The sequence below is a fragment of the Microtus pennsylvanicus genome, chromosome X (assembly GCF_037038515.1).
Source record: "Microtus pennsylvanicus isolate mMicPen1 chromosome X, mMicPen1.hap1, whole genome shotgun sequence".
Classification (NCBI taxonomy): domain Eukaryota; kingdom Metazoa; phylum Chordata; class Mammalia; order Rodentia; family Cricetidae; genus Microtus; species Microtus pennsylvanicus.
This window is the reverse complement of record NC_134601.1, coordinates 127,025,668-127,298,672: the sequence shown is the minus strand read 5'-3', so window position 1 is coordinate 127,298,672 and position 273,005 is coordinate 127,025,668. Positions and strand designations below refer to the sequence as shown.

General features: G+C 43.7%; 3 protein-coding genes and 1 non-coding gene across 11 annotated transcripts; 2 read left to right on the top strand and 2 right to left on the bottom strand.

Moving 5' to 3' along the window:
- The first annotated feature begins 80,833 nt into the window (after positions 1 to 80,833).
- Iqsec2 (IQ motif and Sec7 domain ArfGEF 2) lies at positions 80,834 to 159,303 on the top strand. Of its 2 annotated transcripts, XM_075958395.1 has the most exons (15): positions 80,834 to 81,782; positions 100,822 to 100,851; positions 135,572 to 135,833; positions 136,619 to 137,020; positions 141,762 to 142,657; positions 144,192 to 144,353; positions 144,799 to 144,921; positions 146,143 to 146,309; positions 149,615 to 149,754; positions 150,498 to 150,623; positions 152,945 to 153,044; positions 153,751 to 153,912; positions 155,752 to 155,925; positions 156,409 to 156,458; positions 157,032 to 159,303. In XM_075958395.1, the coding sequence occupies exons 1-15, from the start codon at positions 81,076 to 81,078 to the stop codon at positions 157,995 to 157,997; spliced, it is 4,467 nt and encodes a 1,488-aa protein (XP_075814510.1). In that variant the 5' UTR covers positions 80,834 to 81,075; the 3' UTR covers positions 157,998 to 159,303. The 2 variants fall into 2 exon arrangements, with proteins under 2 accessions (XP_075814510.1, XP_075814511.1); XM_075958396.1 differs by lacking the exon at positions 156,409 to 156,458.
- An 11,189-nt stretch (positions 159,304 to 170,492) lies between these two features.
- On the top strand, positions 170,493 to 212,559 carry Kdm5c (lysine demethylase 5C). 7 transcript variants are annotated; one of them, XM_075958352.1, is made up of 26 exons: positions 170,493 to 170,975; positions 174,484 to 174,561; positions 176,751 to 176,873; positions 177,117 to 177,287; positions 179,238 to 179,369; positions 184,245 to 184,368; positions 184,449 to 184,630; positions 186,016 to 186,174; positions 189,602 to 189,721; positions 189,834 to 189,992; positions 192,037 to 192,218; positions 192,313 to 192,475; positions 201,755 to 201,874; positions 201,982 to 202,176; positions 205,641 to 205,822; positions 205,901 to 206,025; positions 206,174 to 206,321; positions 207,001 to 207,106; positions 207,690 to 208,048; positions 208,625 to 208,763; positions 209,211 to 209,390; positions 209,547 to 209,684; positions 209,865 to 210,446; positions 210,734 to 210,797; positions 210,944 to 211,143; positions 211,406 to 212,559. In XM_075958352.1, exons 1-26 carry the CDS (start codon positions 170,826 to 170,828, stop codon positions 211,769 to 211,771), a joined length of 4,647 nt encoding a protein of 1,548 aa, XP_075814467.1. In that variant the 5' UTR covers positions 170,493 to 170,825; the 3' UTR covers positions 211,772 to 212,559. The 7 variants fall into 7 exon arrangements, with proteins under 7 accessions (XP_075814467.1, XP_075814465.1, XP_075814462.1 ...); XM_075958350.1 differs by having other exon boundaries at positions 210,728 to 210,797; XM_075958347.1 differs by having other exon boundaries at positions 210,728 to 210,806.
- Positions 201,114 to 201,217, bottom strand: LOC142841849 (U6 spliceosomal RNA). The gene has a single exon (XR_012909114.1). It is a non-coding gene; the product is annotated as a U6 spliceosomal RNA (small nuclear RNA).
- Positions 212,560 to 238,201: 25,642 nt separating the features above from the next.
- Positions 238,202 to 238,690, bottom strand: Kantr (KANTR integral membrane protein). The gene has a single exon (XM_075957568.1). The coding sequence runs from the start codon at positions 238,544 to 238,546 to the stop codon at positions 238,316 to 238,318; it is 231 nt and encodes a 76-aa protein (XP_075813683.1). The 5' UTR covers positions 238,547 to 238,690; the 3' UTR covers positions 238,202 to 238,315.
- Between the last annotated feature and the right edge of the window lie 34,315 nt (positions 238,691 to 273,005).

The following is a 273,005-nucleotide window of genomic DNA, read 5'->3' as shown; positions in this document are numbered from 1 at the left end:
GATTATCACTTCCATGCTTTGTGGGAAAGCTCACCTTTGAGCCAGACCTTGACAGATTAGTAAGGTTTAGTAAGGGACTAAGTAGACCATGGTTCTACTTTTTTACTTTTTAACTCTTAACTAATTGTTGCTGGAGCAAATCATTTGACCTTTCTTTGCCTTAGTTCCCTCATTTGTAACATGGGGCTTACATTTACCTATCTCATAATGATGTCAGACTCTCACTAAAAACCTTATCCATGTGTGGAGCACCACCAGATAGCAGCCCCTCTGAATATAAGTCTTGTTATTGCTGGGCCTGGAAGGGCTTCTGACCCTCATTGAAAAGGAACAGAAGGCACCATCAGATCTGGGCAGGAACTAACCTCATTGGCTGTCGGGACTGCTGAGGAAGTAAAGCCTGGTACGATGACTTTAACATTTGCTCAGTCGCAGAGGTCATCACATTTGGTTTATCCTAAATCTCTGCATTGCTTTTTTGTTTACTTTTCAAAATTAAGTCAGACTGGATGTTGTTGCACGTGCCCCCTTTTCCCCAGGCTTACTTGTATTGTTTTTATTTATGGGTATACTGTGTGCGTAACACAGATGTGCATGAGATCTGCTGGAGCTGGACTTACAGGCAGTTAATGAGCTGCCCAACATGGTTACTGGGAACTGAACTTAGGTCCTATGGAAGAGCAGTAAGGACTCTTAACCACTGACCTATCTCTCCAGCCCCAGTGACTCCAGCCTTTAAGCCCAGCACTTGGGAATCTGAGGCAAGGGGAGTGAAAGTTCAAAGGTGATCTGTCTCAAGGAGGTAAGGTCGAATTGGGACTGGTTGCTCAATGGTGCTCAGTGTGTGGGGCACTGGCTCCACCATAGTGTCACTCGGAATTTCTAATTATGCAGGGAGTAGATGAATCCATTCTCATTTTCAGAAATATACTGTGGGATAATGAGATGGTTTGGTGGGTAAAGGTACCTGCTTCTAAGTCTGATGTCCTGAGTTGGACCCCTGGGGCCCACAGGGTGAAAGAAAAGACCTAGCTCCCTACAAGTTCTCTGACCTCCATGTATGCCATACATACATACAAGCATACAATAACACCTGAAATCGCAGGTTTGATGTGCTAATTATTTTTCTAATACACATTAGAAGGCATGACTAAACAAGCTGATGTTTAATCAAAGACATATACCATCATTGTCCCTGGTGCCATCATTTGGCAAATGCAGGCACAGTTTGAGGACCAGACTCGGTTCTAGTCCCAGCTATAGAAATTAAGATGAGTTACTTACGAGCCTCAGTTTCTTTTATTGTTGTTGAGACAGGGTTTTATTGTGTAGCCTTGGCTGTCCTGGAACTCACTCTCTAGTCCAGACTGGCCTCAAACTCACAGAGATCCGCCTGCCTCTGCCTCGGGTGTGCTGGGATTAAAGGCGTGCGCCACCACACCCTGCTTATCCCAGATTCTTAAAGATAGCAGTTGCTATTCTCTGCCTTAAAGGGAAAACTGACCTACAAAGGGGTTAAATGCTCCGGATAACACTGAACTTGAACCCAAGTTTGTTTTCCTTTAATTCATTCCAGTGCTTTTTCCATTGCAGAGGTGGTTAGCAGCCTTGGCTATACATCAGAATCACTTGTGAACTCCACCCCCCCCCTTTTAAAAGATAAAAGCAGTATATACACAGGTAAAAATTAAAATAGTACAGAAAGGCTCGTAATGAAAATCAGCAGTTACCTTCCACACCCCCATGTTCCAAAGGATGTGGAACTTTTCAAAACTAAATTGCTCTGCTTCCACCTCTGGAAATAGGATTCAGTAGGTGTGAATAATAATCCAGATAACTAGCCCTTTCCGTTGTGGGATAGGGTTACGTGAGACGCCTTAGACATGGCCATGGCACACTGGAACACAAGTGCTTCAAAGTCCTCAGGATCAGGGAGGTGAGATTCGAATGGATTAGTGATAGAGCCTAGACTTCCACTTAGATCTCCTTTCTTCTTGCTCACTGTTTCCTGATGGACAGCATGGGGTGTTTCTAAGGAAACTGAACCCAAGGAGAAGGAACTAGGTTGACTCCATCTGAGGAGTTGAGTGCTTCCCACCCTAGTATCTGCTTTTAATCAGACATTTCATTCTGGAAATCTTAGTATTGCACACCTAGAATATAAAGATGAGTCAAATATTTATCCTGCCTTTGAGTGGTTAAGTCACTGTCTACTTGGAAGCCAAGTCATAAGCACCGTGGGTAATCAGCTCTGTCAGAAGCATAGGAAGGATGTTAGGAGAAATCCAGAGAAGACATTTTCCAGCCCAGGAGGTGATACCTGAACGGAAACTTATATAGGAATTCACTAGTTCCAGTAGAAGGGAACTCCAGGCGGTGACAATGGTATGTACGAAGATCTGGAGGCCAAACCCAGCAATTAAGGAGCACTGAAGCATACGGATTGCAGGGGTGGGGAAAAGCAGCAAGAGATGCTAAAGGTAATCAGGAACAAAACAGGAACAAAATGATTTTTAAAAGAATGTTTAACGTTAATTTTTATCTTATGTGTATGAGTGTTTTATTTGCCTATGTACCATGTACATGCCCAAGAGTTATGAGCTGGAGATCAAACCTGGGTCCTCTGGAAGAGCAGACAGTGCTCTTAACTGCTTTGCCATCTCTCCAGGCCACCAAACAATGAGTTTTATGTATTTGGTTAGAATTTGGCCTTAGGGGACATTACAGTTGCCATATTTGCTTGTACCTAAGAAACAGGCCATCCATGGGTTCCTACTTCCAAACCTTCCATTTTAGCATGTGGGGTAAGCTCTCAGCCTTTAAGTGCTTACTCACCAGATGACTAAGGTCCTGTAGACTTAGGAACCATACCTTAAAGGTCAGGGGGGAGTGGGAGAGCTATGAAACCAGCTCTAAGTAGAAGATACTCCAGAGCCAAAGAGACAAGACAGCTAGGATGGGAATGACTTGTGTTCATGTTCTACGCAGCTGTGGCTACAGTGTCCTTTCCAGCCAGCATCTTATGAATGGTTTCTTACTTTGTCTCAAGCAAATGCACCAAACCACCAGGGCGGGCCTGGAGATAGCTTGTTTACTGGCATAGTCCCTGCAGAAAGCTCAGGGACTGATACAGAAGTCACCTGGTAAGATTTCAAGTGGATGAATGTGCATTTGTGAAGAGGATGAAGATTAGGAACGGTGAAAAAACCAGTCTGTGTACCATGGACAAGGACAGTGGGGATGGATTGAATGTGGTCAGATACTAGCTAAGATGAACTGAGGGGCTTAGCAGCTAAGCACACTGGCTGCTCTCCCAGAGGATGAAGATTTGATTTGCAGTACCCACATAATACTGCAAGCTGTCTAATTCCAGTTTCAGGGATCCAATGCCCCCTTCCAGCCTCTGTGAGCACCAGAGGTGCATGTGGTGCATGGACGGACATACATACAGGCAGAACATCCAGACACATTAGTTCCCAAAGGATATACTTTAATGAATTTTGGTGTGGTTGGTTGGTGACTGCGGAGCTATGTGAATAGCCATGTTCCTACTCTATCCCAGTTGTGGGTTCCTCACCTATCTCTGAATCAGAATCCTCTTTTAGCTTCCTCAGCACCTAGAACTCCCTTCAAGCTTTCTGTGTACAGTATAGTCAGTCCCCTGCATCCCCCAGTCATGGATTCACCCATCCAGTTCAATCAATTTTGGCTGAGTACCTCCTGTGTACCTCTAAGCCAGGACTCCAACTCCCTCTTTAATCCCATAAAATAATCTGAGGGTGTTCCCCCAGGTAAGATGCGTCATTATCCAATAGCATATAGATTCCCAGTATATTAAACCTATAAAAGAATTTAAAGAGTGATAATTCCTAAGGTCCTTGAAGAGAAATTAATTTCCCAAAGGGCCTACTACTAGGAAGTATTGGAGACGTAAATGGAACCCAGGTTCTAGTCAGGAGAGGTAGAAATGGTGAGGAAGGTGGGACTTAGGCTGAGCTTTGAGAGTTGATGTATGTGCAGGGCAAACAATGCTTGCCAATTATACCATCGAAAAAACTTGCCTCACTCCTTCTGAGGGGTTTCTCTATGTAAGTTACCGCACTCTGTACCATGTGACTTCACAGGCCTAACTGCAGTTGACTAGATTGGGATAGTATCAGAACCAAGGTAACAAATTTCTAGGCGGCTTAGCAGCCTACTAAGTGGACTGGAGTAAGGATTCCATCTTGTGGGGATTCCATCTTATGTGAGTAGCATATCTAATGGCATAGAGGTATAAAATAGGAATTTCAGGGAAGTGAATCAGTGGTATTCAAAATAAGGGGATAATTAGAATTCACTGGGGTTGGAAGCTACACGGCAACAGCAAAACTGTAGAAGTCATAAATCCTAGGGCTGGGGAGCTGACTCAGCAGTGAAGAGCCTTGGCTGCTCTTGAAAAGGACCCCATGTAACTCTAGTTTCCAGGGGGTCGAATGCCCTCTTCTGGCCTCTGTGAACACTAGGCACACACATGGTGCACACATATACATGCAGGCACTCAACACATACATAACAAAAAATCTTTTTAAAAATTGTAAGTTGTGAGATATCAGTATCATGAGTTCATAGGGCTGGCCGTCAAGCAGCAAGACACCGAGGGCCAAAAGGATGCAGTAGCCATAAAGCAATAGTAGCCGTGATATAGCAGGAGCCGCAAGCCAAACTGATTATGTAAAACCCATGGAGCAGCAGAAGGCTTGGGTACGTATACAAGATCCGTGAGGCAGCAGAGGTGATGACACTGTAAGAGGAGCGAGCAACCTGGTGACTTGAACCGTGTGCTACAAAGCAACGGAGTAGGGGAGCAGTGGGGGAGACCAACAAGTGAACCAAGAGAGCACATGGATTAATAGAAGCCAAAGTCCCAAGAGCCACAAAGCAGCACGAGCAGAAAGTCCTAGGAGAGGTGAGGCAGGGAAAGCCATGGGCTAGAGACAGGGGAGCAGAGAGAAGTTAGTCAGTAGCAGTAGGAGGAGAATAAATACAGCCAGAAAGTAGTTGAGTCACCATTTTGGGAGGCACCAGAGAAAGGAGCAACAGATGCCTCAACTGAGGGGGTGACAAGATAAGCCAGGCTCGGAGCTGCTTTGGAGCAAAAGCCATTTTCAAGTTTGCCTGTGAAGCCCTTCCTGTCTTGTTTGCCTGTGGACGCTTTAAACGTCCATCACCAATGCAAGCGTGTCTGTGTTCCTTGTAATCTAAAAGAGGTCAACACATGTGCAGTTCCGATGTGTGATGGCCAGGGAAGTTCTTCCTGGTGAGTTTAATGCAAGACACGGAGGGGAGGATCCATTCTTCCCCTCGTGCCCTCATTTTCTCATGTGCTTTTCACTCGTTTACTTGTTGATTTTTCTAGTGTGTCTAGTTCATTGTTTTTGGTTATTACTCTGTACATTGATTTGAACATTTACTCATTCGTTCTTTCCTGCATCCCCCTTTTCCATTCATCTGCTCTACAAGCATATATTGAGTTTCTTTCTGTGTATCAGGCCCTCAACTAGACTCAGTTCTCCGGCCTCCAGAAATTCACAGCTTAAGTAGTGACTCAGAGGAGCGCACTAAATGCAGCAGATGATATAACAGAAGTCTAGATGGGGCAGGGCGAGCTTATAGAGAGCATTGGGTGGTTCTCCCTGGAGTCTGGTGGGTTGGAGGAATTGCTCAGTAACACCTTTGTAGAAGAGGGTGTACTTCAACCGAGTATTAAAAGAGGAGTTGGTGCTTGCTATCTGGGAAGGGACAAAGGAACATTATGGGGAGCTGCCTAAGCAGAGAGAGAATGTGTGAGTTTATGGTTTCAGAGGGTAGTTAGTATTGGTCCTTGGTAAAACTGCTGAAAGCCATGCAATCCAGCTTAGCTTTGATATTATGAGCAGTGGGGAAGCTGTAGGAGGCTCTGAAACAGGAATGAGACTACAGATACATTAGGAAGTCAGCTATGCTCACCACTACACCACCAACGCCCGCTTACAGATACATTAGGGATCTCAGTCCGGCACCTGATATTAAAGAAGACTGGGGGTGGCCAGGCAGTGGTGGTCACACCTTTGATCCTAGCACCCAGGAGGCAGAAGTAGGTGGATCTCTGTGAGTTCGAGGCCAGTCTGGTCTACAGAGCTAGTTCCAGACAATTAGGGTTACACAGAGAAACCCTCTGTCTCGAAAACCAACCAAACAACCAAACAGAAAGATTGGGGGCATAAAGCACTGACCTAAATTGTGTATGTGAATAAAGTGTACATTGAGTGTCATTAATAGAAAGTTGTTGGCTAGAGGCCAAGATTTTTTTTCCAGAAGGTAGGATTTCAGTTAAGAGTTTAAGAATAGGGGTTGGAGAGATGGCTCAGCAGTTAAGAACACTGACTGCTCTCCAGCATCCACATGACAGCTCACAACTGTCTAACTCCAAGATCTGACACCCTCACACAGACATACAGACAGGCAGAACACCAATGCACACACAATAAAATAAAAGGATTTTAAGTGGATATGGGAGCAGGGAAGAAGATATCTTAACTAAGGAGCCATTTTAGGGTTGGCAAGAGACTTGGCTCTAGAGGGGTTCCCAGGTGTCCAAGGGGATGTCCCCAGCTAGGGTCCTTGGGCAGCAGAGGAGAGGGTGCCTGAACTGGCCTTCTCCCATAGCCACACTGATGAATATCTTGCATATCGCCATAGAATCTTCATCTGGCGAGGGATGGAGATAGAGACAGAGACCCACATTGGAGCACTGGACTGAGCTCCCAAGGCCCAGATGAAGAGCAGAAGGAGGGAGAACATGAGCAAGGAAGTCAGGACCGCGAGGGGTGCGTCCATCCACAGAGACAGTGGGACTGATCTAATGGGAGCTCACCAAGGCCAGCTGGACTGGGACTGATGGAGCATGTGATCAAACTGGACCCTCTGAATGTGGCTGACAATGAGGGCTGACTGAGAAGCCAATGATAATGACACCGGGTTTTTTTTTTTTTTTTTGGTTTTTCGAGACAGGGTTTCTCTGTGGCTTTGGAACCTGTCCTAGAACTAGCTCTGTAGACCAGGCTGGTCTCGAACTCACAGAGATCCGCCTGCCTCTGCCTCCCGAGTGCTGGGATTAAAGGCGTGCGCCACCATCGCCCGGCTCGACACCGGGTTTTGATCGTACTGCATGTACTGGCTTTATGGGAGCCTAGTCTGTTTGGATACTCACCTTACTAGACCTGGATGGAGGGGGGAGGGCCTTGGACTTCCCACAGGGCAGGGCACCCTGACTGCTCTTAGGACTGGAGAGGGAGGGGAGGGGGAGTGGGGGGAGTGGGAGAGAAATGGGAGGATGGGAGAAGGTGGAAATTTTTAATAAATAAATAAAATAAAATAAATATAAAATGTCGAAATAGCACAAGATGTATGTGAGATAAATATATAATTATTAAATGCTAAAAAAAAAGAACAGGGAGGATTCTAACTGGTGAAAATGAGGATGGGCTTTCTGAGCTCAGGAGCTAAGCAGGGAGCTAGCAGTAAAAACATATTACGGTTTGACTAGAGCAGGGACTATGTTTCAGCCAGAGAGAGACTGCAAAGTTTTCCAAACTCTTACATGAAGTCTGGAGGGACAAGAAGATCTGGGGGGGGAGGGGGGGCACAGAGAGCTCATGGGCAGGAGTAGCCTTTATGCTTTTCAGCTTTGTTTTTTCTTTTAATCAAGCGTTTATTTGAAGATGAAGTAAGGCAGGCACGGTATTTAGAAAATCATCCAGAAAGAAGGTCTTATAGAGAGCAAGAGCCCACTGCCCCGCATATTCTCAGTGTTGGTACCTAATTTCAGGGTTGTTTTTTTTTCCTGATTGTTAATCCACACCTAACTAATGTACTGTGAGAAAATTTTTAAAGCGATATTTTAAGTTTACCTTTTATTTATGTGTACATGTGTGCCTGCCTCTTTGTGTGTACAAACATGTGCAGGTTCTCATGGAGGCCAGAGGAGGAACTGGATCCCCTGGAGCTACAGTTAAAGGCACTTGTGAACTGTCTGCTGTGGGGTCTGGGACTCAAATCCTCTGTAAGAGTAGCAAGGCTCTTGACCACTGAGTCATCTCTTCAGAATCCTTGTGGACACATTGGTGTTTGTTCTTCAACCAATGAGAGGTGAGGACAGTCGCACCAAGTTCAATTTTTTATCTTTCTCATTTCTAATATAATTTCATTTCACTGTTGGATAACATTCTGAATTTCAGTAACGTTTTATTTTTTTTTTATGAACTGGAGACAGTCTTTCCCTTCCCATTGTTTGTTTTGTGTTGTTCATAGTGCTTTTGAGAAGGAGTCTCTTATCACCCAGACTGGTTTTGAGCTCACTGTGTAGCTGACACTGGCCTTGAACCCTTGATCCTTCTGCCTCCACCTCTCAAGTGCTGGGATTGCAAACATACGTCATTATACCTCGCTTGAGACAATATTTCTTGATCCGAGCTTTGTTAAATAAGAAAATAGTCTTTCCTTTAGCTTTCTCCCTGTTGATGTTCCAACCTCTGTCACATGGACAATTATCTATTTTGAGACTTAAATTTTAAAAAATTATTTATGGCTGGGCGGTGGTGGGGCACGCCTTTAATCCCAGCACTCTGGAGGCAGAGGAGGGCGGATCTCTGTGAGTTCGAGACCAGGCTGGTCTACAAGAGCTAGTTCCAGGACAGGATCCAAAGCTACAGAGAAACCCTGTTTCGCAAAAACAAAACAAAACAAAACAAAACAAAACAAAATTATTTATGAGGACACACACCACAGTCAATGGATGGTCAGAGGACCATTTTCAGGAGTCAGTTCTCTCTTCTTCTGTGTGGATTCCAGGGGTTGTACTCAAGCCTCAGGCTTTGTGGCGAAAGCTTTATTTACTCAGCCGTGTTGAAGGCACTCGATTTCATTGTTGTTGGGTTTCATTTATTTATTCACGTGTGTTTGTTTTATTTTGTTTTGAGACAGTGTAGCCCATGCTGGCCTCGAACTCTCTTTGCAGCTGGAATGACTTGGGATGCCTGCTCTTCCTGCTCTATGGCCACCACCATCACATCTTGTCTTCTGTGCTTTTATATTATCGAAACTGGTCTAGCAAAGTGATAGTGGTAGATTAAATTCTGCTCTGTTATCATTATTGCTATTTATGATTTGTGGTGTTTTGTCTATAATATGAGTGTCAAAATTAAAGAGCAATATACAGCTATTGATGTGACTAAATAGTCTTTCTTCTAGGGCCAACCAGTATATTTTGATAAATTTTTGCTTTGTAGCAAGTTTAGTTTTTCCCAGCTTCTATTTTTACTTCTTCCACCTCATTGCTTTATCACATAGTCTCTTCTTTTTCATTTCAAAATCTCCACTGCATTAAGAATTATACTTTTTAAAAATATTCCACCAAGTCTGATTTTTGTCTCCATCCTCCCCCTGAGACTTTTTTCTTAAGGACTTTCATTCCTTTTTCAAGTATGGATTGTCATTTTAGAATCTCTCTTTACTACTTTCTATGGTTACATCTACCATTTATTCGATCTTAGGGTTTTGGTTTTGAATGCTTGTTCCCCCCCCCCCATTATTTTGATGGATCACATTCTCAAATAGCTTTTTCAGAAAGGCTGTGAAGAAAATAGATTTCTTTTGTTTTATTATTGTTGTTGTTTTTAATTGAATTAGAATTGCATTACTTTTCCTCCTCCCTTTCTTCCCCTTAGTCCTTCTCAGCTACACTGCATTGAACCCCCCATGCCTCCACTCAAGCTGCCAGCCTCTTTTTCTTCATTGTTTTATATATATGCGTATGCTCAAAATAGATAAACACAAAATACAGCTCCGTTTTTGTTGCTTGTCTGCACATGGTTTGAAGGCTCACCACTCTACGATAGACAAGCAATGAGGGGGCTCATCCGTGGGGATGGTTAATACTCCCTCTCCCAGCAGTCATTAGTTGCCTGGAGTTCTCTGTCTAGGGATGAGAACCTATGGGATTTTATGCCTTGTGGTAGTTTGAATATAATTGGTCCCCAGAATCTCATAGGGAGGGGCACTATTAGGAGATGTGGCTTTGTTGGCATGGCCTTGTTGGAGAAAGTTTGTCACTGTGGGAATGGGCTTTGAGGTCTCATATATGCTCAAGATATCACCCAGTGTCTCAGTCAACTTCCTGTGGCCTGCAAGATGTAGGACTCTCAGCTAGTACTCCAATACCATATCTGCCACCAAGCTTCCTCTCCAGTCCCATGTCTGCCTGCACACCGCCATGCCCCCCATGATGATGATGGACTGAACCTCTGAAACTGTAAGCGAGCCACTCCAAATAATGTTTTCTTTTTAAGAATTGACTTGGTCATGGTGTCTCTTTCACAGCAATAGAAACCCTAAGACACCCTTCCTACATTAACCATTAACATATCCATTCATCTTGCCATTGTTCCAGCCTGTTTTATACAGTCCTTTCTAGAAGAGACTCTTCCACAGCAGACTTCCTGGTGTTCTGGTTCTTACACACTTTCCACCTCCTCTTGTTCCCCATGGTGTTCGCTGAGCCATAGATGCAGGAGCTGTGATGAGTTGTTTCTCTTGGGGCTGGGCTCCTCGTGGTCTATTGGTCTCTGCATCGTGTCCAGTTGTGGTTTCCTGTGCTGGTCTCCACTTGTTGTAGAGAAGCTTCTTTGATGAGGGCTGGTGGCTGCGCTTATCTGTTGGTTTAGGGATAATATTTAGAATGATGTAAGGAATTATGGTGCTTTAGCAAAGCAGTGGTAGTAAATTTGTTTCTAGGGTACATGACCACATTAGCCTGGAGAATCTGGCTCAGTTTCCATACCAGGCATGTTTTTTTCTCCTATTGAGTACTCAGGTCCTTACCTCCAACATGTGAGTGCCATTTCTTATTGAAAAAGTCTCCCTTTACATTCTGAAAATATCTTTATTGTGATACTTGGCTATAAATTTGAGATTTTGTATCATTTTCCTACTCAACATTGAAGGCACTGCTCCATCATGTAGAGGGTGGATGATGGGAACTTCTCTCACAATGTTGCCCAGGCTTGTTTTGGATTTCTGAGCTCATGTGACTCTCCTACTTAAGGCTCCCAAACTTTGGGACGACAAGTGTGTGTCAATATACCCAGCTCTCTGCATGTCTTCTAATACCCAGTTTTATTTTGTTTTGTTTGGTTTTGCTTTTTGGTTTTGTTTTTCTGAGACAGGGCTCTAATACCCTGTCTTGATGGTGTCTGATGAGTAGTGAGTCTGATTGTTTTAGACATAACAGTTTATATTGATTTTTCTCCTTTTTTATTTATTTTTATTTTATGAGCATTAGTGTTTTGCCTGCATGTATGCCTGTGTGATGGTGTTGGATCCCCTGAAACTGGAGTTACAGACAGTTGTGAGCTGCCATATGGGTGCTGAGAATTGAACCCAGGTCCTTTGGAAGAGCAGTCAGTGCTCTTAACCACTGAGTCATCTCTCCAGCCCCTTCTTTTCTTTCAGAATCCTAAGGACACAATGTCATATCTTTTATAATAGCCTTATAGGTTTCTAAAGCTGTTCTCATTTTTTCCAAGTCTATTTTCTGTCTGCTTCCCAAATTGGAAAACACCTATGTTTCTGTCTTTAAGTTAATTCCTTATTCTGTCCCCTCCATTTTCTATTGTCATATCCACTGAGGATTTATTTGGGGTTTTATATTTTTTAGTTCTAAAGTTTCTATGATTTTTCCCGTATATATCTATTTTTTGCTAACCGTTACTATTTTTAAAATATATTGCATTGATTATTGTTTGTGTGTGTGTGCAGGCGTGTGTATGTGTTCCACAGTGTACATGTGGAGGTCAGAGGGCAACTTATGGAAATCAGTTCTCTCCTTCCACCACGGGAGCCTTTGGGATGAAACCCAGGTCAGCAGGCTTGACAGCATGTGCCTTTACCCGCTGAATCACCTCAGTTGTTTTGAGACTATTCCTGATTGTTGAGATATTTTTATGGTGACTCCTTGTCCTCAAAAACTATTCAGATGATTTTAACATCTCTGTCATCTATTGTTTTGTTTTGTTTTTCTCATTCAAGTTAAGATTTTCTTGGCTCTTGTTATGGTGAGTGATTGTCATCTGAGAGCTGGGTGTCTTAGCTACTGCGTTAGGAGACGTCGAATCTTATTTCAGTATTCTGTTTTAGCTTTCATTGTCAGACACTATTATTACTGTGGAAGAAGAGACCCTGCCTCGTTAATTTAGTGGGTATAGAAATATTCAGGTCTCTCTATGCAGCCCCTATTGGATGCCCCCACCAGGGGTTCCTCACTGCCAGGGGGAAAGGGGCGTTCTAGCTGTCCCGCCCCAGTGGGAAGAGAAGGGCAACACATTCTCCAGTGAGAGTGAAATCTGAACTCCCTGTTGGCCTTTGTTAGTGTACTGGGAGTAGGAGCACAGTTTTCTTTTGTTATGTGTGGCTAAAGTAGAGCAATTATCATCTGATAGATTGTGCTCGGAAATATCTGAGGTGAAAAACAAATTCCGAGCCCTACCACTGTGCCGCTCATTTCCTGACAAGTTCTCTACCCAGTCACTCTGCTTATTTTGGAATAGTTCTTTCATTTGCAGTCTTTTCTCAAAGAAAATCTTGCGACCTGGGCTTCTTTGCTGATATTTTTCTTTAATGTAGCAATAGCTCTTAGCCTTAATCAGAGAAGCCTCTCTGTGGTGATTTGGGTGAAAATAACGCTCATAGACTCATAAGGGAGTGTGGCACTATTAGAAGGTGTGACCTTGTCAGAGTAGGTGTGGCCTTGTAGAAAGAAGCGTGCCACTGTGGGTGGGTTTTGAGGTCTCAGAAGCCCAAATTAGGCCTAGTGTCTACTCGCTCTTCCTGATGCTTGCCAATCTGGATGTAGAACTCTCAGGCGCCTCTCCAGCATCGTGTCTGTCTTCGTGACACCATCCTTCCCACCATGACAATACTGAACTAAACCTCTGAACTGTAAGCCAGCCCCAATGAAGTGTTTTTCTTTATAAGAGTGGCCATTATCATGGTGTCTCTTCACAGCAATAGAAACCTTAACTAAACCAGAAGCTGGTGTCAGGGACTGAATGGGGGTATTGTGATTGGCCTGACCATGTTTTCGTTTGGAAGAATATGGAACACTTTGGAATTTTGGACAAGAAAAGCCTTTGAATGCTTTAAGTGGGGCTTAATGGGCCATACTAGTAGGAGCATATAAGATAGTGGGGACTTGAACTGTGGGGGCCTGACTCAAGATGTTTCAGAGGAGAATAATATTGGTATGTGGCCTAGACATCTATCTTGTGATATTTTGGAGAAGAATGTGGCTGCTTTCTGTCCTCATCCAAAAAAAAATCTTCCTGAGGCTAAATTGAAGAGTTATGGATTAATAGCTTTGGTAGAGAACATTTCAAAACAGCCTAGCATTGACTGTGTCATGTGGCCAGTCTTTTGTGGGTCTATAATGAAAAGGCGCAAGCTGAGCAAGGAAAAATATAACATGTAAAATTCAAGGAGAAAAGGGGCACCAGGAGGTTTAATGGAACTAAATCCTGTGTCCAAAGGGATAAAAAGATTAAAGAAAAGTCTGGTGATAGACGAAGTAAAGGGTCTTGACTTCAGGGCAAGACCACACCCCCGTTAAGCTTCCAATTTGTGAAAAAGAATTAAAGAAAAACTTGGACTGGATGTGGTGGCAGACATCTTTTTTTAAAAAATATTTATTTATTTATTTATTTGTTATGTATACAATATTCTGTGTGTATGTCTGCATGCCAGAAGAGGGCACCAGACCTCATTCCAGATGGTTGTGAGCCACCATGTGGTTGCCGGGAATTGAACTCAGGACTTTTGGAAGAGCAGGCAATGCTCTTAACCACTGAGCCATCTCTCCAGCCCCAGTGGCAGACATCTTTAATCCCATGATTTGGGAGGCAGAGGCAGGCAGATTTTCAAGAGTTCAAGGACCGCCTGGTCTACAGAGCAAGTTCCGGGACAGCTAAGCTTAGAGAGTGAAGGAAACCATTGATAAGAGAAGGCTGATGAAAATATAACTGGACAAGGGAGCCGCGTTCCAGCCTCAGCAAGCAGAACTTGACAGCTTCGGCCATGCAGTTCTGAGTTTAAGTCAAGGATAGAAAAGTGGCGTTCTGGAATCTCCCTCCGCAACTAAGGGAAGCTGCTGAGGGGTATGCCAGGGCTGTCCCTACATGGAGACCTTAGGTAGGCCATTGTGTGAAGCTGTGAAGGTGAAGCCTGCATGCCCAAGATGATGGAAATACCGGAGCAGTGGGATACCTGCCAAGGAAAGCTGCTGATAGGGAATGGAACCAGCTCAAGAGAAAGAAGTGTTTTGCAGTCAACAAAGATGAAAGGAGTTGGAGATCTGAAGAGTGTTTTGACATCAGACATGGAGATGCAGTGTTTGGAGTTTGTTCAGCTGGTTTTTGTTCTTGCTTAGGTCCAATATTTTCTCACTATGCTCCCTTCCCACCCTTCTGGAATGGTAAGATATATTCTGTGCCATTATATGTTGGAAGTATGTGATCTGCTTTTTCATTTTGATTTTACAGAGGATTACAGTTAAAAGATTGACGTGAGTCTCAGAAGAGACTTAGACCTTTTAAACAGTGCTGAGACTGTGTGATAGACCATGGGAACGTTTGAAGTTGGACTAAATGTATTTTGCATTATGATATGGCTACAAGCCTATAGGAGCCAGGAAGTGAAGTGTGGTGGTTTGAATGAAAATGGCCTCCATAGGCCCATAGGGAGTGGCACTATTAGGAGGTGTGGAGTGGATGTGGCTTTGTTGGAGTAATTGTGTCACTGAGGAAATGGCCTTTGAAGTCTCAGATACTCAAGCCAGACCCAGTGTCCCAGTCTTTTCCTGTTGCTTGCAGATCAAGATGTAGAATTCCCAACTGCCTCTCCAGCATCAAGTCTGCCTGCATGTTGCCTTGCTTCTTGCCATGACAATAATGGACTAAACTTCTGAACTGCAAGTGAGCCACCATAATTAAATGTCTTCCTTTATAAGAGTTGCTGTAGCCATGATGTCTCTTCACAGCAAAAGAAACCCTAAGACAGTCTCTTTCCAGTGAACTATGGTGGGTGCAGAGATTATACCACCATCTCTAAAGCTCAGGGAGTCTTGTGGAAGAAAGGATGGAAAGAATGTAATAGTCAGAAAATAAAGAGAAGAGCTATAAAATGTCATTTTCTGGGCAAGGCACAACCATTGCGGTTACAAACTCCCAGCTGCTGAAGATGCTGTCACTGATTCTGCACAAATCACAAAAGGAGGAACTCAAGAGGGCCTCAGTCTACACTGCTGGACTATTTCTGACTGATTGATTCAGGGGAAATCACTGCCTTCACTTGCATACCCACTCAAACCTCATCAGACTCCAGTGGATAGTTTGAATGCAATGGCCACATAGATGGTCCTGGTTAAAATGAGTCACAAAGAGTTCAAGGCCAGTCTGGTCTACAAAGTGTGTTCCAGGACAGCCAGGACTGTTACACAAAGAAACCCTGTCTTGAAAAAAAAAAACCAAAAGAAAAAAACAAGAGTCACAAAACCAAACCAAGAGTCTTGAATCTGGGAAAGACTAGCATGGGTTGGAAAGGGTGTTGACAGGGATGAAAGGGAGATAAGAGAGTGTGTGAGGGGAGCAATCAGTATGTGTGTGTGTGTGTGTATGTGTGAAATAGTCAAATAAACAAAATGAACCAGTAAAAGTTTTAAAAAATATATAACAATGAAAATCGTATTGCAAGTTTGGGGTGAGGAGTGACTAGGCAAACTGACAGATTCCCTGTAGGACAAGAAGACAAGTCCCCAGTTACCAGAACACCAAGATCCTGTCTCTGAGATGGTTCAATTCCTTCAAAGAGCCCCCTGTCTTTGTCTAATGAGTAGACACCCATCTGCTGGACATTGCATAGGGGTAGATAGTTGGGCATACAGTCTTCCCATTAACCTCCTTGTTTTCAGCCACACATCTCCCTCCCACCTTTCACCATACCTGGCGTTGTCAAGACCCCAAGCTCTTCAAACTTCCTGCAAAGAAAGGGCAACTTCTTTATCAGAGGCACCACCTTCACACAAGTTCCGGGCTGTGGCTTTGTCCGCCATGCTTCCTCAATTACCAACTGTCTCAGGGTTCCCACTTCTGTGAAGAGACACCATGGCCATGACAATTCTTTTTTTTTTTTTTTTGGTTTTTTCGAGACAGGGTTTCTCTGTGGTTTTGGAGCCTGTCCTGGAACTAGCTCTGTAGACCAGGCTGGTCTCGAACTTACAGAGATCCGCCTGTCTCTGCCTCCCGAGTGCTGGGATTAAAGGCGTGCGCCACCACCGCCCGGCCATGACAATTCTTATAAAGGAAAACAGTTCATTGGTGTGGCTTGCTTACAATTTCAGAGGTTCCGTCCATTATCATCATGGTGGGGAGCATGGCAGCTTGCTGTCAGATATGGTATTGGAGGCCTACATCTTGCAGGCAACAGGAAGTTGACTGAGACACTAGGTGGTATTCTGAGCACAGGAAACCTCAAAGCCCACCCTCACAGTTACACACTTCCTCTAACAAGGCCATACCCACTCCAACAAAGACACACCTCTTAATAGTGCCACTCCCTATGCGATTGTGGAGGCCACTACAAGTCAAACTACTACACCAATTCTCCACTTGATTCCTATCTTCCAGAAATTTATTGAAACCTCTGTTTTGTTGACAGATGTTCTCCTGGACTCTTCCTCATAGTAATTTATATAGTATCAAGGTGTTTTATACCTTTATAATTCCTTTACTACCATTTTAGCAGGCTCTCAGTATAAATCTCATGGTAAATCTGTCATCTTGACTTTGAAATCTACTTACTAATCTACCTGTTTTCCTTTTTTCTGATAATTATCTTCACATCTCCGAATAATGCTGTTTTTCTATGTATCAGTATATAATCAATTTTAGTCATTATCTATAGTCACCAAGTATATATATAAAACCTCTGTACCTCTTCTGTCATCTGTATTTTGTTGTTTGACATAGGTGTGACTTGACTGGCCTGGAGCTGCCTTTGTAGACCAGGCTGGCCTTGCATTCATAAAGATCCACCTGTCTCTGCCTCCAAATGTTGGAATTAAAGTTGTGCACTGACAAACCTGGCTTCTATTTTATTTTTATTAACAAGATTGATAAAACTTACATTCTATTTGTGACCATAATTAACTCATCCATGCTTTGCTGATTGATCGTTCTAAAGAGTACTTAGCTGTCCATGCTATGTACATAATTTCGTGTGTGCATGTTTGTGTTTGGGTGCATATGTGTGTGTACTTGTGTGTAGAGAGAATAAAATAACCTTTGGTGCTGTTCTCCAGGTACCATCCACTTTTTTTTAAAGACAAGGTCTCTCCCCAGCCTGGAACTCAGAAAATAGGTTAGGCCTACTAGCTCAGGGATCTTCCTGTCTCTACTTTCCAAGTAGTGGGAATGAGCACATCACCAAGCCTAGCTTTTTCTTTAATGTGGTCTTTAGTGATCTAACTCGGATTTGCATGCTTGCAAGGCAAGCACTTCACTGACTGAGCTGTTCTCTCGGGCCACATTTCTTTTCTTATACAGTCCCTGACCTTTGGAGTGCCTTCAGTTTTTTGTTGTTTTTTTTTTTTGGTTTGTTTTGTTAAGACAGGGTAGCCATGCCTGTGCTGGACTCACTACTTAGACCAGGCCGGCCTTGAACTCAGAGATCCACCTGCCTCTGAGTACTGGGATTAAATGTGTGTGTTACCACTGCTCGGCCTCTTGGGGTTTCTAATTGCTTTCTTTTCTTTGCATTGTCTGATTTTGGAACCTTATTAAGTTATCCCAAGTTCCCAGGAAAGCATAATAATCATTTGGAGCCCCCCTTTTCTGTAGAAATCTTTCCTCCTGGAGCCTTTCTTCTTTCTGCTCCTGTGTGGACGGTTGCTCTATAGGACTACTGCAAAGCCGCCATCCTGGGATAGCTCTTCATTGCTCTTCTAGGTTGGACAAAATCTTTCTTGGACCCCATAGCTTCCTGTTCTTCGTTACACCTTTATAGTGTATATTGTGGTTATTCTCCAGCATTTATTCCATCTGTCCACTTTATAACATCTATAGAATTTGAATTGACCCCAGCGCCAGATCTAGATATCGCTCTTTGTAGGTATACCGGCCTGAGTAATTTCATTCACCAGTCACAGTGATGATTGGTTCAGAGATGGTCCAGTCACAGTGAGTCTTAGGACTACATTCAGCTCTTGAGGGGCAAGATGGCTCATCTTCCCTGAATAAGAACAAAAAAGCATGTAGTCCCTCTGCCGCTGCTAGCCGTCTTCTGAACACATGGAATACTTACCTGAGGGTGGTGCTGACAAGCAGAGGCGGCAAAAGCAAGAGAGCCACAGAGAAATGGCACCATAATCCAGATCGTACCATCCCTGACGTCTTCCCGTCTGTGGTCCATCAAGTGAGGCAATAATTTGCATTTACCATTTGAGCCCGAGTGAGTTTTCTGCTGTTTCTGCCTGAAAACATCCTAATTTTTGTTTTTGATTGCCTTCCTTCAGGAAGGAGGCGAAGTGCAATTTTGGTGCTATCAAGTGTAGTTGTACTATATTAACAAGGGAGGATTTTTAGGGTGTAAGTACAGGGAAAAGACTATATATGGATGGTGGAGAACTGAATGAGTCAACTCCAGCAGCTGCCCACCATATAAATTAGGGTACCCTCTAATGGATGGCTTGGTGGGGGCCCCTACTTACTACTATGCGAAGATGGTCAATACTTTCTCTCCCTGCCCATCAGTCAACAAATCCTGAATATTATCTTCATAAATTTGATTCTGGTGCCAGCAATACAGAGGAGCCAGGAACATATGAAGTGGGCTAATAATAGACTGGAAAGTGTATTTGTAGTGTATAATACAGAGGATTAATCAGCAGGCAGTAAAACTAAACATGGTGGTGTATCCTGTAATCCCTGCACTCTGGAGGCTGAAATAGGATGATCTCTATGAGTTCAAGGCCAGCCTGGGTTGCAAAGTAAGAGTTTGCATCAAAATAAGTAGAAAAATAAATTAAAACAAAGAAAATGAAAAAGAAAATTGTCAGCTCAACAGATATATGAATTCAGATAGTAATTTACACAACAGGAAACTTGAACATGTTGAGACTTTCAGCTTCACTGATAGATAAACGAAAATGAAAACAGCAGTGAGAAATGACTCCAGTGTTGGTAGAAGTGTAAAAGCTCGGGATGCTCTCTCGTGCTGGTAAAGGAAAAAGCAATGTGAGTGCATTGAGAACTGTTCAGTAGTTCTGGAGAGTCGTTTGCTTGTCTCTTGTGGAAACATTGTATGACCTGGTGCTCCAAATCCTGGGCATATACTCTGAGACATTATCACATGTGTCCTAAGGAAATACATCTGAGCTTTTCGTTGTATCAGTTTCTGAGGTGGTAAGTCCTTGGAATCACCCTAGGTGCCCATCATAATGGAGCTAGAGAAGCAAACTATAGAGGTTCCATAGGATAGAAAGGCATAAAACAAAAATAGTGGCTAGATTTACATGTAATAACATGGACAAATAGTCTCCCAAACTTAGTGTTGAAGGAAAAAAGTAAGAAACAGAATGAGATTTATACCATGATATCATTTATGTGTTTATATGGTGTATATTTCCACAGGTATGCATATGTTTAAATAAACATAAGAAAGGAAGGATAGTTAGATAGACTCACTAACATGATCAAGAAAATGAGAACAATAGAGAAAAAGGAAGATGAGAAAACAAGGCCGTCTTTACTGGATTCGTGTTCTGACTTGATCGTTATGAGTAAGGAAGCCCTGATGTCCACAGCAGCAGACTTGGGTATGCAGAATTCATTTGCTATGGTGTGAGGTGTAACATCACACACACTGTGACCAACTGTGAGAAGCTGTACCAATGACTGCTTTCCTTCCAGTAAGGACCTTAGCTGTGATTCCTCCTGCTGGGCCTTTCTAATTCATATTCTATTGTCTCAGCCAGATTCTTTACACTTGCATCAGCTAATGTCATAACAAGCCTCCCTTTCCTCCTTAACTTTATTGAATTCTATTTCTGTTATTCATATTCAAGAGTCCTGACTGATCTAAGAATCCTGAGTTTTATTGGCGATGTCTTGAAGTAACTTTCATTTTGTGTTTAGAGACAGGGTCTCTCTGTGTAGCCCTGGCTGTCCTGTAACTCACTCTGTAGCCCAGGCTGGCCTCTAACTCATATAGATCTGCCTGCCTCTGCCTCATGAGTGTTGGGATTAAAGGTATATGCTACTACCACCCTGCTTTGAAGTAACTTAAGAAAGGCAAATTTTGGGGATCTTTGGGAATCTGAAAATGTAGTTGTTACATTTACCTTCATATTTCAGTTATACTTTGACTTTAGAATTCTGTGTTAGAAATAATTTTCTCTGATTTTTGAAAGTATTACTGTTGGCAGAGACTGCTCATTCATTCCTGGCCACCCAGATCCAAAATAATCACACAGAAACTGTATATTTGCAATACTGTTTGGTCAATAGTTTAGCATATTTCTAGCTAGCTCTTACATCTTAAATTAACCCATTTATGTTATTTTATATTTTACCACAAGGCTCGTGGTTTACTGGCAAGGTTCTAGCACATTTGTCTCCTGTGGTGGCTCCATGGCTTCTCCCTGACTCTGCCTACTTTCTTCTCCTCTATCTGCTTGAAATTCCCGACTTGCTCTACTCTGTTAAGCTACTTGCTGAAACAGCTTTATTCATTAATGAATAAAAGCAACACATATGCAGAAGGACTTCCCACACCATTTCCCCTTTTCCATTTAAATAAAAAGGAAGGTTTTAACTTTAACATAGTAAAATTGCATATAACAAAACAGGTATCAAGCAAGAATTACAATTACAATATTTATATCTACTTTATCTTTAATTATAACTAAGAAAAACTCTATCTATTCTTAACTCCTTTAAAGACACCAGAAGAATATAATATTACCTAAGTAAAGAGGAAGTTTATTGTGAGCAACTTCCAAAACTCTAGAATTGACAGAGACATCTTGTTGCCTGGACAGTCACCCAAAGTTCTTTTGTAACATTGGGGCATCCATCTTCAACCTACAGGCCCATAGTATCCAGCAGACTTTTCTATGAATCAGGAAATTTCAAAGACAGTTCCACCTGCATTGGCAGTTTGTCTGTGGGTTCTGCATGTCCAGTTCATACAGCATAACATTAAGCAGTCCAAGAAAAAGCAGTTTCTTGCCCAAATGGCTAACAAACTCCATAAGGAGCCGCTTTGATGCCCAACATCTTCTTGAAGTAGCTGGTGCTGCCAGGAGCAGATGTGTCTCATTGTCATGAAAAGTCCTAAGTTCTTAGAACATTTTAAATGCCATATTCTGTTAGTCTTTGAAAGGTTTGAAACAAACCTATCCATCTGAAATATATCTCTGTACATCTAGAAATTAACTAACATGACTATATGCTTGACTATTATAGATGACTATCTATTAAACTGTATTTCTTAATTATACATTACATTTTTAAAGGAGCTGTACAAACGCAATACCTTAATCAAGAGCAGAAATATACATATAACAAAATTGACCTTAAATTTGTATAAATAAACCAAGATCCATACCAATACAAAGTATTTATCTCTATATCATATCCCCCTTTAAATGTAAGCAAACATTTAGGGAATTTGGGCATAGTTCTCTCCAAACCACTTCCTGCTTTTTGTTAGGCAAAGGATTTTCTTTTGAGGGGGTTCATGGAGACCTTTCGGGGGGTCTTGTTCCATCAAACCACATTAGTCTGGAAGGAATTCACAGGTTCTCATCCTCTGTGGAAACAAAAGCAGAACTTCTTTTCCAAAGCAATATTTATATGCTTATCTTAGCAGTCCTCAGAATTAAATGTCTCTCTGCAGTCAAAAAATTCAAAGAAAACACAATAATATACACAATCCAGACTCTCTGTGTATATTCCATCTTTACGTGGTTTATTTTTCTTTACTCCTTTAATCTATGACTGTCTGTACTTTGTATCTTTAAAGACTTTACTTAAAAAAACATTTACTTCTTTTTATAACTATTTCTCTCTCTTAAGCCCATGTACATTTATCCAACACTTTGTTCCATTTAGAGGTCTTTTTAGTTGAATCTGTCTTTATTGCATATCTGCAATTATTTTCTGACCAGGAGTGCTTTTTTTTTTAAATTCTAAGTGGGCATGGCTAGGACCAAGGCTTCTTCTTTGCTTTTTGGCTCTGCCCAGTCCAATGTGGCAAAGGCATGTTCATCACCTCTGCAAGTGGTGTACACCTCCCCAGTTCCAGGTATGCAGCACATCTATGTCGCACCATTAAGCAGTTTGTAACACGTTGCTCACAAACCCCATTTAAGTGCTCAGTCTCCTGAAAAAGTCAGAGTTCATGCTGCCAGCACAAACCAGGAAGCCATCACTGCATGTTTTTTTGCTGCTAATGCTGAATCAGGAAGACCTCTTTTTTTTTTTTTTTTTTTGGTTTTTTGAGACAGGGTTTCTCTGTAGCTTTGGAGCCTGTCCTGGAACTAGCTCTTGTAGACCAGGCTGGTCTTGAACTCACAGAGATCCGCCTGCCTCTGCCTCCCGAGTGCTGGAATTAAAGGCGTGTGCCACCACCACCAGGCAAGGAAGACCTCTTTTAAAGGAGCTGCAGCACCTCTGCTTATTGCCAGCAAACAGAGCTCATTTGAAAAAGAATTGCAGGCTACCAAGAAGCCCTGCTTAACTCTGTTCTTTTGTGTCTAGAACTTCTTTCCAAGCTTTCTCAGGTTTTATGTGGATTTAGCTAGCACATGTTAGCATGCCAATCTGTTGGCAAAGACTGCTCATTCATTCCAGCCACGTAGATCCAAAATAATCACACAGAAACTATATTATTTGCAATACTGTTTGGCCAATAGCTTAAGAGTCTTTCTAGCTAGTTCTTACATCTTTTATTTATTTATTTTTTATTGCTTTATAAATAATACCAATCAAAATTTCTACTTCCTCCCCTGCTCCCACTTCCCTCCCATTCCCCGTCCCCTCCCCCTCCAGTCTGAAGAGAGGGCAGGGTACCCTGCCCTGTGGGAAGTCCAAGGTCCTCCCCCCTCCATCCAGGTCCAGGAAGGTGAGCATCCAAACAGGCTAGGCTCCCACAAAGCCAGAACATGCAGTAGAATCAAAACCCGGTGTCATTATCATTGGCTTCTCAGTCTGCCCCAATTGTCAGCCATGTCCAGAGAGTCCAGTTTGATCCCATGCTTGTTCAGTCCCAGTCCAGCTGGCTTTGGTGTAGCTCTTACATCTTAAATTAACTCATTTATATTACTTTATATTTTACCATGAGGCTCATTGTTTCCTGGCAAGATTCCAGTCTGTCTCCTGTGGTAGCTACATTGCTGCTCCCTAACTCCACCTACTCTCTCCTCTATCTGCTTGGAATTCTTGCCTTGCTTAATTCTGCTAACCCACTGGACAAAACAGCTTTATTCATTAATGAATAAAAGCAACACATATACAGAAGGACTTCCCACACCATATTACTTTTTAAAACACAGTTTCTGATTAAGTCATATGCTAATATTATTATCATACCTTTGATTCTGACCTGTTTTCCCAACTTCTAGGAGCCTAAAGGCTTAAAAACTCTATTGCTGCTTTTTTTTCCTTTTTGAAATGTCACAATAATATGTGCAGACACATTCTTTCCTGCATCTATTTTTCGGTCACCTGCTGTACTGATGGAGCGCTTTTGTCTGAAGACTCAGTCAAGTTCCTCTTGGGTAATTTTCTCCTTCCCTGTGCTTTGTAGATCTGCCATTTGGCTGATGAATCTCCTACATAGTACACTGTCAGTTCTCTCTCCCTTACTCTTCCAGCCAAAATATTTCTAATTGATACATAATAATTGTACACATTTCTGTATAGAAATTCTTGGTTTATAGTGTGCTGAAGCACTGCATGTACATTATCATTTCTTTGTGTTAAGAACATTCAAAATCTCTTATTTGCAAATTTTAAGCATACAACCGAATGCTATTCTCCGTAGTTGCCCTACTGAACTTTCCCCTACTGAAAATTCTTCCTGCTTCTCTCCCGAATTCTTGTATATGCTCCTTCATCCTTTTCACATACCCCCACCTTCCAGCCTCTGTTAACCCAAGGTGCTTTTTACAGAGAATACTTTTATTATTTTGGAAATAGGTGCAACATCGTCTGTGTATGTATGTGTGTTTAATAGAACTTTACTAGCGTCTTGATGATAACAGAAGATAATAGTCAAGAAAAAAAATCTTTCTTTTTTTTTAAGACAAGGTTTCTCCATGTAGCCCTGGCTGTCCCAAAATTTACTTGTAGATCAGGCTGGAATCAAACTCAGAGATCTGCCTGCCCCTACCTCCCGAGTTCTGGAATTAAAGGCATGTGCCACTAATTAAAAAAAAATAATTTAAGACCAGCCTGGTCTACAGAGCTAGTTCCAGGACAGGCTCCAAAGCCACAGAGAAACCCTGTCTCGAAAAACCAAAAAAAAAATAATAATTTATAACAGATATTACCTTTATCATCCCCTAAAAGAATTCCACCCAGCCATGTCCAAGGGACACTACCTCCACAGACTCCTCGACATTGGCAAGATGATCTCTTACTATTGCAGGCAGTTCAGAGAGACTCATTTTTCCAGTGTCCATTTCTAGATCAACTGTAGCTGGAGTGAGCTTCAGCATAACACTCCACATACCTATTTTCTTTCTGGAATATTCTCACACCTACCTTACAGTGACCCACAGCCCACAGAAGGTGATCACAATAGTCATTGGCACATTTTACAGAGCGAGTTGTTCTTAAAATTTGCACCAGTACTGGTGGTGGCGGCACACGCTTTAATCCCAGCACTCGGGAGGCAGAGGCAGGAGGATCTCTGCGAGTTTGAGGCCAGCCTGGTCTACAGAGCAAGTTCCAGGACAGGCTACACAGACAAACCCTGTCTCAAAAAACAAACAAAAAATGATAGCAGAAATATATTTTTTTTTTTTGGTTTTTCGAGACAGGGTGTCTCTGTGGTTTTGGAGCCTGTCCTGGAACTAGCTCTTGTAGACCAGGCTGGTCTTGAACTCACAGAGATCCACCTGCCTCTACCTCCCGAGTGCTGGGATTAAAGGCGTGCGCCACCACCGCCCGGCCAACCAGAAATATTTTAATGGTATCAACAGTCAAGTCTCACCCCTCTCTACCTCCAGCAGGCATTGACAACCATTTAACCTGTAGGGCTGCTGATGCGGCCCCCCTCTGAGCATCTTCTGTGAGTAACAGTCTGGCAAAAATATGTATGTACCCTCTCTCAAAGAATAGGAGACTTTCAGGATACTCAGCTCTAAATGGGACATCTGTACCACATTCTATCCTCCCAAGGCTAAGGCATCATTGTGGGAGAGGGTACGGAAAGACTATAAGAGCCAGAAGCAGTGGATGAATAGAAGCAAAGAGTGTCCTTCATATATAACAGGGCATATGAGCTCACAGCAATTGAGACAACATGCATAAGCTCCATGCAACCTCAAGGCACACCAAATCTCAACATGGAAAAGGGAGGTGAACAAAGTTCCATGCCCAGCAAGGCGCTATTGTCGATTGATAGGTGCTGAGAGCAGAGAGTCAGTTTTCTTTAAGAATGTTGCCCCTTGTAGGGACAGTGGTGACACAGGCCTTTAATCCTTGCACTTGGGGGGCAGAGGCAGGGGAATCTCCGAGTGCAAGGCCAGCCTGGTCTACAGAGCAAGTTCCAAGACAGGCTCCAAAGCTACACAGAGAAAACCAATAAACAAACAAACAAACAAACAAATAAATAAATAAGAATGTTGGCACTTGTAAGTTGACCATTCTCTAGGAGGCCAGACATATAAGATAGATGGGCAGCAAAATTGGACTTGATGCATAGAAACAAAACAAAAATGAAAGCAAAAACAAAAATTATAAAAGAGGATACAAAGTTGGGTAGGTAGGAGAGAGTGGATCTGTGAGAGCTGGAGGAGGATGATATAATCAAAGGACACTGCATCGAATTCTCAAAGAAATGATTTAAAAGGACCATGAAAATACTCAAAGGTAATTTAAAATAAAATTTGTTTTACCATACAACCTAGTCATTGTTCTTTTGCTGTGACGAGACACCATTACCACTCTTAGAAAGGAAAGCATTTGATTGGGGCTGGCTCACAGTTTCAGAGGTTTAGTCCATCATTCTCATGGTGGGGAGCATGGCAGCGTGCAGGCAGACACGGTTCTGGAGAAGGAGTTGAAAGTCCTACATCTTGATATGAAGGCAGAGAGAGAGGGCCGGGGCTGGAGTAGGCCAAGCCCACACTCAGTGACACACCTCCTCCAATATGGCTGTACCTCCTAATCCTTTCAAACGGTTCATCAACCAGGGACTAAGCGTGCAAATATATGAGCTTATGGGGCCATTCTTTTTCAAACCTCCACAACCATGTGTGAGGAAAGACGGTCATAGCCATGAAGTTAAGATATTTTTATTCATAAATGTAAACTTGTACTCATAAAATAATGTGTTCAGGGGATCCAATGTCCTCTCCCTGCCATTTCAGGCACTGCATGCCTGTGGTGTACAGACACAGGCAGGCAAACACCCATGCCTGGCTCTACGCAGTGCTATATCAATCCCAGAAATTTATGCTTGCCAAGCAGGTCTTGACCAACTGAATTACATATCCAATCTACATGCCAAATAGCATTTTAAATCAGTGGATAATCTATGCCACAGATTTGAATTGGCATTCATCGAGATGGAAAGAGAGCTGCCAGAGTTCATGGGGCTCACATGCTATTGTATAGGGAAGGTCTAGCAACAGTCAACCTCGGAACTGCTCTGCAGAACCACACTGATTTGCACTGGCCACGTTCACGCTAGCGATGACTCACAGGTGAAACCCTGAGATAGCTTAGTCTACATGAAGGGCCTATTCTGCTAAGTTTCCTTCCATGGTGAAGTGACACCCATTGTTCTAGAGACATAGAAACAAAATAGTCCAACTTTTACTTTTTCAATGTTTTCTTCATCAGAAACCCTACATTATATGTTTCCTTTTCTGAATCAAAGTAATCCAACGCACAGAGCTTTTTTGCTGTTGTTGGGATTTTTTTCATTTTTTTAATTGATATTTATTGAGCTCTACATTTTTCTACACTCCCCTCCCTGCTTCTTCCCTCCCCCTTCAGCCCTCCCCAAGATCCCCATGCTCCCAATTTACTCAGGAGAGCTTTTTTTTCTACTTTCCATGTAGATTAGATCTATGTAAGTCTCTCTTAGCGTCCTCATTGTTGTCTAAGTTCTCTGAGAGTTGTTGGGATTTGTTTTTTTGGAGTGTTTTGGGTTTTTGTTTAAGACTTACTACTTTCCTTTTACATGTATGGGTATTTTGCTTGTGTGTACGTATGGGTATTTTGCTTGTGTGTACGTATGGGTATTTTGCTTGTGTGTACGTATGGGTATTTTGCTTGTGTGTACGTATGGGTATTTTGCTTGTGTGTACGTACGGGTATTTTGCTAGTGTGCACCACATGTGTGCAGTGCCTGTTGTGGCCGGAAGAGGACATTGGATCTCTTAGACACATAGGGTTTTATTATCTTTTCATCATCATCTTTGATTTTTTTTGAGACAGGGTCTCACTATGTATCTCTGGCTGTCCTGGAACTCACCATCTAGATCAGGCTGGCTTCAAATTCATAGAGATCTGCCTTCCTCTGCCTCCCAAATGCTGGGATTAAAGGCGTGCACCCCCACAGCCATTGCTTTTGCTTGTTTGTTTTAAGGTTTATTTATATTTTATGTGTATAAGTATTTTTGCTTGTATGTGTGTATGTATGTATGTATGTATACCATTTGTGTGTTTGATACCTGTGGAGGTCAGAAGAAGGTGTTGGAGCCCCTGGAGTAGCAGCTTCAGAGAGTTGTTAGCTGTTATGTAGGTTCTGGGAACTGAACACAGGTCCTCTACAAGAACAGCTAGTGTTCTTAACTACTGAGTTGTCTCTCCTGACAACACACATAGTTTTAAAAAACAGAGTAGTGCTTAAAGATACCAGATAGCACTCACTTCCACTACTAGTCTAGCAGTAACTGTTAGTAGTAACTACTTTCAACCATGTTACTTGGTTTGACCATTTTTCTGTCACTTACAAGGCCCAATTCCATCCTCTGTGCCAGCTGCCATTCAGAGACAGAAGAGCTAGGTACTTTATTCGCTTCCTTTGCAGCCAAGAATGGCTATATGACATACCTATAACCAACAAGTTATTTTCTCGGGGCTTTCTGCAAAACCCTTTGATATCCTGACAAAAGAGATAAATGATTGATTCTGTTCTCTTCCTCATGATTTGAATATAGTCATGTGGCCTAGACACATGACAGCCATCTTGGGACCATGAGGAGATGAGCCTGAATATGAAGACATTATAAAAATGTTCATGTCCTGGTCATGCCACTGAACCCATGACACACTTACAGTTGGGAAAATAACAAAAAAAAAAAACTGTATGTGTTTAAGCCACTGTCAGTCAGGATTTTTGTTACTTGAAACGGAAAGGACTTTCTATATTTATTTTTATTATTTTTAATTATGTATGTGGGGGATGTGGTGTGTGCGACTGAAGAGGCCAGAGTGTTAAATCCCCTGGAGCTGGACTTACAGGTGGCTGTGAACCGCCTCATGTGGGTGCTGGTGCTGGGAATTGAACTTGAGAACGGAAAGAACAGTACATGCTCTTAACTCTGAGCCAATTCTCCAGCCCTGAAAAGACTTTTAACGAATGACTCACTGTGATTCCTCATAATGTGTTCATACTATCTGAGCAATTTGAAGCAACATTAGCTGATATATCTCAATATGGTAGAAGCTTTCACACACACACACACACACACACACACACACACACACACACACACACACCTCTCTTTCTCTTCAGTTAAAACAGTGGATTGATTTGGGGCTCAGTGCAGGTGGCAGGGGTCTTTCAGGTCCACCAATAGAGCTCCTTTTGAAGTGACTCAGTGGGGACCTACACAATCTATTAGGGGACCTTTCAGCATAACTAGTGGGGGCCTTTGCTGTATAATTGGAAAGTCCTTGGTACTTGCTGGCGTTTAGGTGTGGGGTTCTTGTCATGTCTACCGAGGCCATGAGACCATGATAAAGGGAAGGTGCAGGATGGTCAAGAGCCCCAACACGTATCAGTGGTCCAGCACTTTAACCACTTGGCCACCTTATCCCACTACAGCAATACTTTAAACTAGCCTCCTTGGGACTTGACATCCAGCTCCTGCTGTCAGGGAACCTTTCTGTCCTGTTGGATGTGGCAGGGTAGATCAGCTCTCTCCTTATGGATCCTTACCCAGGTATGGATGAAGCCCAAGCCTTTCCCTGCCCTGGCTCTCAGTTATCACTCCTCCAACCCACTTTCTGCTTGCCAGAACGTTGTTGAAATTTCTCCCCCATTGATGGGAACTTTGGAGCTGTGACTTCTTTCCTCATTCTACAACTTTTTGTAGCCAAAAGGCTGAGGCGTGATCTTCTATCCCGGTTCCTCTACTTTTATTTTCTGGAGCCTTGGAGATTAATCAGATAAACTCATCGCATCTTTTAAAAATGTGTTTATTTTTATTTTATGTATATGAATGCTTTTGTCTTCGTGTATGTAAGTGTACTGCAAGCATGCCTGGTGCCCATGAAGCCCAGAAGAGAATGTCTGATCCCCTGAAACTGGAGTTACAGAGAGTTGTGAATTACCATGCGGGTGCTGGGAGTTGAGCATGAATCCTTTGAAAGAACAGCAAGTCTCTTTACTGCTGAGCCATCTCTTCAGGTACCCCCTTTTTCTTTAGATATTTTGAGACAGGCTCTCACTTTGTAGCTCTGTCTGGCCTGGAACTCTATAAATAAACCAAACTGACCTTGAACTCACAAACTCACAGAGCTCCCCCTGTCTCTGCCTCCCAAGTGCTGGGATTAAAGGTGTGTGCACCACCATCGCCAAACACACACTTTTCTTCTTCTTCTTCTTCTTCTTCTTCTTCTTCTTCTTCTTCTTCTTCTTCTTCTTCTTCTTCTTCTTCTTCTTCTTCTTCTTCTTCTTCTTCTTCTTCTTCTTCTTCTTCTTCTTCAACTATCTCACTAAATTTTCTAGGCTGGCTTGAAACTCTTGATCTCTCTGTCTCATCCTCCTGAGTATTTAGGATTACAGACATGTGTCCCTGTGCCCAGTTGTATTTTACCTTTTGGGGGAGTTCAAGACAAGACGGGGTTTTTCTATGTTGCCTTGGCTGTCCTAGAACTAGCTCTGTAGACCAGGCTGTTTTTGAACTCACAGAGATCAACTTGCCTCTGCCTCCTGAGTGCTGGAATTAAAGATGTGCACCACCACCGCCTGGTGTATTTCACCTTTTTGACTAAATGTTAAAATTTAGAGTTTTAATTGCCCACAGTTGATCTGTATGTATCAGATATGTAGACTGACATATGTGTACCATGAGCAAGACAATATGTCTGGGTTTGGGAATCTTATGGGTTTGAGTTTGAATTCCACCTCTAACAGCCATATATCCGTGAACTTCAGTTCTTACCTCTATAACATACACAATGTCTCAGGCAGCATATAGTCTTAGGTGGGACAATAGCTTCCGCCTAATAGAAGTTGGGGAAGATTTTCATAGATATTGCATATAAAGCATCCAGCACCGGCTTGTCAGACAGCAGGTGTCAAAAATAGGAGCGATCATTTCTTAATAGGGGCGAGTGGGAAATAAGATTGGAAAGATTTGAATCAGGTTTTCATAGGACCTGGAATGCCAGTCTTATTCTTGTGACACTGAGGAACCTTGGCAGGCTTGTCAGCAGGAGAGTAAATTGATCCTAAAAAATTCGTGGCATGGTTCCCTTAGTCTGGTCTGGGAAAGGAACTAGAAGCCTTTGGCCCAGCAGTTCTTGGGTTAAAATCTTTGCCTGCATCTGAGTTATTTGTAACCCGTTGCCATGGCAACAAGTTTGGCAAGCGAGCCAGTGCTGCAAGCTCCTGACAGTGGGGCGGGGAGGGCAGTGGGAGAAGACAGAAGATTTGGAAAGGGGTTCATCTGTGACCAGTGTCTCACTTTCCTCTGATTTGCTCAAAGCTTTTCAGCTGCACATGAGGGTGAGTGTCCTCTAGGGAGAATTATTGGATGTTAGAGGCCTTTCCTCCCCAATCTCCTGATATTTCAGACGTGAAAATAGACCAAAAGAGGTCCAGCAGCTGGCTCAAGGCCACAAAGCAAGTCAGGGACAGAGAGAGTAGTAGCCCCCACCCCCTTTTTAAAAGCACTCCATATCATGGAACTGAAGCACCTGGAGTAAGCCCTTGAGAACAATTCATCCACTATCCCCCCACAACACAACACACACACACACACACACACACACACACACACACACACACACCACACACACCTGTCTCTTTGTTGTTCTTTGTCAAATAGGAAACTAGGACCCAGAGTGGTTTACATCTGACTGGACAACACACAGCACTTCTGAGATTGAGACTGGTGATCTCTTAGACCTCTATGCTGACTGCCAACATAGAGCCTCCCATGGTAATATTGGTTCATCGGCTTTGGACTTTGACGGCCTTCAAAGGCATTGTCTGTTCTGGTCACATATCCCCTTCCCCATAGCCTCTTCAATTGAACGCAGGGATGTCAGGATTAGCCACTTTTCTCATTGCTATGGCAAAATACCCATCAGAAGCAACTTAAGGTGAGAGGGCTTATTGTGGCTCACAGGCTGAGGGTATAGTCCATCATGGCAGGAAAGGCATGGCGGCAAAGCAGGAGGTGCTGGGTCTCATTGCAGCCACAGTCATGACCCAGGAGAGATGAATGCTGAGATCCCTCCCTTTTCATTCAGTCTGGAACTCCAGCCCATAGGACAGTATCCTACATTCAGGATGCATCTTCCCCTCCTCAGTTACTCCTCTCTGGAAAAGCCCTCACAGATAAACCCAGAGGTGTGTCTCCTAGGTGATTCCAAATCCAGTCAAGTGTGCGAGGGTGATTTACTGTCAACGTACCCTCCTGCCTGCAGCAAGGTCAGCACTGTTGTGTAAATATCATGCAACCCCACTCACTCTGACCCAAGTCACCCGTGGGCTAGGCACTTCATGAACCCTGAGCATTCTTTCTCTCTGTGCCATGGAGCACATGTGGACTTCAGAGGACAATTTCTGGTCTTGGCTCTCTCCTTCTGTCATGTTGATCCTGAGCTCGAGCTCAATGCTCAATGCTCATGCATGTGCTGAGCCATCTTGCCAGCCCTTGGCATCATCTTATGTAGTGCAGCCCTCACAGTTTTTCTCTGTCTTTGGATTTAGCAGGTGGAAGCCCAAAAGCCCAGAAAAATACAAGGTGACTGGCCCAAAGTCACACAGTGAGTCTTAGCCTGAATCCCTCCTTCTCCAGAAAGGTCTTTCTGCCTGTCCTATTCCATGGTCCACAGAGTTCCTCTGGTGCTTATCTTTATGTTTACACTTGTGCAACACACCCCACTCTCTGTCCTCTGTCTTATGTGCACAAATGCCTGTCTCCTCGTCGCTGGTCCCACTAGATCTGGCGAATTTCCTCCTGTCTGTCAAATCTACCACTTATCCTCTGCCACTGCCCTGGTCTAGTTGTAATGTCCCTCACGGAAATGACACTAATTCTGCACCCTAGCTTCTAGACTCTCCATTTTTAGATGAATGCGCTGCACACTCGCAATGAGAGGACGTTGGCCCAGAGCCAGTGCATTCTTTCCGTCTTTCGTGCCTCATTTGCCACAGGATGAAGTTCTAGCTCCTTCTTTGGTAGTTAAGGCCATCCAGTTTTTCTATTCTAGGTGTCTTTGCAACCTAAGTTTTTAATTAAAGGCCCTTTACGCTGACTCCTCTGACCCAGTGAACTCAGCTGTCCAAGTGCAACTTCATCTAGCAGCCAACTTTGATTCCTCTGTTGGATCAGGTTCTTGCCTTTGGGCTCTCAAAGTCTGACAAGTTCCTCTTTACTGCCTACATAGTCTGGCTCTAACAGCCTATCACATTGAAAGCTCTTTGAGGCAATGGCCCTGTTTCTACTGAAACTCGGGGCCTGACTCTATCCAGAGGAATGGTCAATGAATATTCATTGAATGAATTAAAATATGCCAATGATTTGATGACCAGTAAAATTCACATTAAGTTTCATGATTGCTTGCTCCTATTCAAGAGAACCCTGGGTGGTGTCACCTGGTACCTGACAATTTCTCCACTATTCCATGGCCTGGTTTATCTGGAAAGAGGTGTGTCTTGGGTCTTCTGATCCAGGGTGGGGTGGCTCAGTAACCCAAATCAATTAGATCATAACCAAAACATTTTAATGCTTGTCTTTTAAGGGATTAAGAGGGGAATGAGACGTAGGGACACTTCAGGAGAATAAATAACAAAATAAATAAACAGAATGAATTAAAGCAGAAGACACAGGTCAGGCATAGTGTCCCATGCATGTAATCTGAGCATTTGGCAGAAGGTTGGGGGGACTGAGAGTTTGAAGCCAGCCTGGTCTTAAAAAAAAAAAACTCTCAAGAATCCAAGGGCTAAAATATAGATTGATAGTATAGCTCTTGTTTAGTATGCACAAGACCTTTTATTGGGTCCCCAGCACCACCATCTATACGGCCACCACCATCTATACGGTCACCACCATCTATCCTGCCACCGCCACAACAGAGGCAGGTCAAGAATCTTAAACAAACTCATGAGACTAATTGGAGGAGCATTAGTAACTGAGCCCTCTGCCCCCAAAGTCCCAAAACAACAAAATACCCCATTCTCTATAGAGCTAACATATGTTCATTGGTGAAAACAAATTCTACACCCAAATACAACCAATGCTAGAATTTTGATTATTTATTTAGTCTTTATTTTAAGCATAAAAAAGTTTGAGATCATGCTGTCTGTTCAATTTTATGCTCCCATTGTCTCACAAACATTTCCAGTGAAATTTCTTTAACTTTTTAAAAAACATTTATTAGTTCAATCTGTGTGTATGGGGCATGTATAGAGAGAGGTCAGGGGACAACTTGTGGAAGTCTGTTTTTTCCCTCCACCGCGTGGATTCCTGGAAACAAACTCAGGTCATCATGCTTGTCACCTTTGCCTGGTGAGCCATCTTTCCAGGTTCCAATTCGAATTCCTTATAAAAGCTGAGCGTGGGTGGTGCACACCTTTAATCCCTGCACTTGGGAGGCAGAGGCAGGTGGATCTCTGTGAGTTCGAGGCCAGCCTGGTCTACAAGAGCTAGTTCCAGGACAGGCTCCAAAGCTACAGAGAAACCCTGTCTTGGAAAAAAAAAACCCAGAGTTCCTTATAAACATTTAATTAGCACAAAACCTTCCATTGAATGGATACAGAATTTATTTCTGTAATGGTTTTGTTATAGTCATATTTTTTGCTATGTTTTTATTTTTCAGGGGAATGATAAGGGCTCACATAGCCCAGAGTTGCCTTGAACTCAGTACATAGTCGAAACTGGCCTTGATCTCATCTGCCATCCTTCACTTCCCAAGTGCTGGGGTTAGGGATTACATCACCACACCTGGCTTTCCCTTGCTTTTCCCTTCTTTCTAAAGAAGATTTGTTTGGCTATGTTTTGGGCTTTTTTTCTTGTATCTTATTTTAGGAGATAGTGCAGAGATTATTGTTTAAGAGAAAGCAGGAAAACCAGTAGTATTTGGAGTATGTAATAAATGCACAAGAGAAGAATCTTGATTGGCACAAGAAGGAATTCAGTGACAAACAAGTGCCAGCTTTCATCCTCAGTTCCCCAGTTCTACAGCCAGGATCTCCACGGTTAGCACTTCCTTGTGCCGCTGTTATGTAGATAGGCTAAGCCTACACAGTCATCCCTCAATAGCCAATAGGAACTGGTTCCAGGACTCTCCTTGGATACCAAAACCCACAGACATTCAAGTCCCTTATGTAAAATGATGTAGTATTTGCATAATAGCCTACACACATCCTCCCCTATACTTTAAGTCATCTCTAGATTATAATACCTAATATAATGTAAATGCTATGTAAATAGTTATTATACTCTGTTATTTAGGGAACAATGACAAGGAAAAATTTTTATATGTACAGTACAGATACAGTTTAAAAAATTATTTTCAATTTTTAGTTGAAACTGCAGATGTGGGAGTCATGGAGTCCAGTTGCATTTCCAGGTTCTGGGACCTAGAATGAGGACACAGGCTTGTGCGCTTGTGCACATCTAAGGAGTTCTTTGGTCTTTTTGGCTTCTTTTTGGTTAGCATTTCTGTTTTTGAACAGGATTTCACTATGCAGCCCTGGCTGGCCCCAGGTTGCTCTCGAATTTACTGCAATCATCCTGTTTCCGCTGGGGTTACAAGTGTGAGTCACCACACTTAGCCTGTAAATTCTTAAGATTTTATAAAAGTAAAATATTACATCATCTCCCCCCCCCTCCATCTTCTCCTTCAAACTCCTCTCATTTCCTTTCCCACTCCCTCTCCAATTTATGGCTTCTTTTTCATTAATTATTGTTGGCACACTTGTATATAAATATGACCTGCTGAGTCATTTAGTATTGCTTGTATGCGATTTCGGGGCTGAGCAATTGGTATTGGATAACCAATTAGGCCCTCATCCTGGGGCATTGTATGGCTTCCTTTTTTCTCAGAAGGAAATCGTTTGTATCTTTTCATCTACATCGGGATGCTAACTGTTGTTGAGGTTGTTCCGGTTTTGTTTTTTCAACCACGTTGCTGAGATGTCATGGGTATAGCTTCCTGTTATAGCTAGAAGATAGAATGCCACAGCAGACACCCTGGCCTTCTGGATCGTATAATCTTTCTACCTCTTTCCCTGCTCCTTAGGTGCCGGAGTTGCCTTGCAGATGTTTCTGTCTATTGGGGCTGGGAGCCCCATCATCAGTTTCTCTCTGCATTCTGACCAGTTGTGGTTATCCTGAACCAGTCTCTGTGTCTTGCAAAAGTAAGTTTCTTTAATGAGGGCTGAGAGCTACACTTACCTGTGGGTATAAGAATAAATATTTAGCCTGCAGTTAGGGATTCTGCTCGTTTACTACACTGGTGGTAGTAGGTTCTCATCTGAGATCCATGACCTCACTAGCAGGGGTAGCTGGCTAGGTTTCTGTTGTGCAACAGGGTCCTCTGAGATCAAAACATTCCATTTCGCAGGGGCGCTTCCAAAGCAGGGAGGCGAACAACTGAAAAATAGCTTCAAGAACTCCCTGAAACTGAACAGAGTCATCAGGCTCCTCGCTACCAGAGTAAACAATAAAAGCTGTTAGTCTTTCGCAGAGGAACAACAAGCTGAGCTGCGCGGAAGACTCTCAGATGAGCTGAGCTTCCAAAAGACTCAGCGAACTGAAAACAGCAAAGACTCCGAGACCAGACTGTCTACTGAGCTGCCTGGAAGAGGTTTAGACCAACTGGGTCACTTGGAAGGGACACTTTTGAGCTTCCTGAAGACTGTGCAGTGTGCTCCAGGTTTCTCAGCTTTTGTGAACCGTCACCCATGCTGGCGAGGGACTTGGTGATGCAGTTGTCTTTGAGTCATTTCTACTCCTGTAATTAGCACCTTGGGGGCTGCAGAGATGGCTCAGAGGTGAAGAGCACTAACTGCTCTTCCAGGGGCTCTGAGTTCAGTTCCCAGCAACCACATGGTGGCTCACAACCATCTGTAATGAGATCTGATGCCCTCTTGAGGAAGAGAACTAGTCCTGGTCAATTGCCCTCGTCAACTTAAACCCAATACGGATGAGTTCAACAGAACCACTCCCCATATACGGGCTGCCCATGTGTGCTTCAGCATTGTCAAGGCATAAATGTCATTTCAATTTCAAGTAACTTCTCACCTATTATGCTGGCTAGTTTCATGTCAACTTGACCCAAGCTAGAATTATCTGAAAGAAAGGAGCTTCAGTTGAGGAAATGCCTCTATGAGATCCAGCTGTAAGGCATTTTCTCAGCTAGTGATCAATGAGGGCGGGCCCAGGCCATGGTGGGTCGTGCCATCTTTGGTCCTGGGTTCTATAAGAAAGCAGGCTGAGCACGCCACAGGAAGCAAGCCAGGAAGCAGCACCCTCCATGGCCTCTGCCTCCAGGATCCCGCCCTGTTTGAGTTCCTGTCCTGACTCTGTGATGATAAACTGTGAAATGGAAGTGTAAGCCAGATAACCCCCCCCCCCCATTTGCTTTTTCAACTTGTTTCATCCGGCAATAGAAACTCTAACACCCATGTTTCTGTAAGTAACTCCAAGAAAACTTACTGGTTCACCAAGTTGGACTTTGGTGATACCCATACTTTGGTCTCTGGTAGGTTCCCTATCTGGGGTGAGTAGACAGCCGTGCTTCCTATTCCCAGAAAAAGTTTTGTCACACAACAATTCCTAGTACCAAATATGATTTCCCTCCAGTTGAGGTGGCCTTACGTCCCATCAGACAGCTCTTAGTAAGCACCAAGATACGAGAGTCACTATGGGACCTTGGGGATATCTTGCCACGCTGATCATTGTTGTGGTTCGTAGCTATTCCAGTGGGGTAGGACTATTGATTACTTTCTTTCCTTGGCAGTTAGCATAGCAACTTCTTTAGGAAAGATGCTACTGGGTCACACCCAGCTTGTTTGTTCCATGTCCTGTATCCAAAGTGTGTGGTTTCTTCAGCAGTAGGGAATTACCTTCAACTTCTGGGCAACAACCAAGGTCAAAAGCCATAGCCTATATTGTTTTGGGAGTTGCTTGAATTCCCCTGACCAATAACTCAACCAAAGGTTCCTCATACCTGGCAGTGGGGATTCAGTTAGATAGTCTATGGTTCTTAAATAGCTTTATTGAGATATAATTCAAATTACTCTTTACAGTATAGAATACCATGGCTCTTAGTGTATCCATATAGTTATCTAACCATCACTACAATGTATTTTAAGATATTTTCATATTTCCATTAAGCTATCCTATACTCCACAGATATCACCCATCAGTATCCTCATTCCCCTACCCCAATGTAACCATTACTTTACTGTCTGTCTCTATAGGTTTATTAACATTTCATATGAAATAGAATAGTACAGAATATGACCTCCTGTGACCAACTTCTTTGACTTAGTGTGTTTCCAAGGTTCATCCATATTGTAACATATAGTAGTATATTATTCATTTTTAAAATACATGGAATTGCCGAGGACATAGCTCTTAAGTCAATGGCAGAGTGCTTTCCTGAGGAGTGTGAAGAATTGTACTCAAGTTCTAGTACTGTGTGTATGCTATGCATGTACATGCATATATGTAAGTCTACATTTATTTTTCAGAGCAGTTTCATATTTACAAAAAACTTGAGTTGAAAATACAGAGTTCAAAGTTCACACGTCCTCGCATCCTATCCTAGTGTATATCCCATGGCTCTTTTAGGTTAGGGTCTCACTGTGGTGCCCAGGAAGGTCTCAAACTGCCTCAGTCTGCCATGCGCTGGGACTTCAGTTGTCAACCATCCTGCCTAGCTCCTTCTACGAGTTTTGAAAATGCATGGCATAAATGCTCTTTGGTTTCATATACAGTAACTTCAGTGCCTTGAAATTTCTCTGGGTTTGCCAGGTTGTGGTGGCACACACCTTCAATCCCAGCACTTGGGAGGCAGATGCAGGAGAATCTCTGTGGATTAGAGGCCAGCCTGGTCTATAGAGGGTGTTTCAGGATAGCCAGGCCTGTTACACAGAGAAACCCTGTCTGGAAAAACAATTCTTTGTGCTCAGAGCTTCCTCCTGCAGCAGATGGGAACAATAGAGACCCACAGTCAGACAGTGTGCAGACAGTGAGAGACCTTGGAACGCTCAGGCCTAAATGAGATGTCTCCAGCAAATCCCTCGCTCAGAGCTCAGGAAACCCCATGGAAGCCATGGAAGAGGGGGTGGAAAGAGTGTAAGAGATAGAGGGGATGGAGGACACCAGGAGAACACGGTCCTCAGAATCAACTGAGCAAGGCTTGTATGAACGCACAGAGACTGAAGCAGCAGGCACAGCACAGGTCCTGTGCGGGTCTGCACCAGGCCCTCTGTATATGGAATGTGGCTTCCAGTTTAGTGTTGTTTTTTTTAAATTCTTATATTTATTTATTATGTATACAATATTCTGTGTTTATGTCTGCAGGCCAGAAGAGGGCACCAGATCTCATTACAGATGGTTGTGAGCCACCATGTGGTTGCTAGGAATTGAACTCAGGACCTTTGGAAGAACAGGCAATGCTCTCAACCACTGAGCCATCTCTCCAGCCCCCAGTTTAGTGTTTTATGGGACTCCAGAATGTGCAAATGAGTGGGTCTTTGATTCTTGGGCCTTCACATGGTTTCTTTTCCTTCTGTTCATTTGTCTTGTCTAACTTTGATGTGATAGCTTTAGTTTTGTCTTACAATATTTTACTTAGTTCTATTTAGAAATGAATGAATGAATGAAAACTTAGCTACTAGGGTAAAGGTTAATAACTAAATTATTCTTTTATACCTTCTGGGAAAGGGAAAATCAGTTTTCTATAATGGAATGGATGACACTGGGTATATCAACCACTCCAGGACAGGCCTCATGCTCAGGGGTAGTTAACCAATATACAATGGACGCCACAGTTTTCTGTGTGCTTTTATTCAGCTACAATTGGTGTTTTGTTTTGGATGGTGTTTTATCTTGTTTCCTTTGTTTTGTTGTTGTATTGGCTTTTTGTTTGTTTGTTTTTTTCAGGAAGAACTTAAACTTGTGTGGGGGAGAAGATCAGGAAGGACTTGGAAAAGGGGAAGAATATGACCAAAATTTATTTAAAGCTAAAAATTGTTTGAAATAATAAAAATATAATAAAAATTCTCTGTGCTCTATTTATCCCTTTTGCCTCCAACCCTTAGTAACCACTAATTTAGAATTTATTATTATTATTATTATTTATTTTATGTGCTTGTGTTTTGAGTTGAGAAGACAGCTTTTTTTTTTTCTGAGACAGGGTTTCTCTGTAGCTTTGGTGCCTGTCCTGGCATTTACTCTGTAGATCAGGCTGGCCTCAAACTCACAGAGATCCACCTGCTTCTGCCTCCTGAGTACTGGGATTAAAGGCGTGCGCCACCATTGCCTGGTGAGAAGACAACTTCTTATAGTTGGTTCTCTCCTTCCACCTTTATGTGGATTCCAGCGATCAAAACTCAGGTAACCAGGGTTTCACAGCCAAGCTTTCATCCATTGAGGCATCTCATCAGTCCTAATTATGAATTTTTAAAGACAAGGTGTTGCTATATAGCCCAGGCTGGCCTGGAACTTTGCATCCTGCTGCTTCAACCTCTCAAATGTCCAGATTAAGGGCATGGATTACTCACCAACCACTGATCTTTTTCTGGTGTCACCATAGTTTTGCCTTTTGCATGTTGGAATGATACAGCATGTAGCCACCTTAGGTTGACCTCCTTCGCTTCACAATGCACCTTTAACTTTTTATTTTATGTGCATTGGCGTTTTGCCATGGATGTTGGGTCCCCTGGAAGTGGAGTTACAGACAGTTATGAGCTACTATGTGGGTGCTGGGAATTGAACCCAGGTCCTCTGCAAGAGTAGCCACTACCGTTAATCTCTCCAATTCCCCACCTTTAAGGTTTATCCCCGCCTTTTTATGACTTGGCCAGCCATTTCTTTTTATTGTTGAATTAATACTCTATTGTACAGTTTATTCTAGTACTTCAGCAGGTGAAGCACATTTTGGTTGTTTCCAATTATGGGCAGTTATAAAAAAGCTGTTATAAATGTTTATATGCAGATTTTTGTATGGATTTATTTTTAAGTCATTTGGGTGAATACCCAGAAATACAATTATTGGATTATGTGGGAAGATGATGTTTATCTTTGAAGTAACTCTTAAACCATATCCTGAAATGATTGTTCTGGTTTGCATTCCTATTAGTGCTTAATGAGTTCCTCTTCTCACATCCTCATCAGCATTTGGTGTTGTCAGTGTTTGGAATGCAACATTCTAATAAGTGTGTGTTGATAATCATTTTAATTTCCAATTTCCTAATGACACATGATGTTGAACATCTTTTAATGTCCTTCTTTGCTGTCTGTATATTTTCTTTACTGAGGATCTGTTCAGGAATTTTGCCCATTTTAAAGCTGGTTTGTTTCTTTTTTGCCTTTGAAAGGATTTTTTTGTTGCCAGGCGGTGGTGGTGCTCGTCTTTAATCGCAGAGGCAGAGGTAGGCAGATCTCTGTGAGTTCAAGGCCAGCCTGGTCTACAGACTGAGTTCTAGGCCAGCCAGGGCTACACAGAGAAACCCTGTCTTAAAAAAACAAAACAGGTAAGGTTCTTTGTTGCATGGGGGGGTGTGTCTCTGTGGTGGAGTCCATGCTTACTGGGTGTGACACCCTAGTTTGTTTGGTCCCCAGCACCAAAAAAGTTCATTGTATGTTTTGAATACCAGGCCTTCCTGTATTAGAGATGTATTTTGCCTTATACGTGTGTTCATGTGCATGTGTGTGTGGGTGCAAATGTCATGTATGTGGATGCTAAAGGTAAACCTATTGTTATTCCTCAGGCGCCATCCACCTTCTCCCTTGAGGTGGAGTCTTTCATTGGGGCCTGGGTGGGCTGACTGGCCAGTGAACCCAAGGGACTGTTGTTTCTCCACCTCCCAATACTGGAATTACAAGGGCATGCTTTCTCCATGGGTGCTGGAGATTGAACTTGGGTTCTCAAGCTTGCATGGCAAATATGTTGCCAACTGAGCTCTCTCCCTAGCCCCCAGCAATGTTCCTTATAGCGAAAGATTCCTCTGAATTCTGTGTATTTAGTTATTATATCTCTTTAGTCTCACTATGGTAGAATTCTCCAGTCTTTCTTTGTGTTTCGTGGCACTGATATTTTTCAAGAGTACAGTCTAGTTATATTTAGACTGTCCCTCAATTTGAGTTTTTCGAGCAATTTTCATCATTCCATTTGGGTTGTACATTTTGGTCGGAAGATCACAGGAGTAATGATGTGTTCTTTTTGGTACATGGTATCACGAGGCAGGTGATGTCTATTTGTTTCAATAATGATGATCGCACAGTTAAAGAATGCCTTCCAGATTTTGCCACAGAAAACTTCCTGTTCTTAATAGTATCTTGTGGAAAGATGTGCTTACTGTAATTATGTCTTTACTCAGACTTGAACCTACTAGTTTTTACATTCACCTGTAACAATTATCATTACCGGGATTGTCAAATGGTGATTTTCAAATGGCAATTTTCAAACGGCATCATTCTTTTGGCATTTTTTTTTCTAATGTAGAGGATAATTGTCGTTACACCTGGGTAAGGATATGTGTGTGTGTGTATAAATGAATATATATGGAGATATATATGAATATATATGTGGATATATAGGACTCAGTTATAGCATATTAGTATCATTCTTTTTGTTTTGTTTGGTTTTGTTTCTTTGAGACAGAGTTTCTCCATGTAATCCTGGCTGTCTTGGAACTCACTCTGTAGACCAGGCTGGCCTCGAACTTAGAGATCTACCTGCCTTTGCCTCCAAGTGCTGGGATTAAAAGCATGCACCACCACTACCCAGCTCATTCTTTATATTAACATTCAAATGTCCCATACTGAATTAGGAGGAAACCTTTTGTATTAGGCAGGATCCTCCATAGGAAAAAATCAATAAAACACATATAGGGAGTTTTAATTAGATTGGCTGACAACACCAGAGAGGCTGAAAAGTGGTCATTTTGGGTAACAGAGTGGAAACTAAAAACAAGAAAAGCTCATGATATAACCCTTCAGCCTTGGCCCAGACCAAAGAACCAAGAACCCACCAGGATATAGACATGTGCTGTACCCAGAGTTCAGACACCTAGAGCTCAAAGTACACGGAATCCGATGTCCAAGGGCAGCAGTCACAGGAAACACGTTCATTCTAGAAGGAAGAACTTGAGAGACAAAGATTGTTCCCCCTCCTCCTCCCCATTCCATTTGGGTCCTTATCTAATTAGATAGATGATTCTTAATCTTATTTAGAGTGGGTCTTCCTTCCTTATTCAGTTTGCTCCCCTTCTCTGGAAACACATACCTGGAAGCGGCGATTTCCCGCTTCCCTACCATCCGTCAGTCTAATCAAGTTGATGGACAAATTTAACCAATACTCCATTCAAGCTGGTACCTGCATGCTTTTAGTCTTTGTGACTCCATCATTTTTTTTTGAGCTGTTATTTTCTCCCACCAGAAGATGTTCCAGACCTTTTCGTTTCCTCAGCCCTGTAATCAGCCAACTTTGCAAGAAGCCTAGCTGTTTCGGCCAGATAATGACATTTAGAAACAAAGATTTGGATGCTTGGTGTTTATTGTAATATTTAAGAGTCTGCCTTTTCTATTTGGGAAGAAGCACTGAAGCCACACTGCTGACAACTAAATGCTCTTGGTTGGAAGTGATGGGAGATTGACAGTGTCTTCCTGTTTTGATATTTTCTAAAAGCAGCTTATACCTGGTGACATTACCATAGAGATTAAGGTGGCACTTGAAGTGTTTGGCAATGAGGTTGGGCTATAACACTTGAAAGGATGCTAACACCTGATAACTTCCATTTAGGGAGAATTTGCTGAGTGTCATACAGTGTGCTGGGAGCCTTATAAACATTTGCTCAGATTCCCTATGGGAGTTACGGAATGAGACCGGCCTGATTGACAAGTTAGAACTGAGTCAGGAAAGAACTCCGAAAAATCGAGCTACATAACTGTCACACACTTGGTCTACTTGGGGGACTCCTAGAATTGGGGGTGGGGCCTGTTCCCTAGTGCTTTGGCTGGCTTTGCGGAACCTATTTCTCATGTGGGATTGCCTTGCCCAGCCTGAATAGGGTGGGGAGACGGGAGAATCTTGGTCCTGCCTCGACTTGATATGCCATGCTTTGTTGACACCCTTGGAGGGGGGGCTGCCCCTTTCTGAGCAGAAACAGAGGAAGGGTGGGTTGGGGGTGGAGGTGAGGAGGTGGGGAGAGTGGGAGGAGAGGAAGGGAGAGGCTACAGTTAGTATGTGAAATAGACAAATACATTTAAAAAAAGCTCAGAAAGATCAGGTGGTAGAAGACCCTACGTACTGTGGGGGAGAAGCAATGTATCTTTGGTATTTGGAAAAGGCACTCTAGTGTAATAAACTGCGAACTAAAACCTTGACATTCTCAGACTAATTTTACCACCCACTGATTGGGAGAGCTGAGGTAGCTATATATTCCTTTTAAACATCAGTGTTCCTATCTGGCTACATCTTATGTTTGTTAAGGAAATCAAATTCAAACAAAACTGGAGAGCAGCTTCATAAGCTCTGAGATGGTACAAAAATGGATGTGGCTACTATGTATCAGGCTATATGAGCCTGGAGTCTCTTTCGCCAGAGATCATAATTTTCACAGAAATCAAAATTGGGCTGCACATAGTGGCACATGCCTGTCATCCCAGGACTTAGAAAGTGGACACAGGAAGTTGTTCTATATGGTATAGAGAATGCCTGTGACAGCCGCATTTTAGGGTCTGAATGAAGTTTATAGTATAGAGCAAGCCAAAGTAAAAGCAAATCGTTGATGGATAGATAGATAACAAAATATCATCCAATCAAAACATTATAGAGATCAACCGAGGAAGCCCCTCTAAGGCAGTCAGCTGAACTTCACCATAAAGAGATTCCTTTTGGAAAAACAATAGAAAGAGATAATAACACCAAATTGGCTCATGACATTCAGCAGAAAATGACCGCAAAATCAGGCAGTCAACTGAAGCTCCTCATCGCGCTTTCTCTCCATGGCTGTGCATGGCTGAATCGCAGCTTCACTCTTCCGCTGTCGGCACATTAATACCGTGGGATGGATAATAGTCACATTTGTTAACACATGGCTCACCCTCTAGCTGTTTTTAAGGGCACAATATATTTTGTTTGTTTGTTTTTCAAGACAGGTTTTCTCTGTGTAATCCTAGCTGTTCTAGAATTCAATCTGTAAACCAGGCTGGCCTTGAACTCAGAGAGATTCACCTACGTCTGCCTCCCTAGTTCTGAAATTAAAGGTCTGTGTCACCACCGCCTGGCAAGGGCACAGAATTTTAACTCTTTGGATGTTCTATTGTTGTCCCTCTCTGTCACAGAGTTGGCCAGGGGAGCCCATCCCCAATCAAGTGAACGTGGAGTACACTTTGAGACAAACATGCTTTGGTCTGAAATGGGTTGAGGAAAGTCCCAATTTGAAAATTAGCTTCTCAGTGAACTCAAACAAACAACACATGGCAATTTAATAATGTACATTATAGAAGGTAGAGAATTTGAGGACGCTCTGGACTATATAGTGAATTCCAGGTCAACCTAGGATGAATAGTGAGACCTTGCCTCAAAAAAATCAAAGAAAGCTGCCTGTGGTGCAACCTTAGTACTAGGTAGGTGAGGGCAGGATGATCAGGAGTCCAAGGTCACCATTGGCTAAACAGAGCTGGGGCCAGACTGAGCTACAGGACTTTATCACAATAAAGAAAAGGAAGCATAATTTTGGCTTCTTTATTGAAAATCAGGTGTCTGTAGGTGTACGAATTTATGTCAGGGTCTTCGATTCAATTCCATTGATCCACCTGTCTGTTTTTAATGTCAATACCAAGCTGTTTTTATTTCTATAGTTCTGTAGTAGAATTGAAGTCAGGGATGGTGATACCTCTGAAAGTTCCTCTATTGCACAGGATTGTTTTAGCTATCTTGTGTTTTTTGTTTTTTTCCCCCATATGAAGGTGAGTGTTATCCTTTCAAGGTCTGTTGGAATTTTAATGTGGATTGCACGGAACCTGTAGATTGCTTTTGGTAAAATGGGTTTTTCACTATGTTAATCTTACTGATCCATGAGCATGGGGAAATTTCCATATATTGATAGCTTCTCCAATTTCTTTCCTCAATGATTTGAAGTTTTTATCACACAGGTCTTTCACTTGCTTTATTAGAGTTACACCAGCCGGGTGGTGGTGGCGCACACCTTTAATCCCAGCACTCGGGAGGCAGAGGCAGGCAGATCTCTGTGAGTTCGAGGCCAGCCTGGTCTACAAGAGCTAGTTCCAGGACAGGAACCAAAAGCTACGGAGAAACCCTGTCTCGAAAAATCAAAAAAAAAAATAGAGTTACACCAGGATATTTTATATGACTTGAGACTATTGTAAAGGGTGTTGATTCTCTGAATTTTTCCTCAGCCCATTTATTGTTTATATATAGGAGGGCTACTGACTTTTTTAGTTAATCCAGTCACTTGGCTAAAGATGTTTATCAGCTCTAAGAGTTCCCTGGTAGAATTTTTGGGGTCACTTGTATATACTATCATATCATCTGTGAATAATGATACTTTGGCTTATATAATGGAGAAAAGACAACATCTTTTAACAAATGGTGCTGGTCCAACTGGATGTTAGCATGTAGAAGAAGACAAATAGATCCATATCTATCACCCTGCACAAAACTCAAGTCCAAATGGATCAGAGACATCAACATAACTCTAGATACACTGAAGCTGACAGAAAAGAAAATGGAAAGTAGCCTTGAATGCCTGAGCACAGGAGACCACTTCCTGAAAAGAACACCAATAGCACAGGCGCTAAGATCAACAATTAATAAATGGAACCTCTTGAAATTGGAAAGTTTCTGGAAGGCAAAGGACACCATCTATGGGACAAAATGTCAGCCTACAAAATGGGAAAAAGATCTTCACCAACCCCACATCTAACAGACAGCTAACTTCTAAAATACAGAAAAAACACAAGAAAGTAGACATGAAAAAAATAATCCAATTTAAAAAATGGGGTACAGATCTAAACAGAGAATTCTCAACAGAAGAATGTCAAATGGCTGAGAAACACTTAAGGAGATATTCAACATCCTTAGCATCTGGGAAATGTAAATTAAAACAACTCTGAGATACTGACTTACACCAGTCAGAATGGCTAAGATCAAAAACATTAATAATAGCTTATGCTGGAGAGGGTGTGGAACAAGGAGAACACTCATCCGCTGCTGGTGGGAATGCAAACTAGTAGAGGCACTTTGGAAATCAATATGACAGTTTCTCAGAAAACTGAGAATTGATCTACCTCAAGACCCAGCTAGCCCTTTCTTGGGCATATACACAAAGGATGCTCAGTCATAACAAAAGAGCACTTGCTCACCTCTGTTCATAGCAGCTTTATTTGTAATAATCAGAACCTGGAAACAACCTAGATGCCCTTGAACCAAGGAATGATAAAGGAAATGTGACACATTTATACAAGAGAATTACTCAGCTGTTTAAAACAAGGACACAAAGAAATTTGCAGGCAAATGGATAGACCTAGAAAAAAATCATTCTGAGTGAGGTAACCCAGACCCAGAAAGAGAAACATGGTCTGTCCTCGCTCATAAGTGGATATTAGCTGTAAAATAAAGGATAACTATGCTGTAATCCACAAACACAAGGAAGGCTCTGGGGGAGGGGGAACACCCGGATCTCCCTGGGAAGGGGAAATAGAAGAGATTTCGCGAGTGGACTGAGGGCAGGTGGGGACTGGAACATGAATAATCAGGCTGTAGGGGATGGGAGGATGGAGGGGAGAGTACTGAAAGAGGCTACTGCAAAGGAGGTCAGGTAAAAACCTGGTACAAGAAAACCTCCCAGGAATCTACAAGGAAGACCCCAGCTCAGACTCCTAGCAATAGCGGATATGTAGCCTGAACTGGCCACCTCCTGTGACTACATTAGTGCTTAGCCCAATTGTTATCAGAGAGGCTTCATCCAGCAAGGGATGGAAACAGATGCAGCCCCACAGCCAAACATTAGGCTGAGCATGGGGAATCCTGCAGCAGAGGGAGAGAAAGGATTGTAGGAGCCAGAGGGGTCAAGAACATCACAAGAAAACTCACAGAATCAACTAACCTGGGTTCATAGGGGCTCACAGGGACTGAATTGACAACCAGGGAGCCTGCATGGGACTGACCTAGCACTCTGTATGTGTGTTACAGTTGCATAACTTGGTTTTCTTGTGGGACTCCTAACAGTGGGAGCAGGGGCTGTCTCTGACTCACTTACTGATTTTTGGGACTCTACACCTCATACTGGGTCGTCTTGCCCAGCTCTAATGCAAAGGAAGGTGCTTGGTCTTACTGCAGCTTGATATACTATGTTTTGCTGATACTCATGGGAGGCCTGCCCCTTTCTGAAAAGAAGTGGGGGAGGGACTAAGAGGAGGGGAGGGAGGGAAAACTTTACCCAGGATGTAAAACAAACAAACAAACAAATAAATAAATACATAAATTCATTTAAAAGAGAAGAAAGTAAAGTAAGAAAAGAAAGATGAAAGAAACCTGGCCGCTGGTGGCACACACTTTTAATTCCAGCACTTGAGAGGCAGAGGCAGGCGGATCTCTGTGAGTTCAGGGTCAGCCTGGTCTACAGAGTGAGTTCCAGGACAGTCCAGGCTACACAGAGAAACAAAACAAACAAAAATCCCCAAAGAAATTAAAGTTTATATTGAGAAACTTGTGTTTTTTTTCTCCATGTATCAGGGGTCTCTAGAAAATTCCTTTGGCAATTTTTGAATTAGCTAATGATTTTAAAGTTACTGAACCTTATATTTCTTAGTAACTGTGATAAGTAGCCTTTAGGATGACCCTTGATGAGTCTTACTTTTCAGATTAATGTGTAATGCTTCCCTTTGGGTGTGGGTTGACATACAGATTTGTGTACAATTCATGTATATACACAATTCATGTATACGATAAAGGTGATGGGATTTAATTTAAGTGTTTAGATTACCTAGGACTGAGACTTCTATCTTGCTAAACAATGATCCATTACCTTGTTGGGTTTGTGTGTGTGTGTGTGTGTGTGTGTGCGCGCGCGCGCGTGTGTGCATGTGTGTACATCTGTGTATGTGTTAATGGATAATAAACACAGGGCCCTGCATATTCCATCAATTGCTTCAGCTGTGATTTACAGTTCTAGTCCCTTTGTTGGCTTTGGTGAAACAAGTTGCCATGTTAGAGAGGTCATGTGTCAGGAAATTAAAGTCCAGAAGCTGAGGGCTTCTCAGTCCAACAGTCACTGGAAAAGGATTGAAAATTTGACAATAACCATGGGATCTTGGGCCCTTCCTCTGGCACCTTTATTGTGGTCTTGTGAGGCCCTGAAGCAAAGGACTTGAGCTAAGTTGTGCTTAAATTTCTGACCCATAGATAGTAGGAGATGAATAAGGTTGTTGTTCTAAACCACTACATTTGTGGATGCTACTCAGCCACAGATAGCTGCCACTACTCCAGTAACTTCTGCTCTGTTCTCTCCTGTGCTTCCTACAGTTCTGTATTTCCCCTTCCTTGAGCCATACTTGAATTTCTGCACTTCCTTCTAAACCTTGTCATTGTATCTTTCTGGAAACCCCGCTGTACAGTTAAGGGGCTCCCTGATAGCTTCTAAAATCTGTTCACAGGGCTGGGGAGATGACTCAGCAGGTAAAGGCATTTGCCACCGAGCTTAGCAATCTGAGCTCAGTGCCCAGTGCACAACATGAAGGGAAAAAATCAACTCGTACAAATTGTCCTCTGACCACCACTGTGGCACATGCACATGCTTACACAAAAATAAATGGGTAAATACTGTAATAGAATAGAAATGTGGGAAATATTCAGTATTTATAAAAATGTTAAGACTCTTCAAATTGATTCATACATTTCACAAAATTAAATAAGTTTAAATTGATCTTGCGTCTATAAATTGTATTCCCTTAGAACAATAAAGATCCAGAAATAACAAGGAAAATTCTGGGATGACTAATGAGTAATGAGTAACCCCCAGTCTTAGCACCAAATGAAAGAAATTGTGAGGCTGTAGGAGTTGGAATATAGCGGTACTGGTTCAAAACTGAAAACTAGATTAATGGAATATAGCAGAATGCTTTTGAAAACTAGGTTCATGAAATTTCGCATATTAACAATGACAAATTTATTTGTGAAAAGATGAGTTGTTCAATTCCCTTGTGATTTGGCAAAAATAAGGTCATGTCTCCATCTTATTGCTATGCCCAAATAAATTCCAACTATTCAAAAAAGTATAAATATTAGGGGCTGGAGAGATGGTTCAGCACTTATGAGCACTTATTACTCTTGCTGAGGACTCAGGTTAGTTCTCAGCACTCACATGCTGGTTCAAAACCGTCCGTAACAACAGTTCCAGCAGGTACAACACCCATTTCTGGCCTCGGTTCATGGTGCACACAAACTTAGGTGGGCTCACACATATACATAGAAATAAAAATAATTAAGTTAGGAATATTTGTAAGCATTCCCATTTTATTGAAAAGGGGAAATGGAAACCCCAAATGCCCACCAGGTGAGTGGATAAGCAAATGAAGACACAAACATGCATACACTAGGGGAATGCTCAGCAGGAGAGGCGTGGATACCTGATGCAAACAACTGGGATGGATCTCAGAGGATTATGCTGACCGAGTGAAGCCAGATAACAGCCCCCAAACACATCCTGGATGACTCAATTTATTTTATTTTATTTATTTATTAAAAATTTCCACCTCCTTCCATCCTCCCATTTCCCTCCCACTCCCCACACTCCCCCTCCTCCTCCCCCTCGCTCTCCAGTCCTAAGAGAAGTCAGAGTGCCCTGCCCTGTGGGAAGTCCAAGCCACCCCCCCATCCAGGTCTAGGAAGATGAGCATCCAAACAGACTAGGCTCCCAAAAAGCCAGTACATGCAGTAGGATCAAAACCCGGTGTCATTATCATTGGGTTCTCAGTCAGCCCTCATTGTCAGCCACATTCAGAGAGTCCAGTTTGATCACGTGCTCGTTCAGACCCAGTCCAGCTGGCCTTGGTGAGCTCCCAATAGATCAGCCCCACTGTCTCAGTGGGTGGAAGTCGCGGTCCTGACTTCCTTGCTCATGTTCTCCCTCCTTCTGCTTCTCATTTGGACTTTGGGAGCTCAGTCCAGTGCTCCAATGTGGGTCTCTGTCTCTATACTCACTCATAAGTGGATTCTAGCCATAAACAAAGGACTTTGAGCCTATAGTTCGTGATCCTAGAGAAGCTAAATAAGAAGGTGAGCCCAAAGAAAACCTTCATCTGGCGATGACTCAATTTTTGTATTTTTCAGGATAACATGAAACATTGGAGAGAAGAAAGAACAATAGCAGTTTGGAAAGAAGGCTGATTCTGAAGGGTCATTAGGAGGATGGAAATAGTATGTATCTTGATAAAGATGTGAATTACAATGGGTTCGTGTTTTTGTTGAAACCGATTGAACTTTTCACTAAGGTCTGAGCATTTCATTTTATTTAAATTATACCCCAATAAGAATTAATGTTACTATTATTAGTTATAGCAGTGCTCAAAGTTTCAAAAGAAAGTATGAATAGATGTTTTATAGTCTAGAGTGGGAAAGGGCTTTTTCATATGACTTAAAACCCAGAAACTCTAAAGGAAAAGATGATGTTTTCAGCATACTTAGTTTTGATATTTTATTGAATAGGAAATTTATTTATATAGTGTGGAATGCTAAAGAATTACCTTTCAAGATTGTGCATATCATTCTCAATTACTTGAAAATACATACTTTGCATGGCCTCCTAACCAGTTCAGGTGCTATAAGAACATGCTTTGCGCCCGCAGTTCTCAATCTTCCTAACGTTGCCACCCTCTTAATGCACTTCCTCATGTTGTGCTGACTCCAGGCTATAAAATTACTCCATTGCTACTTCAGAACTAATTTCGCTACTATAATGAATCATAATGTAAATATCGGATACGCAGAATATCTGAAATGTGACCTCTGCAGGGGTCATGAAAGACAGGTTGAGAACAGTTTGCTTTAGATGGTTAATTTTTTAAAACATTTTTAAAATTAAAATATAATTGCATCATTTTCTCCTTCCCTTTCCTTCTTCCAGTCATTCTCATGTATATTCTTGCTCTCTTTTAAATTAGTGGCCTCTATTTTTTTAGTACACACACATACACACACACACACACATACACACACACACACATACACACACACACACACATACACACACACCTAAATGTATAAATGCAACACGCTCAGTCCATATAAAGTTACTTGTATGTATATGATTTCAAGGCTGACCATTTGGTATTAGACAAGCAGTTTGGAGGATCTTCCCTGGGGAAGACTATTCCTCCTGCTCTCAGCATTCCTTAGTTACCTATAGTTCTTTGTCTAGAATTAAGGCCCCATGCGTTTTTCCCAGTCCGTAGTAGCATGGCTATTAGTGTTGTCCTTTTCCAGGTCATGTTTAGGAAGCTATCCTGTTGAGGCGTCATGGATGTGGCTTGTCTGACATTTCTAGCAGACACAGCCGCACAGTAAGCTTCCTGTTTTTAACAGTCTTTCCACCTCCTCATGTGGAGGAGTTATGCTGTAGATGTACCACTGAGCCTCCTCATGTGGAGGAGTTATGTAGTAGATGTAAGAGTGAGCCTCCTCATGTGGAGGAGTTATGCTGTAGATGTAAGAGTGAGCCTCCTCATGTGGAGGAGTTATGCTGTAGATGTACCACTGAGCCTCCTCATGTGGAGGAGTTAGCTGTAGATGTACCACTGAGCCTCCTCATGTGGAGGAGTTATGCTGTAGATGTACCACTGAGCCTCCTCATGTGGAGGAGTTATGCTGTAGATGTACCACTGAGCCTCCTCATGTGGAGGAGTTATGCTGTAGATGTACCACTGAGCCTCCTCATGTGGAGGAGTTATGCTGTAGATGTAAGAGTGAGCCTCCTCATGTGGAGGAGTTATGCTGTAGATGTACCACTGAGCCTCCTCATGTGGAGGAGTTATGCTGTAGATGTAAGAGTGAGCCTCCTCATGTGGAGGAGTTATGCTGTAGATGTAAGAGTGAGCCTCCTCATGTGGAGGAGTTATGCTGTAGATGTAAGAGTGAGCCTCCTCATGTGGAGGAGTTATGTAGTAGATGTAAGAGTGAGCCTCCTCATGTGGAGGAGTTATGCTGTAGATGTAAGAGTGAGCCTCCTCATGTGGAGGAGTTATGCTGTAGATGTAAGAGTGAGCCTCCTCATGTGGAGGAGTTATGCTGTAGATGTAAGAGTGAGCCTCCTCATGTGGAGGAGTTATGTAGTAGATGTAAGAGTGAGCCTCCTCATGTGGAGGAGTTATGCTGTAGATGTAAGAGTGAGCCTCCTCATGTGGAGGAGTTATGCTGTAGATGTAAGAGTGAGCCTCCTCATGTGGAGGAGTTATGCTGTAGATGTAAGAGTGAGCCTCCTCATGTGGAGGAGTTATGCTGTAGATGTAAGAGTGAGCCTCCTCATGTAAAGGAGTTATGTAGTAGATGTAAGAGTGAGCCTCCTCATGTGGAGGAGTTATGCTGTAGATGTAAGAGTGAGCCTGCTCATGTGGAGGAGTTATGCTGTAGATGTAAGAGTGAGCCTCCTCATGTGGAGGAGTTATGCTGTAGATGTAAGAGTGAGCCTCCTCATGTGGAGGAGTTATGCTGTAGATGTACCACTGAGCCTCCTCATGTGGAGGAGTTATGCTGTAGATGTAAGAGTGAGCCTCCTCATGTGGAGGAGTTATGTAGTAGATGTAAGAGTGAGCCTCCTCATGTGGAGGAGTTATGCTGTAGATGTAAGAGTGAGCCTCCTCATGTGGAGGAGTTATGCTGTAGATGTAAGAGTGAGCCTCCTCATGTGGAGGAGTTATGCTGTAGATGTAAGAGTGAGCCTCCTCATGTGGAGGAGTTATGTAGTAGATGTAAGAGTGAGCCTCCTCATGTGGAGGAGTTATGCTGTAGATGTAAGAGTGAGCCTCCTCATGTGGAGGAGTTATGCTGTAGATGTAAGAGTGAGCCTCCTCATGTGGAGGAGTTATGCTGTAGATGTAAGAGTGAGCCTCCTCATGTGGAGGAGTTATGCTGTAGATGTAAGAGTGAGCCTCCTCATGTAAAGGAGTTATGTAGTAGATGTAAGAGTGAGCCTCCTCATGTGGAGGAGTTATGCTGTAGATGTAAGAGTGAGCCTCCTCATGTGGAGGAGTTATGCTGTAGATGTAAGAGTGAGCCTCCTCATGTGGAGGAGTTATGCTGTAGATGTAAGAGTGAGCCTCCTCATGTGGAGGAGTTATGCTGTAGATGTACCACTGAGCCTCCTCATGTGGAGGAGTTATGCTGTAGATGTAAGAGTGAGCCTCCTCATGTGGAGGAGTTATGCTGTAGATGTACCACTGAGCCTCCTCATGTGGAGGAGTTATGCTGTAGATGTACCACTGAGCCTCCTCATGTGGAGGAGTTATGCTGTAGATGTACCACTGAGCCTCCTCATGTGGAGGAGTTATGCTGTAGATGTACCACTGAGCCTCCTCATGTGGAGGAGTTATGCTGTAGATGTACCACTGAGCCTCCTCATGTGGAGGAGTTATGCTGTAGATGTAAGAGTGAGCCTCCTCATGTGGAGGAGTTATGCTGTAGATGTAAGAGTGAGCCTCCTCATGTGGAGGAGTTATGCTGTAGATGTAAGAGTGAGCCTCCTCATGTGGAGGAGTTATGCTGTAGATGTAAGAGTGAGCCTCCTCATGTGGAGGAGTTATGCTGTAGATGTAAGAGTGAGCCTCCTCATGTGGAGGAGTTATGCTGTAGATGTAAGAGTGAGCCTCCTCATGTGGAGGAGTTATGCTGTAGATGTAAGAGTGAGCCTCCTCATGTGGAGGAGTTATGCTGTAGATGTAAGAGTGAGCCTCCTCATGTGGAGGAGTTATGCTGTAGATGTAAGAGTGAGCCTCCTCATGTGGAGGAGTTATGCTGTAGATGTAAGAGTGAGCCTCCTCATGTGGAGGAGTTATGCTGTAGATGTACCACTGAGCCTCCTCATGTGGAGGAGTTATGCTGTAGATGTAAGAGTGAGCCTCCTCATGTGGAGGAGTTATGCTGTAGATGTAAGAGTGAGCCTCCTCATGTGGAGGAGTTATGCTGTAGATGTAAGAGTGAGCCTCCTCATGTGGAGGAGTTATGTAGTAGATGTAAGAGTGAGCCTCCTCATGTGGAGGAGTTATGCTGTAGATGTACCACTGAGCCTCCTCATGTGGAGGAGTTATGCTGTAGATGTAAGAGTGAGCCTCCTCATGTGGAGGAGTTATGCTGTAGATGTACCACTGAGCCTCCTCATGTGGAGGAGTTATGCTGTAGATGTAAGAGTGAGCCTCCTCATGTGGAGGAGTTATGTAGTAGATGTAAGAGTGAGCCTCCTCATGTGGAGGAGTTATGCTGTAGATGTAAGAGTGAGCCTCCTCATGTGGAGGAGTTATGCTGTAGATGTAAGAGTGAGCCTCCTCATGTGGAGGAGTTATGCTGTAGATGTAAGAGTGAGCCTGCTCATGTGGAGGAGTTATGCTGTAGATGTAAGAGTGAGCCTCCTCATGTGGAGGAGTTATGCTGTAGATGTAAGAGTGAGCCTCCTCATGTGGAGGAGTTATGCTGTAGATGTAAGAGTGAGCCTGCTCATGTGGAGGAGTTATGCTGTAGATGTAAGAGTGAGCCTCCTCATGTGGAGGAGTTATGCTGTAGATGTAAGAGTGAGCCTCCTCATGTGGAGGAGTTATGCTGTAGATGTAAGAGTGAGCCTCCTCATGTGGAGGAGTTATGCTGTAGATGTAAGAGTGAGCCTCCTCATGTGGAGGAGTTATGCTGTAGATGTAAGAGTGAGCCTCCTCATGTGGAGGAGTTATGCTGTAGATGTAAGAGTGAGCCTCCTCATGTGGAGGAGTTATGTAGTAGATGTAAGAGTGAGCCTCCTCATGTGGAGGAGTTATGCTGTAGATGTACCACTGAGCCTCCTCATGTGGAGGAGTTATGCTGTAGATGTAAGAGTGAGCCTCCTCATGTGGAGGAGTTATGCTGTAGATGTACCACTGAGCCTCCTCATGTGGAGGAGTTATGCTGTAGATGTAAGAGTGAGCCTCCTCATGTGGAGGAGTTATGCTGTAGATGTACCACTGAGCCTCCTCATGTGGAGGAGTTATGCTGTAGATGTAAGAGTGAGCCTCCTCATGTGGAGGAGTTATGCTGTAGATGTAAGAGTGAGCCTCCTCATGTGGAGGAGTTATGCTGTAGATGTAAGAGTGAGCCTCCTCATGTGGAGGAGTTATGCTGTAGATGTACCACTGAGCCTCCTCATGTGGAGGAGTTATGCTGTAGATGTACCACTGAGCCTCCTCATGTGGAGGAGTTATGCTGTAGATGTACCACTGAGCCTCCTCATGTGGAGGAGTTATGCTGTAGATGTAAGAGTGAGCCTCCTCATGTGGAGGAGTTATGCTGTAGATGTACCACTGAGCCTCCTCATGTGGAGGAGTTATGCTGTAGATGTACCACTGAGCCTCCTCATGTGGAGGAGTTATGCTGTAGATGTACCACTGAGCCTCCTCATGTGGAGGAGTTATGCTGTAGATGTAAGAGTGAGCCTCCTCATGTGGAGGAGTTATGCTGTAGATGTAAGAGTGAGCCTCCTCATGTGGAGGAGTTATGCTGTAGATGTAAGAGTGAGCCTCCTCATGTGGAGGAGTTATGCTGTAGATGTAAGAGTGGGCCTCCTCATGTGGAGGAGTTATGCTGTAGATGTAAGAGTGAGCCTCCTCATGTGGAGGAGTTATGCTGTAGATGTAAGAGTGAGCCTCCTCATGTGGAGGAGTTATGCTGTAGATGTAAGAGTGAGCCTCCTCATGTGGAGGAGTTATGCTGTAGATGTACCACTGAGCCTCCTCATGTGGAGGAGTTATGCTGTAGATGTAAGAGTGAGCCTCCTCATGTGGAGGAGTTATGCTGTAGATGTACCACTGAGCCTCCTCATGTGGAGGAGTTATGCTGTAGATGTACCAGTGAGCTTCACAGCTCTGCACTTTGTTTGCTTGTGGTTTTCTGCAATGCTCTCCATCTGTCGTAGGAAATGTTTCTTCGATGAGGGATGAGATTTAAACTCCTCTGTGAGTATAAGGAGAAGTATTTAAATGTAGCTCAGAATTATGCTGGTTTCATAAAGTGGTGGTAACACGTTCTCCTTCAAGATCCATGACCTCATTAACTCAAGGCAGTTGAGCAGGTTTCCAGTGCCAGGCATGATTTCCTTCTTATTTAGCAGGCCTTAAGTCCAATTAGCCAGTGACGTTGGTTGCTGCCAAGGTGTGCAAGCCAGTCCTGCACTCTTACGGATAATGGACCATGCTGGTGATTGTTTAGTTCATAGGCTAGATGGGTACTGTAAACAATGCAATTATGTCTCATACTTCTGAAGGCTGAAAAGTCTGAGCTCAAGGCACTCGCAGATCCAGTGTCTAATGACAGTCTGTTCTTGATATGTGACGCTTTTTAAAAATGGATCCTTACATGATTAATAGGCAGAAAGGAACTAACAAGATTTCTCAGTCCTCTCTTGTAATATCACTAATCCCATTCATGGAGGTTGAGCCTCCAAAAGCCTTACTTCTTTATACTAACACAATGTCGGTTAGGGATCAACCCAGGAACTTTATGAGAACATATACACATAGACTGTAGCCCATAGCTAAAGGAACTTGGTACATGTTAAGGATCTTGAGAATAGGAATAATACCATGGATTGATTATGTAGAATCAATCTAATTATAAGGGTACTTACAAGTGAAAGAAGAAATAAGGAGGAGAATCAGAGAAGTGTAACAACTTGTTCCAAAAATGAGAGAGGAGAAAGGAGGGAAAAGAGGAGAAAGAAAAGAAACAAACACTATATTTCTGACTTTGAAAGCTGTGGTCATAAACCAAGGAACGTGAAAAGCCTTTAGAAGTTGGAAATGACAAGGAAAGAAATACCGAAATACTCCCCTTAGCACTAAAGAACATGTCTTTTGCTTTTGGCCCTGTAAAACCCATTTCAGACTTCTGACCTCAAAAATTGAGGACTGAACCCATGGCCTTCTGCAAGCTGAACATGTTATTTTTTAACATTGATTTATTTAGTGTGTGTGCACGTGTGTGCATGTGCCACGGTGCACATGTGAAGGTCAAAGGCCAACTTGTAGGAGTGGGTTCTCTTCTTCCATTATGTGGATTCCAAGGATTGAACTCAGGTTGTTAGGTTTGGTGGCAAATGCTTTTACCTGCCAAGCCATAGTGCTAACCTCCAAGTATGTTACTTTAGCCATGGTTGTGGTAATTTGTTATACCAGAAACAGGAAGCTAATACAAAAAAATTAAAAGTGAAACTGTATGTGAAGCATACCCTGGAAATTATTGTCAACAATCTGTCTTCACCCAGATATTCCCCTTGAACTCTATATAGTAACTAGTTTATTCACTTCCAGTGTGTTCATTCCTTCTTCTTTTCCTATTGGACTCATATATGTATGCATCTGTGTATATGTATGTACTTGGAGGCCATAGGAAAACCTTTGGTGTCATCCTCAGGAGAGTCACCCACCTTTTTCAAGGCAGTTACTCATTGACTCAGAACTCATCAATTGCTGGGCGGTGGTGGCGCACACCTTTAATCCCAGCTCTCTGGAGGCAGAGGCAGGTGGATCTCTGTGAGTTCGAGACCAGCCTGGTCTGCAGAACTAGTTCCAGGACAGGCTCCAAAGCTACAGAGAAACCGTGTCTTGAAAAATCAGGAAAAAAAAAAAAGAAGAAAAGAAAGTGAACTCCGTAATTAACCAGGCATTGGTGGCGCACGCCTTTAATCCCCGCACTTGGGCAGCAGAGGCAGGAGGATCTCTGTGAGTTTAAGGCTAGCCTGGTCTACAGAGTGAGATCCAGGATAGCCAGGACTATGCAGAGAAATGCTGTCTCAAAAAACAAACAAACAAAAAAGAATTTGTCAATTAGGCTAGACTGGTTGGTCAGTGAATCTCAGGGATTCACATGTGTCTGTCCCTGCAGCACTGGGATTAAACGTGTAGGCTACCATATCTGCCATTTTATGTGGGCTCTAAGGATTGAATTCAGGTGGTCATGCTTGCAAGGCATACACTCCGGCAACTGAGTAGTTCTTCACCACCATTGTTTCTTTATGTAAATATATTTTCTTACTTTTTTTTTTTTTTGAGGCAGGGTTTCTCTGTGTTGCTTTGAAGCCAGTCCTGGAACTAGCTCTTGTAGACCAGGCTGTCCTCGAACTCACAAAGATCCGCCTGCCTCTGCCTCCCGAGTGCTGGGATTAGAGGCGTGCACCTCCTCTGCCCAGTTTACTATCTTTTTTTTGTATACACAGACTTCTGCTCACTTTTTTTTTTTAGCTAACAATACAAGGTAGATAAATTCAACTGTGTAAAGTTAAACATTTGTTAAATAACATTCCAAGTGAAATCAAGGGAGAAACTTGGGAAAATATTTGCATAAATCCCACACTAAAAATCAGAAGCTGATTATTCATTGATAGAGAATTGCTCAAGTAAATTATGTTGTATTCATAGGATGATTTCAATACACAGTAGCAAGTAAACAAGCCACTTGCAAAATGCTTTGAATATACAAGTCTTTTGTTTGTATAGCATAGAAAATAGAAAGAATATGTAACAAGCTATAAATAATAGTTATCTTAGCGTGCGAGAATATGAGGGACTTTTCATTTTCTTCATTAAATATTTGTGTAATATTCAGTTTTTAGCACGTGTTATCACTTTAATTATCAGAAAAGGTTAACTCCAGTATTCTTTACAAGTCATGGATCTATTTTGCAGTTGTATAAGCAATGTCTCTGGTTAACTGTAACAGAAAATGAATTTGGACGTATTGGAATTTCACTATTGAGACTGGAACTATTGGAATTAGAAGTCTGGCCAATAGGTTGTGCATTTAATAGCTGGTACTCAACCCACCTACTCTCTCTTCCTCTATTGTGGCAACCAAAAAAGCTAGATGAGTCATCCACAAGATGGTGGGACATTCATCTGCCTGTACCTCTGAGTTACCACGTGGAAAGGAACTATTCCAAAAAGCTGCTAGATCTGCAGTAAATCTTGCGCAAACAAGAAATATATTTGATTAGGTATGATGGGGCATGCCTTTAATCCTCGCATTCAGGAGGCTGGATCAGGGAGATGATGAGTTTAGTTAGGAACAGTCTGGGCTGTGGAGAAAACCCTGTTGAAGTAAGGGGGTAGGGACCTGTATGTATGAAGTCATTTCAAGATTTTGTTACGTTTTAAAAGCTTAAGGCAGCCTACCTCAGCTAATAGAAAATAATGTCCTGCAATCCACATGGTCTATCAACGTCCTGGAGAAAAAGGTGAGGTCATAAACCAGGCATGTCATGATGTAAACCTAAGAATAGCATGGATTGGCAGAATAATTCTTTCTCATCCATGAGCAACATAACACTTGCCCATCCAGCTGTGGGCCCTGCTATCCCACAGATTTTGTTTTGAGACCAGGTCTCTTTGTTGCTCAAACTGGCCTTCAATTCATGATTATGCCTCAACTTCCTGGGGGCTAGGATTTTATGTGTGTGCCACCATGCTTAATGCTTATGAAGATTCTTGACTTCAGTAGCTGCCTTGAAAAATCACTAAATGACCCTGCACACTTTTGTGTTATTCCTTCAGCATTCAGAGTTGTACACAATATCATGTAATTGGCCATGTAGAGTCCCCGGGGAATGGAAGGAAGAAATATTTCGTGAATTAGAGGCTTCATTAGGAAAATTACAAGAGGGCTTGGGATACACCTCAGTGCTTCTAGACAAGAACACTTGTCTAGAATTCCCAAGTGCCTGGGTTCGATCCCAGCCACTACCCCCTCCGAGCCACAAAACAACCTACAAAGTAGGAGAAAACAACACAAATAGTATGTCTGATAAAGGGCCTGAAGCCAGAATATTTAAAGAACTCCTACAACTCAGTGTGAATAAGACGCACAATCCAATTGAAAAATGAGCAAAGGACTTGAACAGAAAATGAATGCCTAGAAATGACCATGAAGTACCTGAAAAATAAATTCATAGCTGGATGTGATAACACACGCCTTTAATCCCAGCACTTAGGAAGCAGAGGCAGGTGGATCTCTGTGAATTCAAGGCCAACCTAGTGTACCTACTGAATTCCCAGCAAGCTGTGGCTACTGTGGTAGTTTGAATGTATTTGGCCCCATAATTCCGAAGGGAGTGGCACTACTAAGAGGTGTGGCCTTGTTGCCTTTGAGGTCTCTTTATTGCTGCACTCAGTGTCCCAGCCCACTTCCTGTTTATTGCCTTCTGATTAAGATGTAGCCAACACCACAGTCTGCTTGCACACCATCATGCTCTATCTCTGCCATGATGCTAATGAGCTGAACCTCTGAAATTGTAAGCGAGCCACCACAATTAAATGTTTCCTTATGGGAGTTGCTGCGGTCATGGTGTCTCTTCACAGCAATAGAAACCCTAACTAAGACAGCTACATAGAAAAACCCTGATTCAACAAAGAAACAAAGAAATTCATAGTACCATTAGGAAAATGCAAATCAAAGTCACTTCACAACTACTAGGGTATGTATAATTTTTAAAAGGGAAGTGTTGACAACTGGAATTGTTATACATTGCTCATGTGGATGCAAAATTATGAAGCCCTTGTGAAAAATTGTTTGATATTTCTTTTTAAGGGGTAAACAGGATTACCATATAAGTCAGTAATTCCCCTCTTAGGCATGTACTTGAAGCAACTGAAGGCAAGAATTCAAACAAATATACATACGCAAACATTCCTAGAAGAGTTATTTACAATAATAAAAATCAGAAAATGCACAAATGGCCATAAATTGATGGATGAATAAATTAAATGTGATATATGCAGTACAATTTAATATTTTCAGCCATAAAATGGGACGAAATCCTGCTATAGACTACAATGCAGATGAACCTTGAAAACACAATGCTAAGTGAAAGAATCCTGACACAACAGGCCTCCTATTCCATGGTTACATTTATATGACTATCCACACAAAGTCAATGCATCTAAACACAAAGCCCACTAGTGGCTGCTTATAGGCTGGGATTGGGGAGAAGCGAAGAATGACTGCTAATGAGCAAGAATGGGAGCTTCCTTGGGAAGTGATGAAAGTGATTTAGAACCATGAAGGGGTGATGTTTGCACATTCTATGTGTACTAGATACCATTAAATCATACAATTTTGTGGCTTTTAATCAACTAATGAAAGCATTGTCTGGGCCAGAGAGATGGCTCCCTGGATAAAGATCTTGTTGCAAGTCTGATGGCCTGGGTTCAGTCCCTAGAACACAAGTGATGGGAGGAGAGACCTGATCCCGCAAGTTGTCCTTTGACCTCCAATGTGGAGATCACACGTGCACATGCCCCACCCCAATAAAAATGTAAGTTAAAAAGTTTGAAAGCACTGCCTCCTAAATTTTTAAGAAGCTAATCATAGTTTACCTTACAATCCCATAGTCGTGCCTCTAAATACCCAAGACAAATGAAAATGCTATGTATAAAAGAAAATAATATTCAGAGGTTTTAAAGCCCTTTTGTTCAAACCAGTCAAAATGTAGAAACAGCCCAATTTTCTACCAACTGGTGAAAGCCTAAACAAAACACGGTGGAATCATCTTATTCAGAAATGGAGCAGCGATACATGGGACAGCGTATATGAACCCCCAAAACATTTGCTGTCAGAGAACTCAGGCGCAACTCCCCATACACATCCTATCATTCTATCTATAGAAACTTTGCGTGAAACACAAATATATAGTAACACAAAGTAGATAAGCAATTGACGAGGGAGGAGGTGGGGATAGGAGGCAGCTGAATGGGCACGAGTGATTTTTTTTTGGGAAGAAATAGAAATGCTTAAAAATGGATTTGGGGTTGGAAATGGTGGTTTGAGCCTTCAGTTCCAGCTATTAGGATACCGAGGCAGGACGATTACTTGAACCCAGGAGTTCAGGCCAGCATGAACAACTCCTATCTCAAGGGGGGAAAAAAGGTGAATTGTGATGCTCACACAATTTTGTAAACAAGGTAAAACTAATTTAAGTGTGTACTTAAATCACATGAAGTTTATCCTCTGTAATTCTGCGTCAATAAAGGTCCGTAGAAACCAAAGCACTGCTCAGGGCTCATTGCTCTCCAGCCTCTGCCCTATTCCTCTCCTCCTTGTCGCAGAAAACAGCTGGAGGACGGTGTTAGCACAACTGTCCCACCTCCTCACCTCCCCTTCACTTTTTAATCTTTTCTCCCCAGTCACTTCTTAACCCCTTTTCATTTTGCCGTCGACTCTTTCCTTCTTAGCCCATTGTAATTTGCCATCCACGCCCACCACTCCATGGCAACTGCTCTCTGCAAGCCTGCCAATGGTCGTGTTTCTAAATCTAGTTGATTCAGACCTTGTTTTGTGTAATACTTGGCACCATAGACCCCTCCCTCCATTTGGTTTTGGTGACACGAACTCTTCCTGGGTTTGCTCTTTATTCCTTGGTCCCTACCCCTGTCACTTGTGGATCCTTCTTTCTCTGTTCCTTTATTAAATGCTTTTGTTTAATAAAGCTATGTTCAAGCCCTATTCTCATTCTTGGGAGGGGGAGGGCAGAGACAAGCCAAATGAGAAGAGTAAAAGCTATTATTTAGAGCTTGCTATAACAAGGAAATCCACCACCGTTTTGTTTTGGTAGAGACTCGGAGGCAGGTAGAGGAGGAGCTGTTCAGAGTAGAAAAGAGACAGCTTATGTATGCCCTGGTTTGTTCCCAGGCTATTTGACCTGGGAAGCCATCAGCAGCTAGAAGCAGCTATGTGATCAGTTAGGAGTACATATTTGCCTTTGTGGGATCGTTAGTTCTAAGTTGAAAAGGGGGGAGGGGACGACAAAAACTCGGGAAAATGTCAGTCCTAATCACTTTGAATCAGTTGTTATGGAAGTTGTTTATTTAGCTTCCTAGAAGGTCACTAGAGGTAACCATCTAGCTTCTTAAAAATCTCACTTAAAAATCTCACCGGGAAGCTTGCTTCCCAGGCTGTTTACTGTAGGTGACGGGTGAGTTTCCTAGGCAGGTTGTTGCAGATTGTGTGGCAGAGTTCTGCTTTATATGGAGCCCTGCATTGCCCATCTGGATGTTCAGTGGCTTGCTCTGTGCAGCTTTTGCAGGTGATCCATCCATCCCTTTGTACTTACTAATCACCTACAAGATGGCTCCCAGTTCTGTAGCATCAGCCTACATGTCTTTCCTGAACACCAGATCCTATATCCATCTCATGGATGCCTTCCCAAAGGCAGAGAAAACATAGCAGGCCATTTGATAGTTTTTCATCAGGCATCTGTCCCTGTTTGGGTGTTCTCCTTCTCAGTGAAAGGTTCCATCATCCATCTAGCCACCTCAGCCACTAACCTGGGCTTCCTCTTCGACCAAGCAGATTGCATACCATTATAATGCACTTGTTGGTCATGCTGTTCCCTTTTATTTTATTTGCATGGGTCCCTGCTATTTTGTACAGGTTAACCTCGAACTCCTCTAGCCAAGAGCTCCTCCTGTTTGAGTTTCTTGTTGCAGCTGGGACTACAGGCATTTACGGCTACACTTGGCACTCATGCAGATATTCAAAATCTCTATGTTCTCTAACTCAGAGATCCCACACAGATGTTCATGGACTGAATGATTCGGAACACACTCAAATATGCTGAATTAAAGGCAAAATTTGGTATGCTGTGTGATTTGCAATTTTCTGGGGACAGTATGTAGGCTGGAGCCTTTACCACATTCTCAGACAGATGAGTAACTCAACAAAGAATTAAGAAGCAGCTCTCTGCATTTATCCACTTTAGTTATTCACCTTTCCGATCCGACAAGGTGTACTCCCCATATGGGTCATTTCCCCATACAGCACCTTTCCCTTTCTCTTACAGCTGCAAATCAGGAGATTTTGCTGAGATCAAGGATCAAAGTGTTGGGTAACAGTCTGCCCAAGGGGGCTCCAGATCCTGGCCTTTCTATTAATAGATCATTCACTTGGTTTCTGTTTCCTCTCCTCCCCCATCAATCTTCTCTTTTTCTCTTTCAGTTTATTCTCTTCCCCTTTTTCAATTTCTGTCTCGTGCTTCATTAACACCCAAATTATAGGGCAAAGAGATCTTTAGCACACAAAGCTTGGAACTTTTCTCTTTTTTAAAAAAGACTTTCATGTTATGTACATGAATAGTCTTGCCTACATATATGTTCACGTACCACATGTATGCAGTGTACATGGAGGCTAGAAGTGGACATCAGGCCCCCTGAACTGGAGTTACAGAGGATTGTTAGCCACCATATAGGTACTGGGAACTGAACCCAGATCTTCTGGAAGAACAACCAATGCTCTTAATCACTGAGGCATCTCAGCCCTGGAACTATTCTCCTCTTCCCCATTCTCTTTTTCCTTTTAGATAGATAGGATTTCACTATGTATTCCAGGCTGGTCTTGAACTTATTATATATCCTAGGCTGGCCATCAACTCTCCCCTGCCTCAGTCTCCCAAGTACTGGGATGAAATGAATGCACCACTATGCCTGGCAGTACTAACCATGCCCCATCCCGCTTAACTTCCGAGATGATGGGGTGAGGAACATTCAGGGTGCTATGGCCATAGATTTGTAGCCTCTTAAAATTAATACGGCATTTACCTTCCTCATGGACTTTCACTTACAGAGTCTCTGGCATCCCCTCCACAGAGTAGGAAAAGGGAGTAAGGCTTTGATTGTTGTGATGCGTCTTTGATCTAGCCTGAACCCATTTTGTTTTATAACATAGCCTCCATTGCTCACTTGTATGGGCTGTGTAACAAGAAGCGTGTTTTAAACAGGAAATGTGAAATGCGAGACTGTATCAGTAACCTTCTAGTTTACAGAGAAGTTTGTATAAGATCTTGATTCTTTTTTTTCTTCAATTCCTATTTCCTGTAAGTTCGGTTGCATGTGTCTCAGAATTTGTTGTAGTCTGCTTTATTGATCTATATATGTATTCCTTCTTTAGCTCTTTTGTGTGTTGTAACTCACTTCTATTGTGGTTGCCTTGAAACTGGATAGTGTGAACCCTCCAATTTTGTCTTTCTTAAGTATTGTTGTAATTGTACCAAGTCTTTGGCCTTTCTCCAACTTCAAAATCATTTTGTCTATACCCACAATGTAAGCTTGCTGGGTATTTGGTTGGAATGACCTCATATCTAGGTATTAGGTTGGGAAGGATGGATCTTCACAATGTCTAGTCAGCTTATCCATGAACATAGAATAATTCTTTCTATTTAGATTTATCATCAATGATTTGTTTTGCACACTAAGATCCTGTATCTATTCTGCTGTATGTATAACTAAGTATTTCATTGATGCTATTGAAAATAATTTTGCTGCCTTAAAATTTTCAGTTTGAATTGTTTATTGTTGGTGTCTAAGAAGCAGTTGATTTTTGCATGTTGACTTTGTCTTATGGTCATGCTATACTCTCTCACTAGTTTCTGGGGATTTCATTTTACTTAAATTTTTAAATATAGATTTTTGGGGGGTTACAGATTGCTTAGAATTTTTTATGACTTATGATCTGAGACTTATGTTTTGAGACAGAGTCTCCCTCTGTATCCAAGGATGGACTGGAACTCCTAGGTATTCAAAAGTATCCTTGAATTCACATAATTGTCCTGCCAGGATTACATGTATGAGCCGCCGTGCCTGGCTATGCACGTCTATTTGAACACTTCCAGTTTTCTCCCAGTGACTTTTGCTCCTAGGTTAGACAGTGTATTCTTTAGGGTAAGTTTGTGTTTTATAAGTTATCTATTTCTTTTGAACTTGTTTCCTTTTGTTAAAAAAATTTTTGGAGGGGAGATCCATTGCCACAGGGTCCATGTGGAAGTCAGTGGACGACTTGTGGGAATTGGTTCTTGCCTTCCACTACATGGAACCCAGGGATCAAACTCAGCTTGTCAGGCTTGGCCACAAGCATCTTTACTCACTGAGCCATATTGCCATCCCTGAGCTCATTCTTAAACATTTGTATAAAAGAAGAAAAAAGTAAAAACATGGTCATTATAAAAAATGCTAAGGAAGCTAATATTCAATAAGACAAGCCATATTCATAACAAACTTCTTGGCTACTAGGAATAAGAGGAAATTTCCTTAACCTGATTTTTAAAAAAGTACTCCAAAATCCTACAGCAAGGATTTTATAATCACATGTAATGGTAAAACATGGAACTCTTTTTCCTTTAATTGAATAACAAAGATGTCCATTTTATCTCTTTTGTTAGCTGTAGCTACAGTAAAATACGTATCCATCTCTACGTTGTAGAAATCCCACACAGTAAGACAAGGGAATAAAATAACAAGAACAGGAATTTGGAAAGGAGAAACAAAGCTGCCATTTAAAACTCCTGTCTTGCATCTTTCATTCACCATTCCTTCTGCTCCCTGGAGTGTGTGTGTGTGTGTGTGTGTGTGTGTGTGTGTGTGTGTGTGTGTGTGTGTGTGTGTTGGGGAAGCATCCATATAATAGTTCCATCTGGGGCCACCTCATCTGGTAAGGTTAACCCAAAAGCTCGTTGCAATTCTACCTTCCTGTGCTTCTCTGAGTTCATAATCTCATCCCCACGGGCGTTCCCACTTTCCTCAATAGTTCCTGCTGGAGAAGGTTTCCGGATCGCTCCTTTCCTAGCAACACACTCCATATTGTTTTGTTCTGTTCTATTTTGTTTTCTAAATGGTGCCCAGAACTCGGAGAGAAGGTGAAGAAACGGGAGGTCACGAAAAGACGGAAACACATGAAATCAAACCGAAAAGAGAGCTTGAAAAGGGTGGTAAGGAGGGCTGAATAGGTAAGGGAGCTTTTGAGAGCCAAGTAGCCTGGCAGGGAGAGCTTGTGTGTAGGGACCCATCTCCCTGATTTATTTCCGCGGGACAAGACGAAGGTCCCCGTATGCTTGGGAGCACAGGGTCAAGCACTTGGTGGTTCTGTTTTGCCCTTTCTAGCACCCCCGAGCCTGGATTCCAGGACTCTCCCGCTGGTAGCTGGGGTGCGGTTGAAGGCAGGGGATATTGACAAAAGCCAGCTTGGAACAGGAAAGGGAGCTGAACAGATCCAGGTCTCTGTCCAGGAGGCAGGAGCAGCCGCCACAGTGGGAGGGAAAGGCAAGCCAACAGCTGAGTGAGACAAGGCCTGGGTTATTTTTTTTCCAGTTTGTTGGCATGTGGGTGGATTTTTCTCCTTTTTTCTTCTCTCCTGCTCTCTGCCGTTTCCACAGAGATGTGGGAGTTTGCAAATTTGTCTCAGTGGAGGGGAGAGGCAGGAGCTGATTTTGAGGGGGGTCCTTGTCAAGGACCAAGGGAACAAAGAAAGCCATGTAAATTTAGGCGGTCAGGAAACTAGGACTTCTCTCCAGACAGACTTGCTAGGGTAAGGAAGTCCGGCAAGGTGGCTCCTTTCCCAGTGCGCCTGGCTGCCGCGATGCCTCCTTACCTCTCCTCAGCTCGTGATTCTCAAATCCATCCCACCTGGTGATTGTGGAAATCTTCCCTCCCCATTTCTCCTTTCTCTGCGGTGCCAGATGCCCTTCGGCAGGGCCACTGAGACTTCCCTAAACTAAGGTTGCCCTCCTCTCAAGTATTTCTGGGGATGGGAGTTGAGGCGGGGCTGAAAAAAAAAAAAGAAAAGAAAAGAAACCTTGAAAAAGATGGAAGGGGGAGGGGTAAAGAATCAAGGGAGGGGAAACATATGAGGGCAAAGTGGTCGGTCAAGGCAAGCTTGTGGCCATCTTCTTGGCTTATTTCCCTGGGAAATATTTTCCTCATTACACGTTTAGAGGGGAAAAAAAAAGTACCAGTTTTTAAAGGGGGAGGGGTTTTGCGCGGCTGAAGGAGAAGAGCAGGTGATTTAGGAAATCCCTCTTAGAAGACTGGAGAGCCTCGCAAACTGACACGCAGCCGCGGAAGAGCTAGGCAGGGGCGAAGAGCATGAGGCTGAGGGTCTGCAGCTTAGATGCTATTCTTGGTTCTAATGTTAATTTGTAACGAGGAATCAAACACGGAAGATTCTGCCATTCTTTCAGACTTTGTTTCCTCATCTGGAAAATGGGCTGGATCTTGAAGGCTCTGTCCAAACTGAATCCTGATTCCTAACCTTGGGAGTAGTAAGATCATGCATATGCTGGGTATGTTGAACATTGTGGAGGGGGTAGTACGGCCAAATGTCCTGGTTTAACCGGCATTCAGAGCCTTCATGAGATCACAGGGTCTTCAGTGATTACAAACAATTCTGGGAAAGCTGGAAAAGTTGGTTATCCTAGCAAAGCTCATACCCACTAATGATCATTTGATCATCATTATCGTTATTATTACCACCAGAGGGCAACACTCTTCTGTCTGACAGCAGGTCTTACCCTCGCCAAAAGGTGCAGAACTGTCTCCTGAATCCATAACCAATCATTCCTCCTAGAGATGAGAACGGTAAGGAACAGGACAAACTCCAACGCCCGAGTCTCTGAGCTTCGTGGAGCTGCTCTCTGTGGTCTGATTGCGAGTTGTGCTCAGTTTAGCCCACTCTAGCGGAACAGTCTGCTTCTTGGGGAACTGGGAAAATAAAGGACTTCTGAAATGTACCCAAGTTTGTCTGAAGAAGAGACACTTTCACAAAGCCGTGCGGTTCTTCCTATGGTTGCCTGGAAGCATATACATTTCTGAGGTCATCCTAGAAAGTGATTTTTATACACTGCCAAAACCCTTATCACACCAAACTGGAATTATGATAGATCTGTCTACATACCATAACATTAGGGTGTTAATTCAGGCATCCAGCAGGTAGAAATCGCTTATTGCTTACCTTCCATGTACCCGGATTTTTACTAGACCTATGACATTGAATGGGTAGTGCAGCAATAGCTAGAGGAAGACCTCCCCTTGGAATACTAACAGTCCAAAGGAGGAGGCAGATGGAAAGCGACAAAGAACTGCACATGTCAATATGCAGTGACAAGCTCGCTGTGCTGGGCAAGGAAAAGGACTCGCAGACAGCATCTATTAGAGGGACTGCTTACATTGGGAATGAGAGAAGGGACTGCTGATGACGTGAGATCTGAAGGATAAACAGGCAGGAAGTATGCAAAAGCAGGGAAGAAGCTTTCCATGGCAGCAAGTGTGCAGACCATAGGCAGAGCATTTGCTCCTTGAGGGCACAGCTTATCTCATGTCTACTCTTGTATGACTCCAGGTTTCTGACACAGAGATGTGAAAATCTGTTTGTCTGACTAGAACTGAATGGTATTTTGTCAGAGATCACATCACAGATCATGTTAACAGGCCCAACTTCTAGTTTCAACAATTTGGGACAATTCTGCACTGTTCAATTCCCAACTACTAAATTGTGTATCCACCATGCTCAGGGATCCAACACCAAGCCTTGTTGAAGAATTGAAAGATGGAAAAATTGATTTTTCCCCTGAGAAGATTTTTGTGAGATGAAGTGGGCAATGATCTATCATCTACCTACCTACCTACCTACCTATCTATCTATGTTGCAGTATGAAAGATTTCCACACTAACCCATAATGGAGGTTTATTTATAATAATAATGGAGGTATATTTATTATAAACAAAGGTTTATTTATTTGGGAATAAACTCACAGAAAGGGTAGCAATCCACAGTCCTCTGCGTGCGCGGGAACTAGAACTGGATACATCAGCCAAGAGGCCTACACATGCCTTTTGTCTGCATGTATAGTACATGAGACCATACCCAAAGTGGGCTAGTATCTTAAAGGCTGTTGGCTGAAGGAGTTCCTAAACTTTTAATACTCCAGATGCTGAAATTACAGGCATGAGCCACTACAGCCAGCTCCCTCTGAGTCTCTTTATTGGGTCATAACATGAGGAATTTGGATCACATGATCGCTAAGGTCCCTTTAAACTCTTAACAGCTTTGGTCTATTCTTCTTTGAATAACAGCCTATGGTGTTAGGAGTCATGGAAAGGGCTTTTCAGTTTCTTTTCCCCTATAAGGATCACATGGAATATGACTGGGTTAGTGCAAGCTTGGGTTCTGTTTATAGCCCCTTATCCCACCTATGAGTGTCTCTGAAGTGGTCAAGAGTCATCTTGGCTAGAATATCTCAGTATTTGGTGATCTTTGTGTCTTTCCTGTTCTCCCTCCATGCTTTCCTCTTTGCCCTCCTGTCTTCTAATTCACAGCTCTGCTGATGTCTTTCACACGTTAGAGGGATGTAAAGGGACGTTTAAACTATCCTATCTAATATGTTTCAATTCTCTGTTGCAACCGACCCTCCGAATGATAGCATCCAGTCACTATTTGAAGGCCTCCAGGGACAGTGAACTCGCCTTGTTGATTAATCCTCTTTGGAAAAGGTTTCTTCCCTTAGGCTCTGTCTCCTGGTAATTTTCACCCATTACTTCTGGCTGTGCACTTTGGAGCTATGCAGAATAATTCTACTACATTACTCTCCTGGTAGCCTACTGGATATTTGAAGACAGTAATCATGTCCTTAGAAGCCTGCTTTCCTTTAGGCCAAATATCATCTGTTTCCTCAAATGTTCTTCATTGTTTGAAATCCCCTTAGCATCTGTAAATATAGTTTGGTTTATGTGAGATTTATATCTCGCCTACTTTAAAGAGGATATTAGGCGACTCATCAGTTTATAACATGAACGAAAGACAATTGGGGATAAAAATGTGGAGGAAAACACACCAGAGACTAAGGAAAGGAAGCACAGATAGATGTTGCCAGGTACCTAAAATGAACTGGATTATAATTGGACTCTGAATTTGGCTCAAAGTTTTATGGCAGCTAGGACAAAATTGGAAACGCGATGGGTTATGTGGTTTTATGTTCTGACAGGATCAAGCTTACAAATCATCTTCAGAGAGAAAATTTCTCCTAAAACGAAACTCCACAGCAGCCTATTAGGCTTGCTCTCTGCAGTTGTTAGAGGCTGACAAGTACTTTGGTTACACATCATCCCATCCCCACTAGGGGGAAGGGGACTGGCAGCGTAGGTAATTAATTAGCTAAGAGCTGTCTTAGTTTTAAGCACCGCTATCTCTGTAAGGATACCCAAGAGAAAAGCGCAGTCCTTTTCTCTCTCGCTTTCTTTGTGTTCCACACAAATGGTCCCTTCCCTACCTTTTTTCTCTCTAAACTCTGATGCTTCATGTCTCGTTGGAACAGCAAACCCCAGGAAAGAAGCCCAAGAAACCCAAGGAAAGCACCAAAGGAGTAGTCTACTAGACTAGCGGACACTGGCTACAGCATTCGGTGCAATCAGCCTCTCTGGTTCTCAGTGTCTTTGAATCGAAAATGAGTTCCTCTGAACACTAAATTGCCCAAGGGAAAGCTTTTTTAAAGATGGGGTCTCAATCTGTAGACCAAGTTAACACTGATCCTCTTAACTCTGCCTCCCGAGTACTGGGATTAAAGGTGTGCAACACTATGCCTGGCAAGTCCAGAGATTTGCACATGCTAAGAGCATCCTCTACCATTGAGAGACACCCCCAGATCCTGATTTTCTTTTAGTCTTGATATTCCCATTCTGTGCTTGGCAACTAACAGGTGTAGGAGAAGGTCTGTGCATAGTTAGAGTTGTGAGAATCTAGTAGACAAGACCCAATTTGAACAGATGCCACCATCTGAGGAAAATGTTTCATGGCTCTCAACAGCACGACAATTTATTATTGACTGGATACTGGCAGTGGTGAGAAGTGGTTCTGGGGGACTCTTTCCTCCTCTAGCACACATTCTTGGTAAAGGTGGCCCTTGGGAAGGAGAGTTGAAACAGTCTCACTGGCTACAGAGGCTTCTGGGAAATGACTCTGGGAGGTGGCAGGCAAAAAGAGATGTAGTACCACGGGTTCTGCTGAAGAACAGTAACAAAGCAATGCTGAGGTCATCTTGTAGTGTGGCATGTTTGCTGCCTACAGGACCCATGTGGGTGCCCCACCTAACATGTTCAAAGACTTCTCTATGCCTATAAGAGAATGTCCACATTCTTTCACTTGGCAATAGAATTTTCAAGGTAGTAGGGCAATGTTTTCCCATCTATTCTCCCTTACAACACTCATGTCTCCTTCCCCCTCAATACATAGTTTCCAAAATACTTGTGTTTTCTTACTCTTCCTCTCCTCCCAATGGCACACAAAGTCTTGTTCATTCCATTTTCTTCCCTAGTTGTATTTGGTCCGGTCCCCCAGCCCATGGAACAGTACTGCCCACATTTGTGGGGTATATGTCTTCCCTTCCCACCTCAATTAACCTAATAACCATAATCTCTCATAAACATTCCCAGAGATGTTTTTCCCACAGTGCTTCTGAAGCCTATTGAATTGATAATCATTAGCAACCGTCACAGCCCCACCCCATGCCTATGAGAGACCCAAGCCATTAACCCTGCACCTCTTTTATTCATTGACTCAGTGTCCCATAATGCAAAATACACCAAGTCAAACTTCAAGAATTCTCAGTGTTCAATAATCCCAACACTGTTTAAAAACCCAAAATCAGGGCCCAAGAGAGAGGGCTCCGCAGTTAAAAGCACTTACTGTGCTTGAAGATCACCTGGGTTTGGTTTCCAGCACCCACATGGTAATTCACAACCATCTATAGTTCCAGGAGTTCTGATCCTGTCTTCTGGCCACTGCAGGTACCAGGCATGCTTGAAGTATACATACATATATGAAAGCAAAACACTCATATACATAAAATAAAAATAAATCCTAAAAATAAAGCAATAAAAATCCAAGTCTCATCTGAGACTCCAGGCAGTCTCTTAACTGTGAGTCCCTATAGCATCAGAAAATAAAGTACAAACTTCCAATGTACATAATGGCACAGAACAAATGTTCTCATTCCAAAAGGGAATAATGGGGACATAACAAGGAATGAGTGAACTAAAGGAAAACCAAAATCCCAGCAGAGATAATACCAAACGTTGAAGCTCCTCATCTCACATCTGGAGTTCCAGATGGAATCATTCAGACTCTAAATGGTAGCACTGCTTCTCTAATTTGGCCACATGCAGAACACATAGCCTCTCTTTTGGGTTAAGTCCACCCTATGCCTGCAGTTTTTCTCAGCAGCCATTCGGGCTTTGGCCCCTCCAACATCCTTGGGTCTCCATTGCAACTTGGACTTCACCTTTTCAGATTCATGCAATAGCCTCTCGGAGTCTCCTTGATAGGACTCCAACCCTGCCCACATTGCCTGACCTCCGAGGCTCTCTGAAACCATGAAATAAAATTCTAGGACCTCTTCGATCTTGCATTTTTTTATGCTTTCAAACTAGTAGCACATGAATGCTTCCACTAAGTTTTGCTGACATCTCACTCACTTGGACCATAGCTGTATCATCTCCTATGTGCTGACCATTGGGAAACACTTCCTTCGACTGTTGCCTTTGAGGAGCTGGGAATCCATTCGCTTTAGACTTTCTTCCTTCAAATGAATTTGTGTCTTTATAAAATGGAGCCCCCAATGAATTTTGTTCTGTCTTCATGACATCATTCCTACTGTCCTTGTGTAAATCAAGGGGTTTCTCTTTAATGATGCTAGTCTCTAACAGTTAGAGCTACTTGTACACCTGCCTTGTCTATAAAGTTAAATTTACTTAAATTCTTTTCCTCATTAAAATACATTATTTTGATATCTTTCTGCTTCACTTTTTTCCTTTCCTGGATCAGAACAATAAACAGTAACCATGCCATAGCCTAAATGCCATTTTGTCTTAAAATTTCCTTCACCAAACAAGTTAGTTCATTATCTTTAAGTCAAACCTCACTCGTGTTCTTAGGACACAGACAGAATACAGCCAGATTCTTGACCAAAATATCGCATGAATGGCCCTAAGCCCACCTTTCTAAGAGATCTTGTTCCCCTCTAAAACCTCATGAACTGGGCTTTCACTGTTCACGTTCCTCTCTGCTCTCTCGCCTTCCAAGTTCCCATGAGAATGGCTCACTAAGTCCTACTTCCAGCAGGTTAGTTTTTCTAGCTCCAAATACCACACTCTTCAACATGTCAGCCACGAAACAGTTCCAAAGGCCTAAGAGCTACATACTCAGGTTTATCTTAACAAAAGCCCCATATTAAGGTTTATCATAGCAAGAGCCCCACTTCATCTGGGTGTAGTGGCGCACACCTTTACTCCCAGCACTTGGGAGGCAGAGGCAGGCAGAGTTCCATGAATTCAAGGCTATCCTGGTCTACACAGTGAGTTACAGGACAGCCAGGGTTATGTGTAGACCCTTTCTCAAAAAAACCAAACCAAACCAACCAAACAAACAAACCCCTAACAAACAACATCACAAAACAACAAAAAAAAGAGCTCCATTATTTTTAAAACCAATTTTATATTTTAGTTCCTTTTGCTGTTGTTGTAATCCCTGACAAGAGCAATTTAAGGGGGAAAGTTTATTTTGGCTCATAGTTTTGAGCATGCAAGTCCATCATTACAGGGATGTCAAGTCAGCAGGAGATTGAAACATCTGGCCACATCACATCCTCAGTCAGAAAGCAGAGAGAGATGCATACTTGCCCTTAGGTCACCTTCTCATCTTTAGACAATCCAGGCTGCCAGCCTACGGATGATTCTTTCTACCTCAGTTGAAATAATCCAGATAATCCCTCACAAGCATTCCCATAAATTTATCTCTGTTGTGATTCTAAATCCTGTCAAGTTGACAATTATTATTGGATTAGAACACACTAATTTCACAGGACATTATCTTAACTTGACTAAATCTGCAGGAGCCATTATTTGGAAATAAGGTTACTCACAGTTTTTGGGTGGACATTGATCATGAAGGAACACTATTCACCACAGTTCTACATATTCTATTGTCTCTCTAACCTGCTAGAATGTTAGCACCGTAACATTAGGGTTTATTGTTTGTTTGGGAGTTTTGTTGAGATTATAGTATGATTATAACATTAATTGTTATCATATGCATATGTATACATGCATACATGTATGTTAATTCTATATATGTTTTCAGGGCTGACGATTTGTCACTAGCCAATTCATTGGTGTGCTCTTTCCTGGGGAAGGTCACCTCTTCCACTCCCAGCTTTCCTCAGTTGTCTATACTTCTTTGTGTATGGTGGAGGACTTGTGGGTTTTCCCCCATCCACTTTGGCATGTCCATTGATGCTGTACTTTTCATCTCACGTTTGGGCAGTCATGTTGATGAGACTTTACGGTGTAGCTTCTGACATTACTAGAAGATTGTTGTCTGTTTTATTTATTGTTATATCTTCAGTGTTCAGAGGAATGTTTGCTACATAGTAGACATAGTATTTTGTGAATGAACCTTAGGACTTATCTACCTCCAACTCCAGAGGGAATTTGAATGCAGGTAAGGATGAATATGCAGGCATTGCCTGGAATATGGACAATGCTTTACAAATGTTTGCTGGACGAATAGAAATATTCACTAGATATATGACTTGAACATTTACAGAGTGCCTCTTTTGTACAAGGCACTGGGAGGATATGGAAAGAGGTGAGAAGGAAACTGTTGAATAGGTAATCTGGCTATCCCTCTGAGTGATTCATTCAGTCTTCATTTTATTTTCCTTTTTATTGAATGGAGATAATAACAGAACCTACCACATAACATTGTCATGAGGATTGAGTTAGATCATATGGTTAAGTTGCTTGGCATAGTACCCAGAACATGGGAAGCATCATAGCAGTAATAACTGCTATTATTATAGCTGGTATTGTTATGTGCTAGTTTTGTGCAACACTTTTCTTTTAAAAAATGCACATGTGATGAAACTGCCTCCCCCCGCCCGCACACACTTTTTTTTTTTTAAAAGACAGACTGTCTCTCTGTAGCCCTGGCTGTTTTGGAACTTGTTCTATAGATCAGGCTGGCTTTGAAGCTGGAGATCTGCCTGCCTCTGCCTCCCAAGTGCTGGGATTAAAGGTGGAAACTGGACCTTTTAAAAAGTACCATTTAATGGCTTTTAGTATACAAGCAATGTTGGACTATCATTACCAAAGTCTACTTTTAAAGATATTTTTTTATCCCTTCCAATAAAATCCCATACACATTACTAGACACTTTCTTTCTAATTAATTAATTAATTTTTAATTTCATTTTACATTCCAACCACAGTTCTCCCTCTCACCCCTCCTCCCACCCCCCCACCTCCCTGCCCCCAGTACACCTCCCATCCACTCTTCCCAACGGGTAAGAGCTCCTATGTGGCGTCAACAAAGACTGGTGCATTAAGTTGGAACAGGATCAAGCCCCTCGCCCCTGCATTCAGGCTGAGCATGGCATCCCACCATAGGAAATGGGTTCCGATAAGCTAACTTTATGCACCAGGGATAGATCCTGGTCCTAAGTAGACACTTTCTACTTTCTCACCTAGCCAGCCTCTGCTATTACTCTAATTCTCTTATCTATAAAGTTGTCTATTTTGGAGCTTCATATAAAAGGAATCACACAATATTTGTCTTTTGTGATTGGCTTATTTCTCTTAGTATAATGTTTTTACAATTCACCCAGTATATATACGTGTGTGTATGGAAATATGTTTTGTTTTCAATACATCTGACTCTAGTTTCTCCGCTCTTCACTCCTTCCAGTCCCCCTCCCATCCCTCCCAGTTCCCACCCACCTCCCTTCTCATCCACATTTTTTTGTATCAATACTTCATTATTTCTGTTGTTGTTTTGAAACAGAATTTCACCATGTAGCCTAGGCTAGCTTGGAATTCACAGTCCTCCTGCCTCCCCATCCTGGGATTACAGGCATGCAACGCCACACTAGAAATTTCATTTTTTTTTAGTGGTCAAAGAACATTCTGTTTTTTTATCTTAGATTTATTTATTTTATGCATGGGTGTTTTGCCAACATGTATGTGACATGTAACATGTATGTGCCTGGTGCCCACAGAAGGGGTTGAATTCCCTGGAACTGGAATTATGGATGACTGTGAGCTGCCTTGTTCTGCTGGGAATTAAGCTCAGGTCCTCTGCAAGAACAAGTGCTCTTAATTACTGAGCCATCTCTCCAGTCCATAGTTCAATTTTTTTTTTTTTTTTTTTTTTTTTTTTTTTTTTTTGGTTTTTCGAGACAGGGTTTCTCTGTGGCTTTGGTTCCTGTCCTGGAACTAGCTCTGTAGACCAGGCTGGTCTCGAACTCACAGAGATCCGCCTACCTCTGCCTCCTGAGTGCTGGGATTAAAGGCGTGTGCCAACACCGCCCGGCTCAATTTTTTATTATACTACATTTTGTTTATCCATTCATCAAGTGATTTGTTTGGATGTTTATACTTTGGGGTTGTTGTTATTATTTATAAGGCAACAATGAATACTCCATGGGATTTTTATAGTTGTACATTATCATTCCTCTTGGACAGATACCCAGAAGTAGAACTATTGGCTCTATTTTTTTCACCTTTTAAGGAATAGCCAGACTGCTTACAAAGCTGTGACTCCATTTTACATTCCTGCTCGCAGTGAATGATGGTTCCAATTTCTCCATGTCCGTGATAACCTTTTTTTTATTGTAAATACCTTTGATTTAGTCATCATAGAGGATATGGTATTTTATTATGTATGTTTAAGAAACTGATGTTTAGGGACTCAGAGGTTAAAAGTACTTGCTGCTCTTCCAGAGTACCCAAGTTCATTTCCCAGCACCCACATCAGCTCCCAACACTCACAGCTATCTGTAACTCCAGCTCCAGGAGATCTGATGGTCTCAAGCACACCTGTACATACATAGCATACACTTACACACACACAATAATAATAATAAACCTTTAAAAAGAAATTTCCATTAACTTTATTTCACTTTCTGTTCAACAGCCTGTGGAAGAATAGCTTAGGAACATTCACTCTATCTGTTCCTATACAGGCAATCCTGAGAAGTGGAAGCTTAAGCCCAGCATTCAGTGGCCACGTGAGCACACTAGAGAACTGCCACATAGGCTCAGAAAACATTTGCCATGCCTTCAAACCATCCCGGATCCAAGCTCATGTCAGAAAGCTGGCTCTTCTGTTGTCACTGAGCTTCCTCTTTAGTCCCAGCCTTTTCAGCACCTTTCAGTCTGCCATTCCTGTTCAGTCTCAACACAGAACATTTATCACTGGGAAAATCAGGAATGGCTTCAGAAAAGTGGCATTTGACTTAGGATTTTCTTCTTCTTCTTCTTCTTCTTCTTCTTCTTCTTCTTCTTCTTCTTCTTCTTCTTCTTCTTCTTCTTCTTCTTCTTCTCTTTCTCCTCCTCCTCCTCCTCCTCCCTCTCCTTCTTCTTCTCCCTTTCTCCTCCTCCTCCTTCTCCTTCTTTTTCTTCTTCCTTCTTCCCTTTCTTTTTCTCTACTCCTCTTCTCCTCTTTCTCCTTCTCCTTCTTCATGTGTATGGGTGTTTTGCTAGCACTTATGGAGAGTACATGGTGCATGGAGGCCAAAAAGGTTGTCAGATTCCCCTGAAACTGGAGTTAACAGATGGTTTGAGCTGCCACTTGGGTGCTAGAAATTGAATTCAGGTCCTCTGAAAGAGCAGCCAGTGGGCTTAACTTCTGAACCATCTCTCTAGCCCCCAAAGTTTCTATTGTTGCTATATTTTTGAGATAGCATCTCATACTGTAGCTCAGGATGGTGTGGAACTCATTATTGAGCCCAGGTTGACCCTGAACTCTTGGCAATTCTTCTGCATCAACCTTACAAGTGAAGGCATTATAGACCCATGGTGAATATTTGATTTGTCTTGATGGATAGCATTGGCTGGCAATAATGGAATGAATAATGGAATGAATAAAAATACCATTTCCATGGGGAATAGAAAATGATGGTTGAAGAAAGATGCTTTGAAATCAAGTCAGACTCTGATGGGGAGTCCAGCGACTGTTTGGAATGGATGATATTGAGGTTGCCTTGGTCAGAAGTGACTGGCTAACATGGGGAACCCTAGGGTTGGGAATATGAGCATTGATCTGGATGGAGAATTTAGAGGCTGCCTGGAGGTAAACACCTATGAAGTTCCATGTGTGGTGATGGTGGTGGTGATGGTGGTGGCGGTGGTGGCGGTGGGAGTAGGAGTAGAATTCCAGGGGCTGCCTGGGATAGGGAACTACAGACTGGGTGGGCTGTAAGATCACAGAGCTAGAGAAATACAGAAGGACAGGGATGGAGGAATGGTCTATAGACAAGTTGGAATGAAAAATCAAGAGATTGTCATGGGGCCGGAAGGTTAGGGAATGGGATATTATTTGGGGTTGACAGACTAGAAGTATAGAAGTCTGAGTTGGCCAAGTCTTGAGACTGCCTGGGATGGGTGCTCTGATGGTTTGGATCTTGGGCCTGACCAGCGCACGTTAGAATAGGTTGGAGGGCTTCGTTAGACTGTTAGGTGAGGCCCCCAGGACGGCCGAAATGGAGATATCTCCTACAGACTGAGCTAAGGCTGGCCCCCAGCTGAGGTGCCAGTGCCTTGGGACTGGTCCAGCTCGGGTGCTGGTGGCTACTGCAGGTGGGGCGCGCGGGGGCGGGTCGGGAGAGATGGGTGGGGGCAGGGGCGGGGGGGGGCGGGCCGGGCAGCCGGGGCGGTCCCGCGCGGCCGCGCTGCGCAGTGACTCCGCAGCGGGCGGAGCGCCGTGGGCCGCGTCCTTCCTAGCCCTGGTGGTGGTGGTGGCGGTGACGGCGGCGGCAGCAGCAGCCTCAGCTCCTGCGCCCCGTGCCGCCGGCCCCAGCGCTGTCTCCCGGGCCCCCTAGGGCCCCCGGGCCCCCGAGCCCGGTGCGCGCCCTCGCGTCCCGCCGGCCCCCTCCCCCGGCTGGGCCCGGGGGAGGGTGGCGCCGTGAGCGAGCGGGGACTGGGCTCTCTTGCCCATTCCCCTGTCCCTGGGCCGCCAGGATGGAGGCGGGGTCCGGTCCCCCGGGTGGCCCGGGATCTGAGAGCCCCAACCGGGCGGTGGAGTACCTGCTGGAGCTGAACAATATCATCGAGAGTCAGCAGCAGCTGTTGGAGACCCAGCGGCGGCGAATCGAAGAGCTGGAGGGCCAGTTGGACCAGCTCACCCAGGAGAACCGCGACCTGCGGGAGGAGAGCCAGCTGCACCGCGGGGAACTGCACCGGGACCCCCTTGGCGCGCGGGATAGCCCTGGCCGCGAGAGCCAGTACCAGAACCTGCGCGAGACCCAGTTCCACCACCGCGAGCTGCGGGAGAGCCAGTTCCACCAGGCGTCCCGGGACGTGGGCTACCCGAATCGGGATGGCGCCTACCAGAACCGGGAAGCTATCTATCGGGACAAGGAACGAGAAGCCTCCTATCAGCTCCAGGACACTACCGGCTACACAGCCCGCGAGCGCGACGTGGCCCAGTGCCACCTGCACCACGAGAACCCAGCCCTGGGTCGCGAGCGTGGCGGGAGGGAGGCTGGGCCAGCGCACCCGGGCCGCGAGAAGGAAGCCGGCTATTCCTCTGCGGTGGGCGTGGGGCAGCGGCCACCGCGGGAGCGGGGCCAGTTGAGCCGTGGCGCATCCAGAAGCTCCAGCCCTGGCGCGGCCGGAGGTCACAGCACCAGTACCAGCACCAGCCCGGCTACAACCCTCCAGAGAAAGTAAGAAATGTGTTTGCAACCCTCACCCCACCCTTCCCTTTCCCTCTAGATTCCTCTCCAACTTATCTGGCGGATAAAGTATATGAAGCCCATGCCTGATTCCATTTCCTGCTTCTCCTGTCCCAATCGGGAGAAGCCAGGTCCTCCTCAAGCAACTAACAATGCTTTCGGTAGCCACCGCACATTGGTTTGAGCAGATGAGTGCAGGCTGCTGCTTCTTTTTTTTTTTTTTCCTCCAGAATCAAGACAGTTAGAGACTAAAGCAATCCCCACTACCTCCCTCCACTTCTTCAATCCCCAGCTATATCCTTTCTGGAGGATGGATTAAATATTTTTTTTTGAGACAGAGGTGGTATCAACTCAAAGCTCTAAAGGAGAGAAACACTCCTACACACCTTTTTGGGATTTTTTGGGGGGAGGGGGTGTCTAGTCTTGTCTAGAGGCAGATGGGGACCAGAATGGATTCTGATGGCTGAGATATCCCTCTGAGGGGAACTGCAGCACATCTTGGCACGGAGGGGGGGGTGGTGATGGTGGCAAAGATGGGGGAGCAAAGATGGAAGCTAGGCCCTTGGTTAGTTTCTCAAAGTCCAGCTGGTCTCCACCCTTCAAGAAAAACAACACCCATTTAAAGAGCCCTACCAGGAAGGGAAGTCCGTAGCTCTCCCATCTGTTGGATCAGCTTCAGTTCTGGTGCTGGGGTCTGTACGTGTCTCCGAGACAGGATAGGACTATTTTCTGAGTTGATGGGACATGGGCAGGGTCCACTTTTCCCATAGAGATCCCATCGTGTGCTGGTTGGGATAAATGTATTAGGCTGTGAGTCAAGGGCATGAAGACTCACAGGGATGTCCTAAAGGCTCTCCTCTTGCTTTGCTGCTACAGTGGAAAGAACACTGAACTGGGAGATAGAAGAACTGGGTTTCCCTTCCAGCTCTGTTGCAGATTGGCTTTGTGACCTTGACTGAGTCCGTTCTTCTATCAGTCCATCATTTCCCCTATGTTTCTTTTAAAGGCAAGGTGTGCCAACTGAGATTCAATGGGTGTCTTACTAACCTAGCCACACCAAAGAGCAAGTCTGAAGTCCTTTAACAAATGGCCAGGCTTCCCCCTCCTCTCACAGCTCAGCTGGTCCTACCATGTGCCACAACTAGTGGAGTGTCTCTTGGAGGCTGGGCTGGGGGTGGGGAAGCCTTCTGCCTCAGGAAATCTGCCGGGAGACAGCTCTCTGCAACTCCCCCATGGTGAGGCAGCAGGCTGGGGTGCTGGGTTGAGATGGCTGGGCCCCAGGAGCAGCAGCTGCAGCTTGAGGGCTTGGCTGGGCTCCACTGCAGTGCACCCTTAACAGAGTGTTGGGGTGGAGGGACAGCCCCAGAATGGGGGCAGAGAAAGACTGGATGGGGCATTGTGGTCCTTGAACCTGGTTGCAGACTTCTCTAGAGAGGGCAGGCCTGTGATGGAGGGAGCAGCCCCATTATATATGACTTCAGGAAGCAGATCCAGGAACAGTGGGAACATTTGAGATAAAAATCAAGAGAACTTTTCAACCTAGCCAGTTGTGATGCAGTAGATTGCCTCAAGGGATGGGGGTAGTAGCTGGCCCTACACGTCCAGTCGAGGCCCAAAGTGGGTCCGAGAGAGCTGGAAGAAGCATGTAGTTCCTGACTCTGGCATTAAGCCCAGTGAAAAGACCGGAATCTTCCTCAATTTCAGAATTCCGTTGCTTTCAGATTCTCCATCCTGCAGACATAGGTCTGAATTTATTGGCTGGCTGGAAGCCCATTTGCCCTTCTGCCATCCTTGCAGGCCTGCTTCGGACTCCTTCCTTCTTTTTTGTGCACTTTCCAGGTCGCTTGTTGGAATCCCTTGCGTCACATTTCCTACTGGGCTAATAAAGAGGTTTAAATGGCACTTTGAATGTCTCTCAACTACGTATTAACTGCTTGCCTATCTGTGATTACTTCATTTGGGCTTCACAACAGAGCATCAGCAACTCCATTTTAGAGAAGGAGAAACTGAGGCTTCAAGTCAAAGGGGCTTTATTCAAGGTTAAGCTACTAGTTGCTAATGGAGCTGGGACTAGAATCGAAAACTGCCTATCTTAAAGGCACCTTACTTGTTCCCTAGCGCTTAACCCCTAGGAATCTTGGCCTCAGGACCTGGTGGGGCACTGAACTCAGAAAAACCAAGAAAGCCCTAGGTGTCTCCAGGTTTTGAACTAGAAGAGATGGGTCTGGGGTGAGTGGAGGAGTCGATGGGGGAGAATAGACGGCTACCTTCCTCTTTCCCACCTTCCCTCTCACCGGGTGTCAGGAGAACCTGTAGCCATTGCAGTAACCAGTGCTGCTGCAAGCGACTCCCCTGCTAGGCCTGTTCTGGGTTTGTAAGGAGTGGGTGAGAAGGCTGCTGTTGGAAGCGCGGGCAGGCAGGGTGGGAGTTCAGCAGCTGGGGCTGCAGCATTGGGGGAGGACAGGCAGAGCTGCTACAGGCTGGGCTCTGCTGGGCCCCAGGCTCCCCCTGGTGGCAAATTGGGGAGAAATAGGGCCTGGGTCAAGCTGGAGCTTGGTGGGAGCTAGGTCTGCCTAAGACTCAGTTCTCCCAACCACCCTGTGCGCCTGTCACTACCATCATGTCACAGCATAACAAGCTGGGGGCTCCGAGAATAAAGTGGTCGTATCGGAGGTCGCACTGATAACATAATGTACACAGCGTATTCCTGTGAACTTTGCCTTCTTTGCTTTGGGTATCCTCCATCCACATACGTAGCATATACCCAGAACTCCTATGTCCTTTCATACTGCTCTCCTGGACAGGTTCCAGGATGCCAGAATCTATTCTGGCATGCTCTGGGTGTGGTCTTCCTAGTGTGACAGAAAGCGACATGAATCCCTATCTCCTTCTGGTCACTGGTACATGAGGATTTAGTTGTTTGCTTACTAGTTGTTGATCCTGACTGATGGTTATCTTTTTACATGGAACTGTCACCTCCTGCCATGATTTTAAAAGAGATCTTTTTTGTTACTAAGCTTGGTTTGACACCCCCCCCCCCCCCGCTAGTTCTGACACCTAGAATGAATGATTTCTAGAGGCTTGGAGCCACTGCTGAGTAACCCGTGCTGAAGAGAGCTGTGTTCCTACATTGTCTGCATGGGCCTAGCTCCACCTCTGCTTTATGCAGTGGTGGGCTGAAGCCAATATGGTGGTAACTGTCTATCCTCAGCCCCCACCCGCCCTGCAGACTGGCTCACATTTGGATACTGAACCTAGAGAGGCCAGCCTGCTGTTCTTGACACCCAGGGTGATGCGTGGTCTATCACATCACTGCTGAACTATCGTCGGCTGCAGGTGGTGGGGTGTCAGCATGCTGTCTACAGGAGCTGAGGCCAGAGAGAGAGAAAGAGAGAGAGAGAGAGAGAGAGAGAGAGAGAGAGAGAGAGAGAGAGAGAGAGCGCAAGTGAGCGTGAGCGCAGGGAGAGGCTCGGGGGAAGCCTGGCTCCTTTGGCATGCTGGATTCTTTTTCTAGGGTGTCTCTCCGTCCTTTCAGGAGGGAAACTGCTTATTGCCCCCTCCACTGTGTTGTGAGCATTATGCTGGTGTGGGAGAAAATGATAATGTTGAATTTCATGAGAATTAGGAGTCTTGCTTCTCTGTCTAGATCTGGGGCAAGAATGGGGTTGTTGTCATCCACAAATATTTCTTGGCTGTATTCACAGAGCAGGAGGGGCCACCAGGCTGAGCAAACACCATGCTCTTGGCACTTGCAGAACTCTCTTCCCACCAGCCATGAAGACAGGGTTGCGGGCTTAGTCAGGCCGCAGACACAGTACTGAGGAGGACAGAGTAAACAGAAGGGGTGGGGTTTCTCAGAGGATAGAAGGATCATGACAGACAAGGCCGCTGCTTGAGGACCTGGGCAGTAGAGGAAGGTGCTTTGAAGAACCAGCTGGGCATAGTCCCTTGGTGTCTAGTTGAGATGTGTGCCAGAAGGAAGACATCAGACTTGGTGTCTGCTGACTGGTCTTCCTCTGCCCACCCCTACCAACTATGGCCTCTGCATTTGCTGGGGGCCTGGTAAAGCCTGGAGCATGGTGAAGAGGCCATATGTGTATTGATTGAGTGAATCTCAGCTTCCTGTGTGATAGGTACTATTCTATGCAGCTTTATGTAATAATAGCTAATATTTTCCTACTGCATTTACTGTGTACTGGGCACTTCATTCTAAGTGCTTCCTATATAGTCGTTCTTTCTGTTTTCATACGAATCCTTTCATGTAAATTGTTATTAACTCCATTTTACGGGGGAAGAAACTAAGGTCTAGGAAGTTCAGGTGACATAGCCAAGGTCCCTAAGTGGCTAAGGGGCAGGACTGCAGAAGAGCTAGTCGGAACCCAAGCGGCTGGGCTCCAGGGTCTGTAGCATTCTTGGCATTCTTACTCATCCGGCAGCCCTGTTTCTTATCTCATTTCCCCAGAATCCTTGCCAGGTGGGTGTTATTGTTCTCCTCATCTTTCAGATGAGGAAGTGGGGATCGGAGAGGAGCAGCGAGTTACACAGCCGGCTGAGACCTAGAGCTGTGTGGCTTCCAGTCCTTCAATGTGCTGTTCCCTTCCCTTGGTGGGGGTTAGACATGAACTTTAGGCGTGACTCTGGCTTTCCTCCCACAGAGGTTCCCTCTCACAATCACCCCTGATTTTTTCCATGGTGTCCTGAGAGATTACTCCTCTTTTTCTGTCAAGCCTCTGATAAATCAGCTGGAGCCAAGCCATGTCTGCAGTCTGGCTCCTATGTTTTCGTTGTCTTTCTGTTTCTGTCCACAGATTCCCCTTCTCTCATTTTTATACAGACCATGCTCGAGTTACCCTGGCCTTGTATTGTTTCATTAGCCCACCCAGGCCTTCCTTCTGATGGCCTCTGTGACTTGGCTAATACCCTTCCCTTCTCCTCGGTTGCTTACTATTATGTCTAAGGTTGAATTAGCTGACACCTCTCCTATCTTTATTGAAAAACAAATACTTTTATTTTATTTTATGTGTTTGACTCTTTTTGCCTGCGGGTATGTATGTGTACCACATGTGAGTCCCTGGAGGCCAAAAGAGGCTATTAGATCCCCTGGAACTGAAGCTGTGAACTACTGTGTGAGTTGCTGGGAATCAAACCTGAGTCTTCTAGAAAAGCCTCAAGCACTCCTAACCACCGAGCCATCTTTCCAGCCCTTGTTGGTCCTTTATGATGCTCAGTTTAGCCTTTTAATTTTATTTTTAACTTTAATTTTTATTTTATGTGTACAGGTGTTTTGCCTGAATGAGAGGGCTTTGGATCCCCGGGATCACAGTTACAGATTGTGGGTTCTGGAAATTAAACCTGGGGTCATCTGCAAGAGCAACCAAAGCTATCAACTACTGAGCCATCTCTCTAACCCCAAGTCTAGCATCTCTGTCTGTCTGACTCTATCTATCTTCTTAGTTGTTTATATCTTGTGCCTCCTACTAGCCTCTAAAACAGTGGTTCTCATCCTGTGGGTCTTGACCCTGTTGGTGTTAAATGTCAGATATTGATAGTATTACAGTTCCTAACAGTAGCAAAATTACAGTTATGAAGTAGCAACTAAAATACCTTTTTGGTTGGGGGTCACAACATTAGGAACTGTATTCAAGGATCATAGCATTAGGAAAGCTGAGAACCACTGCTCCAAAAGGAGTCAGAGTTAACTGACATGTATTGAGTACATATTATAGAGCCGATTCTGTGCTTGGTGCTGGGGGCATAACAAAGGAGTGAAGACTTTGGAAAGACATCACATAGCACGTAGTTAGCTGCTCAATCAATTCTGAATAGACATAAGAATGTCTGGTTAAGTCCTGGTGAACTATTGGCCAGGTCCCTCAGTTTTTCTTTATTCTGGACTCCTGTTGAGGGAAATGTCAACTTCAAAATCCTCTTGGCTTTTTCCTCTGGCTCCCTGGAGGTATTTGACTTGTATTTTTCTTCTTCTTACACCCAGTGGTCTCCCAATCGATACATGACAGAGAAGCCAAGTTGGATAAGACTTTAGAGGTATAGTGGTCGATTTGCTCATCACCATCCTTCCAGCATGCCAATTCCGTGTCACGCCTCATTCTTGACTCTTGGTGCAAAATCTTCTCTCCTGAGTGAGCCAGGGAGTCCTCTCTGTATGCAGTTTGCCCAACTCCAGTGATGGGATGTTTACTGGCACCTTTTCTTCATTTCTTTTCCTCTTTTCTCTTTCTTTCTTTCTTAATTCCTTTCTCTCTTTCTTTCATTTTTTGGTATCCATCCAGTCTTTACTGAGGTTTTACGCTAGGCCAGGCACAGCATCTTGGGAGTGGGAGAAGACTTGGCCTCTTTGGCTCATTCCCTGGCAGGATCATGTACATCGGTCACAGGGGAGAATGAGAACTAGATGTCTTATTTCCTCTTTGAGGGGGGTTGTTGAGGGAAGGATAGTTTGCCAAGTAGTCTAGTTTCCTCCTACTCTCTACCGTCTCACCAAGTGTTCAGTTTTTCGGACCCTTGAAAGCACATACACAGGAAACCCTTCTCAGATACTTAGGAACTGAAGCTTCTTGGGACCTGGGAACCCTGAGTACTGCCTGGGCGACTCTGAAGGGAGTGGGATGTTCTGGAATGTAGACTTTATGTGAGGCTATGAGCATCATTTCACTTGCAGGACCTGTTTTTTATTTTTTATTTTTCCCTCAGCAGGATATGGAGAGAAAACTGTATTTTCTAACAAGTATGATTCATACTAACCCCCATCCCCCTACCCCGCCTCCACCTCTCAGTGTGTCAGAAACTTTCCTGCATGCTCTTCATATTCATCAAGGTCCTGATCAGGATGGAAAAGCAGAGAGCGGTCCATAGAGAAGAATAAATGATACTGCCCTGCCCCCTAGAGGCGAAGTGTAACAAACAACAGGAAAACAGTCCCGTCATATCCAAAACAAGCCAGAGCTACATGGCTGATCAGGATTGTTCTTCTGATGCTTTAGATATAAATTAATCACCACCGTCATCTAAGAGGTACCCTTCACTCATATAAGATACATTTCTATAGCATAATCTGATTTTTTTAGACTATAGGTTTTATTTTCTTTTAGTTAGCACATAAACATTGGAGTGAGGATGTATGAATTTTATGCTTTTTAAAGGGTTAAGATGACTGCGCATCCAGGCCTTATGATTGTCTACTGGATCCCAAGATACAGTGCACCACACTTCTCTGAGTCAAACCAATGTTTTCTTTTATATAACCATGTTCGAATTATTGTCATTAGGGACTTGTCCCTGATTAATATGTGTAAGGCCCTGGGTTCATTTTCTGTTGTAGTCCCTGAAGAATAATAAACACTGGTCATGAGGAAGAATCCGAGGAATTCAGTTTATTCCCAGCACTGAAAAACATAATAAATAATGTCATTTATAAGAAAAATGAATAGAACTGGAAATCATGCTAAGCATAATAACCCAGACTCAGAAAGACAAATTTTATGTTTTTCTCATCCACATGCAGAAATCTACATTTCTATATACATATGAGTCAGGGAGATGGCTTCCTGGGTAAAATGTTTGTTTACAATCATGAGGACCTGAGATAGACTTCTCAGCATCCACTAAAAAAGCTGGTGTATTGGTGCACTCCTGTAATCCCAGCGCTGGGGAGGTAGAGACAGGGTTCACGGCCTATGCCAGCTACTCAGTCTAAGCAGTCAGGGAGTTCTAGATTCTATGAGAGACCTGTCTCAAGAATAAGGTGGACAGCTGTTTTGGAAGACACTCAACATCAACCTCTGGCGTGACCACACACAACACATACAGAGGAACAGATATATACGTAATTATATATAACAGGGCGCAGAAATGGGACTATTTGGAGGGAGAAGGGGACCAGTGGAGGGAGGAGATAATAAGATGGTGCACTAGGGGGGTGAATATGAACAAACGATAAAAATGTACATGTATGAAAATGATATAATGAGCCTTTAATCCCAGCACTCAGGCGGTGCACAGATCTCTGAGTTCTAGGCCAGTCTGATCTACAGAGGGAGTTTCAGGACTGCCAGGCTACACAGCCCTATAAGCAAAAAGAAAAGAAAAGAAAAGAAAAGAAAGGAAAGGAAAGGAAAGGAAAGGAGACAATGAAACTAATTTTAAAAAGAAAACAATTTGTTGAGAGAGTAGATCTCATTTTAAAAAAAAAAAAAAGAAGAAGAAGAAGAAGAAAAGGCCAGCACACTTTGGTGCCTGCGAGAGAATGATGATGACAATAAACTCAAGTGCCATCCTAGAAGGAAATGCTGCACACCGCGGGAGCTCAGAGGAACAGCAGCCATTCATGAGCAGCAGGGTTGTAAATGTCAACCGTTTGAGCTGGAAGGGCCTGAAGTATGCAGCTGAAGGCGATTTGCTTTGCAGGTGAGAAGATTGCGGCCAGAAGCGACAAAAGACTGTTTAAGGCCCTGCAAGTGTGTGTGGAAGCGAGCCTTCTGACTGGAGGAGTGGCCCTAGTGCTAACGCCCATGCTCAACGCAGCAGCTTTCGTTGAATGTGCTGCTTCCTGCTCTAAAATCTTAGGATTGTTTTGTGTTCTACTTATAGAAAACCCAAATGAAAGAAAGAAGAAACTAGGACTCCAAGAGATTGGGTGGCTTGTTGGGGATGAAGCAACAGAAAGGATTCATCTCCTAAAGGGGCTCTTGTTTGAATGAACAGTGGACTGGCCTCCTGCTCTGATTTGGCTCCTCAGAAACCAAGGTGCTTGATTCATAGCTGGGATAGGAACTCTTTCTTCTTTTTCACCACCCAGCTCAGGACCAAACTTCTTGCTGCTGGTTTTTGTCTTGCTAGGACTTGTTTGATGTATCTGAGGCAGCTCAAAGGCAATTTCTGGCTTGACAGCCAGGCCTGGCCACCCCCTGCCCCCGTTTCAATTTTCATATAAAGGAGGCCTGTGCTTCTAAGAAAGACAGACTTGTGTTTGAATATAAACGCTGCCTCAACGTGCTAGATGACCTCAGTGAAGCCATTTTATGTTTTATAAGCTTTTAGTTCCTGGTCTTTAAAATGCAATAACAATGCCTACTGCTTAAGATTAACCGAGGTAATTTGAATTACACTCTGTGATGTTTGTACTCAATAAACAATCATTTTTGTTCTCTTTCTAAAATCTCCTGTGGACAGTGATTTGAAGAATCCAGTTCTAAACCAAGCTTCGCTTTTCCTGAAAATGGTGTATTTTCTCCTTGCTAATATGGAGCTTTCATAGTTCATTGTATCTGCCTCAGTCACCAGTTAACTTGAAATATAACTCTAGCATCTCCGTTCATCTCTCTTCCTGAGTTCTTAGTTTTTGGTTCAATTTCTGGTCTGTCCTTATCTGTGTTCTTGGAGTAAGTAACCTTAAATCCTTCATGACTCAGACAGGTATAAATAATTACTGGATGTAAATAGTTGAGTAAATGGAGGGCTGGAGGGGCTGGAATGGTAATGGTGACATTTGCAGAGGACCGGAAGGTGCTGCAAGCTGATCTGGTTGAAAAGACAACTGTATGGATTTCTGTAGGGAGGCAAAGTATTAGTTTAGAGCAGTGGTTCTCAACCTTCCTAATGCTGCAACCCTTTAGTATAGCTCCTCATGCTGTGATGACCCCCAACCATAACATTATTTTTGTTGCCACCTCATAACCATAATTTTGCTACTGTTATGAATCGTAATGTAAATATCTGATAGGCAGGAAGGATGTCTGCTATGTGACCTCTGTGAAAGCGTCATTCCACCCCCACAGGGGTCACGATCCACATGTTGAGAACCACTGCTTTAGAGTGTGTCTAGCCCTGTACTTGACCTCTCTTGCTCCTGCTCTAAACACTGGAGACTAGGACCTCAAATTAGCAAAATCATCACACTCTCTGCTTGGTATGTACAGTGTGGAAGACAGAGAACCCAAGAAAGAAAAGGGACTTTATTTTAGAATTTTAAAAATTTTATCAGTCAGTCAAGGTGGCAACCACCTCAGCTGGAAGGCTGAGGCAGGAGGATCCCTTGAGCACAGGATTTCAGAACCAACCTGGGCAACACAGTCAAGACCTCACCTCAAATACAAAAAAAGAAAACCAAATCAGCACAAACCGAAGCAGTGTGTGTATATACAATATTATATTTTATTTTTAATTGGCATAGTAATTATACATATTTATTAGGTACAATGTAGCATTTTAATATAGGTATACAATATGTGATCATCAGATCAGGGGGATTAAGCTATACTCAAACATTTATCATTTCTTTGTATAGTATAGCATTTAAAGGCCAAAGGCCAGCTCTTTAGAACTGGCTTTGCCTTGGATTGAGTCAGGACATTAGTCCCTGGTGGCAAGCAACCCAAACCTCTGCGCCATCTCACCAGCCTTGTGACTTCATGTTTCTAAGTAGCATGCTTTTAACCGTTATTTCCCCCACTTAGCAACTTAAAACATTATCTTTTTTCTATTTAATTTTCATTAATTTAAAAAAAATGGTACTCAGAGTAATGGATTTAATTATGGGACTTTTTATACATGCTGTCAACAAATCAGTGGGTAAAGAAAAAGTGATGCATGTACAAATGGAATTTATTTAGCTGTAAAGAAAAATGGAGTCATAACATTCCCAGGAAAGTGGATGGAACTGAAAATCATGAATTTATACAAAATAGCCCGGATCTAGAAAGGCAGATCTCACCCGCTTTCTCTCATATGCATGCCATATATATGCATATGTGTGTGAGAACGAGTATAAGTCATGAAAAGGGGACTATGAAGAGTGAGAAAGGTCTCGAGGGAGGGGGTGGGGAGAAAAGAAGGGAACATGAAGGCCATGAAGGCTGAAGGAGGGCTAGCTGAGGTGTGAAGAGGACAATGGGATGCTGAGGGATTGGGGAGGGGGTTAAGGAAGAGGATCAACAAAAGCATTTGCTAAAATTTCTTTTATCTTATTTATTTTTAGCACTGAACTGCTTCCCCATCTCAAATTGTGATAGTTTTCTCTATTTTTTGCTTTACAGACTATGACTGGGTTAATAGAAACTGTTACTGAAATGTTTGTATATCCAGAATTGCTTGTGTGCTCTCTGGTTTTATTTGGTCATCTAACAGGGAGATGATTGTTATAATGGGTGTCCTTCAAATGTCAAAATAAAAAGCAGTTTATTTGGGGCCACTAAAATGTCATTAGATACTCTAATCCATTCCTCATAGTTTAATTCCTTTCTCCAGCAGCCCTGTGACATTTCGCCTGTGCATGAATGCCAGGCAGCTTGTGTTCCGAGTCCAGCACTTAGGGTGGCAAGGATGGCAGGGATAATTTTGTTTTTATTACTCTGTGTGTGTGATACGTGCGGATGTGGGCCCAAGCACTCTCATGTCACGGTGCGTGTGTGGAGGTCAGAACACAATTTCAGAGTCTGTTCTCTCCTTCCACTGCGCGAGGTCTAGAGCAAATGTTCTTAGGCTTGCTTGCGCAGCAGGCGCCTTCACATGCTGAGCCATCTCTCTAGGCTGAAAGGGTTTTGTACGGTGTCAGTTTATCCCTTGTCTTTTGCCCCCTGGTAATGTTTACCCTTCTCTTGGTCCATGCCAAGGCTAAGTCTGGGTAAGGCCCTCCTGGCCCAATGGGCTCCCTCCTCAGCTACACCCCCCTACAAGGGTTGGCTCTCCTTCAACTCGACCCAGCCCTCTGTTTATTTTTTTTTCTTTCAGAAATTTGTTGAAATCTCTTACTCACTGATGATGCCATTCTCTCCTATCGTCTTTCCTGATACAAGTATGAGTTCATATTTAATAACCTTATTTCTTTCCTTTCGTTTTACTGCAGGGAGAGATGCACATTTATGCTCTTGAGTTATAGGCTTTGGCTCTGGCTGAGCCTGATTGGAACTAGAAATTATCAGTAACTCCACATTCCTAGTAGCTAAGCTTGGATGACCTCGTTTTGACCCTGCGTTACTGTTGGCCCCAGCCAGTGTCACGAGCGTTCCTCTAGCAGCCCTGGCGCATCCCTTCCCTTAACCTCCCCTGCCTGGACTATATCATCAAGGAGCCTCAGCTGCAGAACTTGGGCTCTGGCTCCATTCAAGCCTCTCTGGGTGCCCTGTCTGTGACTTGATAGGCTTCTGGTCTGCCGTAAGCCAGGCTTTTCCAGGATGGGCTAGGTGCTTGAAGGGCAGCCCGTCTTCTTTATTTAGGCAGTGAAAGCAGGTGAGCCAGAAATGATCCCCCAAAACACTGGAAGGGGCGTGGAGGCCAAGTTTAGGCTTATACAACGTAAGGCTTGCTCTAGTTGCTCCCCCTTCCACCCACACTTTCCCATCATGGCTGAACCTCCAACAGAGAGGGGACAAAGTAAGGCCAATAGAGGCGGTTCCTTTTTCCTGCCCCTCCATTCATCTGTAATATCTGTACCTACCCCCACTTTTTTGGATAGCCCCTTTTCTGTCTCTTCTAAAAGTGCTTGCTGTGGCTGGAAGGATGGCTCAGGGGTTAAGAGCACTGGCTGCTCTTCCAGAGGACCTGGCTTAAGTTCCCAGCACCCACATGGTGGCTCACAACCATCTGTGACTCCAATTCCAGGGGATCCAGCCTTTCTTCTGGCTGCTGATGATACCAGGCATGCACGTGGTGCGTAGACATATATATACAGGCAAAACACCCTACCCACAAAACAAAAATAAATCTTAAATTAAAGCATAAATAAAAAATAAAAGTGCTCGTTAAACGTTCCTGGTATAGGTGCCTTGGGCTAGGTATGTGTGGCGGGGAGATGGGAGACAGGTGAGGAAGGTAGATCAGGTCTGCAGGCCACATGGGAGAGGAAGTGCCTCTTGGCTCTGCTGTGACAGAAAGGAGCAGAAGTTGTGGCAGTTAAAGGCATTTGTTGTCAGCATGTAGGATGACACATGCTGACTCAGGAGGCAGAAGCAGGAGGAACACAAGTTCCCCATAAGCATGCACTGCATAGCAAAATCCTGTCTCAAACAGCCAAGCAATCAAAGATTTTCAACTCATATCCTCCGCTTATCGGCTGGGCAATTGTGGGTAATTCACATTGCTCCTCCAAGCTTCAGTTCCTGTATCTGTACGATGAGAACAGCTACCTTGCACAGATGTTAGGGAGCTAGCATGAGTCCTGGACCATTAGAACCACATAATAAATAGTACTATTGTTATTATTTGGGTTATTGTAAGTTTGACTATGATAAAGACCAGTAATACCCGCTTATTATATTTATTATGATTATATAATACCTGTTTAGGATTTAAAGAAGGCATACCTTGGGTGAAGCCTCCTTGGTGCTTCCTAGCAATTATAAAACAAAATTTATATACTGTTGCCTGGTCTTTAAGTCTTTGGTTGTGGTCTCTTGGTTTTCTTCAAGATATAAACACAATGTGATCTTTGCCTCTTTAGTTCTGGAACAAGATATTTTAAGCGTGATAGCCTTGTACATGCCTATAATCCCAGCATTTAGAAGGCAAAAATGCCTTCTAAGATTCCCTTGCCAGCCTGGACTACCTGGTGAAATCTTATCTCAGAAAAATAATAAATATAGACAGATATTAAGTCATAAGTGTGACTCGATCTTTGCCATCATCACCACCACTAATACCATCCTTTTATTCCAGGATTGTCCGGAGTTATGTTGAACAAGGACTATAGAAAGACTAATGACCGACAACATTCTAGAAAGATCTTTTATACATAATGTATTTTTTCTGTAGAAGCATTTACCATCTTTCTTTATTCCTCAGTGTTCTGAAATTCCATAGCAACGTATCTCGATGTGGGTCTTTGTGTTGTTTTTCTTGCTGGCCTTTCATTCCTTCAGTGCTGGGAAACATTCTTATATTGTGTCTTTGAGCGTTTCCTTCCCACTGTTTCCTCCATTTTCTATTTCTGGAACCCCTATTGTTAGACGGAGGAATTCCTCAATTAATCCTCTAATTTTCTCATCTTTTCTCTTCCATCATCCTCTTTATTGTGTTACTTTGTTTCCTAAGATATCTCTTTTTTATTTTCTAATGGCACTGACATTTTTATTCTGGCTCTCACTGTTTTTCACTTCCCAGATTTCTTCAATTGTCTTTGTTCCTTCCAAATTCCTTCTTTGGTTTGTTTTCTTTGTCCATCTGCCTTCCAGGTTGGTGGTCTCCCCCACATAGCTTTGCATCATAGTGTAGGCTTTGACTGCCTAGAACTTTGTTTCCTTTGAAAATAATGAATTCTATTAAGGTTTATTTAACATGAAGCAAAATATACCTAAACTGGGGACTGGAGAGATGACTCAGCAGTTAAGAGCACCTGTTTCAGAGGCCCCAAGTTCAGTTTCCAGCACCTGCGGGGCAGTTTATAACCACCCACAACTACCGTTCCAGGGGATCTAGCTTCCTCTTCTAGCCTCTGCTAGCTCCAAGCACAAACGCAGTGCACTTACATGCAGAGAAAACATTCATACACATAAAATACAACTAAATACACCGTAAAAACAGAAGTCCTAACTTAAGTGTCTTTGCAGTAAGAAAAGCATCCATGACACTAGACAGGTGCACAGAAGCCATGCACACTCGATCTTGCTGTCGGAAGTCGGAGAGTAGAAGGAAGTTAGGGTCCCACTATTTTCCAAGGAAGATCCCATTGCTTTTAGCTCTGTTTTACCCTGTCTGCCACTGCACCTGGTGTTCTCAAATCCAAAGCTTCTCGTTGCTGGGATGGCGCTGGAGGTGGAGAGCCCCTGACTGGACAGCATTGAGGACAGCATTGCAAATCACTATTTTTAGCTTTATCCCTCACTCTGCCTTCTGAGGTGTACAGCACCTCCAAATCGTGAGCCCTGAAAGGGTTTTCTAAGTGGAATAGTTACTTCTGGTTGACACCTCAGACTTTATCTTTCTTTTCTTTTTAAAATTTATTTACTTACATTTTAATGGGACTTGGGGAGTAACAGATAAATCAGTTTATTCAACTCGTTGTGTTTAAGTGAACATTCCCTTTCTTATTCTAACCAACTCATATTTATTCGTCTTCCATGACCATATCCTCAAAGAGTTTATGTTCATGTCCATAGGGTGGGTTAAGGAGACCCTTCTCTGTTTTCCCTTCATATCTGCTTCTTCCTTCCCTCTCAGCCATAATCACAATGTTCTGAAATTGCCTTTTGAAAAGCATGATTGACACATCATCTTCTGGTGGTCTGGAGCTCTGCCTCGTTTCTTCCCATAGGCCTAGCTCGGGATCTGGTTCATAGAAGTACAGAGTGACTGTGTGCTAATGAATGCATGAGTATAAAAGCAGACCTAGCTAGCGGGAGTGACAGTCTAGAAAGAGAGCTAAGCTGGATGCAATTGCTCCTATAAGGTTAGTTTCCTAAAAGTCGAGTGCTGCTTTAAAGCTGTGTGGAAAAGAAAGTCTACCAAGCACAATTTTAGTAATGAGAAAATATACCTACATCCATTCACTACATTCAGAGGATGGTTAACTGCATCTTGACAAATCAAAGTAATGGTCATGACGAATATGCAGTTACATGGGCAAACATGTAATGTAAAAAGCCATGGAAATCATACAGTGCAAAATCATTTCTGCTACATAAAGAACTGCAGAGAATGAGAGGAATAGAAACTGTTCAGAGTGGTTGCTGCCTCTGTGATGTAATTTCACACATTTTTTCTCCTTTCCTTTTCCAAGGGTTCCTAGATTTTCTAATGTAAGAATGCATTCAGTGCACAATTTTTGCAAAAGCTGTTCAGAAGTGAATATCAGTATACCAAAAGAGCTACAAATGAAATGCCCCAATGGATAGCCTGGGAATCAATGTGTTTGTTTAGCTGCATCCTGAAGGCCTTGCCACTTGGGGCATCCCTACTCCCTAAACTGCCAAAGCAGAACCTAGCTAAGGAATCCAAAGGAGGAGAGGATCTTGGGCTCTGTGTATTACAAATCCCAATACCATGAACTATACCAAGAAACAGAGGCCTGGGCCCTAAACTTCAAAGACCCCCTCCCTATCAAGCAAGTGTATATGGGGTCAAGAAGCCATGCTCATTAGGACCCCATCCCTTCTACCCATCCCTTCTAGACCATACTCTAGGTATCTGGGACTCAATTCCCTGTCCAGATTTCTTAAGCTTACTTTTAGGGCTTGTAGTCTTATTATCCAAGTCTACTCATTAGGCCCAAAGTTAGCCTAAGGAGAAAGGGGGGCATGCAAACAGGGTATGAACATATGGGCTGATATGGGTGTGTGTATACACACATGCATACATATATACAGATAGATAGATAGATAGATAGATAGATAGATAGATAGATAGATAGATAGACAGACAGACATATGGACAGACATTTACTTCTACTGAATTTAATAAAAGTAGTGGAGTATGATTCCTGGGTCTTTGGTTCCACATGTGGACAGCCTACTCTAATTGATAAAAGCAATAAACCTTGGAGTTCTGAAGAAAGTAATTTTTGTGATTTTTGTTTGTTTGCCTGTTTTTTTTTTAAGACAGGGTTTCTCTTTGTAGCCCTGATTGTCTGGAACTCACTCTGTAGACCAGGCTGGTGGCCTCAAACTCAGAGATCCACCTGTCTCAGCCTCCCAGGCACTGGGATTTAAGTAAACATGTCAAAGCCTAAAGACTGCTTAGAATGCAACTAACACAGCTCCATCATTTTCCAGGTGAGGAAAAACATCCAGCTAGCACTATATTGATGATCGTTCTCCTAGAGTTTCTGTTGGTGTGATAGAACACCATGACCTTTGGGGGAGGAAACGGTTTATTTCAGTTTACCCTTCTACATCACAGCCCATCACTAAAGGAAGTCAGGGCAGGAACTGAGGCAGAGGCCATGAAGGAACACTGCTTTCTGGCTTCCTTCCCCTGCCTTGCTCAACCTGCTTTCCTATACATCCCAGGACCACCTGCCCAGGAGTGGCATCACCCCCAATAGCTATGCCTATTGGCCTATAGATCAATTTTTGTGGAGGCATTTTCTCAATTAAGATTCTCTCTCTTCAAGTATGCCTAGGTTTGTGTCAGATTGACAAAAACTGACTAGCATTATTGTTCCCCACATACAACATACTAAATGCTTAGTACTAGGCCTGTGAGGTAGGATGCACCCCCACTGTGGATCTTATGATGCTATGTTCTCCCAAACTAAGAAGAATCAGTCTAATGTGAGAATTGGCTAATACACTCTGCCTCAGGACTTGAACATTTCCCCAACCCCACTACCATCTTAAGAACAGTGACACATCCGAGGAATGCTTTGGAAGCAGAGATACTATAAATTGGTACATAGTAGATGCTCAATGATGGCTCATGATGATAATGATGAAGTTGAACTCCTTGAGTAGGTAGTTATCTTCCCAGGTTAGAACTTACAGTATAGCCAACTGAATAAATGTGTGCTTGTAGACCAGCCTCCCTGGAGCAGGAGATTAGTGTTAGAGGTACTGAGGGTTCTGGCTTCCATTCTGTAGGCAGCTGGGGAGTCATTCAAGTTTGGTTCCTTTGACTTGATACCTGAGAATAACAGAGCTGGGATTCCAGAAGCCATCTTGTTGCTATAGTGTGATGGAAAGTTTGAATAACTGTAATAAGTTGTGTTGTGGCCTTGGTTTTTCTATCCCTTTAAGGGGACAAAAAGGCAACAGATTGGCACCAGGTGTCAGGCACTTTGAGCCTCAAAGCCATTCCATGAAGGGAGGATTTTTTGTCACTGCCCCATTTACTGAGTGAAGACTTTGAGGTTCTAGATAGCAAGGTGACTTCTTCAGGATAATGTGGCTAGGAAGCCGTCAGACTCACTTACCACCTCGATGCTTACTTGCCCTTCCTTGCTGGAGTAAGTGTGTGTGTGTGTGTGTGTGTGTGTGTGTGTGTGTGTGTGTGTGTGTGTGCATGCTCACTCTCTCAACAGATGCTCTTCTAAAATCATCCTCTCAATGTACATATAGATCACAGTCCCCCCAAAGAAACCCTGAGATTGTATCTTGGCTCTCTCAGCTGGTGACAGAGTCTTATGTGTTCATCTCTGTGCTTTTTTCAGTTCAGCCTGGGAGAGGACCAGAGGTGTGGGGTGAAGAGGGAGGAAGACTACGTCCCAATATTCTCCCAATTCCAGGGTCCCTGATTCTCCTTTCTCTCCTCTTCTGCTCCCAGTATGACAGCTTCTCTGTCCTTACCTCCACCACACAAACGCATGTGCACACATACTAGCCGTGTGGCGGCTTGTACCGGCGTGTGTGCCTGCACAATGAACATTCTTCCCAAAGAAGAGTGAGGGGGAGGAAAATGGTCCTGGTTTTGCTCATTTCCTGGCTTTCCTCAGAGCTGGCCTTCACTCCATTCAATTTCACCCTTCTTTTGCATCTGAGGCCATGCATAATGAAAAAGGCAGCCCAGCATAGTAGAAAGGAGCACAGCGGCTGACTCATTTACCCGCTCAGCTTCATTCTCTTCAACTGGAAAATAGGCAGGTCGGACTAGGCAGTTGGCAAAGCCTCTTGTATCTTATTAATAATATGTGGCATTTGCCTGCTCGGTTCTAAAGAGCTTACTCATCCCAACAGCTCTGTGAGGATCAGTCTTATATTATTGGGGGACTGAGGGAAACTGAGGCTCACACTTAGATGAAGTAGCTTGCCTAGCTCACAGGGATGGTAAGTAGTAGAGACAATATTTGAACCTGGCTGTCTCTGGCTGCTTCTCAGAGACAGGGAGATGCGCACTCACTGTGACTGCTGCTCCCTCCTTGACCTCACACCCCTCCTGTGGCCCTTGCCTTGCTTACCTAACCAACCAGTTCTCCCTGTTGCTCCAACTGACTAAGCACTCACTGCCATGGCCTTTGCACTTGCTGTTCTCTGTACATGAATGAAACACATGTCTGTGCTTTCATGACATATGTTGGACTTCAGGGTAGGGTAGGGGAAAGAGTGGTGCACCTGTACTGACTGTTGTTTATTTCCTGATTCTCTTGCAGATCTGATGGTGAGAATTCCAGAACAGTCAGGTCAGTACCTCGCTTCTTTAGTAGTACTTGGGGGATGGGGCTGGGCTTGGGGTGGAGGGGTTTTCTGGTTATTACTTTGGGATCCATGGGCAGGGGTCAATGGCAGGGTTCTTTCCCCATTGGTATTAGAGGCTGTGTGGAATGGATGGGAGGACAGGGAGGACATGTTTGGCAGGCATAGACATGGTGTTAAAGACCGTTACTCAGTCTTTGTGGTCCAGGGAACTTGAGAGCTTTGTTGTTCAGTGCAGGGCCATGTAAGAGGCTGATCTTGGTCAGCTCCAGACCCAGGAAGTTCTCTATTTCCTTTTTCCAGGAAAGAAGGGATCAATGGATGCTAGGCTTGCCTGGTCTTATTTTCCCTCTCTATCCTGAATTCTGCCAATCTCAAGTAATGGGCCTTAGATTGACTTTAGATATGACACGTTCTAGATGTTAGAATTACATATATGATGACAGGGAAACATTTTTTTCTTGTATGCTTGGTTAAAGTTTGTAAGCTTTGGTAAGGTTTAAAGGTTACCAGCTGAGGGAGCAGAAGTAAAGCGGGACTAAGACCGGAGCTCTTTGTGTATTCCTCTGGCCCTCACCTGTCAGAAACCCCACTAAGGCAGAAGTATCAAAAACTGGGATAATGTGGGGATGGTGAGGGGGTTCAGGGTGTGGTCTAATCTTAGCACCGGGACTGGGAAATATGGATTTTGAAATGAGATGGGCCCAGGCAGTAGAGGCACACAATGGGGTAGCCAGTGCTCTCCAGCCTGCACTAGTAAACATGGCATTTTTGTCATGAGTAGAAATGGTTCGCTTAAGGACCGCTTCTTCCTTCTGAATGGATCTGTTGGAAGAATGGGCCCTTTCTTATGAACCTCGCTCACCAGGCTTTCTGGGTTGGTGAACACAGCACAAATGGGGCGCAACCCCCCACTCACTGCCTCTCAACTGTAAACCCTTGGGCTGGGCACAGCTTGGCCAACCATGTGGAACAGCACAGTTCCTGTCATGCAGGTTAGCGGGCTGGCTCAGAAGTTGCCTGTGCATTTTGAAGTCTGTCCTAGCATCTCTTGCAGGAGGTCTGGAGTGACCACATTGGTGCCCAGGTCCAAGAGGAGGGCTGTGTGTGTGTGGGGGAGATACATACTGAGGCCAGCACTGAATCAGTGAGAATGTGATGGATATAGTCAGCCCTGGTGTCTGGGCAAAAGGTCTTTGATGGCACACAATTAATCCTTGCATGCTGCCAAGGAGCATAGCCAGGCACAGCTTGTTCTAGCACTTAGGAGGGCACTTCTCTAAGAAAGGACATAGGATCTCAATGTCCTTCTTGTGAGTTTGGAGAAAGGCACCCGGTATGACCTCAGGCCCAGGCCTTCCATAGGCATCTCTGTGGATATGCCTGCTAACTTGTTGAGGAACCAGACTGAGCACATCTCTAGATGTCAGCTCCTCCCAGCTGGGGAGTTCCTGGAACCTTTAGCTCATGGTATTTAATAATAGCCATGATCATGACTCACATGATGGCATATGTTGGGCCTTTATAACTTACAGAATTTGTCAAGGATTTGTTTTATTTGATCCACCCAGTGACACTGTGGATGGAACCTGCGCTGGCCTTATCGTCTGTGTTTTCCAGTTGAGGATACAAGCCAGGATTCAAACTCCAGTCTGCTTGGCCCCAAGCCCAGATTGCTGCCTATACTATCACTATAGGCCTTCTTGACAGCTTTGTAGATGATGAGCACCATCCAAATATTAGTAATCATAATAAATATCATTGATTCTTCAGATACTAATCACTCTAAATATGATCTTTTAAAACTCACAGCAGCTGCATTAGGCATGGATTATGATGTCTGATTTACAAATGACGGAAAGGAGCTGGGCGGTGGTGGCGCACGTCTTTAATCCCAGCAGTTGGGAGGCCGAGACAGTTGAATTGCTATGAGTTTGAGGCCAGCCTGGTCTACGAGAGAGTTCTAGGACAGGCAGGGCTACATAGTGAGACCTTGTCTCAAAAACAAAACAAAGATAAACGAGGAAGAGGAGATCCCAAGAGAGTCAGTGCCTCACCCAGGGAGAGAAGATCAATGGCATAGGGTGGAATTTCTCTGATTCATATCCTGGACTCTCTGATTCTGAAGCTGGTGTTGATTTTACTCACATCTGCTTCCTGGCATGTATGCTGGGTTCATAGTCAAGGAGGCTATAGAAGTGTTGAGGAATCAGCAGGTAGATCAGACTATAGTAGTCGCTACAGGGCAGCGAAAGAGTCTATAGCAGGGGGCTGGAGAGATGGCTCAGTGGTTAAGAGCACTGACTGCTCTTCCAGAGGACCTGGGTTCAATTCCCAGCACCCACATGGCAGCTCACAACTGTCTGAAGATCAGTTCCAGGGGATCTGACACCTTCACACCAATGCACATAAAATAAAGTTAAATAAACCATAAAAATATTTTTAAAAAAAAGAGTCTATAGCAATAGCACATATACAACAAGGTCTTGTGGAACCATAGTTGGATGGGGCTCTCTGAGGATACTCTCAGACCCCACACATAACTTCTCAAGTTCACTACAATTAGGGAGTGTTTCTTGGAGCAGGTGATGTCGAAGCATGCAGGGCTGCACAGGACTGATTTCACATACGGAGAGTCCCTGGGTATAGAATCAGCATGAGAAGGAAAGCAAGGGGCGTGTTTAAAGCCATGGTCCAGTCAATTGGACTAAAACAGATGTCGGCAGGAAAGAACAACTTCTAGAGGTCAGACCCCTCATTGGGTCAAGAATGCATCACAGATCTCTTCAGGCACGTCCAGCCTTGTGACTTTATGATATGATGCTGTCATCTACAAAGTTCGCACACGAGAACTGTGTAAACTGATGTCTATAAAACAATGCAAAAAATCTCATAATAGCAGCTGGGGGGATGGCATATTTGCTTAAGTGCATGCTATGTAAGCGTGAGGGCCTCAGGCAGATACCTAGAAGCCATATAAAAAGCTGAGCGTGATGGCGTGGTCTGGTAAGCACAGTGCTAGGGAGACAGATCCCTGGAGCTTGCTGGCCAGCCATCCTAACAAATCAGTGAGAGGCCCTGTCTCAAAATAGAGAAGAGCAATTGAAAAAGACATCTGTTACCTGCCTCTGGCCTTCACACACACACAGAGACACACACACACGTCCTTGTGTACCCATGCACACATATCATCTACAAACACATGCACAACCAATCTTCTGTTTTAAGTAAGTCCATAATTTTGTGTTGGCACCATTTATAGCTATCCTGGGGTGTAGGCAGCCTATGGGCTGCAGGCTATACACACCTGAGTGACCAGGAAAGAAGGAAAGTAGACTTTGTGGCATTAAAAAAAAAGACAGTAGAAATTTTTGGATCCAAGTTTAAGGGCTCCGTTTTGGGCTATGTTGCTTTCCAGTAATTTGACTGGGCAAATCTGTTTGGCTATTGTCAAACTCCAATTTCCCCATCCAGGAAGCAGCTGCATTCATGAGTGTGTGCATACCTGGGTACTTGTGTGGCTGGAAAAGAGTTAGGTGAGTGGAAGAAATGCCAAGAAGACTAGGCCTCAGCTAGTGTGAAAACTGAATAGCAAGGCGTGAATAGAATACATGGACTGCAGACCACCCATGTTAGGGCCCAGGCTTTAGGACCGACCCCTCAGTATTGAACAGCTGGTGATGTGGCAAGGGGCAAAGATAGATGTCTGGGTTTCCTGTATATCCATCAGAATTTGTCAGCCCTAAGGGTACCTGAACCAAAGTCCAGAGTAAGACTAGCCATAGCTAAAGATCACAAAGCTTGTCAACACAGCCTGCTTCCTAGCTGTCTGACTTTTGCCATCACCACTTAAATTCTCTGGTCCTTTGTTTCTCTTTTATAAAATGGAAACAATGGTTCTGACTTCTCTGAGTTGGGGGAAGTTGAAGTAAAGCTGTGTTCAACATCAAGTAGCGACTCAACCAGTTGTGCTCCAGTCTCTCTTAAACTGACTCGTAGCTGTATGATTTAGAGTCATGCTGCAAAATGTGGACGGGGTAGAACTTAAAAACAGGCCATCGGAAGAGGCTGAATTGTTACTATCAGCAGAAGACGAGGGAGTCACAGCTGTCCCAGAGGCAGTCATGGTTGTACGAGGTCAGACTGGAAGGAACTTCATGACCCTGGGGACCAGCTGAGGTTGCTAGGCATGGAATGATAAGAGCAAGAGGAGGTGGCCTGTTGCTAGGGAAGGAGGGAGGGGGTAGGGGAGCCACTGACACCCTCTGAGCCAGGGACATCCCCATGGCAACAGAAGCCACTGATGTCTGGGGAAGTGGGAGGAGGAGCAATGACTGGCTCTGTTCCCAGAGGAGGCCTCCCACTCCGAGCCTCAGTATCCCTATCTGTCCCACTGAGAATTTGGTTTAGGTAATTTTGAAGATTCTTCCTTGTTTTGACCTCCTAGGATGACTAAGACCTTACAATCCTTCCTTGGCTCCCCCATTCCTGTATCTGAGATACTGTCAATCCCCCAGAGTGCCCCCAGCTGTGCCCAATTCTTCCCTCCCATATGCTTCCTGTTCAGCTCTGCCTGGCTGCCCACCCTGCCCAACTCTCTGTTCCTACTGCTTCCTGTGCCTCCAGCCTTGTTACTTACTGCCTGCAACCCGCTCTCTGGCTGGGAAAGGGAACACAATTCCTGTCCTGTCCAGTGTGGGAAGCCTGGCCTTCATCCACCCAGACTGCTTCCTCCATCCTAGGCTTCCTAAGTGTCCAAGGTCTGGGCCCCTCTTGCTAGCTATCCTTTGTGATCGCTGCTGCAATTATGGAGCTACTTCTAAGAGCTGGGCTCTCCACATGATACTTGGCGGGTACATTTACGGTGACGTATTGTGATTCCCCACTTTACATAAGACTGTATTCAGTAAGCTCCTGGGATTTGTCTGCGGTCCTTCTGGTAGCTTGTGGTGGATGTAGGTTTAGAGCTTGCCTCTGGAGCATTCCTTCTACTCCTAGCCTGGGGTGCAGGTGTGACTTCTCATTTTGAGCAGCAGCCCTACCAAGTGATGGCACTTTACATGTAGCCTCTCGTTTCATCTTCACTGTCATCTTAAAGGCTGTATATTGTTGTTGTTTTGCAAAGGTGCTAAGGCTTCAAAAGCTAAGATAATTTGCCCCATGGTAAAAGTTAAGGTGGGAATCTAGCTCATCCGATTCTGTAATCAGCACAGTGTCATGGGTTTTACCTGATTGCTTTCCTGAAACATATTCGGCATTCACTCAACAGGCCTGTGTTGGACAATCTGGGAGTAGGGGGACACAGAAGGAGGTAATTGCGGACCCCTGCCCTTGGGGGCTCTTAGTCTAGGGTTGCTACAGACAAAGATAAGCTAAGAATGTGATAACGAGGTGGACGGCGAGTGTATAAGAACAAAAATCTGGAGGGATTGATCTGGCTTCAGATGACAAGACAGAAGGTAGGACCAAGGGGAGCTGGGTAATTTTCCCAAAGGAGGAAATTTTTCTGGAAGCTCCGGAGATATGAGATAGGGCAAGTGGTTCCTCTTCTCCCCTTACTCTCTGGGTTTCCCTGCCTCCTCTTGGCCCAGCCCCCGGAAGTGGGTGACCCCTAAGCTGGCAAAGTGTCTGGTTGGCACCAAAATAAACTTGCCTTCCCTCTCTTCCCCTCCCCTTGCCTCTGTCCCCTCTGTCCTGGCTTTAATTAGCAGCCCTAGGGATGAGTCACTTGGCAGCTGGGGAGGGAGGCTATGCAGAGCCCAGTTAAGCTTCGACTCTTGCCCTGAGCCTTACAGGCACCACTGTGTTCATATGTGTGGGTGTGTATTGCTGCATGTCAGGAAGGCTCTGCGTCATTGCTGCTGAGATGAACACAGGGACAACTTTGCATGCTGCTTCGAGGCCATGCATGTCAGGGTGTCTGCACGTAAACATATCTGGTGGTTGCTGCATTTGTCTCTGCGTGTCAGTGTCTGTGTGTGTGAATGTCTGCCTGTAGTGTGTGGCTGTGATAGCAAGTGTTAGGAAATGAGGAGGAGCTTTTGGGCAAACAAACACAAATTTCATAATAATTGCAGTCACTTATCCTGACATAAGTGTTGTTATGTTTTCCCTTATACAAGCTCTGCGCTTGTATCCCCAAATTTCACTTGTCTTAGTTTGGGTACATTGTGTTGCAGGGAACAGAAGCTTGCCTGTGCTAGCTCAGAAATAGAGAGGGGAGGGGTATAATGAGGTTACTTCTCACAAAATTAAGAATAGTAAATGAATGATAGCCATGCTTTTCACCAGCCAAAATCAAGACCAGAAGTCAGGGACAAGATTGCTCTTTGGTAGAATACAATTAAGATTTGAAAAAAGAAAAAAAAAAGATTGCTCTTTGGATCACTTGTGGATCTTTTGGGCCTGTGTCTTGTCTTGATCCCTCATAGCTTGCCTGACCCCTCTCATCTCTTTTTTGGTGATTATTCTCTGTGGCTTCCTCTGCTGCTGTGCACCCTAGCATGGTCGCAAACCTGGAAGCTTTGTGATTTAAGGTCCCTATCATCTAACTGCAGAGATCCTTTCCAGCCTCTGGTAATACAAGACAGCAAGGTGGGTTTCTGTTCTCTTGGAAATGGATGAGGGTAGAGAGGTAAAGTACTTAGATCTTGGTGTTTCTTCTGTACTCAGCAGAGTTCTTATGTGCACCAAAGTCAGGTCAGGAGCTGGGCATGGTGACACACACTTGTAATCCCAACCCTTGGGTGGCAGAGGTAGGTGGATCTCTGAGTTCGAGGCCAGCCTAGTCTACAGAGAGAGTTCCAGCACCACTGGGGCTACACAGAGAAACCTTGTCTCTAAAAGCAAGCAAACAAACAAACAAACAAAAACACACAAACAAACACAAACAAAAATCTGAGCCTGGGGATACTCCATGCAGGCACTTATGATGTTAAGATTGCCCATCCGCCCAGTTTTTGGTTCTTACTTATTTCCAGGTGACCTTTGTTCTCTGTTTTCAAGTTCCATATTCTTATATCAAAACACACTATTTTATCTAAAACCATTTTTCACTTTTTCCTGTGATGTTTGTGTTGAACCCAGGACCTCATGCATGTTAGGCATATGCTCTATTCCTGAGCTATCTTGTTTCTTTATTTTAAGTCAAACACCTTTTAAAGCTGTTTTGTTTTTTGTTTTGAGACAAGAGTCCCACTATGTATTTCTGGCTAGTCTAGAACTCTCTTTGTAGACCAGGGTGGTCTTGAACTGAGGTTGAGAGCACTTCTGAGTGCTGGGATTAAAGGCATGTGCCAGCCCAAAGCACCTTTTAAATGCATGGTGCAAATTACCATTGCTACCAGTTTGTGGCAATTTTCATAGCCTCACAACAACTGGCATAGTGTTACTGATGGTGCAGTTGCTACCAAGCTTGTGGTTGCTTTAGGGATTTTTCTGTTTTATTAGTTCAGTGACTAAATTTATGGTTATTTGTAGTATATAATTACAGAGATACATTATCAATATTACCAGCGTGACGCTTGAACTTACTTTTCCATTAGTACAAACCCTGCAGTTTTTACATTAATTACAGAGGGAATTAATTAATGACCTCTTGGACAAGTTTTCACCTATTAGTAAAGAGTTAGGAACCGGCTGTGCCAGTAATGACTGGTCTCTAGATGTGAGGGCAGTGACCACAGCTCTGGACTTGGCCCTGACCTAGCATCCTCTGGCTGAAACTAGAGTCTTCCTACCACGTCATCTGGGGCCTTCTGGTTCGATTCCAGCATGTAAAGGATGCTGTTGTTCTTCTAATAAATATGACCATCCTATTATTACTGGTAAGTCTGAGTGACAGATTATCCAAGGCTCAGGCAGAGTCCATTTCAACTCCTCTTCCAACTCCTCTTCTTCCTTTGTTTTCTTGTTCCAAATATTAATTATTGCTTTGGTTCTGAAAATATCTGCTGAATTTCAGGTAGTGTTAGGGAAACTTGACACACATTATCTTTAATTTGTGTGGCCATTATGACAGGTGGGAGACATAACTAGAGGAGGTAAAGTGACTTGCCCAAATCATTAATCTATTCATTCATACATTTTTTATGTCATTGGAGGATAATTTATATAGTACCTACTGACACCAGTTGACTGATAGGATGGTGCATAGTAGAGTGATGGGCCTCGTGCTGGACCCCACTGTCTAGTTAGGAAGCATAGGAGTACCCACAATAATAAGAGAAGTGTGTCCCGTGGGAGCATCAGGGAAGTGTGCCTAACCCAGCCTGAGGGTCAGGGAAGATACCCAAGCTGACATCCAAACTGAGACTTGGAGGATGAGTAGACGCTATCTGAGAGAGGTGGGAGCTGTGTGAGACGAAATGGACAGCATGCAGGCCAGGCATGTGCGAGGGCTGCTTAGCACCTGCCTGGGCGAGGGATTCAAGCTTCATGTGCAGTGGGAGTGAACTGTTAGGAGAAAGGGTCTGCAAATAGAAAAGTTTACCTGAGGAGGCCGGTGCTGAGGCCCTGGTCCAGTTGTACCCACTGAATTGCAGTGACTTCAGTGCCCTCTAGTGTCCACTGGCCCATCTTGCAGCTTCCTGGGCTGTGTTCATTGTCTCCCAGCAACATGTATAACCAGGTTGACCTGTGCTAGGTGCTGGGGACACTGGGCTCAGTGGGACACCTATTCTTGAAGATTTCCCAGTTAAGTAGATGAAGCATGAGCAGTATTGTGAGGTGAGCAGGGTGGGAGGACACTAGGGAGGTGATCCACCCTGCCTAAGTGGGACCAGGGCACGTTCCCAGAGGACACTGCTTCTAGCTGACTTTAGAAGAACAAGGAAGTGCTGTTTAGGAGGGGAGGTGATTGTGGGGGCCCAGAGGGAGAGTACTGGTTAAGACAGGCATGGAGCAGCTGCATGTGCCTGAGAATTAGAAGTAATTCTGTCCAGGGGAGGTGCAGGTGGGGACAATGTGGTCCAGATCTCTAATCATAGTACTGAGAATGTGCAGGCGGCAGGAGCTCAAGTTTAAGGCCAGCCTGGGCTACGAGGCAAAACCCCATCCCCCCCCCAAATGGAGGAAGACCCAGATTAGCTGACGGTGAGAGAGAGGGACAAGGTCACTGAAGGATCCACGGGACGTCCCCCACTGCTAGCTCATTTACGAGGTATTTAAAGCGTGGGATCATGGCCAAAGCTGACAAAAGCTGCAAAAGTAATGTTTCCTGTAGAATCCTTCTCATCCTATTCCAGGGGCTTTAGAGATACTCCATCCATGCCTATCCATGAACTACAGACTTCCGAAATAATCCTAGTATAAGCAAGAAACCCCTATCATGGCCTCCAGGGATTTGCAAGATTGAACCCTTTCTGCATCTCTGTCCTCATACGTATCTTTCAATGAAGTTTTCACTCAGCCACGTTGGCCTCTTGGAAGTTCCTGGAAGTGGCATCTTGGGCCCTTTCTTCTGTACAGAATTCTTTCTGCTTCCTGTCTCCACATGAACAGAATGTCTCCTCTCAGTTAGACATAAGCATCCTGAAGACAGGACATACTGTACTTTTAGAACCCAGCACCGTGCCTAGTCCATAGTATGTATCTGTCGAATGAAGTGCTCACCAGTGCCCTGTGGCTGGATTAAACTCCTCACTCTGAATTCGTTCAGCCCCTGGTGAGTCATCATAAATTTATGTAACTTGTGTAGATAGGTCTGAATTACACAAAGGCTCCAGTTCATTAACAGGTGTTTCCCTAGAATTCTTCCTCATCTCTGAAGCAAACGTGCTCTGGCCAAGTCCCCCACCCCCACCCCATGGCCATTGGGAGAAGGGTCAGATGCTCTTACTCCAGCAGCAACTCTTTCATCTTCATGTGCATACTTGGGCTTATGGAATCTTGAGAAGCACCTGGCAGGTAAGCCAGGTGTAGTGGCACGTGCCTATAATTCCGGTACTCAGCGAGCTGAGACAGGAAGATTGGTGTGAGGCTGAGGTCAGTCTGGGCTACATAACGAGTCGCAGGCCAGCCAAAGGCTATGTGGCAAGACCACGTTTCAAAAATGACAAATGAATAAACACCCTTGTGAGGTAAGCAGAGCATGGCAGGGTAGCACATACCTGAAATCCCAGTACTTGGGAGACTGAAGCAGGAGAATTATAAATTTGAGGTAAGCCTGGCGACATACATAGCAAGACTGTTTCAAACAAACAAAATCAAACCTATGGAGTAGGAAATTGTCATTTCTATAAAAGCCGAACTGAGTCTCACGGGATATGCCCAGGTAAATGGTTGCATTGAACTCTACTAGACTCCACAGTGAAGACTCTTGGAATCCCCAGAGAGTAGAACAGGCCTGACTGAGGTCACACATTATCAGCCTTTCAGACTACAATTTCTTGTCCTCAACCCCTGTCAGGCATGAGGAAGAACTGGGCCAGATGTGAAACAGCTGCAGGAGCTGGGAGAGTTGTCCAAGAAAAGTAGACAAAGCAGAGGTTGTGATGAGGGCTTGAGCACCCAGTAATAGGAGATGGGCAGAGAGAGGGGAGGCTTCAGAGGTCCCACAGATGCCAGGTTCGTGGTGGTTCAGAGGGCCTCTCTCTTCCTAGCAGCCTTGGCGTTCTTCAGATGAGCCAGTTGTCCTGGTAGGGAGGCAGGAAGGTTGGCCTGTGGCCTGTCAGCTCCTGTTTCTTCTAGATCACTGAGCACACTGGCGCTCCCCAGGAGCCTTCTGCTCAGAACAGCCAGGAGCCTGGGCTCTGGGGCCATGAAAGGCTAGGATGCTGTAACTGTTACCCCTTTTTTTTTAGAACACACCCATCTTTCAGCCCCCCCAATTCTGTTTCTCCAGTGCTCCCCATGTAGAAAGTAGAGAGTGCCGTGGTGGATAGGCAGGTGCCAGACGCCCAGCTGTGCTCTGTTGTGTTGACTTTGCTGAGATTGTGCTCCTTTCCGGGTTTCTGTGGTTGGACCTGTAGATTCAGGCTGCATAGTCTTGATGGAGGAGCAACCTCTGGATTATAAATGGCGGGTGTACGGTCGTGTTTTTCTCTTTGGGATTTTTTTTTTTATTTTGAGAGTTTACTATAGTCATAAAGAATATTCAGGGCCATATCCTCATATCCGAAACTGGGTGATTTGAATTTTACAGTAAATGTGCTGCAGCGGAGATGTTTGTGAGAAGCCTCTGCTGAAAGATCTCTGTATGCACAAAGTAGGAATGGACCTGAGGTTCCAGGTTCCAGCTTTTGGAATATCCAAATTAAGCCCTAATCTTGGGGTTCTGCCACTACTGCCAAGCTTCGTGTCTCAATTTTCTACAGCGGGTATTCAAATAGACCCCGTGACACAAACTTCTCAGGATGAGACAAGTTGCCTGTGGGGATAACAGCGATGCACAGGGGGGCCCAGACCCAAGTTTGACCATGAGGACTAAGAGAGCTCTCTAAACTGCTTCCTCTTGTGAGGAATTCCCAGCCCCTGGAGAGCAAGGAAGGAGTAAAGTTTCCAATTGCAGCCTGGCCTGCAGCCCAGCTGGCCTGGCCCCTCCTCTTTGACTCCTCCTTTTAGGGAAGGGCTGAGGAAGAAGAGGTGGGAATAGCGACGGGGTGGCACTGGCAGGGAATAGGGAGGGGGCTGCCCCTGGGACTGGTCCAGACTCATGGAACCCCCCTGGAGGAGCAGCAGGTAGGAACCTGGGCCACTTAGCCTGACCCCCCTCCCTTCCTGCTCAGACCTGGCCTGATGATTCAGCCGCCTTCTGGCTTCCTGGTTTCTGGCTCCCTTTTTGTATTCTAGAAGGCCTTTGGTTTAGGAGAGGAAGCCAGCTTGAGTGGGTGAGTCTGTGGGCATCTGAAAGCCAGCTCGCTCAGGACCTTGGAGCATCAAGCAGTAAGTCAGTGGTTCGTGAGAGTTGACCTCCGTGACTGTCCCGATGTTAGCTGCCCACACCCGGCAGCCTGTGTACTTCAGCCACTGACATTCTGATGCCAACATTCCAGCAGCCTGAGGGTGTCTGAGGCTGGCACATAGAGGGTACTTGAGAAATGGCCACTCTGCTGATGATGGCTATTGAGAGCTCAGATGAGACTTCTCACATGGGAAGCTAGAGTCTCTGTAAAGATGTGGGCACCCTCTGACTTGTACCAAGTTAGAGAATGGGCAGCTGGGCTGACTTTTACTGGGGCTCTTGAATGGCCAATACTGACCATCTACCTTTAGGGACTTGTGGAGACAGAGGCTGGCTGACTTGGAGGGGCAGGCTCCACTTTCAGCTTGTCCTGGCTATGGCCACTTGATATGACATCCCCCCCCCAGAAACCACACTGTGTTGGACAAGGCAGGGATAAGGCCCTTAGCCCCCCTACTTACTGTCCCTCCTCTTCCCTCTTGCCATTCTCTGGACTTTAATCACATCTAGCAGGTGCCAGAGGGGCCTTTAGACTGTGCACTGGAGGTGGGGGGTGGGGTGCAGCAGAGGGGTGGACTGTGGGCCCAGCCTTGGGATGTGTGGGGGACAATAATGGCCTTGGAAGCAAAAGACTCCTTGGAACCACCCTGTCCTCTACCTTGCCTGCCCTTTCGCCCCGAGCTCTGAGTCCTATCCTGTCACCAAGACCACTGAGATCCTGTCAGCCTTCTCTGCCCTCAGCGCTCCCCCCCCCACCCCGCTCTGGCACTCTCTGGCTCTCCCTGTGTTCTTTCTGTGTCTTTTGTCTAGCCCTTCCTCTTTCTCCTTTTCTGTCTCTTTCGGTTTCTCTCTGTCTTTTCCTCTGCTCCTTCAGTGCTCCACCCTACCCTAACCTACCCCAGGCCCCTTCTTTGGGGTTCCCCTCCCCTCCCTTCCTCTAAGGGGAGTCCTTGTACTCCCCACACATCTTTTCCTTCTCTTTCACCTCTCTCTGCTTTCCTTCCTACCTTCCCCTGTGCTGTCTGCTGTGAGGAGGGCTCCTTTTCCCTTCCCTGCTGTGGTGTCCCAGCGTCTCTCAGTGACCCAGGTTCCCACGGAGTCACCTGGAACACAGGAGGCCCAAGCCTGGCTCTTGTCTCTACTGCCCCCTGTTGTCATTGTGTTCTGTTTGTGGTTGAGTGCTGTCCTCTCTTTCTTGACTTTGTGGTTTTTTCTTTTTCCTTCCTTCCTTCCCTCCCCCTTTCTTTCCTCCCCCTTCCTCCTTCCCTCTATTCTTTCCTCCTCCTTCCCTCCCTCCCCTCTCCTTCCATGTCTCCTTCCCTCCTTTTCTCCTTCCCTTTCTTTCCTCTTCCTCCTCCCTTTCCTTTTCTTCCCTCTCTCCCTCCTTCCCTGTCTTCCCATTTCCCATCATGTCTTCCTTTCTGTCCTCCCTCCCTCCAACCCCCCTCACTTTCCTCTCCTCTGAGCCTTCCCTTTCTCCATCCCCCACCTACTCTTATCCCCTTGTCCCCATTGCCCTCCCTGCCCCTCCCCTCCTTCCCTGTCTCTTTCTCTGTCTCTCTTTCCCTGTCTCTCACTGTCTCTCAGGTCCACAGCGTCTCACACTCTCCACCAGTATTGCTGTCCTACTCAGGCCCTTGACTCCATGAAGCTAACCCCCTCAGGCAGGCTGGCAGAGAGCAGGTAAGAGCTAGACCTAACTCTCCCCCAATCCTTCCCCTCCCAAACCAATATGCACCATCATTGCCAGACACCCCCAACCCCTGCCCCGTGTCCCTTAGTCCCCAGAGTGACTGTCGAGTGGTTGTCTGAATGTCTGAGGAGAATATCTTGGGAGAGCAGGTCTGGAGACTAAAGAGGACCTTTGGAATCTATTTGTACTTTATTCTTTTTTAAAAAAGAAAGAAAGAAAGAAAGAAAGAAAGAAAGAAAGAAAGAAAGAAAGAAAGAAAGCAATTCATGCCTAGAGGCCAGTCTCCATAGCTGGGAGTGGTTGGTCTTGGAATATGTGACATTTGAAGAATGTTCTGAAGTATGAATAGGAGTTTGCCATTTGAGTAGACTGTGGAAGGATGTTTAGGCAGAGGGAAGGATCTGCCTACATTTTTGGAGAAGAGTATTATTTCCAAGTTAATCTGAAATCCTGTTTTATATCTCTGATTAGAATTCAAGAAGAGGAAGTATTAAGAGAAAGGGAGGCCCCAGCAATGTGGTGCCTTACACCTTGGTCCCAATACTCAGGAGGCAGAGGCAGGCAGATCTCTGTGAGTTCAAAGCCAGTCTGGTCTATACAATGAGTTCAAGACTAGCTGGAACTACACAGTGAGATCCCACCTCAACAAACAAATGAAAGACCTTACATTTAAAAAGAAGTAAGAATGGAATTTATAGATTATATACAATAAATTAATTTAGGAGACCATTACATTTCACAACTTATGAGGTATGTCCATAGGGGTTCTGGAAAAACATAGTTTCCAGCGCCATTTATTTATTGACTGATTGATTATGATGTTGGGAATCGAACTTAAGACCTCACTCACGAGTGCAAGGCAAGCATTGTACCACTGAACTGTAGTCCCAGCTCTCCCAGTGCTTTAATTAGAAAGCAAGGCAGGTTAAATTACACTAACTATTCCACTTAAGACGCTAGAAAAAGAACAACACAAAGAAAACAGAATACATTAATTACTGTAGATGAAGCCAGAAATCAATGAAAAATAAAAGTTTTGATCCTCTGGCAGATATGATTGGGGAAAAAGCAAAGAAAATGTAGTCAAAATAAGATTTTTAAAAAAGGGTTTACCATAAATTATGAAGAGATTTTTAAAAAGTTATAAGAAAATGCTGTGTGTGTTTGTGTGTGTGTGTGTTTATACCAAGAAACATGAAAATGTAATTTCATTGGGTGATTTTCTAGAAACTGTAAATTACTGAAACTACCTATAAAAGGGTAAAAAAAATCCCACTTGGAATAGAATGGAAAAGTGAGAAATAAAATGAAAAAAAAAGTGGTCAATTTTTTTCTCTTGAGGAATAATACCATGTCCAGCTGTTTTTTTTTTTTTTTGTAGGTTCTGGAAGTTCTATTAAATCTGGCAAGGTCAGCTAATAAGAAAAGATAGCCATCTTCCCAGTTCATGACATAAGACTAGGCACCTGGCCATTCAGTGGCATACCTGCAGTCCCCACTACTCAAGAGGCTGAGGCAAGAATGTTGCCTTAGCCTAGGAGTTGGAAGTGATCAGCCTGGGCAATATAGAGAGACCCTTTCTCAAAAACAAAGCAGAACAGGGCTGGAGATAAAGCTAAATGGAAGAACACAAAACTCTGGGTTTTTAATCCTCTCTCCCACACATACACAATTATATGTCAGTGAGCAACTGTTTATCATTTGCTATCTATCAGAACTAGGAATTAGATGCAGGGATTTATGCGTGTTAGATTGAACTGTGTCTCCAGCCAATTTTCCCTTTATCTTACTAAGTTACTTGAGAAATCCTAGAAACCACTAATGTTGTCCAGGCTGCGCTCAGTCTTGTGTTTCTACTGCCTCTACCTCCTGAGTTCTGGGATTTCAGACTTTTGACCCCAAACCTGATGTAACAAATATTGTAATAGAATATTATTAAATAGGATCCATTAGCGTATTAAAAGTAGATCTTTCTTGCGTTGGTGGCTTAGGTTTTTAATTCCAGCACTTGGAATGGAAGATAGAGGCTCAAGGTCAGATTTGACTATGTAACAAGTTTGAACCCAATTTTAGAGAGGGAGGGAGGGAGGGAGGGACAGAGGGAGGGACGGAGGGAGGGAGAGAGAGAGAATATCTTAACAAATAAAGGCTTCCTAGGATTGTAGGGATTGTTCAGTGTTCAACATTAGGAACCCTGGTGGCTGGCTGGATGATCCAGTGGTTAAGAACAGTAACTGCTCCTCCAGAGGACCTGGGTTCAATTGCCCATACCCACATGACAACTCACTAATTTCTGTAACCCACTTCCAAGAGATGCAGTGCCCTCTTCTGGATTCCACAGGCACCAGGCATGCACTTGGTGCACAGACATACATGCAAATAAAACACCCATATACATTAAAATAATGATAGTATAATGACAATAACAAATGATAATGATAAATGTTAGGAACTCTGTTAGTGTAATTTGTTGCAATATTTTTCCTTTATAGGAAAGATGATTTCATTTCTTTATTAATGCTGGAAAATGTTCTGATAAATTTACATTATATTCTCTTGCTAAAATGGAATAATTTGTTACACAGCAAAAGATAGCTAATACATTAAGCTAGGAATTAGTGAAAACTTCCTTAACTTGGTAAAGGTTTGTTTTTATCAGAAATCAGAGATAATCATTAGTTGTAAAAATGAAGCACTTAATACACTTCCATTAAATTGAAGAACAAAGTAAGAATGATTGCTATCACTATTATTTAATAATTTTTGGAAATTTTAAATAATGGGATTTCTTTCATTGAATTTGTTATTTGACAAGTTCATACATGTGTATATTTTTTTCCAATTATAAATAATGAGATTTAAAAAGAAATGAGTAGTGTAAATATTAGAATGACTCATAATTAGCATTATCTGAAGATGATATAATTGTCTAATTAGTCAAAGAGAATAAAATGAAAATTTCTTTCAACTACTAAGAAATTCCAATGTGATAGGTACGTACAGGGCAAATATGTACCCAAAACATTAGCATCTCTAAATAACAGTAGACTCTAAAAGATGTAATAGAAAAATATGCTTTTCACAGTATTAAAAAACAATCTACAAACTCCCTAGAAATTTACATGAAACAGGAAATTGTTTTGGAGAGGGCTATAAATTTTTATTGAAGGTTGTAAGACTTGACTACATCAAGGGTTATCTTCTATTTGAGGAGGAAAATGTTCAGTATGATAAACAATCATATTTTCCCCAATTTGATCAAAATGGTCAATGTACTTGTCATAAAAATTCAGTGATATTTTATTTGGTATTGAGCAATTATATTTTAAAGCTCATTTAAAAGAGTAAATATTCACTAAGAATTTTTTGAAAAAGAGGAATAATGTAGGACATTCACCCATTAAATGTACCCAGATCTTACCAAAGAGTGCATTAATGGACTAGATGACTCAGTAGTTAAGAGCTCTGGCTGCTCTTGCAGAGGGCCTAGTTCAATTGTGAGCACATGGTAGCTCACAACCGTCCATAACTCCAGTTCTAGGGGGTCCAATACCCTCCTCTGACCTTCATAGGCACCAAGCATACATGTGATGTGCAGTACACATAAAATAATAAAATAAATAAATCTAAAAGAAATTTAAAAGACTGCAGTAATTACAAATATTTTATCTTCACAGAAATAGAGGAATATATAAATAAGACAAAGTAGGGAGTTTAGATGCAAACCCACATGTTGAAATGTAAGATCCATTTTTGATGAAAAAGACATTTTAGACCAGTAACACATATGAAAATATGCTTTTAGGATTAACAGAAGAAACTCTGGAATATTTTAAGTATAATATTAAGATACAGAAGGTCTTGCAATTTGAGACTTTAAAACCTAGAAGACAAAGCCTGGTGCAGTGAGTGGTGCATGCCCTTAATTCCAGCACCTGGGAGGCAGAGGCCAGCAGGTGAGTCTCTGTGAGTTCCAGGTCAACCTGGTCTAGATAGTATGTAGGACAGCCAGGGCTACTTAGTGTGACCCTGTCTGGAAACAAACAAACAAACAAAAAACCAAAACAGAATCTAGAAGCTAAGCCAGCTGTGATGGTGCCTGCCAGTAGTCCCAGATACTCAGGAAACTGAAGCATAAGAATTACTTGAAATCAGGAGTTGAAGGCTAGCAGGAGCTACACAGTGAGCTACCTTCTCAAACAACAAAACCCAGAAGCCATAAAATAATGTTTTTCTTCATTAACATTTAAAACTGATGAAAGATACTGTATCCAAAGTTAAGACAGTAGAAAGAAACTACATAGATGTAGATATCAGGTAAAATGCTGTTATCTCTGTCTAAATCTAGGTTGTGTCCTCAAAGTCAATAAGAAAAAGATAACAACCTATTTACAATGGAGAATTAGGTCAGCCAGCCGTGGTAGATTTTTACCTGTAGTCCCACCGTTCAGGAAGCTGAGACAAGAGGAAATGTATGAGTTTGAGACCCACCTGTGCTACCTAGTGAGTTCTGGGATAGCCTACACTGTAGAGTGAGATCCTGTCTCACATAAAGCAAAAGAAAATGTTTAAATAACACCATCTGATGTTTCAACAATGAAATAGATAATAACCGAATAACTATGAATAGGCACTTAACTTACTACTTGTTAATAAACTGTAGGTGAAACCATAACGAAGCACCATTTTTTAAAATGTAAAAATTTAAAAAGATCAGAAGAATTGTGGCAAAACACAACCTCTTGTATACATTGGTTGGAGTACGGATTAATTTTGATTTTTGTTTGTTTGTTTTATGGGACCACTTTGTTAGTTGCCAGGAGAATTTCTCTCTTCCTGTTTGGATTTATAAGGCAAGGTCTCACTATATAGCTCTGACTGTCCTGGAACTAACTATGTAGACCAGGCTGCTTGCAGGTGTCTTTAGAGGCCAGAGGCATTAGATGGAGATCTAGGAGGTTATGAGCTTCAGCCATGGGTACTAGGAGTCAAACTCAGGTCCTCTGCAAGAGCATGCTCTTACAGATGAGCAGTCTCTTTAGCCTCCAATGCCACTCTTGACCAATTCTCATTTATTTATTTATTTATTGATTGATTGATTGATGTGCATTGGGTGTTTTGTTTGCATGTATGTCTGAGTACCACATACATGCCTGGCACCTATAGAAGCCAGAAGAGGGTATCAGATGCCTTGAAACTAGAGTTATAGATGATATGGGTTCTTGGAATTGAACCCGGGTCCTCTGGAAGAGCAGGCAGTGCTTTTAACCACTGAACCATCTGTCCAGCCCTTTGACCACCTCTTAATTAAACGGCTATATAATGTATGCCTCTTTTAAATAAGGACAGGAATTATGACTAACCTTTACCTTTAGCTAGTCTATACACTTGTTAAAGTGATGGAAATAACTTTTATCTACACTTTAAATAAAATATGTATTCTTGGGACTGGAGAGATGAGTCAGTGGTTAAATGCATGTGCTGCTCTTTTGAAATGGAGTATGTCTGGTCCTACTTTCAGGGAGTTCTAGTCTAGCATGGAGAAAAGAAGCGTAGTGTACTATGGAATGGAACTCAATTAGGCTGAGCTGGCTCCCAGAGTAGAGGCATGTAACTCCATCTGGCATCTAGGGAGGCTTCCTATAGGAGGTGACATTTTTAATGAGTTTGGGGAAAAAAACCTCTCTTCCATCTTCCTTTATGAAGAATGACCTTGTCATCTTTTTCACTCTTCCAAACGTGGTGACCTATTGAGGAAAATTAGTTGAGTCAATTTAAGTTCAAGATTTTCCACTCTCTGTGACTTTGGGCAAGTCATTTAGCTTCTCGGCCTCTCTTTCCTCAATCTAGTCATGAGGCTGATGCCTGCTTACCTCGCAAGGCTGTTCTTAGGATTGGAGATGGTCTTGTGAAATTGCAGGTGGCTGTCACTACAGAAGAGGAAAAAGGACTTAGACCTTATTTTCCTCCTAACAAAGTGCATAACCCAATACATGTGTGAAGATGGTTCTGAATCAAAGACTGGCCCTGACCATAACAGGCAGTATTTGGGGAAATACTGTCACTTGAACAAATTACTTCACACATCTTTTGATCCCTTCTTCTCTGTTAAAAAAGACAGAATGCTACCAACGGCATCATGGATTTTATTGACTAAGGAGTGGGTGGTTCCATTCAAATGAATTCATTCAGAGTCCATATCACTAAGTACCTGGAACACGGTGGGTACTCTGTAGAGTCGCTGTTGTTGGTACTTACTTCGGAAGACACTTACAGAGTACTGCCTATGCAAGGTTGCTGTTGTCCTCCATGAATCCCCAGTTAGTTGGTGGAAGACTGTGAAAGGCCTGTGACAAAAAAGAGCACCATGGGGTAGAGGGTAAAGAACAGGATCGCAAGGGAGAGACTCCAGCCCGGCCTGAGGCTGGCACAGGTGAACTCACCCTGAGGTTTGGGTCTTAAAGAATAAGTACGAATTAGCCAGATGGGTGAAGTACTGAAGAGCATTCTAGGCAGAAGGAATAACATATGCAAAAGAACTGGATGTTTTTAGATAGAGCAAGAGAGTGGAGTGTATAGGCTTCAATGAGGCCCACGAACCTCCTGAAATTGGATCAAAATGCTACATGTGCATAACTATGCACATAATTTTGTGAGAAAGATACTTCATAGCTTTTATTAAATGCATAAATGGATTTGTATCCCCTCAGAAAGGTTGAGAGCCAGAATTGTTGGTAACGAAGTATTATGTGAAGGAATCTGAGGTGGGAGTTTACCTGGATTAAATTTGTATTTTGGAACTGTCACATTACCAGTCAGTAGGACAGACGATTGTAGCTGGACAGGGTGGGGCATGCCTATAATCTCAGCACTTAGGAGGTGGAGGCAGGACGATCAGGAGGCCATCTTTGCCTATATGAAAAGTTAAAGTCCAGGCAAGGGATACAGAAAGCCTTGTTTGCAAAAGGTGGATTGTGTGAGGTCTAACTTGGGATTGGGGTCGAAAAATAGAGTCAGGCAGGGCTAGTTACACTTAGTACATTTTATGACTGTGTTGGCACCATTCATTCAGAAGCATTTGAATTTCAAAGTTTGGAATCCACATCCTTTGAGAGTTGTTAATAAGATGACTTCAATTCAACTGTTGGATGATATACACTGTTAGAGATTGTGAAGCTGAGGGATAGGAGGGCAGAAATGATTAGACATTAACAGAATGCCAGAAACCAGTCAGGGTAATAGTATAAGCAACAAGAACCTCCACCAATGGTTATCCATCATCCAAAGTCCCTGATTCATATGTAATTACTAACTTCCAACCTATTCCTTATTCTTAGAGATCCCAAATAACACCAGAGACACTTGATTAAAGAAGGAAGAGGGGGAGAGAGAGGTATATTACTTCTAAGTTGTGAGTCAGACAAAGTTTACCAAAGAAAGTAACATCTAAGATAGTTATTTAAGATCCACAATGATGTCAGGAGCTAAAGATAAGTGATGGAGGATGCTCTGAGGGTCTGCACAGAGTCTGGAGCAAATAGAAATATTAGACGGGGCAGAGGTTAGACATGCCTCAAGCAGTTGTCCGGGGAGTCCGGGCATGCTATATTTTTCAAGGGAGTGGACAGCTGAGGTGCTTTGAGCAGTTCTTGACCAGGAAAGTAACACTATCAAGTTAACATTTTAGAAGGAAGGGAGAGGTTTGGAAAGAGGCTGATGCCACCATCCAAGAGAAGAAAATGACAGTGAGCATAGAGCAGTGGAGATGGACTGAGAAGTGGTTGGGCAAAAGAAAGGACCAGAGTCAGAGGCTTGGTGCATAAGGAAAGATGGAGCAGAAGGTGCACATGATTGAGAGTGTAGTTCTCAGTAAGTTGGAGTCTTCAGGCTCGGTGATGGATTCATTTATTGCATGCCCACTGTTCTGGGCATGAGAAATGGAGTGCTGTCCTGGTGGATTTTACTGTAGATAAGACAAATAATAAACAACAGGATGTGTGTGGTGAAGAGGTACCTTTTGAGGAGTTCAGTCTTTAATGGTGAATTGCTGATCAGAAACTTGAAGGAAGTCAGGCAGCAAGCCATGCACAAATTTAGGAGATGATCCTTTAGCCAGAAGATGCATGTGTTTGAAGAACAGTCGCAAAGACAATGTGATTTGAGGAAGGTTGAATGAGGGGCAAAAGGAGTAGAAGATAAGGTGCCACATGCTGAATGTTAGAGCTATTTAGGAGGTAGAATGAGCAAGTTGTAGTGACTGAAGAACCACACATGTGTGTCCAATCTGCAATCTTTAGGCCACGTTTAGTCAATAATAGCTATGGATTTGGTCTAACACAAATACTTGTACTTATTTAAAAACATTGTGAGACCTTTTGCATTTTTTCTTATGTGATTGCACAATTAAGAATAAACTGTATACAGGTCATCGTGTCAAAATGTCAAAAGGTTGGACTTACCTGGCAAGGTAACTCCAAGGTATGTTTTGGGCACAAGTGACCAGGCGTATGGCAGTAGCTTTCACTGAGGTGGGAAATGCAAGAAGCAAGGCTTGATTTATAAGGTTGTGGGGGAGGTCCCTCTGACATCTGACGGCTGTCCAGTCTGTCCTGTTGCAACTGGCTCACAAGTACTAGGTTTGATGGGCCTCCACCCAGCAGAAAGATCTGTGCTGGATAGAAGCACACCTGCAGTTATGAAATGGAATGACATCACTGAAGGAGACTGAGATGAAAGAGAGTGTGAGAGAAAAACTGGGGAAGAGGTACCGACCTGCAGAATGGGCCCAAGAAGAGGTGGAGGGGTGGACCAGAGAAGGAAAACCAACTGCAAGTGGGCTTGCCAAGGAAGGAAGTGGCCTTGTTAAGAGTGTTAAATCTTGTGGGCAGGAGGAGTTAAGTCCAGGGCAGAAGTGAATGTATTGCTTTAACCATCAGAAGTCCTGGGCAACCTTCCTAAAAAACATTTTCCATGCAGCGATGAGTGCAAGAGGCAGATTGCAGTGGGTTGAAGAACTCGTAGGAGGTACTGAAGTGGAGATGGCCAGTGTAGACAATTTCTCAAGCTTAGCTGTGAAGAAGAAAGAGGGACAGAGGGAGATGTGGAGGCAGGTAGAGGCTTTTGATTCCCAGATGGGAAAGACTTGAGCTTCTAAAAATGGGTACAGGAAGGAGGCAACAAAGAGGGAACAGTTAAGAATGTGGGAGATAGAAGGAATGGTTGTTGTGCATGAGAGAGCAAGGATAGACCCCAGATCTCAGGTGGAAACTGGCCTTAAATAGTATAGGGGACTCCCCTTCCTCTCGGAGAGGGAAAGCACTGATGGTAATGGACATATATGTGTATTGAGATTGGTGAAAGGAATGCTTCAGGGAAGTTGAAAGAAATCAACAAAAACCTCTGACCAAGCACATAATTGCTGGAGCCAGGTAGAAGCAAATAATACTTACGGCTGGGAGTCAGGGAGGACAGCTCTCAGGAAGACAGCATTTGATCAGGAGCATGAAATACAGCATGAATAAAATCAGCAAAGGCATAGAGGAGTGAAAAGGCTGGGCGTGCAGATGTAATAGTGAACTCGCTTGACAACAGTTGGACAGGAGCGAGAATAACAGTGTGGATACACTGGCATTGGCAGCCATAATAACGTTACCATGTGTTTGTTAAGCCCCAAACCTCTCCCGGTAGATGCTTTAGCATTCATGGATTCATTTAATCCGACCATACCCTATAGGGTGGATATTTCCCCGTTTTGCAGATGAGGAAAATGAATCCCAGACTGGTAAAGAAATAGATCCCAGCCCAACAAGCTAGTAGGTGGTGGGGCCAGTATTGAAACTCAGGCCTGTTTGAGTCCATCTGTCCAGAAAAGCCAGCAGAGCCCATATGATGAGGGAGCCTTCAGCGCCAACTTACAGTCTTAGCTTTATCCAGCAGACAATGAGGAGCCAAGAGCCAGTGAGCCAAAGAGATTGGTGCTGAAAGGTGAACTTTAGGGGGGCTAAAAATAAAAGAGAAGGGAGTTGTCAGAAGGAGAAGCAGCAGGAGCCTGTCCTTGGTAAGAGACTGGACTGTCACATTTTCCTCATGACAACCTTAAGAGTTGTGGCATTTTCATCACGTTGTAGAGAAGAGGAATGGAGAACTAAGGCTCGGGGCTTGAGACATGGGTCATGTGATTTCAGTGTGTCTTTGGAACAGTACGTCAGAGGGATCTCCAAGTTGGAGAAGGGTGTGTGCCCGTATGCGTGTGTGTGTATTCAAGCATGTGCTGCTTGTCTGCCGGGTGGACCACAGTGCCTTCCCCTCCTGTCATCTTTCCTTCTCATCTCTTCCTGATCCCTTTCATTCCTGGATTCCATATTTCTTACAGTCTCTGAACTGAGGAGTCTGGGAATGGGATGTTGCCATTTCCTTGTCTGTCCCCAGAAAAGTTGCCTTTCCATTTCTGAAGCATCTGATCCCCTCCCAGCCCTACTGTCTATCCTTTTACTCCATGATACTGTAGCCCCACGTCAGTGACTGTCATATGCAGACCGGCCCCTTAGAAATGAGATGTAGGGGCTGGAGAAATGGCTCAGCGGTTAAGAGCACTGCCTGCTCTTCCAAAGGTCCTGAGTTCAATTCCCAGCAACCACATGGTGGCTCACAACCATCTGTAATGAGATCTGGTGCCCTCTTCTGGTCTGCAGACATACACACAGACAGAATATTGTATACATAATAAATAAATAAATAAATATTTTTTTTAAAAAAAGAAATGAGATGTAGAAGCAATTAACAAGATCCCCATTGCTCTTATTTCTGTTTTGATTGTTTGCTGGGCATTTGGTGTATGTTGTAGATTTTGCAACAGTCCTGGGAGTTGGCAGCATGAGCCCTTTTTTACAGATGAGGTAACAACTCCCAAGAGGGGCAATACAATATCCAAAGGGCACATAACTAGAAGCACATGTAAAACCTGGGTTTAGACCCAGGTCTCCCTTCCCTTCCCTCTCCTCTCCTCCCCTCCCCTCCCCTCTCCTCTCCTCCCCTCCCCTCCCCTCCCCTCCCCTCCCCTCCCCTCCCCTCCCCTCTCCTCTCCTCTCCTCTCCTCTCCTCTCCTCTCCTCTTCTTTCTTCCTTATCTTTCTTTATTTCCTCTTCCTTTTGTGGTTCTGGGAGTGGAATCCAGGGCCGTGATGTGATAGGCAAGCACTCTACCATTGGGCTCTATCCCTGACCCACGAACCCAGGTCTTTTTGCTTCTAACGCTGTGCACTTCCCATGCTGGATTTCTAAGCATCATTCTTGGTTTTGCTGACCTGGAGTCTTAAGGAAATACAAGTCTATCCTATACGGACAAAATGGATTTCTAGCACAAAACCTGGAAGGACTGAGTCTGAGACCTGAAACTCTAAAAACTCCTGATTCGGGTCCTGACTGTATTTTATACCCAGTTGTGTGACCTCAGTCTGCGTATCTAACTTCTCTGAGGTTAAGTTCATTTTTAAACTGCCACTTCTGCAGAATTGTTGCAGGGGTTCGATGAGATGATACATACAGAGTTCTAGCAGAAAACAGGTTGCTGTTATTATTTATAGGAAAATGAAGGTTGGGCACCTGTCAGAATAAAACAATTGTGTTTCTGTACTGTGAAGATGACCCTAAGATTAAGGCTGGGTTGGGGAGGGCTATCCACAAGGGTACCAGCCATAGGCTCCTTGGAGACTGTGTTGGCTGTGGCCCTGGATAATGTGTCACACTGGCTTCCCCATTTGGACCCCATCCTAGCCCAACCTCCCAGTTCTGGCCCTTCATGTATCTCCCCTTCTCTGCAAACTAATGTCTCTGCCTCTCTCTGTCACCCCTGCCTGTGGCCTCTACCCTGCCCTTCCTGGCCCCAGGGAAGAGGAGGAGGAGGAAACTGAGGAAGAGGAAGAGGAAGACGCTCACCAGTTCTGCTGTCCGGCCTCCGAATGCAGTAGTCCCTCCTCTCGGTAACTGAGAGGACAAGGGCCATTTTCTATGCAGAAGCAAAAGCCTTAACCAGCCCCCAACCCCTGCCTCTGTGGATCCCTCATGGGACCCTGTCCCCCTGCTTCAGGAACCAGATGGGCAAGCATCATACTTTCTTCCCTGACCTCCTTCTTGGAATTTCTCCCCACCCCTGCTGTCTCCCTTAGGCTCTAGCCCTTGAATTAAAGAGCTGGAGTCCTAGATTTTACTAAGATGTGGGAGAAGCAGAGCTTGGAGCTTGAAGCTTGGAACCTGGACCCTCTTGCACCCATACCCCCACTTCCCAGGCACCCTGGAGCCTGTTACTACTGGAGAGGTCTCCAAATGACACCCCAAGGACCTACCTCTGTTCTCTGTGAGCACAAACAGAGACGCAGGGTGCCTAGGGCTCCGAGGACCAGACGGGTGCAGGAACCCAGCCTGCCTAGTTCCCCGTCACTCATTCCCTTGCTGTGGCCATAGCTGCCATTTTCTCCACTGCTTGAAGGCCTCACCTCATACCCTCTCCCCAACCCCATCATGCCCATAGTGCTCTGTAAACATGGTCAGGAGGGAAAGGCCTTTCAGCATGTGTGTTGCTATGTATAAAGAAATTTCCATCAATAAAAGCTGATCTCTTCTCTCTGTCTGATGTATGTTCCACCCCACCCCATCTCCCTGTCTCCATTCCCACCAGAACTTTGCCTTCTTTCCTCTCCGGGGCGGGTAATGGGCTGGAAGACAGAGTAGGGTCTGATTTGTGGCACTGTCAACACTTAAAAGTCATTCAATAAATAAATGTGTGAATGCCTCCCAGCATGAACACACCTGTTACTGTCTTCAGGGCACTAGCCAAGGGCATCTTTGAAATGGCTAATCTTGGACATAGCCCTTGACTTCTGACATATATGTATATGTATATGTATATATACATATATATAGTCTCCATCCCATGGAGAAGGTGGTTTGCCTAGGGTCACTAGCGTTCTTCCAGCTCTGATGTTCTGAATCTGAGCTGCTACCACTATTTTAAGAAGCTGTAATTATGACCTTTGAAAATATGACGATTTGGGGACATATTTCATGCAATTCTATGATTTCATGAAATTCTATGATTTTTCTTTCTACAATTTTATGATACTTGGATTCTCCAATCCTATGATCTTAGATTTCATAATTCTAACATTCAAAAATTCTGATGATGTGATTTTAATATTAGGAGTCCTTGTTTCCGATATTGTAACGTTAGGATCTCTGAGAGGAAGCCATTTCTCCAACATGATTTGTAAACATTTCTTTCACTTGGCTGGAAGTGAAGACTCTTCAAAGCAGTGGTTCTCAACCTGTGAGTCACCTAAGAGCATTGGAAAACAGAGATATTTACATTACAATTCCTAATAGTAGCACAATTACAGCTAGGAAATAGCAACGAAAATAATTTCATGGCTGGAGTCCCCACAACATGAGGAGCTCTATTAAAGGGTGGCAGCATAGGAAGGTTGAGGACTACTGCTTTAAAGGGTGCTATGGGGAAAGAAGACAGCGGCCCTTATGGATCTGAGCTCCCCCTTCCACGATGTGTTTATATTAGGAAACGGAAAGGTCAGTGGGGAATGGTAGGATCCAGCAGGGCTTGCTGGAGGATGAAGGCTAAGAATTGGGTCTCAAGTATTGGCAAAGATTTGATTAGATGACAAGAGGTAAGAAGACATTTCAGGGAATAGAATAGGGACCATATGGGGAAAATGCCCACCGGGGTGCTCCAGGGTCAAGTTGAGGAATGGTGAGTAATTGCTGTGTTCAAATGTCTCTCCAGGGTGTGTGAGTCTAGGTGACATGTAACTGGGAGAAGGAGATCATCTATGCTTTGTTTGAGTGGAAATAGAAGGAAGTGGGCAGGGGTACCTGAATGAAGGAAGAGGGTAAGTCAATGACAGATGGTCATCTTGGGAACTGTAAGAGTGGTAACTCCTATTTAGACAACTGAATTGGCTCGATCCAACAGGGTCTGTGCTGTGGGAAGGAGCAGACTTAATATTTGTTCTGAGAAAAATCTACCTCCATGTGTCTGTGCATCTGTGTGTGTGTGTGTGTGTGTGTGTGTGTGTGTGTGTGTGTGAGAGAGAGAGAGAGAGAGAGAGAGAGAGAGAGAGAGAGAGAGAGAGAGACTGCACAGGTCTCACAGTAGTGAGAGTCTGTGTGAGGTTTTACTTTTCTAAGGAATTCTGAACATATAAGGTTTCCGACCAGAAAGTCTCTATGTGTATGCCTAGTGAATGTAATCATAAGGGTGAGATATGGTTGACTTTTAAACATGGCGCTGTTGCTCTTGGGGTAAGTTTATCAGTTTATCAGGCAGATAGTTACACACATACAGACATATGTTACCTGCAGATTTAGGGAACAAGGTGACTGAGCAATGGATGTATGCTAGGTCCTGACCTGGGCATGGTAACTCCCATGAAAGTGAATCACGCCAGACCACTACTCTTGGAAAAGAGACCTGGCGATCAAGAGTGTGCAGTGCGTACTTCAAGAGAGAATTACGTAAGCTGGTGGTAAGGGTCACCAGGAGATGGGTGAGAACGAGACACAAAGGAGACAATACCTGATTTTGTTGGGTTCTGGGCGGGTGAGAGTGAGTCAGAATTGAATTGGCTAGAAGATCTGCCTGCTCAGGGTACACAAAATGAAGATGAGCTCATCTAGGACAGCTAAGTCCAAAGGTGAAATGAAGAAAAGACATTTTGGGCAGGAAAAAATAAAGCAAGTCTGTGTGTGAAAGCCCAGAAAGATGATGGATGAGCTTGCTATAGAGGAATTGCAAGTAGCCTTTTGTTCCCTGTTTGGAACATACAGGCCAGAGTGAGAGGCAGTAGGAAGTGCTGGGGTGGGGGCAGCCTGGATCTTTGTAGCACAAAGTGCACCTTTTGCGTAGGAAATAGGGAAGTTTTCAAGAGAGACTCAACTTTCACTGCCCAGGCTTCACCTGGATCTGGGATTAGATGGTTCTTAAAACTTGTTTGTAAAGTTTGCTCCAGCTCTGTGGATCTCATGTACAAATACATGAGTCATTGTTCTTAAATGGAGGAGCTTTTCCCATCTAACTTCAGGCTTTCCTGCTTTCACAAATACTTAACTGATGTCTAGTCCCTTGTGTGAACTGGAGAGATGGATGGCACAGGGACTCCACAGTGGAAGGACTCACGACAGGAAGAACGTGAGCTCTGTATGCAGACTTACTGTTTTCTGTGTGTGGAGGTAGGAATTGAACCCAAAACCTGGAGATGCTAGGCAAATGCTCTGCTCCTTAGCCATACTGCCTGCCTCGTGTGTTCAGATATGGTTTGAGTCTTGGCTCCACCACTACTTACAGGAGACTTTTTTTACAACTGAGTTCATGTCTCTGTACCTCAGATTTCCATCTATGCTATATCCCCTTCAAGGAGAAAACCCAGAATTTGCACAGTTGCTAGACCTAGTGAAAAGAATAAATAAGTTACGACTAATATGTTTCTAAGGTTACGAATGAGCAGATCCAGGATTACAACCCAGGTCTTTGGGCTCCTGGAATCTGCTTTCCCACTGGTTTACCTGCTCAACCCTCAGGTTAGTAGTTAGCTAATCGGGATGAATTTGGGATTGGATTGGACTGGACAGCAAAAAAATCTTGCAGAAGAGCTTTGAGAAGCAGTCGCCGCTGCTCCTTGGTATCCCTTGCCACTCTGTTAGCGCCAACCTCCTTGCCCAGTCTTTTCTCTCTAGAACCTAAAGCCATTGGCTCCATCTCCATACCCTCACCTCCTTGTTTTCTTGTCTCTCACTTCAAGTCCCTTCTCTTTCCAACCTAAGTTGTCATGGGTATAGTTTTCAGCAACCTTGCTTTCCTCTTGCCCTCATCTTATGGTATCCATAGCAACAGTCTCCATTCATTTCCATGGCAACTGCATTCTGATCCCATTCCCTGCTGAATTCCTGGCTCTGGGCAGTACCAATAAAGAGAAGGAGGGAGAGAAGATATCCCCACAGTAAACAGTAGTAGTATCTGGGAAGGGTCAGTGCCCAATCCTTTGTCGTGGTCAGGCCAGCCTCGAGTCCCTAGAAAGCATCCTATCCTGCTTCTCCGTATCTTAGAGCCTTGACTTACAAAATTCCCTTACTTTCATCTCTCCTAGTTCCTCTTAGGCAAAGCACAGTCCATGAGCTTCCTCTCCTAGGAAGACTTCAAGACAGCAGGAGGGCCAGCTCAGGCTTTGGGTCTGAATCCGCATCCTGCCATTACTAGCTCTGTGACCTTTGTCAGTTAGTTTCCTTCTTAGAGATGTTTTCTTCCTCTGTAAAACAGGAATCCTAATTCTCCCCTTGTGTTTGCCATGCAGATTAAATAATGTGTGGAAAATGCCTGACACACGGTAGGTGCATAGTTAAGTGCTAGTTTATTTTTATTCTGCTCAGCCACCCCCAAGCAGAAGGAATCTCTCTCCTTTACTCCCCCATCACTTCCTGTATTCCCCAGCCTTGATAACTTTCCACTTTGTTCTGTGGTTATTTGTGTAGCGTGGCTTATTCTCCCCCTCTGCAAAGAATGCTCTCATTTCCCCCTACAGAACAGGCCAGCAGGCAGTGTGTGTTTGTGTCTACATGTATTCATGTCTACTTCCGTGTGCCTATGGATGTGTCTGTGATGTTATACTTATCCGTGTGTGTGTGTGTGTATGTGTGTGTGTTGTGTACGGGGGCAGTTTTCAGGTGATTGGCATGTCACTAAAGTGTTTTAGTGTTTAGGGGCTCTGGCTTGAGGGGTTCCACACCTCCAGATTCTTCAGCAGTATGGATGATAGCAGGAGCAACCCTTCAAGCAATTTTCATTTTTTTGGCCAGTCTCTCCAATGGGAAGCTGCGCTGCCACCCCACGACTCCTGCCACTGTTCCCTTTGTAATCAAAATGGGGCTAGTTCTCAAGAGAGGAATTACCAAGGAGCAGAGAGCCTGGAGCAGCACAGGGCTGGGGGTAGGAGAGGCACTGAAATCTCATTAGAGGGCAGTATCATCTCTGAGTTTGCATTCTGGCCTTCTTAGTAGCTATGTATGACCGTGAGTTACAGTTATATCAACTCTACCTTTCTGCACTATGAAAGGGGCTAACAGTGGCTGTCGCAGGGGGGCAGAGATGGCTGCAGAGCCCTGCATTACCATGAAGGAGGGGGCATGTCTGTAAGGTAACCTGTGTGAAGGAGGAAAGCTGGTGTGGAAGGGCACACCTGAGCTAAATACTGAAGCGTGAGCAGAAGGTAGCCAGGTTTAGGTGTGGTATACAGCTCAGGCCAAGTAAGGAAGATGGAGGTTGTTCTATTGATGATAAGTTAGGTTCCATCCTTTCTGTGTTCATCTCAATCAGATCAAAAACCAAAATCTTTATGATAGGCTCAATGTCCCTTGTATTATTTTGCTTTTTGTTGCTATAATAAAACACAAAGCACAAGCAACTTGGGGAGAACAGGGTTTATTTCCTCGTAGACTTCCAGGCAACAGTTCATTATTGAGTGAAGTCAGAGCAGGACCTCGGGGCAGAAACCTGGAGGCAGGACCTGAAACAGAAACTGGCTTGCTGTCCATGGCTTGCTCTGCCTGCTCTCTTATACACCCCAGGACCACATGCCCAGGGTGGCACCATCCACAGTGGGCTAGGTTCTCCCACATCAGTCATCAACCAAGAAAATGCCCACATATATGCCCACACGCCAGTCTGATAAGGGCAAATCCTCAGCTGAAGCTCCCCGTTTCCAGGTGACTCTTTTCTTGTGTCAAGCTGACAAAAACTAAGTAGTACAATTCTCGCCGCCCGTCTTAGATCTCTCATTACTGTCTTGTTCACTGTGTTCTGGCAATACTGTCTTTTTTGTTGATCTTTAAGCGTGTAGACATGTTGTACTGACTACTCTCTTGCCTAAGACAGTGACACAGCTCACTCCCTCGTCTCCATCAGGGTTCTGCTTCTATGGCATTCCCTCTACCCTGGGCTTTCCTGGACACCACATCTAAAATAACACATTTGACTGGGTTTATGGCTCAGTGGAAAGAGTTTACTGGACCTGCGTAATTCGCTGAGTTCTATCCCTAGCCTGTCTCTGCTGTGTCTTTGTGTCTCTGTCTGTATCGCTCTCTTTCTCTTTTACACACATGCACACATGATTAAAACAACACCTCTTTTTTTTTAGTAGTTTGTTGAGACAGGGTTTCTCTGTGTAATAGTCCTGGATGTCCTGGAACTCGCGCTGTAGACCAGGCTGACCTCGAACTCACAGAGATCCACCTCTGCCTCCCTAGTGCTGGGATTAAAGGCGTGCGTCACCACCACCCAGCAAAACAGCACCTTTTTATACTCTGCTTTATTGTCCATCTTTAACACTTAGCTCTACTTGAAATGATAGAGATTTGCTTCTTCCCTCCTTCCCTCCCTTTCTTCCTCCCTCCCTCCCTCTCTCCCCCTGCCTCCCTCCCTCCCTCCCTTCCTTCCTTCCTTCCTTTTGTCTGTTTTCCTCACTATAATATTACCATCCTGAAGAAATAATTTGATGGCTTTGCTTTTTAATTGATTTCCGGTGCTTAGTGCTGTGCACAACACGTGGAAAGTGCTTGGTTATTGTTTATTGAGTGAATTATAGGGAGCTGTGGCAGGGTTTGATGAGAAAGCAAGATGGGCTAATTTGTATGTTTCAACGTTCTCACTCTCCACAGGTTAGAGAACAGATTTGCAAATAAGACTGGAGTGTGTGGTATAGATTCGAGTGAGAGTCTTATTGGAGCAGCCGCCAAGAGTACTCATTCACTGATTCCCTCATACCAGAAACACCTTCTCTGGTCTAGGCCCCATACCCTTTGCCAGCCAGATAGGAATTTACCAAATTTTCTTCCTATGCTGAAAGTCGTGCACTCTTTGCCAAAGCTAATCTGTGCCAGCAGTCTGTGTCCCGTGCAAAGGTAGGGGCTCTGAGTGAGGTCAAGGTCAGTGGTCATTTCTGGCTAGTGGCAAGATGCAGGTGGCATCTCAGTAGATTCATAACTTGAATCTTAACAGAACTAGCATGTGGGGCATTTCTCAGATTGCACTAGCAGAAATGATGGGGATGGCCTTGGGAGTGGAAGATAGTATATGAGCAGTTTGGGAGGTAAGGGGCTGAGGAACATTTGAGAAAAACAGAATCTGGGCCTGGGTGGATTAGATGAGGGGCAGCTTAATGACTGAGAACGTGAACAGCCGGGCGGTGGTGGTGCATGCCTTTGATCCCCACACATGGGAGGCAGAGGCAGGCGGATCTCTGTGAGTTCGAGACCAGCCTGGGCTACAGAGAATGTGAACTCTGAAATCATGCCGCTTGGATTTGAATCCTGCTTGTATTGTTGGTAGCTATCCCCACCGGGCTTTGTTTTCTATATAAATAAAGACAAATAACAACTTTATAGGATTGTTAGAAGGAACAACCATACTGAGTATGAAGTGGTGAGAACCTAAATACTAAGTATTCTAGAAGCATTCATCGTCTGTTGAACCTTGGAGAGGGCTTCAATGCCAGAGTGATTGGGAATTGGACTACTAACTCATAGACAGTGAAAACTGTGGATGTTTTGTGGATAGAGGAGGTGGTCGAACAAAGCTGGGTTTGAAGTGTGTACTGATAAGGGAGAGGTTTGAGAAGTTGGTGAGTGGGATCCTGCCATCCTGAGAGAGACAGGAGGAGTATCTATGATACTGGGTTGGGTCTGACTAGTGGAGGGTGGCATCAGGGGTCTCCGGGGTTTGAGAGGAAGGAGAACTTGGAGTGGAAAGCAGTCCTTGTTCTGACTAGTACTTGGAAGGGTAGAGGATGACAGTGAGCGAGAGTTCCCACCAGGGCCGAGCCCAGCTCTGCTGCCCTGACCTGAAGCACAGGGAGCTGGCAGGCCCCAGACAGCTCAAGATCTTGTGCTAGTAGGTAACCAGTTCCACCTAGCCAACTTGCCCTAGCCTTGCACCCTGACCTCTGCCAAGAGAGGCTGAGGAGAGGCCCTTTAATCGTTTTACTAGCCAGGAGCTTCTACAGCCTATAATACTTTCCTTAGATTAAAAAAAAAAATCATTCTTTTAGCCCAGCCACACCCATTCTCCCACAACCTCCTCCACCCCTCAGCCTTCCTGGTTCTCCCCACCTCTGTGCTCTTCACCATGCCCTGGAGCTCTGCCGCCACCTGGGTTCCCTGGCAGCCTGGTTGCCATGGCACTGTGGGAGCAGGTCTGGCAGAACAACAGCTCTAGGTAACCCCAGCAGGCAAGACCTGGGACCCAGCTCCAGCCACCTTTCTGCTTGAGAACCCCCTGCCCTCCTCCCCGAGCTGAGCAGAGGAGGACATGAGGAGAAAAAGGAAGCTTCCCCGCAGGGCAGCTCTTTACCTGTGAGGATGCTGAATGGGAGGCACTTCCCACTGTGGCCCAGCCTGTGCCTTCACCCTGCCCTCTCACCAGCAGCAGCAGCAGAAGCAGCAGAAGCAGTAACAGCAGCCGCAGCACCAGCAGCAGCCTGGGAACCCTGGGAACTGGCCAGGCCTGGACTCCAGGCTGCTAAGGGCAGGGGCAGGGCACAGGGGCAGGGCTGGGTGGGGGAGGAGATAACCTGGATGGGCAGGGTACAGGAATCATCAAAGAGGGCTGGAAGGGGGCTATATGTCAAGGAAACTGGTCTGGGGTAGTTCTGGGAAATCACTGCATGGGGTTAGGAGGGGCTAGAGCTGGGGGGAGAAGAGGTCTAGGGAGGGGGCAACTAGGCCATCAGGAGAGGGAAGATTTGAGATTGGAGCTACTAGGGACAGGAGCGGGAGGAGACTAGGTGTAGGGTTGTGACTGGACCAAATTGTGAGGAGTCTGGTTAGGCCTGAGAACAAACTGAGAAAACCCCTTGAAGGAATGGTGTCTCAGAACGAAGTTATGGAGACGGGGCTCTAAAGGAAAGGAACTGAAGGTCTCTTAAATGTTCGGGTCCCTAGGTATCTAAGGAAATGTGAGAAGGTGGGGTTGGGGCAAGATCTAGTGTACTTGCTCAGTTGGGCCTAGCAAGCCTCTCTCCTGTTGCCACATCCTGGCTCATTTTATCTCATCCCCACAGTGTGGAGGGTGATGCCCCAGGCAGTGACCTGAGCACAGCGGTTGATAGTCCTGGGAGCCAACCCCCCTACCGGCTGAGCCAGCTACCCCCCACCAGCAGCCACATGGGAGGCCCCCCTGCTGGGGTGGGCCTTCCTTGGGCTCAGAGGGCACGCCTCCAGCCAGCCAGTGTCGCCCTGAGGAAGCAAGAGGAGGAGGAGATAAAGCGCTCCAAGGCCCTGTCAGACAGCTATGAACTCTCCACAGACCTGCAGGACAAGAAGGTGCAGAAGAGATGCTCCGGTTGAAAATGGGAGTGGGATACAAAGAGAGCTGAAGGAGGGGCGTTGGGGTGTGGTACTTGAGGGTGGTATTCAGGGAGGAACAGTAAGGTTGGGCCTGGAGAAGACTGGCTCCAGGACCTGTCATTCACATTCACTGCACATACATTGAGTCTTCTCTTCACTTAGCAGACATTATTGCGCTCCAATAATGGGGTCCAAAAGATGAATGCGACCTGCATCCAGCCTTCAAAGGCATGCAGTCTAAGTGGGGAGGCACACACATAACTTGGCAATTTCACAGTGTGATGCAATACACTGTCTGGAGGGGCTGGGGTGGGGAGAAAAGGGAGGGAGGGAAGGGAGAACAGTATACAAGATTTCAGAAAAATAGAGCCTGGAAGGGCAGTTATCAACACGTTAATTATGACTATGCCTAGATGTTTGGGCTGCAGGTGAACCCTCCCTCACGCCCTCCTGTCTTTCCTTCCATCCTGCTTTTCTCTTACTCTGATTCTCTTTCTTCTTTCTTCAACGTCCTACTTTTCATTTATTGTTTCCTTTCTTTCATTTTTTTTGGTTTCTCTAAGCTTTTTCTGATTTCAAATAATATACATTTCTTTTTTTTCCCTCTGTGATTACATACACCTTGGGATTATAAGTGAGAAAACACTGGGCACACAGCCTGTCATGACTTCTTCCAGCAGTTAGTTGTGACTTGAGCGGGGTATGGTTGAGGACCAAGGCCATGAGGCTCTGGCAACTTTCTGAACTTGTTCCTCTGACAGGTGGAAATGCTGGAGAGGAAGTATGGGGGCTCCTTCCTGAGCCGCAGGGCTGCCAGGACCATCCAGACAGCTTTTCGCCAGTATCGTATGAATAAGAACTTTGAGCGGCTGCGAAGCTCAGCTTCAGAGAGCCGCATGTCCCGCCGCATCATCTTGTCCAACATGCGGATGCAGTTCTCCTTTGAGGAGTACGAAAAAGCACAGAACCCTGCATACTTCGAGGGCAAGCCTGCCTCACTGGACGAGGGTGCCATGGCTGGTGCCCGGAGCCACCGGCTTGACCGGGGTCTCCCCTATGGAGGCTCCTGTGGTGGGGGCATCGATGGTGGTGGAAGTTCAGTCACCACATCTGGAGAGTTTTCTAATGACATCACAGAGCTCGAGGACTCCTTCTCCAAACAGGTCAGGAGCCCTGAAAGGGGCCTTTCTTCTCCATTCCCAGGCTCTGGCTGCTTCTCCTACTTCTTTATCTATTTTCCAAACTGCAAGAATTTGCACTACTGAGCACTTAATAGCAACAAACAGCAGTGATTTTAATTGAGACTTTGAGAGTGGTGAGAGAGAATTGTTAACATGAGAAAAAATTACAGCTGAGTGTTTACCTGTAATTGAAGCATTGGCAGAACTGAGGCAGGAGGACTAGGAGCACCTATGTTAAAAAAAAAAAAAACAAAACACCAAAAAACCCCTAAGGCAGTAATGTAATTCAGTAGTAGGAGCATTTATCTGGCATGTCCCAGGTCCTGTGTTTCATATCCAGTACTGTTAGGGAAAAAAATTATGCTGCTAAAACAAGCATGTTAGGATATGGGTTCCAATAAGATGGCTCAGCGGGTGAAAGCGCTTGCTGCCAAGCTTGCTGCCCTAAATTTGGTCTCCAGAACCCCTACTGTGGAAGGAGAGAACAGATCGTTTATTTTGATTATTTTTATGTTTGTGTATCTGTCGTGTGTGCCAGGTGTGTACAGTTGCCCAAGGAGGCTAACAAAGAATGTCAGGTTCCCTGGAGCTAGAGTTAAAGACGGTTATGAGGTATCTGGCATGGGTACTGGGAACCAAATTCCAGTCTTCTGCAAGAGCAGGTATATATTCTCAATCACTGAGCCATTTCTCCAGTCCATAAAAACAGATTTATAAAAAGATTTATTTATTTTCCTTTATATGTTTGGGTGTTTTGCCTACGTGTATGTATGTGTACCATGTGCACACCTGATACCTGTCGCATTCAAAAGAGGGTGTCTGATCCCATGAAACTGGAATTATGAATGATAGTGAGCCACCCACCCATGGGTACTGGGAACTGAACTTGGGTCCTGTAAAAGACTAATGAGTGCTCTTAACTGTTGTGCTGCTAGTTTTATATCAACTTGACAGATAGAGTCATTTCAGAAGACGAAACCTTAGTTGAGAAAATGCCCATATCAGATTGGTCAGTGGGACCACCATGGCACCCTCGTCCAGTGAGGCATTTCCTTGATTGATGAGTGGTATTGGAGGGCCCAGCTAACTGTGGGCTGTGCCACCCCTGGGCTGGTGGTCCTGGATACTATAAAAAAGCAGGTTGAGCCAGGAGGTGGTGGCGCACGCCTTTAATCCCAGCACTCAGGAGGCAGAGGCAGGTGGAACTCCGAGTTCGAGGCCAGCCTGGTCTACAGAGTGAGTTCCAGTACAGCCAGGGCTACACAGAGATACCCTGTCTTGAAAAACTAAACCAAACCAAACAAATGAACAAAAGAAAGAAAGAAAGAAAGAAAGAAAGAAAGAAAGAAAGAAAGAAAGAAAGAAAGAAAGAAATCTGAGCCAGTCATGGGGAGCAAGCCAATAAGCAGCACTCCTCCATGGCTTTTACATTAGCTCCTGCCTCGAGTTTCTGGTCTGACTTCCATGGATGATGGACACAATGTAAAATGAAATAAACCCTTTCCTCCACAAGTTGCTTTTGCTCATAGTTTTATCACAGCAATAGAAACCCTAACTAAAATAGAAATTGGTACAAGGTTCATTGGATATTGCTGTGACAAACGTGACCATATTTTCGGGAGGATTGTAGAAGGACTTTGAAACTTTGGGCTAGAAAAGTAACAACAGATGAGCCAGTGCTCTCTCCAGCCCTAAGAAATGATTCTTGAACGTTTTCCTCTCACCTGCACGTATGCACATGTGCATGTACATGTGCACACTCACACACGTGCACACGCACACACTCACACACCTCAAGTGCAATAAAGCAATAAAAATGAGTATATAGAACAAATAAGAAAACAAAAGGTTCCCACTGTTTGAAATTCGATATAATAGCAAATAAAGGGTTTACTGACAGACAGTACCTGCTCGATGCCAAGTACTCTGTATACTTCACAACAGATCTGTGAGGTAGAGGACACTAGGCTGAGACTTGAACTCTGGTCCATGTTTTCCAGGATCTTCCAGTCTGGTAGACAGTAGAAGACATATAGGTGCATGGTCATCTCCTAAAACAGAATGTGTTCAGAACCAGAAGGGATTCTGGGAGGCCCAGAGAAGTTTCTTGGAGAAAACATCATTGTAACTAGGCCTGACAGGACCGAAAAGATGTAGCTAGTTAGAGATGTTGAAGGGGGCATTGTTTGCTCAGGTATTGATTGCATCAGCAAAAACCATGGAGCTAGGAATGGGTATGGCAGTGAGTGGAATGGGAGGTCGTTCTAAGCTGAGGATATTTTAGCATGGCTTCCCGGGAGAAAATCCCAGTTGTGCCAATTCCCAGCTGTATGACCTTCTGAGCAACAAAAAGGAGACAAAGCTTTCTTTTTAGTGCTGTTTTAGAGCTGTGGTGAAAAATGCATCTCAACCAGGTACCACAGGGAAAGCACCTGGCATGTGGTAACTGCTAAGTTAGTTGTTTTTTTTTCTCCTAAAACTGAGGAGGTGCTTGGTTGAAATTGTTGAGTGAATGAAGCTTTATAAAAGAAATCCCTGTGACCTAAACTCTGTTATCTGACCCTATCATTGGCCTATGCATGCTTCTCTGAGGCTAGCGAACAGATGGAGGGATGGAAAGAGGCAGAAGGGAAGAGCTGTATCACCCTCCCATTCATTTCTATGATAATTAAGCACCTTTTCTGTGTCAAGCAGTAGCTGATCTAAAATAGAAACTCAGCTTGCACCTATTCCTCAAGGGGAGAATAGAGAACAGGAGAATACCACCTGATGGAAGATGCAGAAGAACCAGGCCTAATCCTAGCACTCCATGCTGTCTACATCAGGGGTGGGGAAAATGTATTACTTACCTATTTCTGTACAGTGAACTACCCCAAAATTTAGTAACTCTAAAGTGACCTTAGGGGCCAGTGAGTTTTCTGTGCAAACCTGTTGACTAGAATTCAATCCCTGGAGCCTATGTAAGGTAGAAAGAGGAACCAGTGCCACAAAGTTGTCCTCTGACCTTTACATACATGCTGTGGCTTACATGCCCACACCCATATAATATGTGCTTACAGACACAGTGATAATACATTTTTAAACAAATTTTAAAAAACTGACATTAGAACTGAGCTGAATAGAGTCACATTGAATAGCCTATGTTGGCCTCAAACTTGAGGTCCTCCTGGCTTAGCCTCTGGAGTGCTATAATTACAGGTGTGTAACACACACACACACACACACACACGCGCGCGCGGACTGCTATAATTACAGATGTGTACACACACATACACACACACACACCAAGAAACATTTATTATGCAGTTTCTGAGGGCCAGGAAACTGTGAGGGGCGTGGCTTGATGATTTGCTTCCGGGTCTCTCTGGAGGCTGCTCTCAAGCTGTGTAGGACACAGTCTCAGAAGACTGGACTGGGACTGGCAGGGTAACTCCTTTGCTGGCAGTTCCTCTCAGGACTGTTCACAGTGTGGCTTCCCTTGGGCGAGGAGTCTGAAGGAGAACAAGTCAAAGGGAACATGCAAGACAGAATTTGTAATATTCGACAGTCTCCTTATAGAAATACCATACATCTATTGTGAGCCACACAGACCAATTCGGGGGCAGTGTGGTATCTAAGATTATGAATGCCAGGAGAAAGAGGTCATTAGGGGCCAGTTTGGAAGCTAGGTGTACAGGGAGGTAGAGTTACTAGGTGTAGTTCAGATTCTCAAGAGTAAATATTGTGGATTTCTTAAGAGATATTGACACAGAGAGCCCTGGGAGGAAGCTGAGATTTGGGGCTTTCCCTGCATGGGAGTTGAGATGGTATTGACAGAGGTAAGAGTGTGGCTTGAACAGGGGGGAGGTAGTATTTAACTTGGGTTGACATGAGATTGACATACTGAAGTGTCCAAAAAGGCATCTTGTCATTGTTAGTCCTAGCCCTGTGAACTCACAGTGACTTCCGGGGAGTTATTTTGTAAATTATTAAGAACCTATGAGTTTCTTTGCAAAATAAAGGGATGGACAACACACAATGAACACAGCAGTATTTTTGTAGACTTCTTGTCTCATATTGCTCTGTTTGGTCTTTTTTTTTTTGTCTAACTGGTCTTTTGCTTGTATATTATGGTTTCTGATTTTGTGTTTTTATGGGCTTTGATTGGGCATGTGTGTGTTTCTTGTGCTTTTTCTTTGTTTTTTAAAATTATTTTTCTGGTGTGTTTGTTTTTTGGTTTTCTAAAGAGAGAAAGAAGGCATGGAGTTGGGTGGGTAGGGAGGATCTGGGAGGAGTTGGCGAGGGGAAACTGTGATCAGATGTATTGTGTGAAGATAAATTTATTTTCAATAAAAATATACATACATATGAAATAATAATAAGTGGCTGGAGAGGTGGCAGGTTTGATTCCCAGCACCACATGGTCATTCATGGCCCTGTATAACTCCAGTTTCAGGGAATTTGATACCCTTTTCTGGCCTCCACTGACACCAGGCACACATGTGGTATATAGACATACATGCAGGCAAAACACACTTACACACAAAATTAATAAATAAATTTTTTAAAAGTTTAAAATAAAGAGCCTGTGGGCTGGGAAGGGGGGACCCAAGCACTTGTGTTCTTAGCTGACCCACCAGGGAGCTTTCCATGCCTTTCCTTTTCTTCTTCTCTCCTCCGATCCTTGTACCATTCCTCCCTTTATCTTTCCTCCGTTTCCCTCTTCACCTTTCACTGTGTGCAGGTTAAATCTCTGGCTGAATCCATCGATGAGGCCCTGAACTGCCACCCATCAGGGCCTATGTCTGAGGAGCCAGGGTCAACCCAGATGGAAAAGCGGGAACCAAAGGAACATCAAGAGGACAGCTCAGCCACCTCCTTCAGTGACCTTCCCCTCTACTTGGATGACCCAGTTCCTCCTCCATCACCTGAGCGACTGCCCAGCACAGAGCCCCCACCCCAGAGCCGCCCTGAGTTCTGGGCACCAGCTCCCCTCCCACCAGTTCCTCCACCGATGCCACCAGGGACCCGGGAAGATGGTAGCCGTGAGGAAGGCACTCGCAGGGGTCCTGGGTGCTTGGAGTGCCGGGATTTCCGGCTCCGGGCCGCACACCTTCCCCTCCTTACCATTGAGCCTCCCAGTGACAGTTCTGTAGACCTGAGTGACCGCTCAGATCGCGGCTCTGTCCACCGCCAGCTGGTGTATGAGGCTGATGGCTGCAGCCCCCATGGGACCCTGAAGCATAAGGGGCCACCAGGCAGGGCCCCAATCCCACACCGCCACTACCCTGCCCCTGAGGGTCCAGCTCCAGCCCCACCAGGGCCCCTGCCGCCAGCCCCCAATAGTGGCACTGGGCCCAGTGGTGTGGCTGGGGGTCGGAGGTTGGGGAAGTGTGAGGCAGCAGGGGAGAACTCTGACGGTGGAGACAATGAGAGCCTCGAGAGCTCCAGCAACTCCAATGAGACCATCAACTGCAGCTCTGGCTCCTCGTCCCGGGATAGCCTGAGGGAACCTCCAGCCAGTGGCCTGTGCAAGCAGACCTACCAGAGGGAAACAAGGCACAGCTGGGACTCACCAGCCTTCAACAATGATGTGGTACAGAGGCGGCATTACAGAATTGGCCTCAACCTCTTCAATAAGTATGTGCTCTCAGTTCTAGCCTCCTTGCCTCTTCCCATCCTGCCTAGGCACCTTGTTTGAGGACCTAGCTCCAAGCAGTGACCTTGGTTCTGCCAGCCTATCATCTGGTGAAATGGTATTTCTCCCCAGATGCCCAGGGATGAGGACTAGTAGAAGGGTGGCAGAAGGGAACAGTAGCTGTTGCCTGGAAATCTTAGCACTCAGTAGACTTTAGTCAAAGGGGTTGCCATAAGTTAGAAGACAGCCTAGTCTCTGTTGGAAGCACCAGGCCAGCTTAGGCTACAGAGTAAACCCTGTCTCAAAAGACAATTAACCAAACTAAGAAACCAAGGGGGAAAAACAAGGTTACCGAATAGAGAGACACCCCCCCACACACACATGCCCATGTTCGGGTCCTGTGCTTTCAGTATCTGTTTGTATGATCTTGAGCAAGATGGCAAGATGTTTCCCCAAAATGACTTCCAGGTGTTATCATCCCTATATCCCCCTTCCAGAGGGGAGGCCGTCTAGAATATAAAGAACCCCAGACTAAGACCCCTAATCTGCCTGTTCACTCACTGTCTAGCCTTAGGTAACCTGTGGTCCTTTTTTGGGCTTCAGGTTTTCTCATCTTTCTGTAAGTAGGGTTGTGTATTTGGCAGCAGGCTGGAATGACTAACAGTGACTAAGCTCTTTCTGAGTGCCTGGTCCTCTGCCAGGTGCTGAGGAATGGGGGTAAGAGTGTGGCATTTGATTGGAAAATAATTAGAAAACATAATATGTAATTAGACAACATTAGATATAATGGAAGGCATTTGATGTAATACCTCTCATCTTTATACTCTGTTAAACACTGCCACCTATGTTTAATTTTCACAATAACTCAGCAAGGCTGGTAGGAGTGTTCTTATTTTAGAGATAAGGAAGTGAGACCTGGAGAAATAAAAGAGGCTGTCCAAAGCCATGCAGAAGTGATTATTCAGAAACTCCGGGACATCAATGTCCAAACTTCCAATTTTTGGTTTCATGGGAGTCCTAAGACATTCAGGTTCTGCATGTGGGATAATTCCAACCCAGATGTTTTGGTCCCAGTCTCTGTAAACATTGGAGGCACCTCATCAGTAGAAAAAGCCTCAGAGGCTGGGTAGGATGTAGGACGCGGAACAAGTAACCTCGTCACTTCTTCCCTGTCCTGAGGGTTCTGAGAAGCAGTCTTGGTCTAGAGCTCAGGCCTTTTCTCAAGACAGCCTGACGGTTGCTGGGATGATCCTGACGAAAGTAGGCTCTCATTTCGATGCTTCTTTTCCTCCACCTGTGGTATGCCTCCAGTAAAAGAGGAAAGTGGTGTGAGGATGGATGGATACCTTGGAATTTTGAAACTCTGTGAGATGGAAAGTAGTTTACTCTTATGTTGTGATGTTTTTATCTGTACCCGAGAGGAGTTGGACCACATTATAGACCCTTGGCTCTCTGAAGCCTTGCTTAGTTCTAGAAATGGGACCAGGTGCAATTCTAGAGGAACAACTATCTGACCTACCTCTTCTCTTTTTGCAGGAAGCCAGAGAAGGGTATCCAGTATTTGATTGAGCGAGGTTTCCTGTCAGACACTCCTGTGGGGGTGGCTCACTTCATCCTGGAGCGGAAAGGCCTGAGCCGGCAGATGATAGGGGAATTCCTGGGGAACCGGCAGAAGCAGTTCAACAGAGATGTGTTGGAGTGAGGACCCCAACATGGGGCAGGCGGGCTAGGGATTCCTGGAAAAGGAAGGCAGGAGGGAGAAAGGGGGCAGTCTGTCTTTTTTGCTCAGATAAACTTTTTAAAACAAGATGACTAGATTTTCCTGTTTCCATACCCCTCTGCTTCTAAAGGGTCTTCTCTCTCTTGACCCTATTCCTAAAGTCTTCTAAGAGTGGCTCTCCGCAGGGTGTACTCACCTAATAGTTTGCTTTGGGCCTCAGTTTCCCATCACTGAAACGAATAGACTAATAGAAAGCATTCTAAGTGACCATGTGCCTTCAGTTTTCTTACTTCAGCTTCACTCAGTCCAGAGTTTGGAAGCATGTCAGTGGGAGTGCGGGGCTGCTTATGCAAGTAGGTGGGCCAGTGGTTTATGTAGAGAAATGAAGAGTGCCACCACCCACCCTGACTCTTTACTTTTCAGCTGTGTGGTGGACGAGATGGACTTCTCCTCTATGGATCTGGATGATGCACTCAGGAAGTTCCAATCCCATATTCGAGTTCAGGGTGAGGCCCAGAAAGTGGAGCGACTCATTGAAGCTTTCAGGTGTGCCTGCTTCTCACTCCTGAAGCTGCCCTTTTCTTCTTTGGGGCCCTATTTCCACAAGATGCTTCTCTGCATTTTAATTTTCTCCCACTAAACAGAAATGAAGGTCAGGTGTGGAGAGGGAAGAGACAGGAGGATCTCTGAGTTCAAGGCCAGCCTGGTCTACATAGTGAGTTTCAGGACAGCCAGGTCTACATAGAAAAACCCTATCTCAAAGAAGCAAACCAAAACAAAAACTAACCAAATAAGCAAAAATCCAGAAATGATAAATCTCATCTTGAGAGGCATTTGTAAGGTTTGGAGATAGTGAATATAGCTCTGATATATATTAAAGTATCTAGCTCTAGCAATTGAGATACAGGCACATTAATAAGTGCAACATCAGTAGTAAATGGTAACATTCGTGGATCTGGGTGTGTAAATCAGTGATCGAGCATTTGCCTGTTGCATGGCTATGAGTCTTTGGTTTCTGTGCCTGTACTGAAAAAAGGGGGGAGGAGGGGCTACCATTCTATGAGGTAGATTCTTCTATTGGTATTTCTATTTTGTAGATGACAAATCTCAAGTTTAGGGACATTAGAGTAAGTTAACTGAACCAGGCTTTGAACTTGCGTGTTTCTAAAGTCATGGTATCTATACTCAGCTCTAAATGCTTTGAAGATCAAACTGAGCTGGGTCTAAATCTTGCTCCACTGCTTTGGAGCATTTACAGGGGAGACGGAGGAATTGCTGAGAACTCATTTTCCATTATGGGCGAAAGATTTGCTTTGACAGATGATCTGTTTCATCCCAGCTTTACCACTCACTGGCTCTATTGCCTGGCCGAGTTACCTCACCACTCTGAACCTTCATTATATCCTGTGTAAAGCAGGACTGCTTGGGAGTTGGAGGTGTGGTTTAGTGATAGAGCAAATGCTTAGCATGCTCAAGGCCCAAGGTTCAACCTCCATTGCTACATAACCAAAGAAATGGGCACTAGCATTCATGCAGTGGTGTGATCAACTGCATGGGACAATGTACATTAAGTCTCCTGGAAAAGTTCCAAGAAGTTAGTGATTATGGTTTTTCATGATACTATTGGGGAAAATGGAAGAGGACAGACTTCAAGTACTAAGGGAGTGTTTCTTGAAGGAAAGGGATTATGATGGCAACTTGGGCAAATTGTGGGCAGGTGGAGATTGCTGGCACCTGCATCTAGACTTGACCCTTGTTGTCTCACAGCCAGCGGTACTGTGTCTGTAACCCTGCCCTTGTACGCCAGTTCCGGAACCCAGACACCATCTTCATCCTTGCTTTTGCCATCATCCTCCTCAATACCGACATGTACAGCCCCAGCGTCAAGGCTGAACGCAAGATGAAACTGGATGACTTCATTAAGAACCTGAGAGGTGAGCAGAATTTCCCATTTACTTTTCTTGTCCGCCATCAGAGAAAAGAAATTAGGGTGGGGATGGGAGTGCAGTGAGAGATCCCAGATGTCATTGTAAATTAGCCTTTGTCACTTTATCTCATGGCTGGAGGTCCCCAGGCTGTTCACTTAGCAATTCACTCCAACAGTTACTTGCCAGGCTGTGTGGGTAGCTCAGTAGCTGAGTGCTTACCTAGCATGTGCAAGGCTCTGAGTTTGATTTCCAGAACTGCAAAGACAAACCCACTCTCCGAGCAGCTATTTTCTAGGTATTGACTCAGGTTGTAGAATATGACTCTGTCTCAGAAAACAAAGAAATACAGATAGCCTGACTCTTAAACTATTTTATTCACTCACGTCCTTCACCCTTATTAGCGCTCTCCTTGTCTTTCCTACTTACACCCATAAAGACTCATTTAGATACCTTTACCTCCATTAATTTATCCATTCATTCATCCAGTCGGTCAGCCAGTTGACACTTACTGGATGTTTAATGAGTACCTAGTAAAATGAGTACCAAGGACAATGGAGGGGAGTCTGCTATAGGCTCTGTTCTTAGAGCTCTTCCATCGTGAGGGAGAGACTGCCATGTAGTGCCTAGATAACCACGATGAGACAGAAAGTGAACAGTGATGTCAAAGAGGTCAAAAGACAACCAGAATTCAAAGGAAGGAGCTCTTACCTCCTACTGACTTCCCAGAGGAGTTGTATTTTAAGGTGAGCCTTGAAATGACAGACTAAAAATAGAGGAGGGCTTACCTGGCAGAGAAAACAACAAAGGCCCAGACGGAAGAAAATGTGAGGTTGTTTAGAGATCAACTGAGATGGGCTAGATGAACACTTGGGAAGGTCAGGCGGATCCAGTCTCTGAGGTCTTCCAATGCCAGATAAATGATGCCACTTTGATCTGTGCTTTCGGTTTATTGTAACGATGTCAAGCCCTAGCTCTCACCAAAGAGCAGCCTACTAAAATGGCACAGATACTATGATTATTTCAAAAGCAATGAAAGGAGGGAAATAGAGATGGGGAGAGCAAGACAAAGTTGCTGACTGTCATAATTTATGTTGCTGGAGGCTTTAAAGCTGTCTGGCAGCTAAGATAAAAAAAAAACAGTGGGGAGAAGAATGTACTTTTAGCACTTGTGCAAGGAAGAAGTATGGTATTTCCCAAACAAGAAGTCATTTTTTCCTAGCAGAAGCTTTAAAGAGAAGAGTGAAAAGGTTTCACTCAGCACACAGTCAAGAGTGGAGAAAGACAGTGGACTTAGGAAGAGCAAGTTAGATTTGAGGGCACCCAGAGCTGTTTCCCATAATCTTGCCATTATTCATTCAACCATATACATATGCTTACCATGTATACAGTCAGTCTTCCATACCTGTGGGTTCTTCATCCATGAATTCAACCAACTGTAGACGGAGAACATCTAGAAAAAAAACTTGTGTCTGTACTGAACATGTATAAACTTTTTCTTGTCATTATCCCCAAATAATACAGTAAAACCACTGTTTACATAGCATTAACATTGCAGTAAATATTGAAGTAACATACAAATTATTTAAACTAACAAGAGAATGTACATAGGTTATATGAAAATACCACTCCATTTTAACAAGATCAATTAACACCTTACCACTTAGCAACCATACTTGACTGTCCTATTTTATATATGAAACATGAGCATCCTTGGATTTGGGAATTGATGAAAGATCTTGGGACAAATCTCCCATGGATATGGAAGGATGATGTATGTGTGTGTGTGTGTGTGTGTGTGTGTGTGTGTAACCATGTATTTCCTCCAATTATTGAATAAATAAGCAAACAAACAAATGAAAGCAATACATGTCTATTTTAGGAATGTGGGGCATGAGGCTATATTTCAGCAACAGGCTGTACTTAATATTCATGAGGCCCCTCCCTGGGTTTAGTGCTCACCACTGCCAAAATTATTTTCTCCTTACATTTATTTGTTTATTGGTGTATGTGTGTGTGTGTGTGTGTTACATGTGGATATACACATGTCACAGTATTCATGTGGAGGTCAGAGGACAGCTTTTAGGAGTTTGTTCTCTTCTTCCACCATGTGGCTTCTGGGGATGGAACTCAAACCATCAGACTTAGCAGCAGGCATCCCTATCTGCTCAGTCATCTCTCTGGTCCTCATGTAGTTTATTTTATTTTTAATTTTTTGGGGGGGTTTTTAGAGACAAGGTTTCTCTGTGGCTTTGGAGCCTGTCCTGGAACTAGCTCTGTAGACCAGGCTGACCTCGAACTCAAAGAGATCCTCTGCCTTCCGAGTGCTGGGATTAAAGGCATGCGCCACCACCACCTGGCTCCTCATGTAGTTTATTATCTTACTCTTTTTACTTAACTTGCTACAGGGATTGTCTCATATTATTGAAATATTTTGGTAAACATCAAGTTTATAGATAAACTATTATTTAATTAGCTATTTCTCTATTGTTAGAAATTAAGCTGTTTCTGAATTTCTCCACAAATAGCACTTGGTGAACATTCTTTAACATCAATCTCACATATATTTCTGAATGATTCCTTAGGATAGATTCTTTGGAAAAGAATTGATAGGTTTGAATATTTAGGCTCTTGCTATTTTAATTTCTGAAACTGTTATATTAGTGTACACTCCAAATTCCTCAGATTCTTACTAACTCTGAATATTATTTTCAAGTAATATTCCCAGTTAAGAGCGTACTTAATCGTAGCACTTAGGAAGTAGAGGCAGATAGGAGGAGGGTGGGAGTGGGGGATGGCTGGAGTGATGGCTCAGCAGTTAAAAGCACTGACTGCTCTTTCAGAGGACCCGAGTTCAATTCCCAGTACCCACATGGTGGCTTACAACTGTCTGTAACTGTAGTTCCAGGGGATCCAATACCCACCTTTGACCTCTGAAGACAGCAGGCCAACATGGTACACAAGCATGCGTACAGACAAAACACTCATATACATAAAAAACAATAAATAAATCTTAAAACAAAAACCATGGAAGGTAAAAGGTAGTACCTGCTTGTCTTAATTGCAGTGTGTTATAAGTTGTTTAGACAAAATTCCTACCCTGGCTAAAAAAGTAATTGGCTGTTTTGTTTAAAGGCACCTTCCCTGTCCCATTCATAGCTAAAAGACTAAGAATACTCACTGGGTTTTTTTTGTTTGTTCTTTTGTTTTGTTTTTGCTACGGTCCATGCTGGGTGTGGGATATTATGGAGATCCCCCTACTGCCTACCCTCCATATTGATGTGACATACTCCTGTGTTACACTTTCCATGTAGGGGTTGACAATGGTGAAGACATCCCCAGAGACCTCCTGGTAGGCATCTACCAGCGCATCCAAGGTCGTGAACTGCGGACCAATGATGACCACGTGTCCCAGGTGCAGGCTGTGGAGCGCATGATTGTTGGCAAGAAACCGGTGAGTGCCTGGGGAGGGGACAGTGTTGTGTGGTAGGTTATTCCCCCCGCCTCCCCAGGCCCAGGTTGCCCTTACCTGTAAAATGAAGTGGAAGATATTATATTCCTTAGGGATCATGGTACAGATTATGGGAGATTCTCCATGTAAATGCATTTAGTATATTGCAAAGTTCATAGTAGATGCTGTGTAAGTATTTTCTTCTCATCTATGGTTTTGTCTGCCCATCCCAAGTAAGAAGAGTCAAGCTAATATTTTCTAAAAAAAAAAAAAAAAAAAAAAACAGATATTTTGGCCAACAAACATTTATGGATGCCTTATCCTTGATTTTTTTACTGAAATCTAGAGACATAGATATGAATCAGACACAATTTCTGTCTTTAGGGGCACTCAGAGATTAGTGAGGTTCCAAGGCAAAGACACATAATGCTTCTGCCTCGTGGTCTAATTTAGAGGAACAGAAATCAGGGAGAGGCCATTTTAAGGCAAGGGAAGTTAGAAAGACTTCTTGGAAAATAACTTTGGAATTGTGATTTGAAAAAGCTGGACAGGAAAAGCTTTTCAGACAAAGGGTGCTATTGGGACAAAAACAAGGTGGCAGGAAAGCTTAAAGGACTTCGTTGTTTATATTCTTTGTGTCAGGGTGACAGATATGTATCAGGTGTACATTCTGTCTTGTTAAGGTGCCAGAGGCCTAAAACCGCTGGGATGGCCTTGCTGACAACTATTTTTCCACATCTATCCAGGTCCTGTCTCTTCCTCACCGTCGACTGGTTTGCTGTTGCCAGCTCTATGAGGTGCCAGATCCAAACCGTCCCCAGAGACTGGGGCTGCATCAGCGGGAGGTTTTCCTCTTCAATGACCTCCTTGTGGTATGGGCATTGGGCAGAAGGAAATGGGAGGGAGATAGTCAGCACAGCTGTTGGCTCTGGTGCCAACCGTGCAATAGGAGTGTGGTTGGAACGCTGCAGCATGCCATCTGCGCGGTCTCGAGTAAGGCACAGCCCTTCTCTGGACCTCATTTTCTTTCATTTTGCTGTGGTGACAGCCGCACCAGGGCAGACAATGTGAGGATTGCGGGGAAATGATAGACCTATAATCTGGGAGGTAGTAGGAAGTAGAGGGTTGTGAATCTGCGGCCCTGCAGACCTTTCTGTTGTTTTGATGCTGGAAGTGATTAAAACAAGCATGTCACTGGTACAGCGGCACACCACATCTTTTAGTGATGGATTTGTTGGATTCTGTGGATCTGAAGGGATTTTCAGGATTTCCTGGACAAGAACCACTCTTCAAGATGGCTTAGCCCTGACTGCTAGAATCCGTTGTGGGCATTTGGGGGAGAGGGGGTGGGTTTGTTTTTATTTTGTTTTGTTTTTCTAATACAGGGTCTCACTGTACAGCTCTAGCTGTCCTGGAATGCACTATGTAGACCAGGTTAGCCTCACACTCACAGAAATCCACTGGCCTCTGCCTCTGGAATGCTAGGATTAAAGACGGGCACCGCCACACCAGGCTAGAATTTGCCTCCTAATGGGGTTCACCTCCTACTCAAGTTCCTCACTGTTTCTTGGGAACACAATAAGTATTCCCCCTTCTGTTCTGAGACAGTAATCCAGGGATTTGAGAACAGCAACCCTGTTCCTTCCTTGGTCTTCTCTCCTTCACATCAGTGTTTCTCAGTCTTGGCACTGTTAATATTTTGAGGCAGACAATCCTTTTTTTCAGGGGTCTGTCTTGTGCACTGTAGTATTTTTAGCACCACTCTGGGATAGCTACTAGAAGCTAACAGCAAACCTCCAACCAAAAAAAAATGTATTCTCCAGAGAAAAGCAAAAGAGAGAAAGATGGGTGGGAGAGGTAGAGAACATCTTCTTCAGGGAAGAAAAGAAAAGAAGGCAGCGTCTTCTTCTCCAGACGTTGTTCTGTACTCTCTCCAGTTGAGAATTACCACTCTAGACAAAATGCCTCCAACATCCTTTCCAAACCTTAGTTGCTTGCTTCATGAAATAGTGCTGACCCTTATTTCCCAGAGTTGTTGAGAAGATGAACTAAGAACTCAGTGCCTGGCAACACAGTTCAGTAGTAGAGCGCTTGCTTAGCATATGCAAGGATCTCGGTTCCATTCCCAGCCCTACAAAAGAGAAGAGGGTTTAGAGACAATCACATTGTCAAGAGGTGTGCCTGGCCCACACAGGTACTGAGTCACTGTTAGATGCCCTTCATGCACTGACGCCCCTCTGTGTATGGAGCTCTATGCTGGCTATTGAGCACATGGAGAGAAATCAGACTCAGTCCTTGTTCTCAGGGACTCACTAGGACTTAAAATGTGTTTTATAACATGGTGTGGTGATAAACCCCTGTCACCTAAAGCATTTGGGATATGGAGGCAAAAGGAACAGGAAGCTAAGGTCAGACTGGGTTATGTGATGGAGGCCTTATCTCAAACACCGCACCACATCCCTGCCAAAAAGTGTTTGACATCATTGTGCACTGTAACCAACCTAAAATCAAACGCTTGTTTTAAGAGCCATTTGTAGAGGAAGGGGCTATAGTTTTGTGATAGAGTTAATTGTCCGGCTCCAAGTTTCATTCCCAGCATACAAAATAAATGAAATAAAATAGTCACTTGCAAATTGTCTGAGCTTATGTTAGTGTAAAATCCAGAAAGCCTAAAGACTTTGGGTTGGTGAGAGATCTTTAAGTCTGTTCATAGGCTAGGCAGGAGTTGCTGTATGCACTAGCTCTTGATGGTTGGAGGTTGGGGTAGGTGAAAGAACCTGAAAACTAGAGCCCCTGCCCTCTAAGCCATCAGGGAGCAATCACATATTCAGAACTACCATAGAGTCTGACAAGGGAAAAGGTATAGGACCAGAACCTGCACCCTGGAAGCTCAGAAGGTGGAAACAGAAGTCTGTATGAGGTATTGGGACGAGCTTCCTGGAGGGACCAGCATTCATTTAGTTTCTTTAAAAGTTGCTGGTGTTTGTATATGCTCACAATGTCACAAACTTGCGTTTTCTCCCACCTCTCTCTTCCTCAAGTTTCAGTTCTCCCTTGTGGGTATGTGTGCTCATGTGTGCATGTCTGTTACAGGGAATGGGTGCGGAAGGTGCTTACTAGAAATGGGTATCACTTGGAAATTCCCCACCCTAAACCCAGCCTCTTATCTTTTTCCCACCCTTGTTTGCCAAAGGTCACCAAAATTTTCCAGAAGAAGAAGATCTTGGTGACATACAGCTTCCGTCAGTCCTTTCCCCTGGTGGAGATGCACATGCAGCTCTTCCAGAACTCATGTGAGTCCCCTTCTGAACCTGAGCATGCATCCCAGGGTTTATCAGAGCCCATGCTCACCCTTCGTCTACACAAGCTTCCAGCCTTTGAAGTCCTCCTCTACAACTGCTTTAAAGTCTCCAAAGTATCTACTTGTCCAAGGATGGAAGGAAAACTAGAATGGAGTATGATTTGGGTGTGGCCCCTGGAGAACCTGGAATAGCAATGTTTTATATATTCCTTAGTGAGCAGATGTGGAAGCCACCCCATGCTTGAAGTGCTGAACTGAGAACAAGAGCATGCTTGAGTGTCATTCAAGAGAGCGAAGTCATTGTGAGAGGCAGAGGGATAAAGGAAAAGGTTTCTAGAAAGCAGTTTAGAATTATGTTTGCCTTTCCATCCTGGAGTCTGGTATAAGGTTGCCAAGGCTACCAGGAGTTCGGGGACAAAGGGAAAGCACTGAAGATGCTTGAGGCACTTCAGAGTTGGGTGTTACAGAAATAATTGCCACGGTGTACAGGGTGATGTGTAGGGAAGTATTTGAGAGGCAGAGACAAAAAAGTTACTTGAGCCCAGGAATTTGAGACTAGGCAAATAGCACGACTCTGTCTCAGATGGTTGGCAGTAGTAGGGAGTGGGTTGGATCATTTCTCAGTTTCTAGTCTTAGCCACTTTGCTTCAAACCTGACAAAAATACCCAGCTTCTCCTGTCCCCTCCCATTGCCGCAGATTATCAGTTTGGGATCAAGTTACTGTCCGCGGTACCTGGAGGGGAACGAAAAGTCCTCATCATCTTCAATGCTCCTAGCCTCCAAGACAGGTTGCGCTTTACCTCTGACCTGCGGGAGTCCATTGCTGAGGTGCAAGAGATGGAGAAGTACCGTGTGGAATGTGAGTAGCTACAGCATGACTCCTTCTCCCGTCATGATACAGTGCCCCACAGACACCAAGAATCCTGTCTTCTGACAACCGCAGAGTTAAGGGCTAGCTTGCCCAACCTTCCTACCTTCATTCCAGGAACCTCTCACCTTCTGCCTGAATACTTTCAGAGACAAGAAGGTCATTACTTCCTTACCTCAGATTATTATTCCAGCCATTGTGAGTCTATGCCGGGACCTCCACACCCATCCTCTCATCATGAGCCAACTTTTTCTTCTATTGAAGGGAGACTCAGGGCATAAGAGTTAGGACTGTAGCTTCATACTTTATGTCTGCTATTTGTTAGCTGGGCAAACTTGGGTGAGTTCTGCAACCCTCTGAACCCTTTGTTCAGATAACAGGAATAAAGAAATCTTCACAGTTCTTTCCCACCGCTCTTCTAAAGAGACAGGCTCTTACCTCTTCTTCTTCTTTCTCTCTGTAGCTCTCCTTCTCCCTTCCTTTTCCCACTCCCTTCATCTCAACAAAACTCCTACATAAACTCAAAAAAGAAAGAAAAAAAAGAAAAAGAAAAAGAAATCTTCAGTGAGTTTGGCAAAAAGCCAGACACAGTGGTTGCACATCTGTATTCTCAGTACTGGGAAGGCTGAAACAGGAGGATTTCAAGTTCCCAGGCCAGCTGTGGCAATGTATTGAGTCTCTGTCACAATGAGAGGAGAGGGAGAGAAAGTGGAAGAGGGGAAGAGAGGGAGAAGTTGAAGTTGAAGGAGAGGAAGAGAGGAGAGACCAGTGCATTCATGGTGTTCAACAATACCATTCCCTGTCTCCTCTCCTCAATATCAGCTCCCAAACTGAGGTCCAGCTCAATACCCAGGACCTACACCAAGTTATTTTGATCATGGGCTATAGAAAATAATGATTATATCTCATTCTTCTTGATGCCCTTCAAGGTTTCTGTTCTCTAAGCTAAGCAGTCATAGTTAAGTAACATGGCATTGAGGAGAAAGAAGGCAGAGAGAAACAGACCTTGATAGGTCTGCAGCCAGCAAGGCAGAGTATCAGTTCAGTAGAGACCTGGAGCCGCTGGGGAGATGTAAGGCAAGAGATTAGCCATATCAAGATAAGGAGAGGCCCACTAGACCGGAGTTTTCCTGACCTCATTGGAGGTATGGGGGGGGGCAGTAGAGCAAGATAGACCTGCTTTTAGAATGTTCACTTCACCGATTTCAACTGTCTAACCCTGAGCAAACTCTATAACTTGTCAAGTTCTCAGGTTCTCCTGCATAATGTAGACTATGCTCATAATGTAGAATGAGTGGGATCAGGTATGTGCTGTCCCCAGCATTCTGCCTAGCACATAATAAAGGCTTTGATTCCCAGCAGTTTCGTGCCCTTGCTCTTCCGAGAGCTTCTCTGCTATGAAGCAAGGCATTTGAGAACTGCATGAACATTGAAAGGACTGTCTTTCACCATAGGCTAGAAGGGCCTTCCCATCCTTCCTGTGAGCCATCTGTTGCAAAGCTCTTGTTTAAAGGGCAGGGGTGTTTAGGGAGGCCTATCTACAACAGTGTAAAGAAATGACGGACAAGAAGAGGGAGAGGAAACAAGAAGAGGGGGCACTTATAGGGAGGAAAGCAAAAGAAGGGTTCAGTGGCATAGGATGGGCTGGGCACCTAAGGAGCTTTGAAGATAGAGTTGTAGTTTAGAGGGGAAAAGTACTACGGGGATGGGGGTAAGGTAGAAAGCTTGGGGAGCAGAAGGAGGGAGGAAAACCGAGGTGGGCTGCCAGTCAATCAGGTGGGTTCTCAATGTTATTCCTGACCTTTTCCCATTTTCTCCACTGCTACCCAGCGGAGCTGGAGAAGCAGAAAGGTATGATGCGACCTAATGCCTCACAGCCTGGAGGAGCCAAGGACTCAGTGAATGGGACTCTGGCCCGCAGTAGTCTGGAGGACACTTATGGGGCAGGCGATGGGCTCAAGCGGGGTGCACTCAGTAGTTCCCTGCGAGACCTCTCTGATGCAGGTAAGTGTTTTGGGCCCCTTCCCTGGTTGGGGAGATGTGGGACCAGGTGTCCTCTTTGCCTCTTGTCACTGGCCTTCCTCCATCACACACACACACACACACACACACACACACACACACACACACACACACACCCTTCATTCAGAGCCCTGGGCACTATGTCACAGGGGGCCTGGTAGCCAGGTCAGAACAGGTGGGGCCCAGGGTTTCTGCCAGGGAGTATAAAGTGGGGCCACAGACTCTGCACCTCTCCTCTTTTCCCTCTTCTGTCTCTCCTTTACTGCCTCTCCTCCATATTTTCCTCCTCTCTTTCCTCCTTCTCAACCTCTCTTCCTCCCTACCTCCCCCTCTTTAATGGGGGAAAGGGGTAATGGGGTGTCTGTCCCTGGGAGGGACCTAGGCCTGGTGCCCAGCTCTGGAGCCCAGCAGGGTGGGGAGGGAGGGTTGCTGCTCTGACGCTGGGCTCCTTGCTTGTGGGTGCAGGGAAGCGGGGGCGGCGTAACAGCGTGGGATCGCTGGACAGCACCATCGAAGTAAGTGTCAGCTCCTGCCCCACTCATTTTCTGCATGAGCCCTGCCCTGGCCATGGAGCCCCAGAGGAGGAGGGGACCTGTTGCCTACCCCTCTTCCGTGCTGGGTACCATATGGCTGCCTCTCCCAGCCAACCACTTTCTCCATCTGTCCTCACTCTGTCTGTCCTCACTCTGCCTGTCTCTCAGTCTGTCTTCCACTCTCCCATGTCCCTTCTTAACCCCAGGGCCAACTCCAAATAGGGATGCCCTTGGACTTGGGCCTCGAGAAACTTTAACCTCCAAATCCTGCTCTTTGACCCTGAGCGAGTCACTCTGCCTCTCTAGGCCTAACATTTTCTTGGCCTGAGAAATGGTCATGAGAAGGAGGTCCTACTGATTCTTCCTCTGCCCTCTGAGATTCAACTGAGGTAGTGGATGTGTCTGCAGAGCTGGCCACAAATACAGGACTGCTGTTTGGTTTTTGCTGTTACTTTGGGGGTCCTTGTTGCTCCAGCTTCAGGGACAGGGGTGGAGTTTAGGGCTGGGGGTTTAGATATGTAGACTAGCCTGACTTCCCTCCCTCCCCCGTTTCAGGGGTCTGTTATTAGCAGTCCACGCCCTCACCAGAGGATGCCACCTCCGCCCCCACCCCCGCCGCCAGAGGAGTACAAGAGCCAGAGGCCAGTCTCGAACTCCTCATCTTTCCTGGGCTCCCTATTTGGAAGCAAGAGAGGCAAAGGGCCCTTCCAGATGCCACCACCGCCAACAGGCCAGGCCTCTGCCTCGTCTTCATCCGCTTCCTCCACCCACCACCACCATCACCACCACCACCATGGTCACAGCCATGGTGGCATGGGGGTGCTACCTGATGGGCAGTCCAAGCTTCAGGCCCTGCATGCCCAGTATTGCCAAGGACCGGGCCCTGCCCCACCACCCTACCTCCCATCCCAGCAACCCCCTCTGCCTCCACCCCCTCAGCAGCCTCCACCCCTGCCCACACTGGGCTCCATTCCACCACCACCTGCCTCAGCCCCACCTGTGGGGCCACATCGACACTTCCATGCCCATGGCCCAGTTCCAGGACCCCAGCATTATACCTTGGGCCGGCCAGGCAGAGCCCCAAGACGAGGGGCTGGAGGACACCCTCAGTTTGCTCCACATGGCCGCCACCCCTTGCACCAGCCCACATCCCCATTACCCCTGTACAGTCCTGCTCCACAGCACCCGCCTGCCCATAAACAGGGCCCTAAGCACTTCATCTTCAGTCACCACCCACAGATGATGCCAGCAGCAGGTGCAGCTGGGGGCCCTGGGTCCCGGCCACCAGGGGGATCCTACTCCCACCCTCACCACCCCCAGTCACCACTGTCACCACACTCACCCATCCCCCCTCACCCCTCCTACCCGCCCCTGCCCCCACCCTCCCCTCACACCCCACATTCACCCCTCCCACCCACCTCCCCCCATGGCCCACTGCACGCCTCTGGGCCCCCTGGCACGGCTAATCCACCCAGTGCAAACCCCAAGGCCAAGCCAAGCCGGATCAGCACTGTGGTCTGAGGGATAGAATGAGTGTACTGGGGAACAGATAGTCTGGGGAAGTCCACAGGAGAGGGACCTTGCCCCTCTCTTCTTCCTCAGTTTTTTCAAAATATATATACACTCAGCAGTGTCCTTCTTTCCACTTCCTCCATCTCTCCAGCCCCTTCTTCTAACCCCTAGCACTTGTCATGGGGTTTCCTTTCAGATTGGAGGGCCCTTGCCACTTGTAGCCTGAACTTAGGGCACTGCAGTGCTGGCAAGTGGTAAGGGCCTCTCCTTAGTCCTTGTCCTCCCTTTCCTATCTTCCTCTCTTCTCTTTCTGGTCCCTGGAGGCCTAGTTGGTGGTCTCAGACCTCTGGGCAGATGGGAGCATCCTTACAAGCTGGTGGAGAAGGCAGGCTTCTGGAGCCGTGGGGGTGAAGGCTTCCCCAGAGCTCCTCTGGCTGTGTGGGGCTAGGAGAGAGCTCTGTAGAGCTGTGGCCGAACCTCAGGGCCTAGCCACACACCTCCATGTGTCTTTCTGCCTGCTGGAGAACACAGACTGTCCATGTACTCTGTGGGTGGAACCCCGCTTGTGCTGGCCCCCACCGAGGGCACTGCTTCCCTCTCTTAAGCCAGTCTGTGTGTGCCCTCCTAATAGGCCCCAGCCCAGACCTCTTTGGCTTCAGGAATTTGCCTTGCCCTGCAATGTTCTTATCCTGATCAAAGTCCAGACAGGGTTTTTTGGAGGGGGGGGCTCAGGTCTGGGATGAGAAGGGTACTGCCCTCCCTCACCCATATTGCATGCCCCCCCATTCCTTCTTCTTTTCCCACCTACAACTGAAGACAATGCACTTTACAGATATCACCCACACATATCTCACTGGGGCAGGGCACCCAGCATCAGCCCTGGGGAAAGACTCCCAGAGGACCACCAAGATGTCCTTCCTGAGGCAGAGATTGAAGCCATCAGAGCTGGGGCTGCGAGCCAGAATGCCCAAGCCCCTCTTGTTCATCAAAACTCCACTGCCTCGCCAGCCCCTCTGCAGTCCTGTTTATTTATTATAAATATATTTTTTACAAGTCCCAGCTCCTCTTCTTGCCCTACACATCCAGCAGCTCCTTTCACAGTCCCTGCCTTCCTCTCCCCTGTCAAGTATGGGCTGCAGTACAGACAGACAGATGGACCCTCTATGTCAAAGGGTCCCTGGGGCTTCAGGTTGTGGGAGGGCATTGGTGGGAGGGACTATATGGAGAGGAGCGGAGCGGGGATTCAGGCATTGTCTTTTTCCCTCCTTGTATATAAGAATGTATATTTGATGCCTCATAAAAGACCTTGTGCTCACCTCTGGCTTCTGCTTCCTACTTATGCCCCCTTCCCCACTGTAGAGCCCATGAAGAGAGGTGCTAGTTCGGGGAGGTGATGTGCTAATCATAGTTCAGACAACTGGGCACGCAAAATGCTGCAGTTGGGTGGGGGGGTAGATGAGGGTGGGTTTTCTGTCTGCACGACAGTGGCAGAGGTGTGGACTTTGGCGTTGAACTAGTACACATCCTGAAGTTTTCCCTTAGGCACAAGAGTTTCAGAGAATGATCCAAGTCTTTGTCACTTCAGTTTACAATTTGGGATGACCATACATTGTTATGCTATCGAACTTGGTGGTCACAACCTGTGCCCCAAGTCAGGTTCAGCCACTTGTCTTCATTAAGCCAATTAAAACAGCCAAATTAAAAGTGGAAAGCAGAATGAAAAAGAGATTTATTCGGTGTGACCGTATTACAAAGAGGGACAAAGAGACACCTCCCCACCCCCAACTACCCCCCCCCCCCCCGCGCGCCAAGTCTATCTTCAGGGTCCTGAAGGGAGGTCAAAGTTTTAAATAGGAACATGGATAGGCACAAAACAGTCCAGGTCAAGGTGTGGTTCCAGCCACCATTGGCCCTTCCTTGTCTGGGCTTCAGTCTCTTCCTGTAAGGTGGTTAGAACTGGGGAAAACCTCTTTCCTGGAGACAAGTTCTGGCATGAGATTCCTGGAAAAATTCCCTTTCTTTGAGGCACATTGTTTAAATAATCTGATAGTTAGATTGAGAGACACAAGTGTCTCTTTAATAAAATATTTCGGGTGGAGAGATGGCTCGGAGATTAAAAGCACTTCCTATTCTTGCAAAGGACTGGAGTTTGATTCCCAGCACCCAAATGGTGGCTCATAACTGTCTGTAACTCCACAATTTGGGGGGGGATCCGACACACTCATTTGTTTATATTTATATATGGATACACACATATGCATAAGTGGAAATAAAAATAAACCGGGTGGTGGTGGTACATGCCTTTAATCCCAGCACTCAGGAGGTAGAGGAGGCAGATCTCTGTGAGTTCAAGGCCAGCCTGGTTTTCAGAACCAGAGTTCTAGAACAGGCTTCCAAAGCTACAGAGAAACCCTGTCTTGAAAAACCAAAAAAAAAAGACTCTCTCCCTCTCTCTCTCTCTCTCTCCTCTCTCTCTCTCTCTCTCTCTCTCTCTCTCTCTCTCTCTCTCTCTTCCTCTCTTTCTTTCTTTGGAAAAAGAGTATCTTCATTTCTGCCAGGCTAGTTATAGCTACATGGAATTGTGATAACTGCATGAAGTGATCAATGGCAAGCACCTCGGATGGTGTAGGTATTCAGCAAGTTAGTTCTCTTATCTTCTTTCTATAGTTTGACTATGTGGAAAGCATGTGGCCTCTGTCACTCTTGCTGTGACTGGCCTGGTTTTGCCTTGAAACCCCTGCTACTGACCCTCTATACAATGACTGGCCATATTTTTGTTCTTGATAGCAGGGAGGTGACTTGAGCCAAGAAGACCCAGGTCCAGATACTTTCTATGAGCTCTGCGTATATACTTAGGATATTAACTAACAAATAGCTGTTTTTCCTTTACAGAGGAGACAGGCCACACAGCAAGTCGAGGTGAGGTTTTCTTGTAACCCAAACCCATTTCCACTGGCCCAAGTTGCTTCACTGTAAAATGGAGCCATTTCTAGCACCAGTAGTTAGTTATACCCTGGGTCTCAACCTAGCACAGAAAGAATGGGGCAGTGTAATGGCTCTTAGAGGCAGCAAGGTCCCAGACAACTGAGCTGATAGTTTCGCTGCTTTCCTAGAATGTGCAAAGGTGAGTGGTTTAGGTGAGCCTGTACTTCTTGGATCAGTGCCTTTGTTTTCTTCCTGGTAAAGCATGCTGAAAGGCTACCCAAAGAAACAGCAGCTAAAGCCATATAAGCATTTGGTGCCTCCCTATGAACTGGACGCGAGTGTGAAGAGCCCAGATGTGGAGTCCGCACAGCATGTATTGGTTTCTTCCTCGATTGGTTAAGCTAGACTATCCTTGTTCTCACCCAGTTTTTTTTCCCATTTCAGCTAGAGATTGGCTCTATCTTGGCAAAGTTTAGCCTTTAGCACTTATATACTGACCCATTCACCTGACCCCTCAGAGCCTGGTTTTTGACCTCTAGAATGGAGATAAAAGTCTTGCAGTACAACTGTTAGCTGATGCACATGAAATGCCTACCTCTTGACACACAGTCAGCCAGCTGTTCTCAGCCACCTACAGAAATAAGTGCAAAAGTTAGCAGTTCTTTACAGGATGTCCTAGCCAAGATCTCAGAAGTCTTCCCCTCTCGTTTGCTGCACAAACACATACACACAATTAATTGATGAATGGAATTTTTAAAATTAAAAAAAGTTGCAGAATTCTAAAACAGTAGAATACAGAATAAACCATTCTCATTCCTCAAGGAAGGAATGAAGATATAGAAAGGAGGGACTAAAGCAAGGCTGAAAACCCAGTAGGATGAACATTACATTCTGTAGCTTCATGTCTGGTGTCTCGGTCATGTGGCATCATAATGTAACATCCAAAGAACCTGGAAAGCCCTGCCCCCGTGACCCCTTTCTTGGGCTGGCCTTGTTGGCTGGCTGAAGCTTTCCTTAGCAAATGTTCCCATTACCCAGGCATCTTTAGCTTCCTGGGATCACCACGGACTTTTTAAGGTTACTCTCACAGCTTCACCTGTTGCCCTCTCAAGGGTTGCCTGTTAGGGGTCCTGGCATCTTCTGAAATTTGGATAGAAACCAGGTGATGGCACAGGCATGTAAACGCAGTGCTTTTGTGGGGAGGTGGTGGTGGGAAGGTTAGGAGTTCAAGGGCAACCAGAGTTGCCTCGCAAGTTTGAGATACACTTCAGCCCCTGTCTCAGAAAGCCCTAAACGGAACTAACACAAATTAATCAGCATCATGAGGGTGGCGGCCAACTTCTGCTGTCAACTATGGGGTGAGGGGCTTGTACCATGGCAGGCCCTGTCTTGTAGTGCAAGGATGGCAGAGAGTAGGAAAACATTTCCTTAGCAAGTGTGAGCATTGGTTCCCCAGGGTGTGTGTGTGTGTGTGTGTGTGTGCGTGCGTGCAGGCCAGAGGTTGATGTTCTGTATCTTCCCCAACTTCCCCAATTGCTCTCCATCTTATTTTGGGGATAGGGTCTCTCACTAAACCTACCCATCAGTCCTCAGGGATCCTCCTGTCTCTACTTCAGTGCTGCGATTACTTGGCTTTTTTGCGTGGATGCTGTGGATCAAACTCAGGTCTTCTTGTTTCTGTGGCAAGCACTGTGCCAAATGGCCCATCACCTCAGTACTTCCCCTTAGGACTCTTTCTAATTAAAACATTAATTAAAAACCTTTTACTTATTTGTGTCCTTATTTGTGCTTGTGTGCATGATGTGTGTTTGAGGCAGTGGCACATATGGTGGAGGTCAGAGAACAACTTGTGTGACTTCCCTTTTCCTTCCTCTGTGTGGGTTCTGGGGACCAAACTCTTGTCATGTAGCAAGCGCCCTTACCCACTGTGCTATCTCATCACCCAGCTTTTTAAAATTTTTTTATTTTTTATATTTATTTATTTATTTTGGTGCTTGGTTTTTCGAGATAAGGTTTCTCTGTGTAGCCCTGGCTATCCTGGAACTCACTTTGTAGACCAGGCATTTTTCTATTATTCTAATGCAAACTGCTTCTTTTTAAAGGCTCAAATATCTTTCTCCCTTCTCTTTTCTTCCTCTTTCCTTCAAACCACTACCTTTCCCCTATCTCTCTTCTTTCTCTCTCAATTTCTTTTTTTTTCTTTTCTTTTCTTTCTTTCTTTTTTTTTTTGGCTTTTCGAGACAGGGTTTCTCTGTAGCTTTGGAGCCTGTCCTGGAACTAGCTCTTGTAGACCAGGCTGGCCTTGAACTCACAGAGATCCGCCTGCCTCAGCCTCCCAAGTGCTGGGATTAAAGGTGTGCCACCACCTGCCAGCAGGTAGACCAGAATGGCGTTGAACTCACAGAAAAGGTGTCCATCTCTGAGACACCTTTTCCTTAAAAAGCAAGACATAAAACTGGGTGGTGGTGGCACATCCCTTTAATCCCAACACTTGGGAGGCAGAGGCAGGTAGATCCCTTGAGTTTGTGTCTACAGAGTTCTAGGATAGCCAGGGCTACCCAGAGAAACCCTGTTTTGAAGAAACAAGCAAACTGGCAAAAGATATTAATGATAAATAAAACTTAGTGGTAGGAGCACTTGCCTAGCATACACTAGTCTTAGGATCAATCCCAAATACTATAAAAACAAACCAACCAACCAAATCTATGAACACAAAATGGCCCCGATTTGGCCTGTAGATAGCCTCTAAGGTGACTTTTGTGACCTTTGACATGTGTCCAACTTTCTTTGAGCACCGCCTTTTTTACTGGCACCACTAGATATTCTTAGAGTCTTATAATTTCCCTGCTCCAGCCTCTAAATCAGGTTTTTGTTTTGCTTTGTTTTTTTTTTTTAAGAAAAAACAAAGATTGTTTTCTTGTAAAGAGTTTGGAAATCAGCACCTAGAAAGGGCATGGTAGCTCACAAATTTAATACAAAGTTTGTAGAATGAAGCAGCAGGAATGCTGTGAATTCTAAGACTGCCTAGACCATAGAATAAGACCATCTCATTCTATCCACCTGCCCCCCCCCAAAAAAGAGACAGATTAAGATTTAGGCATCAGGGTTATAGTTATATATGTTCATAATGTCATCATATTTAGAAAGAAATTTCAGCATCTGTTGATGATTTACCAGCTCCATTATTCCATTCATATTTTTTTGTTTAGAATTCTAAATGTTCTCAAATGAGTATGGTGGAACATAATACTTCCAGACCTTGGGAGGTGGAGGCAGGAGTTCAAGGCCAGCCTGGGTTATAAGAAATCCTGTCTCAAAAAACCAAGAGAACAGCCAGGTGGTGGTGGCTCAAGCCTTTAATCCCAGCACTCAGGAGGCTGAGGCAGGTGAGTTTGATTGAGGCCAGCTTGGTCTACAGAGTGAGTTTCAGTACAGCCAGGGCTACACAGAGAAACCCTATCTTGAAAAACAAGGAAGGAAGGAAGGAAGGAAGGAAGGAAGGGAGGGAGGGAGGGAGGGAGGGAGGGAGGGAGGGAGGGAAGGAAAGGAAAAAGACCAAGATAGCAGTGAGCAAACTTTGCTTTTTCTCTAATTTCTCTATATCAGTGTGGTTATGGATTTTCATTTTAATCAATTTAAAGTCACCACTGTCCTAATGTATTTTGAATTTTCATTGTTTTGATTATATTGTTAAGTATCTGTCTCTTTCTTTGAGCATCACCTTTTTTCTGGCATCATAAGATACTCTTAGATATTATTATAATTTCCTAGTTTCTTTGATTATACACATACTGTACACCTATATTTGTCTCTGAGTATGTCTCTCTCTGAAGCTCTCTTTCTCGATCACATATATCTTAAGGCCCTTATAGTAGTTCAGAGTACAATCTGAATGTGGTGGTACACACCTGCAGGTAGTCCCACTCAGAAGACTGAGATAGTTGAGTTGCTTGAGAACACAAGCTCACGAACAGCGTGATCAACATAATAGTACTACTCCATCTAAAAGAAAAAGAGCCAGGCAGTGGTAGTGCACGCCTTTATTTTTATTTTTTTGATTTTTATTTTTTTGATTTTTCGAGACAGGGTTTCTCCGTAGCTTTTTGGTTCCTGTCCTGGAACTAGCTCTTGTAGACCAGGCTGGCCTCGAACTCACAGAGATCCGCCTGCCTCTGCCTCCCGAGTGCTGGGATTAAAGGCGTGCGCCTGGAGACAGAGGCAGGCGGATCCCTGTCTTGAAAAACAAACAAAAAGAAGAAGAAACAGCTGGAGAGAAGGTGCCTCAGTTAAGCACACTGACTGCTCTTGCAGAGAACTCAGATTCGATTCCCACATCCACATGACAATACACAACTGTTTGTAACTCCAGTTCCAGGGAATCCAGTGCCCTCCAAAGACACAAACCTATATTCAGGCAAAACATGTGAATACATAAAATAAAATAATGATAATAGTAAATTTTTAAGAATTTTCCATGGTAGAGAGATAGTAAATGGTTCACAAATCATGGAGAAGAGGGGGATAGAGGTGAGAAGGAAATGGAGTCTACAGGTATTTGGGAGTTGGGCATGGTGGCTCCTGTCACAGTACTTGGGAGTTAGAGGCAGGAGGATCAGGAGTTTATCAAGATCATCCCTGGATATATAGCAAGTGAGACCGCATGTTAAACAAATAAACAAGCAAACAGCCCCAATCAAAGATCAAATAAACAATGACAAAAGATACTGTATACCTATTTTGGAATTTTACAGACCAAAATTAAAAGGAGGCCTAGGGGTTGGTAGTAGAGTTTGGGGCCGAGCACCTGTTTAGTGTGTATGAGACCCTATGTTCAGGGCCCTGGGTTTCATTCCTACCACTAAAGCACAATGGTGTTCTCATGCACTTTATCTACAGAATATATGGGGGTGTTATTGGGAGCCCAGCCAAGACCTCGAGTTATTGCTCTGCACACATTCTACTCCAGCCCTCTCTCCCAGGTGCCTGGGTGAGGCCAAGCCAGCCTTCAGCACAAGGCCAGATCCCTGTTGCTTCCAAATTCTGAAGCCTTCAGTGCCCAGTCTTTGATTGGTCCCCAATAAGACTTGAATCTTGGAAAGGAACTTATTTCCTAAACACTTTTCTGTGTGAGGAACAACATCCGAAACTTTCATAGGTAGAATTTTAGGGGACAAAGATAGTTGTAGGTTTGAATCCTGGCTCTGTCACTTTCTAGTTATGTGACTTGCGCTTGAGTTTCCTTCTCTTCATCTGCAAGACAGAGATAATACTACTTCATAGCACCTGGCCCTTAAAGAAAGGCAGACATCGTTACCGCTAATTTTCCGAAGTAATGAAATTGTTATTTAAGTTCTTTTTATGAACAAGAAAATCAAGAATCAAGAACATGTGGTACTCGGCAGATCTCCGTGAGTGAATACCTTCTGCTCCAGGAAGGCATGCCTTTGTGTTTCCACATGCTCACAAACTTCCTGGTGTGTAGTATGATTTTCACAAATAGGAATTCATGGACACAGTCTCACTGACTTAAAAGAGTGTGCAGTTTCCTTTTGCCCAGTGATATGTCTGGGCTAAGGGCATTAGAGAAGACTGTGGGAAGACTGGGTGGTGCTGAGACCAAAAGCCTGATGTTCTTTACCACTTATTGAGCTCCTCCAGGTAGAAAAGCCAAACTGTCTTTAGCTGAGGAACAGCAAACTCGCCAACCTTAATTTGACTCATGTTTCCCCGGCCTAGTTCCTCTTTATAGTGTCATTATACACTGTATCTTGCTTTATAGCTCAGGTTGGCCTAAAACTCAAAATCCTCCTTATTTAGCCTCCTAGGTGATAGAATTGCTGGCAGAGCCACTTTTTAAAAAAGCTTTTTTTAACCACTTGAATCTTTTTTTTTTTTTTTTGATTTTCAAGACGGTTTCTCTGTAGCTTTGGAGGCTGTCCTGGAACTAGCTCTTCTAGACCAGGCTGGCCTCGAACTCACAGAGATCCGCCTGCCTCTGCCTCTCGAGTGTGGGGATTAAAGGCGTGCGCCACCACCGCCTGGCTAACCACTTGAATCTTTAAAACCTTTTAAATACACTTGTTTATCTTTCTGAGTGTATGTATACCACACATTGAGTTGTGCATGTTGAGGTCAGCAGAAAACTTATGGGAGTTGGTTCTTTCTTTCCATCTTGTGGGCCCTGGGGTATTGAACTCAGGTTGTCAGGCTTGGTGGCAATTGCTTTTACTGAGCCATCTCTCTGCACTGGAATCTTTTTTTAAAATCACATTTATTTATTATTTGTGTGCATTTTGTGTCTGGGCATGTTTGTGCCACACTATGCATATAGAGGTCAGTTCTGTCCTTCTGCCACATGGGGCCTGGGGATCAAAATTGAGTTATTGGGATCAAAATTGAGTTATTAGGCTTGGTAGGAAGTGCCATGACACCATCTCACCAGCCTTGAACCTTAAAAAAAAATGGACTATTTATTTATTATTTTTATTTTACATGTGTGAGTGTTTTGCCTGCCTGCATGTATGTGCACTGTGTGCATGCCTGGTGCCCTCAGAAGCCAGAAGAGGGCACCAGATCTTCCTGAAATTGGAGTTGAGGATGTTTGTGAACTGCCATGTGGGTGCTGAAAATAGAACCCAGATCGCTGCAAGAACAGCAAGTGTTCTCAATTGCTGAGCCATCTCGCCAGCCCCCGCCCATCCTTGAATCTTAATATTACCTTAAATACTTATCCTTACTTGACTTATGAGTAAATTTACCTAAGCAGGGCAAATGATTGGAAAAACATTTGACCAGGAATCTGCAACTTCTGCAACACTGGCAAGTTATTAAATCTTCCTAGAACTTGATTCCTCTTCCACAGAATGGAAACTTGACTTACATCTTTCCCAAGGCTATTGCCGGGTGTGTTGGCTCATGCCTGTAATCACATCTCTTAGGTGGCAGAGGATCTTTCTGAGTTTGAGGCCAGCCATATTTGTATAGTGAGTTTCAGGCCAGCTAGGGCTATGTAGTCAGACCCAGTCTCAAAAACTAAACAAAGCTCGGCGGTGGTGACGCACGCCTTTAATCCCAGCACTCGGGAGGCAGAGGCAGGCGGATCTTTGTGAGTTCGAGACCAGCCTGGTCTACAAGAGCTAGTTCCAGGACAGGCTCCAAAACCACAGAGAAACCCTGTCTCGAAAAACCAAAAAAAAAAAAAAAAAAAAAAACTAAACAAATCCCCAAACAACAAATGAAAAAAATATGAAATGTTAGCTGGGCAGAAGGGTTATTCTTTTTGTTTTGAGACAGGCTCTTGAAGCTCAGGCTGGCCTGGAACTTGATGTGTAGTCCAGGTTGGCCTGAGAAGTCAGTTCTTCTTCCTCAATTTAGGATTGCTGTCAGGAGCCATCACACTTCGACAACAGTGAGATCTTCATTGAGCTTTACTTTGTAATGACGTGCTGATTCTAAGAAACAAAAGATAAAAGTGGGTGGTGGTGGCGCACGCCTTTAATCCCAGTACTTGGGAGGCAGAGGCAGGCAGATCTCAGTTGGAGGCCAGCCTGGTCTACAAAGTGAGTTCCAGAACAGCCAGGGCTGCTACACAGAGAAACCCAGTCTCAAAAAACAAAACAAAAAACAAAAAAAAAAAACAACTACCAAATAACTGGGGGACTGCTATGCACCAGGTACTGTAGGCAGGCATTTTCATCCTCATTTCAGCTTCAGGTAGGGCTAGAAATAGCAGAGCTAGAGAGATGAGAAGGCAGGTCTGTGGGACTGCAGGGTGCGCTTCCCGCTCAGTACCCTACTCCTTCTGCTAGGATGACCAAAGCTTAGTCCTGAAGTAGAATCTACTTAGTTTGTCTCTGTATATAATTAGGAGCAGTTCACTAGAGGAGGAACAACACTCCTCCTCCTCTTCAGACACTTTCAAGCTATGGTAGAGGCTTTATAGTATACAAGAAATGTTGCAGAGAGTGTACATTATTTTCAGTCAATATGAGCTACCAGTTATAAAACGTATTCATTTTTCTTTTGTTTACTCAACATGTATTGCTTACTATACAAGGTACAAAGGGTCTCTGTGCTTAATTAATTCAGTCCGATGTGAGAATATAAATTTAATTAGCATGTGCACAGGTACTCAAACAGTGGACACACAATCTGTGCATATAGGTACAGACCTGATGAATAATTTAGATGATCCCCAAATACAGATATATGTCACCCCCTCCCAAGAACTTTTTTGTTTGTGGTGTTATGATTTGAATCCAGGGCCCTGCATATGCTAGACAAATGTCTACCACTGAGCTGAAGTTCCAAAGTACTGGTTCAATACATAGTTGTCACCAATGAACCTATGGAGAAACAGCTTAGGGAACCTGCACACGGTACATGTACATGTAGCAGGTACCACAATAATTATAACCTCTATGTATGTAAATGTTTGAAAAGCAGTACACTACAGGCTCACAAATTGGCAAATTGGCAAACAGGTGTTTTGCACAGACGTCACTGGTGGGGGATGGATAAAATGCATAAAATATAAAAACGGTTTGGGGAGATGGTTCAGTGGTTAAGAGCCCTTGTTACTCTTGCAGAGGAACTACATTCCATTTCCAGCACCCATGTGGTGGGTCTCAATCATCCATAACTCCAGTTCCAGGGAATTGGATGTCCTCTTCTGACCTCCACTGGTACCAGGCACACATGTGGTGCATATACATGGAATAAACAAAAATGTAAACATCCAGGCCTTTTTTTTTTTTGGTAGCAGTAGTTGCCACGAAAGTATATACACACATACACACTTAGTGTTTATACATTTACAATGCATACAGAACAGCTGAAAGCATTAATTAAAATGCTGATGGCCAATGATGCTGGGGTAGCATAATGTATTTTTACTCTAAGAGGGACCAAAGCGTCTAAAAATCCACATTCTCTAGGGAGTAAGGAGTTTCCTGTTTTCCTTTAAAAACAAAACAACAACAACAAAAAACCCAGAGGTGTAAGTCAGCTAAGTCTTCCCCAAGCAGCGGGCACACAGAATGCGGGGGGGGGGGGGGGGGGAGGGGGGAGAAGGGAGGGGGCGGAGATTCCTAGAAAACGCCGCCTTGCGTGGCGTGGTTCTCACAGAAAGACCTGGGAGAAGAAGCAAAGGACGTTGGGGAGGAGCTGAAAGCCTGCTTGCGAACTAGGGTGTGTGCGTGCGCGTGCGCGAGTGGTTGCGAGCGCGCATGGGCGCGTACCAGTTCGTGGGCCACTATCTATGAATACGAGCTCCTCTTCCGGTTTTTCTAGAGACTGCGCATGCGCATCACTGGCCTTTAAACGTGCACCGCCGGTCCATCCGGTAAAAGGATCCGGCCTACAAATTACGAGTTTGTTCCTCCGCCACCGAGAGGAACTATTTTCTCTCAGTCTGGTAAATACTTTTAACTAACCACCTTCAAATAAGGAGCATATACCACCAGATTTATCTCAGTCACCACATAATGAAAGCTTCTTAGGGTTTATTCTCGCTCAAAGTAGACAAAAGTCGGAGAGACACCTCGCGGAGGGATCCGATTTGTTGTGGTGAGGTGCAGAGGTTGGGGGAGGAGACGCTGACAAACCAAGATGGCGGTGGCGGCGATGAAACCTGCGGCGACCGGGAGTTAACTGTAGTAGCAAAGGCTGCAGTAGTCGGTAGGCAGCGGCAGGGTGTGGAAGAAACGGAACAGGATTAAGGGTCGGTAATAGAAACCTCAGCCTGAGACTTTTGGAGTACGGCACCCGCCCCCCTAGGCCCTGACGGGCGGTGGCCGTCCTGCTTAGGGCCTAGACTCCGAGAAGTGCCTCGGTTTCAGACAGCGGCGGCGCCATGAGTCCTTAAGGGCGGTCTGAGCCCTCCTGATCTCTGGCCCAGCCCTCGGGCCCACCATGGAGCTGGGGTCCGACGATTTCCTACCGCCGCCGGAGTGCCCGGTGTTCGAGCCTAGCTGGGCCGAGTTCCGAGACCCTCTTGGCTACATCGCGAAAATCAGACCCATCGCCGAGAAGTCCGGCATTTGCAAGATCCGCCCACCTGCGGTAAGGCCGGGAGCGATGGTCGCCAGCGGCGAGCTTGTGGGTGGATCCGGGTAGCCCGTGGTGAAGTCCCGAGCGAGGGCAGCAGGTGTGGGAAGATGGATTGACTGGGATCTTGTGGGTGCCTTGCTCATCGTAGAAAGGGTGCTGGAGTTAGGGGTTCTCCCGTTTTGTGGCATGCCAGAGACCTGGGGTCTGAGCCCACTCCCACCCACCCTGCTCTTGAGATGCTAGTGGGCTGGGGAGAGTTTTCGCTGGGAGGCACGGAAAATACATCTGTAGTTTGTGTCCTCTACTTCAAGACTATGCTCAGTAATGACTACTGTGTCATTTTCTTTAAGGCAGGCTGTGTGGTGTAGTGGAAAGATCACACTCTTAAATTCAGGGAGACAGAATTTAAAACTACTTAGAAGGTTAGCATCTGTATGACCTTGGGCATGTAAGGTAATCTCTGAGCCTGTGAAATTATGTACTGGGGAATAATGAGATTAAACTAGGTAACATAGTACACTCTGGTAAGTGGTAATTACCGTGACTCTGGAGGTGCTTGATGTGGTCATTGGTTTGCTCCTGTGTGTGTTGACTCATGTTTACTCACACCCTGTCAGGCCAATTCATCTATGATAATATCCTGGCCTGATGGGTCAGTGAGGAAATCATTCTCACACTGGGTGCTTTTTCTGCCTCCTCAGAGATGGGTTTAGGAATTGGTTCCGTTTTCTAGTTGAAGGCAATGTCAGAACTTGCGCAGGGTCTCTGCAGACTTTCTATGAAGAAATTTAGACCAGTTAGCTTGGTATGTCCCTTCTCAGAAGATTTCTACTCTACCTCTGGCCCAGAATGTTGGTGATCCTATAAGATAAGGCTTTCTTGGGTCCCCAGAAACAGAGCAGAGCTATGGAAATCTCTCTTGGTTCCCAAACGTCAGCAAAAAGGACCATATCTTTGGTACTAGTCCTGACTTGACCAGAAGTTTTCCAAAGGCTAGGACAGGCTGCTGCCTCGCTGACACTGGAGGAGAGATGAAGATCAGTGTTTAGTGGCCACATGGGATTTGGTGGGTTGGATTGAGTTCTCTTGCAGCACTGTGTTTCTGAGGAGGTTATCCAGGATGTGGAGCCTCATTCCCACCTGAGAAGACCACCACAGGTCTCCTTATCTGACCTAATGTTTTTGGTGCCCTTCCATTGGCTGGCTTTAGATGCGTCCTCTAGGGTCTAGGAAGAGTTAGGTAAGCTAATTTTTTCCTTGTTGGAGCCTGGCTACAGTGTCTGAGGATGCTTTTCTCTGGTGAGTTAGTCACAACTGGTAGTAACAGGCCTGGAAGGTCAACAGAAAGGAAAGGTTGGACGCCTGGATCGCATTGAGGAAAATTCTTTGAAGTAGTCTGGAGAGGCACCTCTGACCTAGGGATAGTTGAGATCTGAATTTCCCTTTTTCTCCCTCGGGCTTTTGGGCAGGTTGGCCTTAGATAGGTGCGATTACCCTGCTTTGGGGGACCAGGATGGGAAAGAATGACAAGCCCATGGTGTGTGTATGTAGTAGTCATGTGTGTCCGTGTGTGGCCAGAAAGGACTGTCCTTTGGTAGGTTTCTTTTTTCTGCTCCAATAGCTAGCTTCTTTCCAGTCCAAGAGACCTGACTCTGTTTTTGTTGTTGACGGTTTTGTGTCGTGTCTCCCCCCCCCCCCCCTTAAAACACCTTTAGGCCCTAAAGCACCTGGCTTTCTTCTGTTTGGAAATTGGAGTTTGTCTTAGAGGGGTGGTTTTGGGTTTGAATTTCAGAGCATATGACTGCTACACTTGGTATAGATGGATGGGCCATATGGGAGCTTCATATAGCTTCTTGAATTAGATAGCCATCCTGTTTGTCACCACACTCTAAATGCCTTCATCCTGAGCATTTTGTACTGGTATGGGACTGAAGATGAGAGGTTTGCTGGACCTTCCCCATCTCTCTGTTGTAGCTCCTGCTTTAGGATTTCAGTTCTGCAATCTCCTGTCAGGTGCTTGATGTTGCACTGATTCTTTAGAATTTGGCTGAGCAGGAAAAAGGGATACCTGGAGTTTTGTGTTTGAGCACCTTTCTGTCTGGGTTATCTGTGCTGATGGGAGTGTGGTGGATGGTAAGAGAGTATGGGGAGCTCCACTGGGCTTAAGCTATACCATTATTAGCCTAATTTTTTTTTCTCTCCTGCTTTACTCAGCCTCAGGTGCTCTCTCTCTAATACTGTGGGTTGGGGAAGAACATGTGTACTTGCAAATAAGAATCCTCTGGCTCCTTTTCTAAGAGGGCGAGCATGCATGCAGAAGAGATCAACAGCCTTCTTTTCCCATTCCTTTATCCTCCTTTCATATGTATGCACTTGTGTATGGATGCTGGTAGCTTGGTGTAGTGCAAAGAACCATTGATCAGAGGACATGGATTCTAGTGTTGGTTCTATTGCTAACTAACATGTAGTTTCTTCTCCCCAGTTGTAAAATGAAGACATGGATCTAGGTTATTCTAGGGTCTTTTGTCTTTTTTTTTTTTTTTTTAAACCACTTCCTACACAACAGAGCTCCAGGAAAGAGAGGACTGTCTGGGGAAGTATTGATGAGTCTGTTGGGAAGGGGAGTCTTTAGCTGTCCTTTGGGTAGAACAGAAAAAGCTTCAACTTGGCATGGTAAAGCTTTCCCTGCTTTCATTAATTTTTCTTGGTTTCCTTTCTGTAAATCCTTGCATTCTTTGCCACAACTATTGGGCTTCCCACTTCCAGACTTCCTTCCCTGTCTCTTATACCATGCAAGTATATGAGAGAGAACCCACAGGCAGCCTTTCAAACCTGGTGAGTGAGTAAGAGATGCAGATGCATGTTTCTTTGTCTTTCCTGCAGTGTCTTCTATGACTCTGAGAGAACAGACATTGACAGCCTAAACTATTAGTCCCTGCCAGAACCAGAGCTGAGCTACTCTGTATGGGTATTCACTGATGGGGTCAGACTTAGAGATCAAATGTCTTGTTAGTAAGTCAGGGCCAGAATTCATATGCCCACCTTACAGATAAGAAAACAGACTGAGAAAGAAAGGTAATAAGATTTCATAGCTAGTAACTAGTAGAGCTACATTGTGAACCCAGGTCTTCTGATTTCAGGTCCTGTGTGGTTGCCAGAACTCTGGGTTATATGTCCTGCCTAGGGAAGGGTGGTAATGCGGGTGTATAGAAGGTTTGTGGTTAACTGTTTTGAGCTTTTTATAATTCTCAAAATCCTAACACTTTACTGTTGGGAAAGACTTAGAAGTTTACAAGGGTGTGTACATGAGGCCTTGCATATGGGCTTGAGGGGTCCTTATGCCCTGTTATAAGTCTTGGGGAGAGTTGGAAGTGGATCCATTTATATGTTTGCCAGGTTAATGGATCTGAGGTGTCAAGAAATTTTAAGAAATATTAATGGAGCACTGAGCGGGTTTAGGTTCCCTCTGGTCATACATTAAAGTGGGATAACCCAAGTTCCTTTCCTCTTTCTATTCTAGGATTGGCAGCCACCCTTTGCTGTGGAAGTGGACAACTTCAGATTTACGCCCCGAATCCAGAGGTTGAATGAACTGGAGGTGAGATTTGGAGAGGGTTTAAGTGTGCCCAGGACATAAAAGAGGCTTTGGAGTTCCAGATGTAAGGGCAAAGACAATTCACTTTTTTTTTTTTTAAATTTGGCTTTTTGAGACAATTTCTCTTTGTAGCCCTGGGTGTCCTAGAACTTCTATGTACACCAAGCTGGCCTTGAACTCACAGAAATTTGCCTGCTTCTTGGCCTCCACCCCCCCCCCCCCATGCTGGGATTAAAAGCGTGTGAGACCAAAGGCTGGAGATCTTCCTTTCCCATAAAACTTTTCTACTTATGAATTTTCCCTGTCAATACCTGTCCTACCTACCTGGGTCAACAAAAGGTAGCTGTGTGGCTGGCTGAAACTTCTTCCTTGATCAGCTCAGTGTGGCCTCATATATCTAATTTATCCATGGCTTTGTGCTTCCTACCTTCCTTTTTTGATACTTAGAAGAGTGGATGGTTGTGTTGAAGAGCAAAAACAGCACAAGAACTGGTCTGTGTAGAGGCTGGAATTGTTAGAGACATGGACAGGGGTCAGGCAGGTAGCCTTTTCCCTCCCTTTTGTTCTGTACAGGACGTCTGGGCCCCTAGGACAGGTGGTATTTTTCATTGGAGCTTGAGAATGCCCTGGGATGGTGAGAGTGGGTGTCCTAAAGTTGGTTTCAGGCACGCACGGTCCTGGAGTTTTCCATAGAAGATACAAGTTAGATGCATGTTCCCTTCCCACTCCTCCTCCTCCAGTAATATGTGTCTTTGAGCCTTTTTCAGTATTCTAGTGGAGTATTGGGCCCAGCTGAATACCGCTACCCCCAAATTTACTTTTTTTAAGACCATAATTCTTCAGCATTGGCACTATTAACAATTTGGATCAGATCTATCTATCTATCTATCTATCTATCTATCTATCTATCTATCTATCTATCTATCTATCTATCTATGTCATGGGGTAGTTGTATGTGGATATACATGGAGCATAAAATTGTTCTCCATTGAGAATTACTGCCCTAAACTCAGTCTAGATATTGTTCAAGGCAGAACCAGAGTTAATCTCTTGTGAGTAGTGTGAATTCCTTAGAGAAATAAAATCTGATCAGGTCTTTGGCTGGTATAGCTGTGGACAGGTATTACCTAGCACTGAACAAGTGTAGGTCTTCTAGAGTTTTCCTGCTAGTTAATAAGGGAAGGAGCAGAGGTGAGGCCAAGTTTATAAAGGTAAGGGTTGGGTTCGTATGGATGGTGTTCTTAATCCCATTAGGATTTTCACTGCCAAGGAACTTTAGTTCATTTCTTACCTTGGGTACACCTTAGTTCTTCTCTACCTAGGACTCAGAGGACTGACTAGAAAAGGGCCTCTGTCTCAAGAGATTTGTTTTTGTTTTTTGAGACAGGGTTTCTTTGTAGCATTGGGGCCTGTCCCAGAACCCAGAACTAGCTCTTGTAGACCAGGCTAGCCTCGAACTCTCAGAGATCTGCCTGCCTCTGCCCCCCTCCCCCCCCCAGTGCTGGGATTAAAGGTGTGCGCCACCACTGCTGGGCATTTCTGAAGTTTCTAGAGGGTCTTAACCGTTCTTCTTAATTAAGTCCATATCTCTGGGATAAGTGTACTATTTTCCTTTTCCCATTTTTTGTTTTCAAAACAGTGTCTCAAGTAACCCAGGCAGGCCTCAAATCTGCTATGTAATGGAGTCTGGAGTTTAACTCCTCATCTTCCTGCCTCTGCCTTTCAAGTGCTGGATTATAGGTGTGAGCTACCAAACCTGGCACTTATTTTCTAATAAAAATATATGGGGTGCAGTGAGTGGTGCGCATTTGCTCAATCAGCAAATCAGTGGAGAGAAGGCTAAGCTTAGAGTTACTTGATTACTTATGTATCTTAGTTCTTGTTGTGTGACTTTACTCTTTTCTGGCCCTATTTCTTCATCTGTATAAGACATAATAATACACAAACAACCTTGTCAAGAGAATGAGACAAAGACTATTACGACCTTTTGGAAAAATGAGAAAAAAGTGGGGCCAAGCACTGTCTTGAGCCCAGAGCTCATTTCACTCGAAGTCTACTCTGTTCCCTTTCTCCCCTAAGTTTGAGCCAGAAAATGGGACACTGCAGAGTGTGGGGGGTGGGATGGAGTGTTGGTGGTAATGGATGGGTGGTGGTAGGAGGTGGCTGGTGTTTTTGAGCCATTTCTTCTTTAGGCCCAGACAAGAGTGAAACTGAACTATTTGGACCAGATTGCCAAATTCTGGGAGATCCAGGGCTCATCCTTAAAGATTCCCAATGTAGAACGGCGCATCTTGGACCTCTATAGCCTCAGCAAAGTAAGAACAGGTTTTTCTCTATCTCAATAAACCCTTGCTATGCTAGGACCCCTTCTGGTTTGGATCTTGGGTCTCTGGGCTGTATGGAAGGGGTGGACTGGTAGCACAGCAGAATATTTTCCCACCTCTTACAGCAGTTTGAGATTGGGAGAAGCGAGAGGCTGCAGTTGTCTTTCTTATCTTTCTGTAGGCCTGCTGCTGGATGTTCACATCCATCATGGCCCTTTTTGCTCTTCCTTGCAGATTGTGGTGGAAGAAGGTGGTTATGAAACTATCTGTAAGGATCGTCGGTGGGCTCGTGTGGCCCAGCGCCTCAACTACCCACCTGGCAAAAATATCGGTTCCCTGCTACGCTCTCACTATGAACGCATTGTTTATCCCTATGAAATGTATCAGTCTGGAGCCAACCTTGTGGTAAGGATGCCAGGCTATGGTGGAGTAAAAAAAGTCTTTATCCTCAGGCACATATTGGTACACTTCTTTTTTTGTTGTTGTTTATTTGTTTATATTTGACACAGGGTCTTGGTATGTGGCAGGCTGGCCTAGAAGTCACCACGCAGCTAGCCCACTTACCATGTAGCTCAGACTACACTTAAAACTCCTCCGCTGGGAAGTCCAGAGGTGACTAATAAGTCCTCCTACTTCAGTCCCCCAACTAGATTTCAACTGCCATGCCCTTGCTGTCTTAGAATCTTCTTCTTCTTTTTTTTTAAAAAATTATTTATTTTTATTTTATGTGCATTGGTGTTTTGCCTGCATATATGTCTGTGTGAAGGTGTTGGATCTCCTGGAACTGGAGTTACAGACAGTTATGAACTGCCATGTGGGTGATGGGAATTGAACCCAGGTCTCCTGGAAGAACAGCCAGTGAACCACTGAGCCATCTCTCCAAACCCTTAGATTCTTTTTTATTTTCTTTTGAAGCAGGGTCCTCTTATAGCCCAAGCTGGTCTCAAACTTGTAGGCAAGGATGAGTTTGAACTCTTAATCCCCCTGCTTCCACCTTTCAGGTCACTGAAATTACAGGCATGCACTACCATACTAAGTTTAAGCAATACTGGGGATCAAACTCTGGCTATATCCATGTTATATATAATTTACCAATTGAGTTGTGTCTCCACATCCTTGAACTTTATAAATTACATTTAAAATTATGGTATGTACATACATGCACATGGAGGTCAGAGGATGATTTTCAGGATTTCATTCTCTTCTTCCACCATGTGGGTCCATGGGATTGAACTGAGATTATTCTCAGTCTTGACAGCAGGTACCCACTGATACATCTTGCTTGTCCCTTGGCCTTGAACTCTTGATCCTCTTTTTCTCAGCCACTCAAGTGCTAGGATTACAAATGTATACCACCATATAACTTATATTTTATATATAACATATATCTTAGCTTTTTTTTAAAGATTTATTTTTGTATATGGTTGTGTATACTGTTGTTCTGTCTTCATGCCAGAAGAGGGCACCAGATATTATAGATGGCTGTGCGCCACCATGTGGTTGCTAGGAGTTGAACTCCGGACCTTTGGGAGAGCAACCTCTGAGTCTTCTCTCCAGCCCTAGCCATCTCTCCAGCCCCCATACTAATTAATACTCTTAGTAGGACTGGTTCCATGTACTGGAGACTGGGAAACTAGACCTTACTCTTTCCTAGTGGTACTTTTTTTTTTGCCTTTTTATAGTTTTTATGTTATCTATTGTCAAGTCCTATAGTTAGTTATCTGCTGAACCCCTGAGTTGAGTACAACTGCGGGGGTGGGGTGGGGGGAGCCTTGTCAGTGGCAGGAAGATGATTCAGTGGGTTAAGGTGCTTCCTTCCAAGCCCAGTGACCTGAGTTTGACCTGGAAGGCACATGGTAGAAAGAGAACTGACTCTCTGACCTTCACATACTAACTGTGGCTTGGATGCTACACGTACAAGGGAATGTTTTTTTTTAAAATATTTATTTATTTATTATACAATATTATGTCAGTGTATATGCCTGCAGGCCAGAAGAGGGCACCAGACCTCATTACAGATGGTTGTGAGCCACCATGTGGTTGCTGGGAATTGAACTCAGGACCTTTGGAAGAGCAGACAATGCTCTTAACCTCTGAGCCATCTCTCCAGCCCAAGGGGATGTTAAAAAAGAAAAGGAAAAGGAATTCTGAAAGTATGTAAGGTGTCAGTGATAAAGACCAGTTGAACTGGGGCTATTAGTTTGGTCAGGAGTCTAGGCTACAACTTTGGCCATTGGGTGAAGGTGAAAGGACAATCTTGGGGGTGGGGGGGAAGAAAAAAAAAAGAAAGGACAATCTTGCTTAGGGGACTGAAATTCCATGCTCTGGACCTAACTCTTCACTTATCCCTAGCAGTGTAACACACGCCCGTTTGATAATGAGGAAAAAGACAAGGAATATAAACCCCATAGCATCCCTCTTCGACAGTCTGTACAGCCTTCCAAGTTCAACAGTTATGGACGAAGGGCAAAGAGACTACAGCCTGATGTGAGTACTTTTCTTATTGCCACTTAACAGGGGCTTTTGAGTAGGAAGAATGCTGCTTGCTGACTGAAGCTATGCATTCTTTTGTGCTCTTAAGCATAAAAAGAGTGTACTTTTTGGTTTTTTTTGAGACAGGGTTTCTCTGTAGCTTTGGAACCTGTCCTGAAACTCACTCTGTAGACCAGGCTGGCCTTGAACTGACAGAGATCCTCCACCCGTCTCTCCCTCCCAGGTGCTGGAATTAAAGGTGCATTACTACTACATGGCCTGTACTGTACGTTTTTATATGTCTGCTCTTTGTGCCTGGTTTCTTCCTTTCTTCGAAGTCTTCTTATTTCTATACCCTACCTTCAGGCAGAGAAGATTACGTACTTTTGGGGGGGGTGGCATGAAGGAGACAACAGAGAACAGTATATACATTATGTGTTCATTGAGGAATTTTTTGTTTGGTTGTGAAAGACCCCCAGTGCTGGGGAGACTCTCACTCAAGTCTCAGGATAACACGACCCCCCCAGTAACTCACGAGAGACTGTCCTTGCTGCAATCACACGAGGCTTTATTCGATGAGACAGGAACCAGTGCACTGGGGCCGAGACTCATAACCCACACAGGGGAAGAGTTCGACCCCGAGTGACCTGGAAAAGGGTTTTTTTGTTTGTTTGTTTTCGAGACAGGGTTTCTCCGTAGCTTTTGGTTCCTGTCCTGGAACTAGTTCTTCTAGACCAGGCCAGGCTCGAACTCACAGAGATCCGCCTGCCTCTGTCTCCCGAGTGCTAGGATTAAAGGTGTGCGCCACCACCGCCCGGCTTGGAGAAGGGGTTTTTATAGGTGGGGGGTGGGGTGGGGGGGCACGGGACACGCGGACACAGGACTCCCTGTTTCTCAAGATTACAATCTAACTTTATCTTCAGCTAGTTCCTGAAACACAGTCACTGAACTGGCTAATCCTGGATTTCTGATTCTTCTCTTCCTGCTTAGATTTTCGGCTATTTTCTTCCTGCTGGGGGGGTGGTCTGGATTTATCCAGGTCTTTCAGTTGAGGTTCCCCCCCCCAGGGTTTTCCTGTAGCTTTGGAGCCTGTCCTGGAACTAACTCTTGTAGACCAGGCTGGTCTCGAACTCACAGAGATCCTCCTGCCTCTGCCTCCCAAGTGCTGGGATTAAAGGCGTGCACCACCACCGCCTGGCTCTCACTGAGAAATATTAATTTAGCAGGCTATATTAATCTCAATTTTTTTTTTTTGAGACAGGGTCTTACTTTGTAGCTTTGACCAGCCTAAAACTTGCTGTGTAGACCTGGATGGCCTCAGACTCTCAGAGATCTACCTGTCTCTACCTCCCAGGTGCTGGGTTAAAGGCATGTACCTCCTACATATAGCAATAATGCTACTTTTTATATTTTTTTTGAAAGTTTTTAAATGTTTTTAATTGAAATTGACTTATTTACACAATTTTTCCCTTTCCTTCCTTCATCTTCTCCCAGGTATCTTCCTTCAAACTATGACCCCTCTCAAGTTGATAACCTCTTTTTCTTTGATAATGTTTTTCGTGTATGTTCATGCATATATGCAATAAATATACATATAAATATATGATCTCAAAGCTGGTCACTTTGCATTGGAAAGTCAGATAAAGGGGCTCATCCCTGGGAGAAACTAATTCTTGCAATCAGCATTTGCCTGTAGTTTGTGTGGGCCAGCCATGATAATCTAAGTCTGGGGAGAAAGGAAGTTCTTTACTTCCTCCAACCATTATCACCTGGGACCTTGGCCTTTGATAAATTTAAATGGAGTCTCAATAGTTTACCCTGAGACAATGCCTGGCAGGCTGAGATTACCTGACCCCCACTCAAGAGCAGACCATTCAAAGGAAATTCCTGGCATTCCAAGCATTGTAAATAGAAACACCTGCCAGTACTTCACCAGGACACCCCTAGACAAATGTCAGTCAGGGGTCCTGGACCTCAGAGACCCCTCACCCCCACCTTTACTATTATAAAATCCCAATTCTAATTGAGCTCGGGGCTCTCCAGATATTCTAATACATTGGACATGGGGAGAGACCATGTTTGCAAACTTGGTTAAAATAAAGGCTCTTTGCTTTTACATATGGGACTCGGTCTCCTTTGTTGGCTTTCATGGGGACCCACAGATTTGGGCTTAATATAGTTCTTTGTCTAGGAGTGGAACACCATGGAATTCACCCCTCCCCCATGTTAACATGTTCATTGATATTACCATTCTGGTCTTAAGCAGTCTTTTTTGCTTTGTTTGTTTGTTTTGGTTTTTTTTTTTGTGTGTGTGTGTTTTTGGTTTTTCGAGACAGGGTTTCTCTGTGGCTTTGGAGCCTGTCCTGGAACTAGCTCTGTAGACCCGGCTGGTCTCGAACTTACAGAGATCTGCCTGCCTCTGCCTCCCAAGTGCTGGGATTAAAAGCGTGCACTACCACACCTGGTTTATGCAGCCATTTTTAGGAGAGACTTTCACAGCAGATTTTTTATTGTTCTGGCTCTTAGAATCTTTCCATCCCTCCTTCATAATATTCCCTGAGCTGTAGATGCAAGAACTATGATGTAGATTTATCCACTGGGGCTGGGCTCCCCACAGTCCATTGACCTTTCTTCATTATGTCCAGTTGTGGTTTTCTGTGATGGTTTTCATTTGCTGTAAAGAGAGGCTTCCTTGATACCCTTAGGTAGGTAGGTATATTCATTTTTTTTTTATTAAAGAGATGAGCCTTTATTTCTTTCGTAATCCTGCATTCCTTGCACATGAATAGCTTCTTTGAATAACTATTTGAGAAAAGTGGTTCGAGTACCACTCTTCTTCTTCAAATATGTTATCCTTAAGTTATGAGATAGAAATTAATATTTTTATTTTATGGTTGGCAACACTGAGAGTCTGCCTTTAATTCCTTTTCGGTTTTCTTTTAATTTTTTTTTTTAAAGCGCATCAAACACACCTAGACATTATTATATGTCACAAACCTACAGACCCCTCAGTAAACCCTCCTTGGGGTCCGGCCCCAGCAATTTAAAACTGAAGACCTGGACATTTTTTCTTTTTAGAGTTCTATGTGTATGGGTGTTTAGTTGCATGTGTGTTTATGTACCATGTGTGTGCCTGGTGCCTGTTGATTCCAGGAGAGAGTGTTAGATTCCTTGGAGCTGGGGTTGTAGATGGATTGTTAGCTGCTATTTGGATGCTGAGGATTGATCCTGAGTTCTCTGGAGGAGCAGCCAGTGCTCTTCACTGAGTCATCTCTCCAACCCCTAGATTTGTTTTTTAATTATGTGTATACACATGTGTTTTTGTGGAGGCATATGAACATGTGAGTATAATTGCCCACAGAGGCCAGAAGGAAGAGTCTTGATTCTTTGGAGCTGGAGTTACAGGTGATTGTGAGCTGCCTGCATGGGTCTCTAGCTCCTGAAATTTTTATATTGAAAATTTTATATATATACAGTATATCTTGATCATATGTACCTTTCAACCCCCCCCCACTTCTTCTAGGATACTTATCATATCTCCCAACTTCATATCTTCCTTTTACACTTTTTAATTAATTAATTGATGTTTTTTGATCTTCTGAGTTCTTTTGGTTTTTTGAGACAGGGTTTCTGAAGCTTTGGAGCCTGTCCTGGAACTAGCTCTTGTAGACCAGGCTGGCCTCGAACTCACAGAGATCTGCCTGCCTCTGCCTCCCGAGTGCTGGGAGTAAAGGCTTGCACCACCACCGCCCGGCTTGAATTCCGTAAAATTGGTGTTGCTCATTTACACAAGGGTGCGTGGTCATCCACCAGGGCATGAAGAACCTACCAGTTGCCTCTCTCCTTTCCTTGGCAACTGTCAACTACTAATAGCTTCTGAGCTAGAGATGGGACCTCATAAATCCCTAAATTTTTTCATTATTATTATTATTAGATTTGGGGTGTGTGTGTTTGTGCGTATACATATCTGTATATTCCTGCTTTGGCAGACATATACTAAAGGGCAATTTACTGGAGTTGGTTTTACCCTTCTACCACCTGGGTCCCAGAGGTTCAGGCTTGATGGCAAGTAAGCGCCTTAACCTTCTGAGTCATTTTGTTGGCCCTTTAAAATTAAGACTTAGAGCCAGACAGTGACGCACGCTTTTAATCCCAGCACTTACGAGGTAGAGGCAGATGGATTTCTGTGAGTTCGAGGCCAGCCTGGTCTACATAGTGAGTTCCAGGACAGCCAGGACTGTTGCACAGAGAAACCCTGTCTTGAAAAACCAAAAAAACCCAAAACAAACAAACTTAGGACTTATCCCTAGTCTTCAAAGAGTAACTCTGAATTCTTGCTGTGGCCCATCTGTGCATGAGTTCTTGGCACAAACTCTGTGTGTGTGTGTGTGTGTGTGTGTGTGTAGATACAGATATATAGACTATAGATATAGTCTGAACTTTTAGTGTTTGGCAGCCTGTTCCAGATAGTATTCTTTTTTTTTATTTATTTATTATGTATACAGTAGTCTGTCTGCAGGCCAGAAGAGGGCACCAGACCTCATTACAGATGGTTGTGAGCCACCATGTGGTTGCCGGGAATTGAACTCAAGACCTTTGGAAGAGCAGGCAATGCTCTTAACCACTGAGCCATCTCTCCAGCCCCCAGATAGTATTCTTTTTTTTTTTTAAAGATTTATTTATTATGTATACAACATTCTGCCTCCATGTATGCCCACACACCAGAAGAGGGCGCCAGATCTCATTACAGGTGGTTGTGAGCCACTGTGTGGTTGCTGGGAATTGAACTCAGGACCTCTGGAAGAACAGCCAGTGCTCTTAACCACTGAGCCATCTCTCCAGCCCCCAGATAGTATTCTTGATTTATTTTGTTTCCTGCTTTCTTTGTAGCCCGAACCCACAGAGGAAGACATTGAGAAAAATCCAGAACTAAAGAAGCTACAGATATATGGAGCAGGTCCCAAGATGATGGGGCTAGGTCTTATGGCCAAGGATAAGACTCTTCGGAAAAAAGGTAAGGCCTAAGATACTGGGGATGATTTCAGGACTGTTAATGTCTCAGAATTAAAATTGGAACCACTTTTCTCTCTACAGATAAGGAAGGACTTGAGTGTCCCCCCACTGTGGTGGTAAAGGAAGAATTAGGTGGGGATGTGAAGATGGAATCAGCCTCACCCAAGACCTTCCTAGAAGGCAAGGAGGAACTGAGTCATAGTCCCGAGCCCTGCACCAAGATGACCATGAGGCTGCGAAGGAACCACAGCAATGCCCAGTTTGTAAGGACCCAGCCCTGACTTCCTAGAGCTCTGCTTCTCATCCCTTCAGTGAGCATTTCTCCAGCGTGGCACTGGACTAGGTTGCCTTAAGTAGAAAAGTGGGTCTAGAGAGCCCTGTCTGCAGGTAGCTTACTTAAGTGGGGAAAACAAGGCCAGCTAATTTGGAACAAAGAACAAGAGTACACAGCTACTGTCCACAAAGTGCTAGAAGGGTCTAGAGATGACTCTTACTGTCCAGTGTTTCAGGATAAAGGCTAAAATCTTCATTATCGTCATTGTCATGCATGGTCCAGTCCCTGTTGACCTCTAACCTCATTGCCCTGCGCTGCCTACCTCACTTCTCTGCTATAGCTGTTCTGAACTACTTGTAGGTAGGTATATTCATTTTTTTTTTTTTATTAAAGAGATGAGCCTTTATTTCTTTCGTAATCCTGCATTCCTTGCACATATGGTTCCTTCTGCCTCAAGGAATTTCTCTTTGTGCTCTGCTTCAGTGGCCAAACACTAGTTTCCTTTCAAGTTTCAGTTAGCTTCAAATGTCCCCTTCAGGGGGGCTGGAGAGAGGATTCAGAGGTTAAGAGCACTGGCAGGGGTTCTGAGTTCAATTCTCACAGCCATCTATAATGAGATCTGGTGCTCTCTTCTGGGGAATAGGCATACATGCAGACGGAACACTGTATACATAATAAATAAATCTTAAAAAAAAAACTGTCCCCTTCAGAATGAAGTACTCCCTGGAAGTCCTCCCTCACCTCTAAGTAATATGAGTGCTATTTCCTTCTCTAGGTTCCCATAATATTTCTTACTGGCTACTATGACAGTTTTTAGTTTTTATGAACATTCTAGTACTATGTGCCCTTTGAAGGCAATTACCAGCTCTTCCACATCTCTATGCCATAGAATGCAATGCTTATTGAATGAATAAAATGAGAAGATTGAAGACTAATAAGACTGCTCTCGCGGGGTAGTGGTGATGTGAACCTTTAATTGTAGGAGGCAGAGGCAGGCAGATCTCTGAATTCAAGGCCAGCAGTCTATAGAGAGAGCTAGTTGTAAGATAGCCAAGGCTACACAGAGAAACCCTGTCTAGAAAAAAGAAAAAGACTACTTTCTCACCTGTCCTTTTTATTTTTATTTATTTATTTATTTTTTCGAGAGTGCTGGGATTAAAGGCGTGCCCCACCACCGCCCGGCTCTCATCTCTTCTTGTTTGGAGGAAATAGTGCATGCATGCAGACCTGGTATAGGGCTGTGAACAACCAAGCCATCAAACACCTCTGACTTCCAATGGAGAACTCTCTGGAATAGTATATTGTCTGGAGGGGCCTGTGTTTGAAGGCTGGGCAGGGCCTATATTGATATAACTCGTTGCTTCTCTCTGGCAGATTGAGTCATATGTGTGCCGAATGTGTTCCCGAGGAGATGAAGATGATAAACTTTTGCTGTGTGATGGTTGTGATGACAATTACCACATCTTTTGCCTGCTGCCTCCTTTGCCTGAGATCCCGAAAGGTGTCTGGAGGTGTCCAAAATGTGTCATGGCGGTAAGGCCTCTCCAGTCCACGTGAGATACCTTATTTTCCTATGTGTAATCTAAGGGGAGGCTCCTACCTTAGCTATAGTATTATGTTTTGGGACTTTAGAGTGAGACGAGGCTTTGCGGAGCTTTGTGAGAAAGAGGAAGAGAAAATGTAATTTATACTCTTGTCCTGTGGGAGTTACCAGACTACCTATGGGGTGTTATGATTAGATGGACTGTGTGTGATGATGAACTATGTGTCTCAACATTTAAGCAGATGTTAAAACATATTAGAAACCCTGAGTTGGGGCTGGAAAGATGGCTCAGAGGTTAAGAGCACTGCCTGCTCTTCCAGAGGTCCTGAGTTCAATTCCCAGCTCACAAACATCTAGAATGAGATCCGCTGCCCTCTTCTGGCGTCTAGGCACACATGCAGGCAGAACACTATACATAATAAATAATGCTTTAAAGAAAAGTAAAAAGAAACTCTGAGTTGTAGTAGTTGACCAGATAGGAAAGGTGGCTTTTTGTTTGCTTGTTTGGTTTGTCATTTTGTTGATATAGTATCTCACTTTATAGCACAGACTGGCCTCAGACTCAGATCAATTCTCCTTCCTTAGTCTTCCAGAACCTGGGATTATGGGTATGAGCTACCATGCCCAGATCAAGGAAAATTAAGAGTAGTGATTACGGAAGATCTCAAGAATGAGCATTAAATGACAGAATTAACTATCTATAGATAGACCATTTAGCTCAAAGCTAGGGCTTTGATCGTGCTAAGGAAGTACTTTCTACCACTGAGCTCTGTCTCCAGCCTGTGTCCTATTATTTAATTTATGTTTTGAACTCACTTTGTGGCCCAGGCAGGCCTTAAACTTGTAGTCCTCCTTCAGCCTCCCAAGTTAACTGGAATTGTGGGCTTGCACTATCAGTCCTGGCTAGAAAATAAAATAAAATCAATGTCCTTTTGATTCTCAAGTATTTTCTTTTCTCCATCATATATATAATTACCTTTAAGACACTTAAAAAGTCTTGTTCTATACTTTATAAAGACTTTTATACCTCATACCCTTTCTGTAGTAAATGAATTAAAGATACAAAGTTTTCATCAAATAAGTATAATGATTACTTGCTTTCCTTCTGTTAGGGTATTTAGATTTGGCTGTAGAAGAGGTTCATTGGTGTTTCAGATAGGGAAACAGGATTTTGCAGGAACAGAGATATTCAGGAGAGAAAGTGCCTAGGGCTGGTGGGTGTAGTGTAGTAAGGAAGAGACAGAGCAGCAATGAGGGTTAAGTACCCAGGATGTCTGACAGATTCATTTCATGTCATTCCTACCTTCATCCATATTCTCCATGCTCATCTATATTTCCCTCTGGGTTTCTGGAGGTCATACATTGGTGGTCCTGCTTTATTCTAGACAAGACAGGTGTGCACATGCATACATACAAAGGGTGAAAAAGGACTAGGATACTGTACTGGTTCCAGCCTAGACATTGAGGAAGTTTTTCTGAGCAATCTGCATCAAGTCACATTTTTATTGGAGAGATAATATAGCAACAGAAGAGCATGCTGAAATTAGAGCTCATGGTTTACTTTAGATAGTAAAGTCCTAGGAGAAGATCATGAACTGTAGTGATGAGGGAGGACTGTTTACAGGCTAGGAGACTGACACTGAGTTTCTGTGTTTTATTTTCTTTTTTTGGGTGGGGGGAATAGTGGTTGTGTTACTGGGGATCAAAATTAGGTTTTATGCACACTAGGAAAGTAATCTCCCACAGAGCTAAATCCTTAGCCCGCCCGTCCGTCCGTCCGTCCTTCCTTCCTTCCTTCCTTCCTTCCTTCCTTCCTTCCTTCCTTCCTTCCTTCCTTCCTTCCTTCCTTCCTTCCTTCCTATTTTTAGAGAAAAAAAAGGAAAACAATCTTTTTTCATTATACATACCAATCCAAGTTCCTACTCCCTCCCTTCCTTAGTCCTTTTCTTGTTTTATTTGTTTGTTTGAGACAGGATCTCTCTATGCAGACCAGCAGTCCTCATAAAAATCTTCCTGCTTCTGCCTCCCGTGTGCTGGGATCAAAAGCATATACTACCACACCCAGCAACTTTTTTATTGTTCTGGTTTTTTGAGACAGAGTCTTGTTGTGTAGTCCAGGCTGGTTTGTAAAAATCATGTATACCTGGATGGCATCTAACTTAGATCCACCTGTTTGTGTTTCCTGATTGCTGTAAGCACTTGGTTTCTCAAAATCAGTTAAGTAGCCCAGGTCACAATGTCTTTGTCTTGGGTTTTCCAAGTGCTAGAATTAAGATGTGAGCCAGAGTACCTTCAAGTTGGCTTTTGTTTGTTGGAGACAAGATTTTCTTAAGAAGTATCTTGCTACATTTTTCAAACTACTCTTGGGTTTGTGGGCCTCAAGTGATTGATCCTTTTGCCTCGGGGTCTCAGTAGCTAGGATTATAGGCTTATATGACAGTACTTGATTTGGAGTTTGGTTGTTTGTTTCAGTGTTGAAGTGATCCAACCAAGAGTTTCATATTCTGGGCAAGTGTTCTAAAAGTTGTATTTTGAAGGCAGTAAAAATAAGGAGGAAAGGGGCTAAGAGTATAGCTCAATGGTAGAGTGTCAAACCCTAGCACCCAAAAAAGAAACAACAAAAGTAGTATTAGAAGACATTCCCATGGAGATTGAACTCTATGTTAGTCACTTTCCAGTACTTGAGAGAAATAGTTTACTATTTATTTAGTTATGTTTATTTTATATGTATGAGTGTTTTGCCTGTGTGTACCTTGCACCGTGTGCATGCCTGGTACCCACAGAGGTCAGAAGAGGATTGTGAATCCCTTGGAACTGGAGTTGCAGATGGTTGGGAACACTATGTGGGTGTTAGAAACTGAACCTGTATCTTTTGCAGGAGCAGCAAGTACTCTAACTGCTGAACCATCTCTCCAGACCCTGAGAGAACCAGTTTAAAGATTTTGGCTTACAGTTTAGAGATTCAGTCCATCATGGTGGGGAAGTGCTTAGGGTACAACTAACATTATGAGAGCTAGAAAGCAGAGAGAAAGACTGTTGGGCTGGGCAAAGATACTGCCTCCAAGAACCCAACTCCTGACCTACTTCTCTTAAAGTCTGTAGAGCTTTCCAAAATAACACCACTATCTTGGGAGCAATTATTTAATGCATGAACTTTCTGGGGAGGACCCTTCATACCCAAACCCTAACAGGGAGCAGAAGTGTGACAGAAATGCTGTGTGACATGAGTAGATTTGATAAGTTGAGGTGGTAAGAAGGAAAAAGTAGCACTGTAAAGTAAGGTTTGTCTCAGGAGACTTGAAGGCATACCTAGGGCTGGTCTCCTTCCCTGCTCCTATCCCATGTTTTCAGTCCACTTTAGATGATTTTCTCTTTGCCTCTATTTTTATAACTTTTTCTGTCTCCCTTGGGTTTTAGGAGTGTAAGCGGCCCCCTGAAGCCTTTGGCTTTGAGCAGGCTACCCGGGAATATACTCTGCAGAGCTTTGGGGAGATGGCTGACTCCTTTAAAGCTGACTACTTCAACATGCCTGTACATGTAGGTGATGGAGGGCTGGGGCTATTTTCATGGGCATTGGTACTGTATCTCCCCTAAGTTAATGTGACAGAATAAAATGGGCTCTGATTATCTACTATCTTTGTTTACCCAGATGGTACCCACAGAACTTGTAGAGAAAGAGTTCTGGCGGCTGGTGAATAGCATTGAGGAAGATGTGACTGTTGAGTATGGGGCTGACATCCATTCCAAAGAATTTGGCAGCGGTTTCCCTGTCAGTGACAGTAAGCGGCATCTAACTCCAGAGGAAGAGGTGAGTGGGTTATTATTATGGTTGTATATGTCAGTTGTGTGAGCTTGGCCAAGTCATTTAGTTTCTGAAAGACCCGTGTCTTTCAGGGATAATTATACCTGCCTTAAGTAGTTGCTTTGAGATTAGATGAAGTGCTATATATAAAGAACACAGCCTAGCAGGGCAATGGTGGCTTACGCCTTTAATCCCAGCACTTAGGAGGCAGAGGCAGGCGGATCTCTGTGAGTTCAAGACCAGCCTGGTCTACAGAGCTAGTTCCAGGACAGGCTCCAAAGCCACAGAGAAACCCTGTCTCGAAAAAAAACAGAAAAAAAAAAAAAGAACACAGCCTAGGTAGCATCTGAAATGTGTATGTATGAGATGCTTTTTTCCCCCCTGCGAACCCCATTTCCTAATTTGTAATATGGGGTTATACCTACTGTGCAAATTTGTTGTAAGGATTATGTGAGAAGTAGGAAAAGTGACCTAAGAAGTACTGGGTGCTTCCATATCTGTTCAGTAAATAGGATTTATATGCATAGGTAGAATTGAGAGTCCAGGTTTGACTGAGGGAAGAATATGTTTGGGTTCAGGGCTTTGCTTTTGTTTTTGTTGTTTTGGTATTTTCCTTTGTTGGGTTTGTTTTTTTGTTTGTTTGTTTTTGTTTTTGGCTTGTTAGGTTTTAATTTTCTTTTAAAGATTTTATTTATTATGTATACGATGGTCTACCTATATGTCAGAAGAGGGCACCAGATCTCATTACAGATGATTGTGAGCCACCATGTGGTTGCTGGGAATTGAACTCAGGACCTTTGAAAGAGCAGCCAGTGCTCTTGACCTCTGAGCCATCTCTCCAGTACCTGTTTTAATTTAAACTTGAAAAATTGGTGCATAAAAATACTAAAAATATGAATATTAAAATATTGGGGCTGGAGAGGATGCTCAGTAGTTAAGAGCACTTGCTGATTTTTCAGAAAACCCAAATTCCATCCTAGTGCCCACATTGGGCAGCTCACACCTGCCTGTAACTCAAACTCCAGGGATCCAACATTCTTTTCTGGCCTCCATGGGTACTTAGGTGATACATATGCATACACTTACTTAAAAGTAAAAACTAATCTTGCTTGGTTATGGTGGCCACACCTTTAATTCCAGCACTTGGGAGGCAGAATATAAAAGCAAGTAACTTAAAATTTAAGTTCTTGTTGAATGTGATCACTCGCTCTCAGCACTTAAGACTCAGGCATTGTTACTGTGACTTTGGTGTTGGACTGAGCTACAGAGTGAGATCCTGTCTTAAACTAAACAAATGGAGCTGAGGAGGTGGCTTAGTTGGTAAAGTGACTGCTGTGCAAGTGTGAGGACCTGAGTTTGGATCTCCAACAACCGCATAAAATTAGATGAAGTGCTATATATAAAGAACACAGCCTAGGTAGTATCTGAAGTGTGTATGTATGAGATGCTTTGTCACCCTCATGAATCCTAACACCCTCGTGTCCCATGCATGGTGTGCCGGTGAGTACCCAGGAATGTAAGCAAGGGATAGGAATGATACACTGATGACTTTTGTGGTAGTAATTATAGATGTGCCAGCTTGCCTCTAAAACTCTAGTGCTGAGTAACAGTGACTCAGTTTAGCCAAGGGGTAGCCTCTGGAATCAGTGAGAAACCCTGTCTAAAAATTAAAATGAAGAGTGATAGACGAAGGTACCTCTGACCTCCATGTGTATGATCATACATGTGCACCTACAAAAACATACACTCACAATACACTACATGCACACACATAAAGTAAATAAAACAAAAAAAATGCTGGGTTTGGTAATTTAGGCCTATAATCCCAGCTACTCAGGAGATTGAGGCAAGAGGATTACAAACTCAAGGCCTACTGGTGCAGCTTAGTAAAACCCTATCTCAAAATCAGAAGTAGAAAAGAATCAGGATATAGTGGCCGAACATTTGCCCCGACTTTGTGAAGCCCAAGGTTTAATCCTCAGTACTGGAGGGGAAAACTCAGTTCCGTAGCATAATCCTCATCCTTCTGTACAAATACTTGATCTGACAGGAGTATGCTAAGAGTGGTTGGAACCTGAACGTGATGCCTGTATTGGAGCAGTCTGTATTGTGCCACATCAATGCAGATATATCTGGCATGAAGGTACCCTGGCTCTATGTGGGCATGGTCTTCTCAGCCTTTTGCTGGCATATTGAGGATCACTGGAGTTACTCCATTAACTACCTCCACTGGTAAGTGGAGCCATGGTGAGCGGGGAGGCAGTCAGGATGGGCTCTCTACATAACCATGTATATGACTATTCTGTATTGCCTTTAACTTGAGCAGGGGTGAGCCAAAAACCTGGTATGGGGTCCCATCGCTTGCAGCGGAACACTTGGAAGAAGTGATGAAGAAGCTGACACCTGAGCTTTTTGATAGCCAGCCTGATCTTCTTCACCAGCTTGTCACCCTCATGAATCCTAACACCCTCATGTCCCATGGTGTGCCGGTGAGTACCCAGGAATGTAAGCAAGGGATAGGAATGATGATACACTGATGACTTTTGTGGTAGTATCACTGCCTTTTCTTATTCCTGTTCTACCTTGATGGGGCTGTAGGTTTGATTGCTCTGAGGTCCATGGTCATCATGGTTGGTTAAATATACAATGTGATAAAGTTCTCTGGGCCATGTGTTTGGGGGAAGTACCTTAGGGATGCCTCATCATATCTAGGTTCCAGTTAGTGGCAAATGGAAATGAAGGAAGGACAGAGCTAGAAAGTGTTGTTTTTTTTGTCTTTAATTTTATTTGTTTTTATGTGTGTGCCTGCGTATCTCTGTGGAGGCCAGAGAAAAGATGTTAAATCCCCTATAACAGGAGCTGTAGGTAGTTATGAGCCACTATGTGAGTGTTAGGAACCAAACTCAGATTTTCTGCAACAGCAGCAAGTACCCTTATCCACTGAGCCATGTTTCCGAAACAAGAAATAAAGGAAGGAAGGAAAAAAGAGAGAGAAAAAATGCTGGAAAATGGGATTCTTATTCTGCATTGTCAAATACTACCAACAGATTGGAGGTCATGTTTTTATGAAAGAAGGTATTAAATATCAGGACAGTTGCTGAGTGTATGTGCATAAATTATTTTTAATTAATTAATTGTTTTGGGAAATTTGGAGATGGTCTCTTTATATAGCCCTGGTTGTTCCAAAACATTTATAGCCCTGGTTGCCCTTGAACTCACAGATCTACCTACCTCTGCCTCTTGAGTGCTGGAATTAAAGGTGTGTGCTGCCATGCCTGTCCTTTTTTTTTTTTAATATTGTTTTAGTTTATTTTAAAATATGCAATATGTAAGCGTATTTGTATACATATATAAATAAATAAAGTTATGTTACTTGGAGAGAGAATGTTTTCGCCTATAGCCATAAACTATCTGAGGAAAATCCCACTCCTGGGCATGAGAAACCTCCCTTCAGGTTGTTGGTCAGGATAGTCCAAGTGCTCACAAAACAATATTGACTATCATCATTGTCCTGGGCTGCCTGCTAGAGTTTGAAGGTGAGACCCTATTGATTAAGATACTTCGCAGCTCAGAAACAGAGACTGAAGGAATTAAACTAAAATGCTCCAGAAGTCTTCTCCATAACGATTAGCTTTTATAGTCGCTGAGGATACTGTGTGAGTTGCCAAAGGAGAAAATAATTCATAGCCCAGGCAAATTGTAAAATCCACAGACCAAAACAATAACCAGCAAGGCAGCATAACCAAAGGGTAGAGTAGTAGCACATAGAACTAATTGTTGTATACACGATAACTGTAATTATAGTGTTGCCAACATTTTTTCTCCCACTCAAAGCCAGACCGTGTCCCCATTCATCCACCTGTCAATTCATGAACTCTTCTTTAATTTTCATTGTTATATCCTTCACACAGACACCTTACTTATTTTTTTTTTCTGCTTCCCTTCCCAAGGTATTACCTAAGTCTTAGGTATAAGCTATCTGTTAAAGATATCTTGACTGGGATTTAGTACCCCAAAGTCAATTGTTCTCTACTTTTTGACCACTGTGGAATTTTGTCGTCATCTCTGAGTTATGAAGAAACTAATTGATGAAGAATGAGAGATATACTTCCCTGTGAATATACAGATGGATTTTTTTAAATTACGTTGGGAATTCTACTTATTTAGGAAAACATCAGTAGTAGACTCTCTCATAGCTCACTAGCAATGGGCTTCTGGTTAGGCTTACTGTATTGGAAATGAATCTCTCTCATTATGTGGGCCTTAAACCTCATTTTTTTTTTTTTTGAGATAGGAACTTACTATGTAGCCTTAGCCAGCTAGAGCTGCTGTGTAGACTAGGCGGTCCTTGAACTCAGAGAGATCTGCCTGCCTCTGCCTCCTGAGTATCAGGATTAAAGACATGCGCCATCACACTCAGCTTGTCTATTACATTTTTATACTGATAACCTGGGGTAATAGTTAATGTGTTTTACTTATTGAAAGGGTATAAGTTGAACCTAGGGTCCTGGGTCTGTCCTCTTTCTCTGGATAATTCTTTCATCCTGTAAAACTTTCTGCTGGGTAAATAAAATGGCTAAGACCTATTTTATATCAGGAATTTTTAGCATTTAGTAGCCTCGGTCATTGTTTTTGGTGTAGATTTTTGTTTGTTTTGTTTTTTGAGACAGGATTTCTCTGTCTGACAGTCCTGGCTGTTCTGGAACATGCTTTGTTGACCAGACTTACTTGAACTCACTAAGCTCCACAGGCCTCTGCCTCTCAAGTACTGTTGTACAAGTTGTGTGTCACCACTGCCTGACCTTTGATGTAGATTTTTTTTTAATTTATTTATTATGTGTCGGGGTCCAAAGCCCCAACATAAAAACTACTTTTCCCCCTAACTGGACCGATACAGAGGTGCAGGAAATAATGAGACACTGTTCATACAGCAATATGAGAAGGGCATCTCAGGCTTCATTCATTCCTGAAGATCTACCTGTGTTTATTCCTTAAACGTTTTATTCCCCCCAGGTAAACCAAGGTGGAAACTCATTAATATTCTTTTTCCGGGATGTAGGAGTGCCAGTACCAGCACACCGGTAACTTAGTCACCAGCTTGGAATTCACACCTCTTCCCAGGCGATCTACATAATAACAAAGAGAAGGAGCAGTCCATCCTGAGCTTTTTGTTAGGTGGCTATGGGTGTCTGGTAGGATAGCAGCTGCCCCTGGAAGCTAAGCATGGCCAGAGAACCTAGCTGCAAATATCTCATATGAAATATGGGCCTACAATTATGTATATAGTGTTCTGTCTGCAGGCCAGAAGAGGGTACCAGATCTCACTACAATTCCCATGTGGTTGCTGGGAATTGAACTCAGCAGGACCTCTAGAAGAGCAGCCAGTGCCCTTAACCATTGATCCATCTCTTCAGCCCCCTGGTGTAGATCTTAAAGAATTAGTGTATCCTCTATCTTTACTTTAGCTCTAATTCTGTTATTACTCTCCCCCCCCCCCCCCCCCCCCCGCAAGACGGAATAGTTTTTCTGTGTAGCCCTGGCTGTCATGGAATTTGAGCTGTAGACCAGGCTGGCCTCAAACTCAGAGATATGCCTGCTTTTTCCTCCCAAGTGCTGGTGTATTACTAATTTTTTTTAAAAAATATTTTCTATGGTTTATTTAACTTTATTTTATGTGCATTGGTGTGAAGGTGTCAGATCCCCTGCAACTGGATCTTCAGACAGTTGTGAGCTGCCATGTGGGTGCTGGGAATTGAACCCAGATCCTCTGGAAGAGCAGTCAGTACTCTTAACCACTGAGCCATCTCTCCAGCCCCCTAATTTTTATTTCAGACAAACTCATGTAGCCCAAGATAACCTTCACTGCCTAATACTCCTACCTCCCAGGTGCAGGGATTATAGAGATGTGCCACTTTGCTTGGACTCCGTTCTACTATTTGTCCTATTCTTTTCCACCTGCTCTGTGGTAGATAGTTGGTAAATCTCAAATTAATGTGATAGGTTTTGTGGTAGCTATAGTAGGATATGGTAGATAATTGGAAAACCTCAAGTATGTCTTTTTGGTTTTTCAAGACAGGGTTTCTCTGCAGTTTTAGTGCCTGTCCTGGAACTAGCCCTTGTAGACCAGGCTGGCCTCGAACTCACAGAGATCTGCCTGCCTCTGCCTCCCCATTAAAGGTGTGCACCACCACCGCACAACCATCTTCTTGAGGTATCTTAGGACATTTGTAGAGAAGAGCTTTCCCACGTGAATTTTTTTACCTTATTTTCATATATGTTTGAATGATATTTTATAACTTTTAATGACATTTAACCAAGAATCAGAATATCTAGGGAACTAGACATGAAAAGGGGCATTCTACAACAATAGTACAGATATTATTCTTCTACTTGGGGCTTTCCTTTTTCTTCTTTACCTGACCCTACTTAAAGATTCCGGGACTCTTAAGTGGTAAAGAAGGACTGGGGATATAGTTTAGTGTTTGGGTTTATGGTATACATGAAATACCACACCACCAAACAAAATGATTGTGGGCCCTTCATTTCTGCTGATTCACAAGTAGTTATTGTGTCTAACCTTTCCTCAGACTTTTCTTCTTCATCCATAGCATATTCTTTGTCTAAAATATAAAGGAAAACTATAGAGTAAAAGAGGATTCGCTTAAGGATTAGGGCAACTAAGATACAGAGTGGGACAGGAGTCAGAGCTGACCCCTTTTAACCTCTTTTTAAAAAATTATCACAGACATTCAAACATGCACATTATTATTTTTTCTTTTTTTTTCCTTTGGTTTTTCGAGACAGGGTTTCTCTGTAGCTATGGGCTCTGTCCTGGAACTAGCTCTTGTAGACCAGGCTGGTCTCGAACTCACAGAGATCCTCCTGCCTCTGCCTCCTGAGTGCTGGGATTAAAGGTGTGCACCACCACTGCCCAGCTCATGCACATTATTTCAACCTCCACAGTATTTTTCTTGTTCATGGTTTACCAGCTTCTCTGACCAGCTGTTGCTTCACTGCTGTCTCTGACCATCCTGCCCTTCTAGACTGAATAGTTTTCAGTATCTCTAGGCTCTTTGGATTGTCAATATACGTTCCAGTCCAAATTACCTGTGAGCTTCATGTTCCTACTTGGCAGGCTACAGTTTAGTAAGTAAGCTATGTTTAGGTCCTTGTGTCATGTCATGTCGTGTGTATCACATATACCACCCCCCCCACACACTGTGCTCCCTTTGTGAAATGCCATTTCTTTTAAGGAAGCATACCTCCTTTCCAAAAAATGGGAAATAGGTCATATCCTAATCCCTACATCCTAAACATTTGCTATATGTCCATGTTACTTTTTTTATGTAAAGTTTGATGAAGCAGTAAACTGTGTGAATTTTATAATCTCTTATATGTATGATCTAGAACTGTACTGTCCAATTTGATAGCCATTAGTCACCTGTGGCCACTGAGCATTTCAAATATGTCTAGTCCCAGATGAAATCTACCAACTATAAAATGAATGTTGAAATTGAGACTTAGGTTTAAACAAAAAATGTAAAATATTTCACGAATACTTTTATATAACACCTACACGCTTCAATGACAACATTCTGAGTTTGTCACATAACAAAATAAAGTTATTTTACTTGGGTTTTTTTTTTCTTTCTTTTCTGATGTGGCTACTAAAAAATTTACAAGTGACCAGGCTTCACTTGAAATTATGTCCCTATAATCTGAGCTGCTTGACAAGCTGAGTCAGAAGGATCCTAAGTTCAAGGCCTACAACTTGGTAAAATATTTGTCTAGCAAGGCCCTGGATCCAGTCAGAACTTAGTACTAGAAAAGGAAGAACAATTTTTTTCTAAGCACCTTTGAGCCTGGTATATTTCTCTTGGACAGTGCTGTTCAGTATTTTTTTAAAATATTTTTAATGGTTTATTTAACTTTATTTTATGTGCATTGGTGTGAAGGTGTCAGATCCCCTGCAACTGGATCTTCAGACAGTTGTGAGCTGTCATGTGGGTGCTGGGAATTGAACCCGGATCCTCTGGAAGAGTAGTCAGTACTCTTAACCACTGAGCTATCTCTCCAGCCCCTCAAGTATGGTTTTATAACTGCCATTGTCTTTCTTCAAATCAGCTTTATTGCAATATGGTTTTTACATTCTGTAAAATTCATCCATTTTAATTATATAATCTTGATGTCCCTACAGAGATTTGCTGTCGTCACTGCAATCCAATTTTAAAACATTTTGCCACGCCGGGCAATGGTGACGCACACCTTTAATCCCAGCACTTGGGTGGCAGAGGCAGGCAGATCTCTGTGAGTTCGAGACCAGCCTGGTCTACAGAGCTAGTTCCAGGACAGGCTCCAAAGCCACAGAGAAACCTTGTCTCGAAAAAAAAAAAAACAAAAAACATTTTGCCACCCCAGAAAAACCCGTTATACTTATTTACAGTCACTCTCCATTCTAGCCTGTAGGGACTAGGCATCCATTCATTTTATTTTCTTGTTCTATATTTGCCTTTCTTGTTAGTTCATACAAGCAGAATACTGCTTGGTCTTTCATGGGAGGCTTCTCTCAATGTGTTTTCAAGGTTCATCCATGTTGCAGCATGTATCTGAAGTTCATTCTCTTTATGGCTCAATAATATTCACTTCATTCTGAGTTTAAATTTTTGTTGTTGTTATTTATTCATATTTCTCATTTTCAGGCCTGTGAGATGTCTCAGTGGGTCTTACCACCCGGCCTAGAGAGCTGAGTTTGATTCCCAGAGCCCACATGGTAGAAGAAAAGAACCATGTTACTCCTTTTTAATAGCTGTAGAATAGAATAACTACTTCTTGTTTGTTTTGTTGTTGAGATAGCATAGTGTAAGTTGAGATAGTCCAGGCTATCCTTAAATTTGTCAGGTGGCTTCAACTTATGATCTCCTACCTCAGCCTTCCAGATGCTGGGATTGTAGGCATGTTAACTCCACATCTGGATAGAGGTGCCTTGTTTAAACCACCATCTAGGAAACAGTAAAGTAACACTAGCAAAGTGAGCTTCAGAGGAAATCAGGAGCATTATTTTCCTGGGTCTGCTATCTGGGGCTTCTTTGGAACTTGGCTTTTGCATCCATGAAATTAGAAAGTCTGAGAATAGATTGTTCAACAGATATTGCTTGATTGTTCTTTCTGTGTGCAAGGCCACTGGTCACCACCCTAAAGATCAATAAAGTGATTCCTGCCCTGGGAGTGTACCCATTAGTGGAAGACAGAGAACAGTAAACAATTAAAATAAGTTATAAGACATCATAGAACAGCAGACTGAGTCATTTAGGACTAGGGTATCTGGACCAGGTTTATAAAGTATTTATATGTTTAATTTGTTTCCAGGACAGGCTCCAAAACCACAGAAAAACCCTGTCTCGAAAAAAAAAAAAACAAGTTTCACAAAAGTTTTAAAGATGAACATTCAATATTCAATGCCCAATGCATAGTCCTTCATAAAAGTGTAAGAATTTGCCTGCCAGACTCATGGCTTCTTTACCCATGTAGTCATGGAGTTTATTTCAGAAGGGCTTGGGTGAGGCCTACCATGTTCAGAGTTAGATTTTTTTTTTTTAAATAGAACGTTTCTGGTGATTGCTGATGGAAGCTATAGCAATAGTAAAAAGCAAGAAATGTTTCAAGATTTACTGCTTTAAGAATAATAAATAATAGAATGAAAGATAAAAATGAGAAAAGGTAGAAAAAAAGTTATAGAATATATAGTAAGTTTAACATTCAAATAATAGAAATTACAAAGAATAGACAGAATGGTAGAATCATTAATAAAATTGTTGAGTTTTTTTAAGGTTTATTTATTTATTATGTATTCAGTGTTCTGTCTGTATTTGTGCCTGCAGGCTAGAAGAAGGCACCAGATCTCATTACAGATGGTTTTGAGCTACCATGTGGTTGCTGGGAATTGAACTCAGGACCTCTGGAAGACCTGAGCCATCTCTCCAGCCCCCAAATTGTTGAAATTTTGAAAAATGAGATTATTCTTATTTTATATGAATGGGTGCCTTGCCTGCATGTATATCATCTGTGCACTATATGCATTACGGGTACCTGTGAAGGCCAAAAGAGGGTGTGGGGTTGCAGAAATTTATTAGTCACCATGTGAGTGTTGGTTATTGAATGTGGTTCCTCTTGAAAAGTAATCAGTGCTTGTAACCACTGATCAATCTCTCTATCCCTAAAGAAAATTTTCTTGAAGGATTGTTTCTTGAATCAAAGTAGCCTACCTAATATACAAATAGGACAGATCCACACCAAGATATATTTTTGTCAAACACTGAGCATTGTATAAGCATCTTGAAAAAGAAACAATTTTAATTCAGTATTCTTTTAACAGTACTGAAATCTAAAAGACTTCAGAAAGAGTCCCAAATGAGCTGGGCATGGTAATACATACTTGTAATCTCAGTAGTTGTGAGAATCAAGTAGAATTGCCTCAAGTTCAAGGCTACCCTGGACTGCATAACGAATAAATACTTGGTCAGCCAGGCTAGGGTAGTAAGACTGTCTTAAACAACAAGCCCTTCTAAATGATTTTCATTTTGGAATTCTATATGCAATCAAGTGTAAGAGACTAAACACCTCTCTTCCAAATAAGCTGTTTCTGACCATGTTTATGACCAAAGGAATAAATCAGCAAAGAGAAGAGCATAGGATCTAGGAAATGAGATCTAGGGAAGATAAATGGTTCAGATGAAAAAGATTAGAAATCTGCATGATCCCAGCACTGGAGTGGCTGAAGCAGGAGTTTTAGTTCAAGGCTAACCTGTGCTATGTATGTAGTAATATCCCCGTATCCAAAAGCAAAACCCCCCAAAAAAACAAAGCTAAGAGACTTACAGAAAGGCAAAAAATGCGTAGAAAAGATGTTTGGGCTTCTACCAGAAAGTTAGGGCTTAAGTTATTATATGTATACAAAACTAAGCAAATTCAGAAAGTGCTATCTATCCTCTGGAGCTGGAGTTATATTTGGTTATGAGCCACTAATTTGGGCACTCTTTTTTTTTTTTTTTTTGAGGCAGGAATTAAATGTATATACCACCATGCCTGGCTGACAATGCTATTTTTTTTTTATGTCTAAATGGTCTTTTAAAACCTATGAAACGCTTCACAAATTTGTATGTCATCCTTGCGCAGGGGCTATTAATCTCTGTATCGTTCCGGTTTTTTAGTGTGTGTGCTGCCAGAGCAAGCACAATAGTCCAGGTCCATATTATTATTATTATAATTTTTTTTGAGGCGTTTCTCTTTGTAGCCCGACTGTACTGGTGCTGGGATTAAATGTGTGTGCCATCACTGCCCAGCTCAGATCCATATTATTTAGAGTGCTTAAGGTTAATATTTGAAAGTCAGAAGAGATTAATATGGTTGGCCCTGGGAAAGAGAATAACAGCACCTGCTGGTTTTGTAATCAATATCATAGAAGCATTTGACTCCCAAAACCATGTAATAAAACAAATGAATATTAATATGAAATCATGGTCATCTTAGTGGAAAGTGTTTCTTATAATTGTATTAAAATATTAACAGGAAAGTTGAAGTGAAGTGATTTGATGCATATATTTCCTACCTCTTGTGACTCAATGGATGCCTGGGATTTTGTTGTCATACTCTGTTCCTTGAAGCTTTCCTTTGTCTCCTTTAGGATCCCACTCTTAGGTTAGGTTGCTGACAACTGGAAAGCCTTGATTTATCTCAATGGTTTTAGCCTTTTTTTTTTTTTCAACCCTTAGGTTGTTCGAACAAACCAGTGTGCAGGAGAATTCGTCATCACTTTTCCTCGTGCTTACCACAGTGGTTTCAACCAAGGCTACAACTTCGCTGAGGCAGTCAACTTTTGCACTGCTGACTGGGTGAGTCTGGAGTGTGGCGGCTGGTAGGGAGAAGTAGAAAGTTATAGGGAAGCCAAAGTACAGCTTCCTTCAGACTTGGCCAAGTTCAGCTTTGAACCTGTTCACAGCTGCCTGCTGGACGCCAGTGCATTGAGCACTACCGCCGGCTGCGAAGATACTGTGTTTTTTCTCATGAGGAGCTTATTTGTAAGATGGCTGCCTGCCCCGAGAAGCTGGATCTGAACCTAGCAGCAGCTGTACATAAAGAGATGTTCATTATGGTGCAGGAGGAGCGTCGTCTACGAAAGGCACTACTGGAAAAGGTGAGTGGTGGTGCTTTTGATCAGCCTGGTAAAGGTTGGGAAAGACAAGGGTAACTTCCAGTATAGATGTAACCTTTATTCTTAGAGTGTAATGAAAAGAGCTAGGTACACCTGACTTGAAAGCCACATTCTATTTTTAGTGTTTCAGTGCCTGACAACCATATACAGGTTAGTTTGCTTCCCTGAAGGTAAACTTCCTCATCTAAAAAAGTGGAAATTCTGTTTGTCTTTTTAGTTTGTTTGTGAGTTATGGATATTTGTTCAGTAATTGCAGGCTATAGTTATAGTTGCTATTACCCTTATACAAATGACCCACTAAAATAGGCAGGCATATGAAACCCCTGTTGCTGATCATTTTGATCAAATTACTTAAAATTAAGTGATATTCTCACTTTCGCACTCTGTAAAATGGTAATAAATTCCTAAGCTTCAGTGTGTTTGTTTTTAAGACAACAGACTTTCTCTGCATAACAGCCCTGGCTGTCCTGGAACTCTGTAGACCAGGTTAGCATCTAACCCAGAGATCCCTGTCTCTGCCTCCCAAGTGAAAAGGTTTGGATCACCACTTCCAGCTTAAGCTGGTATTTGTAATGGTAGTTGTAAAGCTTGAGTGAATTGATATTTGTAAAAGAATCTATTATTATTCTTTCAGTGTAGTAGCTGCTAATTTAGTAGTAATAATGCATGAAGAAGATGAAGTATGGAATGTTTATAGGAAATTCTATTTTATTTACTTACTGAGACGTATTTTTGGATCCTTCTTCACAATCTCCTGAGTCCTGAAATTAATAGGTCTGCCCCGCCATACCTAGCTATTTTCTTGAATTTCCTTTTTAAAATTTGTTGTTGTTGTTATTGTAATTTATGGTGGAATGTAATGGTGCGTGCACACCTTTTATTCCAGTGCCAGAGGCAGGCAGATCTCTATGAATTTGAGAGCAGCCTGGTCTATATAGTCCAAGGCTACATAGTAAGCTCCTGTCTCAAAGGGGGAACGAGTTCTATTTATTTTTATTTGTATGGGCATTTTATTTGTATGCGTATTTTGCCTACACATTTGTGAGTGTATTGTGTGCATGCAGTATTCATGGAGGCCAAAAGAGGGGTGTTAGATCCCCAGGAACTGAAATTATAGTTGTGAGCCGCCTTATGGGTACTGGGGACTGAACCTAGGTTCTCTGCAACAGCAACAAGTGCTCTTAACTGCTGAGCCATCTCTCCAGCAGCACCCTTAGCTATTTTCTCAATTTCTAATGTTCCATTAACTTGACTAAAATAATGTCGAATAAAAAGTGATCCTACTTCAATAGATTCTCCATAAGCATGTGTCAGTTGTGTGTGGATGTAATGAAGATCCTCTTGAGATGATGTAGGAAGTTTAGTATTATAGCTTAGTGGCAGAGTGCTTCCTAGCATGTGGAACACACTGGGTTTGATCACCAGCATTACAAAAGAAAGAAAAGATCACAAAAGAATGGTGGTCCTAAGGGATCCTGAGAGGCCTGTTTTTGGGGATAATGCATTTTTTAGTGTAAAGTTCATATACAGGCTGGCTATGGTAGTGCATGCCTATAATCTCAGCATTTAGTAAGCAGGGAGAAGATGATTACCCTAAGTTTCAGGCCAGCCCAGGCTAAGTAGCGAGGCTTGTCTTAAGATATACACATATAGATATATACTCATAACTTTGTGTGAGTGTTAGATATAGGCCAAGTTTCAGCTATAGTAATATTAGAAGCCTGGGGCTTCTCATTTGTTGTTAGTAAATAAATCGCTTGGCTTTTTCATGGACTTACTCTATTATTAAATGATGGTCTCATGCTATACCACAATATGAAAAGAAACAAAATCAAGATTGAAAGAAAAGAGGCTACCTTCCCATTTGGACAGAATTTTGTACATTTGGCACTTAACTCAGATGGGTTCTGGACCACCACCCCACCCCACCCCAATCTTGAGATCTTTTAGATATGATATGTGTTTTTGAATATTTTTATGGAGATGACTTAGTATGTCTATATGTCTGTGATCTGAAAAAATCTAGGGGCTTCACCCTTCCAACATTCTCTAGCTTTGAATTCAAAATTATCTGCAGTCAAATCCTTACTTTGACAAGCTGCTGGCTTTCTCTGTTATCCTTTAGTAAATGAGATATCCTTATGAGATGCATATTCTTACCTAAAAACTAGAACTAATAATAATGTTTGTTGAGTACTTCATAATTCATAGTGTTAATATATTAAGTCCTTAATTGAAATATTTAGAACAATTGAACAAGAATGATAGTTATTGCAGACAAGAGAAACAAACAGATTGAGAAAGATTTAAATAACTTTTTATGAAGAATGGGGGAATCACAGCCACATTAGCAGCAGTTTGATTTTAAAGTTGGTATGTAAGACAAAACTTATTGGAGCCAGCATTTCTTCTTAAAATTCCTAAAATTGCTCGTAATTTTGTCTTTTAGTGACTTCAGTATATTTGCATATTTGACTTTTCTTCATTTTACGCATGGATTGCTTTATTTTTATATATTAAAAAACCATGTAATTGTGTTTCTGTAAGTTCTATTGGTGCATAGTGTTTCCATTTACTAAGCAGTAGTATCTGGAACATAGTGAATGTTAGTGACTAAACCCAGCATTGTTTCCTAGGACAAACCTTACATTTCCACCTCTCTGCTGCTCAGGTCCACATTCTTTCTCTCTCTCACTTACAGGCCTTTTAGTCTAATCTAGGCAGTGGTGAGCCTGGGGAGGTCAGAGGACAACTTTTTGGGAGTCTATTTTCTCCTTCTACCTAAAAACATGGTTCTGGGAATTGAATTCAGATTTCCAGACTCGTATAACAAGTGCCTTTGCCTGCTCAGTCATCATCTCCCTTGCCCTTGGTTTTGTGAGACTACAGCTTGCTGGCATCGAGTTCACAGTAATCCTTCTGCCTCAGCCTTCTGAAGGCTGAATTACAAGCATTTGTCATGTTGCCTAGCTCCTAATCTGAATCTTACCCAGATTTTTCTTTTTTTAAAAAAAAATATTTATTTATTTATTATGTATACAATGTTCTGTCTGTGTGTATGTCTGCAGGCAAGAAGAGGGCACCAGACCTCATTCCAGATGGTTGTGAGCCACCATGTGGTTGCTGGGAATTGAACTCAGGACCTTTGGAAGAGCAGGCAATGCTCTTAACCACTGAGCCATCTCTCCAGCCCCTTACCCAGATTTTTCTATCTTTATGCTTTTTTTTGGGGGGGGGTCTTAAAATCCACATTGATCTGATCAATCCTGATCATTCTGAACCTGCTTTGAGATTGTGGACCTGACAGAGGGCAGATGGGATGTGAAATTTGGCTTTCCCAGTGTTCATGACCATCATCATAAATTTAAATTACTCTATGATAGCTGAGGTGGGGGTTTCTGCCATCCTCTCTGGTTCTGAATAATGTATGGGTTGTATACCCCCAGGGTATCACTGAAGCTGAGCGAGAAGCTTTTGAGCTGCTTCCAGATGATGAACGTCAGTGCATAAAGTGCAAGACCACATGTTTCCTATCTGCCCTGGCTTGCTATGACTGTCCAGATGGCCTTGTCTGCCTTTCTCACATCAATGACCTCTGCAAGTGCTCCAGTAGCCGACAGTACCTTCGGTAAGTATAGGGCCTACCTGAAGGAAGTAGGAGGGTGCAAAGTTGGGCTAAAATGTGCTTTTTCTGGTCCTTTTCCAGGTACCGATACACCTTGGATGAGCTCCCTGCCATGCTGCATAAACTGAAAGTTCGAGCTGAGTCCTTTGACACGTGGGCTAACAAAGTACGAGTGGCTCTGGAGGTGGAAGATGGGCGGAAGCGCAGTGAGTGATTGCTGGGGTAGGGTGGTGGGGGTGGGGTTGGAGGGACTCTACAGACAAGTTCTATTCCTCTTTTCTTTTGTATCCCTGACCTTTTCCTTCTGCCTTTACATATGCTGTATACTCCTTGCTGCTCTCATTCTTCCTCCAGGCCTTGAAGAACTGAGAGCATTGGAATCTGAGGCCCGAGAGCGAAGGTTTCCTAACAGTGAGCTGCTACAGCGACTGAAGAACTGCCTGAGTGAGGCAGAGGCTTGTGTGTCTCGGGCTCTGGGACTGGTCAGTGGCCAGGAAGCTGGGTATGTTGGTATGAGGTGTTGCAGCACAGATAGCTTCTGCCGCTGAAAAGTATGTTACAATGGGTGGGGTCCAAATAGACTTAAGTCCGTGGAGTATTATAATTGCCAAGTATGAGCTGGCCTGGGAAGTACTGCGGAGTACAAGGAAGACAGGCAGCTTTTCATAAAGGAGAGCCTTAGCAATAAGAAAACTTAGAAGTATTTATTTTATCAGTGTCTAGAAGATTTGAGAGGTAGGTTAAGGGATTTTGTGGGCAGGGAAGAGTGTGGGAGGTTTAGGTACTGGAATAGGACACAAACAAGAAAACCTGAACAAGTTGCAGTAGAGGGTGGATTTGTAAGGGCTGGTGATGTAACTTAATGCTTACCTAGTATATGAGGCCCTGGGTTCTATCTCTGACTCCATGTGGGTCCGTGGAGGATGTAAAGTCTGGCTTTTGTTACCATTGGTTAGTTTATAAGCGCTTTCATCCTCTAGCTGTTTTCCTTCCTCTCTCCTTCTATCCCTTCATCCTGTGAATATGCTTAGATTTAAAAACTCTCCCTGTAACCTGGTCAGTTGTGGAAACATTGAGGTACAAAGATCAAAGTAGAATAGATATGGTGAGGAATGGTTTTGGCACAAATGGAAGGAGGGACCTGGGTTTGGATCTGAAATCTCACACATGAAACTCCATAGCCCCGACAGGGTGGCTGGTCTACAGATGACCCTGGCAGAGCTACGGGCTTTTCTGGGCCAGATGAACAACCTGCCTTGTGCCATGCACCAGATTGGGGATGTCAAGGTGAGGAGAGGTGGGCTTAGGTAAGACAGAGTGCATGTGTGAGGAAATAGTGGGAAGTATGAGCAAGTTTTTAGATTTGGGACTTGGAACAGGGATGTGAGTCTAAGATGCTGAGTCAAGAGAGGGCTTGCTCAAGGAAGTAAAAAGAAAAGTAATAAGGGTGTTTGTTGGGCCTGAAACAGTGATTAAGGTTTATAAAAATAAAAGGATGGAGAGGACAGGGGACCCCAGAGTGAGCAAGAGGGTTTATATAGCATAGTACTTCTTAGGGTAGAGGATCTGTTAGTGCTTTGAGAACAGAACCCCATGTAAAGATAAAGTAAAAGTACAGATTTTTTGATCAATCATGTATAAGATTGCCTATGAATGTCCATTTTAATACACCCCCCCAGGGCATCGTAATGAGCAGTTAAGTGTTAACAGGAACTGCTGTTTTAGATTTCAGAGAACCAGAGTTCAGTCCATGGTAGATTTTTTTTTTTCTCAGAAGGTTGTGTTGGGAGATGCTGGAGCAAGGCTATATAGTGGGACCTCTTAAGTGGCCTCAACTGAAGGATTCGTTCTTCACCCTCTATTTTGGTAGGGTATTCTGGAACAGGTGGAAGCCTACCAGTCTGAGGCCCGTGAGGCCCTGGTCTCACAACCCTCCAGTCCAGGGCTGCTTCAGACCCTGTTGGAGAGAGGGCAGCAACTGGGGGTGGAGGTACCTGAAGCCCAGCAGCTCCAGCGGCAAGTGGAACAGGCACGGTGGCTGGATGAGGTAAAACGCACGCTGGCTCCCTCTGCCCGAAGGGGTACCCTGGCCATCATGCGGGGACTGTTGGTTGCGGGCGCCAGTGTAGCCCCTAGCCCTGCTGTGGATAAGGCCCAGGCAGAGCTTCAGGAGCTGCTGACCATCGCTGAACGCTGGGAAGAGAAAGCCCACCTCTGCCTGGAGGCCAGGTAAGTTCAGCCCTTCCCTTCCCTGCCATTCTTTACCTTCAAAATTTAGTAGAGAATCTGAAGAGAATGGCTGTGGGTGGCCTTGGGCATCACACCTACCCCCATTGAGTTTCTCTGCTCTTTTGTTCCTTGTCTCGGTTTTTTTTTCTTTTGAAGTCTGTATACGTAGAGGCAGAGGTAGGCTGATGGAAAAGCTGAGAACAGATGTGGGTGTGGGTGTGTAGCCCAGTACCAGTAGGCCAGCATGTATACATGCTCAGAAGCACAGGAAACAAGTGGATGAGTGAATATAGGTAAAAAGCTACCACACATATGCGGTGTCTGATAGACTTCAGTTACAGGATACGCAAGTGGTTAGTATGTGAGCTTTTAGCAGGCTGACAGAGTATCAGACATAGGTGCAAGAACTATGGCAGAAGCCTGGCAACTGTTTTTACCAACAGAAAATCACAGAAGTGTAACAAGGGGGAATAACAAGAGCCCAGCTGTATATAGCTACTGATCAGACTGGACTCTGATCCATAGGCTATGTGCCAAACTGGCCTGCTCCCCCGCCCTTTCTTTTGTTGTTTTTAGGCAGAAGCATCCACCAGCCACACTTGAGGCCATAATCCATGAAGCAGAAAACATCCCTGTTCACCTTCCCAATATCCAGTCTCTCAAGGAGGCTCTTGCTAAGGCTCGGGCATGGATTGCTGATGTGGATGAGATCCAAGTAAGGACCTCCCCATCCACACTTAGACCTTCCATGTAGCTGGAAGGGATGACATACAAGGTTGTGCTGTGTTTGCATGTCTAGAGAGGAATGAGGCCCCACATATTGTGAGGAGGCAATTGTTCATGAGAGAGGGACTTCTGAGGCTGGCCTGAAGGAAGTAGGGTTCTGGTCAGGGTGAGGACTGTAGAACATGTGAGTACAAAAGGATAGGTACCTGGAAAGGAAGACCACAAAAGCATGGCTAGCCCGGTACCTCTGAAGACTGACTGACTGCTTTGACCGACCCAGTTAGTAGATACAGGTGTCATGCATGGTAGAGGGTATTTCTGAGGACAGCGTCAGTTGTTTCTACTTAGACAGAGCATCTTCCTAGCGTAGGTCAGACATGGAGAATTAGTAGATAATTGCAAGTTCATCTTGCCTTTCTCTCTCGCCTGTGCTTAGAATGGTGACCACTACCCCTGCTTGGATGACTTGGAGGGCCTAGTAGCTGTGGGTCGGGACCTCCCTGTGGGGCTGGAGGAACTGAGACAGCTAGAGCTGCAGGTACTGACAGCACACTCCTGGAGAGAGAAGGCCTCCAAGACCTTCCTCAAGAAGAACTCCTGCTACACATTATTGGAGGTGAGGCCTGACGCATTTACCTATATTCTATTTTGCCTAGACTGGCTGTTTCGAGGTAGTTTATGTGAGAATAAGAGTTTTTGAGGGGCACGGGAGAGGGGAGAAGATATGGGAGGTAGGGAAGCCTGGTCATTTGCCTCTGTCTGCCTGCCTCAGGTGCTCTGCCCGTGTGCAGACGCCGGCTCAGACAGCACCAAACGCAGCCGGTGGATGGAGAAGGAGCTGGGGTTGTACAAATCTGACACAGAGCTGTTGGGGCTGTCTGCGCAGGACCTCAGGGACCCAGGCTCTGTGGTAAGAAGCTTAGATACAGATGGGGAAAGAGCCTGGTGATGATTGTCTGAACCTTGTGACCGTGGGCAGACCACTTGCTCCCTGAGCTCAGTTTTCCTGCTTTGGGAGTGGGGTGTTGAGGAGGCCAGAGAGCAATGGAATCAGGTTGTTTATGTTCTTCCCCTTTCCCGGGCACGGCAGATCGTGGCCTTCAAAGAGGGGGAGCAGAAGGAGAAGGAAGGGATCCTGCAGCTTCGTCGCACCAACTCAGCCAAGCCAAGTCCACTGGCATCATTGACCACACCCTCCTCTACAGCCTCTATCTGCGTGTGTGGGCAAGTGCCAGCTGGGGTGGGAGCTCTGCAGTGTGACCTGTGTCAGGACTGGTTCCATGGGCGGTGTGTGACAGTACCCCGCCTCCTCGGCTCCCAGAGGCCCAGTCTTACCTCATCCCCACTGCTGGCCTGGTGGGAATGGGACACCAAATTCTTGTGCCCTCTTTGTATGCGCTCACGGCGCCCACGCTTGGAAACCATCCTGGCACTGCTGGTAGCCCTACAGAGACTGCCTGTACGGCTGCCTGAGGGTGAGGCTCTACAGTGTCTCACAGAGAGAGCCATCAGCTGGCAAGGCCGTGCCAGACAGGTTTTGGCCTCTGAGGAAGTGACTGCTCTGTTGGGACGGCTGGCTGAACTCCGCCAACGGCTACAGGCTGAATCCAAGCCTGAGGAATCCCTTGGTTACTCTTCAGACGCTGGAGAGGGCGCCGGCAATATGCCGAAGGTGAGATTCTTAGCCCAGCTCTTAGCCTCAAATTTCTGTCCCCTGGCTTGTACATAGGTTTCAGCTCTATCCCTGTGCTCCAGTTTTAACACTTTGGCCCAGCCTTTTTGTTCCATCCTATATCTGTCCATACTCGTAGACCCTGCTTTCTGCTGGTGCCCCATGCTTGCCCTTCCTCCAGGAGGTAGAGTCTCTGAGGTTTGGTGTGGGTGAAGGAAGAGTAGGGCCTGGCTCTTCAGTTCAGTTACCCCCTGCCTTTTCCTGATCTTGATATTTGATAGGTGCAGGGGCTGTTGGAGAATGGGGACAGTGTGACCAGTCCTGAAAAGGTAGCCACAGAGGAGGGCTCAGGTAAGAGAGGTAGGTCTAGCTGTAGTATGAGTGGGGTGTTGAATGGCTATTACCAGTGTGGCCCCCAATGTCCTCAGCTCTGTTCTAGTTGGTATAGGATAAGACCAAGGACAGCCTCTAATCCAGCCTACGCCCACAATTTTCAGATCTGGAACTGCTATCCTCACTATTACCACAGCTGACTGGCCCTGTGTTAGAACTGCCTGAGGCAACCCGAGCCCCGCTAGAGGAACTTATGATGGAGGGGGATCTACTTGAGGTGACCCTAGATGAGAATCAAAGCATTTGGCAGCTGCTGCAGGCTGGACAGCCTCCAGACTTGGAGAGAGTCCACACACTTCTGGAGGTAAGGAATAGGAGTCATTGACATGGCCAGGTCAGGCCAAGTAGGCAGAGAGCTCTCGGGGCCCTGACTACTTGCCTGTGCTTGTCTTTTGAGATGGGTAGAGGCAATGATAGGATCTTGTTATGTAGCCCCGAATGGCCTGGTAACTTGTTATATAGTCCAGACTGACCCTTTCCTTAGCGTTGGAAGTGCTGGGATTACAGTCATGTACCACCTACCAGGCATCTCTTTAAAGCTGGCTTTTGGCCTTTTGTGTTCACAGCTGGAGAAGGCAGAGCGCCATGGGAGTCGGACGCGAGGCCGAGCCCTAGAGAGGAGGCGGAGAAGGAAGGTGGATCGGGGTGGGGAGGCTGATGATCCAGCCAGAGACGAGCTAGAGCCAAAGAGGGTACGGAGCTCAGAACCAGAAGCCGAGGAAGTCCAGGAGGAAGAAGAACTGGAGGAGGAGTCTGGGGGTGAGGTCCCTCCTGTACCCTTCCCCACCAATGGCAGCCCCAGCACCCAGGAGGACCAGGATGGCTTAGAACCAGTGTTAGAGGCTGGTTCAGACACCTCAGCCCCTTTCTCTACTCTGACTTCCCGGCTGTTGATGTCCTGCCCACAGCAGCCATCTCGGCAACAATTGTGACAGTGGCTGAGCCTAGCACAGACCCCAGCAAAGATCCTTCCTTGGCCTCAAGGATCCTTTCTGACCATCAAGCCTGCTTCTTGGAGGTGGGCGGGTAGGTGGAGAGATTCCCCCCTCACCACCATCCCTAAGACCGTGACTTTTATATTCTGACTCCAAGGTATTGTTCAGACCTCAGCTCCTGGGGGCCGGCCCCTGGAGTCCTGCGTCCCTGGTAACCTCTAACCAGCATTCCCAGACACCAGAGGCAGATAGACACAGGTGGGCAGGGGATCGACTGGGGCTAGGCCAGCACCATTCCAGAGACAAATGCAGGGCACATGCAAACTGGGGGACCTCTCCCTTCTCCCCAGTTCCGGCCCTGGTCAGGCCATGCTACACTAACCTCCCCAGCCACACACTCTTTTGCCTCCTGCCTCCTTTTTACTCCCCTCTCCCCTCATCTTTTCCCTTCCCCTTACTGTTCTACCCAGGAGGAGGAAACTTCACATAGCTGTCCTCACTTTTTTATTTGAAATAAATTTTGTTGGGGTTGAACAGGGCTGCCTATGGTCTGAAGGCTTTTGGTGCTTGTCCACACACCCACCTCAACCCTTCCTGCCCATCCTCCCCGTCTCCTCCTCCTGGGTTCATGCTGTAATAAAAGAAGATTGTTGGTGTGTAATTAATTTGTTCAAAAGGAGAAGAAAAAGCAAAACAAGAAACTTTGTTCCAACTAAAGCCTATTTTAATTTTATTTTATTATTTTCCTCGTTAGAAATAAAACCCTTAGGAATGTTTTTTGGAAACATGTTTCTGAAGTGCATTTCTCTTCAAAAGGAGAGTAGACCCTTCCTCGCCTATTAATGGAGCAGCTGCAGTGCTAGTGGTAGTGCCAGGGCCGAGTCCAGGGAGTCAGGGCTCTGAATCGGAACCTTCCCAGCCTCTCTCTAACCTTGGAAAAGATCTCTTCCTCCCCCCAGCCATTTCCCTGTCTTCAGACTGGGGGGCACTGGTCCCTCTTGGGAATTTGCACAGCAGCTTCCCCTAGCTTTGTGCTCTTGTTTTCCTGTTCTGAGGGGACTTTTTCTTCATGGCTTTATTATTGAAGTATAGTTTCCATGCTATAAAGTTGAGCTGTTTTAAATATGTTATTTGGTGAGTCAGACTATCCTTAATGTTTCTCTGTTAGTTTCTTTCTGCCCCTAATGAATGTGTGGTTAATTTGTAATTTCTGTGTCACTGTTAAATTGCTCTATTGAGATGAAATTTGAGTACCATACAGTTCATCCAATTCAGTATACAATTCAGTGACTTTTAGTATATTTCAGTCATTGAATGAACCTTCACTGCAAAAAAATTTTAGAATGTTTTTATGACTCTTAGAAGAAACCCCACATTCCCTAGGTGTTCCCTCCCCACTCCCATTTGTCTCTTCTGGACATTTTATATAAATGAAATTATACAATATATGATCCTTTTGTGTCTGGCTTCTTTGACTTGGCATAGTAGCTTCAGGCCTATTAATAGTCCTACAATATAGATTTCACCCTTCTGAACCTGAAAAATGAAGGGACTGTACTTGATTAGGGACTGCCCTCTTGAAGTATGTTTATACACGTTTTTTTGTGGGTATCTGTATGCATTTCCCCCCAGATAAGACCCATCATATTTCTAAGGGGGCCTTAACACTCCAAAGACTAAGAAGCATTCTTTTGTGGTTCTGAGTGTTCTCTAACACTCTATGAAATAGAGGAGGAAGCAAAAGCTTGGAGGCCCTGAACTAGCTTCCAGGCATCTCTGACTTCTCCAAGGTTTTTCCTCTTCTCAAGGTTGTGTAAGGTGTTCTAGGCTAAAGTCGAGTCTTGATCCCCCTAGCTCAGGAACTCAGCATACCGGCACTCTTACTGTGCCCTTCTCATTTTATGTTCAGAAAGATCACTTTGGTCCATTTCTCCCCTTTCCAGGATTTCCACTTGCTAAAAATCTAGTGTTAAAGAGATATCTCACCCTCTTTTGGTGACTCTCTGGTGGGAGCATGGCTTAGACCTGCCTCATCTGGTCTTATAGTCTCTGTTGAAAGGTGAACCAGTCAACAGTAAATACCCCTGCCCTAGGTCTATTTTGATCCTAAGTTGCAATCAAGGGGAAAAGGCTGGCCTTTGCCTGCCCATTGACATTAATCATGGGTTCCAATGAGGATTGGAGGTAGCAAAAGAGACACCTGGGACAAGTACCCAAAGGAGCTTTATCTTGACATTTAACTACCACTCTACCAAGCAACCAGGCACTAGAAGAGGTGGCCAAAAGAGGAAAAGAGGAACTACTTCCCACAGCAGTTCCTAGGCTAGTGAACTGCTCAGGCCAAGGTAGGGGTTCCTTGTGTTATGGACCTATCCCTCACCAATTTTCAGTCAGCTTTTCTCAGCTTAGCACTTTCTGCCTTATCCTTCTCATACACCTGCCCCTTTCAGTGTACATGTAGCTGTCATTGATGCAGAACTGTCTTAGGGTTTCTATTACTGTGATAGAAGACCTTGACTAAAAGCAGCTTGGGAAAGAAAGGGTTGATTTCATCTTACAACCCGTCATCCAGAGAAGTAGGCAGGAACTGACACAGGCTGTAGAGTACTACTGACTGGCTCAACCTGCTTTCATATAGCACCCAAGACCACCAGCCCAGGGTGGCACATCCCACAGTGAGCTGGGCCCTTCAGTATCAGTCATCAATCAAGGAAATGCACCATGGGCTTGCCTAAAGGCCAGTCTTTTGGGAGTATTTTCTCAATTGAGGTTTCCCTCCTCTCTCAAGAGAGCACAAAATGAGTGGGAAAGGTTTACCTCAGAGTCATTTAGTTTACAGATACCACCTTGCTGCTACATCCAACCAGACAGTTCCATTCCTGTCAGGATAGCACCTGAGTATTCGGGGGATGGAAAGAGATACTGCCTCTACTAAAGACAAGATTATTCTCACCCTCTACCCCTTCTCTTTGAGACACAGTCCCTCTGTGTAGCCCTGACTATCCTGGAGCTTGTTATGTAGACCAGGCTGGCCTTGAACTCACAGAGATCTGCCTGCTTCTGTCTCCTGAGTGCTTGGATTGAAGGTGTGCCACCACATCCAGCATCTAAATTCCTCTCTTGTCCCAACTGTCCATTTCTTCCTGCCTCTAGCTATTCAGTGCCTCCATTGTGCCTTAAATCATAGCTGAAACACCATAGGTTTAGTGAGTCTCTTCCCCCCCTACCTGAAACTTCTATATTGAGAGTTCCTAGAGGAAAAAAAGCAAGAACCAGGCCTGAGTCCTCTGCTACTTCAAGGCTGGGGATGGGGGTGGGAGTCTTGCATAGCTGATTGATAAAGAGCTACAAGCAGCAGTTGCAACCCTGACATTGCATGTGAATTCTGTTCCTTCTGTGCTGTATGATGTCCACTGTTCCAGGGTGGCACTCTGGAAGTGGGGCCTGAGTCTGGGCCTTGGTCATCAGAGCCCTAAAGGAGAAACATTAATCATGTGTCCTAGAAGACCAGAAATTACAGTGACGAGAGAAACAAAGTAGAGAATCTTTGTCTCTGGGGCACTTAAATCCTGGGTACTAAGCTCCATGTAAGAGATTTTGGCAAAGTTCTTAGATCCCTGGGAGCATAGGCTGTGACCTGTGATTCTTTTTTTTTTTAACTCCCCCCCCCCTAGGTTTTTGAGACAGGGTTTCACTGTGTAACAGACTGGCCTCGAACTCACAGAGATCTGCCTGCCTCTGCCTCCTGAGTGCTGGGATTAAAGGTGTGCACCACCACCACCTGGTTAGGATTGTGTTTCTTAATCTTTAAATCCAAAGCCCTACTCTTCATATCAGAAGGGTTCTAAATAACTGGTGTGCCACCAGAATATTGTTCATGGTGGAACTTTATTGTTAGTAAAACTGGAAACTCAGCAATGTTGGCTTGATAGGTAAAAGCCCATGTGGCTAAGGTTCTGAATAATTCCTGTGCCTGTGTTAGGTATGTATTGCTCTAAGACAATAGCTTGCCTGGCACATATCTCTAAAACCAAACCTTTGGAGGTCGGAGCAGGAAGATTCCAAGTTGGAAACTATGCCAAGTTGTACAGTGGGTCCCTGTCTCAAAAACAGCTAAAACTCTTAGAAGCAACGTTTATCTCATATATCCTTGGGCTAGAGATCTGGATACAATTTAGCTGAGTTATTAGGGTCATTCACAGGCATCAATCAAGGTGTGAGCACTGCAGTCGTTTCCAGGTTTATTTCTGGAAAAATCTACTTAGAACTTGTGTCATTGGATGTTGGCAGGATTTAGTTTCTTACTGGCTGTTGGACAGAATTCACTTAGTTCCTTGCATGTAAGTGGATCTTTTCACAAGACAGCTCACAACATGGCAGCTTGCTTCTTGAGATCAATTAAAATGGGCAAGAGACAGAAATGAGTCTTTATAATCTAATCTCAGAAGTGACATTCCATTGATTTTGCAGTTGACAATATTCATTAGAAGCCAGTAGGAGGGAAAGGGGGAGTCTAGACTATATTCAGAAGGAAGGAATTAAGACTAGATGCTAGAGGGTGGCATTCATTGAGGGGTCATCTTGGAGATGAACTACCATGGTTCATTCTCTGGTCATATGTCTTCCACATACAAAATATATTTATTCCTTAAATCCCATTACATCATTCCCCTAAGGTGCTAAATATGAATTGCCTTGGGCATAATCCCAAGTACTGTTTTTCTCTATGGGTAGAACTGTGAAACTTATAAACACAAGTTCCCGGTTCCTAATAGATATGGTGGGAAAGGCACATATAAGCATTCCAGTGCAGAAAAGGCGGTTGGAAGCAGGAATAACTGGTCTGTAACAAGTCAAACCCAGCGGGGCAAATGAAGTTTCTTCATTGATTCCAAGACCTGGAGATGAGTTTTCATCCTCCTGGCTCTGCTCTCTGGGCTTTTGGTCCCACCCCACCTGTGCTTCCTTTTTCATAAGCAGTAGCACATGTTTGCAACTGAGATTTTTTTTTTGTTGTTGTTGTTGTTCCTTGCCAGGATTTCGGAGGACCAATGGCTTGTAGTGTCCATGTAATCATTTACCGTTCAAGACAAAGGGCTTAGAAGGCTTTTGGCATGTAGAATATTATAGCAGGAACTATAACCAGATTGGCCTTCAGGGCAGCCCTTACTTAGATCTCACGCCTGCCATCATGGTCACATTGATCAGGAACCTGTTGAGAGTAAAGATGACAGTATAGAGATTGACCACATCTCCAGAATGCAGTATCTCTTCTGAGATTTGCCTCACTAGTGGTGCTTGTTTATGTGGGTCATGAAAATTCTCATGGTGTGTTCATTCCAAGATGGATGACCATCCATATAGGCCTTTTCCCGCAAATATCTTTTCAGCATTTCAGTCTTGTTCTTTCCAAATCCCTGACTGTATAAGCAGACATGAATCAGCTGACAGCTCTCTATCTGACCGATTATGTAATGGTGTTTTTCCTACTGGGAGGATTTCCTTCTCACTTTTTTTCAGTCAGCCCTAAGTGGAGCTATAACTCTGAAACTAGCCACTCCTGGCCATGCTAGCATGTTGTGCAGAGCATCTCTGTAAGCCAAGCTTTAATACTGTATCCCTTAGTTGTCTGGCCTTTAGGGGCCCCCAAGAATACTTGGATGACGTTTTCTCAGATGAGAACAGGATGACAATGTAGCAGGTGTGAGCTTCCAGAACTGCATGTGACTTATTGGACCTGGTACAACAGTTAACACATTGCTGTTTGATGTCATATGCTCAGATGTTCATTCGAAAAAACAGGTCTGCTTTTCTATTTTTATTTTTCTTTGCTTCTGAGAACTTGCTACTTGCAGTTTTATCCTCCATTTTTGTTTGTTTTGTCTTATAAATATGTTGTATCTTGGGCCAATGAGATGGCCCGATGGGTAAAAGCTCTTGCTTCTCAAGACTGGTGACCTGATTTCAATCCTAGGGATCCATGTGGTATGAGAGAATCAACTTGTGCAAGTTATCGTGATCTCTGTGTGTGAGCATACACATACATAGATGTAATAAAAATAATTTTAAAATGTTGTATCTCTTTATTTTCTGTTAATTCCCGAAGTTCTTAGTCTGATCTTTCAACTCACTAATTGTTCTTCTGCTATGCCCCTTGTATTTGTTTTTTAAAATATAATATTTTTATTTATTCTTTGAGAATTTCATAAATGTATGCAATATATTTTGATTATATCCACCTCTACTACCACTACTAACCTCCCCAAATATATCCACCTCCAAACTTCGCATCTTTTTTATTTTATGTGTATGTGTGTGCTTTATGTATGTGCACCACATGTATGTAGGAGCCCTTGGAGGTCAGAAAAGCCATCTGATCCTCCAGAACTGGAGCTATAGATGGTTGTGAGCCACTATGTGAATGCTGAGACTTGAACCTGGGTCCCCTGCAAGAGTAGTAAGTGCTCTTAACTGTTGAGCCATCCCTTAAGCCCTGTCTTTAAATTATACTTTTGAGTGCAATTAGTGCTGCCTGTATGTGCATGGATGTGGGGCCCCAGCCATTGGAGCATGAGCTTCCTACAACTGGCCATACCAAAAAATGACTCTTCCTCCCCTAGCGGGGCCCTTCTTTTCTTTATATTATGTATATTGTGTGCATTTAAATAAAGTATCCACAAACTGGAAAAATCTCCTGGGCCAATAAAATGACTTAGAACAAAACTTCATTTATAATATGATCCCACTCTAGTTGGTGGACCATAATGGTAGTCTGGACCAGCAGAGAATAGCACAAGTAGGACTTAAATTTACAGGCTGCCATAAGTTTTGGTGCTAGGAAAACCGTACTGAATTAACCATTACTACAGATCTACACGGGTCAATGAATTCTGGTTACCGCAATGGTTCTGCTTTCCATTAAAGAAACAACACTCAATCTGCCTCTGGAGGTGATCTTATAGTCTCCACTGAAATCATCAAAACATGGCATTGTAGTCTTTATCATCTACATCCTAGTCATTCGAAAGAGGAAATGACCAAGGGAGAGGTTTTTAGAAAGTCAGACACTGGGCATACCTACCCAATTGCAGAAGACACTAAAGTGTAGTCTGAATTTATCCTCAGGAAAGAGGAAAATGACTTAATGGCTACCAGGCCAGTCTCAGCTACACTTCATACTCTTCACAGTTCTTGTGAAAGGGATGGTAATGTAGTGAGTGAGTTGAGTGGTTTTCTATAGCTAATCAACTCTAAGATTCTTTTGCCTTAAACATTTGCATTTCTCCACGTTGTTCACAGAAGTCCTGGTATCTTAACTTCATTTTACAAACTTACTGTTACAGACAGTTGGACAATTGTAAGCTGTCATATGAGTGCTGGGAAATGAACCCAGGTCCTCTGCAAGAGCATTAAGTGCTCTTAGCCGCTGAGCCATTTCTTCAACCCTATCTTTTTAAAACAACCAACTGAGTGTAATTAGTGCTGCCTGGATGTGCATGGGTGTAGGGCCAACTACTGGAGTATGGGCAACCTACAAGTGGCCATACCACCAAAGGAAAAATGACTGCCCATCCCCCACCCCCATAGGGCCCTTCTCCTCTTTTATGCCATGTAATTATATATATTTAAATAATGTATCCAGAAACTGGAAAAATACCCGAGCCAATAAAATGACTCATTAACTTGTTAAGTGTAAGTTTTGAATAACCAATAAAACAACTTTTAGAAATACTCATAGCGCTGGGCATGGTGGCACACACCTTTAATCCCAGAACTCAGGAAGCAGAGGCAGGTGGATCTCTGAGTTTGAGGCCAGTCTGGTCTATATAGTGAATTCCAGGACAGCAAGATACATAGTGAGACCCTGTCTAAATAAAACAAAAAGCCCAAGAAACTGGGCGGTGGTCGCGCACACCTTTAATCCCAGCACTGGGGAGGCAGAGGTAGGGGGAATCTCTGTAAGTTCAAGGCCAGCCTAGTCTACAAGAGTTAGTTCCAGGGACAGTCTCCAAGGTTACAGAGAAACCCTGTGTCAAAAAACCAAACCAAAAAACAAAACAAAACAAAACAGTTTAAATAGGCCTGGATGTAGCGGGGAGAGACTGGGACTTCCCACAGGGCAGGGTTCCCAGCAGGGAGGGGGAGGGAGGAGGGTGAGTGGGGGAGCAGGAGGGGAATGGGAGGAGGGGAGGAAGTGTAAATTTATGAATGGAAAAATAAAACAAACAAAAAACAGTTTTAAAAAAAGGCCCAAGAAATAAGAGATACTCATAGCTGCTTCAACTAATACAGTATACTTAGTATTAAATGTATAATGTATATAGGATTTCTAATGTCTATTTCCATATTTTAAAGGTATCAAAAACATAAAGATATCACAAGAGAAGATGGCTACAAAACATCTTTAATGAATATAAAAACAAAATCTTCAGTCAAATCCAGCAACAATGACAAGTAGAAACGCCGTAGTGATTTGTTATAAGAAAATGACATTAATAGAACAAAGGAAAAAACATGAGCACCTCAGTTCATAACAGAAAATACATTTCAGATGAGGAAAGATGTAAAGCTAGTACATTCCAAAAAGTTGCAGGATGCAAATCAGTTTTTACACGTTAATAATGATTCAAAATGAAATTGAAAGCAATTCCATTTCCAGTAGCATCTGAAAGAACAAATGCCTAGGAGTACACTTAATTATGGAGGAGAAAGACATAGTGAAAAAATTAAAGATCTGGAGAGAGAACTCAGTGGGTAAGAGCTGGCTGCTCTTCCCAGAGGACCCAGTCTCTGCACCTCATGGCAGTTCACAACTGTCTGTTACTCCATTTCTGGGGATCTGGTGCCCTCTTCTGGCCTCCAAGGGCACCAAACATGCAAGTGTACAGGCATACATGCAGAAAGAACATTCATACAAAAAGCATCTTCTGGGGCTGGAGAGATGGCTCAGTGGTTAAGAGCATTGCCTGCTCTTCCAAAGGTCCTGAGTTCAATTCCCAGCAACCACATGGTGGCTCACAACCATCTGTAATGAGGTCTGGTGCCCTCTTCTGGCCTGCAGACATACACACAGACACAATATTGTATACATAATAAATAAATAAATATTCAAAAAGCATCTTCTGAAAAATATTTAAAGGTTCTTGAGATAAATTAAAATACCTAAAGAAATGAAAAGATACTCATATTCATGGATTGAAAGACAATGTTAAAATGTAATACTAGCCAAAGTGAGCCACAATTCAATGTAGTCCTATGAAAATTCAAACAGCTTTTATAAGAAATAGAAAAATCCAGGGGCTGGAGAGATGGCTCAGAGGTTAAGAGCACTGGCTGCTCTTCCAAAGGTCCTGAGTTCAATTCCCAGCAACCACATGGTGGCTCACAACCATCTGTAATGAGATCTGGTACTCTCTTCTGGCCTGCAGGGACATATGCAGGCAGACCACTGTATACTTAATAAATAAATAAATTTTAAAGAAAAAGAAGGGCTGGAGAGATGGCTCAGTGGTTAAGAGCACTGCTTGCTCTTCCAAAGGTCCCAAGTTCAATTCCCAGCAACCACATGGTGGCTCACAACCATCTGTAATGAGATCTGGTGCCCTCTTCTGGCCTGCAGGCAGAGCACTGAGAACACTGTATACATAAGGAAAAAAAAAAAAGAAATAGAAAACCCAGTCCTTAAATTCACATGGACTTGCAAAGGATCAATATAGTAAATAGCCAAAATAATTTTGAAAAAGAACAAATGATGCTGGAGATTGAAGTCATCTAAATTCTCCCAGCAGCCAACCAGTTAGTTTCTGGCTATACCGTAAGGAAGAAAATAGTCTCCCTCACATAGGATGCTGAAAATTTCCACATGCGAAATAATGAAGTTGGAACCAGGCAGTGGTGGTGCACACCTTTAATCTCAGCACTTACAGGCAGAGGCAGGTGGATCTCTGTGGGTTCAAGGCCAACCTGGTGCACAAGAGCTAATTCCAGAGCAGACTCCAAAGCTACAGAGAAATTGTCTTTTATTTGTTTATTTATTTATTTGGGTTTTTTTTCAGAGTGAGGTTGAATATTTATTCAGGGGGTTGTGGAGGGGAAAGGGTAAAGGGAGGACAGAGAGAGAGAGGAGGAGGAGGAGGAAGAGAAAGAGACAGAGAAGGGGGGAAGCAGAGAAGTGGGGAGAGAGGCAGAAGAGAAGCCTTTATTTGGTTTTTTTGAGACAGGATGGATGGGGGTGAGGAGTGGGGGGGTGGCAGGGGCGTGGCTTCTCTCTTAAAGGGACAGGGTGACCATTACATGCATAGATTTAATTTTTTGAAGGGCAAACAATTTGAATAGGTATTTCTCCAAAAAAGATATGAAAAATATCAAGAAGCACATTAAAAGATTCTTAGTGTCAGCTGGGTAGTGGTGGCGTACGCCTTTAATCCCAGTACTCAGAGGCAGAGGCAGGCAAATCTCAGTGAGTTTGAGGCCAGGCTGGTCTACAAGAGCTAGTTCCAGGACAGCTAGGGCTGTTACACAGAGAAATTCTGTCTTGAAAAGCCAAAAAAAGAAAAAAAATCTTAGTGCTACACACATACAAACACACATACTTCTTTTTCTGAGATGAAGTCTCTGTGTAGCTCAGATTGCCCTGGAGCTTGCTGTGTGTATCCAAGGCTGGCCTTAGACTTGGATCTTTCTGGTTCAGTCTTCCAAATGTTGGGATTACAGGCATACACCTAGTTCAATATACATTGGCTATTTTCCTGATGTTATTCAAAAACAACAACAATAACCAACCAAACAACAACAACAAAAAAACCCACACCGCTACTTTTTTAAAAAAGGTTAATTTATTATGTATACAGTGTTGTGCCTGCACACTGGAAGACACCAGATCTTATTATAGATGGTTGTGAGCCACCATGTGGTTGTTGGGCATTGACCTCTGGAAGAGCAGCCAGTGCTCTTAACCCCTGAGCCATCTCTCCAGCCCCTGTACCACTACTTTTAATGTTGCAACACTAGAGGGACAGCACAAGAAGGCTTCTCCCTGCTAATTTGAAAAATGAGCCAAACAGTTTGCAATAACCACAGGGGGTATGTGACATAAATTACAGGCCTACTTGGGACATTAGAGGAGGTGCTCTCTATCTAGCGTGGATGAAGATAACTGCTGGAGTTCCCCAAGGCTTGTGATAATAAAAGGACCAGCATAAACTATTTGAAAGCTGTTGGACAAGACAGTGTCTTCTGGGGCTGGAGTTGTCCTTCCATAGTAAGTGGCTGTGCTTACAGTGTTGGTTCCTTTAGGCATCCATGGGGTTTTCAAAGCAAAGAGGCTGAGGCGTGTGTAAAGTATCCAGCTGCCAAAGAGTTTGGCTGCCTCTGTTTTCCATAGCCAGGTATAAGGGAAGGAAGGACCTCTCAAACAGCTTGATCTCGAAAGTATTAACAATTCACAAAATGTTAAACATTAAAGGTTTTTAGAATGAAAGACTCAACACTCCTAATAGCATTTAACAGTATTGCTAGTGTTTAACAATGCTTACCAGCATACGCGAGGATTCCAGGAAGAGGTGGGGCTGTCACAGATGACCCCTGAAAAATATTCTAAATGAAGTAATTCAGATTCCAAGGGCAAAATGTGATTTCATTTAAGTGATATTATTTGATCTTGCAAATTCACAAAGGCAGAAAATAGGTTAGAGGTTACCAGAGTCTGGGAATATGGTGGGAAAATTGCAGTTTATGTTTGAGGGTTTCTGTTTGGAGGGATGAAAAGTTTTAGAACTAGATAAAATGATGAGTGCAAAACTTTTTGAATATAACTATTGCCACATAGTAGTACAATCAAAAATGGTTAAAATGACACACACACACACACACACACACACACACACACAATGCTGGGCTCAATCTAATATTATGTTTCTTCTGATTTGGAATCAGTTTCCACCCATGCCACTGAGGTTCCTCTCAATCCGTCATTATTTGTGTGTATATGTGTACGTTTTCTTCCTTGTGGTTTGGATTCTACTTCTGAGACATTCAAGACTCAGTCTAATAATGAGTCTGACGATTGAGAAAGATTGTCAAATCTATTTTGTTTTCTTTTTCTTTATTCTTTTCTCATACAATGCATCCTGACCTCAATCTCCCGTCTCTCCCCTCTACCCAGTGTGCCTCTTCCCTTCTCCCCCAGATTCACTGTTCCTCCATTTTCGTTCAGAAAAGAACAGGCCTCCCAGGAATATCAACCAAAAACAGCATAACAAGATGCGATAAGACTAGGCATAATACCTCAGATCAAGGCTGGATAAGGCAATTCAGTAAGAGGAAAAGGGTCCTATGAGTAGGCTAAAGAGTCAGAGACACCCCCACTCTCTCTGTTAAGCATCCTTCAAATTTTAAAGATTTACTGAAGCCTTCTCTTAAATTATGATTATTACAGTATCAAAATTGTTTTCTTTTCCCTATTTTTACTTTTTTTTCTTAAGCTCTGCATAAGGATCATGCTTAAACTTTTTTGTATGTGATAAAGATGTTTCTTAGCTGGATGGTAGTAGTGCACACCATTAATCCCAGCAGTTGGGAGGCAGAGGCAGGTGGATCTCTGTGTTCGAGGCCAGCCTGGTCTACAGAGTGAATTCCAGGATAACCAGGGCTACACAGAGATACCCTATCTTGGAAAAACAAAACCAGCTGGGCATTAGTGGCTCTTGCTTTTAATCCCAGCACTCGGGAGGCAGAGACAGGTGGAGCTCTGGGAGTTGGAGGCCAGTCTGTTCTAGAGTGAATTTCAGGACAGGCTCTAAATAAAGTAACACAGAGAAACCCTGTCAAAAACAAAACCAAAGAAACAAACAAAAAGATGCTTCTTATATCTCCAATTAACTAATGATGACCCTAAAAGTGTTTTTTGCTTGTTTGTTTGTTTTTGAGATAGAGTCCCGCCATGTAACTCCAACTGTCCCGGAACTCATTTTGTAGAGCAACTCACAGAGATCCACCTGCCTCTGGTTCCCAAGTGCTGAGATTAAAGGTGTGCACCACCATACCTGTCTCATTGTTTTTGGTATTTAAGGAGTTCATAAGCCTGCATTTAGTGTGCTTGGATCAATCAAATTCATCCCTAGTTTCCCCCCTCCAATTACTCTCCTATTTCTCCACCACCTTCCCTTCCCAACTTCATACACTATGTTTTGGAATCCACTTTGTCCACTCAGTATAGCTTGTATGGGCATAGGTGTGGGAGCATCTGCTGGAGCATGGGGAGCAGCTTTAAGACACAGTCTTGGAAAAACAAACAACCAAAACGATTCTCATTCTGACATCAGCCGGCAATTGCTAATAGCTTCTCAGCTAGGGCTGGGGCTTCATGAGCCCTTCTCCTTCCGTGCTGAGATTTTTGCTAATTTGGTCTTGCTTAGGTCTTTAGCATGTAGTCGCAGCAGCTTTCGGTCTATATGTTCAATCACTGCTGTTCCTGGCAAATCCTGTTTTGTTGCTGCCAACCACTCCTCTTGTTCTTGCAGTCTTTCTCCCCTCTCTTCCATGCTGATTCCTGAGCCTTGAGGGAAGGGGTGTGATATACATTCCCATGTAGAGCTGAGCACGGCACAGATTCTTCTTCTCTACACAGGTCTAAGTCACCGTCTACTGCAGAAAAGATTTTCTCTGATGAGGGATGAAAAATGCCCTAATCTATGGGTATAAAGTTAGGGACTTAGGAGGAAGCTTATTATTATGCTTATCTAGGAGAATAACAACAGCATCAGGTTCTCCCTTAGGACTTAGGTTTCCTTGTTTTTTTTTTCTTCTCAGGAGAACAGGTATCTAAAAGGGAGCAACAGGGAAAGAGGAAGAGCCGGGGGTTCTATGGGTTCTATAAAGTATCCAAACCAGAGCAGACTTCAGGCATTAGGGCCCCTCCCATACAAAGAGATAAATCTGTTAGTTTCCTTTTCTCTGCAGTTTTGCTTGTATTTCCCGGATGCTCAATTCTTTGTCCATCCCAGGAAATGAGCTAAGAGATCTCCCAGACAACCCCCAGGACCCCCATTACATTTCTCTCATCTAGGATTTGAGAAGACCTCTACCCAGGTCTACACCTGACTGAAAAATTTGGAGGACTCGGAAGTGGTCATGAAGGGCTTTAGCTGTTTGTCCAGAATCCACATGGCTACTTCTGAAGTACTACGTAGGGGAGCATAAGGACACATGCTCACCCCACACATGTCTTTATGCTCCCCCCATGTCCCTGTGGTAGTGCGAAGCTCTCTGCTGGCCTTGCAGAAGACACTGAGCTGTGGAGGTTTCTGGGCTGCTGGGTGAGTGGAGAAGATGACAGCGAGAGGACTGGCTGGGAGGCTGCAGGCCAAAGCTCACACAGGCCCTGGCTTCCATCAGCAGCACTGCAACAATCAGCCCGGGGAGTTAGAGGAGCCTTAAGAGCTTCTTTTCCCCAGCCGTGTGCCTCTATGGAAGGGTACATAAATCTGCAGCACATCAGACAAAACTGCTCTAGTAACCACTAGATGGGGAGGCTGAAGACGAGGGCACTGCTGGGTCTTAAGGCTGGCTCTTTCTGTCCAGCATCGCTAAGTCTGTTTTTCTCTCATTGAGATACAATATGTTTTTTTCTCCTTGCCACCTGTTCTTGTTTCTGTCCCATGTTGGTCTGGGTCCTGCTGCTTTTTGTTGTCGTTTTCCAGGGGTTGTAACATAAACAGACCAAGGAAAAGAGTGTCCCATAGTCTCCAGATTATGGGTACATGTGGCAAATTATTCACCCTGAGTGCTTACAGATGATAAATTTGAGGAAGCAGGGTCAAAGGAGATGTTTACTCTATAGAGTTTTGTTTTGTTTTAGATGGTGGATAATTCATTAAGGTCACAAGGTACAACCTTCTAAGTAGTTGGTCACCCCAGATCTAGCCAGAAAGGGTGTGATGGCTAATCCTGGTTGACAACTTGAATACATCTTGTAATTCACTAAAACTCCAAATGAGGGCACAGATCTGAGAGAATTGCGCTTAATTTGAAGTGGCAAGATCCACTCCTAATCTGAATCTTTCAAGTACACCTTGAATCCAGATCTTTTGAGCTGGGAAAACCCACCTTTAACCTGGGCCGTGCCTTCTGGGGAAGTCTACATCAGAACGTGGAAAAGGCCCAGCAGTGACACCACACGCCTTTAATCCCAGCAATTGAAGGTGGAGGCAGGAGGATCTCTGAGTTTGAGGCCAGCCTGGTCTACAGAGTGAGTTCTAGGACAACAAGAGGCTACACCTGTCTCAAAAAACTAAGACGAGAGAAAGAGAGAGAGAGAGAGAGAGAGAGAGAGAGAGAGAGAGAGAGAGTCAGTCATTGTATAAGTTCTGTTACTCTAGAGATTCCTAATACAGAGGGCCTCAGGTTAGAAAGTGATAAGAGCAGATACTTCTGTTGACTTCATCCTCCTTGACCATGGGTACTCACTGCTACTCACTCTTTTATTATTATTATTATTATTAATTAAATTTATTTGTTTATTTTATGTCCTGACCGCATTTTTACTCCCCTTCCCCATCTCCCCTCTATCCCTCATCTCAATCTACTCCTCTGTTTCTGTGCAGGAAGGGGCAGGCCTCCCGTGGGTGTCAACAAAGCATGGCACGTCATGTTGAGGGAGGATTAAACCTTTGTCCCTCCTTTAGTGGACCTCCAGCAACTCTGTCACAGGAGGGCTGGAAGACGCACTGTCCTCCTTTTAGAGGGTGACTCCATTTGAATCCCTCTTACATACGCATATGTGCATATTGTAGGAAACTTCTACAGCAGCAGGGTCTCTGCATGGCTTTTTGAAATGTCTTTAATATTATTAATCCCTCCCTATAACCCTCTTCTACACTGCCGTTCCATTTAACCCCCCAGTTCTATTATTCCCTCTTGTCCTTTCGTATTACCTGCACTCTGTCCCCCTTTCCTTGAAATAAATGCATGCATATCTTTTAAAACCTTAGTATTGGGGCTTTGTTGAGATGGTCTTAATTGTTTAGCTTGGACTGTCCTTAGATTCTTGGCAATCTTTGAGCTTCAGCCTGCCCTATGCCAAAATTACAGGCTGTAGCATGAATATTAAAAACCCAGAGACAGATATTGGGGTTCAACCTGAAGATCAGAAAAGCAAAACAGCCAGCCACTGGCTCTTACCTCTACCTCAGTCCAAAATGGCAATTCTGCCTCCAGGAACCTCAGAATGAGACTGTGTCTGAGAGCTGTGTCCTCCTGTTTTATATTCCTTTCTAGCGCTGGGCTTAAAGGCTGCAGCACCACCATCACCCTGTTTCTATGGCAAACTAGTGTGCTTACTGGGATTAAAGACCATTGCTTGGTCTGTAAGGTTGACTAGAGTGGCTGTTTTACTTTCTGATCTTCAGGCAAGCTTTATTTATTTATTTATTTATTTATATATTTTTAAAGATTTATTTATTTATTATGTATTCAGTGTTCTGCCTGCATGTATCCCTGCAGGCCAGAAGAGGGCACCAAATCTCATTACAGATGGCTATGGTTGCTGGGAGATGAACTCAGAATCTTTGGAAAAGCAGGCAAAGCTCTTAACCACTGAGCCATCTCTCCAGCCCGCAAGCTTTATTTATTAAAATACAAATGAAATGCCACTACAACAGGCATGAGCTACTATGCCAAATTTAAATTTTATTTTTTATCGTTACATTTTCTTTTGTGTGCCTGTGTGTGGGTATGTATGTCATAATGAGTATGCGGAAGTCAGAGGACAACTTGTGGGGCTGGTTTTCACCTTCTACCACACAGGTCCTGGGGATTGCACTCATTTTCTCAGCCTTTACCCACTGAGCCATCTCGCTGATGCTTTAATTTTTAAAATTCTTCTCTCATATATTACATCCCGACTAGTTTCCCCTCCCTCTTTCTTTCCTCCCAGTCCCTCCCCTGACCTCCCCTCTCCCCCAGATCCACTTCTCTTCCATTTCCCTTCAGAAAAGGGCAGGTCTCCCAGGGATAGCAACCAAAGATGGCGTATCAAGTTGCAATAAGACTAGACACCCCCACCCCCTTATATTAAGGTTGGATGAGGCAACCTAGTAGGAGAAAAAGGGTCTCCAAAACAGGTGAAAGAGTCAGAGACTCTCCACAAGAAAACGACAAAATCAACTAACCAGGCTCAAAAGGGCTCAGAGACTGAAACAACATTTATTTTTTTTTTAAAGCAGGATTGTGTTAGGTGTGGTGGTGCATACCTGTAATCCCAGAATTTAGGAGGCCAAAGTATGAGAGCCATAAATTTGAGGCCAGTCAGAGATACATAGCAAGAACCTCATGCAAAAGTTTGAAAACAAATAATTGAATAACTAAGGCAGTTTTGGGTTTACAGCAAATTGAGATAAGCTTTACAAAGTACAGAGTATCCATGCACTTCCGGTTCCCACAGAGGCACCATCTCTCCCACTATCTCAATCTCACAGTGGTACATATTCTTAAAATCCAGTTATCTACACTGGCATGTAAACCAAGTCCGTAGTTTGCATTAAGAGTTTGCTCATGCCGGGCGGTGGTGGCGCACGCCTTTGATCCCAGCACTTGGGAGGCAGAGGCAGGCAGATCTCTGTGAGTTCGAGACCAGCCTGGTCTACAAGAGCTAGTTCCAGGACAGGCTCCAAAACCACAGAGAAACCCTGTCTCGAAAAACCAAAAAAAAAAAAAAAAGAGTTTGCTCTTGCCAGGCAGTGGTGGTGCACAACCTCTAATCCCAGCACTGGGGAGGCAGAGGCAGGAGGGTCTCTAGAGTTCAGGACAACCAGGGCTACACAGAGAAACCCCGTCTCACTCTCCACCCCCAAAAGAATTTTCTCTTGGTGTCGTCCACTCAATGGGTTTTGACAAACTTACATTAATATTTTCATCATTATACCATCATACAGAATAATTCCATTGCCCTAAAAGTCCTGGGTTCCACCAACCCATCTCTCTCTCCTTTCCACCAAATCCTCGGCCAATCCTTTCATCTTCTCATCTTTTTATTGTCCTCATAGTTTTTTTTTTTCCAGAACACCATTTAGAATTTTGTATGTAAATAAAAAAATTAAAAAAGAATTTAGTATATAGTCTCTTAAGACTGATGTCACTTAGCAATATGCATTTAAAGTTGCTCCATGTCTCTTTATAACTAGATAGCTTGTTTCTTTTTTTTTTTTAATCAAAAAACTAATACTTTCTTGGATGGATATGCCATAATTTCTTTATCCACTTACCTAGTGAAGAATTTTTTCATGGCTTCAAAGTGTGTTTACTTTTGTGTCGTTGCTCCTGCATGGTACCTGTGGTGATTTAGCGCTTGCTATGTATCCCAGGTTGGCCTCAAAATTGTAATTCTTTCTCCATCTTATCTCCTGAGTGCTAGGATTAAAGGTATATGCCATCAGGCCTGAGTTTGAACAATTGCGATACGGCTTCTATAAACATCTGTATGCAGATTTTCCTGTGGATCTAAGTTTTAACTCACAAGTTAATTATTAAGAAATGGAACTGCTGGATAGTCACAGTAAGAGGATGTTTCTTTTGGGGGCACTTTTTCAAAGTGATGGTGCTGTTTTACTATTCCTACCAGCGACAAAGGACCTAAGTTCTGGTTGTGCCACATCTTCAGCGTTTGGCGGAAGCACTTTGGATTTCAGTTATTTCAGTAGGTATATAGTGGTATGTCATTGTTCTCTTAATTTACATTTCACTGATGGTATATGTGGTTACGCAGAGCATCTTTAAAAATGTTTAAATTTATTGTTTAGAGGTCGCTAATAATAATACGATTACATTCTGACAGCAATCAGATGCAAAGACTGTAGAACTCAGGGAAGTTCTACACAGGCAGAGCAGCCATTTGAAAGGGAAGCTGTGGAACTTCATGATGGATTTTATACTTTCACTATCAAATATGTTTTTATGCAGTTATCCATCACAAAATTCATGACGAGTTAGAACTAGAAAACAGTTAACTTACATAACTCATGTCTATTACCTGCATCCAGTCCTTCCTGTCTCCTAATATGGGGAATTTTTGCTTTCTTCTCTACATGTTTTTCATATACTTTAAAAAAGGATTTTATGTTTTATTTTACTTTTATTACCTTTTTGTTTCAAACAGGATCTCATTATTTAGCCCTGAATAGCCTGGGGACTTGCTGTGCAGACTAGGCTGGCCTCGAACTCAGACATCTGCCTGTCTCTGCTTCCCTAATATTGGGATTAAAGGTGTGCACCAGCACACCCAGTAACTTATTTTTTTCTAATTATGTATGTATGTGTGTCTCATGGGTTTGTGAATGCATGTGCAGGTATGTGGAGATCAGGAGAGGCCCTCAGCTCCCCTGGAGCTGGAGTTGCAGGTAGTTCTGAGACACCTGAGCTGTGTGTGGGAATCAAACTGAGGTTTTCTGGGATGGCTCAGAGAAGAAAGGTGCTTACCATACCTGAGGACCTGAATTCAAATCCAGGGACTCACATGGTTGAAGGACAGAACCAACTCCTGCAGGTTTTCCTCTGACCTTCATCCACGTGTGAGCGTGCGTGCACACACAACTAACTGTAATGATAAAATATTTTAATTATTTTAAAAAACGTGGGGCTGGAGAGATGGCTCAGCAGTTGATACCAGGAGCTTTGAATGAAAGTTTACTTATCAAATCTGTGTATCCATAAATAACATTTTGTTTCTTTGTTTCTTTTGTTTGTTTGTTTTTTTGAGACAGGGTTTCTCTGTATAACAGTCCTGGCTGTCCTGGAACTCACTCTGCAGATGAGGCTGGCCTCGAACTCACAGAGATCCACCTCTCGACTGCTAGGATTGAAGTCGTGCACCACCCGTGTTTCCTTTTGAGGAGAGACAAGTCTCTGGTTCATCATCAAGTTCAGCTCCCTGGGCTGGAGAGATGGCTCAGAGGTTAAGAGCACTGACTGCTCTTCCAGAGGTCCTGAGTTCAATTCCCAGCAACCACATGGTGGCTCACAACCATCTGTAATGAGATCTGGCGCCTTCTTCTGGCCTGCAAGTATACATGCAAGCAGAACACTGTATATGTAATAAATAAATAAATCTAAAAAAAAAAAAAACCAAAAACAAAACAACAACAAAAACAGTTCAGCTCCCTAAAACTGTATGATAGCTGAGCCGAGCTGGTCACCAGTAGGACTGGTGTGTGGGGCAGAAGTTGGTGTTTGGGTAACTGTGGTTGGTAAGGGAACAGGCTGCTCCGATTTTGTTTGTAGCTTTCCTACGATCAGCTTTCTTCCTTAGGAGATTGCTGCAAGGGACTGCTGTGGACAAAGGCCCCTCTACACCCGGTCCTGCTGCAGCACTGGAGGGGGTGGGCCAGCACTGCAGCTGCGCGTGCTCAACACTGTGTACCTGGGAAGTCCAGCTTCGGGCTGATGCAGGTTGGTCTGTCTCCTGTTGAAGGTGGCGCAGTGTTAGAGAATGCTTGCTTGCCTAGCATGTGTGGGCTTCTCGGTTTGCTCCTCAGAAGCACACAGCAAATAAAAAAATAACAGGGCTGGTAAGATGGCTCACCAGGTAAAAGCTCTTGCCGCACAAGCCTGAGCTCAACGCCCAGAAGCCACAGGAAAGAACTAAGTCCTGAAAGCAAAAGTTGTCCTCTGGCTAAGTAATAAGGAGGACTCAAGGGGGTGTATATGGATCTCCCTGGGAAGGGGAGATAGAACAGATTTGCAGGTAGGCTGGGGGCAGGTAGGGATGGGAATAGGATGGACCAGGCATAAGGGGGGTGGGATGAAGGGAGAGAGTTCTGGGAGAGACAACTGGAACTGGGACACAATGTGGGGTGGGCAATGTGGAAACTTAGTACAGTAGAAATTCTCTAGACAATATGAGGGTGACCCTAGTGAAGACTCTTAGTAATGGAAGCTAAGGAGCCTGAACCAGCCATCTTCTATAACCAGGGAATAAGGAAAGCTTTCAGTGGTGGGACTAGGGCATCAACCCAGCCACAAAACCTTTGATGTACAATTTGTCCTGTCTACAAGATGTGCTGGGGTAATGGTGGCCAACCAATAACTGGTCCAACATGAGGCCCATGCCATGAGAGGGAACCCATGCCTGACAGTGTCTCGATGGCCAGAAACCAGAGGTTGGTTAGCCCAGAGACCTAGGGTAGAACCAAACATGACTGTTCTCTCCCTAAAGTCAATGAAATGATTCCTGATGATATTCTGTTATACTCATAGATTGGTTCCTAGCCCAGCTGTCATCAGGGAGCCTTTGTCCAGCCACTGATGGAAACACATGCAGAGACCCACAGCCAAACATTAGGCAGAGCTCAGGGAATCCCACTGAAGAGGGGGAGGAAGGACTGTAGGAACCAGAGGGGGTCAAAGACACCACAGGAACACGCCCCACAGAATCAACTAAGCAGGGCTCTTAAGGGCTGAGAAACTGAAGCAACAATCATGGAGCCGATATGGGCCTGAGCAAGGTCCTCTGCATGCATGTTATGGTTATTAGCTTGGTGTTCTTGTGGGACTCCTAACAATGGGAATTCCGGTTGGTTGGGAAGGGGAAGAAGGATGTAATTCAGGCAAAGAGCACATTGTTGCAATGACACAGAGCTAGAAAACAGTCCAGTATGCCAGCCACCCCACTACACTTACCCTTCACTGGTTCTTTCTATGACAGCATGCTAGTACACTTTGAAACATACTAAAATTCAGTTACAAGAGTTGTCTCCTCTGACATGGTAATATATAGTTATTAAGAAGTTAATGACAAGCCGGGCGATGGTGGCGCACGCCTTTAATCCCAGCACTCGGGAGGCAGAGGCAGGCGGATCTCTGTGAGTTCGAGACCAGCCTGGTCTACAGAGCTAGTTCCAGGACAGGCTCCAAAGCCACAGAGAAACCCTGTCTCAAAAAACCAAAAAAAAAAAAAAAGAAAAAAAAAAGAAGTTAATGACAAATTTGCCTGACGTGACTAGCCATGAGTTTGTCTGTATCAGCCTCTAATGTCTAAGACCTTGGAGCTTATGTGACAGGCATCCTGTAGACCCATCCTGGGGCTGTGACAATCCTGGAGGTTACAGTCTCTCCCAGCTCCATGTGTGGAAGGGAATCTTTCTTGACTCCTGACACTAGCAAAGGAATAGAAATTCTTCAGAGAATGGAGTTGGCCTGTCTTGTCCTCAGATATTTGGGTTCATATCCCCTTGAGGCACAAACCCTCATATCAAGACTGACAAGGCAACCAAGTAGGAGGAAAGGGGTCCCCAAAACAGGCAAAAGAGTCAGAGACACCTCCACTTCCATTGTTAGGAGTCCCACAAGAACACCAAGCTAATAACCATAACATGCATGCAGAGGACCTTGCGCTCAGGCCCATATCGGCTCCATGATTGTTGCTTCAGTTTCTCAGCCCTTAAGAGCCCTGCTTAGCTGATTCTGTGGGCGTGTTCCTCATTTAAGGTTCAGTCCATACGCCACCTCTTCCAAGAAACTTCCATGGTCTCCCGAGTTGGGCTGAGTATTCTGTAGCAATTCTTCTTCTACTGTGTTAATCACTGTTACCATATTGTCTACCTGAATTTAGGGTCCTATCTTATCCTTCTCAGCGTTGTCAGTGCAGAGCAGGAGGCCTAACATGTAGTAGGTGGTCAGACATTTTAAACAACTACTCATCTAATTGGATGGTTAAACCCAGTGCTGATGGCTGCTCAACTGTTATTGGCCTGGAGAGGGTGGTCTCTAAAGGCAAGCCACATGGCTGTGTATATTCGCATTCTGATAAAGTTGGTGGTGACAGAAGTGTGTGCATGAGTGTGTGGGGATAAAAGTTGGTGGCTGTTAGACAACAGGATTAGTATCCAAAGAGTCATGCACATGCAGAAACACTGGAGCCAGCCTTGTACCCAAGGGGGCAGAAGGAAAGTCATGACTACAACTTCAGAGCCTGCTGCTACCTTGACAGAGGGAAGGGGAGTCCTTTCAATCTACAAACTGCCTTCTGTAGTGTTTACCTGTAGAATGGTACTTACTATGTACCAGACACTGTGCTCTATCCTCTTCCTCTCAAGTACCACTGATAAAGTCTAATGGAAGTGATCTGCTTGACCTGAGAACCAAGAAACAGTTCCTCCCAAGGCAAGAGAAGGGAAGATGCTGCCTCGCTGGGGGAGCCGGGCTTTGTTTGCACAAAGTAACAGGGGAGGACAATGTAAGTTTGAGGTTGGTTAACAATGAACCAGCCCTGCTTCTAGGAGAAAATAGCATAGACCCAGTCACAAAGAACACAGGGCTTTGTATGATCCTGCCATTTGTGAACTTGCTACTCCAGATAACCTAGGAGTTGTCCTCAATGTGTCTTTTTACCCACCGCTCTGTAAATAATGAATGGCATTTATGGTCCCTAGCGTGCCAATAAAGAAAGGCCTTTATGCTGACCCCACTTCTCTGAGTATTTGTTTATATGTTTCATATTAAATAATAAACCCAGCCATTCATTCATTTTATTCCACAAATATTTTATTTAATGTTCACTGAATATTATTATACACTGTTCTTGACACTGGGGATACAGCAGTAAACCACACCAGAAATCTCTGCTTTGAGGAGCTTACAGTCTATTTGGTAGACACAAACACTAACTACAACAAATAAATATAAAATATATCAAGTAGTGATCAGTGCTTTGTAGAGGATATAACAGAAAATAGCATAAGACACAACGTGGAGAGTGATAGGGCCATTTGATACATGGTGGTTAGGAAATACTTCTCGAAGGGAAGTAACATTTGAACGTAATGGAAATACTTGATCAAGTCATCACATTATTTGGAAGGAAGGGTGTTCCAGGTAGTGACAACAGCAAATACAAAGGTCCTGATTGGAAGGCCCCTAGCATGCTTGAAGAATAGGAGAAAGGCCAGTATAGCTAGAGCAGAGCGAGACTGAGAGCAATGAGACCGGGGAGGGGATGGAACTAGACTGTGAGGAAGGTCTGGGCCATGGACATGAGATGACTCTGGCTTTTGTACTGAGGCAACTGGGTGCCATGGGAGGAGTCTAAGCAGAACAGAGGCATGATCTGATTTGGATTTCACAAACACTTTCTAAGAAGAATTTTTAATTCTTGCAGAATTACCAAGAATTAGTAACGGGTGCTACAACACCAGGAAAAGAAAACCAATTACTCGAACACTGGCTTTTAGGAAAGCAAGAAGGTGTGCAACAAGATGATGTAATCAGTGCGCTGTGCGCTTGAGATGGGAGCAGTATTTATAATGTCATACTCATGCAAAAAATTATACTTAAAGATAGATGGAATCACAAAGATGAGCAATGAACAAGAGACTTAATCGGGGATAGCTAGACAGATGAGAAAGTAAACGAACCTTTTACAAAGAAAAAGACAAATTTTTAAATAGAAAAACTCAATGGAAAAAAGGAGAAGGCAGATTAAAAATAACTGAAAAGAGAATAAACTAAAGCATATACCCAATGAAATTTCCCCAAATGAAGTACAAGGAGCTAGAAAATATCAAAGGGTTATTATGAGTTATGAAGAACAGAATTAAGAGGCACACAATATGAGTAATTGGATTCTGAGAAAATAAAAACCCAGAAAGAATCTAACAGTTGAGAATTTTCCAGATATTATAAAAAAAAGCACACGCTTCTACTAAGCCATTAAACACGTTTTCAAAGCAGAATAAATGAAGAAGAAACAAGTCGAAACATGTTACAATGAAACCACAGCACTCCCTGCACACCCTGCTCAGAAAACAAATGAAACCTAACCACAGTTAGACTCATGGCGCTTTTGAAAGGCAACAAGGCATACATCTCACAGCCAAAGAGAAGAGATATGTGGATTTTAAAGGTGAGCAAACTCTTCTAAAGATAAAGCTTTTTCACACAACAAAGACTGGCGAGTTTAATACCAAGAAATTAAACTAAAAGGACAAACACTGTGTTCACAATGAGAGAAAATGATGCCATTAATGGGGTCTTAGATGCAAGAACGTATGCATGTAAATCAGAGCAAATAAGACTGAAAAGAATACTGATAATATATAATTATGAGATTACAAAGAAAACAAGGAATATATTTACATAGTTGCAAACAAAATCAAATGGTCAGGAGAGGAATGACTAAAACTGCTAATTTCTAAGCTTCTCACACTCTTCAAGATACACTGAAAATTTTGTTTAAGCTTTGCAAGTTAAACACACATGCTAGAATTTCAAGGAAACCAAAGAAAAGAAAAACACATCCTAGAAGGAACTAAAAAAACTAGAAGGAACTAAAAAAGCAGGTGAGAAAAGAGAAAACTGAACATACAAAAAGTAGTGGAAAACCAAAATAACAAGGTGATACTAGAAACATGTCCAAACATCCTGCAACAAATGTAAACCAAACTTGCCAACTTTTAAAGGCAGAGGTCATTAGTTAAGCTTTTTTCGAGACAGGGTCTCACTGTATAGCCCTGGCTGGCCTGAAACTCACGATGTAGACCAGGCTGGCCTCAAATGCACAGAGATCCACCTGCCTCAGCCTCCCAAGTGCTGGGATTAAAGGTGTGCGCCACCACACCCAGCCTTAGATTAGATTTTTAAAAAATGTCCAGCCATATGCTGTTTTCAAGAAATATAAATTAAAACACAAAGGTGTAAAAAATTCTCAAAAGTAAAAAGATAGAAAATTATGCCACACAAACCCTAACAAGAAGAAAAAGCTTGTGCTGTTATATCAATACAAGATAATCTAGCAGAATTCCTCTATTATCAGGAATAGAGAGGATATTACACATTTACCAGAAATATAACAATTCTTAATTTATGTTAAAAAAGGAAACTCTAAGAAGAAAACAGGTAATTCCAGTGTCAGAATTTCAAAATTACTGGTAGTTCATAACAAAAGCAATCAGCTTACATAAATACAACTTGAATAAGATCATTCCTAATAGACACTTGTAGATCTGTATATTCAATTAGAGGACACACATTCTTATAGAGCACACAGGAAACATTAATAATTATCAATCATGTACTAAGCAATAGAACAAGTCTCAATAAATTTCAGTTATCACATAAACCACATCATCTGAACATAATTAAGATAGATTTCTATAGTAGAACAAACTTAAGAATCCCCCAAACATCTGGGAACTTAAACATACTTCTGTTTAATTCACGAGTCAAATAAACAATGCTAATAGATATGCTGAAGCTCCTGGAACTGAACAGCAATGAAATTACTACAATATACCATTATGTAAGAAAGTAGCATTAGCGGGAAATTTGTAGCTTTTAAATATATAAATTAGAAAACACGAAAGCTGAAAGCTAGGCTCAGTGCCTCATGCCTGTAATCCCTGCACTGGGGAGGCTAGGGAAGAGATTATCACGAATTTGAGGTTAGCTTAGGCTACAGAGTGAGATCCTGTCTCAAAGAAAAACAAACATAAAAAACAAGCAAACAGAAAAAAAATAATACTGAAAATGAATGAGCTCAATATACAATTTAAGAAGTCAGAAAAACAACAGTAGAATAAATCCAAAAAATGTGGAAGGAAGGAGGTCAAAGAAGATAAGCGCAGAAATTAAAGAAATAGAGAACAAAGACACAATAGAGAGGAGCAGCAAAGCCAAAAGCTGGTTCTTTGTAAAGACTAACAAAAGAGACAAACCTCTGCTGAGATTGATCAGGAAAAAGAGGGAGAAGGCACAAATGACCAGGATCAGCAATGAAAAAGGCGACATAGTTACGGATTATATGTAGCAGAGAATTTCAAAATGGAACTTCAGGCCAGAGAATTTAGAAACACAGACAAACTGGACCAATTCCTAAGAAACTATATCCAAAACTACATCCACAAGAGAGAAAAATAAATTCTCAGTAGTACTATAAGGTGTAGGACTCTAGGCAGTGCGGAGATCGCCTCTTTCTAGCCTCCTCTGGAGGGATCTCTGGAGTGGCCCTTAGTGACGTGGGGCCTGACGAATTCTCTGTAGTGGCTGCGGGTGCTGGGCAGATTCAGCACTCAGCGACTGTTCTGTGGTAAAGGCGCTAAGCAAGGCCAGTGAGGCGCACTGCCATCTGGACAGGCTCTTCAGTAGCCAGCTTCTGTGGTCTTCTGCTTACTGAGGATAAAGGGCTTGGAGCGCAGTCGGAGGAGTCCGTGTTCCAGTTTCCAAGAAACACCAATCACTGCCCAAGTCGTAACTGGTTGGGATGGGATTGGGTGCTGGGAAGCCAAGCAGGGGCTTCTGGAGGGTGCAGCTCCAGGCAGAAACCCTGAAACTGTCTTCTTGAATATCAGATACTCCCGATGAGCCCTTTGAATGATGTCCAAGCTAGATGCAGGGTGATGGATCTAACAATGGTGGATGTTCTGCAAATAAGAGCTTCATCATTATTTTGAAATAGTTAATGGAAAAGAGATAAAATGGATTTGAAATCTACTCACATTATCATGGAAATTTCAACAATATATTTGTCAGTGAAACAAAAGAAAAACCTGCATTATTTTAGCTGTTAAACATCTTTGAACAATTTAAGAACCGGTTTTAGGTATTTTATCACATTCTCATATTACACGTTTCTGTTGTTGGTGAGTGACTTAAGAACCTGATAGACACATCATTACAAAGTCTTGCTTAGGATCTGTGCATACCCATCTCAAATATGCTGTCACATGAAAGCATGCCGGGAAAGCACATTTTAAATTTCTCATTTAAAACACTGAAAAGGGGAGCTGCAGAGATGGCTTAGCTGTTAAGAAATATTTGCTGCTCTTGCAGAGGACCTGGGTCCCATTCCCAGTACCTGCATGACAGCTAAAACCATAACTCCAGTTCCAGGGGATCCAACAAACACCCTCTCCTGGTCTCTCCAGGCACTAAGCATGCACATGGTGCACAGACTTACATGCATAAATCTTTAGTTATTTTTTATGTTCACTAGTGTTTTGTATGTATATGCACCATGTGCATGCTTAGTGCCTGGAGGGGCCACAAAGGGTCCCCTGAAACTAGAGTTAAAGGTGGTTGTGAGTCACCATGTGGCTTCTGGGAATTGAACCTGAACCCTCTGGAAGAGCAACAGTGCTCTTAACCACTCACCCATCGCTCCAATCCCCATGTATAAATCTTTTTAAAAAATGCAAAATTGTTCTAGCATGAGAAAAGTCTATAAATTTAATTGTGCTACATTATCAGACTATTGGAGACAAAATATATTCATTCTAAGAAACAGAAAAGGCATTTGGTAAAAAAAAGTACAATACCCTTTCATGATTTAAAACAATAAAAAACTTCTTAGTATATAGAGAAATAGGAGGAAATTTGCTTAACCTGATGAAACCTCTAGAAATCAGATGAGAAATACTGTCCTAAATAAAGAAAACTTAATGTTGTTTCCTCGAAAATACACAATTGAGGAGTGGCCCCTCTAACCTTTCTAGTCAAAATTATACCAGATGTCCTGGACATCCCGTTAAAAGAAGAAAAATATATTTAAGGCACAAAAATTTAAAAGGAAAAAAGCCTTTCATTCTTTATAGTTGACAAGGTTGTCAATATAGAAACACAAGAGAAGACATCTTAAAGGGAACTAGGCGTTTTTGGAGAAACAGCTGGTTTAAGGACTGCCCTGGAAAATAACAAAACGACTCTGGAGTATTTTGTAGTACCAGAGAGCAAAGAAGCCCTTAAAAACCAAGAATGGGGGTCTGGAGAGATGGTTCAGTGGTTCAGAGTGCTTACTGTTTTTGCAAAGGACTCAAATTCAAATCCCAGCACCCATATAAGGTGACTCATAACAGCCTGTGACTCCAGTTCCAGGGGATCCAGCACTCTATATTTTGGCCTCCATGGACACCTCTACACTTGTGGTATATATGCACACAGACACATTTATAAGTATAAATAGTCAATAAGAAGGACGCATGACAAGGGGACACAGGAGCCAATCTAAAAGTGTTGCCAGGGGGCAAAGATGAAAAAATTTGAGCAACATACCAAAGAACAAAGAATTGGATTTATAACTCAAATTATAAACAAATATGCATAGGCTCATATGAATATAAATAAGCGACAGAATAATAAAAGATAAGACAGGGCTGGAGAGATGGCTCAGAGGTTAAGAGCACTGACTGCTCTTCCAGAGGTCCTGAGTTCAATTCCCAGCAACCACATGATGGCTCACAACCATCTGTAATGAGTTCTGGCGCCCTCTTCTGGTGTGTGGGAAGCAGAATGTTGTACACAAAATAAAAAAAAAGATAAGACACAACATCATTACAGAAGAATTCCAAGAGACACATACATAGATAAGATATACCCTCTTCTAGGGGCTGGAGCTCAATTGTTCCTAATCTCCTTAAGGGTGGAATAGATTCCTCCAAGGAACAGAATATTAAAAGTGAAAGGAAGGCTGGAGAGATGGCTTAGAGGTTAAGAGAACTGACTGCTGTTCCTGAGGTCCTGAGTTCAATTCCCAGCAACCACGTGGTGGCTCACACCCATCTATAATGAGATCTGGTGCCCAGAACACTATATACATAATAAATAAATTTTAAAAAAAGTAAAAAGAAACAACAAGTTTCCCATGCAGAAACATATCAAACACTACCTTAACCAAGGGATTATAGCTCACATCACCAGGGATGCCATGTAGATACCAACAGAGTTATCCAAGAGACCCCGCAAACAATGTAGGCTATCGTCATTGCCTTTGGCTACCTCCTGGAGGTTGAAGCTAAGTTGCTACTGGTAAAGACACCTATGCTTTGTTTGGACATAGGGTCTTTGTGATCTGAGCTGGATCTGACCTGAAGGCCCCCTTCCTAGTGATCAGCTTCCTTTAGGACTGGAAGTGCTGTGCAAGCTTCCAAGGGGGAAAAGCAATCAATAGTCCTATCCAGGTGCTGGGCCTATGACCCACAACACCGGCAGCAAGACAAGATAGCCCAAATGGTGCCACAGTGGCACTCATAATCTGGGTGGTAACCAATGGCTGTCTAATTGGACTTAAGACTCACTCAATAGAGGGAAATCCTGCCTGATATTGAAAACTTACCCCAGTTTCTGGAGTCATTAAGGCCATGGATCTTACAAGAAAACCTCCTACCACGACTTTACTAAACTAGCCCAATTCCTAACCTCATTCTAAATACTTAGCCTTTTACCCACAGACAATTTTAGCTCTCACACCTCATCAAAGAAACTTCTCTTTGCAATACATGGAGAGCACTGCAGAATTCCACAAGTGGTCAAAATACAAAATGAAAACAAACAACAACAACAAACAAACAAACAAACAAAAAAACCTGATCATGGAGTGCCCAGCCCCAATAGATACATTTACAACACAACTTGTGCATCAAGGTTCAGGGAACACCATGGCAGGAAGGTTCTAAGAGCCAAAGGAGCAGGAAATCTGCTGTGAGACTGTGTCACTCAGAAGTCATATGGAAGCTTCACCCACAAAGTCTCACTAACATGGCTGCCTAAGTAGGACCTCAACAAGTACAACACCAACAGCCATGTTAGCACGGAAGGGGAAAATCATACAGGGCCCCATCCCTTTACAACTACAGTGACTAAGAAATGCTGAGAGCTGGAGAATATAGTCTTCCCCAGGGATGAGCCCCCTCATTGGTTAGCCAATACTAATCGGTCAGCCTTGAAATCATACACATACAAATAATGCTAAATAAACTGAGCAAGTTGTATTCATGTATTTATGCACACACACACACACACACATACATACATACATATATGTGTGTGTGTAACGATAACAAAGAAAAGGATAACTTGAGAGGGAGCAATGGTAGGAAAAACATGGGAGGGGTTAAAAGGAGGAAAGGGAAGGGGGAATGATGGAGTTTAATTTCAAAACATAAAAATCATTGAAAAGCCGGGCGATGGTGGCGCATGCCTTTAATCCCAGCACTCGGGAGGCAGAGGCAGGTGGATCTCTGTGAGTCCGAAACCAGCCTGGTCTACAAGAGCTAGTTCCAGGACAGGAACCAAAGCCACAGAGAAACCCTGTCTTGAAAAACAACAACAACAAAAAAATCATTGAAAAAAAAAAGAGGATCAATAGAGGAACTGTCTTAGGCCAGAGAACACTGTAGGGATATGATAACTAAATATAGGTAGTATTTTGTATTTTGAACTGGACAATAGTAGGAAAACTGAAAAATTCTTGTAAAAGTCTTTTATCTAGTTAACAGGGATATATTGATGTTGCTTTCTTAGTTATGAAAAACATACCACAGTAAGGTATAGGAAGTTCCTGCAGGAACGCTCTGCTTACTAACTTTACTAACTTTTCTGTGCAACTTGAATTACTACAAAATGTAAAGTGTAGACATATAGAATATAATGATGTATACCTATAAATTCCAGTACTTGGGGGGAAGGTAAGGCAAATGGATCCCAGTTTGAGGTCAGCTTGGGTTTTATAGCAAATTTCAGGCCAACCTGGATTGTATATTAAGACTTTCTTCAAAAACTGTAACAATAGCAGCAACAACCATAATAGTTTATAGAGTGAGTGGTTATACTATCAATAAAATTCATTTCATTTTTATATATCTAAAAATGGATAAAAATGTACTAAGGGAAAATATCCCTTGAGTTGGCGGAATAGCTAGGTAGTAAGGCATGTATGAGGTTTTGGATTTAATACCTGATACCATGAGAATAAAAAATTCCACCTATTATAGCAGACAGATCCACAAGATATGAAGGGGGTATATCTCATACAACACACAAAAGGCTTTATATAAAATTCCTAACACATCTACAGCCATACCACCCTGAACATCTTGTCGGATGTCAGAAGCTAAGGTTAGTACTTGGATGGCAAACTGCCTGGGAATAATACTGGGTGCTGTAGGCTTAATATGATTCTTTTAAAAAAATCATAACACTTAGGCAAAAAATGCAAGAATTTATTTAAAATAAAAGGACACACCACATTTATAGCTAATAAGATTCAACTTCATAAGCATCAATTAATTCAAACTGATTTATATAGTCACTTTAATTCCCAAAACCTTATAAAATGTAACAAGTGGATTTGGAAGTGTATTTAAAATATATAAAAAAAGAATATCTAAGGAAGGCTGGACACGGTTGTACACATCTTTAATTCATACACTTGAGAGGCAGAGGCAGGTGGATTTCTGTGAGTTTGAGGCCAGCCTGGTCTATATAGTGAATTTCAGGCCAACCAGGGATACATAGTGAGAGCCTGGCTCAAATAAAAATAAAAATAAAGTAAGAAGACTATCTGGGCAAAAAAATCTTGGAAGATTTTTGCTTTATTAAATACCAATATTTACTGGAAACGAAATAATGTAGGGAGTGTAATAGTTGTTTAGGGACAAAAGGTTAATCAATAGCAAAGAGAGTCTATAATCAGACCTATGCAGATAACGTGTGGCTAATATTGTTAACTTTAATAGATTAAGTAATTTCTAGTCTAGAACATTAGTGAGGTACATCTCTTGGCTGTGATTATAAGGGTGACTCCAGAGATGTTTAACTGAGAAGGGAAGATCCATCCTGAACGGGAGTGGCACTGTCTATGGCTGGGGTCCAGAAAGAGGGGAGAAAGAAGCCAATAGAATGCTGACATTCCCTTTTTCTGTTTCCTGATCCGCTGAGATGTGAGCAAACAGCCTCCAGCTCACAGGATGAACTGCACCCCCAACCTGTGAGCTAAAACAAATCCTTCATCCCTTAAGTTGCTTTTTGCCATGCATTTGAGCACAGCAATGAGAACAGTAACTAGGAGCTTTGATGTACGACAGAAGTGGCATTCGGCTATCCATATGGAAAATAACAAAACTGGTTCCTGACCTTATACCACACAAAAATCAATTCCAGTTGGGTCAAAGACTTAAATACAAAAGGCAAACTTTTATTCGAAAAATTATAGATATATATTTGATCATGGACCAAGGAATTCTAGAAAATTGCTGGCTAAAACAGAGAAAAGACTGATTCATTCAACTCCTTAGAAAAAAATTGCTGGGGCTGGGAGTAGAGTACTTGCCTGGTAAGGATATAGAGCTTTGGCCTCACTCAGCATTACAGGGGAAAAAAAATCTGCTCATGGAAAGATGCAACAAAGCAAAAAGCCACAAATGGAGAGTATGCTGGCTAGTTTTATGTCAACTCGGCACAGGCTAAAGTCTTTTGAGAGATGGGATCCTCAATTGAGAAAATGTCTTCATAAGTTCAGGCTGCAGGCAAGTCTGTAGGACATTTTCTTAATGTGTGATTTATGGGGGAGGGCCTAGCCATTATGGATGGTGTCATCCCTGGGATGGTGGTCCTAAGTTATAGAAGAAAGTAAGCTGAGCAAGCCAGGGGAAGCAAGCAAGTAACCAGCACCCCTCCAGAGCCTGTGCATCAGTTCCTGCCTCTGGGATCCTGCCCTGCTTGAGTTTCTGTCCTGGTTTCCTTCAGCGATGGACTACAATGTAGAAGCGCAAGCCAAATAAACTCTTTGCTCCCCAATTTGCTTTTGGTCATGGTGTTTCACTGCAGCAATAGTGATTAACCAAGACAGAGAGAAAAGATCTGACACACAACCCGGCATATTATGAGAATCCAAAACAAAAGAATTCCTACACATTAACAAAAATTATTTTCAAGATTCAAATGAATGAAAAATATTAGTAGCTCTTTAGCAAAAGGGGGAACCTGATCAACAACCAGGAAAAGATGATCAGCTATACTGATGATAAGTAGGATGCTGGGTCTATATTAAAATATCATTTTACACTATATTGACAAAAATAGGTGGGATTATATCAAGGAGATGAGGGTATGGGTCAACAGAATATTTCATTCCATTGTATCATCTTTTAGAATCCTGTGAGGCTAAACTTTCATGTATCTTATTAGCCAGCAACTCTACTCGTAGGTATATACCTTATTCCTAGGTATATGTGAAGCGGAGACATGCTCAAGAACATTTAAGCAGTGATGTTCATAAGAGCAAAAAGCCGAAAGGATCCAAATGTCCATCAACAGAAACATGGATTCTTTGTTTTATCATCACCTGAAATGTCACACACCATTGATCATGAACTACAACCACCCAGAGCAAAAAGATGTGACTCTCAGGAATATAATCTTGATAAAAAAGTAAGTTACAGGAAACCATATATGATATCGTTCTGTAGCTATTTCATCAGAATTGAAACACTCTGGAAAGGAGAAGGCAGATGTTTAAGACTCAAAAGAGATTTGCAAGGCCCAGCAAGTTCACAGGATCTCTTAGCAAGTTTCTAAAAGCACTAAGAAATTAATGGGGAGTGGAGACTCAGTGGGAGACTCATACAGGACAGGCAAGGAGCTCCCAGGATGAAGCTCTTGTGAGTTATCCTTCATGCTGGGGTGGGCATTTCCGCGATGGAGCTTGTCTTCAATCTCCTATTCTCTTACGGGTAGCTACAATGCACTCATTGGTTCATGTGGTAGTTAATACTGTCAACCGGACAGGATCTAGAATAGTGAAGAACGAGCCTTCGGGAACATCTGTGAGGGATTATCTAGATTAGGATAACTGGGGCGGAAAGCTTTGTCCAAAATGTGTGTGGTACCATTCTACACACTGGGGTGCTAGGCTGAACAGAAAGGAGACTGTAAGCTGAGTGCATGCATCCATCACTGCTTCTGACTGTGAAGACAATGCGGACAACTGCCTCAAGCGCCTGCTGCCATGGCCTTCCCATCACGACGGACTGTACCCGCCAACTCCGAGTTGAAACAAACCCTTCCTACTATTGAAGAAGAGGGGCAGAAAGATTGTAAGAACCAGAGGTCAGGGAGCATCAGGTCAAACAGCGTCTTCGGGATACCATGGGACTGTGGCCCTCGTCACAGAAGCTGTGGTGGCCCGCACAGAATCATGGCTGTCAACCTTCCAGTCTGGAAGACGGAAGGCGAAGGCTCAAGTCCCCCCCCCCCCCCACATCGAATGCACTCCAAGTTGGATGGGGATGGGAAAAGTTAGGAGGAGGAATAGTGAGTGAAAAATGACTGAAATGTATTGTATGTGAGGTAGGTGTGGTTGTGCACACCTTCTGACCCCAGCATGCAGGAAGCAGCAGCAGGCGGGTCTCTGTGAGGTCCAGGTCAGCCTGGTCTACCTGGTGAGTTCCACACCAGACAAGGCTACATAATGAGATCCTTCCTCACAAAAAGAAAAAAAGCAGCAACCCCCAACCATTGTATGTATGTATAAAATACTAAACAAATTAGAAAGAATACTATATTTCACAGAAATAAACCTTTCCATGGGTTGCTTCATTGCAGCAACATCATAACTAACAGAAAACTGGTAGCAAGAAGTCAGTGAGGCCACTGTCCATTCTGACCTGGTGACAGAATGTGTTTGAAAGAGTCATTCACATGATACTTGTTTTGAAGGCATGAAGGATGCAGGATTAAGGAGTCATGGAGTCTTGCACTGTGGTTCCAAACTGCCTTGAGGCCAGACAATGTATGGCAGGGTTCGAGTCCCTGAAAGACCTAAGAGGCCACTGTGTAAAGCTGTGAAGGTGAAGCCTACGTTGTGGAGATGCCAGAACTGTGAAGATGGTAGAACCATGGTGATGGAGGAAGGTCATTGGTTAAAAAATAAAGAAACTGCCTTGGCCCGTTTTATTGGTTAGGTGGGTGGAGTAAACAGAACAGAATGCTGGGAGGAAGAGGAAGTGAGCTCAGAGAGACGCCATGCTCCCCTCTCCCGGGCAGACACAATAACTGCTCTCTGAGGCACACGTGATGAAGCTCTGACCCAGGATGGATGTAGGCTAGAATCTTTCCCGGTAAGACTGATGCTACACAGATTATTAGAAATGGGCTAGTCCAGGTGCAAGAGTTAGCCGAGAAGAGGCTGGATATAATGGGCCAAGCAGTATTTAAAAGAATACAATTCGTGTGTTGTTATTTCGGGGCATAAGCTAGCCAGGTGGCCGGGGTGCTGGGGACGCAGCCCCGCCGCTCCTATTACTACACCATGGCGGCTCTGCAAGCATAGAGATAAGTCACTCCAAGAGTGTGCTGCAGGAAGCAGAGATGCAGGGGTGGGGCTACTCAAGCCCTTTTGAGCCCAGATAATTTTATCATGAGTTCCAGATGCCCCAACACAGAACTGCAGAAGTTTGTGTTTTCCATACTGAATTTTATTTTTACTTTGGTCCAAGCATTTCTTGCTATGCCTTCACTATATATATATTAGAAATTATATATATAAAAGTTCTGAAGGTTTTATCAAATAACCTTCGTTTTATTTCTCTCTTCCCTTTTTCTATATTCTCCCTCTCCCCAGTTAAAGGGTCCCCTCCCCATTTCCCATTTCATTTCACCTATATCCTGCTATTCCCCACACATCCCCCGACCCCATGGCTTCTCAGTTTCTTTGGTTATTTCATGCTGTCTACTCACATCTGAACATTTGGAGTTGGGAATGGCAGATAAGAGAGGACAAGTGGCATTTATCTTCGCGGGTCTGGCATACCTCACTCAATATAACATTTCAAGTTCTAGCCCTTTACCCGAAATTTTCATGATTTAATTTTTCTGGACACAATGTAGAGATCAAGGGATTATAGGAACCCAGCCACAATGAATAATACACCCTCAACTCAACTCCTGCAGCTAAGGTTCAGGGAACATTACAGAAGAGGGGGCAAACAGATTGTAAGAGCCAGGTGATCAGTAAGTCTGTTGTGAGATTTTGTCTCTTAAAAACGGCTGAATAGCAGGATGGTGGTGGCACATGCCTTTAATCCCAACACTCAAGGCAGAGGCAGGTGGATCTCTGTGAGTTCAGGGCTAGACTGGTCTACAAAACAAGTTCCAGGACAGCCAGAGCTGTTACACAGAGAAACCCTGTCTCAAAAACCAAAATCAAACAAACAAAATGGCTGTCTAAACAAGACCTGATCAATGACAATATTAATAGCCAGCCATGCTAACAGGGAAGGGGGTAAAACCTCATAGTCTCACTCCTAGACAAAGAACTCCAAGGAACTAATGACTGCTGGGAGGCGGAAAAATAGCCTCTCCCAGGGATGAGCCCCTCTCTATAGAATACAAAGTGCTCAGTCCTGAAATAGCTACACACTGAGAGACACACAGAAAAATGAACCCAGAGGGTTGTATTTGTACATATATGTATATTATAATAATAAAGAAAAAGAGGTCATCAATTTGATGGTGTGGGGGGAAGGGAGGAAAGAGAAAAGAGAAAAGGAAGGGGGAAATGATGTAATTATACTTTAATTAAAAATATATTAAATTTTAAAAGTTAAAAAAAGGAAAAGAAGAAAAGCAGGCTGAGCAAGCTATGGAGAACAAGCCATTAGGCAGCATTCCGCCATGGCCTCTGGCTCAATTTCTGCTTCCAGGTTCCTGCTCTGAGTTCTGTCTTAACCTCCCTTCACGATAAACCGTAAACTGTAATATGAAACAAACCTCTTCCTTCCCAAGTTGTTTTTGGCCATGGTGTTTACCACAGCAATAGAAAGCAAATGAAGACAATGATAGGCTCTACTCAAAGTGCGTATCAAAACACCCCTTTCCTTCCTTAGGTGGCTTTGTCAGAGCAAGGAGAGAAGCAGCTATAGATCATCAAGCTAGACTTGGGTGGAATAGTTTTAGTCCATTGTCAGTGTCCTATCTGGGGCGAAGAGACATTTGTTCATGTCTTTCCAAAAAAAAAGTCACACAAGTATGATACCATTTTCCAAAAGCTTACACCCAAAGCAATATGCAATGTATTGGTTAAACAGTTTCACAAATTTGAAAAAAAATTTCCACATGTCCAAAACAGCAGGATAATGTGAAACACAAATTTAGGGGTAGCAACCTGTTTTTTTTTAAGGTGTGCCTCACTGCCAGCTGGTTTAATGTGTTGGTTTTTTTTTTAAATTTTATGTGCATTGGTGTTTTGCCTGCATGTTTGTCTGTGTAGGGGTGTCAGATCCCCTGGAACTAGAGTTACAGGCAGGTGCGAGCTGTGATGTGGCTATTGGGAATTGAACCCGGGTCCTCTGGAAGGGCAGCCAGAGCTCTTAACTACTGAGTTTTTAAGACAAGGTCTCACTATGTAGTCCTGTTTGGCCTGAAACTCACAGAGATCCCCCATGTCTGCCTCTCCAGTGCTGGGATTAAAGACAAGTACCACCATGCCTGGCTAGGAGTAGTGATTTTGATGGGGCAGACAGGCAGGGACACGGGACACATAGATAGATACTATCATTAATGCCACTCTTGCATGGAGTGGTAGGTTCTTGAGTTTTCAATAAATTATCTTTATAACCCATCTGTGTAATATAGATTCTTTTTTCATTTATTGAACATAATTTAAAATGTATTTTTAAAAGATTTACCTTTGGGGCTGGAGAGATGGCTCAGCAGTTAACAGTTCAGCCTGTTCTTCCACAGGACCCCAACTTCAGTTTCCAGCAACCTTGCTTGGTTCACAATTGCCTGTAGCTCCAGCTCCAGGGGGATCCAACGCCTTCTTCTGGCTTCCACAAAACCTGTACTCAGAAGCACAAACCCACATCGAGAAACACACACATACACATAAATAAACAAATAAGTATTTATTTTTAGTTTTATTTATGTGTATGTGTGCATGTCTGTGAGTGTATGCCATGTGTGTTTAGGTGTTTGCAGAGGGCAGAAGAGGGCACTGGACTCTGTCCTGGTTACTTTTCTATCAACTTGACACAAGTTAGAGTCATCTGGGAAGAGGGAGCCTCAACTGAGAAAATGCTCCCACCGGATTGGCCTGTGGGCAAGCCTGTGAAGTAATTTTCTTGACTAATGATCAATGTGGGAGGGCCCAGCTCACTGTGGGCAGTGCAATTTTAGGGCTGGTAGTCCTGGGTGGTGTTGGCATACACCTTTAATCCCAGAACTTAGGAGGTGGAGGCAGGCAGATTTCTGAGTTCGAGGCCAGTCTGGTCTACAGAGTAAATTCCAGGACAGCCAGGGCTACACAGAGAAACCCTGTCTTGAAAAACAAACAAACAAACAAACAAACAAACAGCTTAGCAAATTGTGAAGAGTAAGCCAGTAAGCAGCAGTCCTCTATGGCCTCTGCATCAGCTCCTGGCTCTAGGTTCCTGCCCTGACTTTCTTCAGTGATATCTGAAGTATAATCTGAGATTTCTAAGATGTAAAAAAAAATTCTTTATTCCCCAACTTGCTTTTGACTATAGTGTTTTATCATTGCAATAGAAACCCTAACTAAGCCATAACCCCTAGAGCTGGAGTTATTGGTGGTTGTGAATTGCCTGATGAAGGTGCTGGGAACTGAACTCAACTTCTCTTCAAGATCACCAAAGGCTCTTAACTACCAAACCATCTCTTCAGTTCCATATCTAACATATGATACCTTCTTTTAGGCTCCACAGGCACCAGCACTCCTGTGTATACACCCACACACACAGATACACATATAATTTAAAATATAAACATAATTCTTAAAAACACCAGAGCGCTGGGGCTGATCATTTGCCCATCATGTAAGGCCCTGGATTCCATCACCAGCACCCACATATACTCACATCTATACCCACACCCACCTACACACAAATGCACCCACGCCTCCAAAACACTTAGTTTTAAAATAGGAGAATTAGGAAATACACAGAATGGCTGAGAAAGGACTTTAATGAGCTCACTTTCTCCCCGCAGAACACTAAAAAATGAGCAAACCAATCAAATCATTTCAGAACTGTGGCAATTAACCATAGTCATACAATGAAGTGAAAACGATCCAAGAGACTTGATGTGGGATTCCCCTCTGTATGCTGTGAATATGTTTTATTACCATTGGTTAATAAAGAAGCCACTATGGCCTATGGCAGAGCAGAATATAATAAGGTAGGAAATCCAAGCAGCAATAGAGTAGGAAAGAAGAGTTAGGCAGATGCCATGTAGCCGCCCAAGAAGCAAGATACGAGGTAACAAACCACAAACTTCATGGTAAAAAATAAAATAATAGAAATGGGTTAATTTAAGATTTAAGAGCTAGCTGGGAATAGGCCTGAGCCATTGGTTAAACAGTGTTGTAGTTAATACAGTTTCTGTGGGATTATTTGGGCCTAGGTGGCTGGGAAACAAAAGTGCAGTCTCCATTTACAGAGACTACTGAATCTCGAAGAAACAGTAGGGTTTATAGCACTGTCATTGTGGCTATTCCTTTTGTGAACTTTCTACCAGTCTCTGGTGTGTTAGCTCAAAGGTGACCAAGTTCCGGACAATGTCTTTTACCACCTTGGGAATTTAAAGGGATAAAATGGGTAGATCAGGCTAGCCTCAAACTCGAAGATCTTACTGCCTCTGCCTCCAGAGTGCTGGGATTAAAAGTCACCAGACCTGACATGAAAAGAAAACTTTAGATACTGATACAACCAGAACTTTGAAGAGCTCTGATATATTACTAAGGATTTTATGGGCTGTAGACATACTCAAGGCCATGTGTATGCACAGGAAAACAGGCAAAGACTAAAGTCACTCACTTCTGTCTGTGAAGGCCCTGTGCAAACAGAAAATGAAAACTTAGGTGGTCTCGTAAACTCTCTGAAATATGTAGGTATGTTTTCACACACAGATCTTCACAACAAAAAGTGAAAAATATATAGATAAATATTTATGATTTTTCTCAGCAATTATAGGCTGATTACAAAACTTATTCACCTAAGCCTTATCTTTAGGAATCCAGGCTTAAAAATAAAAACAGGAACTTAAAATATGTTGAAAGAAAACTGAGGAGCCACACAATACAATACAGAGAACACAGAATCCATAGAATTAGTACTCAGAATTCAATAAATACATAGCAACAACCAAAAATACATTTAACAGCAGTAACAAAAACCAAAACAAAATAAATGTGAACAAAATCTAGAGAATCCAGATGTCATCAAGATGGCAGAGTGGGACTTTCTATCATTTGTCTTCCCTTACATGAAACCATTATTATTCACGCTAAGGAAAGCAGGCAGCAGGCTCCAGTACCTGGCGTAGAGAGTAAGAAGACACACTGAAGACATGCAGAAAGGCCAGTTCTGTATCACGGCGTTCATTCATCCCCTAAACATGGCCAATAGCCTTGTTCTGGTTACCCAAACTCAGCTGATTCCAGTAAAGTCCAGCTCTGGGCATCTACCACAGTCCAAGACTCTAGGTCAGTACCTGATGATAGCCTCAAGGCCCATCCAGGCGCCATATTCCCCAAAGCTTCAGGCTACTTGTTCCTGATAGGTTCAGAACCAACCCAATACTAGGACTTAAGTGGTCATAGGTTCCAGAATGGCCAAAGACTCAAACCTGTCCAAGTACCAGGCCAGACCTCACATGCTTAGTTTACTTCATAGCCACTCATGCCCCAGTGACCCTGCGTCCCACACTTCAGGTCCACCCTAGCAGTGGACCAGCCTTTGTAGCCTCAGGCCTGCTTTATCCTAAGGTTAGCCCTCTTAACTGTAGTTACCAAGCTGGGGCCACAGACACATGTTCTGGGCCTGCTTAGTGATAGGTTGGCCCCTATCTCTACATTCTATAAGACCCACAGTCTAGGCTATTCTAACAGAATGAAGGTCCAAGTATATGCCATGCAGACTTCAATGTGGGGCTGAACCCCAGAGATCTATGCCCTATACTTGCCCAGTACTAGTCCTACCCAGGAACTAAGTCAGCCCCCATGGTTTCAGACTCCATGGAATTCAGATCCTAAGTCTTCTCTGGCATAGACAGGATCCATGCTTACCCAGCAGGCAGTAGTGCCTGGCCAGTTTCTGTAGATGCAAGCTTTAGGTCTTATAGATCCAGAATCTAGACTCTCAGCCCCACAGATTCAGATCACAAGAATGTCCCTGTACTACGTCAGGTCTCACTGACGGGATTTAGGCACATGCCAACAGAGCAGACACTGTCCAAAATCCTGGCTGGCTTTTGCGAACCCAAGCTCAAGGCTCACCCTAGTACCCAGTAGACTCTGTGGACCTAGACCTCAAGCTTCTATTTGAGGAAACTCATGGACATAAACTCTAAGCCTACTGCTTCAGACCCAACCAATAGGTCAGTGCTCTTGCATCCAAGGTTCTAGGCTGAATAACACAGACCCAGGCATGAGGTCCACCTTAGTAACCCAGGTATCAGGAACCAACTTTGCCACACTAAGCTTGTCCAAAAAACATACTGACCAGGAATGGGCTGCCACAGAAAAAGCCACTTTAGAACGATGGAAATAAAATCCTACTTCTTCAAATGTACAGACACAAAACCATAGTCACAGGGATCAAGAACAATCAGAGAAACACAGTGGTATAGTACTCAAGGAAAGCACCAGCCATCAACTGTAAAGAAGAGGTTTAGGACTATCTGAAAAGTGTTCAATATAATTACTGAAAAGCTCATTGACAGCCAATGAGAATAGAGAGAAAAACAATTCAATGTTAGCAAGACAACACTAAGTGACCAAAAGGAAAAATTAACAAAACCACAGAAATTATTCTTAAAAAATCAAACAAAACTGTCCGGAGAGATGGCTCAGCGGTTAAAAGCACTGTTCATGGCCCGATTGTCCTGAAATCCAGAGGTCCAGAGTTCAATTCCCACTAAACACACGGTGGCTCGCAGTCATCCGTCCTGAGCTCTGGCGCCCTCTTGAGGGAAAAAAATAAAAAACAAACTGGGGGCTGGAGAGATGGCTCAGAGGTTAAGAGCACTAGCTGCTCTTCCAGAGGTCCTGAGTTCAATTCCCAGGAACCACATGGTGGCCCACAACCATCTGTAATGAGATCTGGCACTGTATCCTGGAAAGTGTATATATAATAAATAAATTAATTTAAAAAATCAAAAAATTTGGAGTGGAAAAATGCAATCACTGAAGTTTATAATACAGAGAATCAAAAGAATCCAAAAGAGGAAATAATCCGTGAACCCAAAGGCACTCTATTTGAAAATATATAGTCAGAGTATAATAAAAGAATGAAAATGAAGAAGCTTATGGAACAACATTAAAAGGACATAAGTACATGGCAGAGAAGAGAAAGACAAAGGGACAAAGAACTGAAAGAAAGAATAGAAAATACTTCAACTTTTCACAAAAGATATAATTATCTAAGTATGGGAAAGTCCAAGAGATTCAATCCAATGCAAAGAGGACTTGAGAAAGGCAGAGTTAATCATCAGAAACCAAGAACAAAGGATTCTGAAAGTGGCAAAAAGAAGCAAACAACACCCAGAGAGCTGCAATAAGGGTGGCAGCAGATTCGTCAGCAGGAAAGAGTGAGAGGGTCACTAGTCAGTCTGCTACAGTCAACCAAACCAAGCCTTCCCAATCTAGAAGATTGTACTTGGCAAAGTTGTTCTTCACAGATGGAGCGTCATAAGACTTCACCAGACAAACAAAAGCCGAGGAAGTTAGTCATCCATAACTGTCTTTTAAGAAATGCTAAAGGGAGTTCTTTAATTTTTTACCGTTACTATGAATATTAAGAGACAAAATGTTAAAAAGAATAGTGCAACAATTTAACAAACACGCAACACAAAAAATGTAGGCTGTGACATCAAAAATTGAGATGTAGTGAGAATGAAATACAAGCATAGTTACCTAATCCAATCAAAGTTGCCATCAGCTTAAATTAGCCTTGATGGGGTCAAGACACAAGAAAACCCACAGAATCAGCTAGCCTGGGCTCATAGGGGCTCACAGAGACTGAAGTGACAACCAGGGAGCCTGCATGGGACTGACCCAGGCACTCTGCATGTATGTTACAGTTGTGTAGCTTGGTCCTCTTGTGGGCCTCCTAACAGTGGGAGCAGGGGCTGCCTCTGACGCTGGGGCCTGCTTTTGGGAGCCTTTCCTCCTATGGGATTGCCTTGTCTAGCCTTAACAAGAGGAGAGGTCCCTAGTCTCACTTGATGTCCTATGGCTGGCATCCATGGGAGCTCTGCCCTTTTCTGAAGGGAAATAGAGGAGGAAGAATGGATGGCGGGAGTGAAGACGGGCCAAAGGAGGGGAGACTGCAGTGAGGGTGTAATATATAAGAGAAGAATAAATTTAAAAAAGTAAAAAAAAAACACTTGAGTTACAAAAAAAACCCTCTTATAATTAACTTGAGTTTAAGTAGATTAAAGTCTCCAATCAAAAGGCTAACTGGAGTAACACAACTATACCCAATTATGAGCTGCTTATAAGCTATTCAATCTTTAAGGACACATATGGACTGAAGGTGAAATGACGGAAATGATACTCCAAGTTAATGGAAACTGAACGAGAGCAGGGCTAGTTCTACATATTTAAGTAAATTAGACTTTTAAAACTATTGCCAGACAGAAGATCAATGAAAAAATCATCAACCCTGGGGCTGGAGGGACGACTCGGGGTCTTAAGTACTTAATGCACTGCAGAAGACTTGGGTGCAGCTCCAAGCACTCACAAAGAATTCTGAAAAGTGGAAAATATTTCTTTTCCCCATAAGGAATTGTTAACAAATTAAACTGGGAAATAGGAGGCACTATTTAATGAGGTTGTATGTTTCAGAGCAAATCTAAGTTTCTGTAGCTCTGTATGCACAGCGAATTAAATACCACTTAGTGCTAGTCTTGGGAATACTTGTTGCTTGAGAGAAAGGAATGAAGTTTTAGTTAAATCATCTTCATACTTCGCATTTTTCCACTACAAACGGTAACATCTGGTCACGTAAATCCTTTCATTTCCATTGGCTGGGACTTGACATTTTAGAAATGGAAGAGTTTGCTTTGTTTTCCCATTAGATAGCACCCCACATCACTGTCCATTTCAGCAACGATGTGCTGGCAGAGAGGCAGTGGGGGGAGTAAAGGGTAATTTTTAAATTATCATTCTCTCTCTCTCTCCCTCTCTCTCTCTGTGTATGTGCGCACACGCGTGCGTGTGCGTGAGCACTCATGTGCGCACCACAGTATGCACGCACCACAGTATGCACGCGGAGGTCAGAGGACAGCTCTGTTGAGTCCTTTTCTCCTTCCACCTTTATGTAGGTTCTAGGAATCAAACTCAGGTCACCTGGGGCAATTGTCTTTAGCCACGACGCATCTCACTGGGCCTTATTTTCTTATTTTTTAGGTAGAAGGTAATTTCAAAGGTCTATATGTGGGCCCTTTTGCAAGTGCTCGAAACAGAACTTGTAGCTCAGGACTGCCAGGCGAGTGCTGAATCACGTCACCGCCGACCTGCATTCCTAGTCCTGAAAGTATGATTAATGTTAAAAACCTCATACTTGAAAGAAGCTTCAGTGATCAGTGGCTTTACGATGGAAAGTTAAGAGCAAACCTGGGGGCAGGAAAGATGGCTCAGAGGTTAAGAGCACTGGCTGCTCTTCCAGAGGTCCTGAGTTCAATTCCCAGCAACCATATGGTAGCTCAAAACCATCTGTAATTTGATCTGGTTCCCTCTTTTGGCCTGCAGACAGAACACTGTATAAATAATTAAAAAAAAAAAAGAGCAAACCTGGAGGGCTGGAGAGATGGCTCAGAGGTTAAGAGCATTGCCTGCTCTTCCAAAGGTCCTGAGTTCAATTCCCAGCAACCACGTGGTGGCTCACAACCATCTGTACTGGGGTCTGGTGCCGTCTTCTGGCCTGCAGGCATTCACACAGACAGAATATTGTATACATAATAAATAAATAAATTAATTAATTTAAAAAAAGAGCAAACCTGGAAAATACATGCATCAATCAGTGTTTGTTTCATGGGAGTAGCTTGCTGCTAATTCTTTTCATTTTGCATGTAGTTCTTTGACAGTTTATATTATATAGCTATCATATTAATTATATCAGTTCTGTTTTGTCTTTTTAAAATTTTCATACAAATTTTAAACATACATACACCGTCTGAAGCATTATCTAGGAGGAGGAGATCTGGGGGAGCGGGGAGGTTGGGAGTGGGGTGAGGAGGAGTGGAGGGAGGGACACCGTGACGGGGATGTACTATATGAGAGAAGAAGAAAGATAAAGAAGCACATCCCTGGAGCTGGAGATATGGCTCAGCGGTTAAGAGCACTAATTGTTCTTCCAGAGGACCCGGGTTCAATTCCCAGCACCCACATGGCAGCTCACAACTGTCTGAAAATGCAGTTACACAAGATCTGACACCTTCACACCAATGCACATAAAATAAAGTTAAATAAATTAAAAAAAAAGAAACACATCCCCATCCCCTTTCTTCATTCTGATTAGTCTGAAAGTTTTTAGGGAAGTCTGGACGAAGTGATTTTTTTTTTAGTGAAATAAAAATGAAAATGACTTAAGACTAACAATTGCCTCTCTTCAGAAACCATGAGGCTGGAAGATTAAGGTATGCCGACAACTTCAAAATAGTAGAAGAAAAATATCATCAACTTAAAATTCTATATCCAGCATTGCTGTCCTTCAAAGATGAAAATAGTTTAAGATAAACAAAACATAAAACTTGTTGCTACCAGATTTAAAAGAAACACTAATTCATATTGAAATTAAAGAATTAAGTATTAACCTGAAGATAAGTACACAGATTTTACGAAGCAAAGTATTTTTGTTTATGATTTTTTTATTCTGTTTAAGAAAACTGCATAAAGGAAATACTATTAAAACTATTGACAGTTCCTTTTTTATTTTTATTTTATGTACATTGGTGTTTTGCAATGGGTGTCAAATCCTCTGGAACTTGAGTTACAGACAGTTGTGAGCTGCCATGTGGGTACTGGGAACTGAACCCAGGTCCTCTGGAAAAGCAGTCAGTGCCCGTAACCACTGAGCCATCTCTCCAGCCCCCTACTGACAGTTCTTATGGCAATACTATGATAGACATGGGAGGAATCAGACTTACACGGCAGAAAAGCCCCTCTTTCCCTCCCACCCAAAGTAGACTGATTCAAGTCGCAATTTTAATTGTAACATCTACAGCAATCACTGAAAACTGAAATAAAAGCATAGCTACAAAGGAATTAAAAGGTTATAGTAGGCCGGGCGGTGGTGGCGCACGCCTTTAATCCCAGCACTCGGGAGGCAGAGGCAGGCGGATCTCTGTGAGTTCGAGACCAGCCTGGTCTACAAGATCTAGTTCCAGGACAGGCTCCAAAAACCACAGAGAAACCCTGTCTCAAAAAAAAAAAAAAAAAAAAGGTTATAGTAGACAGAATACATTTAACACAAAAAAGAAATTGAAGAAGGGAAGAACCAAAAGAAACATACAAAACAAACAGCTGACTGTACTAGTTACCGCCCTCCTTGCTATAACAAAATGCCTCACCAAAGGAACTTAGGGAAGGAAATGTCTATTTTGGCTTAGAGGTCAAGGCTACAGTTCAACAGGGTGGGGAAAAGCGTGGCAGTGACAGAAGCGCGAGGCAGCTCTTTAGATTAAAGCCACAATTAGGAAGTAGAGAGTAGTGACTGCTTGTGTTAAGTTCACGGTCTCTTTTTCATTCAGTCCTAGACCCCAGAGCCATGGGATGGTAGTGCCCATATTCAGGGTGGGTCCTCCCACCTCACTTAACCCAATCTAGATGAACCCTCACAGGCATGCGCAGTCTTGTCTTCTAGGGGACTCTAGATCCTGTCAAGTTGGCAATTGATATTAACCATCACACATTTTTTCACAAATCTTTTGCAAAACTAATGGAAGAGGAAATAGCTGTCAAGTCATTCTAAAGGGAAAAAAATGCCTCTAAAGCTAAAACCAGATAAAGCCATTATGAGAAAACTGTACACATATTTTGTAAACAAATATAAAAATACAACATATTACTAGATAGCCAAATCCAGTGGCATATTAAAAAAATCTTCAAGTTTTATTTAATATGACTCAGCCCTTTTTGAAGAAAATTAGAGGTGAATGTTGCAACTTACTCCTGTAATCCCAGTAACTGGGAAGTTGATACAGTAGGTTCAGGAGTTCAAGGACATCCTTGGCTACTGTAGTCAGTTCAAGGATGGCCTGGGTTACATGAGAACTTGTTCTCAAAAAATTTTTTCAAAAATACAAAACAAAGAAGCTGTAAGAGAAAACTCAAACTCAACTCACCCACAAATGGAAATACATTAGAATAACATCAAACCACTTATCAACTCTAAAAGGCAGGGAAATACAAGATAGTGTATGTATTTCAGTCTGTGAAAGTAAGCAACTACCAATCCATCAAAGTCATCTTTTAAAATTGAAATAGAAAGGAGGTTATTTCAACACAAACATGAACGAAAGCGATTCATAACCACCATGCCAGAACTTGAAGAAGACATTAAAAAAAAATCTTAAACACAGAGGAGGAAGAAATAGAACCAATGACGAAAGCATAGCAGAGAATAAATTCCATGAGGATGAAGAACTAGAAAAGAATCCTATATCCAATACAGCAAGCAGAAAGTCCCCAATAATAACTAAGGAAGTAGAAAAGAGCACTCAATGATCTCAGTGGCCAGAAGAAAAAAATACAAGAAAATGATAAGAATTAGAAAATAACCTTAAACAGAAATTATCTTAGTTTTCCAATTGAAAGTAGAAAATTAGCTGACTGAATTAAAATAAAAATAAAACAAAAACACCAAAACCAAACCCACCCCACCACCCCAAGATCTGGTGTCCCTGGCAAAGACACTCACAGACTGAGAGCCAAAGCAAGAAAGTCAATTGTTCAAGCAAATGGAAGCTGAAAAAGAGCTGCCATAACTATTCTAACTTTGATAAAGTGGATTTCAAATCAAAATTAGAAAAATACAGAAGGCCACTGCATATTAATAAAAGGAACAATTCAACAAGAGGATTGATTGCCTTAATTACTTATTGCTCTACTGCTGTGAAGAGACACCATGACCAAGACAACTCTTATAAAGAAAGCATTTAATTTGGGCCTGCCTGGCTTACAGGGCCAGAGGTTTAGTCCATTATCAGCATGGTGTGTGCAGTAGCTGAGAGCTTTACATCCTGATTCAAAGGCAGCAGGCAGACAGAGGTGGACTGGGTCTGGTGTGGGCGTTTGAAACCTCAAAGCCTCCAACAAGGTCATACATACTAATCCCAAACACTTCCACTAACTTGGGATCAAGCATTTAAAATATGAGCCTATGGGGGCCATTCTCATTTAAACCACCACAAAGATATAACAATGGTAAATAGATGAACATATAATGGGGTTCTTTCTCAATTCCACCACACAAACACTAATGGGCGGGAAGGTCAGAGGTCCTGATGCAATAATAGTGGGTGGGTGACATAATTACTCACTTTCATCTTTAGCTAAGACATCCAAACTAAAAATCAACCAACAAGCCAGGCAGTGGTGGCGCACGCCTTTAATCCCAGCACTCAGGAGGCAGAGGCAAGCGGATCTCTGTGAGTTCGAGGCCAGCCTGGTCTACAGAGTGAGTTCCATCCTCTAGAGCTACAAAAGAAACCCTGTCTTGAAAAAACAACAACAAAAAAATCAGCCAACAAACTTCAGAACTAAATTAACCATAGGTCAAATGGAGCTAACAAGCAAATGGTCTATTCAATAGATGCAGAACATGTGTTTTTTTTCTTAGGAACCTTCTCTACACTAGAATCGCTTTTAGGATACAAAGCAATGTTTAACAAATACAAAAAAAATCACAATAACTTCTTTTAAAAACCTTCTTAAGGAGGGCATCTTAGAGATGCCTCAGTTAAGAACACTTGCTGCTCCCGTACACGGTCTGGGTTTAGTTTCCAGCACCTACAAAGTGGCTCATGACCACTATAAATTCCAGTTCCAGGGAATCCAAGGCCCTTTTCTGTCCTGCTTGGTAACAAGGCACAAATGTGGTGCACACACACACACACACACACACACACACACACACACACACACGCATGCACACGTGCGCGCACACACACAGATCAGGGCAGAAATGAATGAAATGGACACTAAAGAACAATACAAAGAATCAGTGAAACAGAGTTTTCTTTGAAAAAAAAAGACCAACAAACCCTTGGCCAAGTTAAAGACAAGAAATATAAAAATTAATAAAACTAGAGGTGGAAAGGGGGATATTATAACTAATTCCAGCAAAATCCAGAGGATTATTAGGGCATACTTTTTTTTTTGAGATAGGGCCTCATCATGTATCCCTGGCTGGCCTGGAATTCACTATGTAGACCAGGCTGGTCTAAAACTCACAGAGATCCGCTTGCCTCTTCTTAGGGAATATTTTGCAATTCGATTCCAACTAGGCATAGTGGCACAATCATAGCGCTTTGCAGACAGCAGCAGATGGGCCTGGAAAGAACATGCTGCTCTATGTAGCAAGTTCTAGTTCAGTGAGGGCTACACAGAGGGACCCTGTCTCATAAACAAATGAAGAGATTAAATACTCTCAAATAACAATTATGTTCCCAAGCCCCTGGAAACTCTAGCAATACATGTGATGTAGGAAAATGAAATCCAAGTGTATACAAGCAACTTAAATAGATCCATAAGAAGTTACAAAATGAAAGCAGTAACAAGAGTCTCCCAGCAAAGAAAACTCCAAACTGAATGTTTTCACTGGTGAATTCTACCCAACTTTTTGAGAAAAGTAACACTAATGCCCCCAAACTGTTTTCATAAGCTATAAAGGGAATGGACACTGTTAAGCTCATTTTATAATGCCAATATTACTCTGATGCCCAAAATGAATAAGGACACGATAAAAAAAAGGAAACTGAAGATCAATATCCATGATGAACACAGACACAAAAATTCTCAAAAACAAAAAAGCCTCTAAACAAACAAACAACCCCACCAAACCAGCAACAACTCCTGCATCTAAGGCTCAGGGACCATTCTGGAAGAGGGGGCAGAAAAAGTAAAAACCAGAGGATCAGGAAGTCTGTTCTGAGATTGTATCATATATGTGTGACTGTATCGTGTGTGTGTGTGTGTGTGTGTGAGAAAGCGGGGGGGGGGGGGGGGGGGAGAGAAAACAAGAGAGCTGCACCCATGAAATGTCAACAGTATGGTTGCCTGAACAAGACCCAGAAAATGACAATACCAGTTGATGTGCCAGTGTGAATGGGGGAACCTCACAATGTCCCCTCCTACAATCAGGCAATTACTGACTGCTAAGAGAAGGAATCAGTCTTCTCCAGAGATAAAAGCCCCTGGTTGGTTATCTAATACCTTTTGGTATTTTTTTTTAATTTTTAAAAGATTTTATTTTATGGGTTGGAGAGATAGCTTAGCAGTAGGGTAAATTTTATGGTCTGTAAAATCTATCTCAATGAAGTTGTAACAAAAAAGATGGAAGCAGGTGGTGGTGTAGCTTAGTGGTAAAGTGTGTGCTTAGCATGTGAGATGGTTCAATTCCCAGCACCAGAAATACGAGACAGAAAAGATGGTAAACAATAACAAAATATTTGGGTGCTTCTGACATGTGATTTCACAGAGAAGAGAGAACGGTGAAGCGATGTCCTCAAGAGCATGAGGGGCTTTTGTTGGGCGTAGTGGCACGCATCTTTAATCCCAGAACCTGGAAGGCACAGAGGGATCCCTGTGAGTTCTAGGACAGCCAGAGCTGTATAGTGAGACCCTGTCTTGGGGAAAAAAACACAAAGTGAGGGGCTGGAGAGATGGCTCAGTGGTTAAGAGTACTGACTGCTCTTCCAGAGGTCCTGAGTTCAATTCCCAGCACCCACATGGCAGCTCACAACTGTCTGAAGATCCAGTTGCAGGGGATCTGACACCTGCACACCAATGCACATAAAATAAAGTTAAATAAACCATAAAAAAACACAAAGTGAATATGGGTAATTTTTTAAAAAAATCAAAGTGGAAAGATTAGATATTAATGACAGCAAAAAAATGACCAATCTATAATAGAGAAAGCAAGGTAAATAAGTTCACGTTATGTGGAGGATGGTAGGATGGTGGGAATCTATGGACCTCCTTTCTCCTTTATGAGCCAGGATCTTGCCTGGAACTGATGGTTCTCATGCTTCAGCCTCATGAGTGATGGACATTTTATTCTGATAGCTTTAAATCTTCAGGTAAGCAGAAAGCCTCTGATGAAGATCAGAGCACGGAGATTTCAGAAGAGAGAGGATACGAAACTGTCGTTCTGGGTGCTAGGAGAGTGGGTCACAGAGCTGCCAGATGAGCAGACAAAGGCCATCTCTGGGTCTATTAAGATCAGCTACAGTGAGGCTAGAAGGATATTTTTCAAAAGTGGATGGCAGTGACTAGCGCTGTAGAAAGACCCCTGAGCAGCTTGTGCAAGGCCCTGGATTAGATGCCGAGCACCAGGCAGACAGGGAGGGGAGTGAGAGCTCACGTGGTCAAACTCTTCTAGGAGAAGAGTGGCAGGGGCAGCCGCATGTTATATATATTTACAACTAACACAGAGGGGGCGTGGATGCTTTAAGATTTGAAAGAATACCTTAATATAAATCACTTATTAGTTATACAGAAGAAAAACTACGGGTCTGGGGCATTGCTCAGCATTCCTGGATTCTATCCTTAGCAGCAAACGCACAGACAGGCACACGCTTGCATGTATGCGCACAGAGTTTGGGGCCAGTAAGAGGGCTCAGCAGGTAAACGTGCTTGCGGCCAAGTCTGCTAACCTGAGTTTGATCCCCAGGGCACACATGAGGCAAGGAGAGAAAGAGGTGATTCCTACAAGTTGACTTCTGCCCTCCACACATGTGTTGTGGCATGTGTGTACCATACACACAATTAATAAAAGGATAGAGAAATAAATGCAATAGAAGTACAGTTATGAGTTGCTTAACAACAGAGACATGTTCTAAGGAACTCATTGTTATTTTTATCAGAATGTACTTACTTATACAGATCAATGTCTATGATGTCATGAGATAATTAATCTTATGGAACCAGTGTCATATTTCTGTCATTGATCAGAACATTGTGATGCAGTATATGAATGTAATTACAGTAAAGAAACTTGGCAGGTGTCACACTGAACAAGTAGTCAAAGCAAAAAAATGAATACTGAGGCAAAATGTAATCAAGTCCCTCCTGATGAAACATAATGAACACATAACATCTCTTCTGGTATTCATGCCCAAAATGCAGAACTTAAAACTGATATAACCACAATGAAACATACACAAACCGGGATTCTATTAAAAAACTGCCCAGGATACTTCAAAAATATCAAAGTCAGCAGAGTGTGGTGGCGCATGCTTTTAATCCTAGCACTCAGGAGGCAGAGGCAGGCAGATCTCTGGGAGTTCAAGGGCAGCCTGGTCTACAGAGTGAGCTCCAGGACAGCCAGGGCTATGTACGGAGAAGCTGTCTTAAAAAAAATTAAAAAATTGAAGTAATGAAAGACAAGAAAGACTAAAGAACTGTTCCAGCTAAGGAAGCACAACTAAATGACAATGCCCTCTATTCACTGACAGGTACACTCTAGTTACATAGCTCCTCAACATTTAGGTAATTCACTAAGGAGATATCTGAACTCTTCCAAAAATGCTTAACCATTTGAAAGTTTAAAGATTCTGAAAACACAGACTAGAGAAATGGCTCAGTGGCTAAGAGCACTTGTTACTCTTGCAACCCACTCTGTAACTCCTGTTCCAGAGGATACTATGCCCTTTTCTGGTCTTTGTGGGCACTGCATGCACATGCCGGCCAAACACATAAAAATAAATAAATCTTTTTTAAAAAATATGAAAACACAGGGCTGGAGAGACGGCTTAGAAGTTGAGAGCACTTGTTGCTCTTTCAAAGGACCTAGGTTCAGTTCCCAAAATCTAACTGGTGACTCACAATCATCCATAACTTCCATCTGGGGACGTGATGCTCTCTTCTGACCTCTTTCCACGCCAGGCATGCACATGGTTCATGTACATACATAGAGGTAAAACACTCATACACATAAAAAGGAATAATTCTAAAAAATGCTAAAATATTGTGAAAACAGGGCTTGGAAATTGCTTAGTGGTGGAGTGTTTGTCCAGCATGTGAGAGACCATGGGTTCACTCCCCAGCACTGAAAATAACCAGAAAACAAAATTCGAGGGTTAACCAGGAAAGAAAGAAGATCCACGGAAAGGGCAACTCGAATCAAGGATATCTACTTCCACTCCTCACTGGTAAAGTGCGAGGAGGCTGCAAAGGCGGGCCAGAATGATCAGGGGAAAGCCAGGTCTCTGTTCGAGTCAAAGAGCATTTCTGACTGTCACTGGAGAGCATTAGTGACACTTAATGGGCAAACCAGAGATATCCAGCATTCTGCAGTGCACAAGACAGCCCCACGTAACAAAGAATTGTACCAGGTCCCATGCAACGTTAGACTGCCCTACCAAACCCTTATTTAGGTTTTAAAAAAAATCTGCTTATTCATTTACAATTTATCCATTTGAGCAACATTTATTTAAGAAAGCCTATTATGCCCCAAGTAGTGTTTTAGGTTATACAGATCCGCCAGGAGGGGGGTGGGGCGACAACATCCTTTCCTTTTTCTAGAGCTTAAAATTGAGTGACGAGTTAGAGAATAAATTACAAACACAACAGAAGTAAATACCATACAGTCACACACTGTATAATGATGTTTTAGTCAACAACCTACTTAATTGATGGTCATCCCATAAAATCGTATTGTTTGGTGATGCCACAAAGGTCTTAGTTTGAGTAAGCACTTTATATTTTGCATAATGACAAAGCTATCTAATAATACTTTTCTTAGAATATATTTTCACTGTTAAGCCACGCCAAACTGTATTACGGAAGGTGTGATGCGAGGGGCTAAAGCTGGGCTAGTGTAGAGGCCAGGAGGAATTTTTAAGCAGGATGGCCATGGAGACTGCAACAAGAAAATAGCAATTCAATAGAATCCTGAAGAAAGTGAGGGCGTGAGACCTGTGGATATTTGGGGGAGAGTACTCTGAAGAAAGGAAATCCCTAGAACAAAACCACCTAGGCATAAGTGTGCCTAATAACTTCAAGTGCCTCTAAGGAGACTGTTGTAGGTGCAACGGAGTAAGGAGGCAGAGATCTAGGAGGTAAGGCTAGAGGCCTTTGTTCCTAGAAACCTGACACATTCTTTTGTTTAGAACTTTATGAATTACTCATCACTTATGGAAATGGAACTGTATCACTGTTACCACTCAGTACACATGTGGTTGTCACATGCATGTACTAATGTGTAAGATTATTTCATTATTTCTTCTAGTGAAGCCATATCCAAGTATTTATGTACTGAAGTACATACTGTTTTATATAATTTTTTTCTTCAGCCAGGTGTAGTGGTGCACACCTTTGATCCCAGCACTCAAGAGGCAAAGAGGTAGGCAGATTTCTATAGTTTGAGGCCAGCCTGATCTACAAAGTGAGTTTTAGGACAGCTAAGGGTACACAGAGAAACCCTGTCTCAGAAAAACAAACAAACAAACAAACAAGCAAACAAACATAAAAATTTTTCTCATATTAAAAGTGAAGTGTTATATTAGCTTTGGAGGGATTGGCCATGTAGATTTTACTTTCTATGCTCTTCATTTTAAAATAGTGAAGGAGGTATTTCAAACTATACATTATCGAGATAGAATCAACCTATACATTATCAATAGGTGTCAGAATGACAAAGGTATGGCAAGAGTATTCCAAAGTTAGGATGGGAATGGGGATAGGATTTGATGGTACTTGGCAGTGGTTTCCAAAGGTCTGCTCTCCAAGAGCTCCTGGATGAGGACAGAAAAGATGTTCAGCGTTAGGTGAAGACATAATTAGAAGGTCCTTGGACTATCTGTGGTGACCAACATTACATAAGGGCTATTAAGTGTTTTGTATGTGTGGGAGAGATAGAGGAGGGTTGAGACAGTATTTTACATTGTAGAGCAGATTTATTTTGAATTCACTATGTTAGCCAAGGCTGGCCTCGAACTTGTGGCAATCCCCCTGCCTGTTGTGAATACAGGCATGTACCTCCACCACAGCTGGTTAAAAAGTGGTTTGTAATCTTATTTTCTTTCCGTCCTTGGTGTCTCTCTACCTGTTTAATAGAGAAGACTGAGGAACAAAGAAGGCTCTTTCCCCAAAGAGACTTAGAAGCAGCCCAAGCCAGGCTCCATATTGTGCCCTACCCTTGGGCCAGTCTCATTGTTATAAATAGTGCACCTCTAACCACATTAGGGATGGGAAAGACATAGGTTTGCTGTGGAAAGGTAAGAGAGAGGACAGAACATTCAAAAAGATTCCCTGGGGGAGAGGGCCAGAGACAGGCAAGGGTGAAAAAAAAAGTCAGACTAAGAGAATTAATATTCTTTTCAATCACAATCATCATTATTTATTGAAAAAATTTCTAGGGACCAAGCATGTGCATTGGCTCAGGCAGAGACAGACCCCATTTGACGGATGATGAAACTGAGGCCCAGATGAGTAAAGTGGATAGTTCAAAGTTTCATAGCTGATTTTAAGTGGTCTGGTCAGGATTAGGCCTCCTGAGTCTGGTATACCTTAGTACGTCTCAGAGAAAGAGAGACAGAAAATATTGGGGGGGGGGAGGTGGAGGCAGATATGGAGTCAAGACTGGAACACAGACAATCACGTGAGCAGCAGACCTGCACGGAATCTTTTCCCTAGAAGCTGGGATGGGGAGGTTCAGAGAGGGTGGGCATGGGTGGTGGGTTTAAGGGTACTCACCGGGTGCTGTCTGGAGGGGACGCAGGAGCATTCGCGCATTCGCTTTTTTTTTTTTTTTTTTTTTTTTTTTTTTTGCTACGCAAAAGATCCTCCACCACCCACGGATCTCGAGCTGAAAGGCCGCCCAGGTAAAAGCGCGCGCCAGGTCCCTCCCCACAGGCGTTTAGGGTCTTTCTCTCCCCTCCCGCCGCCCTCTCACCCACCATCCCATCTTTACTGCTTTTCGCGGAATACCTCTAGCCTCCGTAGGTTCTAACAGCTGCCGCAGGAGAATGGATACCTGGCCTACAGCAAGATCTCGCAGATCACGGATGCTTCACGCGACGCTCAGCGGAGCGATGGCAGGGTAGCGGGGCTCCATCACTACCGCGGGCTCCTCAACTCCCATTGGAGGATTGCGCTTCTGCCTTCCCTCTGATTGGTTGGAGATGGAAGCACCGATGAAAACTCCACCCTCTCGAGGGTGTGATTGGTTTATGAGCCAAGCCCTTCCGTTAACAACACTGGTCAGGAAAGGATCACTCCTCTTTCAGGGTCCGTCCATTCGACTGGCTTTCTGGGGGTCGCTTGTGAGCACGCAGGAAAACCAAAACTGGGTTAAATACAAATCACCGAATAGACTTCCGACTTTCCTGACGTCTTCGTTCTTTCTGTAGGCACTTTGCCCTTACACCGCTTTGCTAAGAGACACTACGACTCTGTTCCCAGTTTCCCATAGCTCCACACCCACTTGTAGGAGTTTCCGAGCCCAGATATTTCTCTATCCAGGTAAACACGGTTCCTAATTCCATCCATGGAGGGAAAAAAATGTGACCCTACTTTGTAGCCCTGGCTGACCTAGAACTCGCCATGTAAATCAGGCCTGCCTCTGCCTCCCCAGTACTGGGATTAAAGGTGTGAGCCAATATACGCGGCAGAGTTTATTGTTTTTTTTTTTAATTAGGCATATAGGCAGTCAGTCAGTATTCAAGTAAAATAAGCTATGGCCTAAAGAGGCAAACTTGGTGGGGCGTTGGTGGTATAGTGGGTGAGCATAGCTGGCCTTCCAAAAGAGGCAAACTGACTGGCCTGAAATTGAGCAGCAATTCCCCAGAATAAAACCCAGCCCTCTGTCTTCTAAAGGAAAGCTGTTTAAGAAGAAAAGGAGACCAAAAAGGCTTCTTCTATGAGCAAGGTTTTTAATTTGGGTAGCACAGATCTTCCAGGAGAGTCTGGGGATAGGGCTTGGGGGCAGGGAGGAATGACTTGGATGGGAACGAATTCACATCTTTGTTTCCCCTCTCTGTTTAGCAACATTTAGCATGTTTTCAACAAAGAATGTAACTCACATACTCGGGAGGCAGAGGCAGGGGGACTTCTGAGTTCAAGGCCAGCCTGGTCTACTGACTGAGGTCCAGGACAGCCAAGGCTACACAGAGAAATACTGTTTCCAAAAACCAAGAAATATAACTCACCTTGACAGTACTAATATTGGTGATTGTCTCCAGTAGTAATCAGAGATTTGTCCATTATATAAAATTGCAGATATCTCAAATATGTCATCTCTGAAATTTATAGTTCATGTTTGAAAAGTATGATGATGGGGAGCCAGAGGGCTGAGTCATTGGTTAAAGGTGCTTACTGTTCTTGTAGAGGAGCTGAGTTTGGGTGTCAGTATGAATGTCACTTGCCTGTAACTCCGACTCCAGGGGATCAGAAACCTTCTTCTGGCCTTCATGGGTACCTGAGCACAGTTGCTGCACACCTTTGCACAGCACACGAGTGCCTGCCTGGGAGCACACACGAGTATACACACAAATAAAAACACATCATTGTCGTCATTAAACCATATCACCTTACCATTTAATGGGTTCATGGGCAACATATATATAACTCTAGCATATTTTTTCTGTATTTTAATATTTCAATATGCTTTCTTTCTAATTCTAGATATGGTTTTTTTTCTGATTTTAAAAGATTTTTTTTGTGAGAAAAGTCTATAGACCGAATTTACTAGGCCACAAAAGAGATAAATGACAAAAAAAAAATTTGAGCTTGATCTCTGAGCTCCAATAGGAGAGAGATTGTTTTCTTTTGTTTCCTTCCTATATTCCTATTACCCTGTCTAGTACAAGGCACATAGGAGGTATCAATGAGTATGTGTTAAATGAGCAATTGAGTGAACAAATGCTGGCTTTTTTGGTCACCTAAGGAGGGACATTCCTGAATCTGGTTTTGTCCCTGCCAATCTGATTCTGTCTACAAAAGTGAATGGCACTTCCATGACACCAGGAGATCTTGGGAACCTCACACCCAACAGCAGGACCCTTTGTGGCAGAGGGCTATAAAATGTGTAGTCTACAGAAACAAGTAATTTCAACATGAGAACAGGCCCTGGTTTCTGTTTTTCCAGTCACAGCTAATGATGACCATGTTTTCTGATGCTTGCTGTATGCTATATGTTAGAGCTAGGTTTGACATTAAAAGCATTCTAACCCTACTTTTGAAGATCCAGATTGAGAAAGGAGGGTACAGGTAACAAGATGTCACTCTGGGTGAAGAACTTCCTCTTGTTCCATACTTCAGGGCATAACCACTCTGGCCCACCATAGTAAACTCCCATAACGGGTTCCTAAGAGTGTCCCAGAAGATCAGGGATCCTTTTGGATAGAGTGGTTAAAGAAGAGTCTCAAATGCCTGGATGGGGGGCTGGAGAGATGGCTCAGTGGTTAAGAGCATTGCCTGCTCTTCCAAAGGTCCTGAGTTCAATTCCCAGCAACCACGTGGTAGCTCACAACCATCTGTACTGGGGTCTGGTGCCCTCTTCTGGCCTGCAGGCATTCACACAGACAGAATATTGTATACATAATAAATAAATAAATAAATAAATAAATAAATAAATAAAAAAAAGAGCAAACCTGGAAAATACATGCATCAATCAGTGTTTGTTTCATGGGAGTAGCTTGCTGCTAATTCTTTTCATTTTGCATGTAGTTCTTTGACAGTTTATATTATATAGCTATCATATTAATTATATCAGTTCTGTTTTGTCTTTTTAAAATTTTCATACAAATTTTAAACATACATACACCGTCTGAAGCATTATCTAGGAGGAGGAGATCTGGGGGAGCGGGGAGGTTGGGAGTGGGGTGAGGAGGAGTGGAGGGAGGGACACCGTGACGGGGATGTACTATATGAGAGAAGAAGAAAGATAAAGAAGCACATCCCCGGGGTTGGAGATATGGCTCAGCGGTTAAGAGCACTAATTGTTCTTCCAGAGGACCCGGGTTCAATTCCCAGCACCCACATGGCAGCTCACAACTGTCTGAAAATGCAGTTACACAAGATCTGACACCTTCACACCAATGCACATAAAATAAAGTTAAATAAATTAAAAAAAAAGAAACACATCCCCATCCCCTTTCTTCATTCTGATTAGTCTGAAAGTTTTTCGGGAAGTCTGGACGAAGTGATTTTTTTTTTAGTGAAATAAAAATGAAAATGACTTAAGACTAACAATTGCCTCTCTTCAGAAACCATGAGGCTGGAAGATTAAGGTATGCCGACAACTTCAAAATAGTAGAAGAAAAATATCATCAACTTAAAATTCTATATCCAGCATTGCTGTCCTTCAAAGATGAAAATAGTTTAAGATAAACAAAACATAAAACTTGTTGCTACCAGATTTAAAAGAAACACTAATTCATATTGAAATTAAAGAATTAAGTATTAACCTGAAGATAAGTACACAGATTTTACGAAGCAAAGTATTTTTGTTTATGATTTTTTTATTCTGTTTAAGAAAACTGCATAAAGGAAATACTATTAAAACTATTGACAGTTCCTTTTTTATTTTTATTTTATGTACATTGGTGTTTTGCAATGGGTGTCAAATCCTCTGGAACTTGAGTTACAGACAGTTGTGAGCTGCCATGTGGGTACTGGGAACTGAACCCAGGTCCTCTGGAAAAGCAGTCAGTGCCCGTAACCACTGAGCCATCTCTCCAGCCCCCTACTGACAGTTCTTATGGCAATACTATGATAGACATGGGAGGAATCAGACTTACACGGCAGAAAAGCCCCTCTTTCCCTCCCACCCAAAGTAGACTGATTCAAGTCGCAATTTTAATTGTAACATCTACAGCAATCACTGAAAACTGAAATAAAAGCATAGCTACAAAGGAATTAAAAGGTTATAGTGGACAGAATACATTTAACACAAAAAAGAAATTGAAGAAGGGAAGAACCAAAAGAAACATACAAAACAAACAGCTGACTGTACTAGTTACCGCCCTCCTTGCTATAACAAAATGCCTCACCAAAGGAACTTAGGGAAGGAAATGTCTATTTTGGCTTAGAGGTCAAGGCTACAGTTCAACAGGGTGGGGAAAAGCGTGGCAGTGACAGAAGCGCGAGGCAGCTCTTTAGATTAAAGCCACAATTAGGCTGGCCTCGAACTCACAGAGATTTGCCTGTCTCTGCCTCCTGAACGCTGGGATTAAAGGTGTGCACCATCATGCCCTACTCTTTTTTCTTTTTCTTTCCTTTTGCTTTCTTTTT

Coding starts and splice junctions, on each gene's coding strand:
- Kdm5c (XM_075958346.1), top strand. CDS start 170,826: ATGGAGCTGGGGTCCGACGATTTCCTACCGCCGCCGGAGTGCCCGGTG. Junction 179,370..184,244: donor CAAAGAGACTACAGCCTGAT/GTGAGTACTTTT, acceptor CTTTCTTTGTAG/CCCGAACCCACAGAGGAAGA. Junction 209,391..209,546: donor CCTGCTACACATTATTGGAG/GTGAGGCCTGAC, acceptor TGCCTGCCTCAG/GTGCTCTGCCCGTGTGCAGA.
- Iqsec2 (XM_075958395.1), top strand. CDS start 81,076: ATGGAGGCGGGGTCCGGTCCCCCGGGTGGCCCGGGATCTGAGAGCCCC. Junction 135,834..136,618: donor CAGACCTGCAGGACAAGAAG/GTGCAGAAGAGA, acceptor TTCCTCTGACAG/GTGGAAATGCTGGAGAGGAA. Junction 150,624..152,944: donor TCTTCAATGACCTCCTTGTG/GTATGGGCATTG, acceptor TGTTTGCCAAAG/GTCACCAAAATTTTCCAGAA.
- Kantr (XM_075957568.1), bottom strand. CDS start 238,546: ATGTCGCCTTTTTCATTGCTGATCCTGGTCATTTGTGCCTTCTCCCTC.